Source organism: Mauremys mutica, chromosome 1 (genome assembly GCF_020497125.1).
Source record: "Mauremys mutica isolate MM-2020 ecotype Southern chromosome 1, ASM2049712v1, whole genome shotgun sequence".
NCBI lineage: Eukaryota > Metazoa > Chordata > Testudines > Geoemydidae > Mauremys > Mauremys mutica.
Genome location: NC_059072.1, coordinates 232,383,762 through 232,634,613, shown reverse-complemented (window position 1 = coordinate 232,634,613; position 250,852 = coordinate 232,383,762). Strand labels below are relative to the sequence as shown.

Below are 250,852 nucleotides of genomic sequence, written 5' to 3'. Positions count from 1 at the left end.
TCTTCACAAATTCACCATGGTTAAGGAAAGGAGACTACGATACTTCCTTTGTATGTGTACTCTCTCACATGTACGTACATACATCCATACACTCACAAACAAACAAACTAATATGATCATGTTCATAATGATATATTGTGGTTTTTTTCAGTGCCTCTGCAATTGTCTGTATGGCTAATATGCCCACAACAGAATTTTGACATTTGTTGAAGATCTCCAGATCATGACCTCCCTAGTAAGCACTTCTCACCTCCAACTAGCTGCTTTTGCTTTTGGTACAACAGGCTGGATCTTATGCATGATTTCAATGGGACTTGTGGAATGGAGAGTATGGCACGTGGACAACACCACCATCATCTCCTCTGGCATTGCATGGGTGGGAATATGGAAAGTTTGCTTCATCAGTTATCTCCACGTTTCCTCTGACCTTAAAGAACAGATCTGTCATAAAATGAATGACTATGAGACCTCCATCCCTAATGCAATTTTTGTTGCTCAGGGCCTCCTGCTGATTGCCATGATCGTTGGTGCACTGGGAATGGCTTCCACTATATTTGCTCTGAGAAGTATTTATATGGGAATACTTTACAAAACTCAGATCATCCGTTTTTTTCTAGTGGCTGGATTCTTGTACCTAGCTGCAGGTCTTTGTGTCTTAATTCCAGTGAGCTGGAATTTCTATTCTGTAGTGCACAACCAAACGATCTCCTTTCCCCCTTCTTTCTACATGCCTTCCAGCCCAGTGACTCAGGAAGTTGGTGCTGCTATTCCTGTTGGGATTATATCTGCCATCCTACTGCTGATGAGTGCGACTTTCTCTTTTTCTTACAGATTTCCTGTCACCCCAAATGCTAGGGTGTAATCCTGATAACAGAGACTTGAACTTTGTGCCAGACCGGTGGAGCATAGTTAAAATATAAATATAATGACCCAGGAACTGCATGTTAAGGCTTTATCTGGATCTTATTCTAACTTACAGTGGCATTCATATTTGGGTATTCAAACCAGATGAATACCAGTAAAGGCCATGGTTAGTGGTTTGCACATAAAACAACTCTCCTATTAATTGCCACACATTATCAAGGACTCACCGATGAGATGATGGGTTGATTCATGCCACAGCTGCCGACTTCAAGCATTTGTTATCATCTGCATATATGGACTTTATTCATGTATTAAAATTTAGAAAAACAAGCTGCTTAATATGTTCAAGGAATTGATGTTGTCCCACTGAATTAGGTCCTTCCACTATTACGCACTTTGTGCAACTATATTTTCTAAATGCGAACTTGTCTTTTTTTGCTCCCAAGATATTTTTGTCCTGCATAGAAGACTTTCAGTAACATATCAAGAATTCTAGTACGTACTGTAGTCAAACTCAACTTGAATATCATTACAATTGCATTATGAGTCTCCATGTATTGTACTAAAAAGGTCTTACTAGTTTCTCTTCTATCTGTAGGGTGCCCTCTGAAGTTGATTGTATTTGACCCTATATTTATTTGTATGTCCTTACTTTGCTTGCTGCAAGTCTTCATCTGGAGGTATGGTGTGTTATCAGTTCCTCATTTAAACAAAAGATCCAGAAAGTCTGCAAACGTATATGCTTCTTGATCAGAGACTGCACTAATTCAAAAAGGAATGTGAAAGAGGGAAACATCTTTGACCAGTGTCACTACTAGAATATTCCTTATGTTGAAATCTGTTCTTTCTATCATCAGAAATCCATGCATGAAACTTTTGGTGGCAGCAACTGTTTTATATGTTAATTGGATTTTTAAAAATGTCCAAAGCACAGCAATAAACCAGAGAAGCCCACAAAAATCAGGGTTTCAAGGGAACAACTGAACAGTAGTGGTAAGAGACCTTTTGAGTGAAGTCCCATGAGAGGCCTTGAATTTTCAAATCTCTGTTACAAGAGTCCTAGGAATATAAATGAACATACATGAAGATTCATTGCTTTAATTACAATGTGTTTTCTAAAATACTTATGTAAACATTAACTGTACAAGATGTAGAATGCCAACAAACCAGTTCTGGCTGGCAGTTATTATTTTTGGTCATTAGTTCTGCTGTTGCTTTTCATTCCTTATTTCTGAGGTTAAAAAAAAATGAAAATGATGAAAGCAAAGCCAAATTCTTGCAATTCTTCCAATTTTCCACTTCTGGGGAGACATGCAACCATATACATCTTCTCCCCCTGCCAATCAACTCTACTTCCTCCACCATTCCTTTCAGGATCCTGTTCAAAACTGCCTGATTTGGCCAATTCTGCGTCAGTTTTACCCATGCAAACCCCATTGAAATCATTAGGCTTGCATGGGTATGTGACATTTGGGTCTTCATTGACATACTGTGACTTCCCCTAGTCTATCCCATGAACCTGGCCTCCCTCTTCTACCTCTCTGTTTCCTCTGCTGCTAGAATCAGCTTTCTCGCTGGTGCTAATTTACGGTCTTGCCACTGTTGCTAGAGAGCCATTTCCTCTGCAGTTTATACCATTTCAGTAGAGTATCTCCAAAGCTCATCAACTTTTTCCTCTATTTTTAAAATCTTCTCTGAAATAGTAGCTTCTCTCGCTTGTGTCTAACTTGAAATTTCTTTCATCTTCTGCAATTATTTATTATTTAATACTATAACTGTTTGTAACTATAAAACACTTTTGAATACTGTTTATGAAACCAAAAGAATTAGCTAATTTATTTCAGCCTGCTGCTAGTGAAAGTTGGATCTTCATGATACATTTTGTAATACTTTGTCCAGTATAGTTTTAAATGTTCCAGATAATCAAGATTCTATCAGTTCTCCCGATATATTATACATAATAAAGTTTCCATTTCACTTTCTTGTATTTGTAGCAGAACAAGGTAGGGGTGTGTGTGTGTGTTTCACTAAAGTAATAAAATATGAACATTTTCTGGCAAAACATTTTTAACGTTTTAAATTTAATAAGAAGCAGCAACAAAGATGTTGATGAGTTTATTTAGAGATAAAATGTGTGTAATTCCAATTGTTTTCCTCGACCACATTCACTGAACCATTGGGTTGGGTTTCTATTCATTCTTCTTAGCTAAAACAAAGACATGTAGAAATTTGCGTATATGTTGGTACTGTTCCATTCAATGCTGAGGTCTGTTTGTTCACTGTGTCCTGAGGTGTTACTTTGAAGCACTGTTTGTATGGGACTTCTGAGCACTACACGGTCTGAACTGTAAAGTAACCAGGACTGTGATAAGGTGAGAGAGACAGCCAACCTAACAGAAGTTGTGTTAGGGGTTAGAGCACAGATTTCAAAGACTGTTGGACTAGCTCCTTTGATTACCTGAAAGCTTTGGGTGGCTCCCCTTATCTTTGGGTAATTGGGGTTGTACTGTGGGCCTGTGTATATTCCTGAAACAGTATTTATTTCTTTATACATTTCTACAGCATATAAACACATATATTGTTATTTATTAACCTGTCCCTCAGTGCAGTTCAAACTTAATATCCAACACCAATAGCAAGACTATCCTTAATGTGTATTTATGTACATCAAAACATAGGTCTCTAGTCAAATACCATAGAGTTTTAACACCCTGGACATCTCCAAACACAGAAATGAAATTCTGGCCCCATTGATATCAATGGCAAAACTCCCATTAACTTCAGTGGGATCAAGATTTCAATCTAAATTGTATTGAATGTTTTGCTTATGAAGGTTAAGGTTCTGGCATCCAGGAAAATAGAAGCTCCTGTTTTGTTTTGTTTTTATCCACAAATGTGGTACAGTCCATCAGCTGTAGTGCAGACTTCTCCATGCTACCTTACTAGTGACCTTGAAACTGACCTGTGGGTTCCACCTTGTCTGGGAATGCCTCCATACTAGCTCCGTCTACAAACACACCCAGACCTGTTTTATTTTTCTGATCGTGGTTTGGTGTTTTGGATTATCTGTTTGACGCTTTCACTGGCGTAACAAATGTCTGTTTAGGGGAAGAAGAACTAGGGCTTTTCTTTTAATTGACTAATGAATTACATCAGTCAATCCATATGCATTAAGAAGGAGAATATACCACTTTGCATTTTAGGATACTGATTTGTTTGTAACATCTGCCTCACTTGTCTATTTGTTGCTCGGATATCAATTGATAAAGCAATTGACTTCATTAGGAATAGGATTGTGCCTTAGCAGACTGTAATATACTGGAAGTGTCTCTGTGAAAATTGTTTGGGTCACACAAAAATATTTTTTCAAGAAAAGTAGCTGCAATTTGCCAATGTAAAATTTAAAAGAATTTAATATGCCACTTTTTATACTCCATTGGTTATTGATAGATGTTTATTACTGAATTCCCAGCAGTGGTTATTTAAATAATGGACCAAAATTAAAAAGAACGTAATAATCCAATATATTGTGAAAGCATACAAAGTGACTATCTGATCGACTGAATATATCTTTGTACTAATGGAGATCCCAGAAAAAAAAGAGGATCATTCCCAGTTACAGCTGAAACAAAGGAGAACAGGAGAGGTTATATTGTAGAACATGCCGTTTCTGACAGGAAAGCAATACACACTTTTGATTCAACAATTTTTCACAAGGGCTATCTTCACTGCTGATTTTGAGTACTGTACTTCTATTTCTTAAGCACATACCAATGTGAGGAAGAAATGTCTTTGTTCTTATATATGTTATGGGATGCTACTGTGGAGAGAGATAAGAAAATGACTGGTGGATTTCCTTCTTAACATTCCAAAATCATTTTCCAGCTACTTACACACAGATTCATCTTTAGTACAGAATACAACATAATTGTGTATAGTGTCTTACTTTAAAACTGCAACATAAAACACTTTGTAGAATTTAATTACAGTGGCAAAGTTAATAAGGAAAAAAAGCAGAGGGAATAAAAAGTTAAAGACGTAGGAAAAGGAAAAAAGATGGCTTCGGTGAGATTTGAAAAGACGTGGAGTGTAGCTGTGATGCAGAGACACAAGATGGCTGTTTCAGATGGCAGGGGTTTCATAGCAGAAGGCTCTCACACCAAATTGTATGAAAGGACCAGAGAAAAATCAGAGATTCAAGTTCAGAAACACAGGCCTGGAAGGCAGACTGGAGCAAATCATGGGAAGTTTGTAAAAAGAGGACAACTTAAACTGAATCCTGAAATAAACAGTGGAGTTATTAAAGGATGCATTGCTTTAGGAATATGAAATAAGGAATATGGTTTTAGAAATTAAGGACTTAATTCTGCAACTGTATTGAGCAGGATATATTTATATGATTAGCCACAATGAAGCCTTAGTAAGTGTTGCCAAACCTTGCCCCAAAAGCCTATAATAACTATCCCAGGGCCTTCTCTCTCTTAACGAGGAAAGATAGTACCTTGATCCTCCATTCTTCACTTTCCCTTCCTGCTCTTTGATGGCATAAACTCCTTAACAAGCAGTCTTTTGATGAATTTTTTTAAAGTTAAAAGGCTTTTTGAAATGCCACATGCAATTTCCTGAACTTTAGGAGATTAAAATACTTCAAAACAAAGATTTTTTTTTGCTAAAATTAAATGCTCAAATTTACCTCGTGCAGAATTTATCTGGAATTCTGTACTAGAATAATGAAGGCACTTGTGGCAAATTGTTCTCTTAAAATAACACACTAATGGACGTGAAAATTATAGGCTCCAAGTACATTCACATATTCACTAAGGAAAACTAAGCTGGGATTCCTTTTATGAATGTCACTATCAACATGCCAGACACAGCATCAGTTCATAAAGCCATCTTTCTCTAAACCAAAAATATTCCCATTCCCCTACTGAATCAGTTTAGTCCCATCTCCTTACTGGAGAGAGGTCTGGTAGTTAGAGTGCTAGCTGGATAAAGCTGGGTTCAGTTCCCTGCTCCTCCACAAACTTCCTGAGTGATGTTAGACAAGTCACTTATGGCTATATTTTTTAATGTACTTAGTTGCCTAAACATGCAGATAGGTTCCTAGTTGTATTTGAATGGGAGTTATGCATCTAGATGCTTTTGTAACTATGACTAGGCTAATAGCTGCATCGTTAGGTGCCTAAACACCTTTAAAAATCTGTGTCTCAGCTCCACATCTGTAAAACGGAGTAATAGTACTTCCCTACCTCAGGGAGGTGTGGTGAGGATAAATACAGCAAAGACTGTGTGGTGCACTGAAACTATAGTAATGGAGGCCAACTGTGTTCTTAAGATAGATCATAGGCGGCGAGTTCTATGGGCCCGTGGGGCCCAGGCCCCACCAATAATCCCGAGGGTGGGCCCAGCTCCACCAGTGTTTGGGCCCCAGGCCCTGTGCTCCGGGGGTCCCCGCGCCAGCAATGTGGGCGCTCTCACCGCAGCGGCAGCTCTCCCCAGCCCCGGAGAGGCTCCGGGGCTGACTCGGCTCACAGCCCATTGGCCGGGAACCCCAGCCAATGGGAGCTGCCGGGGGCGGTGCCGGAGCTGCCTGGCCGCGCCTCCACAGCAGGGAGGGGGAGGGAGAGACAGGCAGCGGCTCTCAGCGCTGGGCAGAGCAGCAGCAGGGTCTGTCACTGTCAGACAGACACAGCCAGTGAGCTCTGGGGGCAGCCAGACACACACACACAGCTTGGGGGGACAGACACACACACAGACACAGCCAGGGGGTTGTGGGACAGACAGACACAGCCAGGGATGATGGAGACAGACACACACAAGGACACAGCTGGGGGTTGTGGGCAGGGCCAGCTCTAGGTTTTTTGCTGTCCCCCTTCCCAGCCCTGGGCTCCCCCCGTACCCTCCTGCTGCCCCAGTCCTGGGCTCTCCCCCCACCCACACACACACCCTGTCACCCCAGTGCTGGGCTTCCCCCTTTCCTCCCCACCAGTGCCCTCCCTCCACCCTGCTGCTGCCCTAGCCCTGGGCTCCCCACACCAGTGCCCCCCCCACACCTCCTTCCGCCCCAGCCCTGGGTCACTGGCAACTCGCACCCAGGGTGGGTCGTTCAGCCGGAATTTTGGATGTGCACAAAACACAGACAGGATTGGTTCCCATATGGTTACAGAGCTGCAGTAAAGCGGAACAATTTTCAGCTTGTGTGATTGGAGGATATCTGGATGCATATTATAAGACTGTCCTCCATAAATGAGGAAAAGTTGAGGAGCCTTTATTATTCTTTTGTTCCACTCTTTCTTTCTATGGGGAATTTGCCAATGCAATCTCACTGTCTTCCTTTCAAACAAACAAAAAGGCAATGGCTGTTGAAAGTAGCAATTCCAGTGCTAATAAGCATTTCTTGCTCAATTTTATCCTACTTTTTCTACAGCAAGTTACAGTGGATCAGTATATTTTATTTGGGAGCAATGAAGTAAAAGCTGCCCAAACGGAGCTTGAGCACTCCTGAATTTTGAGGTGTTCAAATCTGGAAGGCAGGTGCTGGGGGTGGAAGAGGGCTGTGGGCTCCATGGGGGAGCATGGCAGCAACTGTCTGGAGCTGCACGGAGCCAGACATGCTGGTCTGAGTGGCACAGTAAGCGGTTTGGGGGTTGGAGAAGGGGTAGGGGATTCTGATAACAGACAATAGCATACAATTAAATCCCAGCCGCCGCCGCAAAGCCTGCGGGCAGCACAGAGCCCTCTGACTCCCGGCCGCGGCTGGGATTTAAAGGACTCAGGGCTCCCCGCGGCTGCCAGCAGCCCAGAGCCCTTTGAATCCCAGCCCCTGGCCGCTGATTGCCCCCTCCCCAGACCCCTGCCCCAATTGCCCCTCAGGACCCCCACCCCCTATCTAAGCACCACTGGTCCTTGTCCCCCGATTACCCCCTCCCGAGACCCCTGCTCCTAACTGCCCCTTGGGACCCCAGCCCCTATCTAAGCCTCCCTTCTCCTTGTCCCCAACAGCCCCCTCCTGAGACTCCACCCAACTTCCCCCCAGGACCCCACCCCCTACCTGTCCCCTGATAAACCTCCTGGACTCCCATGCCTATCCAATTGCTGCCTGTCCCCTGACTGCCCCTCCGAACCTCTGCCCCATCCAATCCCCCCTGCTCCTTGTCCCTTCACTGCCCCCCGGAACCCCCTACCCCTTCTCCAACCCCCAAACTGCTTACTGTGCCACTCAGACCAGCGTGTCTGGCTCCGTGCAGCTCCAGACAGTTGCTGCCATGCTCCCCCATGGAGCCTACAGCCCTCTCCCACCCCCAGCACCTGCCTTCCAGATTTGAACACCTCAAAATTCAAGCTCCGTTTGGGCAGCTTTTACTTCATTTCTCCCAAATCAGTTTCCCCTGCAAGGTGCCAACTGAAGGTGTTGGAAAACAGAGAGATCGGGTGGCCTCCTAATGCCTGGAAAAGAGACAAAGGCCAGAGGAGGGAGTGTCAGTGCCTGTGCGGACTTCTGGGAAGTGCATGGTGTGGAAGGGGATGCTGTGATGCTTTGGAACAACTCCATACAAAGCCAGTCAGGACTCTGGGGGAGCCTCCTCTCTCGGAGCATACTGTCTCCAGGGCAAGAAGCTTACACCTTCCTGGGTCTGACCTCAGAGCATTCAGCTTGCCCTTCCACATCATGCACTTTCCACAGTCTGCCCAGGCGGGTCCTGGGGCAACCAGAGGTCCCTGCACCCCAACTCCGCAGTCAGATGTGACTCTCAGCCAGACAGTAAAACAGAAGGTTTGCAGGTAAATATGCCCAATGGTCTGGGATGAGTTACTACAGAGAATTCTTTCTTGGGTGCTGGCTGGTGAGTCTTGCCCACATGCTCAGGGTTTAACTGTTCACCCTATTTGGGGTCGGGAAGGAATTTTCTTCCAGGGCAGATTGGCAGAGGTCCTGGAGGTTTGTTGCCTTCCTCTGCAGCGTGGGGCACTGGTCACTTGCTGAAGGATTCTCTGCACCTTGAGGTCTTTAAACCACGATTTGAGGACTTCAATAACTAAGACATAGGTTAGAGGTTTGTTACAGGAGTGGGTGGGTGAGATTCTGTGGGCTGTATTGTGCAGGAGGTCAGACTAGATGATCATAATGGTCCCTTCTGACCTTAAAGTCTATGAGTCTATGAGATGACGGGAACACAGTTTAAACAGAGCTTGTTGGTACAGAAAACAGAACCCCTCTGTCAGGTCTATCTTAGGGGGTGGGGAGCCCAGAACCAAGTTCTGGGTCTCTCCCCATTTCCCCAGCCAGCTCCAAACTGACACTCCCTCCTCTGGCCTCTGTGTCTTTTCCGGACAAGGAGGCCACCTGATCTCTTTGTCCCCAACACCTTCAGTTGGCATCTTGCAGGGGAAACTGAGGCACCCACACAGTATTCAGAGAAAATATTAACATTCACACTTCATCACAAGTGCAACAAAATATAATACTGTATATTGAAGTAGGCAAGTGCTGCTTCTGACTTTCCACTTTTAATTGACCCTTGTAATCTTGTGGCACTGACGCGTTATAGCTTCATTTTATATCGGCTTATAGGGCGGGAGCAGGGGGGCACCACCATTTTGGGCCCCACCAAAAATTATACAAACCTGCCGCCTATGAGATAGATCCATAGATACTGGAACTAACGGATAGGGAGTGCTACCACACCCACTGGCTTGAAGTCGTTGCCATTATATACAGGGTTTATAGTTTGGTTCAATAGCTCTCAGCACCTCCGCTATACAAATTGTTCCAGTGCCCTTGGATAAATCTATAGGAACATTGTTTCTATCCAAAAAGCTATCCTCAGTGATGAAGAATTAATTCATGGATATACAGAATTATGTGGTGCTAAATATTAGTAATGAGCAGGGATCCTAGTTTTCTGTGATTAAAAAACCCACAAAATTCTCTGATAAAAAAACCTAAAAATCCACTTTTAACCACAATTAAAATGAAATGCTGAAGTTTAGTTTCCCTAGCCACAATATATATTAGGGATCAGATGAGGACAATGATTTACTGATATACAGTAGAACCCCATTTATCCAAGCCTCCATTATCTGGCTCTCTGTATTAACTGAACCACCAGCCACCCAGGGCTCTCAGCCCCGGGTGGTTGGTGGTTCAAGATGACTAATGGAAGCTCAGATAAACAGGATTCTACTATGTTTTTATTTTTTTCACAAAATGTAATAGCTAAAGATTCTCTGTTTAAAAAAAACATAAAACAAACCACCACGTTTTTCCATGGCAAATGGATTTCTAGGGTCCCTGGGAATGAGGGTCAGATGCAGAGATGGGAAAGGATTGTGGACAGAAAATGGAGTATTAGGGGAAGCAAGGGCACACAGAGAAGAGAAGAAGGGAAGTAAAGAGGCATGGGCTCCTGGGCACTATGATAATACATATAATCAATAAAAACAACATGGCAGTAGGATGGACAACAATGGCTGGGGTGAATATGAAAGAGCAAAAAAACGAGAGAGAGGCTTTTCAAAGAGGGCAGAAAATATACTGAAGAAAGAGCTGAGGGAAATGAGAGAAAACGTTATGGAGAGATCTGAAAAGAAAAATACAAGGGCCTGATCCTGTTCTTCTGGTAACATTCCCACTGATTTCAATGGGAGCAGGAGCAGGCCTGTGGTTACATAGGGGTTGACTCCGTGGGTGCTCCGTAACTGGGGAAAAATTAGTGGGTGCTCTGCACCCACTGGCAGCCAAGCTCTCCTCTCCCGCCCCACCTCCTCCTCCTCTATTGAGTTCACCGCGTCCTCACTCCTCCGCCTACCTCCCAGCACTCCCCCCCTCCTGCCCCGGCTACCACCAAACAGCACGCTCTGGGAGGCGGGAGAGGAGCGGGAACGTGGCACGCTCAGGAGAGGAGGCAGAGAAGTGGTGGAGTTGGGGCAGGGACTTTGGGGAAGGGGTTGGAATGGGGGTGAGGAAGGGGTGGGAAGAGGCAGGGCAGAGGTGGGGCCTCATGGAAGGGGTGGAGTGGGGGCGGGGCTGGGGGTAGGGGGGTGAGGGGGTCGAGCACCCAGGAGAAAGAGGGGAAGTCAGCGCCTATACCTGGTTACTTGCTTTCCAGTGTCCAGGGAAGAAGCCCCTCCTCCTAAAGCCAAAAGGCGCAGATGTGGGTGGAGCTGAAGCAGAACCAGGCTCCTGCACTTGGGTCTTGTCTGCTTCCCAGCTGGCTCAGAACCCTGCCCACGAGTTGGCCATGGCACCCAGTGCAGAGCCAGCAGGAGTTCCCGCCAAAAGGCCTGTAGCTTTGCCGAGTACTGGGGCGTTGCATGTACATATGTGCACAGGGCTGGATTAACTCATCAACAGGCCCTAGGCAAACAAACTTCTGGGCCCCTCCCCTAGCCAGCTAAATTAGATGCTCTGGTGACGTGGATGCTTTCATATTAAACCTGCCCAGGCCAGTGCAGCTGCACTTGTGAGGTATTAAGCACCTTCAGCTCCTGCTACATAGATGTAGCTAAGTGAACTCTCTCCTGTCCGGAGGAGGGGGAGCCTTGGTGCAGGAGCACCACGGCTCCACAGCAGCGGCAAGCAGGCACAGTGCTGGCCACTCCATTGCCCAGGTTTGGCCCAGCTGTCCTTTTGTCATGACAGAGGAGTGGCCAGGCCAAATTTGAGTGAGTGGCATTGTGATCTAACACATGGGCCTCTCCATGAATTTGGGACTTAGGCACGTGCCTGGCTTTGCCTATGCGCTAATCTGGCCCCATATGTGTTAATGTGTGTGGGTATAAAGATACACTATATTATTTTATTTATATTCTGCTTCATTTCAGTGGGCCTGCACTTGTCTGCATTTGCCCATGACAGGATCTGGGCACTTCTTGAAAATCTCCAGACCATGACCTCCCTGACCACTAGTATTCACCTCCAGATAATTGGCCTTGCTTTAGGTACGTTAGGCTGGATCCTGTGCATCATCTCAATGGGACAAATGCATTGGAGAGTGTGGCATACAAGTGATGCCACCATCATCTCCTCTGGCATCGCTTGGGTAGGAATCTGGAAAGTTTGTTTTAACAGTCACAGAAAAGTTTCCAGAGAACTTTGGATAATGTTCTGTCACAGATTCTGTTTCAATGATGCCTTCATTCCCCAGGAAATTTCTGTTGCCCGGGTGCTTGTGTTGGCTGGTATAGTCCTGGGGGCACTAGGAAAAGCTTTCACTGTCTTTGCTCTGAGGAATATTTATACTGGAATTCTTCTCAAAATCCAGACTATCAGCTTTTTTTCTGTCTTGAAAATATTTGTGGGTGTCTGTGTCTTAATTCCAGTGCCCTGGAATTGCTATTCTGTAGCATACAATTGCGCTGTCCCATTTCCTCCTTCTTTCTACATGCCCTCCAGCTTAGAAGCACAGGAAGCTGGTGCTGCTATTCCTGTTGGGATCACGTCTGTCATCTTGCTGCTGATGAGTGGGACCTTTTTCCTTTCTTACAAACATCCTGTGATGCCGGATGTTACGGTGCTTTCTGATAACAGACTTGAGCTGCATGAGAGAAAGCTGGAGCATAGCTACAAGATAAACATAGTAGCCCAGTGCCTTTGTGTGTTCAAGGAGCACTCTGGATTTGCAGTGACATTAATATGTTGGTATTGGAACATAGGGGCACACCAACAAAGTATGTGATTAGTGATTTTCACATAAAGTTATTCCTAATAATTACAAGACATTGCTACGGACTCAACATTGACGTGAACTGTTGATTCACTCTACAGTTGCTGACTGCTATCGTTTGTCTTCTATATACGTGAACTTTATATGTTTTTATTTTCTTTCAAAATAGGTATTTAACTTTTCACTGTTGACCTGTTCATTTTATTGAGTTTTTCCTACTGTAATCAGCACCTGACACTAAAGTCTTTAAATCAAGATTGGCTGTCTTTCTAAATGATATGTATGCAGCTAGTTTAACCAGAAGTTATGGCTTCTGTTATGCAGATGGTCAGACTAGATGATCATAATTGTCCCTTTTGGCCGTCAAATCTATGAATGCCCTACTTTTCCATCCACCTTGCAGCCTGACACACATTTTTTGAGTGCAATGAGATGATTAACAAACTTAATCTGTTGTTAATGCAGTATCTATCACATTTTGTGCTCTGCTACTTAAGAGCCAGCAGAGGGAGCATGAGTTAACAAATCCTGTTCCTTGAGAGATTAATTGCTGACTTCAGTGATGATGATGTTGTTGAACAAAAAAGAGAGCCACAAATTCCAGGGGTGGGGAAACCACATTCATTACAGCGTTGTTAAAACCAGCAACAAACCAAACCACTGTGGCCGAATGAAAAAGGACAACGTTGACAGAGAAAACATGTTTCTTTCATGCTTTTAAAAAGGCTTTACAAACAATGAGGATTTTACGGTCCGCCCAGTCTGGCAGATTGATTGAAGTGACTGAACTCAGGCTTAGGAACAACTCTTCTCTTATGCCATGTAGCAGGGTGAACCCTTGCTCCTGCCCTGAGGGGTTGAAAAGCGGCCTGGCAGGGCTTGAGAGCTGCTGCTCTAGGCTGGGCTGATTCGGAAAGTGGCTGCAGCTGGGGCCACGCCTCACACTGAGCCACAGGCCTTATAAAAAGGCCAGGGATGCTAGAAGCCAACAGAGTCTTCATCTGCCTGAAGAGGAAGAAGGGCCTGGCTGCAGGGGCTATAGGCAAGGTACCTAGGGTGAAGCAGGGCTGGGGAAAGGCTGGGGAGCTCCAGCCTAGAAAGCCCCAGGCTGCGGCCTAGCGAAGGGCCAACTGGTACTGGGGGTTGCAGAGGGCAGCCCAGGGGTAGGCCAAAGCAGCAGGTCCAAACCTCTTTGCCTGTGATGAGTAGGCTGATACTGCAGTCTGCCCCAGAGTGTGGGGCTAGACAATGACTGGCAGTAGCCAATACTGAGGCAAGGTGGGGATAGAGGGTGAGGGTTCCCCAAGGAGGGGAGACCCAGAGAGAAAGGGGTTACTGCCAGGGGCAGCACCCCATGTGAAAGGGCACCGGGTCCAGAGAGGGACACGGGGGGCCTGAAGACAGGTGGATCACCGGCCTGCAGAGGGCGCTCCAGCGCTGGACAGAGCTAATTCCTGGAGTCACCAGCAGGAGGCGCCGCAGGGGTGAGTCCGACCCGTCTACACGCCAGCTCTGACACTAGTCTTTTGTGTGCCCTAGGGTGAGTCACCTAACCTGTCTATGCCTCTCTTTTCCCATCTATAAAATGGTAATAACACTTATCTAAGGGCAGGTCTACACTACCGCTTAAGTCAATCTAACTTACATTGCTCAGGGGTATGAAAAAGCCGCCCTATGACTGATGCAAGTTTTGCACTGTCCACACCCGCACTGTGTCAGCAGGAGACACTCTCCTGCCAACATAGCTTACGCTTCCCACTAAGGTGGAGCAATTATGCTGACGAGGGAGCGCTCTCCTGTTGACATAGCGCTTCTTCATCAGGTGCACTACAGTGGCACAGCTGCATTAGTGCAGCTGTGCTGATGTAGTGCTGTAGTGTAGACTTGCTCTAGGTCACAGGAATGGTGTGAGGGTTCATTAATGCTTGTAAAGTGCTTGTAAAATGGAAAGCGCTGTATGTATGTATTCTAAGTAGTATTTTAAAACCTGTAACCTTTTAAAAAAAAAGTTGGTGCCACTGGACTGGTGGTGCCACTGGCCTGGTGTGACAGGGGTGAAGGTGCACACTCCAAAGTGATTCAGCATTCCTGAGAGGATGTGACAACCACAGGGTTCTAATGGTATCACTGTTAGTTATTGGGGTAGATTAAGGCAGACACTGTTCATTTAACTGGCTGCAGTCACTAAAACAGAAGTTGGCAAGGGCGTGTGCAGCAGAGCTGTAGTGCTGCCTTATATCTTAAGAGCACACATCACATGTTTTTCCATATTCAAAGAGCATCCATTTAGTTTAAAATGAACTTATTTTTTATTAAAGAAAATACCAAAAGCAACAAAAAGAAATAAAACAAAGGGACTTGTGCAGCTTAGTGGAATTCACAGCCATAAGGTAGGTACCCAGACTCCCTGTGTGAGCAGGGAGGGACACATGACAGGATTCAGGATGGAGGGAGCTTCCAGCCAGCAGCTGCAGTCTCAGCAAGCTGATCTAATTAACAAGACTGGGGTCAGCTACTTAAAGGGGAGATGTGCATCTCTCTCTCACACACACACACACACACAGCAGAATGTGTGTGGCAACAAAAAGGCATTTGTCCTGAAGGATGTTTTGAGTACGGAATTTTCTACAATCAGGTAAGTTGTGAGTAAGAGTTTTGCTTCTAATCAGAATGAAATTGTTAATCAAGGAAGATTCCTGGAAAAGTAATTTGGCAAAGGGTTTTAGACCTCCATAACAACTCTGACAGCAGGAAGAGCGCCATTTTTCATTTTCTATTTATTGTCTGGGTTAAAGTCTTGATGAAGACTATCTTTACTGTTTTGTAACTGTAACATGCTGGCAGAATGATAACAGTATACTATTGCTGTGGTAAGCTAATGGAGTAACTTGGTTAGCTCAAGTGATAGCGATCTGTGCTGTAGTGCAGAAGATCTTGGATTCAAACTCATGTTGTTATCATTTAAGAGACAGGAAAGATTCATAATAGGCTGCCTTGGATCAAATGCATGAACATGTATATGACTCTAAGGGATTTCTGAAGAGCCTAAACAGCAGCTTCCAAAGAGCCAGCCAAATAATTGTGTTGTGCCAAGCTGCATATAACTTGTATTTTCCAGATCCATAACTGAGACGCAATGCACAATTTTGTTTTCTGTACACCAACACCTTTTAGTGGAGATAAGGAAGAATAGACTATAACTGTTACTCTGTCTGACATTTATTCAGCCTCTCCCCCAATGGTTACTACTGTTTAAAGAGTTCAGGTGAGCAGATGTCACAGTGAAGGCTGCCCCACCTCATGTGGCAAGGTTCTAGAGCATTCTGAAGTGTGTACGTTATAGAATTATCAAATGAGCTAGTTACAAACAATAACCATGGAAACAAGATTTATGGGATTAGAATGTTTAGCTTTAAATTCTAGAATTAACAGTTCAGGAGAGTTCTTGTTCAGCAATATTTGTTTGTTCTGCTACTGAGACAGTCAAAGAGGAGCCCTGGCCAGCTTGAAAATCTACATACTTTCTTACGTGTGTGAATAGCCCATTATTTTACTGTGTAGTTTAGTGATAGTGCTAAGTACAGTAATGGATAGCAGCCAGGCAAGATCGCGTTGGTCAAGGTCAGAGAAAAGGATGTTTGCAGTAATTCTGTTTGTCAGAAGCTGGGAATGGGAGACAGAGGATGGATCACTTGATAATTACCTGTTCTCTTCATTCCCTCTGGGGCACCTGGCATTAGCCACTGTTGGAAGGCAGGATACTGGGCTAGATGGACCTTTGATCTGACCCAGTATGGCCATTCTTATACTCTTATGAGATGTGGGATGATGAAAGCCTGGTCAAGAGTTTTAGCTGTGTGGATGGATAGAGAAGGCTGTATCTGCAAGACTTAGACAGCCTGGACATGAAAACCTAGAGATAGATCTGAATCAAAGATGACACCCAGGTAACATTTAGAACATTGATGGACCAAGATACAGGTGCTGACTTTTGTTTTGCTGGTGGGTGCTCTTGAAGATGTGTATATGTGGGTTGGGGGGGGGGTCTCTGCCAGGTTTGAGGGGAGGCTATTTTCAGCATATCTATACAATTCTTTCATATGCTAATTATTGAATATGTGTCTATCATTGGTATCTTAGTTGGAGGGGCCTCGAGGGAGGGGACAGAGAGGAGAGGACGGGGATGCCTCAGGGTAGGAGGCAGAGAGGAGCAAGCAGCAGGTGAGGGAATCTTGGGGGAGGGGGCAGTGAGGAGCAGGTGGAGGGTGCCTTGGCAGAGGGTGCTTCAGGGGAAGAGGCGAAACAGAGGTGCGGCCTCGAGGGAAGAAGTGGAGTTGGGGCAGAGCATCGGGGGAAGGAGGCTGAGTGGGAGCGGGGCCACAGTCCAAGCGCCGGTGGGGCCCCCCACACTTCTAGGGAGCTTTCAGCTCTTCTGACCAGCCTCCCCAAATGCAAGAGTCACGTGGCACCTATGACTGTGGCTCAGAGGTACTGAGCACCTCCTTTTTTTTTTTTTTGGTGGGTTCTGGAGCCCCGGAGCACCCACAGAGTTCGTGCCTATGGACCAAGAGAGCAGTGCTTGAGTTCAGAGGGCAAGATGCAGTTTTATGCCATGTATAGTGTCAACTTGTGGACTCATTTGGTTCTGTCCTTTAGTGAATCCTGTTCCAGTAGCATCTGCACCAATGGACTATGCCTGTAGGTTTCAGGACACAGCAGTACTTATTGTACAGCTTGAACTTGTTTCACCATTTCACTTTCACAACACTTACTATATATACTGCAACTCACTGGTCAAATCACAGTTCTGGTACCAAACTCAGTGCAATTGACAGCACATGTTCTTCAGTACCAGTGAACATAAGAATGGCCATACTGGGTCAGACCGATAACCCATCCAGCCTAGTATCCTGTCTTCCAACAGTGGCCTTCACAGCATTCCTTGGCAATTACTTCCATTCCACAGGTGGACTGTGCATTGTGTGAAGAAGTACTTCATTTTGTTTGTTTTAAACCTCCTGCCTATTAATTTCATCAGGTGACCCTTGGTTCATTTGTTATGTGAAGGAGTAAAATAACACTTCCTTATTCGCTTTCTCCACTCTGTTCATGATTTTATAGATCTCTATCATATTGTCCCTGAATCTCTTTTCCAAGCTGAAAAGTCTAAATATTTTTACTCTCTCCTCAAATGGAAGCTGTTCCATACCCTTAATCATTTTCTGCTGCCTTTCTCTGGACCTTTTCCAATTCTAAAATATCTTTTTTGAGATGGGACAACCAGAATTGCATGCAATATTCAAGGTGTGAACGTACCATGGATTTATATAGTGGCATTATGATATTTTCTGTCTTATTATCTATCCCTTTCCTAATGGTTGTTAACATTCTGATGGCTTTTTTCACTGATGCTGCTCATTGAGTGGGTGTTTTCAGAGAACTATACACAGTGACTCCAAGATCTCTTTCCTGAGTGACAACAGCTAGTTTAGATCCCATTATTTTGTATGTATAGTTGGAATTATGTTTTCTAATGTGCATTATTTTGCATTTATCAGCAGTGACTTTCATCTGCCATTTTGTTGCCGAGTCACCCAATTTTGTGAGATCCCTTTGTAACTCTTCACTGTCTACTTTGGACTTAAAAATTGCAGATGATACAAAATTACTCAAGATAATTACCACCCTTTTTCCAGATCCTTTATGAATATGTTGACCAGCACTGGTCCTAATACAACTCTCTGGGGACACCACTATTTACCTCTCTCCATTCTGAAAACTGTCCATTTATTCTTCCCTTTGTTTCCTGTGTTTTAACTGGTTTACTGATGCATGGGACGACCATCCATCTTATCCCACAACTGCTTACTTTGCTTAAGAGCCTTTGGTGAGGGATCTTGTCAAAGGCTTTCTGAAAATCTGTGTCCATACATCTGGATTTGATGTATTCATTAATGTTTCAAGACAAGAGGATTGGATGTCTACTCTGGCACAGCTGGTATGTCTGCCATTTGTGTCAAATTATTGCTCCGATCCAGACTTATGGGGATGGTGAAGGCTTCTATATGGATACAAGAAAGACGAGCTGGTGCAGTTTTCAAATGTTCTGTGCCTCAGTGGGAAATGAAGGAGGAAACCCTGTGATTCTGCTCCCTTCCCAATTTACAATTTTGATTCCAACCTTCTCCCTGATTATTAAAAATAGTTTAGGCTGTCTTGTTTAATAGAGACCACTGAGACAGAGATAATGGAGTCTCTTTTGCTGTCCCCTCCAGTGGATAGGGTGGTATTGCCTATCCACCTTATCTTGGGCTGGTTGGTGACAGGTGTGAAGGAAACCACATGCCAGCCTGAATTATCCAAAGTCATGAAACACAAAAGAATCAGGCAATCAAGGCAGAAATGACGGTAAGGAAAACTAACCACTTTAATGGAATGGTGACTTCAGAATTGTGTCCCAAGGTATTAAGATGCTCTTCAACTTTGGTTTGTTTATAGCTCTGCTATCAGTCAATTGATTAATAGACTAGTTACATAGTATCATAAAGGAGAACAGGGTCACACATTACATTCCCATTTCACAAGCATATTCGCAATTTACAAATATAAAATTCAGAAACCTTAACAAACTAGCCCAGTGTTGATTCCTCATGGGAACTTAATATTAGTGAGGTCATTAGCAACTGCAAATGACTGATTTCTCAGCCATGGGCATTTAAATATAATACCAATTTAACAGTCCCTAGTTTCCCTTAGTTTTCAGAAAATGAAAATGCCGCAACAATATTTTGAACAATTTTTTCCAAGAAATAATCAATAAACTCTATTAGTACCAATGCATATTTAATCTTCTTCCCACAGGAAATGGGAACCCTATCAGGTTACATCTGAAAATGACAAAGTGGAGTGAGGAACTCAAGAAATCACATTCCAGAGTATGCTGTGTCTACCTGATATTTTAAAATGTTTCAATAAACCCTTCTTCATAAGCATTTCCTTCAATATTGAGGTACTGTAAGTAGCTTAATTTCTTGTACATAACACACATACTGTATGTTAAGAAGGCAATACCTTAGGTTATTTTGCCTTCAAAATTCACTTTGCAAATAGATCAGGGACTAACTAGTGGATTGTGATACTTAAGAGTTCTAAAATTGCTTTTTCTACTGTTTATACATGAAAAGAATATTAATGTAGGAAGGAGTAACTCAATATTCATCTATAGAATGGTGAGGTAAAATTAGATGAATATCATAATGACTGTCGTAATAACCTGAAGAAGAGCTTGAAAGATTGTCTCTTTCACCAACAAAAGTTGGGGGGGTAAAAGATATTATCTTGTCTCTCTTGTATTCTGGGACTTCAATAACACTAATAATATAAGTCAAGATTACACAACTAGACATAGCTTTGGAATTTTTTGACATTTGAGTACACCATGTTGGGAATTTTCCATCAAAATGAATTTTCAACAGAAAATGCAGTTTTCCGCAAGAAAATTTCAATTTTGCTGATTTTTTAAAATTTTTTTAATTTTTATTTTTCCATCAGGAATACCTAAACAAAACATTTCGTTTCAGGTTGGTTCCACGCAAATTGGAACATTTTGGGTTTTTTTTAACTGACCTGAGTGAACTGATCTTAATTCTGAGTCATTTCAATATTAAACTGCATTTTCTTATCGTGTCACATTGCCTTATGGAAGTTGTAATTCAGACTCCCCTTTTTCTCCCTGGAAGACAACTCCCCACTTCTGACCAAGCTGTGTGGTGCATCCTGGGAGCCACATGACTGCAGGTAAATGTAATTGGGCCTGGGAGCCTAATCCATAGAGGAGAATGGGGGGCATTAATATCCTGAACTACAACTTTTATGAATCAGCATGACACCATGAGGAAATGAAGTTTTAATGTCGAACTAATTCTAAATGATTGAACATAAGAACATAAGAATGGCCGTACTGGGTCAGACCAACAGTCCATCTAGCCCAGTATCCTGTCTACCGACAGTGGCCAATGCCAGGTGCCCCAGAGGGAGTGACCCTAACAGGTAATGATCAAGTGATCTCTCTCCTGCCATCCATCTCCACCCTCTGACAAACAAACAGAGTCTAGGGACACCATTCCTTACCCATCCTGGCTAATAGCCATTAATGGACTTAACCTCCATGAATTTATCCAGTTCTCTTTTAAATGCTGTTATAGTCCTAGGCTTCACAACCTCCTCAGGTAAGGAGTTCCATAAGTTCACTGTGCGCTGTGTGAAGAATAACTTCCTTTTATTTGTTTTAAACCTGCTGCCCATTAATTTCATTTGGTGACCCCTAGTTCTTGTATTATGGGAATAAGTAAATGACTTTTCCTTATCTACTTTCTCCACATCACTCATAATTTTATATACCTCTATCATATCCCCCCTTAGTCTCCTCTTTTCCAAGCTGGGTGTCTCTGGTTAGAAGCTCAGATATTACAGTGATGATCATGGTATATAAATCTAGATTGATGGCTGTGTGTGTACTACATGCACTCCAATCCATATATGCTTATATATATGTTGGTGTTTTCCAGCAAACCTGCAATTGTCTGCATGGCTGATAGTGCACCTGACAGAGCTGAGACAGAAGTTGAAAATCTCCATGTTGTGAAATCCCTGGCCATCACTTCTCACATTCCACTACTTGGTTTTGTTTTGAGTGTTTTAGGCTGGATTCTGTGTGTTATTTCAATAGGACTTATACAGTGGAGAGTGTGGCATGTGGACAACACCACCATCATCTCCTCCGGTACCATATGGATTGGAATCTGGGACGTCTGCTTTACTCTTAACCCTGAACTTGCCAATGGTTCTTCCTTAATGCTCTGTCAAAGATTCACTACTCGGAACACCTTCATCCCCTCAGAAATTTTTGTTGCCCAAGACCTTCTGATGTTAGCCACTATCATGGAAGCAGTAGCTATAGGTTTCACCCTCTCTGCTTTGTGGGCTCTTTATAAGAAAGAGCTTAAGAAACACTTAGTCTTTTTTCTAACTGGGGGGATCTTGAACATCATATCAAGTGTTTTTATCTTAATTCCAGTAAGCTGGAATTTACATTCCATAATGAAAAATCGTAGTATTGCCTTCCCTCCTCCTTACCATTTGCCTTCCACTCCAAAGTCTCAGGAAGTTGGAGCTGCTATTCCTGTGGGGCTTATATCTGTTCTCCTGCTGCTATTGGGTGGGTTCTTACTGCTCTGTGACAGGTCTCTTAAACTAGCCAGTAAGGTGTATCCTAAAAAGAAAAAAACAGATCAGGTAGCACAGAGCCAGAGGCAAACATGCCAGTCCAAACATCCTTCTGCCAGACCAAACCAAACTTATCCACAGTGTGGATCTTTCTTGGAAATTGAGCTGTGGGGCCCACGGAGACCTTTTGGCATGGACAGCTTGTCTGGGACCCATCCACAGAGAGGCCCCACACTTACGAAGAATCAGGTACCTGAACAAGAACAGGCAACCTCCTTTCAAATCCCTATTGGCCCTCTTCCACACCGATCATCCAAATGTGTAGTACCTGACATTAACATTTTTATAATTGGTGAAGAGCTTCCTTATTTTTAATTTGACTAGCTGCCTCCAATTTCAATTCTTACAGAGGCAAGGAAAGATTGAGTATCAGGAAAACAGGTAACTGACATGAGGGGTCCCTCCCACTTGACAGGGACTTGGTTGGGGACCCATATGTTGCATCATACAAAACCTAGATCCAAACCCGTTCAAGCCTCCTCACAAAAGCTCTCATTGATGTCAGCTGGGGCCCTAACTTCCAAGAGAGATCTTCACTGCAGATAAGTGCAAATCTGACAGCAGGATTTTATCCTTTGGAGTGGGCCAAGTTCTGTTTCCAGTCACACAGGAGCTTTACCTGTGTAACTGGGAGCAGAATTTAGCCTTTTGTGTCCTTGGTGAGCTCTTGGTTCCTATTGCCACTTACAATTATATTAACCATGTAGTAACTTGAATTCATTGAATCCTAATAAATCACATAAAGGGGTGTAGTCCTCTGAGGTGCTGTATGCCCTCAGCTCCCTTGAAATTAATGGAGTTGGAGGCATTCAGCACCTCTCAGGAGGTGTTTAGCATTTTATAAGATTGTGTCTTTGAATATAAAATGATTATTCCTATTAATTGTCAAACATTTGGAAAGGTTTATCACAGAGGCAAATGGTTGTTTTACTCTGACTGCTGACTACTATCATCTGTTACCTTCTGTGTCAACTGTATTCTTTTATTAAAATTTTAAACATGAAAAATAGGGGGGAGGGATAGCTCAGTGGTTTGAGCATTGGCCTGCTAAACCCAGGGTTGTGAGTTCAATCCTTGAGGAGGCCACTTAGGGATCTGGGGCAAAAATTGGTCCTGCTAGTGAAGGCAGGGGGCTGGACTCAATGACCTTTCAAGGTCCCTTCCAGTTCTAGGAGATTGGTATATCTCCTTATATTATTATAGGTATGTCTCTTTATTTAATAAGGATCGGTTCCTGTGACTTTCCTCTTGTAATTAACCTGGCATTGTCTCACAACCTGTGAGACCAAAGCTTCTAAGAGTGCTAAATCCTTATATGTTTATTTCCATCTGCCAGGATGTGTGGGTCCTATAAGAGACTTTTTTAATCTTTCCTTTTGGCAGTAGATCCATGCTTAAACTCTGTCGGCGCTTATAGGTCGTTCAAACGGTATAAGACTCGCTGTGCCACACAGTGGGCTAGATTGTGATGGCATGGATGAAAAGGGATGGGGTAAGAGAGTGCAAGCAACCTTATAAATAAGGAGATGAGCTTATTGTAGATGCCTAGATACATACCCTTACTTATTTTCTTTTCACTCAAGCTCAGGGTTCAGACACAGTCCCAAACTTTGCCCCCCTTGAGCACAAGGGCTGCACTCCAGCTCTATAGCAGGAAAGCTGAGAAAGATACCAACATCAGTCATTGATCTGACATCAGGATGCAGTGCATGCTTCCTTTAGAAGAGGGAAATTCTCCCACTCCAGCATGCGCTTCCTCAGAGGCACTGGAAGGATTCTGATGGGGCATCATAATCCCTTCAGAAATGCTGCTGCTGTGGAGCTCCTGGCCCTAGTTCTCATCCCCACTGCGATCTTGGGTTTAAACCCCACAATATAGTCAGGGGTGACAGTAACTTTAAGAATTTACCAGCACGCCGGAGTCCTGCGTGGGGGTGTAGCCTCAACCAGAAGAGGTGTGGCCTCAACCAGAAGAGGTGTGGCCTCAACCAGAAGAGGTGGGGCCTTTCAAGATTTAAAGGCCCTGGGGCTCTGGCTGTGGCTGGGAATCCCAGGGCCTTTAAATCACCCCAGAGCTACCTGCGGCTGGGAGCCCCGGCACTCAGGGGTGAATTAAAGGGCCCGGGGCTTCAGCTGCCGTGGAGCTCCAGGCCCTTCAAATCACCATGGGAGCCCTGCTTTGAAGCGCGGTCCGAGCCTGGCTGTCAGGGATTTAAAGGGACCAGGGCTCCCCGCAGCAGCCGGCAGCCAGGCTTCGGCAGGGATTTAATGGGCCCGGAGTAGTGCGGAGTAGTGGCAGCAGGGCTCCTGCGGTGATTTAAAGGGCCTGGGACTCCGCACAGCAACCAGAGCTCTGGGCCCTTAAATCAGCGCTGGAGAAGCCGGTCCAGTCTGGCACGGCGTACCGGACTGTACTGGCTTACTTTCACCTCTGAATATAGTCCTCTATGTAGGGAATAAGTGGCTTTTTTAATGTGTTTGTGTGTGAAATTCACAAAACTAAGACTGAACATCAAAGTTTTCAGAACAATTACAGCAAGGTACTGGAGAGATCACAAACACATGGTAAAACTGACTAGTGTCTAGAGATGGAATACCGGACACAAACAAATATATATTACCTTACCTAGCAGAATAGCTCGAGTCTACTAGAAGAGAAAAAGCAAAGAAAGACCATCTATTGTTGTATGCAGTGTTGCTGTAGCTGTGTTGGTCCCAGGATATTAGAGAGACAAGGTGGGTGAGGTAACATCTTTTACTGGTCCAACTTCTGTTGGTGAGAGAGAGAGACAAGCTTTTGAGCTTACACAGAGCTGAAGAAGAGCTCTGTGTAAGCTCAAAAATGTGTCTCTCTCACCAATAGAAGTTGGTCCGATAAAAGATATATTACCTCACCCACCTTGTCTCACTAAGAAAGATCATTTCAGTTCAGGACTGACGGAATCTGAAATAAAGGAGGTTCATCCATAAGATGAATCAGGGAGACTTCTGGGTTTGTGAAGCTAAGCAAAATAAGAGAGGTCATACTTAAAATCTAAGTTTTTACAAATATCCACTGACACCAAGAAATTAAGAATGAACACACAAAATGCACTGCTGATGTAGGATCTACCAGTTTTGTGTTATGCTACTGAACAGTCAGCAGAGGGAGTCAAAGGTAAACAACAAACTATGGATAGATGTAAATATTAGAGAAAGGAAGCACTAAACATTATTATATTTGCTGAATAATAGGATATTAATGCCACACAGTAATATGTGGCTGAATAATATTTGATACATCTACCAACGCCAACAATCGTCTGCCAAATCCCATTCAAAGTATGGTCAAGATGACCCCATCCATACCTTCCACATACTATAAAACACAAGGGCAAATCTCTTTCAAAACTAGGAGCCTGAAATCAGGCTTCTAAATCTATATTTAGATATGTAAATAAAGAGTTTGATTTTCAACAGTGCTGTGCTCCCACCTGGTGCTGCTGAGATCAAAGAAGTGCCTCCATGGCCCCCTTCCTCCTCATTCTCCAGGCCTTGCAGAGCAGCGGCCACATGGGGAAAAACAGCAAAGTCGGGGGAATGAAGGGGGCTGACTGGAGAAGAGGGCAGGGGCACACACACATAGGGTGACCAGACAGCAAGTGTGAAAAATCGGGACCCGGGGGGGGGGGGGTAATAGGAGCCTATATAAGAAAAAGACCCCAAAATCGGGACTGTCCCTATAAAATCGGGACATCTGGTCAACCTACACACACGCATCATCCCCTCATTGCCCTTGCAAAATGTGCATGAGCAAGGTGATGACGGAAAAGATACTAATAATACAATATAATGCACAGTAGATTCTAGTAACTTTGATGTTTCATATAACTTTTTTTTCTAAAAAATTAATTATTTTCTCACATGAGCAATATTGTTTTCTTTAGACACAGACGTACTACAGAAGCATCAGGATTTACAAGATCTGGGACAAAAACTCCTTTAATTTTTTACCTACTCCTCCATCTGTCCTACTTTATTATTATTAAAGTAAACAAAAAATTCCAACTATATGCAGAGCCAGCATTTACAAATAAATCAACTATAAACCCTCCACAGGCCTCAGTTGTACTTGATTGAAACCTTAAAGATTGCTCAATTGTATAATTTTGTCCATCTAATACAATTGTAGCCCTTCTAGAATTCCTGCTCTGGCCTATAATATGGGATGCTACATGAGTGTATCTAAAGTTGTAGAAAAGTATTATATTTTTATCTGAAAAATGTATGTGGTCATGTAACTAAAGAATGTATATGCCCAAGTGGGCAGAGTTAAGATTACATATTCACTTGCCAACTTCAGACTTTTGAATATTTCACTTTGAAATCTTAAGTCAAGAATGTCCCTTGAAAGTATTGGCCGATGAGGAGAGGAGTCAGGGCCAGGGCCCTGCACCCTCTTTGCTCATCAGCTTGGTCTTGGGTCCTTCCTGAACATAGCACTGCTCCAATAAATTATGGTGCCATAATAAAGTACTCTGTCTACTGCATCCTGAGCTGAGACAATCAAACTCAGTTCATTTCAGTGATGCCATTAAAAGGGAGATGTTCATCTTACTGTGTTATTTTCGTATTCCTAGCCTGTAATGTTGTGGTGAAGATGATTTAACTCTATTGAACAAATTTTTCTTTGTCAATTTTAATGACAAAAGGAAGTTATTTGTCCTCTAGTCTTCTTCAGGTAAGGAGATGTTACAAAGAAAGATGTCCTGCATCATGTGACAATGTTCTAAGAATTTTCTGAGTTGTGTGTGTTATAGAATAATCAAAGCAGCCAATCAGGAACAGTGACCGTGGAAACACAACATATATGGGATGGTGATGAGAATGTTTAGTTTTAGTTTGGGTGAGTCCTTTCCGTTGTTCTGAAAAGGCAGGAGCACACTGCAGGTGGAGAATTTCTGAGAGGAATTTCTTCTTAATAATGCTTATTCTTTAGGAATGATTTCTGGTTCAGCCACACATACTGTCAGGAAGAGCCTGGATCAGGTGGGAACTGTAGGACTTTTAAATGTTACTACTTTTCTTTAATCTCTAAATACCCTACTATTTTAGCATATTGTTTACTAGTAATCAGTGTTAAGTACACTTAAACCTGTAGTAGCTGGTCAATACATGAATGGCAGTCACAGAGTGTAGAGTGTGTCTGCACTAGAAAAGCTACAGTAGCGTAGTTACAGTGCTGTAGTGTGGACACATACTACAGCGACAGAAGGGGTTCTTCCATCATTGTGTAAATCTACGTCTCCCAGAGGTGGTATCTAAGTTGACAGAAGAATTCTTTCATTGACCTAACACTGTCTACCCTAGGGCTTAGGTGTGAATTTTTCACACACCCCAAGCCATGTAGATAGCTTGACCTAAGTTTCAGGTGTAGACCAGTCCCTTAAATACTAATGAGATAGGGACCATAGAAATATCACAGACAGATAATAAATCTTTCTGGTTTCTACCAGCTACTTATGTGATACATAAATCTATATAATTTAAAGTAGATTTGAGCAACTTGGGAGAGCAGAATGGCTCTGCCTGGTATACATGGTGGCTGCACAATTGTTTGGGCTGGGATTATCAAAGGGGGCATGTCACAAAAGGTCATACTGATGGTATAATGCAAGACTCAAGACTAATAATTAGAGTGGCAGAAGGCAAAAGCTTTCCCTAACCAGGTAAGACTGATATGGCAAAGTCAGAGATGCTACACTGGAGTTACCCGAGGACATACCTCATTTAGATACGCTCATTCCATAAATAGTATTGCTCATAAATCTGCTTTCTAAAGAAGATCTATATTTACAAATTTATTTTAAAATTCACTTTCAAAACTACAGACTGGAAAATAATAAAAACAAAACTCACTTGCAGCAGTAGACTAATTTGAAAGTGGACTTTTTTAATTGTTTATTTTGACAATTTCACAGCGTGCTATATTGTCCTATAACCATAATCCCCCTTTAATACAAAAAGTAGGGCTTTTTTCCTGCTGGTTCAAAAAATGTAGTAATTATTTATAGTACAAATGAAAGGATTATTGACGTTATCAGTAGTGTAACAGAAATACAGGCTCTGAAGAATAATAATTTAACTGAATAATCTCATGGTAGTGTGCAAGACAATATACGTAAATTCTCATAGCAAGATGAGAACTATCGGCCAGATTCTGTGCTCAGATTATGCACAGTTGAGAGAGACGTCTTGACAAGGAACCTATTATGACTCTCTGATGGTTCTGCCTGGCTCCATCCTAATCCAAAATAGATTAGAGCAGCCAGAGTGCTACTCTAATTTATGCCAGCTGGGAACAATGCCCAAGAGACTCTGCCAGCTGGGGATGAGCATGCTTTGGCCATGCCCCCAACCTACCTGTCTCTCTCTACCTTCTCTACTGCATAGGAGTTAGGAGAGGATCAGGGAGAAAATATGTCCCAAATGTCTTTGATATTGATGTTTTATAGCACAGTTTTATGTATTAAATTTGTCTGCCTTTCTATTTATTGATATAAATAAATTGACAGATTGGTCCTATGTGAAAAATAACTGCTTGGGCCACACACACAAATTTTTACTAAACAAGTATATATTTAGATAGGTATAGATCAATAAATAGGAATATCTGACAGAATATAGCAGTCTTTATTCCCAATCAGGAAGTAATATCAGTGTGTTATTAACAGCTGCTAATTACTGAGTTTTCTTTAATGTCTTTTTGAATAACACATCAGATGAAATAGCTTTTATTATATTATGAAGGGATTAGCATGTACTGGCAACGGGGAAATTTATCAGAGTTAATTTGTCTAAGAAACAGTTGATTAAATACACATTATTAGTACTATTGGTCTTCCTACAGGTAAAGGGTTTCCCATCAAGTTAGAATTGATATGAAGAACTGGAGCTAGGATCTATAAAGATCATACCGCAGAGTATGCTAAATCTGGGTAAGATTTGAAAATAATTTTGACACCATTTTTTCCCCAGTGCTTTCTTTGGTGAATACTGGCCAGTGTCTACATGTACTACTACTCTCTAGTGGTTAGAATCAGCACAACTCTCCTGTATGTGTTACAGGCCTTTTACTGCTCACAGTTAATGGACGTTCTTCTTGGAGCAGAGGCAGCCATGTATTCTACTTAGATATGTGCACCAGGGCCGCCCAGAGGATTCCGGGGGCCCGGGGTCTTCGGCGGCGGGGGGCCCCGCTTCGGCGGTAAGTTGGCAGCGGGGGGTCCCTCCGTTCAGGGACCCGCTGCCAAAGTGCCCCAAAAACCCACGGTGGGGACCCCCCTCCGCTGAATTACCGCCGAAGCAGGACCCGCCGCCGAAGTGCAGCCCCCACCGCGGGTCTTCCGGGCACTTCGGCGGCGGGTCCCGGAACGGAAGGACCCCCCCGCCGCCGAATTACCGCCGAAGCGGGACCCGCCGCCGAAGTGCAGCCCCCACCGCGGGTCTTCGGGGCACTTTGGCGGCGGGTCCCGGAACGGAAGGACCCCCCCACTGCCGAATTACCGCCGAAGACCCGCCTGCACTCCGGTGGCGGATCCCGCTTCGGCTGTAATTTGGCGGCGGGGGGTTCCTTCTGTCCCGGAGACGAAGGACCCCCCACCAGCGAAGACTGGGAGCAAAGAAGCTCCGGGGGCCCGAGCCCCGCGAGAGTTTTCCGGGGCCCCCGGAGCGAGTGAAGGACCCTGCTCCAGGGGCCCCAAAAAACTCTCGTGGGGGCCCCTGCAGGGACCGGGGCCTGGGGCAAATTGCCCCTCTTGCCCCCCCCTCTGGGCGGCCCTGATGTGCACACCCAGCACATAGTACAAATGAAAGGATTGCATCCGACGAAGTGGGTATTCACCCACGAAAGCTTATGCTCCAATACTTCTGTTAGACTATGAGGTGCCACAGGACTCTTTGTCGCTTTTCACAGATCCAGACTAACACAGCTACCCCTCTGATACTTGACACCCAGCACATTGGCACTGGAGAACTTTGCCTAGAAGTACCCATAGGAGAGGCAATCATGGCCTGTAGCGCTAGCCCCTCCCCATGCCATATAAGGCCAGTGCCACCCCAAACCCCTCAGTTCTTTACCACCCCCTGTGGCTAGAGTCAGAGCTCCGTTTGGTGTTTTTCACCTCATGCTTTTTGCTCACAGTTTCTGAGAAATTTCTTCTTGTATATAGTTGTTAGTAGTACCTTAGGCTAAGTTTAGTGTTAGTTTAGTTAGAGCAGTTGGCTGACCCTGTGTGATGCCCTCACCAGGATTCAAGCATTGTCGGAGGGGCAGGGGGGGGCATCCCCAAACGCGATCCTTACACGAGATGCTCGTTGTGTCTCACATTAAAGAGAGGTGCTCTATCAGCCACCTGTTCACAAAGAGGTGGTGAGGGACTTGCGGCTGAAGTGGCACCTGCTGGAACAGGCCATGAGGCCCACTTTGGCACCAAGGACATCATCTTTTGGATCCGGCAAGAGATGCTGCTGTGCATTCAGGCTCTGGCGCTTCTTCCAAGAGGAAGAGAGATCGTTCTCTCTCCTCTGATATGGTGAGGAAGAGGGCCCAACAAACAATCAGAACCATTCCAGGGCTCAGGGAGACTCCTCATTTTCTAAGAGGAGTGCTGACTGGCATCATACTCCTTTCGGCACACGGGATGGAAGGAGTCTGTCTAACTGTTCCTGTACCACACCAAGAGCAGCAAAAACCAGTACTGGAGCTGGCACTGGGCTTTGTTGCAAGGATTGGTTCCTGGGTTAGTGTTTATGTTGTATGGTGTGCGGTTGCTGGTGAGTATTTGCTTCAGGTTGGGAGGCTATCTGTAAGCCATCAGGAATAGTATCCCCAGTAATATCACGGCTAACCTGATGGCTGAACTTTGTGACTTTGTCCTCACCCACAACTATTTCACATTTGGGGACAATATATACCTTCAAGTCAGCGGCACTGCTATGGGTACCCGCATGGCCCCACAGTATGCCAACATCTTTATGGCTGACTTAGAACAACGCTTCCTTAGCTCTTGTCCCCTAACTTCCCTACTCTACTTGCGCTACATTGATGACATCTTCATCATCTGGACCCATAGAAAAGAAGCCCTTGAGGAATTCCACCATGATTTTAACAATTTCCATCCCACCATCAACCTCAGCCTAGACCAATCCACACAAGCGGTCCATTTCCTAGACACTACTGTGCTAATAAGCGATGGTCACATAAACACCACCCTATACCAGAAACCTACTGACCGCATGACTTACCTACATGCCTCCAGCTTCCATCCAGGACACACCATACGATCCATTGTCTACAGCCAAGCTCTAAGATACAAACACATTTGCTCCAATCCCTCAGACAGAGACAAACACCTACAAGATCTCTATCAAGCATTCTTAAAACTACAATACCCACCTGCTGAAGTGAAAAAACAGATTGACAGAGCCAGAAGAGTACCCAGAAGCCACCTACTACAGGACAGGCCCAACAAAGAAAATAACAGAACGCCACTAGCCATCACCTACAGCCCCCAACTAAAACCTCTCCAGTGCATCATCAAAGATCTACAACCTATCCTGAAAGATGATCCCTCACTCTCACAGATCTTGGGAGACAGACCAGTCCTCGCTTACAACATAAACACTAACCCAGGAACCAATCCTTGCAACAAAGCACGATGCCAGCTCTGTCCACATATCGATTCAAGTGACACCATCAGAGGACCTAATCACATCAGCCATGCCATCAGGGGCTCGTTCACCTGCAAATCTACCAACGTGATATATGCCATCATGTGCCAGCAATGCCTCTTTGCCATGTACATTGGCCAAACCGGACAGTCTCTACGCAAAAGAATAAATGGACACAAATCTGACATCAGGAATCATAACATTCAAAAACCAGTGGGAGAACACTTCAACCTCTCTAACCACTCAGTGACAGACTTGAAGGTGGCAATTTTGCAACAAAAAAACTTCAAAAACAGACTCCAAAGAGAGACTACTGAACTTGAATTAATATGCAAATTAGATACAATTAACTTAGGTTTAAACAGAGACTGGGAATGGTTGGGTCATTACACTAATTGAATCTATTTCCCTATGTTAAGTTCTCCTCACACCTTCTATGGGTCATCTCAATTATCACTTCAAAGGTTTTTTTTCTCCTGCTGACGATAGCTCATCTCAATTGATTGGACTCTTCCAGTTGGTATGCATACTTCCACCTTTTCATGTTCTCTGTATGTATAAATATCTCCTGTCTGTGTGTTCCATTCTATGCATCTGAAGAAGTGAGCTGTAGCCCACGAAAGCTTATGCTGAAATAAATTTGTTAGTCTCTAAGGTGCCACAAGTACTCCTGTTCTTTTTGCAGATACAGACTAACACGGCTGCTACTCAAAAACCAGTACTGTTGACTCTGGTTCCAGCCATGGGGCATCCATTGTTTGGCACTGATGATGTCTTTCAGTCCCAGACTGATAGGTTCAAGAGTTTACTGGTGCCATGGCTTCCACTTCCCTGTCCTCAGAAGTACATGGCCACATTGCAGAGCTACCATTCTTGTTGTCACCACAGCTCACACCACCATATCCTCCGACTGTGGAGACGCTGGGCCTGGCACTGAAGGGCCCCTTGACACTGGGGTGTCCCTGAGCATTATCATTGTCTTGGTGGCAGATTCCTTAGTCAAGATTGGAATTACCATTAGCCTAGATACCAGCATCTCTTCTGGTACTGGATGGGAGTTTGTTTCATTCAGTACCGCTGGTGCCAAGTCCTCATTTCTCTTCCCCACCGATGCTGCCCCTGGGCTTCAGATGAGCCTGACCGTTTGTTTGTCCCATCAGGGCTGGCTCCCCTGTAGTCACCAGAGAACCTCCGGGACTCCTCAAGGTCCAGGTTGGGGTTGTCCTCTCCTTCATCACCAAATAGATACCAGAGATTGCTCTTGGATCACCATCCGTGCTAATATCGGCACCTGTCCTGCAGCCAGGACAGTGGTTCTTGACCTGGGGCCTACTGGTCCCCAGTGCCTTATTCATAAGCACAGTGGCCTCCTTGGAATCTTCTTTCCCCAGGGGTGCTCAACCCCCACTCTGTCTAAAGCCCCACCCCCACTCCACCCCTTTCCCCAAGTCCTCACGCCGCCTCTTCCCACCCCAGCTCCATCCCAGGCCCTGCCCCCACTCCACCCCTTCTCCCAAGGCCTCACCCCTGCCCCACCTCTTCCCACCCAGTTCTTCCCTCTCCCCTGAGTGAGCCCCAGCCCTGCTCTTCCTCCTCCTTCCCCCAGCGCCTCCTGCACACTGTGGCACAGCTGATCGCAACAGGTGGCAGGCTCTGGGAGGGAGAGAAAGAAGTTGATTGGCAGGGCCACTGGCAGGTGGGAGATGATGGGGGGGGCGAGGAGGGGAGCTGGCTGCCCGTGGGTGCTAAGCACCCGCTAATTTTTTTCTATGGGTGCTCCAACCCTGGAACACCCACAAAGTTGGCGCCTATGATTGGGATGCTCCTCAATCCCTGTGGTCATACTTCTCAACCCACTCCAGAGCAAGATCACCAGTCCCAATGGAGGCTTCCATTTCCAGATCTTCTCAGCCACAAGCAATAATTGAGTCCATTGCCCCTGGACTCTCAAGGCTATTCCAACCCGATCCTGTGGTGCAAGAACAGGACCCATTGTTGGTACAGCATACTGCCTCTTCATCCCCCCAGATGACTCTACTATGCTGGAATTCTCCTCTTTCTTGGTACCTGAAGACTTAAGGTGTACCTCCTGAGAAATATGGCCTCTACCTTGGGTATCCAGGTGGAATTCCTGCTGGAGAATATGCATGAGCTGCTAGATATTCTCCAATCATCAACTATGGGAAGAGTAGCCCTCCTTCTCAATGAGGCTTTCTTGGAGCCTGAAAAAGCCATGTGGAATACACTATCTTTTTGCCTCCCACAGTGAAGCATTTAGAGAAGCAGTACTTTATCCCTATGCAGGCTTTTGAGGGTTTCTACTCCCACCCAACCCCTAATTTGCTGGTGGTAACTGCAGCAAATGACAGGGCATGGCAGGGGAGGTACAAGTCCACCCATAAGGACAAAGAGTACAAGACGATAGACTTAATGAGAAGATTTATACAAATTTTCCTCGCAAATGCACATTGCGAAGCAGCAGAAGTTGCTCTTCGGATATGACCGTCAATTGGGAAGACATGTCTAAGCTCAAGGACAAGTTGCCAGAACTCTCCAGGGAAGAGTTTGTGGTACTGATCGAGGAAGGCCATATGCCATTGGAGCCATGATAAACTGTACAAGTTCAAGAGCATTGACCAAGCAATTCCAGGATATATGGAACTGCAGTCACAACCCTCAACCACAGCATGAGTGTGCCTGAGGCTGTTGGGTCATATGGCTGCATGTACACAGGTAGTCCAATATGCCAAGCTGCGCCTACGTCCTCTTCAGATAGGCTGAGGTAGGTCTATCAGCCAAATCATCCCTTGGAAATACGCATCCTACTTCCTCTGCTGATCCTGGACTCCTTACGGTGGATGGTTCAGGAAAATGTGTGGCAGAGCATTCCTTTTACTTGGTCTCTACTGATCAGGACTATTGTCACTGATGCCTCCTTGATAGATCAGGGAGTTTATCTGTGGGTCACTGAAAAATTCAAGGCCTGTGGTCAGAACAAGAAACTTCTTTTCATATCCATGTCCTGGAGCTTCATGCCATCTACAATGCCTGTTGGACCTTTCAAGATCATATCAGGGACTTAGTGATTCTCACACTCACAGACAACACCACCAAGGTGTATTATGTGAACAGACGTGAGGGTGCATGCTCCAATGTGCTGTTTCAGGAGGCGATCAGTTTTGCATCAGGAAGAACATCACCCTAATGGCCAATCACTTACCTGGGATCAGAATCATCTGGCAGATCCCCTCAGCAGTAATTTATCCCTCATAAATAGTCCCTGAAGCCTGTGGTTCATTTTTGCAGGTTGGGAAACCCCAACAATTAACAATTATGATTTCCAGGAGGACAACAAGAAATACTGGCTGTTTTTCTCCCAAGGCGGGTCTCAGTCCAGGCTCCTTGACTGATGCTTTTCACCTGAGCTGAGAATCGGCACTCCTGTATGCTTTCCCTCCAATTCTGATCATTCCACAAATCATTCTCAAGCTGAAATTGGACTGTGCTAAGATCATTCTCATTGCTCTAACATCAGTGGCGGATTAACAAATTTGGCAACCTTAGGCCCTCAAAAAATTGCCCCCCCCACCAGCTCACCTCTGCTCCCCCGCAGTAAGCCGGGGGGGGGGCAGAAGGGGAGTTGTGGTGCGCTCGGGGGATGGCAGCAGTGGAGTGGAGGTGAGCTGGGGCAGGGAGCGGTTCCCTGCCTCCCCCGCCCCAAGAGTTACTCCCCATGCCCGCCGGCCCCAGCTCACCTTTGCTCCACCTCCTCTGATCGCGCCGCTACGCGCTTCTCCCTCTCTCCCAGCGCTTTCGCGCGGTAAGCCTGGGAGGGAGGGGGGAGAAGGGGAGTTGCGGCATGCTCAGGGGATGGAAGTGGTGGAGCGGAGGTGAGCTGGGGTGGGGAGCGGTTCCCGGCCCCCCCCGGGTTACTCCCCGTGCCTGCGGGCCCCAGCTCACCTCTGCTCTGCCGCCTCCAAGCGTGCCGCTACTCGCTTCTCCCTCTCTCCCAGTGCTTTTGCACAGCAAGCCTGGGAGGAATGAGGGAAGCACGGCGCGCCTGGGGGAGGAGGCAGGCCGGGGATTTGGGGAAGGGGCGGAGTTGGGCAGGGGTCACAAGTGCCCCTGCAAATTTGCCGCCCTAGGCCTAGGCCTTGTTGGCCTAGGCGATAATACGCCGCTGTCTAACATGGCTGAGACGACGTTGGTTATCCAACCTCCTTCCATTATTGTTGCAACCTTCCTCTTCATCCTGACCTTTTTCTGGCTCTTTTTTGGTTCTCTCTGTTTTTTTTAATTTGGGGTACATATTTAAGTTGAGCCTCTATTATGGTGTCTTTAAAAAGTTTCCATGCATCTTGCAGGGATTTTACTTTTGGCGCTGTACCTTTTAATTTCTGTTTAACTAACCTCTTCATTTTTGTGTAGTTCCCTTTTCTGAAATTAAATGCTACAGTGTTGGGCCACTGTGGTGTTTTCTCAGCCACAGGGATGTTAAATTTAATTATATTATGGTCGCTATTACCAAAGGGTTCAACTATATTCACCTCTTGGACCAGATCCTGTGCTCCATTTAGGACTAAACCAAGTATTGCCTCTCCTCTTGTGGGTACCAGGACTAGCTGTTCCAAGAAACAGTCATTTAATGTGTCAAGAAACATTATCTCTGCATCCTGTCCTGAGGTGACATGTACCCAGTCAATATGGGGATAGTTGAAATCCCCCCTCATAACTATTGAGTTTTTTATTTTAATAGCCTCTCTAATCTCCCTAGCATCTCCCTATCTCTAATCTCACTATCACCATCGTGGTCAGGTCGTCGGTAATACTGCTATATTCTTATTATTAGAGCATGGAATTACTATCCAGAGAGATTCTATGGTACAGTTTGGTTCATTTAAGATTTTTAATTCATTTGATTCTATACTTTCTTTCACATATAATGCCATTCCTCCATCAGCACAAACTGTTCTGTCCTTCCAATGTATTTTGTACTCTGACATTACTGTGTCCTATTGATTATCCTCATTCCACCAAGTTTCTGTGATGCCTATTATATCAATTCCCTCATTTACTAGGAGGCACTCTAGTTTATACTTCTAGCATTGGCATATAAGCACTTTAAAAACTTGTCACATTTTAGCTGTCTGCCATTACATAATGTAATTGAATGAGACTTTTTTTTTATTTGACTGTTTGTCATCAGATTCTACCTGTATTTCATCATCTCCCATCCTCTCCTCCTTACTAGGACATAGAGAATCTCCATTAATAGATCCTCCCCTAAGGAATGTCTCTGTCCGAACCACATGCTCCTCCGCACCTGTCAGCTTTCCCCCAGCCCTTAGTTTAAAAACTGCTCTACAACCTTTTTAATGTTAAGTGCCAGCGATCTGATTCCATTTTGGTTTAGGTGGAGCCCATCATTCCTGTATAGGCTCCCACTTTCCCAAAAGTTTGCCCAGTTCCTAATAAATCTAAACCCCTCCTCCCTATACCATTGTCTCATCCACGCATTGAGACCCTGCAGTTCTGCCTGTCTAACTGGCCCTGTGTGTGGAACTGGAAGTATTTCAGAGAATGTCACCATGGAGGTCCTGGACTTCAATCTCTTACCTACCAGCCTACATTTGGCCTCCAGGACCTCTATTCTATCCCTTCCCTATGTTGTTGGTACCTACATGGACCACGACCACCAGCTCCTTCCTAGCACTACACATAAGTTTATCTAGATGTCTCGAGACCTTCACACCAGGCAGGCAAGTCACCATGCAGTTCTTCCGGTCATCACAAACCCAGCTATCTATATTTCTAATGATTGACTCGCCCGTTACTGAAACCTGTCTCTTCCTAATAACTGGAGTTCCCTCCCCCGGAGAGGTATCCTCAGAGAATGCCACCATGGAGGTCCTGGACTTCAATCTCTTACCTACCAGCCTACATTTGGCCTCCAGGACCTCTATTCTATCCCTTCCCTATGTTGTTGGTACCTACATGGACCACGACCACCAGCTCCTTCCTAGCACTACACATAAGTCTATCTAGATGTCTCGAGACCTTCACACCTGGCAGGCAAGTCACCATGCAGTTCTTCCAGTCATCACAAACCCAGCTATCTATATTTCTAATGATTGACTCGCCCGTTACTGAAACCTGTCTCTTCCTAATAACTGGAGTTCCCTCCCCCGGAGAGGTATCCTCAGTGTGAGAGGATACCACAACATAATCTGGAAGGAGGGACCCAACTATGGGTCTTCCCTGAGACTTTCATCCTCCTCAACAGCACCAAGACTGTCAGACCGGGGGTGGGACCATTCAACTGTGTCCAGGAAAGTCTCATCTATGTACCTCTCTGTCTCCCTTAGCTACTCCATCTCAGCCACCCTGGTCTCCAAAGCCCGTACACGGTCTCTGAGGGCCAGGAGCTCCTTGCACTGAATGTATACCTATGCCACCTACCCATCGGACAGGTAATCAGACATGCTGCACGGGGTGCAATAAACTGGGTAAACCCCACTCTGTTGCTGGATGTCCTGTAAATTCCCTTACCAATCTCCCCTGTTCGCTAGCTTCTCTGGTCACTTAGGAGCAGGCTTTTTAAAGCTCTGATCTTCTTGAGTAGCTCGCCCCCAGTTAAGGGTTAGGGTTAGGGATCAAAGCCTTGTTAAACTCTCAGCTCTCAGCCTTGCCTAGCAGGCCATGCGAGCCCAGGTAACTTCAACAGCATTTCTAAGTGACATTCCTATATTGGACATTTGCAGGGTTGCCACTTGGCCATCTGTGCAGACTTTTACAACCCAGTATTCTGTATCCAGATCAGATGCAAACTTTGGGAAGGCAACCCTGCAGTCAATTCAAAGCCCCACCTCCTATGAGTATTGCTTGTGAGTCACCTAAATAGAATACATGGCTGCATCTATTGCAGGATGCAGCCATGCCTGTAACCGTTTGTTCTTCGACATGTGCTGGAGAGGTCCCACCCTCCATCTCCTCTGCATTGGTGTCTGTGCTTCTGACATTCGTGTGAAGGAACTGAAGGGGTTGGGGTGATACTGCCCTTATATGGCAAGGGGAGAGACTAGGGCTTCAGGGCCTACTTGCCCCCATATGGGTATTGCTAGTCCAAGTTCTATGGCTCTGGTGCGCTGGCTATGCACTCACCTAAGTAGAATACAGGGCTCCATCACATCTCAAAGAATAACAGTCACAGGCAGGTAACCTTTTTTCTCTTTTAGTTCAAGTAGTAGGCCATATGCTCAGTCCTGCAAAATACTGAGGGTGCTGCGCATCTCAACAGGAGTGTTCAGCTAAGTACCTAATGGAGCCTTACAACAAGAAGTTATGAGTGCTTGTGGTACGTGGCACAGTGGCTATCATGAAGTTCACAAGTGGCTACCGTTTTACAAGCATTTGCTTTTCTGTAGAGAACAGGTTAAAAGCATGCAAGGAAGAAATGTGTTTGCTGAGATATACACTATGTTACTGTGCAAATAGATCACAGACTGGAAAGATTTAAAAAAAATAATGATCTAAAACTATTTTCACACATAAAGTAGATTAGGGAATAGCAATTAGATACTGATCACTAGGAAATATTTACTGAAGTTCAAAAATCCAAACATATCCCTCTTGTGAATCTGCTGTGTAATTTATCATTTAAATGTGAATCACTAATTGAAAACTTATGAAGCAGCCCAGCTCCAGAGAGCTGCTGCTCAAAGAGATAAAATTAAATATATTTAAAACATAATATATTGTGTGAAAACCAAATACCTTCATTAAAATGGGGGGAAGACTGAAACAATAAGGGCCAATTCTCATCATACAAAAAAAACTCGGAGAAGTAGAGCTTTTAGGCATATTTTAAAAGTAGATGAGCTGACGTGGGTAAGCTTGGAGAGATGGGGTGGGAGAACAATTTCTACACCTAGGGGGTCACCACAGTAAAAGTTCTGGTTACCAACTAACATAAGCTGTGATAATGGAACTCTTAAATGACAGATGGTGTCAGGCCAAAGATACTTTCCATGATGAGGGTCACAGAGATGGTCTTGAACATAGCCACATACTTCAATTAAAAATACAGAGGAGGTAAGAAATAGGATTGCACAGTGGATTGATAGTAAGCTACTGTGTCTTTCATTTCAAGGACACATGTTCAGATTCAGGGGCGGCTCTAGCAATTTCGCCACCCCAAGCACAGCGGCACGCCGCAGGGGGGTGCTCTGCCGGTCGCTGGTCCCGCGGCTCCGGTGGACCTCCCACAGGCACGCCTGCGGATGCTCCACCGAAGTCGCGGGACCAGCGGACCCTCCACAGGCACTCCTGCAGGAGGTCCACCGGAACCGCCTGCTGCCCTCCCGGCGACCAGCAGAGCGCCCCCCGCGGCATGCCACCCCAAGCACGTGCTTGGCGTGCTGGGGCCTGGAGCCGCCCCTATTCAGATTCAACCCAAGTCAGCAGTAATTAAACAATAGTCTGGGCTGTCTGGTGATCTTGAAATAGTGGTTTATATTCTATTCCTTGATGTCCCTATTATAAAACCCACCATTTCAGTGGGTATTAATTGGACCCTTGCTGGCATTCTGAGAAGAGAGGCCAAGCATTAAAAGTATATAGATATTGAGATTTCTCATTCCTTTGTGCAAATCATCTAGGTCTGGACCAAAGTACAATTATGAGGTAGTGTGGAGTATTACTGCAATGCTGGTGTCTTCTCTGAACAAATGTGACTAGTCAGCAGGACTGCCAATGTGGCACCTTTCTGAGACACTCAATTATTTCCAAAAAAAATTAAGAACACAGAACATATGGGACTTTCTGATATGGATGTAATTTTGCAACTGATAATTGTTGCTTGATCAGAGAATGCCTGTACTATAGAGGTTGCTGTCGCTGGGGTGGAAACCTCACTCACATTAGGAAGCCCCTGTTTCACTCATTCATAACTTTCTAAAACTATATTCCTTGTTGCTGAAGACGTTCAGGCTTGATCTAAGCCCCCAAATGATTTCTTGGAGGGTGAGACGGAGGACATTGGAAGAAAATCAGTTTTTGAGAGGAAATATATATATATATTTGACAACTGCTTGTAGGAATATAGCATATATGAAAGATGACTGTGAAGCTCTCCAGGATACCCAGGGATGGGAAAGCGCCTCACCACCATCTGCCTTTAGCATAAGGCAGTCTTGTCTGTGCATGCTGCGGATCAGCTTCCTGAATCCACCAGCCTCTGGCAGCACAAGTACTACCTTTCAGGGCTCCACAGACCTCACTCTCTCTATACAGACAGTCATAGGCACACACCAAACCCACAATCCTCAGAGTGTGCCCTGCAGTGTCCAGCCCCTCTTACACTGAAGACATGCAGAATTACTGGGCCTGCTATTCCCAAAGGAACAGAACACAAGCTTGTAAAATTCAGCTTGGAATGTTGATAGCCTGTTGTAAATGAGACAATACTCGATATACATGTCAACAGATAGAGGATTAAACATCTCGTCTAGCAGAAAACCTATTTTTCATCTTTGCAGGTGAGCAATACCTTATAGACTTGAAAAACATATTTTCAGTATACATACATAACTCCTTACTTCGTATTTTTACACACATTTCACAGGGCTATCAATGACCAGTGTGACACCAGCTTTTATTTGAAATCTCACATGACATTGTTTGGTGAACCAGAATATACATACCAGAATCAGGAGATTCCCATAGCCTCTCTGCTTTCTCAGTTGGCATTAACATATTTTTGCGTCACAATGAGAATAAATTATGGCATATGAAATACTGGGTTCAAGCAGCAATGAGGATAACATCCTATGGAAAGAGATGAAACTTCCATTCTTTGTTCATGAGGTTCAAATACAGGCCTGACCCTGCAAATACATAAGCATAGGGTTGCATATTTGAACAGTTCCACTGGTATAAATGAATAAAGTAATGGGCATGTGTATGTAAAACTCATCAGTGTGAGATTTTTTCCTCACTATAAGAAAATGTAATGTAATCATATTTAATCATTATACATTGGGTTTCTTTGAACATTAATAGTAAAAAAATAATAATTAATAATACATATATTGGGTTTCTTTTCAGTGCTCCTGTGATGATCTTCTTGGCTAATTTGCTTGCATGAGGACTGATGAAGATCTTGAGGCAATGTCCTCTCTGTCTAAAAGAGTTACCCTCCAACTAGTTGGCTTTTCTTTGGGCTCTCTCGGCTGGATTTTATCCTGTATTACAACGAGGCACGCAGAGTGGAGGCTGTGGCTTGTGGATAATACCACCATCTTCTCCTCTGGTATTGCCCATGTGGGAATCTGGAAAATCTGCTTTCCTCCAAACTTAAAAATCTCCAGTGATTATGGTATAGTGTGCTGTCACGAATTCAATTTCAATGAAAACTTTTTCCCTGTGGAAATGTTTCTTGCCCAGATCCTCCTGCTCATTGCTACTTTCTTGGGAGGATTAGGAATATTTTTCACTCTCTTACCACCCTGGCACTTTTATATGGGAACAATTCGCAAAACTCAGGCTATCTGCTTGTTTCTAGCTGGAGGGATCTTGTATATAATTGCAGGTCTCTGTGTCTTAGTCCCAGTGAGCTGGAATTTCTATTCAGTAGCAAACAATAGCAGCATCCCCTTTCCTCCTTCTTTCCACCTGCCTTCTTTCCCAGTAGCACAGAAAATTGGGATTGCTATTCCTCTGGGGATCTCATCTGGCCTCATGTTGCTAATAAGTGGGATCATTTTCCTCTATATCAGATCTCCCGTGACATCAATTAGGGTAAACCCTATGAACCCAAGATCTTAACTATCAGCCTAAAGAGAGAGACAACATTCTAGAAAGTGTTTTCCAGAAATTCTTTGGATTTGAATCAGACAAATATAAATAAAGTTGATGGTTAGTTCTTATAAAAATAAAACAGTGACTCCTATTAATTGCCAAATATTTCCAAGGATTTGTCAATAATATCAACAGCTGTTTCACTCTACCACTGATAAATGTTGGTATCTTCTGTGTGTATGTAAACTTCAGTCACCTACTAAAAATTAAAAAAAACAGGCATTCAACTCTTCACTGTTAATGAGTTCAAGCAAGTCCCCAACACTGTAACACATTTTGAGACTATATCTTCTAAGAATACAAATTCTTGGTGTGCTTGTTATCATCATTAATTTTGTATTTGCTATTCATACAACACCACTGGTGTGAATGGTGAAGACAAACAAAATGATAGTGTGTCAAGAAAATGGTTTACAACAGTGAAAGAGCATGAAATGTGCTTAAAGTAATGTTTGGATTGATTTTTTTTAAAACAAAAGTTGGGGTTTGTGGACGATGTGTGTCCAAAGTGAAGATTGAGCTTGCGGTTTCAATGATAGAAAGCTGGCTAGCTGGTGGGTCTTTAGAATAGCTTTGAAGACTGAGGGTGATTGCATATCGGATAAGAGAAGATATTCCAGACATAGAAAATTGCATGGGACAAGGCACAGAGCCATTTGTGGGAAAAGGAAATTAAACAAACTTTCAGGAATTATGTGCCAACTAGAAGACTTTTATAACTAGCCTCATTAGCTGTCATTGATATAAGGTAGCAGGGATTTTTTATACTTACGCTTTGTCTACACCAAAACTTGCACTCATTTATTTAAAGGTGTGTTTTAAAACTGATTTAGTTAATTCAGTGCAAGTTTACATGCAGACAGGTCCATCGTTAAACTCTTCTATTACTAAAATTTTACCAAATGAAGTTGTATCATATTATCTGTGACAGAGGTCTTACCTATTGTCCTACCCTGTATATAGTAGATGTTTCTGGGCCTGACTGTTATTTATACTAAGGCCCTTGTTAAATGGGCTACATTGGACCTCTTATTTGCATTTGACACTTCCCTCTTGGACAGTGTAAAGAGGCCTTAATATAAATAAGAACCAGGCTTTTCTCTTTTTAATATTATTGTGGGTTGCATTAAATCTTGTTGTTGTGGGTTGGGCACAATGACTGCAGTTCATTCAGGATCAATGTAAAGAGGTAACTGAAGTAATAACAGTCTCCAAACCGAAAACACAGGCACATCTTTCTTCCAAAAACAAAGGCTGCCCAGAAATCTGAACAACCCAGCCGGAGGGGTTTGCTGAACACAGTTTGACTAGAGGTGTGTGTATCTGGGTCTCTAAGAGAAACAGGACCCAAGGTAGCTTACTTTAAGTAACCTTTGGGGTTCTCTTTTAAAGATTGGGTGGGTTTTTTCCCTGAGTTATGGTCAGTGGGTTTTTCTGCTTTCTCTGGGCTTTTTTTTTTTCTTGGACCATACCCCGCCCCCCCCCCCCCCCCCGCCCCCCCACTCAGTGTGATGATCCATACACTGCCACCATGCCCAGCATGATGACATAAAGATAGAAACCCCTCTTCAATGCCTGGCATAATGATGAAAATCCCATGCCTTCACCCTTTGTGATGCCACAAAGATGCAAATGCTGCCCTTATGCCCAATGTTAATGCCCTGCATGACACAAGAAGAAAATCAATGATTGGTTAACAGAAGGCCCACTTTGTGAGGTATGGCATTCCAGACACCATATTCACCAACAACAGATCCCCAATTTGTCTTGGAAGAATTCAAGGAAATTGCGCGCACATGGAAGTTTGAACATCTCACCTCCTCCTTCCCAGCATACCCACAGAGTAATGGGAAGGTGGTATCCGCTGCGAAAACAACTAACGGTCTGTTGCATTAGGCTGTTTCTTTTGGTTCCGACCCCTTGTTAGCATTTTTGGCACACATGAAAGCCCCACCACGGGGGTGCCAAAACAGTACATTGCAGGTGCTGATGGGGCAAAGGAGCAAAACCCTACTACTACTAAGGGGAGACTTGTTGCAGCCAGAAGGATGAAGATACTACCGAGAAGAGATGACTAATAATCAGAGAAAGCAGGTACTAAACTATGACGGTTTAGCCAAGGATCTACCAGCCCTGAAGACAGGAACTCCTGTGAGGATCCAGTCATTAGAGAGACACCAGAAAGAGTGGACTGGGGGGGTGCAGTGCACCCTGGTGATACAGGGTGATGAAGCAAGAGGGACAAGTGATCCAAAGGAACAGGAGGCCCTTATGAACCAGCAGATACAGCACCAAGAGAGAACCTACAGAGATCATCACAGACTAGAGAGACAGACAACCATCTGGAGACCAACTCCACAGGGATGGAGGAGACTCCACAGAGATATAGTTTGTTAGATTCAGAGACAAGTGACAGGGAGACAGAGGTCACGCCTGGTGTGGTCACCTGTTAAGGAGACCAAGCTATCTCAAAGACTATGTAACCTCCTGAGTCTGTGGTAAAGATGAGACTCCAACATGGCAATATGTCCAGCTCAATGGACATGGGATGGGAGGCCTGAGTATCAATTATTTGTTTTAAATGTTTGCGGTTTATGTACTGGCTGCCAAGGTGGTCTGGTTCCAAGATAGGGATATGTGTTCTGTCTATCGGCCCACCACAGTTAGAGAATCCCATTGCACCAAAGCCATCCACTATGACCTGCACATTTCCCAGAGTCACTACCCTTGATAGCAGCAGCTCTTTGATTGCGTTGGCTACTTGGATCACAGCAGCCCCCACAGTAGATTTGCCCACTCCAAATTGATTCCCGACTGACCGGTAGCTATCGGGCATTACAAGCTTCCAGAGGGCTATCGACACTCGCTTCTCAACTGTGAGAGCTGCTCTCATCTTGGCATTCTTGCGCTTCAGAGCAGGGGAAAGCAAGTCACAAAGTTCCATGAAAGTGCCCTTACGCATGTGAAAGTTTCGCATCCACTGGGAATTGTCCCAGACCTGCAACACTATGTGGTCCCACCATTCTGTGCTTGTTTCCCGGGACAAAGTCAGCATTCCATGGCATGAACCTGCCCCATTACCACCATGATGTCCAAATTGCCAGGGCCCGTACTTTGAGAGAAGTCTGTGTCCATGTCCTCATCACTATCGTGATCATGCTGTCGTCGCCGCCTCACCTGCTTTTGCAGGTTCTGGTCCTGCACATACTGCAGGATAATGCGCGCGGTATTTACAATGCTCACAGCAGCAGTGGTGAGCTGAGCAGGCTCCATGCTTGCTGTGGTATGGCATCTGCAGGAGAGCAGAGCTGCAGCGGAAGCGGTGGATGACGACGGATGCCACAAGAATAGATATTTATAAAGAATGACAAGAGGACCTGTGAGGTCAATTCATGGAACCATGAGAGCAAGAGAGCAGAGTTGCAGCGGAAGCGGTGGTTGGATGACGACAGTTATCAGTCCTACTGCACCATGTGCTGAAAGCAGTATGACGTCTGCATGGAAAAAAGGCAGGAAACGATTGTCTGCCTTTGCTTTCATGGAGGGAGGGATGACTGACAACATGTACCCAAAACCACCCGCAACAATGTTTTTGCCCCATCAGGCATTGGGAGCTCAACCCAGAATTCCAATGGGTGGCGGAGACTGCAGGAACTGCGGGATAACTACTCACAGTGCAATGCTCCGAAAGTCGATGCTAGCCATGATGCTGTGGACACACTCTGACGACTTACTGTGCTTAGTGGGGACACACACAATCGACTGTATAAAATTGCTTCCTAAAAATCAACTTATATAAATTTGACCTAATGTCTAGTGTATGTCTAGTGTAGACATACCCATAGATGAACACGATTTGCTGGGACAGCATCAAAGCAGCTTTTGTAAAGGGAAAGTGTGCCTCACCAATCTATTAGAATTATTTGAGAGGGTCAACAAACATGTGGCCAAGGGTGTGATCCAGTGGATATAGTGTACTTGGACATTCAGAAAGCCTTTGGCAAGGCCCCTTATCAAAGGATCTTAAGCAAAGTAAGGAGTCATGGACTAACTGGTTAAAAGATAGGACAAAGGTAGGAATAAATGGTCAGTTTTCACAGTGCAGTGGAGAGAGCTATACAATGGGGTCCCACAAGGATCTGTACTGGGACCAGTGCTGTTCAACATATTAATATATGACCTGGAAAAAGGGGTAAACAGTGAGGTGGCAAAATTTGCAGATGACACACAATTACTCAAGATAGTTAAGTCCAAAGCTGACTGTCAAGAGTTGTAAAGGGATCTCACAAAACTGGGTGACTGGACAACAAAATGGCAGATGAAATTCAATGTTGATGAATGCAAAGTAATGCACATTGGAAAATATAATCCCAACTATAAAAACAAAACAATGGGGTCTAACTAGCTTTTACTGCTCAAGAAAGAGATCTTTGCGTCATCATGGATAGTTCTCTGAAAACATCAGCTCAAAGTGCAGCAGCAGTCAAAAAAGCGAATAGAATGTTAGGCACCGTTAGGAAAGGGATAGCTAACAAGACAAAATATCATGATGACACTATATAAATCCATGGTTTGCCCACATATTGAATACTGCATGCGGTTCTGATCACCTAATCTCAAAAAAGATATATGAGTTGGAAAAAGTACAGAGAAGGGCAACAAAAATGATTAGGGGTATGGAACAGCTTCCATCTGAGAAGAGATTAAAAAGACTGGGACTGTTTAATAATCGGAGATCTACCTATCTCCTAGAACTGGAAAGGACCTCGAAAGGTCATTGAGTCTAGCCCCCGGCCTTCACTAGCAGGACCAAGTACTGATTTTTGCCCCACATCCCTAAGTGGCCCCCTCAAGGATTGAACTCACAACCCTGGGTTTAGCAGGCCGATGCTCAAACCACTGACTGCAGCTGGGAGATATGATAGAAGTCTATAAAATCATAAATGGTGCAGAGAAAGTGAATAAGGAATTGTTGTTTACCCCTTCATATAACTGAAGAACAGGGGTCACGTTATGAAATTAATAGGCAGGAGGCTTTAAACAAACATAAGGAAGTATTTCTTCACACAACACACAGTCAACCTGTGGAACTCATTGCTAGAGGATGCTGTAAACGCCAAAGGTATAACTGGGTGCAAAAAATTAGATAAGTTCATGGAGAATTGGTCCATAAATGGCTATTAACCAAGATGGTCAGGGATGCAACCCCATGCTCTGGGAGTTATTAAATCTCTGACTGCCAGAAGCTGGGACTAGACAGAGGGGATGGATCACTCAATAATTGCACTATTCTGTTCTTTTCCTCTGAAGTATCTGGCACTCGCCACTGTTGGAAGACAGGATACTGGGCTAGATGGACCATTGGTATGACCTAGTATTGCCATTCTTATATCTGACTCTATCATCAGTTTCATCTCCTACTGAGGCCAATCCATAATACCCTTTATTTGGCTAACTGCTTCGGTCAAAGAGGGATTTACAAAGTTGTCAGTAAATTGAGACTGAACTGAAAATCTTCCAGACCCACTACAAGATTTCCTTTCACCCGACAAATGTACAGCAGATGAGTAAATCTGAAATCAATCATATCAACTGTTGTTAGTTAGGACATAGTTTCCAGCATCATTGTGAATTAATTGTCCAAGTTTTTAAAATGAGACATGACAATGGGTAACACAATGAAATGAAGCCTTCTCACCAGATTGTCTTATGTCACAGTAAATTCAATGAGATGACAATCATTTATGTAAACTATGAAAAAAACACAATATGGCTATGAATTAAGACATTTGTAATTCTCTAGCAGATATGAAGGACATGTTAGAATTGAGAATGAACAAACTGTAATACCAAACAAAGAAAAATCAAATGCACAATAGTGAATTCTAATTTTCATTAAAATGTGCTAACATACAACCAGACCTTTTTTAATGGCTTAATTAAAAAAAAACAACAACTATAGGACTAGATGTCTGTTAGCAAATACGATTATTCTGTAACAAGTCAGTAACATATCGCCTGTCAAGTGTATCAGCTACCTGTCACAGTAAGAGTCACTATATTTCTCTACACACAGCACATAGTTTTCTTTCTGCCATTAGTTTTCATAGTCTTATAACCCAGATTCATCAGATGTTTTTCCAGTGTGCATGTAGAATTTTTGCACCGCAATTCTATCCATTTTTAGAAAGACACTCTTTAGTGTGGAACAAGTGCACTTGAGAAACATGATTTTGATTCTAAGGGTTTCTGCCTTCTCATCAAAAGAATTACTAGCAAATATACAATCAGATCTTTTGTTAATAAAATCAAGCTATGAAATCTTCTCATAGCGTAATAATAGAGAAGGGTAAAAAAGAATATGTCAGTGTATTAGATGTTAAGTAAAATGATACTCCCGAAGGCTAATGGTTTTAGGAAATTTAGCTGGTATTAATCTAGTTCATACATAGTCTGTCTTGTAGAAAGAAGAATGTCTTGAAATAGCGTGTGTGGTAGGAAAATGTCTGTTTAGCTCATGAGCTCTGTTGAAATAGAACTGTGATTTGATCAGATGAAAACTCCCTGACAAAAGCAAAAATCTACCAGTCTAGCCACAGAACATAGTATCACCATACTCCCAAAGGGACATGTTGTTTGGTACATTAGGATTCCAAGACTTTGCCACTAAGATGTGAGCCATGAAGAACACAAGAGCCAAAGCCATGATGACCTTGCAAGAGAAAAGAGAACTCCACCTAAAACAGTCATATTTCTTGTTACAGGCTTTCCATTGCTCCCACAGAACTTCATACAGGTCTGACTGGGTGTAGTGGTCAAATATCCATGTGAGCTAGTGATTACAGAAAGACATATATGAATCCCAGCCATTTGGAGTTCAGCAAGAAGGTGCAATAGACTGCCATAGTTTTTGCACACATTGCTCCCCAAATCCTGAACTACACATGTTTCCCCATAAATGCAGTAGATAATTTTCATTTGCAAGCAAGCCTGATGACAATGTGAACGACTGAGGCAACAGTATAGTCACCGGAGAGCAAATATAGCCATCAAGGACAAGGAATAGCCTGGAAAGTTCAGCAAAGCCAAGTCATTATCCATTTTGCTTCTGTCTTGACTCACTCTGGCTGGAAATAAACTGCATCAATGAATCACGACACAGCAGTCTTGTTGGACATAAATCCAAAAGAACACGGAGAAATTAGTTTCAGTTTGTCCTTACTTTTGAGTTCACGCCATCAAATCTCATATCAAAATGCAGCTGCTAATTAAATCACTGCAGTTGTTTTTGCTAAATGAGCTCCATATTGTTCTGTGAAACCCATAGTAATCAAATCTGGCCTAATCCATAATCTCTAAATCAGGCACTGGCTAAAATTATGCCCTAAACTTTTTACACAATGCAGTCCATTATGTTTTTGATGTTAACAATTCCCAGAAATATATGTTGAACCACAGGTTTATTTTTAAGTCATGCGGTTGATTTACAGAGCTGGCTTTTGGGACCCATGAAACTTTTTGCTAAGGAAAGTCTTAGATTAGTAAGAGAGGCTCTTTCTAGGACAATCCCAAATTGAATGTAGGATTATTGGGTGTGCTGCTCTCTAAGCGTATTGATTGCAGGAAAGAAAAAGAGAGAGAAGAGATTTGCATTGTGAAGGAGCAAATAAAAGGATTGGGAATCTATTAATAATCTGTTTGGGCTCCTAAAATCTTAAAACCAGCCCTGCCGAGTAGTCATATAGTCATATGATCTTTTATAAAGTTTTTGTCAGCCATATACACAATGTGGGTCTTGGCATGATGATTTTCCTCCTTCAGTTTCCTTTGTTTGGCTCTTCAGCTGCAGTTATTTCTATACTTGTTGATTTTAGCAGTTCGCCTGTAGCGGAGAAATATGTGATGGAAGAACTTTTTCCCCATTGAGTGGCCTCTGCATATTCCCACTCCTGGGATGTGCTGACTGGGTTTTCAGACCGTGGAACCTAAGGTAGCTGTGCCTGCTGGAGTGCCTTTCTGCCCCCTCCCTCCCAGCCCTTCAGTGCTCTTAGACATTCTATGGGTGAGGCTATAATAGGGGGGCATGCTGTTTTGGTCAGTTCCTTCCAGTTGCCAGCTGCAGTGGATTAAGAACCAGATGCTTCCTTCTTCAGGGCCCTACTACTTCTTATTAAATTTTTAGAATATTCATAGTATTAGTTAGCAACAGCATTTAAATTAGTTTATTAGAATGTTAGGCAGTATAGTTATCTTGGAACATGGGTTGTGTTTTTGAAGAAAGCTTGATGGCAGATTGAAAGAGTAAGAAGCCTGGTGTGACAGGATGTGTACCCCACACAGGCCCTGATGGGGTTAATGGGGGCCTGAGAGGCCAATTAACATAGCTGGCAACACCTGTGAGAGAGCAAGAGTGAGGCTTAATTGATGATGAAGCCCAGCTGAGGAGGGGCAGGGTGGTGATTACAAAGCCAGAAAGTTTGTAGCAGAAAATGACTTTAGGGGGAGAGTCTGTGGTCACTCTTTGGTGGATGGAAGAGGTAGGAAGTGGTCCAGGGAAGCAGCAAGTGGTCTGAGGGAATAGCTCTTGGCTGCCAGCTACAGAATCCCTAGGCTGGAACCAAGAGGATGGGTGTGGGTTCCCCTACCAGCCACCAAGGAAATGAAGGGGTAAGGCACGTAAGGACCATGAAGTCTAGAGACAGATGGATGACCTGCTGCAAGGTCATTGGACTACAGTTTTTTTGGACTCTCTGTTACCTTAGAAGGGATGGACTAAAATGTGACCAGGCCAGAGAGCCAAATTGCAGGAACAGAAAACACCACAGTGACAGAGTGACTGTCAGCAGGGGGGCACTAGATGGGGAGACAGCTGCTACACCAGGCCACTCCTGCAGTGAGAGAACCCCTTGGCACAAGAATTTAAGTGCTACTTGTCCTTGCATCTTACCACTGTTGAATGCACCTACACAATGCCTAACCTGCCTTGGAGAGAGAGAGAGCCACTCCTCCTCGAGGTGCTCTATTTGTACTACTATTGTTCTGATAGTAAGGAAAGAGATATGGAACAGAGTGCAGGCTCTACTTCTACAAAAACCATCAGCAGCCAAGCTCTCTGGATCTGAGGTACCCACTGGTTACAAGAAGATTCAACTTCTGCCCCGATGCCTGTGCAGAGAAGATAAAGCAGAAACAGCTTTACCATCCTTGGGTCTGTAAACCTCTTAAATTCTCAGCTCCAAGAAGAAAATGGTATCTATGAAGGACCCCAAATCTTTACTTTATGGGGATGCCTTTTATAGGTTTATTAAAATTCAGGTATCTCTGTACACAGTTCCACATACTGATGGATTTGTATTATCCGTGAAGCTGGTAGCTATGCTTATAATTAAGACTGCCCAGTACTTCCCATTATAAAACCCCGTTTTCAGTTGTTTATAATGCCAAACTTTAACCAAAACTTTCCATGCAGTGTGAATGGTTGAATCGTTTTTTAAATCAGCTAATATGGCGCCTATGATTCCCATGCTGTGACTGACCATGCTCCAGGCTGTAGGAAGTGAGCAAAACTTCCCTTTCAATTGCTCCTTGCAGTGGCATGGGGCTGCTGTGTACCCAGGCATCAGACCTGAGAGCAGGTAGATATGCTCTCAGTGGTCCCAACATGATGGAATTTCTATTTTTTCAATTTGCTTTTTAAAAGTTTAGGAGATTACATAAACACACACACCACTTTGTTAAAAATGTTAAGATTGCAAAGTCAAGAACTCTAAAGTTAGGAAATTCCAGTTAAGATTGCCTATGCATATGTATTATGAGAGTCTTTAATTACATGATCACATATTATTTTTTCCACAGGACACCTGCCTCATTCAGCACATAGGATGGACCTGCTCTGGAGATTAATCAGGGTTATGTAGTGAAGGAGATGGCTGTGCATAGTGCCCTATCTCATGTATTGCAGAAGCTGGAAGGTGTATTGTGAATGAGGTAAGGAACAGCAGGAAAAGGAAAAGTCTCATAGTTTAAGCAGTTGAATCCTGCCCTAGAGAACTGGTTTCTATCCCTGCTTCTGCCACAGAACTCCTATGTGATGCTGGGCAAGTCATTTAAAGCAGAATTTTGACAGGTGGCCATTATTGTGTATTCCTCATTTTCTGGGTGCCTAATTGAAACATCTAAGGCATGATTTGCAGAAGTGCTGAACACTCACAGCTGCAGCTGAATACTCCTGGGGGAATTCTGTGCCTCTGCACGTGCACAGAATTCATGTCCCCCACAGATTTCTTTGCTTCCCCGCAGAAAAATGACTTTGACAGGGAAGTTGCAAGAGCAGTCATGCACCCTTCCCTAGTACCACAGGTACATCGTTTCAGGCACCTGGAGCAGTCAACAGAGAGATAAATCACTGCTGGTGGCTCCTACCCTGCATCGGGATCAGCTGCTACTCCCAGCTGAGCTGGAGGCAGGAGAGGATGGGGCTTTCTCTTCCCCTGCAAGGAGCAGATGGGGCTGTGTCAGACCCACCTCCAGAAATCTCCCCCTGGCTGCAGGAAGCTCAACACCCTCCCCTGCTTCCTGCCCCCATCACTCCTCAGCCACTGGGGGGAGGGGTCACTGTAGGAGGAGCTGCTTCCCCTCATCCACCCAACCCCCAAGCATCCGGACCTCCCATACCTGGATCCCCCACACCAAACCTCACCCTGTATACCCAGACTCCACCTCACTGAATCTCAACCCCTGCATTTGGAGCCTCCCTGCCACCAAACCCTCAAGACCCCCACCTCTGCACCCAGACCACCCCCTACTGTGCTCCCTGCACTCAAACCCCCACCCTTATGAACCCCACCCTCCTGCCCCTCACACCCAGACCCCCTGCTGAGCCCCAACCACCTTCACCTGGAAGCCCCTGTAGAGTCTCATTGCCCCTGCACCTGGAACCACCCCCAACAAGCCTCTGTGCATTCAGTTCCCCCCTCTGAACTGCCTGCACCCAGATGGTCCCACGCAGAACCTTCTCACCCCACACCTGGATCCCCTCACACTGAGCCCCTCCATACTTGGATCCTGCCTGGTTGAGCCTGCCTGCCGCGCACCTGGCACAGAGGGGCAGGGCCCCAGGGCATTTCTGGGGCAGGCCCAACCTTTGTGCTGTGTCAGGGTCGGGTGCAGCCTCACCACTGAGCCCATGTCCTGAGGTGGAGGGTAGGAGGGCTGGAGGGTGATCTCCCACCTTTATGCAGCCAGGGGCCTGTGCTCCCACTGCCATGCTGGAGCCTCCACATTTATGTATTTACAAATAAAACCTGCAGAATTTTGCAGAATTTTAAAATGTTGTGTGCAGAATTTTTACTTTTTTGGCACAGAATGCCCACAGGAGTAAACTGAAGTCAATGGGAACTATGCTTTGGACAATACTAAATAAATTCTTTCAACGGTGAACTCTCAGGCTATAGCTATAGCAAATTGGGCATCCAAAATTAGTGGCTACTTCTAACAATTTTGGTCTTAATATCTCTGGGCCTTAATCCCTCATCTGTAAAATAGACATAAAAGCACCACCTTACCTCACAGGGGTTTTGTGAAGATAAATTAATGCTTGTGAAGCCCCAGATAATATCACAAGGGCATGACAGAAAAGCCCTCCAGGAAATTAATAATTCAGTTTTCAGTGTTTGTTTGCTTACAATGAATAATGCATGATGCCACACATTGAGGGATGAGGAAAAAAAAATATTGAATAACTACCCATGCTGTGAACGCCATCCATCTTTAATTTTGAGTGTTTGACTTTGCAACCTAAAGTTTCTTTTAAATATAGGTTTTTATAATATATGTGGCAAAAGTGGCAATAAAATGCATGATATGAATTATTGATGAATAAATAAGAAACTCTCAGAAGAAAAGGTTAAACCCTAGGAGACCACACATGGACTGGTAACGACAGCAACATCATTTCAAAAGGGACTATGTAGAGTAGGCACCTTCATTTGTCTGGATGAAGTCTAGTAGAGATGCTGTCTCAAGTTGGCAATGGGCCAGTTCCTCGATTGTTATAAACTGGCATATCTTCAACTTCAGTGACATGAGACTAATTTGCACCTGCTGAGATTTGGCCCATTGATTAAATCTATCTGAGGCACTCTCTTGTGTTGCACTGTAGCTGGAAAAAATTGGGATTATGGCCAGGTCCAGGAACTAGTCCATGCTTGGTAATGAGAGCAAAGAGATCCACATGGTCTCAGGCTAGCGATACAGGATTTCCTCTGTGATGATGAGATATTGCACCAAATTCTGCCTGAAAAGAGCACCATAAATTTAAGGACAACAGTCTCATTATACTTTTACTGAATTCCATACTGATCTATTTAGCTGGACGTATAAAGACTGACTATTGGATCCTGATCTGAATTAGATGTGGGGAGTTCCCCAGGTACTCTTCCATTTATTCTGCACCAGGGCCTTATGAGGATATGATTATCATGGACTTTACCAGTCTAAAAGTATTACAGAAACTTGCTTGGAGCAGATTTCCTATATTAAGGATGGAACAGCAGGATGATTTCAGAGACATTATTTTACAGTGCTGAGGAGTCCTGGAATTAATTTAAAAGATCAGTTCCTGATTTGTAAATAATTGAAAAATTGCTGGGCAGTTGAAATTAACTTTTGAGGTTTGTAAAAGCATAACTGATCGCTTGATAGTATAAACCAGTGGTTCTCAAACTTCTGTATTGGTGACCCCTTTCACATAGCAAGCCTCTGAGTGCGACCCCCTAATAAATTAAAAATACTTTTAAATATATTTAACACCATTTATAAATGCTGGCGGCAAAGCTGGGTTTGGGGTGGAGGCTGACAACTCATGACCCCCCATGTAATAACCTTGGGACCCCCTGAGGGGTCCTTACCCCCAGCTTCAGAACCCCTGGCATAAACCAACCTAAATCTTGATAGGCTCATTGGAGACCAGTTGAAATTTCAAAGTTTATATGAAATGCCTGACATAAAGACACACAAAAGGTGTTTTTTTTTGTTTTGTTTTAATTCTGGTGTTATTGCCAGTCTGTAAGCTGTCTACATAGTTTCTGTGGGACAAATATTTGCTAAGGGAAGCTGATGCTTAGAAGCAACACAGCACAAACATCCTTAACCTATTATCACTGAGTATTAGAAATTCCTTGCATGCATCCTGCTTCTGGCAAAGACCTGTACCACAGCCACTGGTACCAAGGATTGACTTGGTTTCTGAGGCTTTTGTTTACTTAAAAGAACAGTGCTCTCCCAGCTGGTGAGACAGAGCTGTCCGCATAAAAACCAGAACAAAATACCAAGCAATGTTAGGTAAGAAAATCCATTCTGTATATTGGATATGAACGTAATGCTTCTATAAAAAGAGAGGTTTTGATTGTTCTTAACCATGCATACCGGGGAATTTGGGGAGGAATTCTCTCTCCATGAGGTGAACTTTCTCAATGAGTGCTTCCTGGGATAGTGCCACTCCACATCACCCTCACAATGGGTCTGTGACTAAAAGGCACAATTGAGGCTTAGATTGTAAATTTCTCTCTCTGTCTTGGAGGAAAGGGATAGAGATCAACTTGGATCTTGAATGTTTTGATCTATGTGCAAGGAGGAACCCAGTGTGATAAAGAAATGTGACAGCTCAGAGGTTAACAGGATCCTAGAGAGATATTTAAAACTGGACACTTAAAGACCTTTATTTTCTTCCCTCCAGCATAGCTGTAAATACCTGTTAAAATTTTGTTGCAAACAGCTGGTGACAATGGCACTATAAAAAGGCAGATAAAATAACCACAGCCTGGAAAAGCTTGTGAACATGCCTTTGTGGAATTGTTACCTGGGGATCTATGCTATCTGCCCATTGGTCATGACAGGAAAGTGATCACTTCAGCCAGACTGATGGAACTGAGGAGCAGACGCCTCCCTCCATTGATCTGTAAACACATTTCCCAGATGCTTTATAGCATGTTTGAGGATTAGAATCACAAAGCACATAACTAGTGAGCATTATTTTCATGCTATTAAACCAAAATAATGCATTTCTTTAAAAAGGAAAAAAATATTTTCTTCCGAGCATTCATTCTACCACAGCCAAAACATCTTTGAATTAAAAGACCGAGGAGTACTTGTGGCACCTTAGAGACTAACAAATTTATCTGAGCATAAGCTTTCGTGGGCTAAAACCCACTTCATCGGATGCATGTATTTTCCACTGCATGCGTCCGATTAAGTGGGTTTTAGCCCACGAAAGCTTATGCTCAAATATACTTGTTAGTCTCTAAGGTGCCACAGGGACTCCTTGTTCTTTTTGCTGATACAGACTAACACGGCTACCACTCTGAAACTTGAATTAAAAGGGATAGTGAACTACAATCATATGATTGTAACACAAAAGCAGCTTACTTTCCACAGCAAACATCTCACATTGGAGCACACATCTCTGTCAGTTTGAGAACAAGCACCAGAGTGTTGTTGAGATAAACAAGAATTGTGGAGTGAACTAGAATTGTGCTAGAGACCCTGCATGGAATCTCCATGAGGCCCTTCACTTAGGAAGGTCCCTGTTTATATATATATTTAAATAATCCTTAAACAGAAATAAGAATAAATGTATTCATTTTACAAATAATTTCTAGAAACAAACCAGTCTGTGAACCTTTACATGCAAGCTTAATGTGATCCACCTGTGTACTGAATGAGGCAGAATAGAGAAGTGGCAATAATGGAGTCTCCTGGCCACTGGGTGGTACTGTTAGTGTGCATAATTCAAGGACGAAGAGGAAACAAGTGATATCCTCTTTGGACCATAACATGGTTCTCTGTAGTTTGTAGTAAGTTTGTGTTTCTGCAATCCTTAAAGTTTGCTGGACTCTCACTCGGTTTCTTCTGTAGAATCAAAAAAGGGTAAAAACTTCTGTCATTTATACATTTCTCAGAAGGAAAGAGTTCTTACCCAAGCCTATTAGTAGCTGGCTGGGAAAGCAGTTATGTGAAATGGCCCTTAAGTTTGCAAATAGGACAGTTGGTGAGGTGGGGACCAACATTCCTTATAAGGACAAAGGTGGAAGAGCAGTTGTCCTGGATGGGTGTGTGTGTGAATGGGTGGGAGGTTCAGTGCTGTGAGTGCTGTCATTCCTAGCACATGTTGTGAGCCAATTTTCAAAAACTGGTTTTGTGGCAAAAAATGTTATGGTCGCAAAGTACTCGGCTATATTCTGCCTCTCGTCTCTGATCTGCTCTGCCTGGATCAGGAAAGCTCCACCTGCAACAACAAAGCAGATCAAAGAAAGGCTCAGGTCTACCTCTTCCACTGATAACCATAGAAGGAAAACAAGTAACTGGAGGTCTGCTAGGTGCCCACCTCTTGACCTTCAAACACCCCTTTGGGGCCAGAGCAGGACTTATGCACTGACTAAACTGGTTCATATCATACAGCTACATTGTAGAAATTTGACTAAATAATAAAGATTGCAACGTTGTTGCCTGACAAGCCATGACAAGCTTGGGCCTTGAACAATGGCTGGTACAAAACACATTCTCGCTGTGTCACGGGAGTGAAACAGGAGAGTAAGAAACCTCTGATAGCCATACATTGGGAGCAACATTTCATAGTTGTAAAAATCTAAAATATTTTGATTGATAAATGAAAAAAACCTGGGGCATTTCAGGCTCTTGAGACACCAAGACATTAAATGAAAAACTGGGTCTGTCCTAGTAAAATTGAGCAGTATGGTTTCTTTAGTGAGAGCAGTTTTACATTAACTTGAACAAGACTTTATTTGGAGAGAGAATGAAAACAGCCAACAAGGACTGCAAAACAGGCATTAAGATTGCCTTTATCCCTGTCCTCCCAGAGGAGAGAGAGTGGGAGCTAAGGGCTACACAGAGAAACAGAGGATTTAAAAACACAGAGGCAACTCCCAAATACAGCTGTCTGCTCATGGTAACTCACCTACACAAAAAGTCTGCTATGATTATTTAAGGATGAACTTCAATAACTCCTGTACATTTCTCAACTTTCCTATGTGCAGTTATATCCATGTTAGTAAGCAGATGAGTCTAGGGAGAGATCATGTATTGTTGTTTCTGCCTAATTTGGTTTCTTAACTTTGAATTACTTTCCCTTTTAAGTTAAGATCTAATAAAGCTATACATTAAGAGCTTCCTGACTACATTGTATTTCATAGTATTACCTTTCAGGTATGCAGTACCAAAAGGGTCATCGTAAAGGCAAGTCCACATCCCCCCTAGGCTTCAGAGCCTGAGCCTCAACGTCAAAGCACTGTCTACACTGCTATGTTTAGAATGCTAGCATGAGCCCCACTAGCCCAAGTCTATTGACCCAGGCTGGGAGACTTGCTTCCCCAGGCTGTGTAGACATACCCTAAGGCTGTAATTTACAGAGGTGGTCTCAGAGTCTGGATTCTCAAATAAGTGTATGTGCAATTTTGTGAGAACAAATAATTGTGGACACATTTTCTTACACTTGAACATTTAAATACCCGATTTGCAATCACGTAAAGGCTAACCGCAGTTTCAATCCCTGTGCTCATTACAGTGCAGGGACTGCTCTTTCTGGGTGCCCCAGAGGCACTGTCTTGTACAGCAGGCTGCATCATCCATGTACACGCCTGCAGGCACATCCAGGAGCTTGAGGGAGGAACTGCGCCTCCCTGAAGCAGTGCAGCTCTCCAGGTGGACAATGTTTTAATGGTAAATTGTCTCAATCCTGTTCTGAAAGAACCATCTCAAAAGTAAGGGTAATTCAGCCTCAAAAATAATTAATGTCTACCCTCTGCTGAAGATGTCAATTGATTAACATTGATGGTTTTCTAATTTTGATATTTCTTTACTAACGAGTAGCCCACCAAACAGCAGTTGGGTGACAGCTTGCAGTCTTTTCCTGAGCTGGATTTACCAATGACAGAAAGGTAAAAGGCTCCACATCCCAGTGAAAGTAATATTTGCATGAGAGAAAAGAGGAAATAAAATACAAATAGCAGAAAAACAATAGATCCCTTCCTTTTATCCTACTGGCTATAGGATCAACAGGACTTGAACCTGGGCCTGCTTGACAACCAACATCCCCACATTGCCATCCACCAGCAGCTGTAACTCTGGTGCTTACTGTGATCCACAATCTGCAGAGGTTCCAGATCATGGGAAGTTCCACCTTGAGTGACCTAATAGTGATTTTAGTGATCCCTGTTGGTTCCTTGTCCTTTCATAAATCCATGGAGCTTATCGGGAAGAGTCCAGGCAATAAAGTGTATCCCTAGCTTCTCTGTTCCTGAACTCCTGGTAGTGACCCTCAGGCCTGACTCTGGCTTGATCCATAGCTTGTCTTTTGACCCTGATACTGGCTTCAGTTCTGGAATCCAAAGCTCATTCCACTAGTCCTGAGACTGATCTTGGTTGCACTGGTCAGCTTCAAGTCCCCCACTACAACAACAATACACCTCTATCTTATGAGATCCTTGCACCACTGTGTCCCTTCCTCTCTCTGAGTTGCTGATGAAGACTGGCTAGATTTCTCTTCACTCAAATTCCTCGTTAATAAAACAATCTTCTCCAATGAAACCTTTCAACCAGTGACTCTCAAACTTTTTTACTGGTGACCCCTTTCACATAGCAAGCCTCTCAGTGCGACCCTCCTTATACATTAAAAACCCTTTTTTATATATTTAACACCATTATAAATGCTGGAGACAAAGCGGGGTTTGGGGTGGAGGCTGACAGCTCGCAACCCCCCATGTAATAATCTTACAACCCACTGAGGGATCCTGACCCCAGTTTGAGAACCCCTGCAACAATTCACTCAGATTCAGACCTGCCAACCATAGAAATGTTTCCCATAGACTAGGGAATTTCAGAGCCTTCTACAGGGAAATGCCATAGGCTATGGATAACCCCTCCCCCCACTAGCCAGCTGCTTCTCCCCATCCCCCTATTTCCTGGAGAAGAGCAGCTAATCGAAGCTGCTCCATGTGCTGAGGGATAGCCTGGCTGCTCAGCACAGAGGCAGGCAGAGTCTGACTTCTGGCCTGCCTCCCAGATGCAGCACTGAGCCTTTTGATCTTCCAGACAGCTCTTCAGATCCCTGTACTCCCCCAGGCCAGGGAGTGAAGATGCTGCCACTGAACAACCCTCCAACCCCTCCATCACCGTAGCTCTGCTCTTGGCCAATGAGCCTCAGGTCAGCAATGAGGTTCCATGGTCCTCAGCTTCCCTGAAGCAAATAGCTTCTGCTCAGGCCTCCCACCATATGCCTGGCTTCTGTGTGCAGCCATCACTTCCACCCATTGGATGTTGCCCTGATTCCCTACAAATGCAGCCCTCTGTCCCTACCTTATTGTATTTGGTAACAGAGGTGATTAGCAACATTCAGATAACCAAGTCCAGATTAATGAGCTAGTGAATAACTATGGCAGCGGGTTGATGTACGTCCGGAATGCCACTGGCAAACGATCAAAGCAGGCACTGATTTACAATGTGGTCCATCATATTTGACTAGTGTCCACAATCACATTGTGCATTATTTCTCATCTTTCAGGGGGTTTAAGAGATGACAGCATCTTTCATGTGATATTCTGAAATAATTCAGTGAAAAACATTGTTCTGGGGGGATGTTGAAGCCTGAGAGTTCTTTTGTGTGGCCAGCAATCAGGGGTTTATTTGGGACCTTAGTATTATCCCAGAACTCTTTCCAGCATGCCTCTGGATTGGATGAAGGTGCTTTTTAAGAACTTTAGTGCAATACGAAAAAGGCTTGTGAGATATCAGACGTGTATTTGGAAGGTTCTGGAGCTACTAATGAATTGGGAAGTTCAAGTTGGCCATGGTTCAACTGTACTCATGAGCATTGTGTGTGTTTCTGTATTTTGGATAGGCATATATGTGCCACAGTGGGCAACTATTGAATGGGTGTCGATTTTAATGTTCAAGTTATGATTCTTATCATAGCATTAAGATGTACATACAGAGATTTGGTATGTGAGTTGCCTGTCCAGACAGGTGGGCAATCTTCAGTGGTTGAGTACATCAGTGTGTGTGCATTTAGCATGTTATGTTCACAAGTTTTTGGATGAGTCTAGTCCTTTCTTTTTCATTTTCTCATGTCTATTCCAGATGAAGTTTAAAAGTCAAGCTTTTGTACTTTGGCTCACTTTCATTTCAGACCTGTTGACCTCAAAAGTTGACCCTTTCCTTTGCAGCTTTGTTGTACAGATGAAAGGCTATTACCATGGTTCTGGAGGCACTGGGGCAGAGCTTCCAATATAGAAAGCATTATGACATTATTTTGAGGTTGGTGGAAAGCGTGTCGCCCATGGTGGTGAGGTCTTTGCCTTGTACCACAACAGTGATATTGTTAATGAACTTAAACAAAATGGTGTCAGGTAAGTCACTAATATATGTGTTTAATAGCAAAGAAGGAAGCATGGATCCTTGAGGTAATCCATCATTAAAAGCTTGTGCTGTGCTGATCTGCCCATTCAAAAGGACATGGTATCTAGTTGCTCAATATTGTGGCCAGGAGTCGTGTGCTATGGCATTTGATGACCCTTGATGCCTTGAGCAGTAGCACATATCACCATACCATGTCACAGGAGGTAGATAAAACTATTGGTGCAGTTCTGGTTTTTACATTCTGCTGGAAGCCACCCTTAATGTGACTAGTGATGGTGAGAACCTGGTCATGGCAACTTCTTCCTTGTCTGAAATCAGCCTGTTTTTTGGCAGGATGATCTCACAGATAGGGATGAAATGGGCCAGCAAGACCCTCTCCATTAACCTGAGAATTGTGGAGGGGAGTGATGTTGAGCAATAGCTGGCAGAATCATTTAATTGTTCCCATGTTTGGGAAGGCAATGATTTTCACCTCTTGCCAGCTTTTTAGGATCTTCCCAGTCAAATGTTTGGCAGTGAATGGGTCTGCTAATCATGCTCGTCTCTTTGACCCCAAATTCTTAAGGAATTCAGGATAAATGCCCACCTTGCCAACAGCTTTTTTGCTTTTAGTGGCCAAAAAAGCCTTGCTTATTTCTTCTATAGTATATGGGGGAAGATAGCTGTCATAAACAGATAGTTAAGGGTTAAGGTCTCTTTTACCTGTAAAGGGTTAACAAGCTCAGTGGACCTGGCTAACACCTGACCAGAGGACCAATCAGGGGACAAGATACTTTCAAACCTCGGTGGAGGGAAGCTTTTGTTTGGGTTCTTTGTTTTGGGGGTTGTTCTCTCTTTGGATCTAAGGCCTGGTCTACACTAGGAGTTTATGTCGAATTTAGCAGCGTTAATTCGATTTAACTGTGCACCCGTCCACACCAGGAAGCTAATTAGTTCGACCTAGAGGGCTCTTTAGTTCGAATTCGGTACTCCACCCCGACGAGGGGAGTAGCGCTAAATTCGACATGGCTATGTCGAGTTAGCCTATGTGTGGACGGAAATCGACCTTAGTAGCTCCGGGAGCTATCCCACAGTGCACCACTGTGTTGACGCTCTGGACTGCAGTCCGAGCTCAGATATTCTGATCAGCCATACAGGAAAAGCCCCGGGAAAATTTGAATTCCTTTTCCTGTCTGGCCATTTTGAATCTCAGTTCCTGGTTGGACATCGGGGCGAGCTCAGCAGCACTGGCAGCGATGCAGAGCTCTCCAGCAGAGGGGTCCATGCAATCTCAGAGTAGAAAGAGGGCCCCAGCATGAACTGACCGGGAAGTCTTGGATCTGATCGCTGTGTGGGGCGATGAGTCTGTGTTTTCGGAGCTGCGCTCCAAAAAACGGAATGCAAAGACCTACGAGAAGGTCTCCAAAGCCATGGCACTCAGAGGATACAGCCGGGATGCAACGCAGTGCCGCGTGAAAATCAAGGACCTGAGACAAGGCTACCAAAAAATCAAAGCGGCAAACGGACGCTCTGGAGCCCAGCCCCAGACATGCCGCTTCTACGAGGCACTGCATGCCATTCTCGGTGGGTCTGCCACCACTGCCCCACCAGTGACCGTGGACTCTGAGGATGGGATAGTGTCGACGGGCAGTTTCTCGGCGATGTTCGCGGATGGGGAAGATGAGGAAGGGTTTGTGGAGGACGAGGCAGGTGACAGCGCTTACAATACTGATTTCCCCGACAGCCAGGATCTCATCACCCTCACAGAGATCCCCTACCAACCCTCCCCGGCCGTTAACCTGGACTCTGAATCAGGGGAAGGATCAGTCGGTAAGTGCTATAAACATGTAAACATTTATTTTTTTAAAAACAGGAATAAAAACTATATGAAAAGAAGGTCAATACATATAGGGATCGAACAGAAATCCTCTTGGGACACTTCCACGAAGCTCTCGTAGAGGTACTCGAAAAGCCTCCGCAGGAGGTTCCTGGGGAGAGGTGCCTTATTGGGTGCTCCGTGGAAGCACACTCTTCCGTGCCAGGCCATCCTGAGGTACAGTGGGAGCATTGCCTCCACCAGCATGGCAGCATAGGGCCCTGGTCTGTGCAGGGATTCATGCAGCATGCGCTCTCTGTCTGTCCTAGTGACCCGCCTCAGGGTGATCTCGCTTGGTGACGGCTGCATCTAATTAGGGGAATTAATGTAATGTTACTATTGTGAATGCTTGACTTTTCATTTGCATAACAATGACCGTCGTTTAACAGCCACGTGGTGGAGGCTGCAGAGGGAAAGCATACAGGGATCTTTCCCGGGGACAGCCGTGAGGGGCTGGAACAGGGTCAGACTTTATGTTTTCCAGATTGCCTGCAGCAGGAGGGCACTGCTATCCATTAACTGTTAAGCAGCCTAAAGTTTACGGCTTACCAGGCCTGGCTGCTACACGGATTCTGCTGTCCTGCCCCGCTTGTCCGATCTCCAGTGCAAGACCCCAGGCAATGAAAGCGAATGCCGAAAATTCGAACTTGTCCTGAGAGCACGAGACTAGGTGCCCTGTATGGTCTTGTTCACAGAAACTGAGTAGACTGTGTTCAGTGTTCGCAAACATGTATCTTTGCAAGGAAATCACTTCCTTTTTCCCATCACACAGCTGCGGCTCTTTCCTGAATTGCCCCGGCATCCCCCTCACAGAGGCTGGCGCAGATTAGGCGGCGAAAGAAAAAGACTTGGGACGAGATGTTCACTGAACTGATGGCCTGTTCCAGAGCCGAGGCGGCCCAGCAGAGCCATTGGAGGGAGACCCTCTCTCAGCAGCAGCGCTCACACAGCGAACGGGAGGACAGGTGGCGGCAGGAAGACCAGCAGGCGACTCAAACGCTGCTTGGACTAATGAGGGAGCAAACGGACACGCTCTGGCGCCTTGTGGATGTTCTGCAGGACTGCAGGCAGGAGCAGAGAGCCCCCCTGAACTGTATCTGCAACCGCCCTCCCCCGCCACAAAGTCCTGTCCCCCCCTCACCCAAAATCACAAGAAGGAGAGGCGCTAGGGGCCGTGAAAACTGTCATTCCACCCCAGCAGAGCGCTCATGTACCAAACAGCTCTCATTCCCTAAAGTATGAGAATTGCTTCCCTTCCTGGCTCACCCGATCCAAAATCCCAGTTTCATCCCCCAACTGTGTAGTTGAGTATTAAAAATAGTTTGCTGTTCATTACTGTTTCCGTCATGTTTCTTTGCAGAAGACTTTGTGTGAAGGGGAGATAGGGGTTTGTTAATTGCATAGGACAGCCACCATTACCAGGGTACAGACATGGGGGCAGGATCAACAGCAGGTCACACACAGAGTGCAGTCACTAGGCACCCGGGTCAGTCTGGGAGGTGTCTGCTGCCCCAGGTCAGTCTGGGAGGTGTATGCTGCCCCAGGGTCCGAGCGCCTGGCATCCACAAATGGCAAGGCAGGCTGCCCTTACCATGCCCTTCCACCCTAGCCATGAACCTCTCCGATGCCCTGAGCCCCAGCCAGAGCCATCATCCCCCTACACCTACTCACCCTTCCCACACACCCCTCACCCCTTCCTGCAAACCCACCCCTTCCTGCACACCCTCCTGTAACCGTCCTCCCCCCAGAGACCGCTGTAGGAGCAGGAGCCTGTCAGTCCTCGAGTGTAGAAGTGTACATCACTGCACACCGTACCCACCACAGTCTGCGTCCCTGTTTGAACCCTTTAATGCGAATTCGTTAGTAAAGAAAACTTTGTTAATTAAAAATGTTCCAATAACTTTATTTTTAAACGTCTGTTGGAAGGGGGGAAACATGGTGAACGGGGTATGTAACCGCTGAAAAAAGTCAATAGTAACTGAAACAGAGGCAGGTTCAGCTTCTCTGTAAAGAGACTGGACAGTCATAGGTTACCCTGCTCTCTGAGGAACCTAGCTTTCAAAGCCTCCCGGATGCACAACGCTTCCCGCTGGGCTCTTCTAATCGCACGGCTGTCTGGCTGAGCGTAATCAGCAGCCAGGCGATTTGCCTCAACCTCCCATCCCGCCATAAAGGTCTCCCCCTTGCTCTCACAGAGATTGTGGAGCACACAGCAAGCTGCAATAACAATGGGGATACTGGTTTCGCTGAGATCCGAGCGAGTCAGTAAGCTCCTCCATCTCCCCTTGAGACGTCCGAAAGCACACTCCACCACCATTCTGCACTTGCTCAGCCGGTAGTTGAAGAGCTCCTTGTCACTGTCCAGGGCGCCTGTATAGGGCTTCATGAGCCAGGGCATTAGCGGGTAGGCTGGGTCCCCGAGGATCACTGTAGGCATCTCCACATCCCCAACAGTTATTTTGTGGTCCGGGAAGAAACTACCTTCCTGCAGGCATCTAAACAGACAAGAGTTCCTGAAAACACGCGCGTCATGAACCTTGCCCGGCCACCCGACGTAGATGTTGGTAAACGTCCCCTATGGTCCACCAGTGCTTGCAGCACCATTGAAAAGTAGCCCTTTCGGTTAATACTGGCTGGCCTGGTGGGCCGGTCCCAGGATAGGGACGTGAGTCCCATCTATAGCCCCACCGCAGTTTGGGAATCCCATCGCGGCGAAGCCATCTATGATGACCTGGACGTTTCCCAGGGTCACTACCTTCGAGCAGTAGGTCAACGATTGCGTGGGCTACTTGCATCACAGCAACCCCCACGGTAGATTTGCCCACGCCAAAGTGGTTCGCTACTGACCGGTAGCTGTCTGGCGTTGCAAGTTTCCAGAGGGCTATGGCCACTCGCTTCTGCACAGTCAGGGCTGCTCGCATCCGGGTGTCCTGGCGCTTCAGGGCAGGGGCCAGCAAGTCACACAGTTCAAGGAAAGTGCCCTTACGCATCCTGAAGTTTCGCAGCCACTGTGATTCATCCCAGACCTGCAGCACTATGCGGTCCCACCAGTCCGTGCTTGTTTCCCGGGCCCAGAATCGCCGTCCCATAGCATGAACGTGACCCATTGCCACCATGATCTCCGCGGCATGGGATCCCGTGCTTTGTGAGAGGTCTGTGCCACTCTCACACTTCATGTCCTCACCGCGCTGCCGGAGCCTCCTCGCCCGATTTCTCAGCAGCTGACTGTGGAAGAGGTGGACGATAAGGTGCGAGGAGTTGACAACGGCCATAAGTGCAGCGATGATCACAGCGGGCTCCATGCTCGCAGTGCTGTGGCGTCCGCGCTGTCACTGACCAGAAAAGTGCGCTAACAGATTTCCCGCCGGCGCTTTCAGGGAGGGAGGGCGGGAGTGACGGTTGAATGACGACAGTTACCCAAAACCACCCTCGACACATTTTTCCCCCAGCAGGCATTGGGGGCTCTACCCAGCATTCCAATGGGAAGCGGGGACTGCGGGAACTGTGGGATAGCTGCCCAGAATGCACCGCTTCCAATGTCGACGCTTGCCCCGTTAGTGTGGACTCAAAGTCGAATTAGTGTCCTTAGTGTGGATACACAAATTCGACTTCATAAGGTCGAATCCACAAATTCGACCTAAGTTAAATCGAACTACTCTTATAGTGTAGACATACCCTAAGAGGGGCCAGACGTATATCCAGGCTCTCCAAGCTTCCTGAAGTATTCTCTTCTATTCAATATAGTGAGTATTAGAAAGACGGATTAGTCTTTTTGATTGATTTCTGTAGTTGCAAATGTGTGTTTTGCTGGAGAAATATTTTATTTTTGTTTGCTGTTACTGGTGCTTATACTAGAAGAGGGGGGGTGGAGTCCCTCTAGTTTTTATAAGCTGTGTACCCTGTAAACATTTCCATCCTGATTTTACAGAGATATTTTTACTTTTTTTCTTTAATTAAAAGCTTTTCTTTTTAAGAACCTGATTGATTTCTTCCCTTGTTTGAGACCTCAGGGGATTAGTCTGACTCACCAGGGATAGGTGGGGGGAAGAGAGGAGGCGGGGAAGGTGAATCCCTCTTTGTTTTAGATTCAAGGAGTTTAAATCAAAGAAGTTTTCCCTGACGACCAAGGGAGGGAAAGTCTGGGAGGGGGAATGGTTTATTTCCCTTTGTGTTAAGATCCCAGGAGTTTGGATCTGGGTTCCCCCTGGGAAAGGTTTGGGGGAACAGAGAGTGTGCCAGACACTAAAACCTGGCTGGTGGCAGTGGTACCAGATCTAAGCTAGGATTTAAGCTTAGAAGGAACCATGCAGGTCCCCACCTTTTGGATGCTAAAGTTCAAAGTGGGGAATAAACCTATGACAATAGCGGTGAAGTGGTGAGTTTTGTCATATGTTTAAAAGAGCTCTTTCTGACCCTTCTGTCTAACTGGCTTGTCAGTTTTGGTCTTCAAGGTGTGAAGAGACAGCACTGGCCATCAATTTCAGTTGATGGTGTTTTACTGGGTCAGCAACTCCAAGCTTATGGAGGAGTGCCCAGGATTTGTGACTGGAAAGTATGAAGTCAAGATCCTCCACTGTCTTGTTCCATCTCTTCAGATGGGCAGAATTCAATGATTCTACTAGAGCTTTTGTTGTGTCTGGATCATCACTCTTCTCATACTCTTTGAAGAGTGCTCCTGTTGTCAACTGCCAGAAAAGAGTATAAGCCTTGTGATAGCAGTGGAAAATGTGTTTTGCAGCAGCTTTGATAAGAAAGTGAACAGAGTGGTCATTGTTTTCTCGGATGGTCTCAAAGATATGGCATATGATATGGTATATCCCAACTTCAACTTCTGTGGTATATGCAATCCAGTTCACTTTGTGGAAATTCCAGCATAATTTTGGCATTGATTCAATCAATGGAAATCCAAAGGCAACATGCAGAATAGTGGGCTAGTGTTCGCTGTGAAGAACATTTCAAAGCACTGTTCATGAAGCTCACAGGGGTACACTGGTATTGTCTTTCATCAGAGATCAGAGGTCTTGGTTCTGTTCAGTATTCCATCTGGCCGAGCAAAAAGCCCCTGGTTGTTTGGGGTTGAAAAGATGAAGGACATCTGTGAACAAGGCCCAATCTGTGTGTTGCTCACCAGCAGCATCATTTCTGCAATAGCCTCATTGTGAATGGTGGCTGTTAAAAATCACCAAGGTACACAGCTAGGTGGAGAAATGATGGTAAAGCAAGATTTGACCATTCAAGCTGTGGAGGTTTGTGGATATCCATTATGGTCAGTTGTCTTATTCTTATTGGAGCGATAGATTCCCATGGTCTTGGGTTCCTCCAGGACTACGACATCTTTAAGACCATGTCTGATGCACATGGCAAGGCCATACTTTGCATCATTCATGGTGGCAATCAGTTCATAGCCATGAATTTATATCTTGCAGTTTGCTCATTGTCTGCCACATGAGTTTCTTGCAGATCAACTATGTTAATGTGCTTCACCTTGAGGACTCTTGAAAGATAGTCACATTTACCTGGTACACACGTACAGCTGGTCCTACGATTCTTCTGTACTGTCCCAGACAGGGACCCTTAACAAATTTCACATTGCTAATCATAGTGGGACAATGACAAATCCATGTCTGGTAGCCTTTTGATGACTTTTGTTATGTTGATAACATATAATAGGAGCACCATGTGAAGTTTGTCATCTTGTCCCTGTAACGGGTCGGACTCACCCCCGCGGCGCCTCCTGCTGGTGACTCCGGGAATTAGCTCTGTCCAGCGCTGGAGCGCCCTCTGCAGGCCAGTGATCCGCCTGTCTTCAGGCCCCCCGTGTCCCTCCCTGGACCCGGTGCCCTTTCACATGGGGTGCTGCCCCTGGCAGTGACCCCTTTCTCTCTGGGTCTCCCCTCCTTGGGGAACCCCCACCCTCTATCCCCACCTTGCCTCAGTATTGGCTACTGCCAGTCATTGTCTAGCCCCACACTCTGGGGCAGACTGCAGTATCAGCCTACTCATCACTGTCAAAGTTGGGTTTGGACCTGCTGCCTTGGCCTACCCCTGGGCTGCCCTCTGTAACCCCCAGTACCTGTTGGCCCAATGCTAGGCCGCAGCCTGGGGCTTTCTAGGCTGGAGCTCCCCAGCTCCTCAGCCTTTCCCCAGCCCTGCTTCACTCAGGTACCTGGTCTTTAGCTCCCTGCAGCCAGGACCTTCTCTCTCTGAAGGCAGAGAGAGACTCTCTGTTTCTGGCTTCCCTGGCCTTTTATAGGGGCCAGCTGTGGCTCAGTTTGGGGCGTGGCTTCACCTGCAGCCACTTTCTCACTCAGCCCAGCCTTGAGAGCAGCCGCTCTCAAGCCCTGCCAAGCCACTTTTAAACCCCTCACAGCAGGAGCAGGGTTTCACCCTGCTACAGTCCCCATGTGCAGTCACCTTGTTCTGTCACTCCATCCCCTCATTTACCTATGTCACCCCTATATCCCTCTGTTCCCTTTTGACCCACACACCTAACCTCAGATTCTGGCTCCCCACTTAATCACTGGTGTCTTCTGGGGGAACTTCAATAGTCTTCTCTTACCAACCCATTGTTTCAGAGGTTGATCAGATAACTCTCCTGTTCTTTGTTTTAGGGAGGTCTCCAAAGGGGACCTCTGATCTCTAATCTAACAGTGAGCAGGCAGCCCAAGGAAAGCTTCACCTAGGCTGACCAGATAGCAAGTGTGAAAAATCAGGCCGGGGATGGGGGGTAATAGGAGCCTATATAAGAAAAAGCCCCAAATATCGGGACTGTCCCTATAAAATCGGGATATCTGGTCACCCTAGCTTCACCCCCCATGGGAAGGGTTTTTTTTAGTCATAATAGGGTTTTTCCATCAGCAGGATTAAGCTATTCTTTCCCCAGGGGATGATGCTAGCAGAGCACAGTTGGCCTGTGGAACCAGGCCCTGCTGAGGGGATTAGGGATGTGGGAGAATAAGAAGAGACCCCTTAATTTTCCTACTCTCTGCTGGATTAGGGCACAGTGGCTGCCTGAAGACTGGAAGATGAGGGGGGTCAGCTGGCCACCTCTGAAGACAATGAGATGGGAGAAGGGGCAAATCTATCAGTGCTCCAGCCCCTCCCCCCCCAGCCCCAGAACAATATGTGTGGAGGATTCAGATGGGTTGGGGGCAGCAGGATATGGGGGATAAACTTAGAATAGCTGCTCACAGCTGGAAGCTGGGGAAACAGGAGCTCTCCCTGCTACCAGTTCCAAACAAGTAAGGAATGAAGATGAGCCAGTCAGTCAGGTAACGATTTCCCCACAGATAAAGGATTTTCCCTATAGACTAGCAGAAAGGCCAGAAACTATGTAGTTGATAGGGACTGGGTTGGCATTCATGGGAGTGGGTATATGTGCACATGGAATGGGCAGATGTAGGGTGAGCAGATGTCTGTGTAGAATTAGTGACTATATATATTCAAACTGACAGAGAAGGTATGTGTGCATGCAGAAAAAGTGGGTGGGTAAATGTAGAATGAATTTGGGTAGGTGTGGCGTAAGATGTGCCTCAGGAGTGAGTGAGTGTGTGTGTTTGTGGGTGGAACGACTTGGAGTGGAGTGAAAGTGGGTGTGGAATGAAGATATATGAAATAAGTGAGAGTTGAGATGTGCTGAATGCATGCAGTGGGTGTGAGACAATGAGTTGATGAAAACGTCTATAAATGTATTAATTGTATAATTATTATTAATTATTATAATTAATTAAATTAATAATTATTTTGTTTGCAAATGTTGGCAGTATGCATGTACTGTACAAATTGTGTTGTCTTTCTTGCAAAACAAACTCAGGGTAAACTTAAATGCTATATATTGTGCATAACGCTCTAATTTGGCTGCAGGTTGTTTCTCCTTCTCTACATAATGTGGAGAAATTTTGCATTATACTGGGTACCCTACTCCTGTTAGACAAGAGAGGCCTCCAAGAAGCAGAGCTGGCTGAGAGAAGCCAGTGGTATTTTTTGAAGAGGGGAGGAGGGAGCTGTCAAGCAGCCTGAGATGCTACATTTTTCATAAATGCACTGCAAGTGAAAGTGTGATTGTAGTACGGGTAGGCATATCATGCTAGCTTCAGTCTAACTAGCAGTGAACATAAGAGCGACCATACTGGGTCAGACTAAATGTCCAATCTAGCTCAGTATCCTGTCTTCCAACGGTGGCCAATGCCAGGTGCCCCAGAGGGAATGAACAGAACAGGTAATCATCAAGTGATCCATCTCCTGTAGCCCATCCCCAGCTTCTGGCAAACAGAGGCTAGGGACACCACATGGACCTATCCCCCATGAACTTATCTAGTTCTTTTTTGAACCCTGTTATAGTCTTGGTTTTCACAACATCCTCTGGCAAAGAGTTCCACAAGTTGACTGTGAGCTGTGTGAAGAAATACTTCCAGTGATAATAATAGTAGTGTAGGCATAGTGCCACAGACTTCAGCATGGGCTACCAACCAGGGTACATATCCAGGGTCCCTGGCTGGTTTGTCTGCCTGTGCTACAATCGCACCTTCACTTGCAGAATAGACATACCACAGAAGGAAAGACAGGAGAAGGGCAAAGAACGGGCAGTGGCTCAGAGACTAATATGCTTCTCCCCTCTTATTAAAATTTTAGAGGCGCTGACTGATTTCTCTATCCTGCTTAGAAACAACCATTGGCTTCAAAGGTGCTGAGTTCTCTCCTGTCCCTGGAACTGGCAGGAGGAAGAGGTAATCAAAGATTGGGGGTACTTGGCCTGGCCTCTCAGGAGGATTGGGCTGGGGTTCCTGTTCAGAAGCTGAGTGGTTCTCTGTCCAGGTTTCTTGGGGCAGTTGAGAAGGTCCCTGCCCTGATATCTTGTGCATGTGTGTGTTAAGGACTGAGGGAGTCCCTGCCCTTGGGGGTAATTGACAGGCAGTTGAGAAACCCTTCCTAGACTTCCCACTTTTCTCACACCTGGGAGAACCTCTCAGGTGGGGGTTGTCTGTTTCTCAAGATAGCCTCCAGGCCAGAGTCTTTTCACGGATGCCATGTTTGCCAGTGTAACGCCAACAGACCTTGACCATCGGCGGGCGGGATCGAATCTGGGACCTCTGGAGCTAAATGTACGAGCCTCTACTGCATAAACTAAAAGGCATGTGGCTCTTAGCTAAGGCTGTAAAGCAGACTCATTATTCTCTATCTAAGTGGATTCAGTGCTACCAGATGGGACAGAGCACCACACCCACAAGGTGTGGGGGTTACATACTTCCTCTAGCTAAGGAATCGCTTCCCAAGTTTAAGAGATTTACCAGCTGAAATCCTGGACGAGTCCCCACTTGTAATACCGACAGACCTCAGTCGTTGGAGGAGAAGATTGAACCTAGAACCTCTAGAGCTTAGTGAATGAGCCTCTACTGCATGAGCTAAAAGCCATATGGCTCTTAGCTAAGGCTGTAGAGAAGACTCATTAATCTCTCTAAGAGTATGTCTACACTACAAAATTTTATAGATGTCAATTTTTAGAGAACGATTTTATACAGTCGATTGTGTATGTCCCCACTAAGCACATTAAGTCGGCGGAGTGCGTCCTCATTACCATGGCTAGCATTGACTCATGGAACTATCCCACAGTTCTTGCAGTCTCCGCTGCCCATTGGAATTCTGGGTTAAGCTCCCAATGCCCATGTCATGGGTGGTTTTGGGTACATGTTGTCAGTCTCCCCTCCCTCCATGAAAGCAACTGCAGACAATCATTCCGCGCCTTTTTTCCTGGGTTACCTGTGCAGATGCCATAGCACGGCAAGTATGGAGCCCGCTCAGCTCACCGCTGCTGTTGTGAGCATTGTAAACACTTTGTGCATTTTATTGCAGTATGTGCAGACCCTGGCTAAGAGATGGCAGCACGAGAACAATTGTGAGGAGGACATGGACACAGACATTCCTTAAAGCATGAGATGTGGCAATTGGGACATTATAGGAGCAGTGGGGCTGGTTGATAAAGTGGAACGCCAATTCTGGGCCTGGCAAACAAGCACAGACTAATGGGACCGCATAGTGTTGCAGCTATGGGATGATTCCCAGTGGCTGCGAAATTTTCACATGCATAAGACCACTTTCCTGGAACTCTGTGAGTTGTTTTCCCCCACCCTGAAGTGCAGGAATATCAAGATGAGAGCTGCCCTGACAGTTGAGAAGCGAAGATAACCCTTTGGAAGCTTGCAATGCCTGACTGCTACTGGTCAGTTGGGAATCGATTTGGAGTGGGCAAATCTACTGTGGGGACTGCTGTGATTCAAGTAGCCAATGCAATCACTGACATTCTGCTATCAAGGGTAGTGATTCTGGGAAATGTACAGATCATAGTGGATGGCTTTGCAGCACTGTGTTTCCCTAACTGTGGTGGGGTGATAGACGGAATGCATATCCCTATCTTGGCACCGGACCACCTTGCCAACGAGTACATAAACAGCAAGGGGTACTTCTCAATGGTGCTGCAAGCACTGGTGGATCACAAGGGATGTTTCACCGACATCAATGTGGGATGGCCGGGAAAGGTGCATGATGCTTGCATCTTTAGGAACTCTGGGCTGTTTGAGCAGCTGCAAGAAGGGACTTACTTCCCAGACCAGAAAATTACTGTTGGGGATGTTGAAATGTTATAGTTATTCTTGGAGACCCAGCCTACTCCTTGCTCATGAAGCCATACACAGGCAGCCTGGACAGTAGTAAGGAGCAGTTCAATTATAGGTTGAGCAAGTGCAGAATGGTTGTAGAATGTGCCTTTGGATGTTTAAAAGCTCACTGGTGTTGTTTGCTGACTAGGTTAGACCTCAGCGCAATCAATATTCTCATTGTTATTACTGCTTGCTGTGTGCTCCATAATATCTGTGAGAGTAAGGGGGAAGACGTTTAAGGTGGGGTGGGAGGTTGAGGCAAATCATCTGGCTGCTAATTTTGAACAGCCAGATTAGAAGAGCACAGGTAGGCACGCTGCGCATCAGAGAGGCTTTGAAAACCAGTTTCATGACTGGCCAGGCTATGGTGTGACAGTTGTGTGTGTTTCTCCTTGATGCAAACCCGCCTCCTTTGTTGATTTTAATTCCCTGTAAGTCAACCACCCTCTCCCCTTCAATCACAGGGGGCAAAGAAAATAAAATCACTATTGTTTTGAAACCATGCATTCTTTCTTTATTAAATTAAAAAAAAGGGAGAGAACTGATAAGGTAGCCTGGGTGGGGTAGGGTAGGAGGGTAGGATAAGGCCACACTGCTTATTGTAGCCACACTGCAAATCAAAACTGTTTGAATGACAGCCTTCTGTTACTTGGGGCATCCTCTGGAGTGGAGTGGCTGGGTTCTCAGGACTTCCCCTCCCCGTGTTAGGTAATAAGGTAATAGTTAGAGATATACCAATCTCCTAAAACTGGAAGGGATCTTGAAAGGTCATTGAGTCCAGCCCCCTGCCTTCACTAGCAGGACCAATTTTTGCCCCAGATCCCTAAGTGGCCCCCTCAAGGATTGAACTCACAACCCTGGGTTTAACAGGCCAATGCTCAAACCACTGAGCTATCCCTCCCTCCTTGGGCATCTAGGTGAGGAGGATATGGAACTTGGGGAGGAGGGCAGGCGGTTGTACGGTGGATGCAGGGGCGGTCTGTGCTCTTGTTGGCTTTCCTGCAGCTCCCCCATTAGCCTCAGCATTGCATCCTGCCTCTTCTCATCGTGCTCACGTAATGCTTTCCTGGACTCTGCCACTGAATGTCTCCATGCATTCAGCTGTGCCCTATCAGTGCAGGAGGATTGCATGAGCTCAGAAAACATGTCATCACGAGTGCGTTTTTTTCACCTTCTAATCTGCGATAACCTCAGGGACGGAGATGATAGGGGGAGCACAGAAACATTTGCACCTGCAGGGGGATAAAAAGGGAGAGTGGAATTTAAGAAGATACATTTCTGAGAACAAAAGGGAGACTTGCACAGCGAATCAAAGAATTCACAGCAGACAGCACATGTGCTTTACGTACAAGGTCACATTTTGCCTTTTATATTGAGCAGCTGCCGGTATGGTGACACATCACACACGGCTGGGCAACAGAATTCAGTTTCCAGGAAGCCATGGTAAGCCAAAGGGTACGTGGGTTTGGCTTCTAACGTCCTCCTAAACATGTGGGAATGTTTTCAAACTGCAGCACCTTCCTTTCCCATAGCAAGCAATGCCAGTTGGGTTTGCCATTTAAAAGGAGGGGCTGCGGTCTTCAGGTGGATGTGCAGCACATCCCTCCCCCCCCCACCCCCCGTGTGGCTATTTGGGATGATCCCTTCACCCCTCCCCCTGCCATGTGGCTATTCTCAGGGATGATCCCTTTTAGCCAAGTGCAAACAGCCCAACATGAACGGGGTCCTTTTACTGTTCCCTTACAAAAATTCCCCTATTTCAACCAGGTGACCATGAACAATATCACTCTCCTAAGGCTAACACAGAAAGATATAGACCGAATGTTGCTTCAATGCGACCAAAACCCAGGACCATTCGCTGCCATGCTTTGTGCTGCAATGATTCCAGACTACTTGCTACTGGCTTGGCATGGTAAAGTATCCTACCGTGGAGGACAAAATAAGGCAGCCCTCCCCAGAAACCTTCTGCAAAGGCTTTCAGGCCTGGTCTACACTCGGGGGGAAATCAATTTAAGTTAGGTAACTTCAGCTAGGTGAATAACGTAGCTGAAGTCGACGTACTTAGATCGACTTACCGTGGTGTCTTCACCGCGGTGAGTTGACTGCTGCCGCTCCCCAGTCGACTCTGCCTGCGCCTCTTGCCAAGCTGGAGTACAGGAGTCAACAGGAGAGCACTTGGGGACTAGACTAGATCCCCTCTGGACCGATCGCTGCCCACCGATCCGGCCAGTAGTGAAGACATACCCTCAGAGTACCTCCCGCAGAGGTTCATGGAGATGTCCCTGGAGGATTCCTGCTCCATCCCCAGACAGCTTAACAGACTTTTCCAGTAGCAGTACTGGCCGCGAATGCATCCGAAGTCTTCAGGGCAAATTAAACACTATTTCTTTTAAACCCTGTACTGTAGTTACAAATGTGCATTCACCAGAGGTGCCTTCTCCACCTTCAGGGTCGGGGATCCCACCTTGGGAGGGTATTGGCTCCAGGGTGATGAAAAGGTCCTGGCTGCCGGGGAGAACGGATTCACCACTTGCCTGCTGCACATTCATCTCCTCCTCCTCCTCCTCCACAAAATCCATCGCTGTGTTGTGTGAGACTCCCCGTTTCCAGGTGTCCATGGACAGTGGTAGAGTAGTGGTAGGGTCCCCCCCAGAATGCCATGCAGCTGATCATAGAAGCGGCATGTATAGGGCTCTGACCCAGAGTGACCGTTTGCCTCCTTTGTCTTTTGGTAGGCTCGCCTGAGCTCCTTAATTTTCACGCAGCACGGCTGTGTGTCCCTGTTGTAGCCTCTGTTCATCATGCCCTGTGCGATTTTGGCATATATATTAGCATTTCTTCTTTTTGATCAGAGTTCTGCCTGCACAGATTCTTCTCCCTATACAGCAAGCAGATCCAGTGTCTCCCATTCGCTTCATGCTGGAGCTCGTTTGCGATTCTGGGAGGACTGCATGGTCACCTGTGCTGCTGTGCTTGCCATGCTGACCAAACAGGAAATTAAATTCAAAAGTTCCCGGGGCTTTTCCTGTGTACCTGGCTAGTGCATCAGAGTTCAAAGTGCTGTCCAGAGCTGTCATATTGGAGCACTCTGGGATAGCTCCCAGAGGCCAATAACGTCGATTTGCATCCGCACTACCCCAAATTCGACCCAGCAAGGTCGATTTTAGCACTAATCCCCTTGCCGGGCAGGAGTCGATTTTAAGAGCCCTTTAGGTCGACAGAACGGGGTTGCTTGTGTAGACGCATTCATTGTAAAATCGACCTACTGCAGCTAAATTCGATCTAACCCTGTAGTGTAGACCAGGGCTAAGTGGTCTCAGTGCCACTAGATGGGACAGAGCTCCACACCCAGGAGGTGCGTGGGGTACACCAGGTCTATTGAAGCGCCCCCTCATGGCCACTCAATAAACAGCTGTGAGGGGAATCCAAACCTCTGGATCCCTAGATATTTTAAGCAGGCCGTCTCAACAGGCGACAGCGCTGTTTCCTCCTTTGGCCTCTCTGCAGACTTCCTGGGCACCGATTCACTCTGTTGCCCCTTCCATGGAAATGGGGCCCCTGAAACTACCTGCTTATGGGCCTAAGACTGAGGGACTCCATTTCTGCAGGGAAGTGTTATTGTTCCCATTTTTACTGATGAGGAGCTTAGTCACAGAGAGACTGACTTCGTCAAGGTCACAAATGGTCTGTCGCAGAGCAGCAAATTGGACCCAAGTTTGAGGTCCTAACCCCTGGACCATCCTTCTTCTCCGGTCAGCCACAATGTCTTTCTCCTCTTCAAAACATGTCCCTTCTGACTCTTTGTCCCTGACCCTGAATCCTCCAGCTGCAGGTTCCATGCTGCTGCCTGCCTCTGCATGGAGTGGATGGTTGAGGAGGGAGAGCCAGGCTGTTCTAGACTGGCAGAGACATGGAGATGATGCTGAGGGAAGGGCCTAACATGCAGCCAGTGCATTCTGCACTGGGACTAATCGCTGTGAAGGAGCCAGAGGCTGTGGAAGGGAGAGCTGGGTATGATACATGGAAGTGCTAATAAATTACTTAAAAAAAATAGCATCAGAGGGGTAGCCGTGTTAGTCTGGATCTGTAAAAGCAGCAAAGAGTCCTGTGGCACCTTATAGACTAACAGACGTATTGGATAATGCTTGCATATTTATACCTGCCTCTGGAAATTTCCACTACATGCATCCGACGAAGTGGGTATTCACCCACAAAAGCTTATGCTCCAATACGTCTGTTAGTCGATAAGGTGCCACAGGACTCTTTGCTGCTTTTAAAAAAAATAAAAATTTAGTACCTCAAAACTTTCACCTAGATTTAAAGTTAACGGGGGACGCTTTGTGCCCTTCTGAAACAACAAGTTCAGCTAAACTCAGATCTTTCAAAATTAGGAAATAAAGAGTGCAGGTGTGCCAGGTGCATGTTTTGTGTTAGGTAACATGTATTAACAGGAGCTACCTCCACCTATCCTACTCTGAAACACTGATCCTACTCCACAGAAACATCCCAACATTTGCTAAACGCTATGACCCCTTCAACCCTTATAGGATTCCATGTAACGGTATTACTTGACCATTATTAAACCTACAGACCACTCTCATATCCCATCTCACCACTGGCAATCCCCATGCCAAGGAGACTCCTGTGTTGCTACTAATACACCACAATTCAGCACTGAAAAGAGGCATGCTGATCAAAGGAAAGAGGTGCCTGTGTACCATGAGAAATGCGGACACATGGGGGAAGAGAGAGGGGCTCAAACCTCCCACATCTCATATCACAATCATCAGATTCTCCAACTCCTCTGCCCATCGCTATTGCCAGCTCCAGGGAGGCAGTCAGGGTTGCATTGATGTTGTGTAGCTGGTCTCTTCTGCACGCCTTTAAATATTAACCTCTGCAGGCTCTAAGGGTCAAACATTCCCCATACATATTACTTACCATCTTAGTGACAGCTACAGGTTTTGACGGACACTTGGTCCCAGATCCTCCAAAGGCTCCAAGCTTCCATTGAAATGAATGGAAGTTAGGAGCCTAAGTCCCCTGAGGATCCGGGCTTTGGGATCGAGGAAGTTGTGAAGAGGCATGTCATGAGGCAGGGCGAGGCCGCTCCAGCCCCTTTATAATTGCGCCTCAGTCTCCCAATGGCGTGTGTGAACACAGGGTAGGGGTGAAATTCGCATGCTCTAGAAGGGGTTAGATGCGGGCACCCCCCACTTGGAGCGGTTTCACACGGGGCGGCTCTTTTCCCCCAGGCCGAGCCACTACCCTGGATGGGGGCGTGTGGCTGTAACCCGAGCCCGGCTCCGAACACAGGCGCAAACCCCGCGTGGCCCCGCCGCTCCGGATTCTCTCCCCCCCCAGCCCCCGGTTCCTTACGCCCGGATTTGTTTCCGCGCCACCTGGGCCGGGAGCTAACTTCGGCCGCCGCGCCGCGCCCCCCTCCCGGGCGCGGGTCTCTCCGGGCCGGAGGGGAGTGTCTGCGCCGCCGGGGCTGGAGGCGGGCGGAGGGGAAGCGCCGCTCCCCGCCCCAGCGTGGGAATCGCCGGGAGGGGCCGGCCCTGGCGCAGGCAGGCAGGGAAGATGGCCGGGGCAGGCGCCGGGCGGGAGCGGGGGGAGCCGGCGGCGCTGTGAGCGGGGCGGGCGCTGGGAGACGCGGGCTCTCGGGGCCGCTGCCGGGCGGGGTTAGCGGCGGGGCTGGTCCCGGCTCGGAGCGGGGGAGGATGAACCCGGCGCGGCGCTGCCGGAGCCGCCCGAGTCCCGCTCCCCGCGGGGCCGCTTGGTAGCGCTGGAGGCGGCGACGGCGGCGGGCGGCCGGGGCCCGGCAGCGGGGCCGGCTGGGGAGCGGGCGGCGGCCGGGGCCGGGTGGCGGCGGCCGGGGAGCGGCGGGGCCATGCCCTGGGTGAGCGGCCGGCGGCGGCGGCAGCAGCAGCAGCAGGGAGCCGGGCAGCCGGCGGCGGGGGGCGGCCAGCGGGGCCGGGAGAGCTCGGAGCTGCCGCTGCCCGCGGGCTGGGAGGAGGCGAGAGACTTCGACGGGCGCGTCTTCTACATCGACCACAACACCCGGCAGACCTCGTGGATCGACCCCCGGGACAGGTAAGGGGCCGGCGGGCACTCAGGGCGCCTGCACCGGGGGCTGCGCTGGGGGAAGGGCCGCTAACTGCGTCCGGGGCCGCCCCAGACAGGGGGGCACGAGGGGTGGGAGCCTGGCGAGCCCCTGGTTACATCTGGCTGATGCCCCCCAGCTCCTCGGGGGGGGGGGCGTTTCCATTGCCCCGTTGTGCTCCCTTCCTGGGGGCGGGCAGTAGCCCGGGCTAGGGTGGATCGGCTGCCTCGCTTCCCTCGGCCCAGCAGCGGGGATTTGCTTTTGGACACTAACGGGGCCCGCTTGCCCTCTCCGCGCTCCCCCAGCAGAGAGGTCGGGAGGGGTGTGCGCGCTGGCTGGGGCCGTCACGCCTTCGCCGGGCTGCTCGCTGTGCTGGAGCCAGGTTCAGCCCGCGCGAACGCAGAGACATTCCAAGCAGCAGAGCTGTTGCAGCATTTCTGCTTGCACAGATGGGCTGAAGCCACCTGAAAGAGCAGCCGTTCTGCGGGCACTCGATTTTATTGATCGGGCGATGGGGGTGGCTTGTCTGTTCCATGGTGTAAGTTTACGAGCCAAGAAAATCCAGAAAGGACACTTACCGCAACATATTTAAAGGGTTTATTGGATTTTTGTAAGTCACGGTTTGCGCTAGTAATTTTTAACTCAACTCCCAATATGAAGTCAAATAAACTATTCTTGCTCTCATGGAAACTTCTGCAAACTATTGTTTGTAATTCAACATGAGCATTTTAAAGTATTCATAGTGGGGTGAAATATCGCTTTGCTATGAAGTGTGAAAGTGGAGATATTATTTGGTGCATTGTGGTGTAGTTTAGAAGTACAGAGTTGTCACTTGTTGAAATCTAATACATTTCTTCTCAAGCTTTGACCTGCCATTTCCTTCTCAGAAGAACAGAAAAATATTTAGGCCTCCTCTGATTTAAATATTCTTAAAGGGGCCTTGTGTGGACTCTTTGCTTCTCTGCTCTAAAAACCCCAAACAACTCCCACACCCCTCAAACTGCACTATTTTAGATGTAGCTGTGTTTTTAAAAGAAATGGAGCATAAAGTCTCTTACAGTGGATAGACTGATTGAGCTGCATAGCTTTATTCTGATACAGTACTCAGTCCCTGTAAACACTTGCACATGCTTAACTTTACTTGCATGCATAATCACACTGACTTCTGAAATGGGCCAGCTCACTTAAGTTAGGGGTGAATGTTTGCAGGATCAGGTCCCTAGTCATTTCTGTATAGTGTTAAAGTATCTTTTTACTTCCAATTTGTAAATATTATTTGAGCAGTAAAAGCTTATTTTAGGAGACAAAGCAGCACTGTCTGTAGTTAGTGCCCAAGCATAGTTTTTTGTAAGTGGTGTATAGCTAGAAGCTGGAGTGTGTTTTCGTTTTTCAAATGCTAGTATAGAATCCACTATAACTTTGCAGCATGACCATGCTGATTTATTAGCTGGTTTGAACAAATTGGAAACACAGCTGCTTGAGATATAATGAAATAATATGGATTACCTTATCAGAAGATAACATTTAGGGAGAAATTTGGTAAATCGGTGTTTTTTCTAATCAATTTGAGGAATATGTGGGCTACTACAAATTACTTTGGACTACATTGTTACAAAATGACTTCACATATTTTGGGCTTGGTGGCATGTCTCAATGAGTGAGAAAACATCACTTTTTAAAAACAGGTTTAAGTATTTTTTTTTATAAACTTGCATCAGCTAACTGAAGAATTTATTACAGTTTAAAGATTATGGAAGTATGTAACATTTATAGATGGTGTGGCCTGGTAAACACAATCTCACTTTGAAGAGTTGCTTTAAAAAATTCCATGTAGAGTTACTGAACACAAGTGTCAGTATTCTAGGTGTTGGTAAAATAAGAAAGTTTGCTGTATACTTTTCTATATTAAACAATTTTTTATAGTAAGTGAAAGTTAGAAAAGGACAGTTTGAACTTCGTCCAGAACTACCTTGCCAGAAATATGCATGGAATGTTAAGCAGGCCACAGAAACATTTAAATGGAGTCTGGTTTAAAGACTGTAATAATAATTTGTTCAATTCCTGTTTTCTTGCACAATGGTACATTGCTGTTTTTGTAGGTAAATATTTATACTGTTTTTACAGTTAACTGTTTTATCTGAAAACAAAATCTTTCCATATTCTATTGACTGTATATATGTGTATGTTTTGTGTTCATGTACTGCAGTTTTCTGTATTCAGTTGACATATAATTTTCTGTATTGATTGTATACTCTAATGCTGCTGTTGACTTATTTTGAATATGCAGTGGTATTATAGCCATCTTGGTCCCAGGATATTAGAGAGACAAGGTGGGTGAGGTTTAATGACCCAATTTTTGGTTTTGAATATGCTACCTTCGGGGTGTCTGAAGGCAAGTATATTTGTCTCAGTAGTCAGTCTATCTCTTTGCTTTCCCCTGAAATGTAACGGAAGGAGGAAGCCTTTCCATATGGTTCTTCGGAATATATGGAGCAAATATATAGAGCGCAGAGGAAAGAATTAAACAAGTCTTAGCATAACACCATTGAATTCATGACTGAATTTACTTCAGTATGCTTAAAATTATATGCCTTAATTTGTTAAAATAATCAGTAATTTGGAATGTTGTCTGATGTGTATAGCTTTGTCCAAATACTAATTTAGATTAATGCTTAATCTTCCCTTGGCTCACCAAGAATGCATGAATATGTGGTACAGTTTGTTCAGTGGAGATTGACACACGTAACTTGAAGCAGATACAAAAGGTGATTTATATCAGGCCAGTGCCATCAACTTCTGCAGAATTTAAGCCTTCATTCTAGCCCTGTAGTTGCAAAGATAACCTTTCAAATGCAAACTCAGGATAAGCTGCTGCTATGTTATCTTACAGACAGACATCTTCAAAGTATGCTGCTGATTAGATGTTTCTTTGGAAATGCTATAGAGTGAAAACTGACCAGGCTTGTGAGTTTTCATTGCTGCTATTCAGTCTTCTGGGTGGCAGTGGAACAAATAAGAACTCAATTTTGCCAATGCTTGGGAAAGCCCTAAGCAGCTAGGAGACATATGTACTGTAGCTATTCATTTTTTGGAGAAAAGGACTTAACACCAGATTGAGGGAGGGATAGGGTAGTAGACTGGGGGAGGAGTAAAGTAGCAGAAATTACTCCCCATTCCTGAAGCAGCCAAAAGGGGGTGGGGTTTTTTGGGGGGAAGGGGAGGACGAGGACACACCCAGCATGTTTTTACTATCTAGCAGCCAAAAGGTATTGGGAAAAAATTGAAGCTTGGCCCACAGGCATCTCAGATTATCAGCCATCTACTAACTAGAGAATGATAGGAAAGATGGAGCCCTACTCCTAAGCACGCATCAGGGACAACACTCTATTAGGCTTTCCAGCATGTTTCCCATTTCCAGCAGCTTGGGGCATGGCTCTTCTTTTGGGCGTTGCCTCCAGACTGTGGGTGGGGTGTGTGTCTCAATCATTTGTTTGAGTAAAAACTTAAACCTACCACCAGTTGTTTGGTTAACAAATTGATCCCTATGTCAGGGTTGGCAGGAGAGAGGGGGGGAAAGGTTAATGGGATAAGTTAGGAGAGCAGTATACAGAGTTTTTTTGGAGGCAGGGGTGAGGAAGAAATGCAAGAGAGAGGAGGAGAAGAACACAGTGAAAAGAGAGATGAGATGGTGGTAGATGGAAAGAGAAAGAAGAGAACTGGAAACTGAATATGACTCAGGAAAAAATACATTAAGATCTATTATAGGAAAGAAAGTGGAGTAAAGCTAGGAAGTAAAACAAGGAATAATATGTGAGATGAAGTAAGGAAGGTCAGTGTCAAAGGGTGTTCTGCTTGCCGCTGGGTGGTGCCTCCTGGTGATTAGCTCTGCCCAGTTTAGCAATCCCTTTTTGGTCTTCCACCATACAGTTCTTCTCCTGCTCACCAAGTTACAGTATGTCTACTGCATGATCACACTATAATTTCCTCTTCATGGGGAGTCTTTCAAAGTCCTTTTGCACCCACTGCCCTGACTTTGTCACTCTTGCAGTGTCTCTGCCAGTCTTCCTATCAGCTGCCCTTAACAAAACCATTCTGTAGTGGATGATAGGGAAACCAAGGCATACCCTCTACTCTGGGTCCTCTGGGCTCTGTAGCAAGCAGTTGGTCTGGGACTTCACCAACCTTACTCCCTCTTCCTTGGACTACAGCCCACCATGCTTCTTTTTCATCAGCCTTCTTACTCACAACCCTTTCTCTTAGGCCCACTAAGTAAACCCTTCATCATGAGTTTCTATATCCCATTCCTGCTCCCTTACTGCAGAGAGAGAGGTTCCATGCTTCATCCCTGCTGCCTCCCACTCTGTTGCCACTGCCAGCCTCCTAGCTTTATAGAAGCTCTGCCTGCTCCCTCATAAGTGAACTTCCTTGTAATTTTAGGCCCTCCACACAACCTAAGTCTCCCCCATTTGCAGCCTAATTGGTTGATGGGGCCCACCTAGCCTAATCAGCTCTTTCAGGGCTGGTGTGGCGAGCACACCCCATCACAGTCGGACAAGCAGTTTTAGTGAGTATTTTATCTTTGAGATCGATCACCGCCTTGGTTGACAAAGATAATTGTGTTGATGTATGTAGACTTCTTAGCACTATACAGAATCAATGTGCTATGTATTAAATGGATTATAAACTGCTAGTTCTCAAAACTTAATTGTTAATGGATAATTATCAACGCGTCTGAACTTCCCCATCTGTCTTCTGTCTCCATCTGTCTCTATTATACCTGGGCTCTGTAGCGTAGACAGAAATTCTTCTGCCGGCATAGTAATACCACCTTCCCGAATGACATTAGTTAAGATGACAGAAGCGTCTACGCTAGTGGTTTTGTCAGCCTAATTATCTTCAGGGGGTATGATTTTTTTGTTCCACACTCCTAGCCAGCATAGCTATTCTGGCATACCTTTGTGTTGCAGACCAGGCCATAGATTGTAAACTCTTCAGTGGGATCTTGATCAGTGGCTAGGGTGCTTGGTGCTTAGATACTATGGTAATACAAGTTTCCTGTGACCGTTTTTTCTGAGAAGGTCAAATTTGGCAAGGGAGTGTACTTTGTGCTGGGGATGTGCCTTTTTCTGTCCCTGTGAAAACTGTCAAAATTTGAAAAAGCCTTTGAAAAATTGCAGTTTGCACATGCTCAGTAGAGATTTTGATTTTAGCAGCTAAATTATCTGAAGATTCCGTCTGCACTGAGTATGCTGCGACTTGGAGCTGAGCAGGACATGCTCTGCAATTGCAGCTCTGGGCTGCTGCAGACTGTGTTAAGCATGGGCACGTAAAGTTAAAACTGAGAGATGGAGGTCTACCTTTCCTGTGCTCTTAGTGGTCCCCTGTTGGCACCCATTCAGGCAGCATGGAGGAGAAAGTTACCTGATTTGAATGCAGAGGGGACAAAAGCTAGACTTGGAGGGGGAATAGTCTGGAGGAAGTGGGGGGTGAACCCCAAAACTGAGAATGGAAGCTGAGTAAAGGGAATTGGGAGGGGTAGAGGTGAGTCGAGTCTAAGAGCCAGGGAGGGAGATGCAGAGGTGAAGGAGACTGGGAATGGGAACCAATGGGGCAGGGAGAAAGAAGTGAGGGGGTGGGGAGGCATCTACAGAAGAGCTAGGGTGTGGGGGAGAAATGGGACTGGCTGGACAAGGAGCTGGGATGAAGAAGAAGGGACAGTGAGATTGGATGAGGAACCTATGTGGAGGGAGACTGAGCTACTGACGGGGAACATAGACAGGGGAGCAGTGAGTGGAGGTCAGGATGGGGGGGGGGAGAGAGAGAGAGAGAGATTAGGTAACGAGTGGAGAGATTGGGCCAGGAGACGGGATAGGAGTGGCAGAGTGAGACTGGGGTGAGCAGTTTGGAGGGGTAAGACTAGGGCTTGGTAAGAACATAAGAACATAAGAAAGGCCGTACCGGGTCAGACCAAAGGTCCATCTAGCCCAGTATCTGTCTACCGACAGTGGCCAATGCCAGGTGCCCCTGAGGGAGTGAACCTAACAGGCAATGATCAAGTGATCTCTCTCCTGCCATCCATCTCCATCCTCTGACGAACAGAGGCTAGGGACACCATTCTTACCCATCCTGGCTAATAGCCATTTATGGACTTAGCCACCATGAATTTATCCAGTCCCCTTTTAAACATTGTTATAGTCCTAGCCTTCACAACCTCCTCAGGTAAGGAGTTCCACAAGTTGACTGTGCGCTGCGTGAAGAAGAACTTCCTTTTATTTGTTTTAAACCTGCTGCCTATTAATTTCATTTGGTGACCCCTAGTTCTTGTATTATGGGAATAAGTAAATAACTTTTCCTTATCCACTTTCTCAACATCACTCATGATTTTATATACCTCTATCATGTCCCCCCTTAGTCTTCTCTTTTCCAAACTGAAGAGTCCTAGCCTCTTTAATCTTTCCTCATATGGGACCCTCTCTAAACCCCTAATCATTTTAGTTGCTCTTTTCTGAACCTTTTCTAGTGCTAGAATATCTTTTTTGAGGTGAGGAGACCACATCTGTACACAGTATTCGAGATGTGGGCGTACCATGGATTTATATAAGGGCAATAATATATTCTCAATCTTATTCTCTATCCCCTTTTTAATGATTCCTAACATCCTGTTTGCTTTTTTGACCGCCTCTGCACACTGCGTGGACATCTTCAGAGAACTATCCACGATAACTCCAAGATCTTTTTCCTGACTCGTTGTAGCTAAATTAGCCCCCATCATGTTGTATGTATAGTTGGGGTTATTTTTTCCAATGTGCATTACTTTACATTTATCCACATTAAATTTCATTTGCCATTTTGTTGCCCAATCACTTAGTTTTGTGAGATTTTTTGAAGTTCTTCACAATCTGCTTTGGTCTTAACTATCTTGAGTAGTTTAGTATCATCTGCAAACTTTGCCACCTCACTGTTTACCCCTTTCTCCAGATCATTTATGAATAAATTGAATAGGATTGGTCCTAGGACTGACCCTTGGGGAACACCACTAGTTACCCCTCTCCATTCTGAGAATTTACCATTAATTCCTACCCTTTGTTCCCTGTCCTTTAACCAGTTCTCAATCCATGAAAGGACCTTTCCTTTTATCCCATGACAGCTTAATTTACGTAAGAGCCTTTGGTGAGGAACCTTGTCAAAGGCTTTCTGGAAATCTAAGTACACTATGTCCACCGGATCCCCCTTGTCCACATGTTTGTTGACCCCTTCAAAGAACTCTAATTGATTAGTAAGACACGATTTCCCTTTACAGAAACCATGTTGACTATTGCTCAAGAGTTTATGTTTTTCTGTGTGTCTGACAATTTTATTCTTTACTATTGTTTCAACTAATTTGCCCGGTACCGACGTTAGACTTACCGGTCTGTAATTGCCGGGATCACCCCTAGAGCCCTTTTTAAATATTGGCGTTACATTAGCTAACTTCCGGTCATTGGGTACCGAAGCCGATTTAAAGGACAGGTTACAAACCTTAGTTAATAGTTCCGCAACTTCACATTTGAGTTCTTTCAGAACTCTTGGGTGAATGCCATCTGGTCCCGGTGACTTGTTAATGTTGAGTTTATCAATTAATTCCAAAACCTCCTCTAGTGACACTTCAATCTGTGACAGTTCCTCAGATTTGTCACCTACAAAAGCCAGCTCAGGTTTGGGAATCTCCCTAACATCCTCAGCCGTGAAGACTGAAGCAAAGAATCCATTTAGTTTCTCCGCAATGACTTTATCATCTTTAAGCGCTCCTTTGAATTTTGATCATCAAGGGGCCCCACTGGTTGTTTAGCAGGCTTCCTGCTTCTGATGTACTTAAAAAACATTTTGTTATTACCTTTGGAGTTTTTGGCTAGCCGTTCTTCAAACTCCTCTTTGGCTTTTCTTATTACACTCTTGCACTTAAGTTGGCAGTGTTTGTGCTCCTTTCTATTTGCCTCACTAGGATTTGACTTCCACTTTTTAAAGGAAGTCTTTTTATCTCTCACTGCTTCTTTTACATGGTTGTTAAGCCACGGTGGCTCTTTTTTAGTTCTTTTTCTGTTTTTCTTAATTTGGGGTATACATTGAAGTTGGGCCTCTATTATGGTGTCTTTAAAAAGGGCCCACGTGTCTTTAAAAAGGGCCCACGATCCTGGTGATCCTGAGATGAAAACCCTGAGGTGTAGAGACTGGGACTGGCTAAATAAGGAGAATAGGACTGGGAAGAGACAGGACCAGGACACGTTGGGAGGGATAGAGCAGAAAAGAAAGGGGTCACACTTGGATGGGTGGGCAGGACAGACTGTACCCACCAGACACACTCCTTACCAGACTCCGGGCCATTGAACCAAAGTGTAGTACAGACTGGCCCACTGGGGTTCCTCCCCCTACTCAGCAGGGGCGCTGGAACAATTTGTATAGTGGGGGTGTTGAGCGCCATTGAACCAAACTGTAAACCCTGTATATAATGGAAACCATGTCAAGCCAGGGGGTGAGTGAGCACCACCCGAATCCCTAGTTCTAGCACCTATGCTCCGCAGGTGGCAGCAGATCCCACTTGGTGTAGGGGCGGGATGCAAGGGCTAGGAAATGGATGGTGTGAAGCACGAGCGTGTACAGATGTTCTCTGGAAGTGATTTGGAGGTTGGAAGGTTTGCAGTGAATGAGCCTGGGAATTGAAGGAAGATAAAGGAGGTTCTCCTGGTTAGGCAGTCGATTGCTGCTCTGGAGAATTGGATTCTAGTCTACCTCTGCCCTGAGATTCTGTCGCTTAAACCAGGCTTTTTGCAGGTGATCACTGACTGTGTTTTCCTAATTTTTTGGCTGCCTGACTTGAGACCCTGGGATTTGATTTGCAGAAGTGCTGAATACTCACAGCTGCAACTGAAGTTAGTGAGAGTTGTTCTTTGAACATTATGGAGTGCTGTATGATGCTAAGTACTCTAAAAAGTCAGAACAGGGAGAATACAAAAGATTGACTAGCTTTGATTAAGTGAGCAGGGTCCATTCAACCAAGTCAGGACCTCATTTTGTTAGACATTGTACAAACATAAAGACAATGACAGTCTCTGCGCCGAAAGTCTTACACAACTCTTTTCAGGATCAGCTGAATGCTATGCACTGTGAATAGTCCCCTTGAAGTCAAAGGTAAGCTTGGGCATAAGTCTTTGCAGGTTTGAGACCTAAAAAATATTTTAATGTACAAGTTAGATGGACACTGAACTACCAGGCCATAGGTTAAATGTTGCTTGCAATTACACAGATGCTGCTCCCATTGATTTACGTGGTATTTGTATCCATGTGACAGGAGAACTTGGAAGATAGTGGCAGGACAGCTGTTAATCTTAAATCATTAGGGATTTATTTTACCCTTTCATATGTGTAGTTGCAAATTTAAGGGAGGGAAGCAATTCAGTTAACCTACTCTGTCACCCAACAGGAGAGATTGTTCTCTGTGCACTCAAGTCACCTTTTCTCACACAGGATTAGTGAATGTTAATCGAATCAATTCTCGTAGAAAAAAAATAAAGAAAATTGTCTATAGGAAAGTCATAACTTCTTACAGTACTGAAAGGGCCAAACATTTTATAACATTCAATAACTAGTTTGAATTATTGAGAACCTTTTCATCTTCCTCAAGGAGATTTATTTCCAGTCTGTTGATCTTACTTACTGTACACAAGACCAGGCCCTGATTTAAGTTTGCCTTTTCAATATTCCTTAATAAAATTCCAAGTTATTTTCAGACTTTTCTCACCGTTTCCTTTTTGTTGTAGTTCCTGCCCCAACTAAACAGGGTGTGTTCTTTATGCCATCCCACAGGGATTGGTTCTTGGTCTAAAGCTGTTTAATAATTATCAATGATGTGGAAGAAAACATAAAATAATTGCTGATAGAGTTTGCAGATTGGTAGAATGGTAAATTATGATGATTGGTCAGTGATCCAGAGCAATCTGAATCAGTTGGTAAGCTTGCTGCAGTCAAACAATATGCTATAATACAGTTCAAGGTAAAGAATGCAGGCCATTACCTACAGGCAGGTCCTGGAAAGTATTGACTCTGAACAGGCTTTAGAGCAGGTGTTCTCAAATTTCATTGCACCACGACCCCTTTCTGACAACTACATGACCCTAGAGGAGAGTGGGGCCAGGGCCAGAGCCCCACTGCCCCCAGGTTGGGGGTGAGGGGGCTGGCGCCCGGGCCCAAGCAAGTCTAATGCTGGCCCTGGCAACCCCATTAAAATGGGGTTATGACCCACTTTGGGGTCCCAACCCACAGTTTCAGAACTGCTACTTTAGAGGATGTCGAAGATAGCTAAATTGAACAAGATTTCCCAGTGAGATGCTCTGGAAAAGGTTTAACATATACCATGGGTGTATAAATGGGGATATTGGAACAGAGTGGTAATATTTTCTTCATATATGGCATTAGAGAGACCATTGCTGGAATATTGTGCCAGTTCCTTAAAAAGGATATTGAAAAATTGGAGAGGGTTCAAAAAGAGCTAACAGACTGATTTGAAATTTGGGAAAATATGCCTTCCAATGACAGACATAAAGAGTTCAACGTATTTAGTTTATTGAAGGGAAAGGTAAGAGGTGACTGACTGACAGACAATGACCTACATAGGGAGAAGTTACCTGAGAATTCAGGTATCAGAGGGGTAGCCGTGTTAGTCTGGATCTGTAAAAACTGCAAAGAATCCTGTGGCACCTTATAGACTAACAGACGTCATGCTCCAAAACGTCTGTTAGTCTATAAGGTGCCACAGGATTCTTTGCTGCTTTTACTGAGAATTCAGGGCTCTTTAAATTAGCAAAGTAATTACAAGAAATTACGGAAGCTGAAGCTAGAAATAGTAAAAAGTGCAAATAAGGTACACCGTTATAATAGTGAGGGAAATTAACAGTTGGAATAATTTATCAAGTGGCAGGCCTTGAAGTCTCTAAATTAAGATTGGATGCCTTTCTATAGGATATGCTATAGTTCAGGGTTTCTCAATCTTTTCGTAATCGACTTTAGGATATATATATATTTTAACTTGGAGGCTCCCCCCCACCCCACTAGTCATGACAGCGTGCAGAGGTGCCATTTGAGATTTCCGTTTAGGCCCCTGGGAAGCTCTTGGATTTTTTGAAGATTAAAATATAAAAATCAGTCTGTGTTATGATTATGTTCTGTACCTCCCAGCAATGCCCCTGTGCCCCATGCTGCCCCCAAATCACCTGGCAGTACCCCTCTATCTCCATACTCCCCCTGACTCACTAGGCAACATCCATCCCCCATACTCCCCAAACTCCACTGGGGGCAGATCCCTCTCCCCCACTGTACTGCCCTCAAATCACCTGGCATTCCTCAGTTTTAAATGACCTGGCAGTGCCCTCATCGGACAGCTCCCTCCCCCCATCACACATCCATGGCTCTCCTTCTGCAGAGAGAGCAGAGGGGTTGGGGGGATGTGGAGGGAATTCCCCCAGGGGGTTCTCTGTTCCACACTCTTCCTCCCACCCTGCTTACCTAGGTTGGCATTCCCTGCTGTAGGTGTGGTGGGACCCCTCCTCCCACCCAGAGATGCAGTGACTGACAGGGCTGCAGGACAGTCACAGCTCGTGTGTGTGTGTGTGGGGGGGGGGGGGCTGGTGGTGGTGGTGGTGGGGCTCTCTAAAGCAACCCTGGGATCCACTTGGACCATCCTGCAGTTGGTTTTTCATGATCATGTTGACTGACAGTTTTGCCCAGATCTCCTCTCCTCTCCCCCCTTCCCCCATTTTTGCTCTGAATGCAAGAATTATTGGTTGACTTTTTATGGCCTGTGGTATGCAGGTGATCAGTCTAGATAATCACAACTGTCCCATCTAGGTTTTAAAAGATATTAATCTATTTAAATTGCTGCAGATGCATAGGTGCAAGTATTTTTCACTCTAGCTAGTTGGCTTGGGCCCTGATTCTCCAAACACACACAGTCTTAACTCGATACTTGTGAGTGACACAAGTGTTTGAAGGATTGGGGCCAGAGATGTCAGGCTAGTCAGTGTTGGGTACATTTTTTAACTTGTTTACTTAAACGTTACAGCTTCTTTGTTACTCTTATTTGATAACGGAGATCTAGTTCATGGTTAATCATTTGAACTTGATTTTTTTGACCCTCAGTGTATTGTGGTTTAGATACTTTGAAACAAGTGAGATGGTTAGGGTATTATTTTTGCCCAAATTATATGCCTGTTTTGGGGAAAAGTCGTTATCTGCGTTAATTTCATGTCCACATGTTTCCTAATTAATGGCATTGATAGCCTATGGTTTATCCAGCCTTGTTGAACACTAATGCTGTACCTCCTGTGGCAGAAGATTCTGAATAGTACAGGCCTAAAATGTGTTGAGAGTAGTATTGTGGAATCATGGAAGGTAGCGATGGAAGCTGCTTTCCAGATTATCTCTCCAAAAAGTGAAGGATTGTTCCTTACAGTACAGTACAAATGATAGATTCGTGTATTAAACAGAACATGAGAATTTTAAGTTTAGATTGAGTGACACTAAACTTTGTGGTCAGGTTAGCCAATTTTTGCAGTAGCTTAAGAAGAAAAAAAATTTAGAGTACTGTGAAACCTTAACAAGAAGAAAGATGATAGGCTGATAAATGTTTTGTCAAAGTTCACAGAAATGAGATTTTATATTGTGCGCTCTATAAACCCATGCAGTTTTGCACTTCCGGATGATGTGGTGCTCAAATTATATTTATCAGGAAAAATGTTAGTAGAGTTCAGAGCTTTGCAATGTTACGGCAATGATACAGGAATATGTAGGAATGTATGATAAGTGCTTAATCTTAGAAGGTCCTGGCTGTCTGTGGGGAGGTGGTGAACACCCTTGAGTTGGACTTGAGGGCATTTGGCAGCTTGCAATATCTAGCCCTGAGCAGCCAAGTTTTGAATAGAAGGAATTTTCAGAAAATATTTGTTCTTGTTTGAGACATATCACTGCCAAGTACTGATGAATGAAAGGTAATGCAGTTTAATCTTGGACAAAATAACAAAATGAGGATGCTTTCTTGCATAGAAAATGTGTGTAAGAGTTTTAAGGTAAGACAAATACAGAGAAATGTTAAACATGTCCTTAGATGATGGGTCTTTAGATGCTGTTAAAAGTGTGAGCTGCAAGGGGTAGGGACTTTGTCTCTTTAATTCCATGTAACATGCAATGTGTTACAGAAGAACTTAGAAATAACATGCATGTTTAGGTGTTACTGAACAGAAACTTTAATATTAGCTTTTTAAAAAAATGGTAGCTAGAATGCATACGTCATATAAAAGAACACTTTTACTCTGCTTTTCAGGTTCTATAATTAGCTGATTTAAGAATGAGTGACTTGAGATTTCAGTCCTGAGTATAAGATGTGGATTTAGGTTTCTGTCTTCTTGAGCAAACTTCAGTATAGATTTAGAGACCATTTGATAACAATTTAGTTTGTGTCAGAGGCAAACATTTGTTTGTTTAGAGTATGAAGTATAACAAAAGTGTACAAACACAAGAACAAATCTTTACAGGCAAGAAAAAAGGTGTAGGAATTAGCCTATAGTGGATAAACCTCCACTATATTTACCCTGTCCTTCATAAAACTATTAAATATAATGCTTGATTCATGGGGCTTCTAATATTGTGGTGGGAGTTTATGGGGGTGTACTTTTATAAAGGTATGTGTGGGTCTCTACAGAAATACATTTAATTGCTTTTTTGGCAGAACAAAATAAAACTACTACTTCTGCCTACAGTTTAAAAATAGAATTCCTGAGGCTTTGGCTACACATACACTTCAAAGCGCTGCCGCGGCAGCGCTTTGAAGCGCTAAGTGTAGTCAAAGCGCCAGCGCTGGGAGAAAGCTCTCCCAGCGCTGTCCGTACTCCACCTCCCTGTGGGGAATAAAGGACAGCGCTGGGAGCCGCGCTCCCAGCGCTGGGGCTTTGACCACACTGGCGCTTTGCAGTGCCGCAATTTGCAGCGCTGGAGAGGGTGTGTTTTCACACCCTGCTGCAGTGCTGCAAATTTGTAAGTGTAGCCAAGCCCTGAATATCATGTCTGCTAAGATGTGACAACTTGCATTCTTCAGCAGAGTAAGCAAGTGCCACAGATTCTTAACATTGGGTCTTTAGTTTGACTGCAGCATTGGCTAATGAAAATAGAAATGTAGGTGTTTTCTCATCTCTCTCAATCTTCTTCCCAATCAAATATAGACTATAGTAGCATCTGTACTAGTAGAAGCAAGATAAAAAGAGAAACAAAAGTTGCAAAAAGGCTGGATTACGGCCAGCCCACAGGGAATAACGTTTCTCATGTTTCTACAGTAGGATTCTTGTTTTTTTGTTTGGAGTAGCACCTAGAGGCCCCAAACAAAACTGGGGCCCTATTTTGCTAGGTGCAGTGCAAACATCAGACATTCACCGTTTGAGTGCACTTACAGTCTAAGATGCCACAGAGGTGTGTAGAAACAAAATGACGGTAGAGGGGCAGAAGAAGAGGTTGAAATACTAGGAACATTAGATATCATATTTAAGGTCTTGTCTACACACGGACTTGCATTGGTTTAACTAAAGGTGTGTTTTAAAAGTGACTTAGAAAAACAGATGTAAATCCATTTTAAAATGGCTTATATCGATTGAGTGTAAGTTGGTAAGGAATTGACTTAGTTTTAAATTGACTCATCAGTTTATCTTAATTTAAGAGTACAAATCCCTATGTGGATACCAGTCTAACTAAACCGATGTTAAAAAAAAAAAAAAGAAAAAAAGAAAAAAAAAGACAAGCCTCATATTATGTATAATACGGAGGCTTAATTTTTTTTGAATAAAAATAAGATGGGTGTACAAGAGATAATAGTGAAACACTAAACAGGTCACATGCTTAGTCATTATCATTAGATAGGGGTGATGGTAAAGGTGGATCTTTGGAAGGGGTTTGAAGAACAGGGTACTGGGTGTGAGAATCATTTTGGGGAGGGCATTCCAGGCACTGGGGGTTAGCAAGGAAGGAGGCATAAGGTGTGTGTGGTAGAAGTGGACAAGTGAGTGATGGAGGCAGACATCATTTGCAGAACGAAGGGTGTGTGTGAAATATAGTGAGATAGAAGAAGGGCCTTGACGGAAGGGACCAAAAGTTTGTATCTGATACAGAGGGAGGTACTGTGATCAGAGGGGTAGGCTAAGGTGATTATTCTGGCAGTAGTGATTTGAATTGGATTGAAATTTTTAAAAAAATGTTGGTGCGATTTTTGTTATGGGCTTGTATGGAGCAAGGTTGGAATACTCAAGGTCAGAGGATGCAATTACAGTAGTTGAGGCACGAGATGATAGATGAAAGCTTTGATGCACGGGATAAAGAAAAGGGCTGGATGTCTTTGTTTGCTTCATTGCTAGTAATAGGAGAATTTCATGCCAAGGAGAGTAGTTCTGACTGGAACAATGGGCCATGGCTCAGTAAGGAAACTTGAACATCAAACTAGATCTTGATTGGCCATGTTTGGAGATTCTGGGTGGTTTTCTGACCTGATTTTTGTTGTGTCCTCACCCTTTCTAGGTAAGTAATTTTAATTGGTTCTACCAACTAGTTGTAGTACATATCACTTTTAATAGTCTGAGTCATTTCTGTCATCCATCCTGTGCTCCCTGTCTAGTGAGGCTAGCACTTCTTGTATGTTGAAGTGGCTAAATAAAAATTGGAGTACTTGTTTGTGTTCTATAAAGAAGTTTTTTTTTTATAGGTATTTTGCTTGTCTGAGGAATGCTGGAATGGTCCCTAAATATGTAATAGCTGATTGGGTACAGGTCCTGTAGCTTGCAGGGTGGAAGGGACGCTGTTCTGTGCTGTGACTTTTATTTTGCTGGGTAAAGAAGCTGTTTGGCTATCAAGTCTGAATTAATGAAAATGAATGACAGAAGTTGCTGTTACTTTAATAACGATGGCTTTTCTATTTTAGTACACTTGTTGGCAATGAAACAAACACAAAAAATGAAAAAGTACAGAGATATCAACATCCTTGAACCAGAAACTGAGAATCAAAGACTAACTTTCAGAGCTTTTTGAGAGATTTATTTCAGGATGAAGTCTTGTTGGGACTCTTTTGATTAATATTATACTTAGCTTGAGCCTGTTCACAAAAAAAATCAGATTATGCTTCTTTATGGTAAAAATATACACTTCATATCACTATTGAGATAGTACATTCAGTTTTTTGTTTTGTTTTTTTTAAACCTACAATAAAAGGGGGGCTTGTGCATGTAGCAAAGACTAGTGCAATATCTCATAGTTATTTATTTATGTAGCACCGACAATGTGGGTGGCACTTTATAGAAAAGGGATTATGGCAGCAGTGTTTTGAATTGGAATTCAATTTTGAAATTTAAGATGCTTACATGAAGGATTGTTTAGATTGTATTTTTTTAAAAAAGCTTTAAAATAAAAAATGAACTAAAAGTTTTATATAGAAAGGGAAGACTATGTAGAGATAAGTCATTTAGTGGTGTTGAGAAAACTCTGTAGGCATTTGTTTAATCAATAATCTCCAGCTATGCAGCTTGTTTCCAATAACTAAAGGAATTATGCCTCCCTGACTGAAGGTGAAGTCATATAAACTTCAAGATCTGTTATTGTATGTGGTTTAAAAAAATAGTGAAATAGTAAAATTATGGTTAGACCATTCTATTAAAATTAGTTGGTTTTAAACATACTATTAAAAGCAACATAGCCATTTAAAATATGTTAAGAATGCAATAATTGTGGGTGTTTAATGTAGGGTACTCAGATTTTAAAATACAAAAGAAACCTTTAGTAGTTCAACAGGCTTCCATCACCTGCTGGAGAGAGCTGACATTGACAATTCACTGTTGTTAATATTGTGATAGATTTTGTAATCCCATGAAGCATCCTTGGGGGCCATTGTAATTAATTTATGAATAATTTATGTATAGTTGTGTTCTGCTGCATGGGGGAGGATTTCTACAGCTCATCCAGGAACTAAAACCATGTGTGTAGGGGTGATTAAAGTGAGTTACCGAGACTAAACAACTTTAGAGAGGTATAGGGTAGCCAGGTGCCTGTTTTTTGACTGGAAAGTCCGATTGAAAAGTGGACCTGAAAGAGTCCAATCAGCTCTATTGACCAGACACCCAAAGTCCTGGTACTACAAGTGGGGGAGGCGGGGAGGCGCTTTGTCATCACCCACTACAGCCCCTAGTCAGCCGGGGCGGCCTCCTACCTTTGCCGGGCGATTGCTCCCAGCCCAGTCCCTCAGGCAACTCCCTCCTGACCCGGGGGCTAGGAGGGGAAAAGCAGAGAATGATGGTGGGGAGGGGAAGAGGAGTGGACAGGTGGTAGGGCCTCAGGGGAAAAGGTGGGTCGGGGCGGCAGCTCAGGGGAAGAGGCAGGACAGGTGAGGTTCCAGCACTCCTGTGGGAGTGTCTGGTTTTTAAATATTACCAAGTTGGCAACCCCTCGGAATGGCTTGCATTTACTGGTTCAGGCTGGGTTTTCCAGAGTCTCAAACAAAGAAAGAGCTTTTGACATAACTGAGTTTAAACGACTCAGGGCCTTCTTTCTGATTCAGCAAATGGACAGGACCTTCTGTCCATGGGTGGCTCTAGGCCTTGTGGAATGGTTGGAAAGACTTCGTCTTACTAGGGCCCCGCAAGACTTTGGCCTGTGCCCTATGAGACCTCTGGTAAGCCTTAAGCATGCATATAAGAATTTTTATTGTTTTATATGTTTTCTGTGTAATGCTTTTACCTTAAGAATAAATGTGCTTGCTTAGAAGGAGTTGTGTAGTAACTGGGAACTGCTGGCAATATGCTGTTTGTAGCTCTTCGAGACAGAACAATGCACAGGCGCTGGTGTTAGCCCCAGCAAGTCAGTCTGCCTATCACAGTGTATGGGAGGGAGATGTGCAGCTTTAAAACCTGCTGGTCAGAAGGGAGCGGGAGAAAGGTCCTTACTCAGAGATAGGTGATGGGAACAGACTTGAAACCTGACTGGGTACTCTTGGAGTGGACCATGGAGCTCAGGGGATACATACCCTGAAGCTATGATAAATATTACTCAGAATGAATGTAAGGGTTTTACCAGAAGATAATTTGTTTAATTTCCAGCCAAACTTAAGGCCCTGATCCTACTTAAACACGTGCTTAACAGAAGTAAAGTTAAGCATATGCAGAAGTAGGCTTGGCAAAATTTAATTGTCATTTTTAAAATCATTTCAGTAGATAATATCAATGTCTGTTTTAAAGATTTTTTTTCCATTTTTTTATCACACACCACACAGGCACAGCCCGCTGCAGGCAAGGATGGTAGGAAGCACCTTTGCAGCAGCAGCGGCAGCTTCTCCCCAGAAGAACAGGCGCCGACTTTTCTGGGGGATGCTCCAGGCCCGCCTGTTCCTGTGCCCACTTCACTCCAGGTCCACCTCTTCCCACCCCCACTCCACCTCCTCTCTGGAGCACGCTGCATCCCCGCTCCTCCCCCTCCCTCCCAGAAAGTCCTAAGCGTTGCCAAACATGTGCTGTGAAGGAAGGGGAGGAGGCGGAGAAGAGGAACTTGTGCAATGCTCCCTTGTAGAGTCGCTGCTCTTCCACGGAATCCTACAAGCAGGGGACAGAGCAGGCAGCCAAATGATGTTTTAAGGGAGCATTGCACAACTTTAAGCAAGCATGTTCCCTAATGGAGCAGCGACATAACTTTGAAACAACATTAAGCGAGAGGACGTTAAGTGAGGAGTTACTGTACTGCATGTAGGACTATGGGTCCCTGATCTTGGTGGGAGTTTCTAGGTGTTACTGTAATGCAAATAATTTTGTTAGTGAATTGGTGAGTAATCTATGGTAATATAGTAAAGCACTTCTGTTTCAACATTATAAAGTTTGTATTGCATTCCAGATACATGCAATAGACCGTGTTGAAAACAATGACAAAACTGAAGTCTGTTATGGGAATTGGAAGAGTTAAGCTTGTCTCAGAAAAAAATGTGAACAGATTTAGTAGAAACAAGAAAATTATTATTTATCTAGTCATCGAGTGACCAGACAGCAAATGTGAAAAATCGGGATGGGGTGGGGGTAATAGGAGCCTATATAAGAAAAAGACCTCAAAATTGGGACTGTCCCTATAAAATCGGGACATCTAGTCACCCTGTCTAGTCGTGACAATGTTGCTTGTGCTATACAAACAGAGTTCCTGCCCCAAAGATCTTAGTCTAAGTCAAACATGGAAATACAATTCAAATATGTAAATACAATCCAAACATACATGATACATAGAGTGAAAGGCTAAACTTAAGTGTTGCCAGTTTTAAAAGTTATGTATTCTGTTTTGTGAAACAGGCATGTTGACAATCATTCTCAATTGCACTCCTTGTTTTCACCATCAGGGCATAATTTATGTAAGAAGAAGTTTGAAAGGCTCATTGCGTGTTTACTGCAGAAGTGCAAGTAGTGCTTCCAGGGTTGAGGTTGCCTTGAGATTTGTGCTTAAATAGCATTAAAATCCCTGTTTTACATTTAAGTGTTTGAACTTACTCTCCGTATTTTGTACAATAACTCCTCACTGGAAAATTGAGTCTTCAGTTTAGAACAGGGACGGGCAAACTTTTTTGCCTGAGGGCCGCATCGGGTTTCCGAAATTGTATGGAGGACTGGTTAGGGGAGGCTGTGCCTTCCAAACAGCCAGGCGTGGCCCGGCCCCTGCCTCCTATCCGACCCCTCCTGCTTCTGGCCCCCTGGCAGCCTGCTGGGACTCCTGCCCCGTCCAACCGCCCCCGTCCCCTGACAGCCCCCAGAACCCCCGCCTCTGACTGCCCTCTGCCACCCCATACAACCCCTGCTCGCATTCCTGACTGCCCCCCTGGTACCCCCGCCCCATCCAACCACCCCTTCTCCCTGTCCCCTGATTGCCTCCGGAACCCCTGCCCCTGACTGCCCCCTGCTGCTCCATCCAACCCCCCCCTCCTTCCTGACTGTCCCCGGGGATCCCTGCCCCCATTCAACCCCCCTGTTCCCCGCCCTCTGACTGCCCCGACCCCTATTCACACCCCTGACCACCACCCTGAACTCCCCTGCCCTCTGTCTAACCCTCACTGCTCCCTGCCCCCATTACAGTGCTGCTTGTAGCACCCGTCGCTGGTGGTGCTGCAGCCGTGCCGCCTGGCTGGAGCCAGCCACCCCACCGTGCAGCACAGAGCACCGGGTCAGGCCCTGGCTCTGCAGCTGCTCTGCTCCAGGAGCATACAGCCCTGCTGCCCAGAGCATCACGGCGGCGGGGCGAGCTGAGGCTGTGGGGGAGGGGGAACACCAGGAGATTAATAAAGAATACATGGTTTTTAAATGATAGTGACTTTATTACCAAGCTGTGATGGAAGGGTGGTGGGGGCGGTTGGCTTACAGGGAATTAGATTCAACCAAGGGGGCAGGTTTTCATCAAGGAGAAATAAATAAAACTGTCACATGGTACCCTGGCCAGTCATGAAACTGGTTTTGAAAGCTTCTCTGATGAGCAGCGCTTCCTGATGTGCTCTTCTAATCGCCGTGGTGTCTGGCTGCATGTAATCAGCAGCCAAGTGATTTGCCTCAGCCTCCCACCCCGCCATAAAGGTCTCCCCCTTACTCTCTCAGAGATTGTGGTGCACACAGCAAGCAGCAATAACAGTGGGGATATTGGTTGTGTTGAGGTCTGAGCAAGTCAGTAAACTGCGCCAGCGACCCTTCAGATGTCCAAATGCACACTCCACCACCATTCTGCACTTGCTCAGCCTATAGTTGAACAACTCCTTACTACTGTCCAGGCTGCCTGTGTATGGCTTCATGAGCCAGGGCATTAAGGGGTAGGCTGGGTCCTCAAGGATAACTATAGGCATTTCAACATCCCTGACGGTTATTTTCTGGTCTGGGAAGTAAATCCCTTCCTGCAGCTGTTTAAACAGACCAGAGCATCATGAACCTTTCTTGGCCATCCCACGTTGATGTTGGTGAAATGTCCCTTGTGATCCACCAGTTCTTGCAGCACCATTGAAAAGTACCCCTTGTGGTTTATGTACTGGCTGCCTTGGTGGTCTGGTCCCAAGATAGGGATATGGGGTCTGTCTATCACCCCACCACAGTTAGGGAATCCCATTGCACCAAAGCCATCTACTATGACCTGCACATTTCCCAGAGTCACTACCTTTGATAGCAGCAGCTCAGTGATTGCGTTGGCTACTTGCATGACAGCAACCCCCACAGTAGATTTACTCACTCCAAATTAATTCCCAACTGACTGGTAGCTGTCTGACGTTGCAAGCTTCCAGAGGGCTATTGCCACTTGCTTGTAAACTGTGAGGGCTTCTCTCATCTTGGTATTCTTGTGGTTCAGGGCAGGGGAAAGCAAGTCACAAAGTTCCATGAAAGTGCCCTTACGCATGCAAAACTTTCGGAGCCACTGGGAATCATCCCAGACCTGCAACACTATGCGATCCCACCAGTCTGTCCTCGTTTCCCGGGCCCAGAATCAGCGTTCCATGGCAAGAACCTGCCCCATTAACACCGTGATGTCCACATTGCCGGGGCCCGCTCTTTGAGAGAAGTCTATGTCCATGTCCTCCTCATTCTTGTCGCCGCGCTGCCGTTGCCTCCTCGCCTGGTTTTTCAGCTTCTGGTTCTGCATAAACTGCACAATAATGCACAAGGTGTTTAAAATGCTCTTAACTGCTGCAGTGAGCTGAACGGGCTCCATGCTTGCCATGCTATGGCATCTGCTTGGGCAATCCTGGGGAAAAAGGTGCGAAATGATTGTCTGCCGTTGCTTTCACAGAGGGAGGGTTGACTGACGACATTTACCCATAACCACCCGTGACAAATTTTTGGCCCCATCAGGCACTGGGAGCTCAACCCAGAATTCCAATGGGCAGCGGGGACTGCGGGAACTGTGGGATAGCTACCACAGTGCACCGCTTGGAATGTCGACGCTTGCCACGGTACTATGGATGCGCACCGCAGAATTAATATGCTTAGTGTGGATGCATGCACTCGACTTTATACAATCTGTTCCCAAAAATCGACTTCTGTAAAATCGGAGTAATTTCATAGTGTAGACATACCCTAAGAGTAGTAAATATGGCATGCATCATTTTTGTAAGACCAAGTTCTTGAAAAAAATTGAGTACCTCATAGGTGTGCGATTCTAATAGGGAAGATTTTGCTTAGATCCTTGATCCCGTGTTTTGGTTAGGCTTTATAAAATGTCTGTATGTTAAGCAAGCATGTTTAAAAAGTATATTTGAGTATAAAAATTAGCTCTCTTATTTGAAAAACAAGTCAGACCTGTGCCTCAAGATCCAAGTGAAACTGCTGCTCAGATGAGGCTCTAAGAAGGCATTTATATGGTGAAGAATGAATGGCATGCCTTCTCCAACTCCCACAGGCTGGTTATTTCCAAGGTATCGGACAGAGCTGTATATGTTGTGTGCGCTCTCTCTTCCCTCTCCCCTCCCCCCCCGATATGAATGTTTCTCTCTCAGCAAACCCATAAAAAGCCCTTACCCCAATGGAGAGAGAGAGGGGGGGAAAAAAAAAAGAGGTAATTACACACTTTTCTTTTGTTCCCATTTACTGTGATGCATTTATGGGTTCTTTATGCTTTGTAAGTTTAGAGTTTTTTTAAACCATTGTTTTTTGAGTAGCATAGTTTGGAATTTCCTGTTCACATTTTACTACAATGGTTTGTTTAAAATGATACCCCACAGTCTTTTTCCTGACCTAAAACTAGATTAGCCTTGAATGTTGAAGAGAAGTATAACAAATAAGGAGAATTGATTGTATTTGATTATATCATGAGGAGAGGGCTTTTACTACAATGGACTCAGTAATATCAAATACCATAGGTTGTGTTTCTTAAATATTTGTGAAAGCAAATAAGCACAATTGTATGAACTGTCAGGTCTCCAAATTTATATTTCTTTGATTCTCCATGGCAGGCCGTTTTTAATCAGGACAGCTATTTTTAAAAAGTACTTTACCTGCCTATCGGGGCATGAAATTCAGGTTACCAGCAATTGTTTTCTTGCCTTCCCTTGTAACTATATTAAATGCAATAAAACTACTTTAACTTTTATATTGAAGTTGTAAAATGAAGCATTCGGGTGTCAGGAAATGCCAAAATTGTTGATAGAAGATGCTTTGCTCTCCTGTACCCCTGGTGATTGCCTTGAATAAACATTAGGTTGATCTTTAATCGTGTTAACCTATATTTGTTTTAAAATAAAGAAAAAATAAGTGTAGCATCTTTTAATGTATGCAATTCTGGTATACTTAAACCAATTTAGTTATCATAACATTACTAATATATCTACATGTGTTCTGGTCCCAAGATATTTGGAAAGTTACCTGATAAATTTATTTTCAGGTAATTTAGGCCTTATAGCACTCGGTAACAAATACAGTTTCAGCTTGTTTTAAAATCTAAAAAATTGTTAAAGTAGTTTTTCTATACCATATATGGCATATACAAAATATGTGATGGTTTATCTGCACTTTTTTGGATTGACCTACCTAACTTGCTCATAGTTTTGCCACCCATGAATAATGTGACTATTGCAAACTCTTGGTGGCATAAACTTTCTAACACATAATCGTGTATTTGTGTGTGTGTGTGTAAATATGTATGTAACAATACCGCATGCACTCTAAGTGTATTCAATTTGCAAGCCATGATATTTGAAATTTTTAAAGATATGGATTCCATAGCTGATACCACACACAGGCATGTCACTACAAGAGTGTTACCAGTTAAAATACTCAGCTGTTACGGTATTTCTAGCTCAGCATCTAGCTCTGTTCCACCCAGCAAATACTCACATAAATAGGACTTGTTGTGGATTTATAAAGGAAATATTTAATGTATTTTTAAAGAAAATAGTTTTGGAAGGGAAAATATTTGGGTAACTTGCACGTGAATGTCTAGGACAAGGTGGGAGGTTCATTGCAGAGTACTGGGTTGGATTTGACGTTTGGTTCTATTCAGAGAATTCTGAAAGAATCGTGTGGCAGGAGTTACGTAGAAAATGTTACTGTTTTTCACATCTATGTCTGTGTTCTATACACTTTTTACCTTTTGCCAGCTTTTAGTACCCAGTCCACTAAATGCAAATTTATTCTTAGTACACATGGTTAAAATCTTGACCACTTCCTTGCCTAAAACAGCAATCGTAAGAAATATGCAATATTAGTGACTCTTCAAATTGTGCTTCAGATTTAGAACTTTATGGTAGAGACTTTACTTTAAGCATACTGTTTTGCACTTAACAAATATTGTCTCCAGAACTGAAAGGAAACATTTGAATTTTCTATGTAAGCTTCTTGACTGCACCGGCTTGATTTCAATTTAATTTATGTAAAGTTTTTATTATTGGTAGTTATATGTAAAATGAATTAGCCTTCTATTTAAATTGCACCGCAATTCTCTCTTTATTGGAGTTCTGGTGTTGCAGAGCAGTGTAAACAAATTTGTTTGTCTTAGCGATTGGCTGAACAAGAAGTAGGACGGAGTGGACTTGTAGGATCTAATGTTTTACATTGTTTTGAGTGCAGTTATGTAAACAAAATTCTACATTTTGTGAGTTGCACTTTCACTATAGAGATTGCACTACAATACTTGTATGAGGTGAATTGAAAAATACTATTTATTTTGTTTATCTTTTTTAAAGTTAAAATATTTGTAATATAAAATATAAAGTGAGCGCTGTATACTTTCTATTCTGTGTTTTAATTGAAATCTATATACTTGAAAATGTAGAAAAACATCCACAAATAATAATAAATTTCAATTGGTACTCTATAATTGTTTACCAGTGCGATTAAAACTGGGATTAATTGCGATTAATTTTTTAAATAAGTTAATTTGTTTTGAGTTAATCGCTTGAGTTAACTGTAATTAATTGAAGCTCTACTTTTTTTATTTCAATTTTTTAAAAGGTGGGAGATATGGTACTTTGTGTATGTATATTCGTACACCGGCACTGGTTAAGTGAACGTATCAACAATCTCTAACACACATTAATGAATATACACCACTAGAATGCAAATTAATTCACTGTATAGTGGAGAACAGTCATTAAAGCACTTCTGAACTAACTTTAAAGCCAGGAGCTTTGAAGTGCTGTAAGCATGTGAGTTCATGGAACTGATCACGCTAATGTAATAGTGAGCTTCAAAGAGTTTGGAAAGCTGGAGTCATTTTTCTGATTGACAAACAACAAACAAAAAAGAAAACCAATAGAAGACTGAAGAAAACCAATAGAAGACTGCATTGGTAAAATAGTATCCTGACAGTTGAAACAAATGGTTTGTTTCTAATACACAATCAAAATTTGTAGCAGTATGAAATCATATGAATAAGTAGAGCAAAGGAATGTAGTTGCATTTGCCATTAATGTGAAAAGATGCAAAAGTATAAATGATCTTGAGGTGAAGGTGTATGTGTTTGGGAATATTTTTATGATCTTTTTGTTTTGGACATTGATGTTAGCGGAAATTAAAACAGTATATGTTCAAGACAAGGGAAGAATGTGGTGAGCTTGAGTAGGAAGTGCAGTGTGCCATACAGTTTATTAAAGATAGAGTTTTCATTGTTGTGGATTTTGAGGAGGCCCCCCTCCTCGAGGGGTGGAGGGAGAGGGAGAGAGAGAGCAGCTGTAAAGAATGCCTGGAACTATTTTATTTTTTTCAGAATAAGATTCTGATAGATGCTAAATTCTGCTAGATAATCTTATTCCTATTTACTATTCTTTTTAATACTTAAGGACCTGATAAACATGAAACCAATTTCTACACAAGCACAGGAATGGCATTTGTGTAACAATTGTCTCCTTCTAAAATTAATTTAACTATATGCAGTAGCTTTTTAAAATATTGCATATACTTAAAAACTATATATTATTCCTCATGATTTTGCATAAAATTGTTTTGGCACCGTGAACAACAAATCATATTTTATCCTTTTTAAGAGTTCTAAGTTAACCCTGCTTGGCAGATTTTTCACTGCAAACTCTTCCTAGCTCCTAATTCAGTTGTTGACATTCTTTTTAAGTTTCTGAGCCACAGTAAATGTTGAATAGTACTACTTTTCTGAGTTTGGTAGAGTTTTGAATCATGCAGACAATTTAGTCAATTAGAACTTGGCCTGTTGCATGATTCTTTACATTTCAAGACTGCATGGTATCACTGATGCCACTTCAAGAAGTGACATGTTGTGCAGACTGATGGTGACACAATTGCTTGCACATTAGTCTATATTCAAGTGTTATTACTAGGCTGTATACTTGCCAAAAAGGAGTGAAGATCAGTATTACACTCAGGAGTGTGACGACTGATAGCTATAAAATCAGTGTAATATAATTGCTCCTTACATGAGAGAGAACATTTAATAGTCCCCATAAAAAATAATTTAATACAAGGCTTAAGACATCTGCACCACACTGGAAAGAGGCCTTGTCTGATGAGTGGGGATAGAGAGGAGGGGCGGACTAAGCCATTGATTTCTGCAGAATTTCATCTTCCATTAAAAAGTTTCAGTTACTGTTTCTAGAACACTGATAATGTCTACCAGTTGTCTACCAGTTGTGATAGATTGGTTGATCTTGGAGCCTCTGCCAGTTGATCGCGATCTCCATCCGCTAAAAGTCTGGCAGCGCAGCAGGTCTAAGGCAGCCTCCCTGCCTGCCCTGGGCCCACACCGCTCCCGGAAGCAGCTGGCATGGCTCTGCAGCCCCTGCAGGGGGGCAGGCAGCTCCGTACGCTGCCACTGCCCCCACCCCAGCGCTGACTTGGCAGCTCCCATTGGCCAGGAACTGTGGCCAATCGGAGCTGTGGGGGCAGCGCTTGCGGCTGGCTGGGGACAGCAGGTCTCCGTGCACTGTCCGTTCCCACAAGCGCTGCCCCACAGCTCCCATTGGCTGCAGTTCCTGGCCAATGAGAGCTGTGGAGTCGGCATTGGGGTTGGGGCAGTGGTAGCGTACGGAGCTGCCTGCCCCCCTGCAGGGGCTGCAGAGCCATGCCAGCTGCTTCCGGGAGTGGTGTTGGCCCAGGGCAGGCAGGGAGCCTGCCTTAGCTCCTCTACGCCACCAACCAGCAGCCTCCTGTAGTAAGCGCCTCCCGGCTGGAGCCTACACCTCACCCCCCCCCAGCCCAGAGCCCCCTCCTGCACACAAACTCCCTCCCAGACCCCGTACCGCCTCCTGCACCTCAACCCCCTGCCCTGAGTCTGCACCCGAACTCCCTCAGAGAGCTTGCACCCCTCACTCCAACCCCCTGCCCCAGCCTGGAGCTCCCTCCTGCAGTCCGACCCTCGGCTCCAGCCCACAGCCTGCACCCCCTCCCACACCCAACTCCCTGCCCCAGCCCAGTGAAAGTGTGGAGGGGGGAGAGTGAGCAGGAGCAGAGCCTAGGAGAAGGGGCGGAATAGATCCTGGATTGATTTTAAATTAAAAAAGTGATTTTGTGCGTAAAAAGATTGGAGACCACTGGTGTATACAGATGGGTGTGAAGTCAAGCTCCTTGACTCAAGGGGTTTATAATCTGTATAGACAACATATGGAGGAGGATTGGATGCAGTGATATTCAGTTTTATTGAATGGTGATTAAGCATTGTTAGCTACCCAGTTTCTAATCCCTATGACTCCAAAGGTAACCTGGGATTGGGGCGGGGGGAGGGAACAAGTCTCTTGGGGAAGAAACTAAAGCACACACAGGCTTATATGATGATTTGGTTTGTCAGTAGTGGTCCAGTTCAGCTCTCATTTAACTCAGTGGCAGTCTTTTGGAGAACTCTCATGCACCTTAATGATGCAGGATCAGACTTTCAAATACCATCGTGAGCTGGGTACACACACAGGTACCAATGCACTGCTGTCTTCTTGAGTCTGCAGACATGGCTCCAGTGCCTGTGTTACTACTTCAGCTATCTGAAGCAGTGCCAAAGGGAAATTTAATAAAATGCTGGTGAATTTCAGTAATGCTATTTAAAACCCTGTGAACAAGAATCCTGTGGATTAAATCTGCAGGTACCTGGGAAGGCTATAAGCAGCAGCCTATGTGGGCAATTTGTGCTTATGGGAAAACAGGACCTGAAAAAGGAGGGGGGGAAAGGGGATAGTAGAGAAGAGCCACCTATTTTGGCAGTAGCACGGTGGTGGGGAAGGGTCAGCATAACAGAGAAACCCTCTGCCCCTCAGACAATCATTAGGTTGTGGAGTGAGCACAGGGGGAAGACTGAGAGCTACCCTTTCAACTAGACTGTGTGGGAGGCTTCAAAATGTATTTAATAGATATCTCAATGTTTATAAAAATAACAGAACTCAAGCAGTGTACAGGGACAGTAGGTAGGCAAGAATCATAACCCCATTAGAATCATAAGATATCAGGGTTGGAAAGGGACCTCAGGAGGTCATCTAGTCCAACCCCCCGCTCAAAGCAAGACCAATCCCCAACTAAATCATCTCAGCCAAGGCTTTCTCAAGCCTGACCTTAAAAAGCTCTAAGGAAGGAGATTCCACCACCTGCCTAGGTAACCCATTCCAGTGCTTCACCACCCTCTTAGTGAAAAAGTTTTTCCTAATATCCAACCTAAACCTCCCCCACTGCAACTTAAGACCATTATTCCTTGTTCTGTCATGTGCTACCATTGAGAACAGTCTAGATCCATCCTCTTTGGAACCCCCTTTCAGGTAGTTGAAAGCAGCTATCAAATACCCCCTCATTTGTCTCTTCTGCAGACTAAACAATCCCAGTCCCCTCAGCCTCTCCTCATAAGTCATGTGCTCCAGCCCTCTCATCATTTTTGTTGCCCTCCGCTGGACTCTTTCCAATTTTTCCACATCCTTTTTGTAGTGTGGGGCCCAAAACTGGACACAGTACTCCAGATGAGGCCTCACCAATGTCGAATAGAGGGGAATGATCACATCCCTCGATCTGCTGGCAATGCTCCTACTTATACAGCCCAAAATGTCGTTAGCTTTCTTGGCAACAAGGACACAGTGTTGACTCATATCTAGCTTCTTGTCCATTGTAACACCTACATCCTTTTCTGCGGAACTGCTGCCTAGCTACCTGGTCCCTAGTCTGTAGCAGTGAATGGGATTCTTCCGTTCTAAGTGCAGGACTCTGCACTTGTCCTTGTTGAGCCTCATCAGATATCTTTTCACACAATCCTCTAATTTGTCTAGGTCCCTCTGTATCCTATTACTATCCTCCAGCGTATCTACCACTCTTCCCAGTTGTGTCATCTGCAAACTGGCTGAGGGTGCAATCCATGCCATCCTCCAGATCATTAATGAAGATATTGAACAAAACCGGCCCCAGAACCAACCCTTGGGGCACTCTGCTTGATACCGGCTACCAACTAGACATGGAGCCATTGATCACTACCCGTTGAGCCCGATGATCTAGCCAGCTTTCTATCCACCTTATAGTCCATTCATCTAATGCATACTTCTTTGACTTGTCGGCAAGAATACTGTGGGAGACCATATCAAAAGCTTTGCTAAAGTCAAGGAATAATACGTCCACTGCTTTTCCCCTCATCCACAGAGCCAGTTATCTCGTCATAGAAGGCAGTTAGGTTAGTCAGGCATGACTTGCCCTTGGTGAATCCATGCTGACTGTTCCTAATCACTTTCCTCTCCTCTAAGTGCTTCAAAATTGATTCCTTGAGGACCTGCTCCATGATTTTTCCAGGGACTGAGGTAAGGCTGACTGGTCTGTAGTTCTCCGGATCCTCCTCCTTCCCTTTATTAAAGATGGGCACTACATTAGCCTTTTTCCAGTCATTCGGGATCACCCCGTGATTGTCAAAGATAATGGCCAATGGCTCTGCAATAACATCTGCCAACTCCTTTACCACCCTCGGATGCAGTGCGTCCGGCCCCATCGACTTGTGCTCGTCCAGCTTTTCTAAATAGTCCTGAACCACTTCTTTCTCCATAGAGGGCTGGTGACCTCCTTCCGATACTCTTCTGCCTAGTGCAGTAATCTGGGAGTTGACCTTGTTCATGAAGACAGAGGCAAAAAAAGCATTGAATACATTAGCTTTTTCCTCATCCTCTGTCACCATTCAGTAAGGGCCCCACACTTTCCTTGCAACAAAAAGGTGGTCTAACATACCTGAAGAAACCCTTCTTGTTACTCTTAACATCCCTTGCTAGCTGCAACTCCAAGTGTGATTTGGCCTTCCTGATTTCATTCCTGCATGCCTGAGCAATATTTTTATACTCCTCCCTGGTCATTTGTCCAAGCTTCCACTTCTTGTAAGCTTCTTTTTTGTGTTTAAGATCAGCAAGGATTTCACTGTTAAGCCAAGCTGGTCACCTGCCATATTTACTATTCTTTCTACACATCAGGATGGTTTGTTCCTGCAACCTCAATAAGGATTCTTTAAAATACAGCCAGCTCCCCGGACTCTTTTTCCTCCTCATGTTATTCTCTCAGGGGATCCTGCCCATCAGTTCCCTGAGGAAGTCAACATCTGCTTTTCTGAAGTTCAGGGTCCGTATTTTGCTGTTCTCCTTTCTTCGTTTTGTCAGGATCCTGAACTCGACCATCTCCTGGTTGCTGCCTCCCAGGTTCCCATCGACTTTTGCTTCCACCACTAATTCTTCCCTGTTTGTGAACAGCAGGTCAAGAAGAGCTCTGCCCCTAGTTGGTTCCTCCAGCACTTGAAAATTGTCCCCTTCACTTTCCAAAAACTTCCTGGATTGTCTGTACTGCTCTACCAGCAGATATTGGGGTGATTGAAGTCCCCCATGAGAACCAGGTTTGTGATCTAGTAACTTCTGTTACTCACACGTCTAAACTTAATCCAGAGAGTCTCAGTTTTTTCCTGCAGTTTCATACTGGTGCTCTGAGCAATCATGGTGCTCTCTTACATATAATGCAACTCCCCCAACTTTTCTGCCCTGCCTGTCCTTCCTGAACAGTTTATATCCATCCATGACAGTACTCCAGTCATGAGTTATCCCACCAAGTCTCTGTTATTCCAATCATATCATAATTCCTTGACTGCCAAGACTTCCAGTTCTCTCTGCTTGTTTCTCAGGCTTCTTGCATTTGTGTATAAGCACTTAAGATAACTCGCTGATCGTCCTGCTTTCTCAGTCTGAGACAGGAGTCCTCCCCTCTTGCGTGCTCCTGCTCGTGCTTCCTCCTGGTATCCCACTTCCCCACTTACCTCAGGGCTTTGGTCTCCTTTCCCCGGTGAACCTAGTTTAAAGTCCTCCTCACAAGGTTAGCCAGCCTGCTTGCAGAGATGCTCTTCCTCTCTTTGTTAGGTGGAGCCCATCTCTTTCTAGCAATCCTTCTTTTTGGAACACCATCCGATGGTCAAAGAATCCAAAGCCTTCTCTCTGACACCACCTGCGTAGCCAATCGTTGACTTCCACGATTTGATGGTCTTTTCCTTCCACAAGGAGAATGGACGAGAACACCACTTGCGGCTCAAACTCCTTTATTCTTCTTCCCAGAGCCATGTAGTCTGCAGTGATCCGCTCAGGGTCATTCTTGGCAGTATCATTGGTGCCCACGTGGAGAAGCAGGAAGGGGTAGCGATCCGAGGGATTGATGAGGCTCGGCAGTCTCTCTGTCACGTCGTGAATCCTAGCTCCTGGCAAGCAGCACACTTCTCGGTTTTCCCAGTCAGGATGGCAGATAGATGACTCAGTCCCCCTCAGGAGCGAGTCCCCGACCACCACCACTCGCCACCCCCTCTTGGGAGTGGTGGTTGGGAACCCCCATCCCTAGGACAGTGCATCTCATGCCTTCAATCGGTGGAGTTTCCTTCTGCTCCCTTCCCTGAGCTGTATCATCTAGTCCACTCTCCGCATTAGTACCTGTGGAGAGAACATGAGACCATTACCCTTGGATCTTTCTGGCATGCCCTTTACACCCTTTCCCCTCCTGCTTATTCCACCACAGTGGAGGAAGATTACTCCCCCCACCCCGCCTTCATTTCTCCTTTGAATTCAGACTCCTTTTGCTGGACTGCTGCAGCATTGCACATTGACTCCAGTTTACTCTGCATTCATCTGAGAGAACAACGCTCTGCTCTAAGCTTTTATGCCTGCAGATTTCTTCTCATGAACTGCTGGGAGCTTGACTTAACTGGATTTTAAGTAATCAGGAACTGTTGACCTACGACTGCCTCTTGTCTCAAATTTTGCTGGACAGTCCTTGAGACTGGCTCACCTATCTTGCTTAACTCTAAGATGGTCAAAATTGCAGTGAGAGACAGAGAGGGCTGGTGTACACTATGGGGTGTGTGTGTGTGTGTGTGTGTGTGAGATATCTATCTAAGTTACGCAACTTCAGCTACATGAATAATGTAGCTGAAGTTGACGTACTTAGATCTACTTATCACGATGTCTTCACTGCGGTGTGTCGATGGGAGACATTCTCCCATCAATTCCCCTTGCGCTCCTCGTTGAGGTGGAGTACCGGAGTTGACGCTATAGTGATCGGTGGTCGATTTATCACATCTATAGTAGACACGATAAATCAACCCCCACTGGATCGATCACTGCCTGTCGATCTGGCCCATGGTGTAGACAAGCCCAGACCCACAGAAAATATTTTGTAGCCTAGTAGAAGGTGCACTGAACTGATAGCAAGGAGAAATGAGTTCAACTCTTGAGTCTTCTATTGACTGTTAAGGGTTGTGAAGTGCACAGAATAGTTATTGAGCAAGGCTTTGTGTCCCTCCCTCTGAGTCAGGCAATCATATTATCTACACTGTACAACTGAAAAAAAAATCGGGTCACTTCTAGCAGAGCTGGATATTGAACTGAGCTCTCTAACATGGCAGACCCCAGTCTCCTGTACTTAGCCACTCTGACTTTCAGAATAAATCTGTCCAATCTATGTGTTTGGCTGTTTTGTTTGTAAGTACCAGCCTCCTTGGAAACTGAAGTTTGTTTCCTTCCTCCCCCTGCTTTCCCTATTAAGCCTACACACTAACTGGGGGTTATAATACTACTGACATATACTAGATTGATGACTGCCATTTTTTTTAAGCAGGCATAAGAAAGTTAAGGAAACAAAAACAACAACCCTTAAATATGGGCCTGACATCTTTTACTATAATTTTCTTATTTCTTATGCCATATTAAAATGTAGATCTTGTCCCGACCAAGGGGTGAAGTGGGAGATGTAGTCTTTAATTACATGATCACATACACTTTTTCCACAGAACCCATGCCACAGCAGGATCTGGATCTTTAGACCTAGAGCACAGACCTCTACCACTTGAGTTAGTGGAATAAATGATGGCAGTAGCAAGCTGTTATTCTCTGTGTGTCAGTCGCTTGAAAGGGGGAAGAGAGACAAGTTTTCAGTGGGTTTCAGAATTATTTGCTGAGAGCTGAGGAATGTGGAGACTGAGGACTCGGGTTCAATTCCAGGTTTTGTAGGGCAGTGTTCTCTAGTGCCTATGCCTCTGTCCTGTCCCCCTTCCCCAAGGCTTTCTCTCCCCCTCTGTCCTATCCTCACCCTGTGCCCTCCCTTTGCTCTTACCCATCTCTTGCTCCTGCCACTCCTCCCTTTTTGTGCCGATGTACCATTCCACCCCCCCCCCACCTTGGCTCTAACTTACTCCAGGACTGCGTGGTTGAGAGTGAGAGAGCTGCAACTGGCTTTCCACAACCCCCCATTCTGCTCCGAGTGCTGCTTCGACATCACAGGGAATCAAAGTCTGTGTATCAGTAGTGGAAATGACCTTCACATATGCTTTCCCCGTATGCTTACAAAGGAATGCTTACATGTACAAAAATAAGCCAGTGTTGAAGAACACCTAACAGATTTTTGGCGGGTGCAGGTGAAGAGGTGATTTTGTAATTAAAATTGCCCCTATGCCAGACCTTCTAAGAGAGCTGCAGAACTTGGAGAGAAATGCTAATAAGATGCCATTTATTAATAATAATACAAAGCATATAAAATCAGTTTATTTAGTTATCCATGGAAGTATGGCTGTAACACGCCCCTTTTTCAAACACAAACATGGGAAGTTGACAAACCAGATAAACTTTCTCAGAGCATTGGAATTAAAGGGAAATAATCTTAGGAAACGGAAATATCTATTTTTAACTTTCTTAATCGTATTTGTTTTTTGAGGGAAGGAGGAGGAGGAGGAGGAGGACCCTTATCTAGTGTTGAAGGATTTGATGAACAGAGCTTCAATTAGTATGTTACCTGTGTAAATTCCCACTTCATTGATAGAAGTGACAGGATTTGTCTCTTGTCCTGTGGTGAACTGATTTTTTCACCAGCAGCAGTTGCCTTCTGTTCTCTAGCTGCTGGGTTCTGGTGTTCATTACTTGTAGATGTGCAGTATCATGTAATTTTGCAGTCAAGATCACAGTGTGTCTTCAGTTTATACGGTGGTCCTGTTGTAAATTCCTGGAGCAACAAGAGATACTATATTTAAAATTTGCACTGTTTTTTGGAAACTTGTTAAATGGTTTTTTGCAAACTCACTTTATTATTTTTAGGTGTCTAATCCAGGGGTAGGCCATCTATGGCACGCATGCCGAAGGCGGCACATGAGCTGATTTTCAGTGGTACTCACGCTGCCTGGGTCCAGGCCACCGGTTCGGGGGGCTCTGCATTTTAATTTAATTTTAAATGAAGCTTCTTAAACATTTTAAAAACCTTATTTACTTGACATACAACAATAGTTTAGTTATATGTTATAGACTTATAGAAAGAGGCCTTCTAAAAACGTTCAAATGTATTACTGGCACGCAAAACTTTAAATTGGAGTGAATAAACGAAGACTCGGCACACCACTTCTGAAAGGTTGCCGACCCCTGCTCTAATCCTTCCACAATTATTTTATTTTAAGAGCACTCTGCTATTTTATCAGATAGAGTTGGCTGTGGTGCAAAGCAAATGTTAAATAGCTCTGTTGTTTTAGCTGATTGTTTTTCTTTTGCTTTTTGAGTTCACTGAAATTTTATACTCTTAATACATTTTATAACTTCTGTTAGTACTGTTTTACTCATGTTAAAGGGCTTCATCACTGTATAACTATTTGTATTTATGCATTTTTTCTAATAGATCTATTTCTTTAATATACCATAGTTATGCAGGTTCCATTTCAGCATTTCTGTTACCTAAAGCAAGTTCCTATTTTCCCACTGGTCTTTGTTCATTAAAAATGCCTTGTTTGGTCAGCATTCCTGAATGGAACATTTTCACAGAACATATTTAATTCTATGACTATACTCTGCATAAGAGTGAAGTTATGAGCAACTATTTTATTACTTTCTCTAAAGGAGTAAATTGCAATAGCTTTCTTTAAATTTAAATAGAAAGTATTGTGAAACTACTTGCAGCATTTAAGATTATAAGGTTTGGTACCATTATTGTTACCTCTGAAAAATATATGATGACTATTAAGCTTGATAACTAAACCTAAAGTAGTAATCACTGTATATGCAGCATGGTTACATGCATGTTTGGCATTTAGGAGCATGTAGGAGCTTTATAGGCATATATGTATAGGGACTACACACATTTATTGGGAGGTATTGAAGAACTGAAAAACAAGCACTAAGTTTTCTGAGAACTAGAAGGATGAGTGGAAGAGAATGCTGGCTGATATGATGGGGAAAGCTGTTTAGGGTTTGTGAGAGGTCCTTGTTGTATCTTTTAAGATTTGCAGGGGTAGCCCACATCTGGGAGACCTGTTTTATTAAGCTTTATAATAATATTTGTATGTATTTTGTAGTGTACCTAGAGATTAAATAAATAAAATAAAACATAATTTGCAAGTAATATCAACTACTTTGAAGTAAAAATTGACATACCTTAAAGGGATAAACACAAATTGGGCAGTTTCATGCCCCTTTGAGGTCAGAGGAAAGACTGTGGTGATATGGAAAAGAAAATATGCCCATGCTGCAGAAAATATGTTGAAGTTTTTCTTCTTCTGGTCTAAAATATCTAGATGACTATTGAGTTCTAAAACAAATTATGTATCACTTTTTAACATTACTTTTACTTATTGTAATTTCCATGAGAGACTATTACATTTATGAACTTACTGTGAGAGGAACCTGTTCTGCATATTGAGGGTATAATGGGTTTGTACCCTTGTTTTTGAAGTACAGCAGTAAGTGATATTTCAAGTAATCTGTATAAATATATTAGCTAGAAAGCTTGGCTCACATAATGGCTTTCAAAAGAGAATAAGAATGAAATCTCTGAGGCTTTATGATAAGGGTAGTCGATTATTTTTTGTCAAGGTCCAAATTTCTTGGTCAAGGTATAGTTAAGGTCCAGACTTCAGAGAAAATAATAACAATAATAATGAGGATAATAAGTAAATAAAAAGTGTTCAGGTTTTGTTCAAAAGCATCTGGTGGTCCAGATTTGGCCCACGGTCTGCCTATTGACTACCCTTGGTCTGAGATCAGAGGCTCTAAGAGATGAGTTAGACAATCCTAGCTTGAGATTTTAATATTACTTTTAAGCAGAGAATGGTCTGGGTGCGGTGTATTTGTTTTCCGTTTTTTATTTTACATTTTTCACGCTAAATTTGTTTTTAATGAGGATGAGTGTGAAGCCCTGGCATGCATGTATTTTTGGCACCACTTACAAATCACTCTGTGATGAAATTTGAAAAGAATGTCCTCCTGAGCATACATTTTTCAACCATTGTTGTTTTCTGCTTAGTTTAAATTAATTTACTTTTTCCTCCCATTGTTAGCTCCTTGATTTCATTTTATAACCCTTTATAACTTGGTTCTGTAACTTTTTTAAAATAAGTTTTCTCTTCCATAAGACTCAGACTGGATAAGGTTCAAGGTCAAGTAGTTCTTTACCGGGAAGTCTTAGGGTGAACACTTATGACTGGAAGTAGCACTTACTATTGGAAATAGTCTTATTGTGAATGTGAATACTCCCAGTCATAAGTTTTCTGCAAGAACAGGGCTTTATCAAGAAAATATTGAGGGCAAGTTACTGTGTAGCAGCTGGGATGTTAATCTACAGCACACCAGCTTGCTGCAGCAACTTCTGGAATGGATACTGCTATAGCGCATTGAAATTCCCGGCCTGTGCTTTGGCTTATTAATACCTGAAAGCATACTGTGCCAAACTACACTCTGGGACTTCCAGGGTGCTGTAGCAGTATCCACACCAGAAGTTTCTGTGGCAAACTGGTATGTTGTAGATTCACACTGTGGTTTGCTGCACAGTGACTAGCTGTGTAGAAGGGCCCTAAGCCCCTGAATTTTTTTTCTTAGGCCTGGTCTACACTAAAAAGTTAGATCACAGCACTGCTCAGTGATGTGAAAAATCCACACCCCTGAGTGACATAGTTAAGTTGACCTAACCCCCAGTGTAGACAGCACTAGGTCAACAGAAGAATTCTTCCGTCCACCTTGGGGAGGTGGATTACCTATGCTGATGGGAGAACCCCTGTGTATTTAAAAATGACTGAGGTCTGTTTCTAATCTTCTTTGACTTCATCTCCAGGGAGACTTTAAGAGCTAGCCACAACTAGCTATTACATTTTTAAACATGACTTGTCCCAGATTATTACACTAGATGCTAAATCCTGTTTAACATCCTGTTACTGTGTGTTAGTTTTTCTAACATGATGTATTCTTCCAGCATAGAAAAGGCATTTCTTAGATTGATACCAGTTGTAGACCACAGCAGGTTATAGCTGTATATCTCTAGTGCAAGCCTCTAGTCAAAAGCACTGTACATCTTCACCTTCTCATGCGCAGTCAGTCAGTCCAGTCTCTTTTCATGGGTTATTTCAATTTTATCAGTTGACAAATGGCCAAAGTGATTTTGACCCTTGTTATAAAATCCTTTCACAAAAGTATTTCACAGCATCATTTATGAAAGAATGCTGATCAAAAACCTCATTATCCTTGTCCTTTTCCATTTTTCTGGTATATGGAGCTAAAGCACAACTTCTTGATCTGGCTGCCTGTAGGAGGAATGCTGATGAACTTAAAGAGGAGAAGAAAAAAAAATCTAGTTGTTCTTTGAGTAGTGATCCCAAGGATATTCCACTTCAGGTGTGCATGCGGCTCTCAAGCTCTTCATTGTAGATGTTTCTGCTGGCAGTGCCTGTTCGGCCTTATGCCTTCTTATGCTGGACGCCGAGGGTATGGGGTGAACTGTCCTCAGTTCCTTCTCCATTATCTCAGCCTGAGAGAGAGAGAACCCTAGCATGTCTGCCTTGAACATGCCTCAGCTATTTCGTGTTTTTCTGATAGTTAAGTTTTATTAGTGTAGTTCAGGGGTTGGCAACCTCTGGCATGCGGCTCGCCAGGGTAAGCACTCTGGTGGGCTGGGCCAGTTTGCGTCTGCAGGTTCGGTCGATTGCGGCTCCCACTGGCCACGGTTCGCTGTCCCAGGCCAATGGGAGCTGCAGGAAGTGGCGCGGGCCAAGGGATGTGCTGGCCGCGGCTTCCCGCAGCCCCCATTGGCCTGGAGTAGCGAACCAGTGGGAGCCACGATCGGCCGAACCTGCAGGTGTGGCAGGAAAACAAACTGGCCCGGCCTGCCAGGGTGCTTACACTGGCGAGCCGCGTGTCAGAGGTTCCGACCCCTGGTATAGTTAGTTGTCAGTAATAGTTATCGTTACTTAGTAAGTGTTAGTACTGAGAGGCTAAGGTTTTTTTTTTTTTTGTATGTTTGTTTTTTCTTCTCTCTTTTTCCTTGGGGAGCCATTTCTTCCTGGCGTGGCATGCCTGGCTCATCAGGCTTCAAACACTGCCTCTCCTGACAGGCTATACCTGTGAGTGATGGCCACTCTAAGTGTGTCCGTTGTTTGGGAGAGTCTTGTGTCTCCCAGAATTGCAGTTTCTGCCTATCCCTTAAATCAGGGGTGAGGAAGAACAGGGGGATTCAGCTCAGACTGTTAATGATGGAGTGCTCACTTTGACCAGTATCTGAGTCAGATCAGGAGACCCCCACACATACATCTTCTCTCCAGACAGATCCAGCGGCTCTTCCACATAGTGCAGCCTTCCCTAAAAAGGAGGCCGGGTGGTGGTGGTGTCATTGGAGAGTTCCCAAAAAGAGGTGTATGGACTGTCGACTGAAGGGACCTGCTGCAAAAAAGCCCAAGCCCAAAACCCATGCAAGATCTATGATCTCAGAAGCTTCAAGTGGGGGGAGGGATAGCTCAGTGGTTTGAGCATTGGCCTGCTAAACCCAGGGTTATGAGTTCAATCCTTAAGGGAGCCATTTAGGGAACTGGTGTGAAATCTGTCTGGGGATTGGTCCTGCTTTGGACTAGATGACCTCCTGAGGTCCCTTCCAACCCTGATATTCTATGATTCAGTGGCCAAGTCTCTGGCCCCATGTACTAACTTCACAAGGTACTCTTGAGTCGAAGGACTCCTTCTCTGGTACTGGCGGAGTGGGAAAGTCCCCAAGATTGCAGGAGACACATGACTCTCTGACAGGGCTTCAGTACCCTCTACCAGGAACAAAGAGGGTGAGCATAACCACCATTGTTAGTACCATCAACTTTGGCTACTGTGTCAGTGCCAGTTCTCTACTCTGTACTGCAAGAGTTTAGATATATGAGGGGTCTGTCCATAACAGATGAGCTAGAATCCCCACTCCTCATGAGTACTGAACATCTTTTGGTACTAAGATCTCAATCCTCAGACTGCTATTGTCCCCCACTACCACAGGCCTCTCTGTTTTTTTTCTATGGGAGTTCCTCCATTGGACACTGTTGAGGAGAATCCAGTTGGTCACTTCTATTTCAGTCCAGGGTTTCCCTACATATCCTGTCAGAAACCCATTCTTTGACAGTCATAGGGAAGATCACAGCAGTCACCTAGAGTGGTAGAACCAATTCTGTATGCCATCCCTACGCCTGTATAGGAGTCCCCAATGGCCACACTGGGATCCCTGGGCTGTTTACTGACAGCAATTCTCCAAATCACTGGTACTGTGTCAGAGAGAGATTAGAGTTGTTCAGTCCTTTCCTCCCCACCTAGCTCCCCCCACAGGAGATATCTGAGGAATAGGATGCTAGGGCGGATAAAGAGGCTACCCCTTAAATACCCATCTCATCCTTGTGTCCAGACAAGGCAGTTAGGTCTCCACCACTTTTCATGGTATGTTCTCAAATAGAACAGCTCATAAAGAATGCTGATACTTTCACAATAGAAAATAAGGTGTTAATGAATTATCCTTTGAGAAACCAATCCCGGGGAAGGCAAATCCGCAGAGCTGCTGGAACAACACTGTAAATGGACCAGTTCCCAGTTTCATGAACTGCCATGAATAACAGAGCTATATATATTTGCCTGTTTGTTTAGTTTGTGACTTTTGCTTACTTGCATGTGAATATGCAAGTGTGTGTAAGTATAATATAGTTTAGCCTACTATTTTGAATAATGTATTAATATTGAATCTTTACAGTAACAAAAGTTTTTAATCTATTTGTATCTTAAATAGATTTTTGCCTTTCTCTAAAGAATTGCTATAAATATGATTTGACTTAAAGCACAGCCAACATTTACAAGATTTTGCACACGTTAGTTTTTTAGTGATGCATCTGAGCTGACAAGTTCAGATTCCAACCCCCTATTCAAAATTTCATAGTGTATCAGTCTGGCCTTTTGATTGGGGCCTGCTACATAATTTTTCATTATTGGACTCATAGCTAGTATTTAGCATTTGGCCAACTAGCAATTTTTTGCCTTTACAATGAAATTGCACAAAAAAGTATTTATAAGAATAGTACTGTAACCAACCCTGCTATGATTGTTGTGGTATACCTCTCCTCTCGATATTTGGTAGCCTTTTCTAGGTACCATGAGCTTGACTGTAAACATAGGCACTCACTGTTTTAGACTTTATCTACACTACGCAGCTTTTAACGACACAGCTGTTCCGCTAAAGCAGTTTCACTAAAGTCGCATATTATAGCTACTGTTTGTCGGCAGGAGAGAGCTCTCCCATCAACAAAAAAAACTTACACCCTCAACAAGCAGCGGTAGCTTTGTCCTGCCAACAAAGCGCTGTATGCACCAGTGCTTTTCCTCAACAAAACTTTTGTCTTCAGGATGTGTTTTTTCTTAACACCTCTGAATGACAAAAGTTTTGTTGTTCACTTGCCAGTGTAGACACAGCCTTTGGCTCTTCAGACAGTAGTGCTTGGGAGGCTCCCAGAAACATTCACAAATTCTGAGTAACACAAGAATGTTTTACTAGTGCTGGCAAAATAGAGGTGCAAACACCATAGATACAATTGCTTTTGTTATAACAGAAAAGATCAAACCAAGAGTTCCTAACCTATTACCTAATGACAGTCCTGGACAGATGTGTAGAAGTAAGAATCTCAACTCCTCCACACCATTGTTCTGCCTGCAGCATGCTGTCCTGTATTGTTTCTTGCTGGCCTTCTGTCAGCAATATGATGAGTCTGCCTGGCTCTCAGCTTCCTAGTCCCAGATCAAGCCTTCCCTCTGCAGTCAGCTCCCAGGCTCCACTGGGATGCACAGTCGCACAGCTCACACAATGCACAGTCATCATGTGGAGCTCCTTGCCAGAGGATGTTGTGAAGGTCAAGTCTATAACAGGATTCAAAAAAGAACTAGATAAGTTCATGGAGGATAGGTCCATCAATGGCTATTAGCCAGGATGGACAAGGATGGTGTCCATAGTCTGTTTGCCAGAAGCTGGGAATGAGTGACAGGGGATGGATCACTTGATGATTACCTGTTCTGTTCATTCCCTCTGGGGCACCTGGCGTTGGCCACTGTTGGAGGACAGGATACTGGGCTAGATGGATCTTTGCTCTGACCCAGTATGGCCGTTCTTATGTACACTGTCTCTCTGATTTTGGCTTTCTGCCTATCCTGTTTTGTGGGGAGTCTCAGAATGTGACTTTCTTTTCCTGAATTGGAGGGATTATGGAGCCTTCTGCTGATTGGATGTTGAACTGGGGAAAGATAACAGTGTCCAGTAACAAGCCAGAAGACTTATTACAATTCTATACTTTGTTGTATCCATAAACACTTTTAAATACACACAACCACACAGAAAGACAGGGAAATAAAGACGCATGAGATAAAAATTTAAGAAAGTTATGTAGAAGCAGTAAATATAGAAACAACAGCAAACTTTTTGCTTTGTAGTTGATCTTTAACCTGGGTATGGATTTTAGAGCAAGTGTTTCAGTCCTTTTGGTCAAGTAGCATAGTACTTGGCAGACACCCTGATTCTGCTTGTGGATCAGAGCTGCCATTTAAACAGTGGTGGCTGCTTGGAAGATTAGTTCTAGTTTTCATGATGTATTTCAGGAGTTCCTTTGCTGCCAGATATATTGTTTACATGGGAGAGTTATGAGTAGAGAGTAGTTTTTAAGGCGTAATGGAATAAAAACACATTTTTCTAAGCCTTGCCTTCTTTTCTGAATTTGATTGTGAAGAAAATAGGAAAATACAATATATTACTATTTTTGCTCAAAGGCTTACTTGGTGATAGTAAAGAAAAAGTCAGAGGGTGGAGTATTCTAATATTTTTTGTTAGTTAAATCATAATTTTAGGTATACAGAGTCTCAAGATTGAGACTATGAACTACTGTTCTTTCTTATTTTGCTAAAGTACATGATTGTTTTGTTATGGGTTTTACAATTCAGTCCAGCCCAAATTCAACATACAGCTGCTGTCCTGAAGAGATTCTACCCTCTTGGTGTATGCAGACATAGGGGCTATCCTATTCAGATTGGTTATTTGTGGCACAGAAGGAGCTGCATAATAGAGATTTCAGTATTTCATGCTTACCTGTACTCATCTCTTTCCTAGGTATTTGGCTTATGTGAGATATCAGAGGATACACTGAGCATGTTTAATGCATCTCTCAAATTCCAGTGTATGGGTGACGTTCTTTCCTGTTTCGCTGATCATCACTGACACTTAAGAAAATGTAAAGGGGTTGTATGGCCTGTTGTCTCCGTGATCTCTGAATTGATGCAGTATGCCATATAAGGCTCAAGATCCTATAACACAAGCCATATAACAAAAGGCTCAAGATCCTATAAAACTGTGTGAATCAAAATCATTCTAGTGAAGTTTCAGAAGTCAGAGCAGAATATTCCTGACCTGTTAATTTAATATAATGACCATTTCCAGTGACATTCAGGAAAAATGGGAATGTTTTTCTTCATTTGTATACAATTATAAGTGATGTTTATCACTTTTTATGTATTTTGTAACAGTTGTCAAATTAAATAATATGAAATGATTTGCTGATCTGATAATACTAGGCGGTAAATTTCCAGTCCTGCAGTCTGTTTTTTGCCTTAATCCTGTAATTTGTCCTAGGCAGGTACAAGGGTTTACAAATACAGAACAACTTGCAGTTCATGCTGTTAGAGACAAATAAGACACTTTGGCTAAAAAATATTATAGACCTGGTAGTCAGTGGAAAGCAGTTCTCTTCCATTGTTTTTTAAGCACAATGAGCCTTTCATCACTGTGCTGCTTCTGTTTTATGCCACTGTAATACCATTGGAATAATGCTACAATGTAACCTGCTTATGTTAATTTTTTTTAAGTTTGGGTGTACCTTCCGCAAAATGCAGGAAGCACTAGAGGATCATAAAAATAACTGACCTGTTGAATTGTTACTCTTTTTTTCTCATTCTGAAGTAATGTTTTATTTCTGAGGGGAAAAAATCCACTGTGAGAGGCTGCTTGGAATGCAAGTTGTAATTTAAAATATGTAATAATTTAAAAAATGATAAAAATCACAATATCATTAATTACTATAAGATTTTATTTTATATATATATATAAAAATAAAAGAACTAAGGCAACTGGCATTGAATGTTGCATAGTTGCTGAGCACAGTGCAGGTTCTTGTAGTATAAGTCTTTCTGTATTTTCCTCCCAGTGACCTCAAGCTAGGATATATTGCATTCTGCAAGTTTCTGTGCTAACACTGTGCTTCTGAGCACTGAGCTTCATTTGTGCCAATTTCTGTGTGGTCATTTATGTTGTAGATTTATGTCCGCGACGGCCTGAGTTGATGTGTACCAAATTATTTTATTTCAGAAATTAAGGTTATATTTGAGCTGCTGTTCTCCAAGGGTGAAATCCAATTAGCCAGTCAGGCACTCATATACAAATGTTCACTTTTATGTGAGGGAAGAAGACTTTTTTTTTTTTTAAATGTGTATTTATAGCCTATATTACTCTGAGTTATGCATATTTCTAAGTAGTGAAGGTGGGCTTTAAAAAAAAGTTGGAATATTAAAATGCTAACCATCTTCTATGATTTGAACATTATTTCTAGGGAAATTCTGCACCAACAAATTAAAAATTCTGTGCAGAATATTTTAAATTTCTGCAAAATTCTGCATATTTTATTTGTCAAAATAATACAATATAATCATGCCAGTTTCAATTATTTTGCTAATTTATTTCAAAATACCTGTCAGCAAGTATGTCTGTAAAAATACAGACAAAAAAGATTCAGTACATTTTTTTTGACAAATAGATTCCTTACTAGGTATATTAACACAGAACTGTGAGTAATAATTCATTTAAACTGCAATTCAGAAACTTATTTCCTGTATCCCTTAGAAGCAGTGCAAACGCTTGGGGGACTCAGGGTAATGGAGGAGCTGAGGGATAAGGAAGTATTGTTGGGAAGGTGCCTGGGAGAGAATCTTGAAGGGTTGCTGGGTGTAGCAGGAAAGTATAGAACAGGTTTTATTGTGGGAGTGGGAGGGGGAAGGATTGTTAGGGAATTGAGGAGCCTCCTGCAAGCAGACCCTGGCTGCATCCTAGCATCTCCCATTCAGTCAAGCACATTTGCCCCCACAGGCGCCACCTTCACATTTGCCCCCATAGGCTCTGCCCCAGGCCATGCCCCCACTCCACCCCTTCCCTCAGTGACACACCCTGCCCTGTCCTGCCCCCGCTCTACCCTGCCCCGCCTCTTCCTGACCTCTTCTGCCTTCCCCCCCCCCAGCCTGCCGCGTCTTTGCTCCTTCCCCCGTGCTGCCAGCCTCCTGCATGCCGCGAAACAGCTGTTTGCAATGGACGGGAGATGCGTGGAGGGAGGGAGAGGCGCTGATTGGCGGGGCCTGCCGGTTGGCAGGAGGTGCTGAGGGGAGAGGAAGGGGGGAGGTGCTGATACGGGGGCTGCCGGTGGATGCTCAGCATTTTTCCCCTGTGGATGCTCCAACCCCAGAGCCACCCAAGGAGTCGGCGCCGAAGTCTGCTGCTGTCTCCATGTGCCCCGCACCTCCATTTCTCCTTGCATCCCTGCACCTTCATTCAACCAGGCGTAGCTGCCTCTGTCTCCATGTATCCCTGAACCCCCACTCCGCATTCAGCCAGTCATAGGTGCCCCAATCCCCATGTGTCCCTGCATCCCCCTTCTCCCTGTCCTCACGTGGGCCTGCACCCCCACTCCCATTCAGCCCCTGGCTCAGTGGTGTCACCCCACTAGTTCCTGTGCCCCCACCTCAGTCTGTCCACAACCACTAGTTCTTCTGAACCCCAGTGTGTGTGACACCCCTCAGTAGCCCTGTGTGCCCTGTCCATCTGTCCCCACATATCCAGTGCCTCCTCACCTAGTCCCGTGGGCAGGATGCTGTGAGGAAGGCAGCCTCTGCCCCCTTCCTTTCTGTGACTGGCTGCTCCATCCCATAAGCCACCTGCCCTCTCTTCTGGTGCCATATCAGCCCCTTGTGGGCAAAAGGTGTAATTGCAGCTTCTCTTTGCCTCCATCATAATCAATTATTATATGGGGGAAAAAAATCTGTGGGGGACATTAATTCTGCACTTGCTCAGTGGCACAGAATTCCCCCAGCAGTATAACATTTAACGTGTTCTGAATTTTGTTAGTAGAATGGGTTACTTTATGTAAGCTGTTCAATGTGATGATATCCAAAAATACTGTAATATAGGGTTTATTGCTTATGATGTAATTTATTAGATTTTTACATACAGAAATGAGTGTCATCTTGTTTGCTGCCACATTGCTAAAAGTGTCCTAGCTTTTTAAAAAAAGTCTATATTTTTAAAAAGAAATATTGCTGAAAAAGCACATTCTTCAGGACCAGGGCACTGCATTCATTATTTGTTCAATACTGTACTGTCCTTCTGGGAGGGAGGTGGCATCTCTAAGGAGAGTGTGTTTGATCTCTTTGGATTAGTCTGTTTGGAGAAGCTGTGAGGGTTAGGGCTGCAGGAGGGATATGGCTGAACAGTTCAGTGGTCACAGACTGACTTTCTTCAAAGAAGCCCCTGCAGGCCTTGGAATGTACTCCTAGCCAGCCTGTAGCTACAAAGGTGAAGGAAGTCATTATGGCTTCTTCAAGATTGGAATGTGACTAAAAAAGCTGTAAACAGCTTTTCCTGTGAATGGCTTTGTGAAACAACAAAAAAAAGCCCTCTTCAACATTTCCCTTTCCTAACTGTATATTTTCTGTGAAAAACAGTTGCTAAAATACCAAGCTAATGTGCAAGCATAAACTTATTTATGTGGCTAGAAATTACATATAGTATGAAAGGCAAACAAACAATAGGACAGAAGTCGGACATCTGACAAAAACAGTTTAGATATGTGCTTTCCTCCTCATTTCACCCTCTCCACTTCTCATCCCTTTTCTCCCTAGCATCTCCCAGTATGGTGTTTAAAACAGTACCTTCACTTTGCGACTGGACCAGTATTAGCCCTATCAGAATGAATAAGGATAAGATAATGAATAGCGTTTTCTTGTGTCAAATTGCACACTCTCATTCAGTATCCTGTTGCCTTGTCTCTACTAGAAATAAATTTTAACAAGCTTTTTGCCTAGTCCACGTTTACTGGTCAAAACCATCTTAAATCCTTGTTAGACTGAGGCCAGGTCTATACTACATACCTAATATAGGTCTAACTACGTCACTCAGGGGTGTGAAAAATCGACACCCCTGATTGACATAGTTATACTGACTTAATCCTCTGTGTAGACAGCAGTATGTTGACAAGACATAGCTACTGGTTGTAAAGTAGTCATAGGTATAAAAATCTCACCCAACATGTTCCAGCCTCTTGTTCTCCCAGTGGTCTAGCCCAGGGGTAGCCAACCTGTGGCTTCGGAGCCACATGCGGCTCTTCAGAAGTTAATATCCGGTTCCTTGTATAGGCACCAACTCAGGAGCTGGAGCTACAGGCGCCAACTTTCCAATGTGCTGGGGTGTGCTCACTGCTCAACCCCTGGTTCAGCCCTCACTCAACCCCTTCCCCTGAGCCTGCTATGCCCTCGATTTTCCCCTCCCGCTCCGAGCCTCCTGCACACCACGAAACAGCTGATCAGAAGGTGCAGGGAGGGATGGGGAGGTGCTGATCGGTTGGGCTGCTGGTGGGCGGAAGGCACTGGGAGGGGGGGAGCTGATGGGGGGACTGGTGATGTATTACTGTGGCTCTTTGACAGTGTACATTGGTAAACTCTTGCTCCTTCTCAGGGTCAGGCTGGCCACCCCTGGTCAAACTCAGTTTATGAAAAAGGTGTTGGAAGTAACTAAAATTGGTTTGTACCAGGTGTCTGTACTAACAATCGTTCAACCCTTGAGGGGTCCATTTAGGGATCTGGGGCAAAAATCTTTCTGCGGATTGGTCCTGCTTTGAGCAGGGGGTCGGAATAGATCAGGGGTCTCAAACTCAAATGACCACGAGGGCCAAATGAGGACTTTCACTGACACACACCCCTCACTGCCTCTGGCCCCGCCCCCACTCCACCCCTTCCATTAGGCCCCGCCTCTTCCCACCCCTTCCACGCTGCCCCAGGGCGTCAGAAAGGGTGCAGGGTGTGGCGGGGGCTCAGGGCAGGGAGTTGAGGTGCAGGAGGTGTGCAGGGTACGGTAGGGGGCTCAGGCAGGGGTGAGGGGTGCGGCACAAGGTCAGGGTGTAGGGTGCAGCAGGTGGCTCAGGGCAGGGAGTGCAGGAGGAATGTGGGATGCAGCGGGGGCTCAGAGCAGGGAATTGGGTGCAGGAGGGGTGCAGCAGGGGGCTCAGGGCAGGGGGTTGGGGTATAGGAGGGGTGTGGGGTGCGGCAGGGGGCTCAGGGCAGGGAGTTGGGGTGCAGGAGGGATTCAAGGTGTGAGCTCCAGCCCTAGAGCGGCTCCGGGGTGGCAGCTCCCTCCCTGCCTGTCCTGGCCCCCGGCCCCGCGCCGCTCCGTTCCAGGAAGTAGCTGGAACCGTGTCCCTGCAGCCCCTGGGGGAGGGGGAGGGGCTCAGGGTTCCGTGTGACTGCTGCTCTTGCCACTCCTCCAGGTACCTCCCACGAAGCTGCCATTGGCCGCGGTTCCCTGTTCCCAGCCAATGGGAGCTGCGGGGGGGCGGTGCCTGGAAGGAGGCAATGCAGGAGCCCTCTGCCTCCTTCCCCCTCCCGCCCCCCGGACCAAAGGGGCGTGCTGCCGGCTGCTTCAGAGAGCGACGCGGGGCTCGCAGTGCCACAGGGGGCAATCCCGTGGGTAGGCAGAGGGGCGGGGAGGGGCAGGCCACGGGGAGCTTGGAGGCCACACACAAGAGTCCCACGTGCGGTCCGCAGGCCGCATGTTTGAGACCCCTGGACTAGATGACCTCCTGATGTCCCTTCCAAACCTGATATTCTATGAATCAAACTGCTTTCAGCCCTCTTTGAAGGAGCAGGGGCAGGAGGGGCATGTAATTGTCACTTGTTATGCACCCACAAAGACTTTCTTATTATACAAAGGTCCTTTGAGTTTTTTGTGTTGTGGTGTTTTTATCCCAAGAGGAGATTTCCATCTTTTTAAAACAAAAAACAGAATTCTATTATAAAGGGTGTTAAAGTTTGGGTCAAAAGGTTGCATTTTCACCTAAAATAGTGTGATGCTTTGTGGGAACTACTCTTACAAAGATGTTGGACTATTTTTGGAAGCATTTACATTATCCAGAGGAGTGCCTTTTATGCATCCACAACGGATAATGTAAACTAAACAAATAAAACGGGGATGGGAAGCAATCCCTTCTGATTCAATCAGAATCTAATCAGGTGGCAACACTGTCCCATGTTCATGTCAAACCACGAATCTTATAATTGGACTGTTCTTATAATTTGGTTTTTAAATTGGCAGAGTAAGTATTTAATAAAGATAGGCATTATAGGAATATTTTTATCTGCTTTATTGCATGTGCATACAAGACTGTCTTCTAAAAAATGTTTTTACTCAAAGCAATTTAGATGGGAAAAATCCCCCCCAAACAAGATTTCTGTCAATGTTTAAACCCAGGGGATTCAGATTCCAGAAGCTTTCTAATGTGCTTCAAAATTTAAGCTTTTGAAGGGTTACATAGCCAAAAATGGCTGTGATGTCAGAAGATTGCTATTACTTTTGGAAAAGGTAAAGTTAAATCAGAGAGCTGAGGAAACAGCTTAATCTTGATTTGAATCCTGGTATGAATAATGGCAAAGATACTGTTGTGGCAGTTTGTTGTCTACTGTGAAGTATGATCTCTAGTTAAGAGACCAAAACCTTTTTATATAAAAATGTACCATTTTAAAATTTAACTTTTTAGCTTGTACACCACCGATGATAAGAGAGACAGAAGAAGCCAGTGTGGCGTGATCTCACCATGTCACTGGTTTGAAACTTAATCTGCCGGTCTTTAATAAAAGTTTACATGGAACATACCAAGTACTTTTTCATGTGCTCATTGCAGAATGTTAGAGGACTTGAGTCAAGGAGGCCACAATGGAGTCTGTATCTCTTAGCGAGCACTAAACAGCTCTCAGATTGTGAACAGCAGGCATTATTTAGTTGGCTTTTCCTTGCAACAGGAGTGAATTTCCTTCTCATCAACGTGAAGGATGAATACCATTGGTTTGATCCAAGTAGAGCAGTCAGGCACTGTACAAGTTCTTTAAAGTAGTGGAAAAAAGGGATAACAAGAACCAGTGGCTGGAAGTTGAAGGCAGACAAATTCAAATTAGAAACAAGCCACACATTTTTAACAGTGAGGGTGATTAATCATTGCCAAAAAACTACCAAGGGAAGTGGTGGATTCTCCATAGATGCCTTTCTGGAAGATATGTTGTAGCCAAACAAATTATTTGGCTCAATACAGAGGAAATGGGTGAAATGTAATGGCCTGTGATAAACAGGAGTAAATGATCTAATGGTCCCTTATGGCCTTAAACTCTCTGAATCTATGGAAGTTTCATCCAATAGTTCTTTGAGCATACCTCAGTCTTTCAGTTACCCCTGTTCTTGAAGTACTAGTGTTTTCCTATGCAGAGATAGCTAATCGTGCTATATTATACTGTGAACAGATGGGGGAATAGAATAAGACAACCAAAGTCATTTTCACTTGTGACTTCAGACAAGAACCTATTGAATTCTTTTTTGGGGAAAAAGTGAGTGCTCTTGTTCTGTTGCTGCCTAGCTCCTAACTTTGCTGATTTAAAGTGCTTTTACAGATGTACTCATTCCATGTACAATTCCTTGTATAGAAACAGGAAAGGAGACCTCTCCCATTTTTTGTAGTATTTGAATTAATCAGAGAAAGGGGTGTGATACTTCCAGAGGACGTTTAATTTCAGTAGACTCCTAATGTATTTTTTGGCTGACCCGCTACAGCTATATCTGTTTCTATGTTACTCTTCTACAATTTACGTTTTATTACTTTGGGAGCCGGTAATTTGCCTAGCAGAAAAATGATTTTTCTAGGCTTTGTCTATATTCAGAGTTATACCAGTTTGGCTAAACTGGAACTTTAAACCTGATTAGTTAGACCTGTGCAAACACAGTGCAAACACCTTAATCTGATTGAAACCTTGCTTATTTTGATTTAATTAAATAAGGAATTAAAAAGATACATTAATACAAATCTGGTTTAAATCAAATGAAGAACGACCACTCTGTTGTGCACTAGTTTAAAGAAATCAGGTTTAAACTTAATTAAAATTAAATTTGTACAACTTTGAATAGAGACAATTCCTTAGTAAAAACTTTACTTAAATAACTGAGTTGTTGACTGTGTGGTCATGGTTTCCATTTCCATTTTTTCTTTTTAGAATGCTAGCATGAATTCTTAACAGATCTAAGGTTTCCTTTGGATACACAAACTATCATTCTACAGTTTAAACAGGTTTTTGTGAAAATGGTATAAAACCTGTTCCATCTACTTAATTCCCTTTCTTCACTGTTGACTCTTGCTCCATCTGTTCACGGAAAGTTAACATTGTTTATATTCTAGAAATTTAAGTGAGAGAGATGGGATCATCATGGATGCTGGATTAAGGTTCTTATGGCATGCGAAGGTAGAATACTACATGCGTAGGTTTTGCTTATGAATAAGGGATGTGTATGTGTGATGGGCAAGCATGCCTCACTACTCATTGCAAAGAAAATCTTGTTGATAATGTGGCAATTTCGGTAGGAACCAATGTCTAGACTATCTTGAGTAATTGTAAATACGGTGTCTCTAGAAAAAAATCATCAGAGGTAAATCAAGTGCTATACCTTCACTTGTATTTTTAATATTGTAACTGAAGTCCAGAGAAATTAGAACTAATTTGGCAGTATTTTGCCTACATAACTATTAGATAAAGTCTTCGGAGAACACTTATTCTGTTCTATAATAAAGCTTCTTCTCAGTGACTGCAGCTTTTGGTTCAAATGGACAGTTCTTCATGAAGTAGCATACATAGAAGTTGTCAGTAATGGAAAATGTTAAGGTAGGTGTACTGTATATGTAGTGCTAGAGATCATTTCACTGTAACAATACTCTGATTGTTAGAGTGTAACCGTAACAATAGCTCTAATCTGTAAAATCCCTCCCTTATTTTACTAGGTTTCAAATCTCATATCAGGCAGCATTAGTAAACTCTAATCACTTAGTCTAAATTTATTTCTGTAGCTTCTAAAATTCATAAAACTTCTTATTTTTATTTTCAATTGTTTGGGTTTCCTGTTGGATAAGTGTTGTGTACAATACCTTGTAATGTTATCATAACATTCATTTTAGCAGCTTGTTGAAAATATTCTTTAATCTGAAAAATTTATCAAACCTAATTTAACATTTTTATCTTTAAAAACAAAAGGACATGTTTGTACTGATCATACTGTTCACTAACTCTTGTACTAGGCACATTCAAAACAGCATGATTGTATAAGATTGTGATTATAAATTACTGTCTTGCACTTACATAGTAATTCACATTAAAGCACTCTACATGCATTTAAAAATGCTTAAAATAATCTTGAGAGATAAGTAAATATTATTGTTCAGTTTGCGTGCATGTGCCTATGTATGGACTTTTTGTGATCTATCCCAGTGTTATTTCACCACTTGTGCTGTACCACCTGTGGTAGTGATGGTGAAAGTGTTAGCGTAGAAACGGCAGAGGCTTTTAATGCTCTCTTTGCTAGCACTTCCACAAAGGTTACCACTGACAACGCAGATGCACTAGTTCAAGACCAAAGGTGAGAAAAGTGTTTGTATAGACAAAACTTTTAAACTTTCAGTTGCTATAATGAGAGTCTTATAATGAGAGTCTTCTTGGCTCTATGAGCTAAGATGTGAAAAAATTATTTAAGTTTTGAGTGGCACACTTTCCATGCCTTCTGCACGTGACATCAATGAACGAGTCTGAGCAAGAAAAGAAAGTGTTCTTCTTGCATCTGTAGTGACATTGGGTGTAATTTAAGAACATTCTATGTGTGCTTGCTGTGCACCCCTTCTTGGTTAGAAAATGAATCCTCTTTTGAAATTTGCCTTTGCTACTTTATTTTGTGTTCAATAAATTTAAATATGCCGTGGCTTTTTTATTGGTTCAGTCATAATTCTCCTATCTCCTTTAAACCAAAATCTTGTTTGGTACTAAAACAAAACTTTTAGCATTTTTTTGCGTGCAGGTCATTACCTGTTGTGTAGAAGAAATAATCAGTGTCTCTGGGAAACATCTAGACCACAAGTATATGACAACTAGGAGAACAAACTAGGTTTTTCTTACTATTGTTTTGAATATTGTCCAAATTAGTCTGTTTATCATGTTTGTAAACATGATGGGAAAATATTATGTTCCCCACATTTTGAAAATAAGTGGAACACTTTTGCACAGAAGAATTGTATAATGCAGAGTGCTGCTATAAAAATGTGGAAAATACATTTTTGTTGGTTTTTTTTAAGTTGAGAGAGGGTTTGAGGAGAGAGACCCAGGTGCTAAAATAGTCATATTTTCCCATTTGTATTTGTCAAGTTGACATCAGGCCTAAAGGTTTTGGAAATTATGAAAGATTTCACTGTTTTTATGTAAAAAGATAAGCAATGTCTTGCAGGCTGCTTTGGGGATAGTTAGCAATAAGTCTAGTTCCTTTATTCTGAAAAGAACATAGGTGGTCATGCTAGATAACGAAACAAACATGATCTGCCAGTGTGATGCTATGGCTAAAAGGGATAAAGATCACTTTGGATGCTCAAAGGAACATTGAGTAGGAATACTGAATTGATATTATTTTTATATATGGCATTGGTGAGACTACTACAGGAATGCTCTGGCCAATTTTGGTGTCAGTACTTCAAAGACGATCCTGAAATATTGAAGAGGGTACAAAAAAGACTGGTTTGAGGTCTGGAGAATACATCTTTAAGTGAGAGATTTAATAAGCTAAATAGATTGTTTCATGAAGCAAAGATTGAGACAGGTTGGTAAGTTTGTATCAACACTGGAAGAATGTATCTGATACTTCAGTGCTTTTAAATCTAGCATACAAGGGTTTAAAAAGATTCGGTATTGAACTTCTCAAAGCTGAAGTTAATTAAATTGAAACAATAAATAAGGCTCACTTTTTTTTTTTTTAATCATTGAGGGTAATGAGCCATTGGAACAACTCACCAATGGATGTGGTAAATTCTCCGTCACCTGAAGTCTTTAAACTGTAATCAGATATTGTACATTTGTTCACAAATTTGGAAGCTGATTTTATGCAGTATATGGTGATATGCATCACTTGTATTATATTATAGTGGAATTGTTTATATTTATATTGTTTATATTTAACTTATGTTTATATTGTTAATATTTAGTTAATGTTTATCTTTATAAAATTAACTTTTCTTTTGTGGCTGAGTTGATTACATAGCTAGTTACATTTTTTTTATTTGAGCCATTTAGAAACTATTAGGGAATACATTATGTGATGGTTTCAGCAACTGCTGGAATAATGCTGTGCGAAGTGAACTGGATAAAAATCTATACCCTTGGTTCTGTCTGGGTTACTTTTGCCTTTGTATTGGTTTTCTTAAATTCTTGGTAGTTTTGTTGTTCCAGAGTAATACAAATGTTGAATCCAAAGATTTAGTGGTACTCAACCAAGGGCCATGAACAGATTTCAAGGGGCTCTGGTCTACCCTACGAGTTTAGGTCAAATTTAGCAGCATTAGATCGATTTAACCCTGCACCCATCCACATGATGAAGCCATTTTTGTTGACTTAAAGGGCTCTTAAAATTGATTTCTGTACTCCTCCCCAACAAGGGGATTAGCGCTGAAATCAACCCTGCTGGGTTGAATTTGGGGTAGTGTGGATGCAATTCAACGGTATTGGCCTACGGGAGCTATCCCAGAGTGCTCCATTGTGACTGCTCTGGACAGCACTCTAAACTCAGATGCACTGGCCAGGTAGACAGGAAAAGCCCCTCCGTGCTATCCGAACTCCGTTCTAAAAGACGAAATGATTATGCACAGCCAGACACCAGGGCGGTTAGAAGAGCACAGCAGGGCATGCTGCGCATCAGAGAAGATTTGAAAACCAGTTTTATGACTGGCCAGGCTACGGTGTGAAAGTTCTGTTTGTTTGTTCTTGATGAAAACCGGCCCCCTTGGTTCACTCTCCTTCCCTGTAAGCCAACCGCCCTCCCCTCCCCTCTTTGATCTCTGCTTGCAGAGGCAATAAAGTCATTGTTTCAGATTCATGCATTCTTTATTAATTCATCACACAAATTGGGGGATAACTGCCAAGGTAGCCCGGGAGGGAAGCACGGGTGGGTTAGTTGTAGTTGCACCCCCTAGAATGGCATGCAGCTCATCATAGAAGTGGGATGTCTGGAGCTCTGACCTGGAGTGGCTGTTTGCCTCTCTGGTTCTTTGGTAGGCTTGCCTGATATTCCAGGCAGGACTGAATCTCCATTAGATCAAACTTAAAGAAGGGAATGACCTGGAGTCACTCCCATTTATGTCCAGGTGCCCCCAACCGACCTCACCGAGGCCGGCCAGGAGGAACCAGAGACAGCAGCAGATGGTACAATACGGCTGCTAACTGTCTATGCTAACTTGCAAAGGCAAGGAGCTGCTGCTGTGTAGCACTGCAATACCACATCTGCTGCCAGCACCCAGGAGATGTACGGTGACAGTGAGCTGAGCAGGTGGTATGTCGTCTGCACGGGTAACCCAGGAAAAAAGGCAAGAAATGATCTTTTGTCGTTGTTTTCACGGAGGGGTGGGGGGCTGACAATATGTACCCAGAACCACCCACGACAATGTTTTTGCCCCATCAGGCATTGTGAGCTCAACCCAGAATTCCAATGGGCAGTGGAGACTGCGGGAACTGTGGGATAGCTACCCACAGTGCAATGTACCAAAAGTCGACGCTTGCCGTGGTACTGTGGACGCACTCCGCCGACTTGATGGTCTTAAGTGGGGACACACACAATCACTGTTTCAAATTGATTTCTAAAAAAGTCGACCTAATTTCGTAGTGTAGACATGCCTGGGGTCCGCCAAGCATGGCTGGCATTAGAATTGCTAGGGCTCAGGGCAGAAAGCCAAAGCCCTGCCGCACTTGCCTGCAGCCCTGAGCCCCACCACCCAGGGCTGAAGCTGAAGCAACTTAGCTTTGTGGTGCCCCCTGTGGCTTGGGGGCCCGGGCAATTGACCTGCTTGCCTCCCCTTAATGTCACCCCTTGCTTTTATATGCAGAAAAATGGTTGTGGTACAACTGGACCATGGAGTTTTATAGCATGTGTGTGTGTTAGAAAGAAAAAGGTCAAGAAGCTCTGGTTCAGTGAATAGTAGGAAAAATGACTGTTTACCAGTACTCTATTGAGGGTTATCACTCTGTGTATTTTATTACTATTAGTTTGTCAAGCAGTTGCTGCATATGATATTCAGAATATTCGGTTAGTAATGCTGCTGCTGCTACTTGTGTGTATCCTTCATTCTAGGAATATCAAAATGCTTCACAAATTCATAGTGATTGCCTATTTCCTTTTTCTGGGCAGAGCAGGGTAATTTATGTTGGCCTGAGATAATAGAATTTCATGAACAGTTGTGCGTTGGCAGTTGAAAAAGATACTTTTTTTTTTTTTAACATTTGAGCTGCCGTGGATAGCAAATTGTACTGCTTTGACAGTCTAAGAACTTGGATGCTATAAAGTTTCCAATAAGTGTGAACAGCAATGAATTCCAGCTCTGTTCTCACATTGTCAATGCAGTATTTTTTTTGAGGGGCGGGGGGGGGGAGAAGAGAAACTGGCAGGACTGCATGCCATCATAATTAAATAGTTAAACACAGAACTTGAAGGGAGAAGCTGTCTCACCTGTTTTGGGAGTAGCTGTCAGCATACTTTCTAAATTAAATGTTCATTTTCTTTGTACATTTCAGTTTTCATGTACTTAAAATTACTATTGCATACCAAAGTGTTGTAACTATTTAATGTTGCTCAAATAGAGGTTTGATTTAGTCAAAGCACATACTAAATAGCATTAATTGCATAGTAAGCGGTGCATCTTATGAGTTTGTTTTCATTATTTATATTTTTACAGGATTACAAAGCCATTAACGTTTGCTGACTGTGTTGGCGATGAACTTCCTTTAGGATGGGAAACTGTTTATGATCAACAGATTGGAATTTATTACATGGACCATATAAATCGTGAGTAGAAGTGAAATTGGTTTTCTGAACATTGACAAGCTGCACCAAGTATCGTTGCACCAAGTGTGATTAAAATGACATTTATTCAACTTTCAGCTACTATGAAAAGTCCTGGGCAAGTTACTTCTTGCAGTGTTTCAGTTTCCCCATATGTCAGATGGCAATAATGCCCTTTAAGATCTATGGATGAAAAATAGTTGTATGTAAAATCACTGTTACTCTTGTGATGCAATGCAAAGGGTTATCTAAACAGCCCTTATTGGAATAAGTCAAGTTTATAATTTCATTTTAATATTTATATTCAGAGAGAATTTCCAAGGTAGATGTATTCCTAATCAATGCTTCAAGTTCTCGTTTTGACAGAAGAGTATTGAAGGACCATGTCAAAAAGTGATACAAATGCTAATGATGGTGAAGTGTCAGCATTTTCAGACTGCATTTTGTTTGTTGCATACCTTTTCAGTAGTCCATAGTTTGCTCCCTTATAAAACAACCCACAGTGCCCAAAACAGGCTGAGAGTAAGTGTGTGGTGTTTTTAATTTTAGCAGCTATTTAGCATAATTTTAAGATTATTGATTGATATATGTATTCTTATTTAAATAATAATTTAATCCTCTCCTAAGCATTGCATATTTTATGCTTCCACATAGCAAATCAGTGGGCTTAGAACCACTGGCTATATACATTACGCACTGTTGCTGTTGGGCTGTTACTGAGCTTCATATCACCACTGTCTGGCACATTTGCCAATTATACTTTTTTAAAGTATATATCTTATCTTTATAGCTGTATGTTATTGCTGCTGGGACTATTGTGCTTCCATCATTTAAGCTGCTTATCGCTAATGAGCGAATGCTTTCAGTATTGTGCGAGCTGGTAAGAAAAGAAGAAAGGAGCAGTAGCAGCAGTAACATCAGTGGTAAAGAGCACTCTCTGCAAAACCAATTTCAACACCATCTCTTTGGAATGTAGTTAATTTAAACTAATCGTTTCAGGTATTATACCAGCTTCTGAACTGCTCTGCATATTTTTGTGGCTTTCACAACAACGTTTTTCACCTGATTTTGGTGTGTGAAAGACCCACACACAGACATTTCTTCCCTCTTAAAAACAAAAGCTTTTACAGAGATTTTAATGCAGTCACTAGAAAGATAAATAACCTAGTGAGTATTTCAAGATCCATTGAAAAATCATAGTGCAGGTGTTTGTGTAATTCTTAAAGTACTTACTGCTAAAAATTATGTGAGCATTATTCTTATTTGAGCAGTCAGGGCAACTTTTATAGAAGATAGAGCTTTATCTCAGACTGTAAAAACACCATTGACACACACACATTGTACATATAAGCATAGTTCAATAGTTCTGAATATTGTCACAGGTTTCTTTACTTTGTAAAGGACTTACTGGTGTGGTAGATAATGAACTAAACACAAAATCCCTTTGGGATGCTGTGGCTAAAAGGGCTAATAAAGCATCCAATTAATAGGATTCCTTTGTTAGGATCTAGGTTCTTCATGCTATGGAACAAAGATCTGTTCTTTTTTTGTTTCAATTTTTTAAGCTTGATCCTAGTGCAGGGGTAGAATTGTTGGGGTGTTATTCAGTAACCATTGGGGATGCAATGACAGGTGAATGCAGTGATGGCATAAGAATCAAGGAGAGGTTCTGGTGGAAGGAATCTCTTTCTCTGGGGGTTCTGAGATCTACCTAAAATATTTGCCACAGTAGCTATCGGGTGACAGTATCCACTAGGAGAACAGGATCACTCCTTGATTAGACTTTTATCCATTCTTCTTTACTGATGGCCTGGTTATATGCCCTCTCCAGCAGCTACAGCTTAGTGTATCAGCAGACACCGCAGCAGAAATGAATGTAATAGTTACAAGAAATGTTGGGAGAAAATGCAAGAGAGGTTTCAAATCAGTGCTTTTTAAAGTCCATGCATTGAAGAAGCCTCCCAAGCTATGTACACCCAAATCCTTTCTTTCCTTCCACTTTTCAAAATAAAGCAGCAGTGCATATCACTCTTCTAGGTCTCCTGTCTTGATAGCTTTACTCAAGAAAGAGGAACACAATCTGGGCTGTGATGAAAAGAATTCTAGTCAATGACTTTCCATTTACAGTAGGAAACCTAAGATGAAAAGGAATCCTCTGTAAATCACAGAGCTACGATCAGAGCCAACCCTGATCTCCATCTCATCCTGTTAATTCTGGGCTTCGTTGACACCCTCGCTAAGCTGGTGTTGGAGCCTGTCCAACCATTTCTTAAGAAGCTTCAGTGGCTGCCAACCACAGAATTCCTTTCCCCTCCTCCTCTGAGTTTTGAGAGCCTTTGAAGTCTCCTTTAACCAGTTGCACATTTCCCAGTTGGGAATAACATATTCCATGTTCTTGGCCAGCCAGGGCTGTGCCGGAGTAACTATAGGAATTTCGGTCAGCTCTACAGAAACTAAATTAGTGGCTATCCAAATCTAAAACACCTTCAGTTTCAGTTTCTCTATGGTAACTGGTGTGCAGTCTGTGCTCCATACACTTATTCCAGGCCAGAGTACAGTGCAGTCTTCCACAGAAGAATGTCAGTGTTGTACTTAACAGGCAGTGAGACTCTTTCTTAGTAGGATACAAGATGATGATGAAGATTTTTGGTCACTTGGCAGGTTATGCAGTGCCTCAAAATGTACAGACTCCTCTTCTCAAGGGCTGTGTATGATACATTTTAACCTTTGCTGTTACCTGGGATTAGAATTGGAACATTGTGAAGAGTCATTTATTAGGGTATCATAGTTCTAAACCACTTTAAATATAGTCACTCTTTTAATTCCTGAAAATCTCATTTGTTTAGGCAATTACTTTTCAAATGGTTCTCAAACAACAGAGCTGCTTGTATGACTGTGGTGATTTTTTATTATTAGTTTGAAGGGAGAACTACAGTTTTTATTTTTGGGGGCTCAATCACTACAATCTCTGATTTCACAGTGCAAACAGAAATATTTAAATAGCTTTAAGTCCTATTATTAGTACCAACAAAAGAGTTGGCTTTCCCCTTTCCTATCATAGTAACAACAAAATCAGAGTTTTTAGGGGGGGAAATTAACTGAAAATATCTTCTTTGCTTGTACTGAGTATCTGTCTTATGGCTTATTCTACATTCCTCAAGATAGCCTGTGGTATGATGTTTCAAAAATCACTTTATTAATACATTTGGAACCCATAAAAGAAATACTTCCTATAGTTAACCTGTGGAATGCCCTACTGCAGAGTTTACTGTGGCTAAAGTTTTTTTAAAAGGATTAAATGATTTTGGCAACTATTTATTGCACTTGTGTACATTAAGGTAATGATATAACTTGAACCATAAAGATTGATTTATATGGTGGCAATGGAACAGCAATGCAGATAAGTATAAGCATTTTTACCACCATATTGACTAACCCTGTTCTGAAGTATGGTCGTAAGATGCCATCCCCCTGGCTGTATTGCAGATTGCACAATTACTACCAACAATGGAGCTGCAGAAATGGTGATTTACGCATCTGATTTTTGTAAACACAGCCATAGGAGGCTGGCATTTACATACACAGCAGACTCTGCACAGGCAGGCTGATGTAAAACTACTTTTCTTCCTGCCGCCCCTCCCCCTCCCTCGGACACCCCAGAAAAACCTGTTTTTTCAGGTTTTTTGTTCTATTTTTTGAATTTGTGGGCCACTGAAGTGTTTGCAGGAACATAACATATTGAAAACTTTTTTTATACTATAAGCATATATTTGAAAAAGTTTCTTGATACTAGAAACAAGCTTTACTTTCAGTCTGTGACTGTAAACATTAGCTGTTCTCAAATGTTAAAAGCAGGGCTTTGGAGCAGTGCTCCGGCTCCGTTCCAGCTCCAGGCAAATACCTGCAGCTCCACTGCTCCGGAGCTGCTCCATGCTCCAGCTCGGGGCTCCGCTCCAAAGCCCTGATTAAAAGTGATGAGAACATCAAGGATCTAGTTATGACTTTTAGGATAGAAGAAAGTTAAAGTTAAGCATGCATTAAAGTGATTTCCTGAATCTGGGCCCAAAACACTAATCTTTTTGGTAGCTAACTTCATTGTTCACTATTTGACCATGCAGGCATAAAGATAACATAAATAGCCTTTCAGGATGTTGCGTTTATCTTGCACCTTTCTGGAGGCTGAATGTGAAATCTCTGAACTGTTCCTACCACCCACTGAGTCAGGTATTGGTATATTAATTTGGCTCTCCTACTTGGCTGTGGGTTGTATTACGGTTATGCCATCAGAATGATCTAATTTGTCATCTTAAAACAAGTTGACTGAGTAAGGTCATTTTACTCCTCATCTCTAAGAATAAAAGACTAAAATATAAGTGACAGTGCAGTCACTTTTCTCTCTCTTTGCTGACCTTTGTGTTGAATTGAGTATACTAGATGGTTTAGAGAGAGACTTCGCCTGGATTCTTTGAGCATGTTTCCTGTGGTCATGAACTATCAGTGTGGGTATTGAGAATTGACATTGAGAAGGTACTTGTAATTAGTGGAGTAACAGGACTTAAGTTTTTCTCCTCAGAGCTCACACAAATTGAGGACCCAAGAGAGCAGTGGCGAAGAGAGCAGGAACGCATGCTAAAGGAATATTTAATTGTTGCCCAGGAGGCACTTAATGCCAAGAAAGAGATTTACCAAATTAAACAGCAGCGTTTTGAGCTAGCCCAAGAAGAATACCAGCAGCTGCATAAATTGTGTGAGGATGATAGCCGCTCCTATGCTAGTGGTGAGTTGACTTTCATTCTCTTGCTAATACGTATTTTTCCACTATTCAGTTTTTACACACAATCTGAGAGCTCGCTCCCATCACTCTCTGTTTTTAGTAATGTAAAAGTTTAAACTACTCATGAAGTTGCTGTGATTCTTGGAAAAAATTGCATCTTAAAAGAAAATAACCCTCTCCAAAGACAGTTTCCTCCAGTATAACTAGGAGTTTCATTTTAATGAACTTGAACTTTTGAAAAGCAAGTTCTGTCTTTACTTAGAACAGAAGGCTAATCTTTTCATCCATCTGCAGAATATTGAAAGCATAAATGAAGCAATGAGAGTAGAACTAGGCCAACCCTAGTTTCTGCTTCTCAGGCTCTATGAATGTGAAAGTTATGTGTTAAATTAATGAAAAACACCTCCTTCACTGGAATATTTTAAAGTATGTTTGGATTCTGGTTACATGTGTGCACTTCAGTTTCTAAAGTTACTGTTTGCTCTAGAGAAGACAGTGCCTTCTGCACTGGCAATCTATTGTGTTAATTTGCAACACTGTGTACCAGCAGGTGACAAATTTACTTGCCTTAATCTAACTCTTAGAAAATTGAAAAGTTTCCTTAACTCCATACACAGTTCTTAATAAATGTATTACCTCATCAGATGTTTATAAAGATAGTGTTTAGGATAGGAATGAGCAAACAAGGTCTTCTAAGATAACTAGTTTGAACTTCAACCTTTTATCTGATCCTAACTTAAATATTATTTTATAAGATTGACCAAAGGTTTAGTTAAGGATTTCTTTGGTCAATGCTACTTGAAACAATAGTATGACCTAAGAATTGGTTCACTCACTTCTCCCCTACACTATAATTCATTCGTCCTCTGCTGGCTCCCCACAGGCCTCTAGTTGCTTTCCTTCCCTAACTCTAAAGTCTCAAACAGACTCAAACTTTTCCCCCAGTCAGATCTCTCCACTGTATTGTTATTTAATACTGTTTAAGGTCTGTTAAAGGACCTAGCTGCCTCAACTTTAAAATCTCTTAAGTTGTGTCTTGAATAGTTCAGTCTGGGTTAAGTCACAAGGTCTGGCAAATCTTGGTGTGATAGTTAAAAGTACAAGTTCCTGGGGTCAAGCAGAGAGACAACTGTATCCCCGCAACAAATATCTAAAGGAGAGTGAGGGTCAAATGGAGGAGTAGGTGGAGGTTCATTGTATGTTGGGCATGGAAACAGGAGCATGTTGCAGGAGGAAAAAATGGTATTTAGTGTGGGCTGTGGAGGAATGGGGCTACCAAAAGGGGAAAGGGCGAGGTGCCCATTAGGAAAGGATGAAATGAGTGAAAGTCCCAAAAAGTTTGGATCACAGTGGATGATTAACTGAATCTATTGAGGTTCATCCATTACTAGTTGAGAGTAGGTTTTTATATGGCTTTAGGAGCCAAGTTGGACATTTTATGAGAGATGACTTTATAATGTGAGCACCACAGAAAGCTTCCTTTCAGATGGCCAACCACTGGTTGGTGACTGTGGTGGAATAGACATAAAACATTTCTACAGATTACTGCCTTCACAGTCCAATTTACTGTCCAATCCCAGTACAATTTATTCTCTTTTATTAGTGCCTGCTTTTAAATGTAACATTTACTTACATTTTGATATTCAGAGCCAGAAACAGAGATGTTTGATGCATGACTTTGGCATTTTGAAGGGCTCAGAGCCAGGGTGTCCAAACAGTTAATATATTTATGTAGTACACAACTAGATCATTTATGTAAGAAAATCTCTTTAATAATTTTATGTGTCTTTACTAAAAGGCTACTTTGTTTAGCTGGTTCTTAGATGTTGTTCTTGTTTCATGCATAATATCATAACATTCAATGTCTTTTTACCTTGGAGATCCCTCCACCATATAATCCTAATTGATTCTTTTGTATAAGGTTTTCAAAATTAAAACAAACAGATAATTTAAAAATGTTTTTAAGATATTGTGGCAGAGGTGGTAGAGCCCAGCAATGGAAGTATTGGGAGTGGGGAACTCTGCTGCCTTGAGAACTTGTGCATGCCTGGTGGGCAGGAGGGGGGGAGTGGCTGATGTGGTGCTCGGGATTGAGCAGGGAGCGGGACCTGGCAGGGCAGCAATGGGAGCAGGTGGGAACACCAAGAACTTTCCTTCTCAGTGTGTTGCTGGCTGTACCCTCTCACCCCGAGTGTCAGAATCACTCCCCATCTGATTCTTCTGCCCCCCATTCTCAGTGAGTTTCCATCCCCCCCCCCCAACCCTTGGTGGGCAAAAAATATTGCGAAGGGTGTTGAGTATTAGCCATCAATGCTTTCATTATTTTGGAATGGAACCACACTGTTAAGAAAAAGCAAAGATCTTCTGTCCAAATCACTCTGATTTTTTCTTCATGGCTGAACTTCTTTTGATAACTTTAAGTTGCAATTATAGGACAGAATTTTACATAAGGTGACAGATTTGCTAACACAAATGTTAAATGGATATTCAATGCATTATATATTTGGTCTGTTGCATCAAAGTATTAATAAAAATAAAACAGGATACTACAAAAATCTGTGGTACTTTCGTTCAAAGGCTTTCCATATTAGATTAGACTTATATTTCTGTCCTTTCAATTTTTGATGAAATCTACATGTCAGAAGTTTAGAGCTCTTCTTTTGAGCCCTAGGGTTTTAACCCTCCCTGATCTGTAATGGACTCATTCCCCAATTTGAGAGGTTGAGCTGATGGCTTTTCTGTTGGGGGGGCAACCAGTTGCCCGATAACTGCTCGGTGTATACATCCTCCTCAATGAGGATGAGCAAGTCAAGGGATGCGTGGCTGAAACTGCACTTAAGCGCTGCCTCCCAGTTTCCTTCCCTCCCCACCCCCAACACACACTACCAGCAAGCACCATAACCCAGGATTTGGTAATGAAAGGAAGAAGAAAACGCCACCATCACATGCACATGGAGTACCTTGGTACTAGGATCATCTACACCAATCATAGCTACCTCAGGACTGATATCAGGTATAAAATCAGCACGAATACCAACTGACTTCTGGACCAGTTCTTCTGGCATACACATCATCATCTTTGGAGCCAGCACCCAACGTAAGGATTGGAAGGGCCAAACTGAGACCAGACATGGCCCCGAGTGTAGGGAGGCATCGCCCTATAGAAAGGAGAAGAAGCCTCACTCCTCAAAGGATAAAGGGCCTAAATCTTCTACCTTGGAGAGTGGCATTGACTAAGCTGACACCAGTGAAGGCATCAACCATACCACAGGGCTGAGGTAGACCCCTGTGGAACTGCCAGGATTCTCTCCAGGGTCATTGTTAGTACTGAAGTGGCACTGGGCCCTGGAGCCAATCATCCACCATTCGAGGACTACTTTTTCTCATCATCATTGTGGAGCTATGCCTCCTCTGCAGGGTTAAGCAGGATGCCTCCCTGTTACCGTCTGGGAGTGGCCCTGAAGATGGCCTGCGGTTCCTGTTGCAATGCCGCCACAAAGACAAAAGGAGTGGCACTGAGTCAACCAGTCGCTCCTGGGCTAGTATCCATATACCAAGCTACTCTGGCCATACTGGGGGCCAGTCATCTCAGGTATCCCACAGCAGATCCCCCTCCTGTAGGTTCGGGAAGATGAAGAGATCAGGCTCCCCAGTGGTATCATGACTTGGACCACTGACACCAGAGCCATACATTGATTTCCAAGAAGTAGGGACACTGGAGAAACAATGGCACCTTGGCCTCCATCCAAAGCATCTTTATTGTTTCCTGACTAGGTGGTCATACCATCTCTAGCCCTGGTGACCCAGGATTTTAAAGTGCTCCAGGATCTTCCAGCTCACATAGTGAAGACCCTGGACAATGAAATGATGGTAATCCAAGAGAAATCTCACACACTCTTTAATTTCTTGATCACACTGTAAATGTGTTTCCTGTAGGCTCTGGCATACCCCAGCAACCATCCAGCCCACATGCAGACTGGTGGAGAAGCATTAACAGGTGCCTCCAAAAACCTTTGAGCACCCCCACCCCCAATTCAGGATCAGTTGGTAGTTGCAACAGTGCAAGTAAAATTAAAATTAACAAAAGGCACATCCAAGGACAAAGACCCTGAAAAGCTTTTTGGGTGCCTGTGTGCACCTGTTCGAGTGCAAAGCCTACTCATTTGTCTCACTGCAACTCCATGTGGCACACTATGAAGCACTGTTAGCCAAAAATAATTTCCTGATATGGGAAAGAGTGACTCTTTCTGACAAATGTGCTCCAGGTTGTTAGGGAGGAATTAAAGGAGATCCTCAGAGAAGACCAGACAAGTATCCAGGACAGCCTCACAAGCTGACATGGGTGCCTTTGGCACAGCCAGAAGGTAGATGGCCATGACCATGAGCATGAGACGGGCCTCTTGGCTCTGGCATCAGAAATACCTAGAGAAGTCTAAGTTACCAAACAAGATCTCCTGTTTGTGGCATGGAGCTCTTCAAGAAGAGAACTGGCAAAATCATTCCTTAAAGGACACTGGAGCCACCCTGAGATCACTGGGGACTAGGCTTGCCAACTTTAAATTTCAAAAATATGGGACAAACCTCAGATGTGCCTAGTCTTCACTTGCACCTCTGGGGAAAGTCCCTTCTTGTCTCTCATTCTTCGCAGGGGTTCTTTCTCTAGCTCTGGGCGCTGCCACTGTGGCACCTGTTAAGTTTCCATGCAGGTGCTGGGAACAGTCAGAGCTTGTACTCTGAGTGGCATTGAGACCCCACGTGCTAAGTTGAAATATGGGATAAAATGCATCCCATACTGACTTAGTATGGGGCAGGCAATTTTGTGTTTAAATTGGGGATGTCCCTTGTAACCCTACTGGGGACCTACACACCGACCCCTACAGAAAGGTCTATAAATACCAGCCCCAATGAAAACTGTGGGCTCATCCATACTCCCAGGGCAGACAGCAGGAGTACCATTCTGAAAATGATCATGATACTCAAAAATGCCCCTCATATGGCTCCTCTGGCATTTATCCCACCCTGTTATCCAGCTAGCAGAATTGACTGGAGACTGAACATACACTGCCCCAGATTCAGGATGGTAACATGTGCATCTATCATTCCATCTCTTCAGACTCAAGACTAGTTTGTGGCTCTCGGCTTGGGAGATGTGTACTTTTATAGATATTCACTCAGCCCTCAGGAAGTACTTTAGTTTCACAGTGGAAATTAATCACTACCAATACACGGTACTCCATTAGGACTCTCCATGGCACTTAGGCTTTTTGTGAATACTTTAGCAGTGGTGGCTGCCCACCTGGGGAAGGCAAGGCATTCACACTCCTCCACTTCTAGCTCAGGTCAGGCTATTCTCTGCAACATTGACTAGACAGGAAAATCTATGTGCCTCATATATCAGTCACTACTGAGCTGGCTTAGTGGTTGGATCCCACAAATGCACTAAGAGGGGTGCCCCTTTCAGTCCCTCATGAAGATACGCTGATCATGGATGTGTCAGGGGCAAGCAGGGGAACTCATTTTGACCACCGCAGACTCAAAGGACCTGGTCCTCAGATGATATGGAGTTATATATGAACGTCCTGAAGCTGAGAGCCGTTAGACTGGTCTGTGTGGTGTTTCTACAGATCCTCCGGAATTTGGTAGTGCAAATCTTCATGGACAAGACAGCTATGCACTGCATAATCAAACAAGTGGACACTTGCTCCTTGTCCTTCTTCCTGGAAACCATCAGATTCTGGACTTGATGTCAGAATGGGGAGATCCTGATAGCTCTTCACTTCCTAGTCAGCAACAACCTGGCAGACTTCCTGAGCAGACAATCTGTGCCTAACCACAGATGGTCCTTGCATAGATTCATTGCAGAAGAGCTGTTCCATGTTTGGAGATCCCCAGTAGACTTGTCTGACACCAAGGACAACACTACATGTCACGGCTTTTGCTCCAGAGGTGGACTCAGCCCAGGATCGTTACTGGATGCATTCTTCCTACAGTGGAACAGTGGTCTCCAATAGGCTGTCCCACAGATTCCCCTGATGATCTCCAAGACTGGGAGAGACAAGACCATGGTCATTCTCATTGCCCCTGGATTGGGTGAGGCGGTTTTGGCTAACAGGTCTCTTACCAATGTCCATTCAATCTTTGATCCAACTCCTGGACCATTCTGACCTAATCTCACAACACCATAGTCAGATACTTCATCCAGACCCAGAGTTGCCACATCTAACAGTGTGACCGTTGACTGGTTAAGTACCATGGATAGGATCCAGGAAATTCTGATTCAAAGTAGGAAAATATCTATCAGATGGACCTATTCATCTAAATGAGTAGCAGCCCATCATGGTCTGGACATGACCAAGACTTAAGTACTGAAGACCACCTACTACCTGTTACCACTGAAGCATCAGGCTTCCATGTAGCTCTGTAAAGGTCCACTTCATAGTGATTTCAGGCTTGTACTGCAGTGCTTGATTATTTTTTTTTTTAATCATCCCATAGTATCGAAGTTTCTCAAGAGACTCATACACACTGGTCAGAAAACCGGCTCCTGCTTGAGACCTTATTATGGTCCTCCTGAAACTTACGAAACCTCCACGTGAACCTCTCTCAGAATGTTCCCAGGACTAACTCACTCGGAAGACGGTGTCCCTCATGGCTATTTCAACCAAGAGAGTGAGCTGGCTTCAGGCACTTATGGCTGTGTCCCCTTATATGACCTTCCATAGTGACAAAATGGTGCTGAGGCAACACCCAAAGTTTATTCTGAAGGTGGTTTCTGATTTTCATCTAAACCAGCTGATCATCCTACTTGCCTTCTTCCTGAAATCTCTCACTGCTCAAGGAGGAAAGAAAATACATATAGTTGACATTTCCATGACTTTGCTTTATCATACTGACAGGACCAAACTATTCAGACTGTAGCCTGATCTATTTATTGTATTTGCTGGACATTTGAAAGGTCCAGCCACTTCTTCTCAAAGAATATAAAAATAGATAACACGAAGTACCTCACTTGCCTGTCAGCTTCTCCCACCAAACATCAAGTCTCAAACTCTGCCAGAGTGCAAGCAATATCCTCTGCCTGCTAAAGGAGTTTGTCAATATCAGAGATTGATAAGGCAGTGACTTGGAATGACATTTGTCGGGCACTGTTTCTTGGACTTAGCTGCTAGGCCAAATACCAACTTTGTGAGAGCAATACTACAATCCCTATTCAACTGATGCAATTGGAACTCCTCATTCCTACCGTCCTGAGTGGTTACTGCTTGTCAGTCACCTAAAGTGGGATCCACACTGACACGTGCTCTCCCCGGTCCTTCTTCCTTACCCTACAAATGATTGTGGCTCTTTTGAGATGATGATGTCAGTGTGGATCCCACAACGTCCAGCCCTGCTTTTGGGGTTTTCAGCTACCCCAAGCTTTCAGTTATGAGTGAACTAAGGGAGAGTCATGGCTCTCTTCCCTTTATGCCCTCACATGGGAGCATGAGGAGACAGAGCATGTGTATGGCCCTGACAGACCCTACTGTTTAAAAACAAACAAACTGCTCTTGTGTGTGAGTCGCATGTGCACACACACGAGTCCACAGTGACTACAGCATCTTGAAGAATTGTAGTTACTGCAAGGTAAATAGTTCTTCTTCTGTTAAAATTGTTTTCTTTCAGCTATATTTATGTGGCAAGTGATTTATTTAAATAGCAATTATTTAAGGCAGATTTCTCCTACACATTTCGTTCTTCTCTTTCTTAAATTTTAATTGTAACATTTTGTGATGACATAGTCACATGTTAACGTGATAATAAACATGATGTTAACAATAGCAGCATTATACATTTAAGTGCAGGATCAAGTAGTGAAAATAGACTGGAAAGAAAAGACCCTGTTTAAAAGTACTTCTCCTTAATAATTAACAATCATGGCAGTAGCATTTATGACAAATGAAAAGTAAATGCATTAATGTTTGACTGTTTTCTCAGGTGCATATGTCTCTTTTCCTCTAAAGTAAAAGCTATATTTGGCTGTCCTTATTTCCAAGTTCACTATTTTAGTTCCCTCCTAACACCTATAATTTGTGAATAATTTTTACATGGTATGCCCTCTGGTTTCAGAATATTTAAAAAAAAATCTATCACTGTAGTGCTAATATTTATTTAAAAATCAAAGATGTTTTTTCAGAGCTGTGCAAAAAGCATCTTACATTTTTCTCTGCTGTTTTCTGCAACAACTACTTGAGGATTTGTTGTTGAAATAATAAATGAGCTAATAAATAAAACTAAGTTCCTTTATATATTAGAGTTGTAAGGAACTTCTTGAGTCTTTGTCCTTCCCTCCCTATTGTCCCAGAATAATATTAATAGATTTCTATAAAACCCTTATTAATTTCTTATCTATTCTTGGTGTGAATCCGACTCTCTGAAAATTACCCTGATCTAATATATGTACTCCTGTAACAATGGCAAAAAAAATTTGTTGGCCCAGAGGATCAGTGGCAAAGTTGAATATATCTATCAAACCACTAGTGGTATATACTGTTGGAAGCTGAGAAATAGCTTTTGTTTTTGGCCCTTTTGGTTTCTGAGGTACTGGATGCCAAAGTCATACCTCTTGCTTTCTTCCCACTTATAGTCTAACATGGTTTTAGTTGCTGCTATTTCAAACACTATAACAGGCTGAAACTGATGCTTTATGACACATTTTAATCCCAGCTCTTGTGGCGTGGAAGGTGGGCTGCTAAAATCATGTCACAATTGGAATGGGGGTGGAAAAAAGCAAGTTAATATAATTTGATGTCATTTTAAAATAGGAAAGTCATCCAATTTATAAAAATATTTTTCTTTATTTTTCAAGACTTTTAGTAGTTGCACAAGACTTTATTTCCACTAATTTTGATAACCTATTGCCTATCATCTTGTACAGGGCAATTTTTATATAAGTGGAGAAAATATTGGGGAAATAAGGTCTGATTTTCTTTTAATTGCTTTATTTGATTGGGCTGTTGTAGTTGTTTTTCTACCCAGAAAAGGTAAGCTGCATATGACAGCAGCAGAATTGGATCAAACAATTACTCAGACTTTGCTGGGAGAGTATCCATAGGAAAGGTACAAATACTAACTAATTTTGAAGTTTCTGGAACTATTGAGATTTGTTGCTGGCATTCCCCAGAATCAGAAGCCTAACAAAATACTAGAAAAATATTTGTAATAAATTGTTTCACTTGTGCTTTAAGATCTAGAAACATTTTAGACCAGTAAAAATGTTTTCAGTATTTGTAAACATTTCTAAATATTGGTCTCTGACCAGTTAGAGCAGTTCTGGATCTGTGGAGAGCTGGTTTGTCGAACGATCTTCTTGTTCCCATCTGTCAAATCGGATTAAAAGGCAGTTAAAAATACATAGACTTTTCTATGTATGCATTTCCTCTAAGTTCATGAAGACTGTGTTCATGAGCAGGGGAAGATGAGATCTGTATGTTTGCAGGTGGAAGCGGAGTTGTCCATGAAACTCTTTCATTACTAAATTGTGATCAACACCATGAAAAAATGTATGAAATTCTGGATTAGAGAATTTCAGTCCATGCACTGATAGCAATTGCACAACCTCTTTTGGCAAGTTACTGCATGGTTTATTCAGTGTTATAAAGTTCTTTCCACAATTGATCAAGACACACAGCAGAATGAAATGCTGAGCTGGCTTATAAAGTGTCAGGCCACAACTTTATTAACAATGGGTAGAGAGGACTCTCCCCTTATCCTACTCCCCTGAAATACCAGGCATTTTATTGGGCCTAGTGCTGAGCTAAATGCCTTCACACAATAAACCCAGCAAATTAGAGTTAGCAGTCTCCAATCTAACCTCTTGGATTTAGCCCACTTCAGAATCCTTTTACTACCTCAATCTGCAAGGGCTTCAGGTCTCCACTTTTCTCTACACTCTAACAGGTCCACCAGCCATTTTCTGGGACTCTTAAGCATATTTACTTCTGGGAGCTGGCCCTTTTAGCCTTTTTATCCACATTAGACACTGGCTGCTAATTGCTACAAATTAGGTATTCCTGTCTTACTGCTTAACGTTAACTATTCCTTTCCTTTTTCCTTTAAACCAGCAGGACTTCCATGGCAAAACCCAGACCTCCCTCCTCGGACACCTTGCTAATTTGGCGCAAAAGGAAAAAAATGCTTTCTAATCCCAAAACAGGCATTCTGATCAGATCCGCATCAGGGAGTGGATGAGGGGGCATTAAAATTAAACATTTCTTGTTATCATTTAAGGCCATTATTACTCATTTTTTCCTTGGATGGTGATGGAAAATAATTCTTTCCCAACTCTCCATTTAAAAAAAAAAAATTACTTCCCATATAGACCATTATGTTCCCCTTCAGCATTGCATTAAACTGCACACATTAAGTTCTCTTTTTCCTACAGTATGAAGAGACATTGTGTGTCACATCCTTGTAGGGGGATAATACCCAAAAATCCGACTGCAGTAACATTTAACTTTGAAAAGGGGAACTACACAAGAATGAGGACGCTTGGTAGATGGAAATTAAAAGGAGCTGTCACAAGGATTAAATGCTTGCAAGCAGCATAATAGAGGTTCAGATTAAATGCGTGCTCCAAATCAGAAAAGACAATAAGACCAGAAGAATGCCACTGTGCCTAAACAGCAGAGTAATGGAGGCTGAACAGGCAAAAAGGCATCTTTAAAATTTGAAAGTCAAATCCTGTAAGTAAATAAGAAGGTGCATGATCTCTGGAAGGTTGTGTGTGGAAAGTATAAGCAGGCCGGCCATGAAAGAATTCGGGAAGCAACTTGCTAACGATGCAAAAACTAACAGTAAGAATTTAAGTACATCAGAATCCTGCCATAAAGGGAAGGAGGCCAATAGTCGACCAAGGTGTTAAGAGTAGTCAAGAAAGACAAGGCTATTGCAAAGAAACTAAACAAATTCTTTGCATCCGTCTTCACTGCAGAGGATTTGGGGGAGATACCCACATCAGAGCAATCCTTTTTGAACAACAAATCTGAGGAACTGTCCCAGATTGAGGTGTCAATAAAGGGAGGTTTTGGAATAAATCGATAAATTAAACAATAATAAACATTTAAACAAACCTGCATGCTAAATAACTGGAAGGGTGTTAATGTAGTGACGATTTTTAAAAAAGTCTCCGGAGATGATCCTGACAGTTACACTGGAATGGAAGGTATCAGCTTTTAATCAACAGACAGTGCTGCTATATAGCAATTCAGAATAGATAGTAAATAACTTTAGGTACACATATCATAACTTCCCAGTTGGAATTCAGCCCAAATTGACTTTTGAAATCTTGTACCTTATAAAAGAAAGAATATGTTGGTGTACAAAAGTATGTTGCCTCCTGGAAAACCTCAGTCTACCAAAAGAGAAAACACAAAGGTGTCTTTAAATTGAAACTCTGTCTTAAGAGAAGCTGTGATGAGATTATCAAAACGCTCACTATTGAGGGGCTGTGAGGAATTTTTTGAACTGTAAACTTGCATGTGGTTACTGTATGCACTGAGTTGCAAGCAGACCTAATTTCATCAGTGATTGAGCTGGAAACTGATATTGATGTGGAACAATTTTTCCTAGTTTTCTGTTCTTAGAAGGGCTTTATTAAATTGAAATTTGTGATGATGTGATTTTACTTCCTTTATATGTATTTGGTAGCAGATTGATTCACATTCTATGAGATGGTTCAGTCCAAATTTTGTCGATCTAAATAAATTCTTCTATTTATTGCATATAAATACCATAAACTTAACTAACAGCCAAAAATGACTTCTATCTGTGTTACCATAGGGACATTAAATTTGTTGCATTCCTATGAAAGTTCCTAAACTGCAAGAAAAATAAATGGAAAAATCCATTAAATGTACTGTCAATTTTTAGACCCTACTGTTTAGAAGAAATAATTTTGGCTACAAGCATTCCTGTGTTGTACTCAAAAATAATTACACTGAGTAAGTCTTGTCACAAATGATTATCATATCCTACAAATACATGTCTTGAAGTTGTAGACAAATAAGCTTGTTCCATCTTTGAAATAGAATGACTCAACTTTGAGAACTCAGAATGACGTGTAGCCACACTTTGACAAGTATGTACTCTTTTTGGCCCCAATCCTGCAAAACAGTTAAGCACATGCTTAAGTGATTTGCTGAGTTGTGGCTTTGAAGTTTTAGAAACGTGTAGACAGGCTAACCTATTTACAATTTACATGGCATACAACCTGCACACACTATCATTTAACACATTGAAAACGTGAAAAATGTATTATAAAATACCATTGTTTTCCATCTGTTTAGCATTCTCTGGATTTTCAACTAATACCAAGTATGACCCATATCAGATTAAAGCAGAAATAGCAAGCCGTCGTGACAGAGTGAGTAATCTTTTTTTGATGTTATGTGATTCAAACAGTGCTGTACACACCCACCCACCATTAGGCTTAGAAGTTGTATATGCATGCTTTCTAAAACTGCACATGTTTAAAGTGCCCTTCTACTCTTGAACAATTATTTAATAAAAATAGCAGTGTGGTTCCATCTGTACTATGTCTCAATGATTCCAAAGATTTTTTTTTTCTGTTTATAAGTGTAAAGAATTTTTTTTCTGAATGACTGACACACCAACTCAACTTGTATTTTAAAAATCATTTCCTTTCTGTCTCGAGCATCACCACTAGTAGCAAATATTCTGTAAGTCAGATTCTGTCCCCAGCAAACCTGTCCAAACCAAAATTAAATTTTGCTCTTGGGTTCCATAGGGTTCTGTAGATGTAACTGAGGTCAGGATGTGGCTCTGTGTTGAGAACTCAGTTTAGTTGATGCGCAGACCAGAATAGATTGCTTGCCCAGGGCTGCATTTATAAAAGTGACAAATGACCCCCCCCCAACACTTCTCCATATACTATGGTAAGAATATAGAACTCTGAACACATGTGGACCACATCTGTTGTATAAGAGAGTACCATTTTTACTTAACCATTTTTAGGTTAGAACCATACTTTGAATATTGTCTTGTCTGAAGTAGTTACAGTGGTAGAGGGAAAAGTTATACTTATCTTTCCAAATCTGCTTGTCAGTGTTCCTAATAAACAGTCAAATTCTACATATTTAATGGAAGCTAATTAGATGCCCACAACTAATAAAGCAGCTTATAACGTAAGGCCCACCATATATCTAAACTGCATATTCATTTTATTAATGGATAAAATGGACTTAGCATGCCAGATGCTCAATTCATGAAATAAATAAAATACATATCTTTGAAGGATAGTGTTCCTGTTTATGACTTCATGATTTAGTGACCACTTTTCACAGGAGTGGCTCTGGAAAATAAATTATGTTTACCACCCATCAAAGGCATGTATTCTGTTAGCATGCATTTACAACATACTGTATATGGTAGAGCTAATGTTTGGAAAATGAAGCAAACCAAACAAGAAAATATAGCAAGTTAAAATTTCACTCAATTTCTCTAAACAAGGTTTAAAGAAAATAAGTGACTTTTCTATTTGCATATGGATTACCTGTCTCTGTCCCCCATCCCCTGTAGTCCAATAATAAAGTGACCATGAAATACACCTTTTTACTTCTGTACATAGGGTGAACCTCTGTGTTATGCATGCTCATGTATATTGAATTAACATAAAGAGTGCAATATACTATACACCATTGAATATACACTGCTGACCTGATATAACACGAATTTGGATAGAACGCGGTAAAGCAGTGCTCCGGGGGGGGAGGAGGGAAGGACGGGGCTGCGCACTCGGGTGTATCAAAGCAAGTTCAATATAATGCAGTTTCACCTATAACGCAGTAATATTTTTTTGACTCCCAAGGAAAGTGTTCTATCGAGGTAGAGGTGTATAAACATGGAAGATATTAGTGATATATTTTCTTATTTTAGCGGAGTTTATTTTATAAGGGTTGGACTAGATAATCCAAGAAGTCACTATATACTTCCTGTTTTGTTCTGAAGATGTAGTGATTTCTGTTTTTGCAGGGCATGAGGGAGATGTGTTAATCATTTTGTCACTTACTGATTTACATATGTCTTATCAGTGTTTCGGATACATCGTAGAAAATCTACTAAATCTCTGGGAGACTCAGTTTGTTTTCTGTTTATGAAACTCACATTTTCATTTTTTTCTGTGGCTGAAAGTTGATGGCATCATTTATTGAAATGGATATACAAACAAAGGAGTGCCTGTCCCAAAACATATGTGACTTTTTAACCAAAAATATAAAACATTCATACGGAACCAGACATAATTCTGTGTATCTGTTACAATAAGCATCAATTAAGGAACAACTTTATTAAAATAGTGTAACCTGGTAGTAAACGTTACTGCAGACACACACCAAATTTTGGGGAGATTATAATGAACTGCTGCTTATTATTACATTAAATAAATGATCCGCCAGGCAACTTTCACTATTTACTGCTGCTGAAGGGTCACTCTGTACTTTTCTTTTATAATAAAAATGGGCAGATGAATCATCACAATCTCTAGTGACTTGAAACGAAAATTCTTCCCATTGAAAAAGCCATAGTACTGAACCTCTTCCCCTTTCTGGCTGTCTGAGCTGGCTGTTTGCAATATAGTTAAATATAGTTGGGCAGGTCTTTGGGTGGCTGTCTACTACAGAGTTAGATGGGAAATCATTGTTCTGGGGGAGATGGGAAATGGGAAATCACATGCGGACAGAGACTTGTTGGCTATTAGAGCAAGTGATAGCAGATAATATAGTAGAAGATTATACAAAGAAGCAGCTACCTTGTACATTTGGCAATGTTGTTACTTTGTGACCGTTGTTGGGTAGGTTTTTATTAATATTTCTATAAAGCATTTGTTGATTTTGTTTTTCTGTAGATTAAAAACCAAACAGATATCACTTTTCTCTTTGAAAATACTAGTCTTTGAACAATGCATAGTAATTTTAAATTCTTGAAAGAACAATTATTTTAAGAATTATTTGAAAGAAGAATAATACTCAGTGATTTGCTGCCATAACATATTTTTGCTTAAAAAATATTTTGTTTTAAGCTTTCTAGACTAAAACGAGAGTTGGCACATATGAAGGAAGAACTGCAGTATAAAGAAAAAGGAGTGGAAACACTACAAGAGTGAGTTGGGAGGTTGTGGGAGGAGGGAATTTTTCTTTCTCTTCTTCCTGTTGGCATACTTTCTTGTTACTTAACTGGAAGTGTTACAAAGCTTTATTTAATGCACAGACTCCTGCTGCAAGTTTTTATTTTTGAATTGTTTTTCTTTCTTTCTTTTTTATTTATTTATTTAATTAATTTATTTATTTTAACAAGTGTCCCTACTTAGACAGCTATGGATGGTGCTAACAAACAATGTGCTTTCATTGATCATAAGGCAAACTGATGTAAGCAAGATTGGCTGAAATTATTTTGGATGATGATTCCATTGATTAATGTGCCAGCAAGTTTATGAAAAACTGGCAAAATATGCAAAAATTGAGCAATTTTTGTATTTTAGGTTATAGAATTCCCTTTTGAGCTTAGTGTAGAGGTGGTGTTTGCTTACTATTGCAACTGATGGTTGTCCTTAATAATTTCTGACTTTCAGGCAGCAATCTAAAAACAGGCAGCTGCTTTCTTTTCCATTTGCTAAACATGGTACTTAGTAAATAACAACAAATACACATGAAAGATGCAGTTTATACTTAAAAGTTTAAGAGAAGAAAATTCTTGTCAGGCCAAAGTACTTAATTGGCAATATTAACTAGTTATACTCATACACAAATGTCTTTTAAATTGACTACATCAGGTAACTGCGAGGCCAGTCAGAGGTATACGATAGAAGACCAATTATGAATATACTAAAGTAATGGAAAAGATATAGTAACACATAAAGAAACTGTTTAATATAGCGAAAAGATCTTGGCTGTTTGAAGACAAGCAATAATTCAGAATGCTGTTGTATTCACATGACAGGTAGCACATACACACACAAACATTTACGCCTTACACAGTGACTTAATATCTTTATCAATATTAACTTTTAAAACTAGATAAAACATATTTCTGTGTTTCCCTTCTTTCCCATGACAGCATGAGGTTAATTTAAAATGAGGATGATAGGGTTCTGATTTAAGGCTCTGTTCTGCTGTTTCTGTGAAGGATTAATCACCTCCCTAGGAAGATCCAAGAACAAAGAAAGTGATTTGAAGGCAATTTCAAAGCTCTCTCTTGTATGGTTTTGTGAAAAGTAAAGCCTGAGAAGTAGTTTTGAACCTAAATATTAATGTCCAAGATTTTAGTCCAAGTTAAATGGCTTACATTTGGGGGGGAGGGGATTAAGATTACTTTAGAATAGCATTTTGTGAATCTGATCAATTAATAGTTTTTTAGGTACCTCTGATCAGACAGTTTAAAAGTTCAGACATGACTGTTCTGTGCTCAGTGCTTTGCTTGTTTGTCGCTGACATTGAAGTCATGATATTGCTCCTGCTTTGTCTCATTTTTCATCCTTATTGTTTATTGAAGGCAGCCATATGTCTGTTAGTGTGTGTTTTGAAGTTGTGATGAAATTTTCTTCAAGAATTTCTCTAGAGCACTCTTGCTTTGCTGATCTCTGTATGTTCTCCACGGTGACTTCTTGACTTATGGGCCAGGAGATTTGTGTTTTTTAAAAAGGCTGCTCTGGAAAGGCTTGTTTTTTGGATATATTTTTTGAATCATGTGTGAATCTGATATTTTGTTGTATCTATCCATACAGAGAAAGAGCATTGTCACAAAAGAGGCAGCCAAGTAGATCATCTCCCCCAACCTTTTTAAATGGGAAAACTTACTTTTTTTGCAGGTGCTTTAAGCTCATTTACCTTGTTAATTCCTCTTCTGCTGAAGAATTTCTTTAAAAACTTCAGACTTCACAACTGCTTTCTGCCTTCTCATTAGGCTGTGTCAAAACTATTTTATTAATTACATTTTCAGCTAATTACCAAGTATAAAATAGGAGGAGTGGAGTCATAATTGTTTGGTTTGCAATCGTGTGTTTCCTTTCATTTTTAAGTGTGACTTTAAGCAGTGTTAGGGATCATATTTTGAGCTTTGCATATGGGTGAATGTTAGGTCTTTAAAACCCTCACATAGTTTCCAAATAGCAAAATATTATGAGCAGTTAGGGGCCTGAACCTATTACTACTAAAGTCAGTGTTAAAACTCCTGTTGACTTCAATGGTCCTGGACTGAGACCTAGGAGATCAGGCAGATTTTATTATAGGTGGGGCTGGTAGTGCTGCTTGTTGTTAAGATTGCCTGACACTTCCCATTATAAGACCCTGTTTTCAGTTTATTATAACTTTGCCAAACTTACACTATTTGGGCTGAAATTTTCCCTGCTAGGTGTCCGTCTCAGGCTGAGCTATATATTGATTTATTTGTTAGTTTCAGCCAAAATGGTTCAGATGTTTTGGATAATGAGGCTAGGGGACAATACATTGTTTTGCCTATATTAAAAAAAAATCTGTTGACCTTTTCTTTGGATAGCTCCAGTAACCCTGTCCTATGGAGCAGGGACTTGAAATTTGTCTAAGTGGGGGCAGGATGAGGCAGCGGGGGTCCTTTGTGTGAGATTCATTTTGCCATCCCTGTGAAAGTCTTCCCACACCTGGCCAAGTAATAAGCCTTTGAAAAAACACACTTCTTGAATGCTCAGTAAAGATTTTGATTTTAGCAAGTAACTTCTCTGTAGATTCCATGTTTTGGTCCATCAGAGCTCCTTGTGCTGCCCAGACTGTGCATGGCCCATCTCCACAGCATGACTGATCACGCTGCAGCTCAGGGCTTCAGTGACAAAGCTTGACTTTCCTTTTAATGGCTGCTCCGAGCTGCTCCATGCTAGAGTGGGGCCAGATAATGGACCTGAGGGCGGTGAGGCTCTCTCTCCTGTGCTCTCAGTGACCCTCTTCTGGCACCAATGCAGTGTGGAGGAGTAAGCCATCTGATCTGAATGCAGAGGGGACAAAAGCCAGATCAGTTGGTTGGAGGGAATGCAGAGAGAACCAGGAGCTGGGGGAGCAGGGAGACTGGTACTGGCTGGACAAGGAGGCTGAGACTAGGAACTAAGGTAGAAGGGGCAGAGGGAGGGGAGATGGATCTGACAAGGAGCTGAGGCGTGGGAGGAGAATTGGGACTGGCGGGCAAAGAGATTAGAACCAAGAGCCAAGAAGAGGAGAAACTGGGCTTTGGCACTAGGCAGGGGGTGAGGATGGACACTGACTATATGAGGAGGAGCCAGTGGTGGATGAGGGGAGGGACAGATAGGAGGAAGAACCAAGAATGGGAACTGGGGCTGCCTAGGAAAGAAAAGAAAAGACTGGAATAGGGTGTGGGGAGGGGATGACTGGGACTTGGACATGAACCCAGAGAGACTGGGATTATTATGAGAAGCCTGAGGAATGGAGACTGGGAGACTGGGGCAAGGAGCCAGGGGTGGGAAAGAGACAGAAAAGAGGCAGGTTGGAGGTGACAGAGCAAAAGGGATCAGGCTTGGATGGAATGGGCCCACTGGCAAAGTGCGTACGTGTGTGCTTCATCCCTCTCTAGTCCTGGTTTTCACAGATGGTCACTCATTTTCTGGTTGCCTGACTTGAGAACTTGGGGATCTGATTTACAGAAGTGCTGAGCTCTCGAAGCTGCCGCTGAAGTCAATGAGAGCTGTGCTTTGAAGTTATAAAGAGCTAAGGACTCTGCAAAATTAGATCCGAAGTGTTTAAAATTGAGCATCCAAATTTAGTGGAAACTTAAGTGTTATCTTTCTGTGCCTCAGCTCCCTCCACGTGTTAAACGACTGTCACCTCAGAGCGGTGTTGTGAAGGTAAATGTTTGAAGTACATAAATCTTATAGTGATGAGTGCTGGAGGAAGGCCCATGAAGAAATCAATAATTCTATTTTAAGAAGAGGGTTTGAATAGTACAGGCGGTAAATAATGCATTGAACAATGAGGTGAAAACAAAGTAAGCAAGCAACATCCAAGCTGCTCAGTAAGGGAGGTCTAGAGTCTGACCATGTAATTAAAGGCTGCATTGTAATCTGTATGCACAAGGTGGCCAAATTAAGGTTGCACAGGTAATTCTAGCACTTTCCGGTTTTTGAGTGTTTGACCTTACAATGTTAATGTTCTTTTAATGTAATTTTCTTGTATAATGTAGATATAAAATCCACAGCAAATGTGGTCCGCAAGAAAACATCAGATATGACTATCACTCTAATAAAAGAAAAAAAGATATAAAAATGGTGTAAAAATAAAAAAGGTATTGTTTCTGGTAATGGGATAGTTTTTGCAGAAAACCTGCCTTCTTTACTTGCTGTTGACCGAAGACTTGTAGAAAGCCATCTGTGGTTAACTTGAAGGCCTGTTGCCAGGATCAGTGATGTAAAATGCAGAAAATGTAATACAACTTTCCATTCTTTTAGGATGTAATCTATTGTGTGATATGGGAAATCAGCTGGTAAGTTTGGGCAGTGGTTTTTTCAAGGTATATAGAGTAAAAAAGGAGTATTATAGACAGTAAATTGTATTACTGCACATTAAATTTTATCCTGTTAGTTGTTGTCTCTTGATAACTTAAAAATCATGTTGAAAGCAAAACATTTTTATAGGGGCCAATTTAATTTTGGAAAAAATGTTCTTAAGTTTATTTTTTAATAAAGATTACATATTTTCTTTCCCTTTTACCTCAAAAATATCCTACAAGATGAATTTGCAGCAACAGTTTACTCAAGAGTTGAATTTGATAAGCCTTTTCGCTGTCACTAACAATGAATCTCACCATTTACAGCCAATGGTTCTTTAACCTGTGAGGCAGCTCCTCATGTATGTGAGCCCAAGACATTTCTAGAAGGATACAGCTCTTTCAGGTATACAGGTCTGTCGCATCTTACGCTGGGGTTACGTTCCGCGGTCAGCGCGTAAAGTGAAAACTGCATATAGTCAAAATGACCCTTGAAAATCCCTTAAATCACCCATAAAGTACTATGTATTTGTATACAGCAATGTACAGTACAGTATATAATAAAGACTACATATGCAAAATATAATTTTACAGTATTTTTAATAACATAACAGAGACAGAAGAATGAAAGAATAAAAAATGAAAACAGTACAGTACAGTGCAGTATTGTAAACCTGAACAGTCACCAGTCTTGTACTGTGCACACTCCAATGATTAGTCTTCCTCTTCCCTTGACAAAACTATTATTGAGTTGTCAGGGCTTGTTGTCGATCCAGGAGATGATGGGCCAGGCTTGGGTGATGGAGAGCGAGTCGTAGATGAAGTGGTTGGCTCTGGTTCAGCTCGAGAAGTTGATTGTGTAGGCTCTGCTGCTGCTGGTTGTTTTTTCTTTAAAAACATGGTGATTGGCAACTGTCGCAGTTGTCTCTTGAGCTCCTCAAACATTTCTTGGTACGGTCTCAAATCATCTGTAATACTGTGTGTGATTTTGAGGCTTCGTTCCATAGAGGGATCATATTCAGAAATTAAATCATTCAAGTGTTTTGCTGCTTGGAACACTTCAGAAAATTTATGAAGATTCCAAGTTGCTGGCTCTTCCTGTTTGTCGTCATCTTCGTCTTCTGTAGACGATTTTATCAGTTCCTCTAACTCTTCGTTAGTCAATGTTTCTCTATGCCCCTCAATTAATTCCTCAATTTCTTCCTCGAGGATGTCGACGAAGCCATCACCAGCCATTTGCCTGGCCACCTGAACAATGAGTTGCACTTCTTTATCAATGGTCGGGAAACCCTTAAAATCACTCACACAATCTTCCCATAGGTTTCGCCAACATGCATTGACTGTTTCAGGCTTGATTGCATCCATTGCCTGTTTAATATAAGTGATGCAATCAGCAATGTTGAAGGACTTCCAGCACTCCATCACATTAACATTGGGATCAGCATCCATAGCGGTAAGGATCCGTGAGAATGTAAGCCTTGCGTACGTGGCGTTGAAACAGCTAATGACGCCTTGGTCGAGAGGTTGGAGGATGGAGGTGGTATTGGGGGGGAGAAAGACGACTTCAACATTGTTATGCGCAAACCGGAGTGCCGCAGGATGGCCAGGAGCATTGTCTACGATCAGCAACAATTTAAAGTCAAGTCCTTTTTCTTCAAGGTACGGCTTGACCTCCAGAATGAAACACTTGTGGAACCAATCCAGAAATAATGCTGCCATCACCCAAGTCTTTTTATTTGATTGTCAGAACACAGGCAGGAGATTTTTGTTCTTGCCTTTTAGTGCATGGGGATTTGCAGCCCTGTAGAGCAGGCCCAGCTTCATTAAATGCCCAGCCGCATTGCCACAAAGCAACACAGTCACATGGTCTTTAGCTGCTTTGAAGCCAGGGGCTTGTCTTTCTGATTTCGAAATGTAAGTGCGGGTGGGCATTTTTTTTTCAGAAGAGCCCAGTCTTGTCAGCATTAAAAACTTGTTCTGGAAGATAGCCCCTTTCCTCTATGATTTTCTTTAATTGTTCGGGGTAGGCTTTTGCTGCGTCCTCATTGACAGATGCAGCTTCACCAGTAGTCTGAACGTTTTTGAGGTTGAAGCGGTTCCTAAAACTGTTAAGCCAACCTTGACTGGCTTTGAATTCCTTCTTATCAGAAGGCTGTCCCTCTTCGGCGGAGGTTTGAACAGCGCATAGATGCTAAGAGCCTTTTCTCGCAACATGTTGCCATCGATAGGCACACGTTTACAGTTCATGTCTTCCAGCCATAAGTTTAATGCCTTTTCAGTCTTCACTAAAGTCTTATCACGCACTTGGCTCGTCACCTTAGCAGTTACTGGAGCACTTGATGCCACGGCTTGACGAATTTCTGTGTCTCGAATCTTGATGGCATGGATGCTAGATTCTTTGCGGCCGTGTTTACGCGCCACATTGGTGATGGACGTACCGTCTTTCAATAAGTCCAACACGGCCAGTTTTTCCTCTAGCGTTGGAACACATTGCTGTTTCTTCGGTTGAGCACCAGATGAAGTAGGTGCCTTGCGTTTAGAGGCCATGTTATACAGTACGAAAAATACGTACTGTCTTTTTAAACAGTACAGGCACAGCAGAGTCTCACTCAGCATGGCGAGATGCGCACCGTATGAGAGGCACAGGGGGGCTGAGTACCGTAATGGGAGCAGCAGATTTGCTTCTCCCATCTCTCACTCACTCCGGGGCAGACACACTATTTAAACTCCCCCCCCCCCCCCCAAACCCTCCAGGGTTACTATAGAGGAGACCCTTATCACAGGCCTAAAGACAAGCTGTTGCTGTCAAGTCCCCCCCCCCCCCCGCCAAATACTTTAGTGGGAACAGCAGATTCGCGTCTCACGCTGGTGGAATCACCCGGTTTTTTTTCTTTCTCCCAACCGCGCAAAGCTGAAATCGCGCATGTTAAATGCACGTAAGATGCGACAGACCTGTATGTGGTCATGGAGGTCACTGAGCCCGCAGTACAGGTGGTAGAACAAAAAAAAAAACATGGTGGCTGTTAACTGTCTGTGTTCCTACCCAATTTTGATGGGGCTGTTTAACTGTGGAGATGGAAGGATGTACCGGGTGAAAAGATATTGGAGTGGAGGAGCTGTGGTAACTGGGAAGCTCCCAGATTCTTGGTGTACTGCAGACCTGCTCACTATCTTGAAAGCTGAAGCCGAAGAGTGGTGGCTGGCTCCTTTTAAGCTTCTTTGTTTAGAGCAGATGTCCATTCTGTGCTGTGCTCCCATAGAAGAACACGTGCATCAAGGGACCCTACCATTATTCCTCTGGTAAATGGGAGCAAAGGACAGAAGGAAAGCCACTAGTGCATGCCTGTCAATAGTCATTATTTGGTTGGAACATTCCCAGGTTTTGAAAACTTCTTTTGGGAAGCTGCAGCTCCCAGACTGTGGCAAGCAGCTACTCAAAAGCCCATACCTTTTTCCTCGCCAGCTTGCTTCTCTTAGGTGCAGACTCCTAGCTCTGGCTTCCTGCAGCTGCCTGTAGAGCTGTGCCCAGCTGAGCAAGGAGCTGGAGGCCAGGTTTTTGCACTGAAGAGAGACACGTGCAGTAAGTAGTAGTCCACTGAGCAACACAGAAAGAAGCCTGCATACTTTTTGGGGAGCAAAAATAGTCAGCAGGGGATAGATGTCACAAGTTGTGAGGGGAGGTTATGGACAGGAGGGAAGAAATCAGAGCAGTGTTGTTTTCAGGGTATGATATTGTAAATCAGCCAGTGGTCTGGGAACTACTGGAGTGTTCCATGTGCACTCTGGTGATTCTGAGAGGATTTCTCTTTTCTTTTTTTCTCATGTTGTATGAAGAAAATAACCTGCTCAGAGGTTACACAAATATGTCCTCCAGCTGGGGGTCTGGCAGCTCCTGGGTTCCTGCTGTTTTGGAGAATTGTTACCAACTCCAGGAGAGTGGGGTAGAGAAGAGAAAAAAGTATAGCAACAGCGGGGGCAGGGGGGCGGGGAGAGTGTGGAGAAGAGACGGAAGGAAGGAGAAAAGCTGTGGGGAAGGAAATGGGAAAGAATGACTGAAGGATCTGGGAGGGGAAAAATGCAAGGGGAATAGCAGAGAGAAAGGGAGACAAACTGGTAAAAAATGAAAATGTGGGAGAGAACACTGCGACGCTAAGACCTGGGGGCTTCACAGCGGGGCAGAGACTGGAAGAAAGAGGCAGAGGAAAATAGGACAGCACTCTGAGAAAGCTAGTGGGAAGAAAAAAAAATCACCAAGTGCATAAAAAAGAAAAACTTGAGGACGGAAGAAGAACAGACAGAAACAAGAGGGGAAAGTGAGAGAGAATGTTTTTTGCAGAGTCTAACACAGAAGGGCCTGATCTTGTTGTGGCCTCTAGGTGTTACTAAATTATAAATGGTACATAATAAAGAATGGCTAATTAATATATGAGATGTAGAAATGAGAACAAGGATTGGGGAGGAGGTGTCCAAGTACAGCTCAAGTTACAAATGAAGGTGGCTTCCATGCAGAATCCAGTCACTTTAAGTCAGTCATAGCACAATTCTCTGTGCTGTGCATCAAAAGTCAAAATGAAAAGTCTTGCTGCAAAGAAAAGGCAGTTAGGGTGGGATTTTCAAGTGCTCAGCATTGGTCTAACTCTGCTTCTGTTGAAGTCAATCCCATTGATTTAAATGGGAGCAGAATTAGGAAAGTGCTGAGGGCTTTTGAAAATCCTACCGTTAATTCCCAAATTGAGGGCTCATACAATTGAATTCTCTTAGGGTCAAATGATTCCCCAAATGCCCAACCTGGATAGCTCTGTAGCTTACTGGCCCAAAAGAAGGGGCGAAGTTTTTATTTAAAGATGCAGTTAGCATTGTAGTGTAAGGCCTTGTCTACACTGGCAAGTTTCTGCGCAGAAAAGCAGCTTTCTGCGGTGTAGCTCCCGAGATTTACACACTGCCAAGCAACTTAGTGCGCAGAAACTGTGCAGTTGCAATGCTGTAAAAAAACCACCCTGGCAAGAGGCGTAGAGCTTTCTGTGCTGGGGCTACTGTGCTGCGGTGCCAGTGTAGACATCCTGGTCAATTACAGCGCTGCCATTGACCTCCGGGAGGTGTCCCACAATGCCTGTTCTCGTCTCTCTGGTCATCGGTTTGAACTCTACTGTCCTGCCCTCAGGTGACCAACCACGAGCCCCACGCCTTAAATTTCTTGGGAATTTTGAAAGTCCCCTTCCTGTTTACTTGGTGACACATGCAGTGGTCTCTGCGCCTCTTTGCAGGTGACCGTGTCTGCTCCATGAACCAGGCGATCCCCCGCTTGGAGCATTGTCGAGCTACTGAACCTCATGAGCATTTGGGGAGAGGAGGCTGTCCAGTCCTAGCTGCACTCCAGCCATAGGAATTATGATACTTATGGACAGATTTCATGATGCATGACAGAAAGGGGCCATGACTGGAACACACTGCTGTGCAGGGTTAAAGTGAAGGAGCTGTGGAATGCCTACAACAAGGCGGGGGGAGGCAAAGCACCACTCCCATGCTGTGTCCACGAGCTGCTGGTTCTACAAAGAGCTGGATGCGACCCCACCTCCACTGTAAAGGCCACTGTGGATACTTCGGTGGCTCACGTGCCAGGCGAGAGTGGAATGAGCCAGGAGGGAGAATCTTGGATGAGGATGTGGAGGGGGACTTAGAGGCAGAAGATGACTCGGAGATCAGAGATGCATGCAACCAGGAGCTCTTCTTTACCCCAGAGGAGGCTAGCTGGTCACAGCTGTCAGAGCTTGGTGAAGTGCAAACAGGAGAGGAGACCCCTGGTGAGTGGCTTTGATTTTGGGAATTGCTGAAGCAAGTTGTTGGGGTCAGAAGGGTTGCAGAAAGCAGACTTCTGTCTGTATGATGTGCGTATCACCGCATACCTAGTCTGAGTGGTGGAACAGGGTGTTGATTGACTCCCTCACTTCACGGGAATCTGCCTCAGCGATGTCCATGAAACTCTCTTAGAGATACAGGACAATCCACTGCTGCAGGTTCTTTGGCAGAGCTGTTTTGTCTCTTGCCCCATTAAGGGTAACTTTCCTGTGCCACTCTGCTGTCACTGAGGGTGGGGTAAGGTGGGAGGGACGGCCATTGCTGCACACAGGCAAGTCACATAAGGGCCAGGGCGGAAACTGCAGTCTTCAAGAAGACCCTCCCTTGATTCCCTGCTCACCCTCAGCAGCACGATATCTTCCATAATGAACACAGCCTGTGGAAAATATGAGGACAGTAATGAGGACACTGCATCCGTGGTCTGTGTGTAGCAAACAATTCTGCTTCTTTAAAATGTTGCATTTTGGTTTCACAGAAATGACCTTGGGAGCCCAGCCTCCCTCTTTGTTATCACCAGCTGAATGTCTGTGTGGAATTAGAAAGCGGCCACGAAGAATTAAAGAGGACTTTCTGCATGATGTCATGATGCATTCCGTGGCTGAAAAACAGGAACTGAAGGAGTGGAGGAACAGTGAGAAGAGGGACTGAAAGGAAAATGCAGCATGCCAGAACGAAGCCATGGAGTGACTCTTAAATGTTATGGAGCACCAACCGCACACGCTCCAGGCGCTACTACCACTGCAAACTGAGCATCTCCGCGCCCGCCCTCCCCTACAACCGTTGTCACAAAACTCTTTCCCATGCGCCCCCACCCCTCCGACACCGCTGACACACTCTTATCAACATTCTGACTCCAGTCTGTACCCGCTGCATTCCACTCCTGTCCCATCGCAGTCCAGCACTGCGGACTCTCAGTACCCACTGCACTCAACACCTCTCCCTCTGCAGTTTAGCCCTGCTGAAATACAGTATTCTCTGTACTGTACTCCAAAGGAGAAGGTTGGATATGATACCCGGACATACACAAATCTTTAACTGTCCCGGGACCCCCTCTCCTCTTGGGACCCTCCCTTCCTCCATTCCCCACAGTGCTGATGTTTTTTTGTTTGTCTTTCTCCTGCGGTGGTTGTTTTTTAATAAAAGAATTGTGTTGGTTTGAAAGCAATCTTTATTCCATTAATTGAAAGCAAACAGAGCCCTTCAAAGCAACAGGCGATTTTCTTAAACCTTCATAGTGCATCATCTGCACTAATTACAATCACCTCCTAGCATTTCAAGCACTGCACTCCAGAGCATAGCAACAAATATTAGTGGCTTTCAGCTTCAAATTGCTGCCTCAAGGTATCCCTGATCCTTATGGCCTCGCGTAGCGCCCCTCTAATAGTTCTGGTCTCTGGTTGTTCAAATTCAGCCTCTTGGCGCTGAGCCTCAGTGGTCCAGATCTGAGTGACGCTTTCACCCTTCCTTTCACAAATATTATAAAGCGTACAGCACATGGCTATAAGCATAGGAATATTGTCATCAGCCAGATCCAGTCTCCTATATAGGCAGCGCTAGCGGGCCTTTAAATGGCCAAAAGCACACTCTATAGTCATTCTGCACTTGCTCAGCCTGTTGTTGAACTGCTCCTTGGTCTTTCAAGCATTTGAAGAAATATGAAGAAAAATTAAGTTAGGATCAGATAAATTGCTATAAAGGATCAGAATTATGGTCCATCTTGTCTCTGACAGTGGCCAATACCAGATATTTCAAAGAAAGATGAAACAGTCTACATAATGGACAATAATAATGTACTCAAAGGGGAAGTTTATTTCAATCTCCTGTTATTTAGTGGCTTGATTATGCCTTGATAGTTTGTGCCTTACACATTTTTTATTGTATCTAAGGTACTGTGAATGTTCTTACTATTCATATATATACATTATTTATTTGAATGCTGCTACTTTTTTAATAAATGGAAATATCTTTTTAGTGTTGTCTTCAAAACTAGCAATTTATGAATGGTCATATGACTTTGGAAGAATATTAATTAATAGTAACTTTGTGCATTCTTTAGAACAGTGTTTCCCAAATGATTGGTCTTAAGCCATTGGTGTCTTCCAGGAAGGGTCTAGGTTTGTCACCTGTCACCCTTCCAATCAGTCCCCGCCTCCATGTGTGCCCCAAAGCACTAACCCCAGCTTCTCACTTCTGCTGGGCCGTGGCAGCAGGCAACGATGTGGGGAGCAAGATCTGGTCAGTGTGGAGGAACTGGTGGGAGCTAGTGAATGGACATTTAGCAGCCTGTTGGGGTGTGTGTGTGTGTGGGAGTGGGGGAGATGAATGATAGGGAGATACCTGGTGGGTCACCTTAGTAAAAAGTTTGGGACCCACAGCCTTAGAATATTAGGTCAGCTTGGATTGACTGTATGACAGCCGATCATACTGTAAACAGTATGATTGACAATGACCCTTTGTCTGAGAAAATAAAAACTCACTAATCAGCCTCCAACCCTCCCCCAAGAACATGAATTAGCAGATACTTACCTGTAGTAAATTCCACTTGAAGTTAAATATCTTTCTTTTCTCTAGATGTCAAGCAACAGGAGGGTAGAAGTGGGCCGTCTGGCCTAATACTTGGGTTGAATCCAAGTTCTTGACATTAATGTGACCTTGGGTTAAAGCCAACTACTTTCTGTATCATATGACATTCTTAGTGAGTTAAGGTCACTTTTCCTACAGTGGTTTGGTCTAATCTTGTCAGAATCTTAAACCAGAGCTGCCAGCTCCTAGCATTCAAAAATCATGAGTCAGGCCTAAAAGAATCATGAGACTTTTTTTAAAGTAACACCTTTACGTCCTCTCTGGTGTTTGAAATTTCAGGGTTCATGTTTCCTACCTGTTCTTTGCAACCAGGAGGTTAGTGACATGACTCCAGGAGCTGGATCTTTCAGTAAAGACTCAATAAAATCACCAGAATTAGCAAAATTGCTAAACTTATTGATGGCTTATTTACCAGGTAATAGGTTTCCTTTCAGGTTTTTTCCCTCCCCCCCAATTTATTTTGTATTTAAGGTGATAAGACTCCATTGAAAATGGAGTTTCATCAGATTAGTTTATGGAAAGTGGGTGGTGGTAGCACATGCTATATGACGGGGCAAGAGACTTCTCTCTTCAGGCTATATGTAAAGTTATTTTTATACATTGGTGTATTCAGTGTCATATTTTAGTATTTTCAGTGTATTTGGCAAATTATCATTTTTATTATCATTTTCCTCCCTCCATATTGCAATTCAACAGCCTCTCTCCTTCACTAAAGTTTGAGTTTCTCCTAGTTAGCACTGAGTAGCTCAAGATTGTGTCAGGATTCTGCTAGCATGGAGTAGCTTAATGACATCTTGCTAGATAGGACATCAAAAGTAAATCTTTGTTAATTGACGCTGTGCAGCTAGTTGTCCTCCTTTTGTGGTGGCTGTCACGCTGTCTGGAGTGGCTCATGACCGTGAATGCCTACCTTAGGGCAGACATCGCAAACTGGTGGTATGTTCTATAATTAGGTTTCATCAACGTAGTAACAAATGTGAACTCCCAAAGTAGTACAATAGTCTTACATGGAGTCACAGCCAGTCCCTGTAGACACTCCAGTCTATTTTGTCACCCAGGCAAACTGGGCTATATGATAAGTGGTCATTTACAACAACAAAAAATCATAAAATATTCCAGTTGCACCCACCCCAAAGAGACCAGTCACTCATCCGGGTCGATTTGTGCCCCAGATCTCACACTAAATACAATGCTGGCAGCCAGTTCTGTAGTAAACTAACTAAAGGTGTATTAGTTGAGAAAAAAGGAGTAGTTCAGAGGTTAAAGCAGGTGAAAATATATGTATAGATGAGTCACAGTCTATAACTTTGAAAGGTGGCAGAGATGTAGTAATCTGCCAGTTCACAAAAGTTTTTTAGGGCTATGCAGAGTAACTCTGGGGACCTTAGTCTTCTCTTTCAGTTAGAATCCAAACAGTGCAGAAATGAAGAATTCTTCCGTGTGTCCGTATTCATAGCTTCTCATACAAACCTAGCTGACAGCAACAGTTCCCACACAGGCCTCTTCTTCTGAAGGGTCAGGAGAGATGCACTTAACAAAGTCTTTGATCCTTGATCTCACACAATGGCTCGTTTTTTGGTTAACGAACAGGTTTTAAGAAGCCATCATTTGCATTCTTTTTTGTTTGATGGGTTACTTAGTTATAGGGATATATACAATGCAGATGTTTGCTGTTATGTTCTGACTTGACATATAGTTGAGCGAGAATAATATATGCAGCATCCTACAAGCATTTTATAAAACACTAACCACATTCTTCTTATCTTAACATATACTATTTATTTTGATAATGCTAACATACAGATAAGCAAGACTGGTTTCCAACTATGCACTTGTAAGTGTTCAGGGAGGCCTGGGGCTTTGGCATCAGCTGGCACCTGGTCTGCCAGCCTCATGGTGGCTATAAATCTTCTCTCTATATTTATCTTGTATCATTCTGCTAGAATATGAAAGATAATTTCCTGTGGTATGCTTGTTCCCTATCATAAATACTTGTTCGCACTTTGATATTTTTGTCATAATTTGCGTTCTAAGCCACAAATCCTTGTTCTTTTTTAAAATATATAAATAAAATTATAATACTTTTGCGGCTTTGACAATACTCGTCAGTTTACCATAAAGAATATTTTCGAGCTCTTAGTATCCATAGTACTGTCAATTAAATTCAGTTTGTGAGTATTCTCACTTTGTATTACTGAATCTTTGTATTGAATTATGAGATATCCGCTGAGAAATGTCCTTTATTAGCTGTGGCATATAGCCCATAACAGTATTCTTACTAGCTCTCCTCCTGTGCGCGCTTTCTCCCCTTAAACACACTTTCTCTTACACTACTGTAGGCATAGAAGTTGAGATTAACATTAACTTCAGTGAGTGGCTGGCTAAATCCCCCAGTCAGCTTTGAAATCTGAATGTTTATTCTAGAAAGTTCTGTAGGGACTCTGGTCTTATTTTTAATTGGTATCTTCAGGAGAGTGGTGAGGATGAGGTAATGGGAGAGGGTTTGTAGGTGTTGGTCTGTCAATGATTATTGATAACAAGTTATAATCAGCCAGCTGTTGACAGAGTGATTTAATGGTTGAGCAGCAGAACCCATCAGAGATATCTGGACCTGCACTAGGTCTGTCAGCCCCCTAACAGATCTTCCCTGAAAGAAGCTGACCTTAACCTGGAGCAAGAAGTGGTCTGGCTATGATAAAGATGTTCTCTGCACACCCCCAACTCCCAGACCAAAGATAAGATCCAGAGTGTGTTCTACTGTGAATTGAGTTGGAAATTTTGTGGGACAGTCCTGTGATTTCAAGCTGGCCATGAGATCTCATTTTGATGTGAACACTGAAATCCAGCAGAAAGAATAAGTATTGATTATTCCTAGTTAGGCTGGATATCAGTCAGAACTTCTTGACAATAAAACCTGAGTCTTTACAAATGTCTCCCAAGGAAAATTGTGAGAGTCCCATCACTAGTAACTTTTAAAACAAGACTGAACAAAGTCCTAGGACAGGGGTTGGCAACCTTTGGCACGCAGCTCGCCAGGGTAAGCACCTTGGTAGGCCGGGCTGGTTTGTTTCCCTGCCGTGTCCGGAGGGTCAGCCGATCCCGGCTCCCACTGGCTGGGGTTCGCTGTCCCAGGCCAATGGGGGCCTCAGGAAGCGGTGGCCAGCACATCCCTCGGCCCGCACCACTTCCTGCCTCCCCCATTGGCCTGGAGCGGTGAACCCAGCCAGTGGGAGCCGCGATCAGCCGAACCTGTGGACGCTGCAGGTAAACAAACCAGCCTGGGCCGCCAGGGTGCTTACCGTGGTGAGCCATGTGCCAAAGGTGGTGGTTCTCTGTTCTAGGAAAAATGCTGTAAAGAGCAAGGATAATGATTAATTGGAGAGTGTTCAGAGAAGAGCCACAAGAATGATTATAGTACAGTATTAGAAAACATGCCTTATAGTGGTAGACTCAAGAAACTCTATCTACTTAACTTAACAAAGAGAAGGTTAAGGGGTGACTTGATCTCAGTCTAGAATTACCGACATGGGGAACAGATATTTGATGATGGACTCTTCGGTCTAGCAGACTAAGGTATAACAAGATCCAGTGACTGAAAGTTAGACAAATTCATATTGGAAATAAGGTGTAAATTTTTAACAGTGAGGGTAATGAGCTATTTGAGCCAGTTACCAGTGGTTGTGGCGGATTCCCTATCACTGACCATTTTAAAATCAGGATTGGATGTTCCTTTAAAAGAGATGCTCTAGATCAAAAGGAATTATTTTGGGGGAGTTCTATGGATTGTGTTATATAGGAGGTCAGACTAGATGATCACAATGGCCCCTTCTGGCCTTGGAATCTATGAATCAATGCTGCATTGGCAGGGAATTGGAGCAGCTTACACTAATGGGTCTATTTCAACTTGACCATCTGTGATACTACTTTGTAAGTTAATTTTATTTTTATTACATAAAACTGCCTTTAGAGTGTATGTTTATGTTGCACGAACTGTGAACTCTGATTCCGGAGGTTAAAAACAGGAAACTTGTCAGTTCTGGGAAGCTGAGTTGAGCCAACTGCATTGCCTTTTCAGTTTCCTGGTTCATAGTCAGATAACTTTAGAATGTTATAAATACTTGGTGTTTGTTAATTCAAAGTAAATATACCATTTTATTCATAGAAATGAAGTGGCATATTAGCAACCAATACTTTCGGAACCTTTGCATAATTAGTTAACTTTTAAATTTCTCTGAATTTTTGCCAACAGGATTGATCGTAAGATGTCAAGTGCTCATACAAATTATAAACTGGATGAAGCCCAGGCCATAATGAATGAGCTCCGAACCATAAAAAAAGCTATTTGTATGGGTGAGAAAGAAAGGCAGGACCTTATGCAGGTAAGAAACTTTCTACTGGATGAATAGCTACAAAAATGTAACTTCCCCTGGTCTCTGCTGTTTTCCCTTGTTTGTAGGTGCGTAGGAATTGCTAAACTCAATCAGAATAGTGGTGTGATCTAGTCCGATATTCTGTCTGACATTGATCAGAAGTAGAGGAGAGGTGCAAAACACACATCTTGGACGATTTATGCAGTAACCTGCTTATCTGGAAAGTTTCTTCCTAATCCCTATCAGTTAGTGGTTGGCCTATGTCCTGAGCCTGAGAGTTCATATCCCTGGATCATTTATACCCTAGATAGTATAACTAAATCTTCTTCTTATTCATATCAATGTCTCCTCTTTATTTGAATCCATTTACACTCTTGACTTCACGGATACCTTGAGTTCCACAGAATAATTATGTTACATAAGAAAATATATTCTTTGATTGGTTTTACATTACTTGTCTTTAATTTCATTTTGTGTTCTCTTGTTGTTTGTATAATGAAACGGTAAAGAAGGGAATGTGCTAATCCACTTATTATTTTATATATATACTATGTTTCCTCCTGTCTTTAAAGTATGAAGTGTTTATTTTATTAACTTATCCTCATTTAGAATCTATCCAGGCCTCTAATAATATTTTTGCCTCTTGACCATTGTAGTTTGTGCTATGGCCTTTTAAAAATTCAGTGATCTACCTTTTTGGCTTCAAGAGCCAGCGGAGGAATACCAGTACTATGATGTACTAGTCTAGATAAATGGAATGTAATTGCATATGATTGCATGAAGCCTCTTCATCCCTATCTCACTACCATTAGGCATTAACCTCCCCCTTTCCTTTTTTTTAAGTCTCAACTTCATACCATACGTTAGCTTTATACACCTTATTAAAAAAACCCAGAGAGCCTGTGGGCTTGGAAAGATGACAAGGATAGTTCTGTTAAATCAGCTCTGCTGTATGCGAAAGGCAATATCTTTGCTGCTAACTTTTAGGAGCCTAGTAAATTAATATAGCCTTTCAAATATATCTTTCATCTCTCTCTGCAGTAGTTTCATCATGTTCTGTTAGCTTTTTTAATTATCTGGGTATCTTGTAATCTGCTTATATTATGTTTCCATAGTTTAAAAATTATTCAGTCTCTGAAGCATTACCCAAAGGTCAGCTGATGGACTACAAAACATTGTCTAAGTAGGCAGAACAGTGAAGTCACTATTAAAAATTTCAGCCTTCCTTGGCAACTTTCAGTATATTTGCTATTTTGTATTGGCCAACTTTTAAAATGGTTTTCAGCCTTCCACATGCCCTGGCTAGTGAGAATGATTAGAAAAGCAATTCTTCCTGGATTCCATAATGCACATTTGGGGAAAGTAACTGGCAGTTTAAAGATTTGGGTGTGAGAAATCTTGGATCTGCTCAACTACTGGCCTTGTTTTAACTCTCCCACTAGACTATTCTATTTATTCTTATGTCTTAACCCAGCAACACAGTGTCCACCTGACAGACTGAGAAGTCTTGAGAATTGCACCTTTAAACCAAACTTTAAGTGTGATAGCAGTGGCCTGAAAAGTTCTATTAAGTAATTACAAATCTAGTATCAAGTTAAATGCCATGGACTGAAATGGGTCCTCTGGCAAGCCTGGAATAGAAGTCATATAGAACAAATGAGAAATTTAGGATGATATTGGTAGTTGGTTTTAGATCTGTTTTACTGATGAGAATTGAAGTTGTCACAATTGTATATTTCTTCCAGTTCATTTTATGGTGCAATAGTCTTTAATATTAATTTGTTTCAAAATTAGTAGTTACATATTTTATTCAATTTCGGCATACTTTACAATCCGGATCCAATTTTAAGATTTAACAAAATAACTGTATTTCAAAATATGAGTATCTCAGTTATATAGAATCAGTATGAAGTCTGTTTAAAATTTTCCATATTACTCTTACATTTTAAAATCTGCTTAGCAGGCGAAGGAAAAAAAACCTCACAATAAACACATTTTGGAAAAAGCAGTGGTTATGGAGGAGTTGGGAGTTTTTTATGTGTAAACACTTCGTAAACTATTCCAGAAAGAGGAAATAGAAAACTTCATAACTACCTCTTAATCTAAATCTGTAAGGTGTAGGCAGTGGACCTAAACATAGCAGAGGTGACTCAGTCTTCTGTATGTGCTCAGAAAACAACTGGCTGTTGTAGAAATATGATAATTGGATGAGGATATGTGGGGGAAGAGTCTGAGGCAAGGAAGGAAGAGGTGGACAGGTTTAAACTGGGTGCTGTGGTTAGAAATAATGCCATATATGTGGTGTCATTGCTCCAAAAAGATGAGGGAATGTTTATAAAGGTTTGTGTGCGTAGTTAGACTTCTGAGAGCTGCTCTTCCCCCGTGCCTCCCAAGTATATATTCATATTGATTTTGTTGTCTGCTCCGGTGTGTGTTTTCTTTTTTAATTTTAACATCCATCAACAGCCCTGGGGAGATTTTCTTTTTTTTACTGGGTTGGGAGATTGAGTAGGAAATATTGAAGTGGAAGAGTTGTTTCTATCTAACATGAAGTACATGTTGCCCCAAAATTGTGTCTGATAGTGTGTGTATTTGGCATAGTGTCCTCAGGATAGAGCGATGAAGTGAGAGAAGTTTCAGGCAGAAGACCCTCATTGCCCTACACCCAGCACAGCTACATTTCCCCTGTACCTCATGGAGATGAATGGCTTTGAGCAGGGCAGTACAGATGAAAGTGGGACCACACCATGTGGTAGAGCATGTGTGGAAATCAGAGGGCACCAGGCCCCTCTCCTCTATTAGCTTTCAGGAAGGGCTTTTTTCTTGCTTCTGTAGTTGTCCAATTGTAAGCAAGGAGGAGATGCCAGTAGTACCATGTTGTCTGCAGTTCTTTGTGAGCTACGGTTTGAGAACCACTCAGCTATATTATGTCCTTTTTATCTTAATAAATTGGGTGTGCCTAATTACTACAGGTTGTTGCAAATTAGCAATCCCCATAGGAACCTAAAATCAGCAAACTCTGTTTCACTGGCACTGAGCCTCTGTAGTTTAGAATCAGATTAGTTCTTTAAGTAACAGTCTTCCACCTGATGCTGGTCAGTATGGTTATAGTAGGTTAACTTAATTTTTGATGGGATTTGTTAGTGTGAGTTTTCTTTTTGGGAACGTGTGGGAGAAGTTTATTTAAATATTTTATGTTTAAATTTTTCGCAGTGGAGGATGCCAGTGGTCTCTCTCATGCATGCCAGGCTATGGTTTTTGTTTTAATTGTGGCAAAAGAAAAAAAAATCTTTTTTGAAAACATTTGGTTGCAGGAGAGGGTGAATAATCAAGAAGTCGAATCGTGAAATTAAAAGTTAGCTATTTATCTTGAAGAGAAACTCTGATTAATGGGAACTTTAAAAACCCCAAATCCTGTTGTCTAAGCTTGTATAAAAATCATGATGTTGACTTTCTTCTTTTAACATTTCATTTAAGAAATTGAAAACTTGCCTTCTATCTGGCAGTTGCTATTTTGCATGATTGTGTCTTACCTGCCCTTCTCCCTCTGTGCTGTTCTACACCCTTACCTACACAGTCTGCTCAGATCCACAGATTTCATAGTGCTGCCCTACCTGCAATCCAGGTGGAAAAACTTCTCTGGTTGCATGGACCTTGTGATTGTAGAATCTAGGGGTGAAATTAACTGTGATTAAAATTGAAGCAGTGGGTGATATTTTTTCAGGATGGGTGAGGGATTAGTCACTGAGGAGTGTCCTGTGTTTGAGGCAGGGGCAGGGGTAAGACATGGCCCTCTCTGCTGTCTGTCCTGGAAGCTGGCAGCTGCCGTGTATAAAGTCAGAACTATTCACAGCTCTGAAAACTGAAACTTTGACAGATATTTCTTAACTATTTGTTGTTCTTGGATTTAAACTACATTAGTTGTAATATACACTTACATACAGTATACAATCATTGGGGGTTTTTGGAAATTGAGTTTTCAAAACAAAGTTCCCATTTCACAGAATGAAATGATAAATTTGACTTTCTTACAGGTAACTTTTTTTTAATAAACATCCTGTTATATCCCAATAATAGAAAAAGTAGTGGGTGGAGTAATTCTACTAGTTTTTTTTTTTAAATGGACAACCAAAATTAGATTATATTAGATCACCTTTTTAATGTTCTTTTTTAGAGCCTGGCGAAGCTAACAGATGGATTCAGGAATAGCTGTTGTATTACAGACTCTCTGCACAATTCTAGTTCACTCAGTGATTCCTGTTTACCTCAACAACACTGTGATGCTTGTTCTCAAACTGACATCACTGGAGAGGTATGTGTTCCAATGCAAGACGTTTGCTGTGGAAAATAAGCTGCTTTTGTGTTAGTCACATGATTATGGTTTGTTTTCCATTTTAATTCAAAGATGTTTTGGCTGCAGTGGAATGGATGCTGGTTTTTTCCCTCCATTTTTAAAAGAATCCATTTTGGTTTAATAGTGTGCAAATAATGTTCACTAGTTATGTGCTTTGTGATTCTAATCCTCAAACATGCAAAAGGCCTTTGTGAAATGTTTACAAAGGAATCTGCTCCTCAGTTCCATCAGTCTGGGCTGAAGCAATCACTTTCTTACCATTGCTATGACTAATGGGCAGATGGCAAAGTAGACCCTGAATAATAGTTCCCCGCAGGCGTGTTCACAAGCCTCCCAGACTATGGTTTTGCCTTTTTATAGTGCAATTGTTGCCAGCTGTTGGCACCAAGCATCAAACTTTTACTAGTATTACAGCCATGCTGGAGGGTAAAAAATAAAGGGTTGTAAGTGCCCAGTTTTACATTTGCCTCAAGGACCTGTTACCCTCTGACCTGTCAAGTTTTTTCTTTACCCACACTTGGTTTCGTCTTTTCATATGGATTAAAAGTTTCAAGATCTAAATTGATCTCTACTCCTTTCTTCCAAAATAAAGGGAAGTTTACAATTTAAATAAGGTCTCTAATATTTTTTTTTTAAATAAGAATCCACTTCTTTCTTGAGCTGGTTGGTCAGGCTTTCGCTGTCATTTCCTTCAAGCTCTTCTTTAAAACATGTTCAAGAAAAGTAAAAGAGCACCATACTTAAACAACCCAATGTGAATTACACTGTCGTGTGCATGCCTGTTAAAGTGGTTACCATGCACTGTTACTTTGGTCATTTGAATTAGGTTTTCATGGGCAAAAAGTAAGCAACTGCTTCTGAGGAAACTTGAAGTGGAGCTGAGAGCCCATTCACAGTGAGATAGTATAAGAATTTGAATGTTACTTCAGATACAAAGCTTGTTACAATTCAAGAGCTTTAAGTTAATGGCTTTTTCTGAGTGTTGTATACCATGCATTTTTTCTTTGGTCTGTTTTTCCTCAAGTCCCTTTCACCCATGTGTGATGGGTGAGTAGAAAGGGAAATTTTTATAAATATGACATGTGATTGTGGTCTGTGAAGAGTTTGAAGGAACTGATCTGGCACTAAACTTTTCTCACATGGTCCAAAGTGAGAGTCGTGTGGTACAATTGGAAAGTCATTTGTTGAAACTGGTGGTGGATCAGATTGCAAGTTTACCAAAAGGATAATAGCCATGTTCTCTGCTTCAGAATGCACATTGAATATCATCCACGACAAACCAACTATGGTATATTTTGAAGACTGTTTGTATAGTATACATTTGATTAGAAAATATAAATGTATATCTGCATAGGGATAACCCTTGCACTCCTGAATTTGAAAAATATTCTGCAGTGGGGGAATTAGTATCAGCTGGTGGTTGTGAGTGGGAAATTGGTGGATTGTGTTACCTGTGCCTGAAGATGCATAGAGTAGGACAGGGAACTGATAAGGGACTAGAAGCTCAGTGATCTGGTGTGTATGGGGATCCAGAGAAGTTATAGCTATTAAGCTATATGTGGCTGGCTTGGGGAGGAACTAAAGCTGCATGTGATGGAGCATATTGCCCAAGGAGGGTTTGCAGACAAGAGCTTGCTTTGCTACAGTAAGAATTGCAGCATGGCAACAGCGTTGCAACCTTTTGATTCAAGAAGCAGTTGTAGCACATTGGAATAAAACTGTTTAATTTGTTGTTTATTTCTAGATAAATTTAAGGCAAAGAGCCATGGATTTCAGGGACTAAAATACTGAGTAATGCTTCAACATATAGGGAACGTCTTTCTTTTTGCTTTGGAAGCAAAACCCCAATGACTTTGCACTGACTTTTCCCATAAAATAAGAATACTACTGTAATAAGCAATTAAATATTGCACTCGTTTGATACATACTATTCTTTACATTTTGAGCTCTGATTTAGGAAGGTCTTGACAATGCATAATTAAGTGTTTCTAACTCATTTTATTTCCATAAAGCCAGTTTACTGAGAGGGCTAACTTTACAGTTACTGCACCTTTAGGTAATTTATTAAGAACACAATTTCATATCTTAAGAATCGAAACTATCTCTTGCAGACACATTTTTATTTGAAACATTGACCGTTTTTTGGTAAGCTTGGGTGGGGAGACAACATTTTATTTATATTCTTTTTACAATGTTTGTTACTAATGTGTATTGTGTTTCGCCACCTTTCCTTCTCTTCCTGGTCCTCAACTCCAAAAAATAGTTTTGCTTTGATGATAAAACGAGACTTGTGGACAAAGTAAGACTGAGCTGGCAATATGAAGAGGCCAAAAAGAGGTAAGTAAACTTAAGCCTATTTTCTGTTCTTTGTGACCGAAGCTTTGGAAATAGATTTGAAATCAAGCAATGATATCACTTTCAGTGTACCTCCTGAAAGATAGATTAACTGTATTTGCTAGTGCTTAGTCCAGAGGTAGTTGAGGTTTACTGTAACATAACATTATCAGTAAGATTACAATATTTGTTTTCAGGAGAAAATCAAAGTGTCAGACATATCAGAAGCCCCATAAACACACACAGTTGCATTAGTTTAAAACTGTGGTTTTAAAGTGGCTTTGTTAAACCATTGCAAAACCCTGTGTGGACACTCTTAAATTAATTTAAATCCACTTTATATCTGTTTAGCTCGTGTTGGTAAATTTACAGGGCAAGCTAAACCAGTATAACCAGTTTTAAGTCAATATACGTATGACTGCATTCGTATGACTTGCACTAGTTTAACTAAATCAGTGTAGATAAGGCTTAAAACTCAAAACAAGCAAGTGAAAACAAAACTTTCTTAACTGAACAGCAGTGCTTTTAAACTTTTAAGATCTTTAATTAACAAAGGGTGTTTCTTATTTTTAAAAACAAAATGTTTGAAAATTGGTTCATCCTTCACTAATTCCTTCCGTCATATCTGTCTACCTAGTGATTTGACTTACTATTTTTTTTTGCTAGTGTATCAATCCTGCAGAACCAACATAACTCTGTTTAAAAGTAAATTGGACACTCTTCTGGTTTATGCCTCAAGAACATTGTTAACTAATTTCTGTTTGCAGTGCTACAAATGCAGCTCCATTCTCCTCAAATTATGTGCTCAGTTACACCTGTGCAATTCCATTGAAGCTGATAGGGTATTACTAGTATAAATGGTAATTTGAGGACAATAAGATTGCATTGCTGTAACAGTGATTTTTATAGGCAAGATTGGTAGCACCATTATTAAGATTACCCGACACCTCCCACAACCACATGTTCGGTAGCGTATAACTTTGCCAAAACTCAAAGTTTGGGTCTGACATTTTCCAAGTCAGATGTCTGCCTTACCCAACATTTTTCAACATTTCAAACAAAGTGGTTCAGGCATTTCTGAGAATGAGGCTAGAAAAAATAGATCTTTTGCTCATGATAAATTCTGGTGACCTTTTCTTTTGGAAGCTATAGCACCCCCATGCTTTGAAGCAGAGTCTTGACATTTGGCAGGGGGTGGGGGTAACACTGTGTCAGGGATTTGCTTTTCTCCATCTCTGTTAAATCAGAATGATCTTGGCCAAGTTTGAATAATTGCATTTCACACTTGTTTAATGATGACTTGCCAAAACTTCACAGCTAAATTCTTTGAAGATTCTGTCCATACTGAGCATAACTCCAGCCCAGGCTGAGCAAGACTTGCCCTGTAATTGCTGCTGCGGACCACGGCTGGGCACCAGGACTGAAAGCAGGGAGGCTGACTCTCATGTTCTCAGTGCACTGCTACTGGACCCAGGAAGTGAGCAGCAGGAAGCTGTCTGATGTGAATGCAGAGGGCACAAGAGCTGGATGTAGGAGGAAAGGAGAGGGAAGAAGTAGATTGGGGCAAAGAATTGGGCAGAGATGACTGGGATTGGCTGGGCAGAGAGACTAGAACTGGGAGACAGATTGCAAGGAACCTAGGGAGAGAGACTGGGATTGAAAGCCAGTGAGGATGGAGAACCTGGGTAGTGGAGGATGGGACTGGAGGCTGGGGGAAAGAGGGGAAAACAGATTAGACAAGGTTCTGAGAGAGGGGGAACTGGGTGGGCAAGGAGCCAGGGGGTGAGGAGGAACTGGGAATAGCTGAACAAGGCGTATGGGAGGAGGAGTCCAGGGGGTGAGACAAGGATTTGTTGGGCAGTGAGATTGGGATTAGGGTTAGAAGCCTGAGGAGTGGAGGCTGGGACTGGCTAGGTGAGGAGAATGGCACTAGGACGAAGAGCGAGGGGTGGGAAGGAGACGGACATGTTGCAAGGCATGGAGCAGAAGAAGTCTGTGTTCACCAGAGACACTCCCTCCAAAGGCTGGAGTGGAATTTAAGATTCCTGAGCTTCCTCTGCTGCCAGCAGATATCACTGAAACCCACTGTCAGTGTGTGTGTTTCATCCACCTCTACTGCTGGACCACACAGAGCAGCGGTGCCCAAACTTTTCCTGTCGCACGCCATACCAATAATGGAGGAGCTTGAGTTGATGGTGGAGCTGGGGGCAGAATTGTGGCTGGGCGAGGAATTGGGGCAGAGGCAGAGTTGACCTGGGGGCAGAGAGGGAATGAGGGCAGAACTGGGCTGGATGACGAGTAGGGGATGGAGTAGAGCTGTGGCTGTGGCCAGAACTGGGCTGGGGGCAGAGCAAGGGGTGGAGCAGAGCTGTGGCTGGGGCCAGAACTGGGCTGGGGCAGAGTGGGACTGGGTGGTGCTTCCTACCCACCCCTCGCCCCTCTGGCCCTGCTAGACTCCCTGAACATTCCTCAGGCCTCCCTATGGGGGCACACCCCATAGTTTGGGGACCCCTTAGTTCAAATGGCAGAAGTCTGTGGGAGATCTAAAGGTTCCAGTGGTACTAATCATCCATGTAGGTGTCAGCATGATGCTATTTGATAGAATTTTTCTTTTTTCAGTTTGTTTTTTTAAAAAGCAAGGCATTTACACAAAACCTGTGTTAAAAGAACACCATTACAGTTGCAAAGTCAAGCATTTAGAAGTTAAGAAATGCCAGAATTAAGGCTGTCTATGCATCCTTTGTGCATACAAGCAATGTGATAAAATCTTTAATTACATGATCTCACACATTTTTTTCCTGTAGTGAAAGGGAGGCTATAGTCTCCAGGACCCGTTTCACGTGTACCGGGAGGTGTGTAGTGAATTAGGCAGTGGCGTGCAGGAAGAGAATGGAGGGTGTCATTGTTAAGGCAGTTAAATGCTGCCCTGGAGAACAGGATTCTACCCTGCCCCTGTCACAGAAGTCCTGTGTGATGCTAGTCAAGTCACTTGTTTCAAGGCTGGTTTCAAAGTTGGAAGAACTTCTATTTAATTTTAAAAAGCACTGTGTTTTACAAGACCTAATTTAATCTGAAAATTTGAGGGAAGCTAGCAATTTAACTCTTTGATTTGGTTAAAAGTTTTTTGAAGTAGTTGCTCCTTTTCATCTACTTCAAAGAGATAAGAAATCCCGTTTTGTTCGTTAGGGCCAACATGTATGCCACTTAATTTCCAACTGTGATTGTGAGTTGGGAGGGAAGGAAAAAAACCTAATATTAGTTTTTATATAATTGGGGAAACATGACTGAGGAATGATTGAAAAGATATAGACATTATAATGTACAATGTTTTAACACACTAGTTACAAACCTGTTAAAAACACTGGCCCATTGGTGCTCTGAATAGTGCAGCTCTCTGCGATCATAAACCTAGAGGGAAGGCCATAGGAATTAGAAAGGATCTTGGTTTGGGCAGCAATGAAAGAACATGCTGAAACAGTCAACTTCTGTAAATCACCTTTGTCCAGATTTTCCTCGTCCATCCCTCCACGAATGCAAGTCAATGCCACACCACTCCATTTTGTTGCAAGTGCGTTCTTTTCACTTATGGCCAAAGAGTTTTATCATGGGATCGGCCCAGCACATTTTCGGTCTGCGCAGTGGTCACTTGGGGTCTCTGGGGATCCGGTCACTGATGTGGGTTGTCCACCTATTGTCTTGCCTGCAGTCTACATGACCCGCCCATCTTTGCTTTGCATCGTACATTGCCTGCACTACATAACTTCTGTAAATGCACTTTATAGATAGGGGGTCGGCAACCTTTCAGAAGTGGTGTGCCAAGTCTTCACTTAATCACTCTAATTTAAGGTTTCACGTGCCAGTAATACATTTTAACAGTTTTAGAAGGTCTCTTTCTATAAGTCTATAATATATAACTAAACTATTGTTATATGTAAAGTAAATAAGGTTTTTAAAATGTTTAAGAAGCGTCATTTAAAATTAAATTAAAATACAGAGCCCCCTGGGCCAGTGGCCAGGACCTGGGCAGTGTGAGTGCCACTGAAAATCAGCTTGTGTGCCGCCTTCGGCACCCGTGCCATAGGTTGCCTACCCCTGCTATAGAGATAGTGCCATATGACATGCTACAGAGAAATTGGTCAAAAGCTTTGCCCCACATTTACATTCTAGGAGAGATGTGACATTGGTCAAGGATGCAGGAGAGAAGTGAGGTTTATGCAATATAATATAATAGGGGTTATTTGTATCTTACTGTATAAATCATGTGGGACGGGGTGTTAATTAGATTTTCCGAGGTACAATCAGATATTCTACATGTCCTTCCCAGAAATTTTTTTGTTTGATGTCAGGAAAAACATGGTGGTGGCTTCTTTGTGGTGTAGCATGTAGCACAAGCATAAATAGAGGGGAAATGCTGAGCATTTCACTAAGTGTGAAGTACTTTTGTTATCTGAACATCAAGAAGTGACCTGGTTAAAACCTTTCTCTACGAACTACATTTAGACATTTTTTATTGAATAAAAAAGGCCCTCTGTATTAAAAATATTTTTCTAAAATTGCCACTAGGATACAATTTTGCTATCCAGGGATAACAGCTTTGACAATGAACTATTGTTCAACAGAAGTGTGTTAGTTGCTTTAAAAAAGTCTTTATTTTGCCCAGTATAATGTATAGTAGTGATCGGCATTTTAAGTTTTGAGTGGAACTGCACAAAGCTCAATTTGCCCCTACCAGTTATCTCTGGTTACATTCTTCATTTATCATGCATTCCTTCCCTTTAGCTTGCTGGCATTTCTGTAGAGCTTTTGTCTCCATTAAATATTTTTGTCTTCAGCCTTGCTTGGCTGATGAAACATCTACTGTAACTGCACAGCGTGGGTGCAGGAATGTGCTGTGTTGGATTAAAATCTACAAACTAGAAAATTAAAATGCTGCAGTATATAATAATTGTAAAACATTTTACCATGACTCCTTACTTCTTAAATGTAACATGGAATCAATCTGTTATGCTGGTAGCACACAGCAAATCAGTACACTATACAAGTTCTTCTTTTTGGGGGGAAAAAACAAACAAGTTAACAGAAAATTTAAAATATACTCAGTGTAGAGTGGAAACTACCTCCCTTTTCTCTTTCTAAAAAAAATGGAAAAAAGTAAAAGTGATAATATATGGCATGCCATAGCCTACCTGTACTCCTACAGAGTCAGGAAGATAGAGCAGTAACTTCAGATAGCAGTAACTTTTTGGCTTTGCCATGTGTAAAGAAAAATAAATATGATTTTCTGTTCGATTTACTACTTGTGTGCATAGCCTCTTGGCAGAGAAGTGCAAGTGTTAGAGTTCAGATTGAGCTCCCTACGGGAGAAAAGACTCAGTAGCAGTAGAAAAATTTCCCTCCCTCCCTTCCCATTGAAGGTGATCTGAGTTGAAATCCCGCCTTCAAAAATTCTCATCCTGTACCATCCTGAGTGACTCGATATTTACATAAATTAAGACATGCACAGAGATTTTCTGCAGTTTCCCATATTGGATAATTTGCCTCTTCTTGTGAGCAGCTTCTGCTGGATGGAGTTGGGGATTCTTGCACATTGAATCCATTGCTCTGGGCAGAAACTCATAATTCATGTGTGTTACTGTTCAGTCCAGCTCACTGGGAGGCTACATCTGTTTCCTTCCATCCCTTACTCTTCCCTCCCCCACTTTTAAAAAATATCAGTTGAATGCTACCTCCATGGGATTTACTATTTGTCTGTGAGCCCTGCCAGTCTCGCCCTACAGAATTGGAAGGAGGAGGTGTGGTCACATTAATACAATCTCACTTGCAGCAGTGACTCAAGGACCTTCTTGGAGCACTGATATTGGCTTCAGTTGCTATATCAGTGAGAGCCCACCTCTTCAGAAAGTAGTTGGTGGAAGCTGGAAAGGCCACCACAGACCACTGCTCTGACAGAGCTGTTGCATAGCAAGAAAAATCAAAAGCAAAATTGCTTCTTTCACAACTCTTAACGGTGCTAGTAGTTTAATGCCTTATATGAGCTTCCATCAGCAAAACCATTCTGAAATATTCTAGTAACTATGCCACAATTCCCATGAAGTATATGATTATGCTTCTGAACATAAGACTGACCATACTGGGTCAGACCAAAGGTCCATCTAGTCCAGAGTCCTGTCTTCCGACAGCGGCCAGTGCCAGGTGCCCCAGAGGGAATGAACAGAACAGGTAATCATCAAATGATCCATCCTCTGTTGCCCATTCCCAGCTTCTGGCAAATAGAGTAGGGACACCATTCCTGCGCATCCTGACTAATAGCCGTTGAAGGACCTATCCTCTATGAACCCATCTAGTTCTTTTTTGAACCCGATTATGGTCTTGGCCTTCACAACATCCTCTGGCACGGACTTCCATGGCTTGACTGTGCATTGTATGAAAAAGTACTTCCTTTTGTTTGTGTTAAACCTGCTGCCTGTTAATTTCATTTGGTGACCCCTAGTTCATGTGTTAGGAGAAGGAGTAAATAACACTTCCTTACTTACTTTCTCCACACCTCTCATGATTTTATAGACCTCTATCATATCCGCCCCTTAAGCTCAAAAGTCCCAGTTTTCTTAATCTCTTCATATGGAAGCCATTCCATACCCCTGATCATTTTTGTTGCTCTTTTCTGTACCTTTTCCAGTTCCAGTATATCTTTTTTGAGATGGGAGTGACCACAACTGCACACAGTATGTGGACGTACCATGGATTTATATAGAGGCAATATGATATTTTCTGTCTTATTATCTATCCCTTTCTTAATTATTCCCAACATTCTGCATGCTTTTTTGACTGCCACTGCACATTGAGTGGATGTTTTCAGAGAACTATCCACAATGACTCCAAGATCTTTCTTGAGTGGTAACAGCTAATTTAGACCCTGTCATTTTATATGTATAGTTGGGATTATGTTTTCCAATGTGCATTACTTTGCATTTATCAATATTGAATTTCATCAGCCATTTTTGTTGCCCAGTCACCCAGTTTTATGTGATCTCTTTGTAGCGCTTCACAGTCTGCTTTGGACTTAACTATTGTGAGTAGTTTTGTATCATCTGCAAATTTTGCCACCTGTTTACCCCTCTTTTCAGATCATTTATGAATATGTTGAATAGGACTGGGGACACCACTATTTACCTCTCTGCATTCTGAAACTTGACTATTTATTCATACCCTTTGTTTCCTATCTTTTAGTCAGTTACCAATTCATGAGAGGACCTTCCCTCTTATCCCATGACAGGTTACTTTGCTTAAGAGCCTTTGGTGAGGGACCTTATCAAAGGCTTTCTGAAAATCTAAATATACTATATCCACTGGATCCCCCTTGTCCACATGCTTGTTGACAACCTCAGAGAATTCTAGTAAATTGGTGAGGCATGATTTCCTTTTACAAAAACCATGTTGACTCTTCCCAACAAATTATGTTAATCTATGTGTCTGACAATTTTGTTGTTTACTATAGTTTCAACCAGTTTGACCAGAACTGAAATCAGGCTTACCGGCCTGTAATTGTCAGGGTTACCTCTGGAGCCCTTTTAAAAAAAATTGGCGTCACATTAGCTGTTCTCCAGTCATTTGATACAGAAGCTGATTGAACTGATAGTAGTAGTAACCCACTATTACCTGTCTCTTCCTAGTAACGGGAGTTCCCTCAAGCGGAGAGGTATTCTCAGTGCAAGATTATACCACACCACCATCTGGAAGGAGGATCCCAACTATGGGATTGTTCCCCTCTGTTCCAGTTAGATATTCTCCTTCCATGAGACTTTCATCCCCTCAACTGCACAGAGGCTGTCAGATTGGGGATGGAACCGTTCTACTGTGTCCCAGAAAGTCTCATCTATGTACCTCTCTGTCTCCCTTAGCTCCTCCAGTTCAGCCACCCTGATCTCCAAAGCCCGTACGTGGACTCTGAGGGCCAGGAGCTCCTTGCACTGAATGCACACCTACGCCACCCACCCATAGGGCAGGCAATCATACATGCTGCATTGGGTACAATAAACTGGGTACTCTGTTGTTTGGTTGGTTGGTTGGTCGTTTGGACTTCTGATGTTGATGTTTTGGTTTTACCAGGGGGTGTTTTTGGCTTTAAGTTTAAAGAATGTTAAGTGTATTTAGCCACCACCACCACCACCAAACGCATGCGCGCACACACACACACTCCCCCTCTAAACTCCCTTGCAAAAGTCCCATTAGCCACTCCTGTTCACTAGCTCCTCTGGCTCAGCACATGGTCCCACAAGCAAACAGACCACACGGTATATTTCAGTCAAGCAGCAAGCACACCACAAACACGCACACTCACACACACTACAGACAAACTTACTCCATGGGTCACGTAATTGCTCCTCCTTCACCTGGAGAACTCCCTCGCAAAACTCCTGTTAGCCGCTCCTGTTCGCTATCTGTTTCTTTGCTGAAGAAAGCACATAGTATCTTTCCAAGATACAAATTAGAAATAGTGCATTTTGCCTTTTTTCAGCTAATAATCTAAGAAGTCATAGACCCAAGTACACATCAAAAGAAAGTGATCTCTCAGTGCAGTGCTCATTTGTAGTACCATAACCTGGGCAAGTCTGGTTTTTGGCAGAGAGAATAGGAAAAAGCTATTTAAACTTTAAAACAGGAATAAAAATGCTCAATTTTCGTATCCTGTGCTGTTGGTCAAATGCAATTTTAATAGTAACACTGCTTAACTGTAATGAGATTGGCATGAATCTACAGCTGAGTTGATCATAGCACTAGTGAAAGAGTTTCAGTGAAATACATGATCATGTGGCTAGCTTTAAGGTCAAAAGGTGCAAAAAATGATTTAACTGTTGTATGTATGCCAGAATGAAGAAACAAATCCAAGAGCTGTAGAGAAAGAAATTATTCATTTTCCACAGAAAGAAATAGTGAGATTTAAAATAGTAACATGGGTAATGCTGAGGAGCTTTACATTTGAAATCTTGCTTTGTGAAAGCCTAAACTAATACAAATAAAAAGTGCATATGAAAAATCTGTTTGTTTTTTACTACTGATGAGTATTTGTGAGTGTGCACTTCTGCACTGTTGCCTGTGATCAAGACGACATTAGTTTATTGTAGATAGATGTTGATGAATCATTAGATATATAATCTGTTACCTTAAATAAAATGGAAAAGAATTTTGCCCAGTTATTTTAACCTATTCTGATGCCAGCTGATTTTTTAACTCAGACTTAATTAACAAATCTCGGTTTCCTTACCTGGAGGTATCCTCATATGAAGGCGCAAGCAATAACTTGTACCTTTCTTCTCTAGTCTGAGGTCAGACAGCATCATTTTTCCAACTACTTTCCAAGGAAGTTCCAAGGAAACATTAGACCAAACTCCAAAAGCTTAGATTAGCTGTCAACAGACAATTCAGAACTTGGAGTTTGTATTTATGCAAAGGATATTAGTTGCATCCTGCAGGTGGGTTCAGATTGTTCCATTTTCATTACCTCAGTCAGGCAATTAAGAGAGCAATCCTGGTATTTTGTGAAGACTCAGTGTGTTGAAACACTCAGAGCAGCAGTATTATGGCAGCACAGCTGTGACTCCACAGTTGAGGTTGTAAGAAACTTTCCATTATAGGGCAATTTTGTGCTCTCCTAAATTTCATAGTAAAGATCCTATAGCTTGACATTTCACAAATGTGTTTCTTCCTGCCAAAAGAGTTATTTTGGCAAAGGCTGGGTATATAACACAGAGTGTCTGAGACATGTTCATTGAGAGAGAATATTTCATTTTTAGTGAAGTCCTCTAATGCATTCTTGCCATCTCAAAAAATGACTTGGTACAGGCACTTGAGATTTTCTGACATTTGTTTGTTTTGAACTATAACCTAACCTTCTAGTTTCCTGACATTCAAACATCTGTTCTTTTGTTATAACTAAAGTAATGAGTGATGTAATTAATAAATATGTATTTGCAGCTTTAGCTTTATCTTCACCAAGTTTTTCATTTGGTTTGTTAGTGTTTGAAATGCATTAATAGTATGGGTCTTTTTGTTTCTAAAAATCACAGCATTTTCAAAGCAGACCATAAAACCACTGTATGCATTCATTGCACATTGCAATTAAAAGTCTCTTTAAAAAACAATATTTTTATAACGTACATCAGGAGTGGGGAAAGGAACCTAAAAAGGAACACAAGGGAGGCTAAAAATGAATGGAGTGTTTTTAAAGACTCTGCCCTTTATTGGCAAGGAAACACTAGCTCCACGGCCAGCGTTAATCACTATATTATAACATTTCTCAGCTTCCTGAGAAAAAACAGTACTAAGTATGGTCAGGAAGGACTTCTCTCAACAGAAACAATACCCAGTGTAAAGTTTATTTCATATTGCCATCTGGAAAAAATTTGGTCATCTGCAATATCAGGTGGGGGAAAAAAAATAAAATCAAGTATCAGTGTAAGTCGTATTACAAGCCCTGTACCAATGATATGATATAGCATCACATTTACCTTTTTAAAACAGTGCCATTTCAGAGTTTTTTGTAATGGGAAATGATCATTTTTTGTAGCTTTCATTTTAATGCAGGTAATAAGTTTCATACCAAAATGCTCCATGCACAAATGAAATATGATATTTTACTGAGCCAGTCGATAGTATTTCCTCCTTTTAATGTGAATGCAATACAAATGAAAGCACACTTGTGAATTGGTATTGTATAGTTTACATACTTTGTGCTTCAGCTATTGTGCATGTATTCCAGCTGTGGTTTCCTGAAGAACATCTAGACCATTAAGTGGAATGTCAGAACCAGGAGCAATCACAAAATTAGTGTTTATCCACTCCCCTACATCCATTGGTATGTGGTTCTGCACTGAAAAGACTCAGCAAACATTTCCCATGACACATGCAGCTCAATTTTCAAGCACCAGAAATGCCAAATGAAGCTATATAGGAACTTCAGGGGCTCAGCAGCTGTTAGAAACAGGCCCATGATCTTTTAGGATTTGTCGATGCACAAAGATTATACTGCTATAACGTAGGGTGTGACTTTAAATGGCTGTAGTTATAACAGTGTAACACCCATGTGAGCAGTCTTATTCTAGTATAAGAATGGGTTTTTCAGGGGTGGCTTATAGTGCTTTTGAAGAGGGGAGTTATACTAGCATAACTATAGTGGTATAACTGAAAAAATTTCCAGTGTAGACAAGCCCCCCCCCCCTTTTTTTTTTAGTTTTAACATGAACATAAGACCATGTGTCACAGTGTCACGGCCAAATTTCAGTTTGGGTATTTACATTTTGACTACTTAACTTCTCCTGAAGTTTCAACAAGCTATTATTCACAACCTGCCCATAACTATTCCACAGGAGTGCTGTGAGCTGATGAACTAGGGTTGCCAGGTGTCTGGTTTTTGACTGGAATGCCCAGTCGAAAAGGGACTGTGGTGGCTCCAGTCTCCACCGCTGACGGGGCTGTTTAAAAGTCCGGTCAGCGAGGCTAAAGCAGGCTCCCAGAAGCAGTGACATGTCTCCCCTCTAGCTGTTAGGTGTAGGGGCAGCTAGGGGGTTCCGCATGCTGCCCTAACCCCGAGCACCAGGTCCGCAGCTCCCATTGGCCGGGAAGGAGGGGCGAGGCCTTGGAGGAGGGGAGGGGCAAGGGTGTTCAGTTTTGTGCAAGTAGCAAGTTGGCAACCCTATGATGAATGGTTGCATTCAGGATCTTGTATTTATCACTGTGGTATCTAAGCACTTTCCATAGTTAGCACACATGGGTGACTTACAAACTCGCATTGTTTTGCATCTCATCTCCTAATCACAGCGGTTGTACATTACATGAGGGGTTTGGGGCATAATAAGTACTAATGCTTTCTGAGCTGCTGTGAGAGAAAGCTGTCTGATTCCGCCACTGATGTCGCTGTGTTAGAGAAATAAATGAACCAATAATACACGTTCAGTGGAAAAAAAATTGTGCTGATGCAACATTATGGTCAGAGTTTAAAAAAAAAAAAAAAAAGACCCCTGAAAATAAAGAAATGCTACAGTTTCAAAACACAAAACAATAATTGGCTCATATTGGTCCCCAGTTTTGTTAGTTTATGGGCACATTTTACAGCAGAAACAGATAATATATTAAACTACACATAAAAGAAAATTAGGAATAAAATACTGTGTGTGCAGCGTGGCAGAGTTTATATTGTTGTGGAAACTTAACTTTCTTCTTTGAGTAGATGAAGCCATGTATTGCATGTGGGTATGGGTGTGCCCCATGCACTAGAGTTGGAGAACTTTGTCTAGCAGTACCCTTTGGATCTGGCAGGTGATGCTGCTGCACACTCAAGCTCTGGCGTTTCCCCCAAGAGGAAAAGGGGTCATTCAACTTCTTCTGGTGCAATGAAGAAGAGGATACATTAAATGAGTTGAGACCATTCCAGGGCTCAGGAAGACTCCTCTTTGAAGGGGAGTGCTGACTGGCACTGTATTCCCTCTGGCACATGGGATGGAGCAGGTCCATCCAGCTGCTCCCGGTACCGTGCTGTGAAAAGCAAGGGCCTGTACTGTCAACTCTGGTTCCAGCACTGGGGTGTCCATTGAGTCCAGTACCAATGATGCTGGCACCAGTGCCAGCTGTCGCCACACTGATGGCATGCCAGCCGGCATCAGACCTACGTTATCTCTCAGTCCCAGACTTTCAGCTAGTTCAGGGGTTCTCTGGTGCTATGGCTTCCGCCGGCTCGTCCTCCGTAGTGCCCTGGACAACTTCTGGTCATGTCACAAGCTGCCAGGTTCATTGGCACCGCAGCTCGAACCATCTGAGTTGTAGATTTTGGAGTTGAGGCCAGGTCTAGCACTGAAGACCCCTTTGATGCTGGTGCGTTCTTCGGCGCTGTCGTCATCGTGGCGCAGATCCCATCCTGAAGTTTGGTACTGGCCTGGGTGACGACACCTTTCCTGGTAGTGGGTGGGAGTATGTCCCATTTGATGCCACCAAGGCCAACTCTCCACTTCTCTTCAGCACCAATGCTGCCTCCTTATTTGGCTTCAGATGAGTCTGATCAGTTATTTGCCCCATCAGGGTTGGCTCTCCTGTTGTCAGTACAGAACCTCTGGATTGTCCTCCCGGGTAGGCGCCGGAGATTGCACTCAGATCATTATCAATACCAAGATCAGCATTTGTCCCACAGCTGGGACAAGGGGCTCTTAGACCAGTGCCTACTGGCTACCAAAACCTTGTCCTTATGCCCAGTGGCCTCCTTGGAATCACTGAAATGCTCCTCGGTCCCTGAGGTCCTGTTCCTTGACCCACTTCAGAGTGAGATCACCAGTCCCAATAGTAGCTTCCGCTGCTGTACTTCTCAACTGCAATCAACTACTTAGTCCATTCCCCAGGACCTAAAGGGCTCTTCCAGCTGAATCCTGTGGTACAAGAACAGGATCCATTGTCGGCACAGCTAACTGCCTCTTTGTCCTCCCTGGATGACTCTTCTGTGCTGGAATCTTCCTCTCCCTCAGGCCTGGTCTACACTACGCATTTAAACCAAATTTAGCAGCGTTAAACCGATTTAACCCTGCACCCATCCACACAACGAGGCCCTTTATATCGCTATAAAGGGCTCTTTAAACCGATTTCTGTACTCCTCCCCGACGAGAGGAGTAGAGCTGAAATCGGTATTGCCATGTCGGATTAGGGTTAGTGTGGCTGCAAATCGACGGTATTGGCCTCCGGGTGGTATCCCACAGCGCTCTGGAAAGCAATCTGAACTCCGATGCACTGGCCAGGTAGACAGGAAAAGCCCAGCGAACTTTTGAATTTCATTTCCTGTTTGCCCAGCGTGGAGCTCTGATCAGCCCAGGTGGCGATGCAGTCCCAAATCCAAGAAGAGCTCCAGCATGGACCATATGGGAGATACTGGATCTGATCGCTGTATCGGGAGACAAATCTGTTCTGTCAGAGCTCCGTTACTGAAGACGAAATGCCAAAGCATTTGAAAAAATCTCCAGGCTATGATAGACAGAGGCCACAGCAGGGACTCAGCACAGTGCTGCGTGAGAAGTGTAACGGAAAGCCAAAGAATCAAATGGATGCTCATGGAGGGAGGGAGGGGGGACTGAGGACTCCAGCTATCCCACAGTCCCCAAAAAGCATTTGCATTCTTGGCTGAGCTCCCAGTGCCTGTAGGGTCAAAAACATTGTCCGGGGTGGTTCAGGGAATATCTAGTCAATTTACCCCCCAAGCTCCTGGCTGGCCTTGGTGAGGTCGGCCGGGGGCACCTGGGTAAAAATGGGAATGACACTCTGTCATTCCTGGCAGACGCTACAAAATGCTGGGTAACCGTCCTCATCATAGCAGCTGGAGCCTGAGCTCCATCAGCCCCCCTGACTTTCGTGTCTAAAGAAAAGATTCTGTATTCCCTGGACTATCATAGCAGCGGGAGGCTGCGCTTCTCTCCCCCCGCCCCACCCCTTTAATATCCTGCCTGGACTATCATAGCAGCTGGAGGCTGCCTCCCACTCATTTTATCTCGCTAAAAAGTCACTGTTTCTTATTCCTGCATTCTTTATTACTTCATCACACAAATGGGGGGACACTGCCACAGTAGCCCAGGAGGGTTGGGGGAGGAGGGAAGCAACGGGTGGGGTTGTTGCAGGGGCACCCCCTAGAATGGCATGCAGCTCATCATTTCTGCAGGATCTCTGGGGCTCTGACCCGGAGCGGCTGTGCTCTCTGGCTCTCTAGTAGACGTGCCCCATATTCTAGGCAGGACTGACTCTATTTTTAGACAAAACATAAAGAAGGGAATGACCCGGGGAGTCATTCCCATTTTTCTCCATGCGCCCCCGGCCAACCTCAGCGAGGCCAGCCGGGAGCATCCATAACAGCAGCAGACGGTACAAAATGATTGATAACCGTCATTGCCAATTTCCAATTGCAAATGGTGCAAAATGACTGATAACCATCATCTCATCACCAATTTACAATGGCAGACGGTGCAATAGGGATGGTAATCATCTCTGTTACCTTGCAAAGGCAAATGAATGCTGCTGTGTAGCACTGCAGTATCGCCTCTGTCAGCAGCATCCAGTACACATACGGTGACAGTGACAAAAGGCAAAACAGGCTCCATGGTTGCCATGCTATGGCGTCTGCCAGGGCAATCCAGGGGAAAAAGGGCGCGAAATGATTGTCTGCTGTTGCTTTCACGGAGGAAGGATTGAGTGACGACATTTACCCAGAATCACCCGCGACACTGTTTTTGCACCATCATGTATTGGAATCTCAACCCAGAATTCCAATGGGCGGGGGAGACTGTGGGAACTATGGGATAGCTACGGGATAGCTACCCACAGTACAATGCTCCGGAAATCAACGCTAGCCTCGATACATGGACGCACACCGCCGAATTAATGTGCTTAGTGTGGCCGCGTGCACTCGACTTTATACAATCTGTTTTACAAAACCGGTTTATGTAAAATCGGAATAATCCCGTAGTGTAGACATAGCCTCAGTATCCAAGGATTTTAAGTTGCATCAGGGCCTCCTGAGGTGTATGGCCGCTACCTTTGGTATCCAGTCAGAATGTTCCTGTAGGAGAATATCCATAAGATGCTGGATATTCTCCAATCACCAGCTCCAGGAGAGAGTAGCCATCCTGATAAATGAGACTTTCCTTGGAGCCTTCAAAGACCCTCTGGAGTACCCCAACTTCGTTGCCCCCTACTGTGAAACGCTCAGAGAAACAGTGCTCTATTGCCACGCAAGAGTTGAGGGTTTCTACTCCCATGCATCCCACAAGTCAGTCTCAAGCTTAAACTGGATTGTGCCAAGCTCATTTTTATTGCTTCAGTGGGGCCAAGACAATGCTGGTTCTCTGACCTCCTCATGTTATTGGTTCGGCCTCCCCTATCGTTTCCTCTTCATCCTTATCTTCTGACTCAGTATCACGGTCAGGTTTTGCATCCAGCATTCATGTCCCCGCATCTCACAGCGTGGATGCTGCATGCTTAGAAGAGGAGGAGGAACAGGTTGTGGTGTGCACATGGTCAGTCACGTGGTACAGGGCGGCTGGATCCTCTGGGAGTCCAGAATGCACATCAACTTACTAGAATCCAGGGGGGTCCACTAGGCCTGCAATGCTTTCCTCCTACTCATCCAATCCAAACATGTTTGGTTAACATTGGACAATGTAATAGTATTTTATATAAGCAAGCAAAGGAGAACAAGAGCCCTTTCTTTGCAGAGCTCTGCAACTGGTGCATCAAACATCACATAGCCTTATCATAGCTTACTTACCAGGGATTCAAAATTCCCTACTGGACTGCCTGAGCAGACACTTTTCTGTGAATCCTGAATGGGGGAGTCATGAATCCATTCCCAATGATGTCTTTGCTTAATGGTGAATGCTAACTTGGGACCGTTTTGCCTCTCAGGCAAACAGGATGCTTCCTCAATACTGTTTTAGAGCAGGTCTTGGCAAAGGCTCATTGCTCCCTGATGTCATAGAGGGTCACTTGGGGTATGTCTTCCCTCCAATTCCTTTGATCGCGCAAGTTGTATGGAAGATCTGCTGAGACAGAACTTGAGTCATCCTCATCATGCTCAACTGGCCGAGACAGTTCTGGTTCACAGATCTGTTGAAACTCTCAGTGCAACTACCTGTGAGCATCCCCTTGTTGCTGGAATTGCTAATACAACATGGGCAAGGTCACACACTGCAATTCAGAGCCGCAGCAACTCAAAGCTGTGTATTTGGATGGCCATCAGAGAGAGAGAGAGAGAGAGAGGTCATGTTCCAGGAGGGTGTAATCCAAAGTTAAAAAGATTTCTACACAAAGCTGTTACTCAGCTAAATGGAAACATTTACCTGCTTGGGCTCATCAATGCAATTTGTTTCCAGAGTCCGCCAGAATCCCTGATGTTTTAGAGTATCTACTTACCCTTAAGTCTTCAGGTTTTGTGTTCAGTTCCCTATGGTTGCATTTAGCAGCAGTCGGCTCTTTCGATCTTCCAGTGGCTAACCGTATGATCTTCATGCACCCTGTTGCAACTAGATTTTTGAAGGGGATGCTCCCTTTGAGCTGCTGGCTACATGCTCCATGTCCCATCTCTCCATGAAAATGGCCTTTCTGATAGCTACAAGGTCAGCCAGAAGAGTTAGTGAACTGGGAGTGCTTATGGTGGGCTCACTATATACTGCCTTCTATAAAGAAAAGGTCTTGCTTTGCCCCCACCCTTGAGGCATACTCAAGATAGTTTCTCCGTTTCGTACGAGTCGGGTCATCTACATACACTTCCAACCGTGATTTAACACTGTCCTCGGGAGCCAAAAAATCTTACCGCGTTATAGGTGAAACCATGTTATATCGAACTTGCTTTGATCCGCCGGAGTGTGCAGCCCCCCCCCCCAGAGTGCTGCTTTACCGCGTTCTATCCCAATTCATGTTATATCGTGTCGCGTTCTATCGGGGTAGAGGTGTATCTTTATTTTTTCCTAAACCACATGTCTCAGACAAGGAGAGAGAACTGCATTCTCTGGACGCCCAGAGGGCTTTGGCCTTTCATCTACAATGAGCAAAGGACATAAGAAAGACACCTTAAACTATTTGTTTCCATAGCAGAGGTATCAGGTCATCAACCTGTATCAGTGGAGAGACTTTCAAAATGGATCTCGGGTTGTATTACCTTTTCTTACCAGATATTTGACATCCCCTCCTGTCCCCGGCAAGGGTAAAGGCTCATTCCACAGGGGGCAAGCCACTTCAGCTGCATCTCTGAGAGACGTACCCATACTACAGATATGTAGGGTAGCTACTTGGAGCTATTTGCGTACCTTCCCAAGCCATTATGACCTTGTACAGTCGTCAGCTGTGGCTTTGGGGACAGCAGTACTACAGTTAGCTATCACTTCCTCATCCTCACAGTCATCACCTGTTTGACGACCTCTTGTTAATCTTCCATGTGCGGAAAAGACATAGGGATCATCACTTGAAGAAGAAATGGAGGATACTTACCTGAAACTGAAGATACTTTAAGATGTGTGGTCCTTATCTGTGTTCCGCTACCTACCCTGCGGTAAGAGTGGGAAACTGGAGATGTTGGCCTACCCCAGCCTTTATGCCGTTGGTTGGGAGCACAAGGAGAGGTACTATGCATGTGCGGGCCCACAGACACTACTTGCAAGAAACTGTGGACTGAGTCATGTTGTGTGCATGTATATCCCACATGCGGAATATAGATAGGGATAACACTTCTCGAAGAACCTCCAGTTACAGGTAAATAACTACCATTTGCTAAGCCTGCCTTGTCGCTCCCTGATACTGTTTTCAGGGCCCTATTCGTGATCTCAGAGCAGCAACCCCTGGTCTGCCTTCAACTACAGAGTAAAGGGAAAGGCTGGAAGGCAGAGAATAACATTTTTTTAAAAAAGCCTCTAATCCCCAAATGAGACTTTTATGATGATAAAAATTAAATTTATTAAAATATAGCTTCAGTCATGAGAACTGCACTTTTTTAAAAAAAGAAAAACTTAAAACTTGCATAATGTTGCATATTGTGATGAGACTCTAAAAATCACAAGCTCAGTAGTTTATATTTTCTCTGGCCCCTGTAGGGTTTTTGGAGCATTTTTGTTTGTATTTCATGGGCATATTTGCATTCTTCCTCAAGCAAATCTGAGAGCAGCTGCCCTTGTGCATGTGAGGCTGGGCAGTACATTCAGCTCTTCTCAAAGCTGACCCTTATGCTCAGTGTACTGAGCATGCTCAGAAGTGGTTTTTTAATTGCCTGTAGTATTTCTCTTTCATCCCACACTTCTCAAATCCTACTGTCACTAAGTCTGTGTTCCCTATTGAATGTGCATATGCCAACTTTCAGCCTCTAAACTTCAGCCTTTTTTTACTTTTGGCCTGTTCCAAAAAGAGTGGGTATGTTTTTTGTTTTGTTTTTCGGGGTCAGAGCATACATTTGCTTTCCCTAACCACCTCTTACAAGAGGTTTCCCAAACTTCTTACAATCAATGAATGTATTGACAGAGATGTAACTTACAAAATGCACATTTAAAGTCTTGTGTAAAACCTCAGTTTTTCATAAATAATTGTTTTTCTTCCTATTACAGGCTTTTGGAGATATATATTTTACAGTGACTACACTTAAAAAGTAATACTTTCATTAGGCCGTAGTCCAAAAACGGAAGTCTCTATTGATGTAGTAATATAACATTTTTCTGAAAAAACTAAATTTCTGAAACATCGAACAGTGTTCTAGGCATTTTGCCCATTCCCATCCATGAATAACAAGTACTGATGGGCTTGCATTCCACACTCCAGTAGGTGGTATCAAATTATTGCTTTCTGGGTCAACAGGCTGACTGCTGCTTATTTGAATATCAAAATTTGAAAAAATTTAAGTGCTCCTGTAAAGTGCAGAGAAGGGAGGTTCACAGAGGACATAACAAAACTTTCACTGTAGTTAATAAGTGAACACAGATTTAAGATGGCAGCATACATCTTCCAATAAAGTAACTGCTATTCACTGTTACGTATAGAATTACTGCTGTTACTCCTTTACGTAATATAAGTGTGTTGCTGTATTACAACCTTTATTTGAATTTACTGTACATCTCAGAATGTTTGTCACATTCAGTAAAGCAAAAAAGAATTTCACAGGGAAAATACCAAAGGTGGATTTAAATACAGTTTTCGGCTTTTCTTGAGTAGGGAAATTTGCACTTAAGTAACCATTGGTAATGGGGTATAAATACACTGGTACAATCCCACATAGTGTAGACCTACTGCATTGGTGCAAAATGGGGCACCAGTAACTGACCATGCACTGGTGTAGCCACATCAGTACAAAAAACCTCCAGTATACACCAGATATGAGATCATTTTATCCCTACATAAAGTCTCCAACAAGAAAACGTTGCAAATGTATGGAACAGGTACCTTGAGCCTGATGCAGATAAGACAGCCATTTTCCAGTGGTGGAGATTGAAACAGCACTGAATGGAATGCTGCCACTGAGTTCAAGAAACGTTCAGCTGAGAAAAAAGAGTATCTGTACATTCAAATAGTAATAAAAATTAGGGCTGTCAAGTGATGAATCACTCTGTTAAACAATAATAGAATACCATTTATTTAAATATTTTTGGATATTTTCCACATTTTCAAATATATTGATTTCAATTTCAACACAGAATACAAAGTGCACAGTGCTCACTTTATATTTATTTTTATTATGAATATTTGTACTGTAAAAACAAGATAGTATTTTTCAATTCAATTAAGCAAGTACTTTAGTGCAATCTCTTTATCATGAAAGTTGAACTTACAAATGTATAATTATGCACAAAAAATAACTGCATTCAAAAATAAAACAATGTCAAACTTTAGAGCCTTCAAGTTCACCCAGTCCCACTTCTTGTTCAGCCAGTCACTCAGACAAACAAGTTTATTTACGTGTGCAGGAGATAATGCTGACTGCTTCTGGTTTACAGTGTCACCTGAAAGTGAGAACAGGCATTTGCATGGCACTGTTGTAGCCAGCGTTCCAAGATGTTTACATGCCAGATGTGCTAAAGATTCAGATGTACCTTTGTGCTTCAACCACCATTCCAGAGGATATGTGTCCATGCTGATTATGGGTTTTGCTCATTAACGATCCAAAGCAGTGCATGTTTGATTTTCATCATCTGAGTCAAATGCCACCAGCAGAAGGATGATTTTCTTTTTTGGTGCTTTGGATTTTGTAGTTTCTGCATCGGAGTATTGTTCTTTTAAGACTTCTGAAAGCATGTTCCACACCTCGTCCCTCTCAGATTTTGGAAGGCACTTCAGATTCTTAAACCTTGGGTTGAGTGCTGTAGCTATCTTTAGTACCAATGTGAGATTTCCTTCTTTGCATTTTGCCAGATCTTCAGTGAAAGTGTTCTTAAAACGAACAACATGTACTGGGTCATCATCTGAGACTGATATAACATGAAATATATGGCAGAATACCGGTCAAACACAGAGCAGGAGACATATAACTCTCCCCCAAGGAGTTCGGTCACAAATTTAATTAACACATTTTTTTTTTTAATGAGCGTCATCAGCTTGGAAGCATGTCCTCTGGAACGGTGACTGAAGCATGAAGGGGCATACGAATGTTCAGCATGTCTGGAGCATAAACATCTTGCAATGCCAGCTACAAAAGTGCCATGTGAATGCCTGTTCTTATTTTCAGATGCCATTTTAAATGAGAAGTGGGTAGCATTATCTCCTATAAATGTAAACAGACTTGGTTGTCTTAGAGATTCGCTGAACAAGAAGTAGGACTGAGTGGACTTGTAAGCACTAAAGTTTTACATTGTTTTGTTTTTGAGTGCAGTTATGTAACAAAAATCTACATTTATAAGTGGCACTTTCACAATAAAGAGATTGTACTATGAGGTGAATTGAAAAATACTATTTTATCATTTATACAGTGGAAATATTTGTAATAAAAATAATATAAAGTGAGCACTGTACAAGTTATATTCTGTGTTGTAATTTAAATCAATATATTTGAAAACGTAGAAAAACATCCAAAAATATTTAATACATTTCAATTGGTATTCTATTTAACAGTGCAATTAAAACTGTGATTAATCACGATTAATTGTGTTGAGTTAATTGCATGAGTTAACTGCGATTAATCAACAGTCCTAATGAGAATAAGACGAAAATCTCTCATCTCACCACTAAGTGTGTTTTTTTTTTCTTTAATGTACTATCGCTTACAAAAAACGGTGTTAAAAGAACATTATTTATGTTGCAAGGTCAAGCACTAAGAAGCAGCAAAGAATCCTGTGGCACCTTATAGACTAACAGACGTTTTGCAGCATGAGCTTTTGTGGGTGAATACCCACTTCTTCGGATGCATCCGAAGAAGTGGGTATTCACCCACGAAAGCTCATGCTGCAAAACGTCTGTTAGTCTATAAGGTGCCACAGGATTCTTTGCTGCTTCTACAGAACCAGACTAACACGGCTACCCCTCTGATACTAAGCACTAAGAAGTGCTCCAAAAATGATCAGGAGGTGCCTTATACCGACCCCATAGTTAGGGTTATGTTTTGAAATGGGCTTGAAGTGGGGCATAAATTCCTGCATTTCCAAGCATGTGGTCAATTAGCGTGAAATGCCGTATGAGGTTAGTTTTTATGTCCCTTGAATTTTCTGTACGGTGTTTGTTTCGTTTCTGCTAATGCATTTTTAATAGGTTGTCTTGAATTTGGGCTCTGGCTGTAATTTTATCAGGGAAGTTCTGCTTGTCTTTTTTGACTGGTATCTTTCTAAAAAAAATAAATTTCTGGATACCCCAAACTTGATAGAAAAGTGTGTCCTCAGTAGATGTGATGCAACAAGTAGTTTTCGTTGTTTAAAAAAAAAAGAAGGGAGGATGTGAAGGGGTCATTTTTAGCCTAAAATCATGCTGCTAGTTTATGTGCTGTGACTAAATCTAATTGAGCGGGGCCAGGGAAACCTGATTGAACAACACATTCTCTTGTCAAGAGCTACACATTGTTAGATTTTATCCCACAACAGAGAAAGTTTCATACATAGCTGCTGACACGCAAAGGTTCATGCACAGCTGCTGACAGATAAAATCTTTTCCAGCTGCAGCAATATTTCTGCCTCTCCTCTGCCCCATGCTTGCCCTGCTTAAGAATTTAAAATAACCCAAAAACCTAGGAAATTAATAAACAAACTTCATTGTGAAGGTGTTAGTTTCCACTCATAACATACTTGAGACACACTCACAAAACCAAAGAAATGAAGAGTTAAGTAACTTAACAGTAACTTCTCCTTTATCCACAGGCCATACCTAACCATTACTACAGCTACCATAATCCAGTATAGGCCATGCATTATAACTTTAATTCTGCTTTCCTAAGGATACCAGCCTTTAAGAAGAATACTTCTCTAAGACTTCTTTACCAAATTGTCATCAACAGTGTTAAGGCTGTTCTGTGTGGCCTGTAGTGTCTAGTAATGGAAAGGTACGTTCCACTGGGTGGAGGAGTAGAAGAGAAATGACCTAACTTTTCGTTTCTTCGTTTTCATGGATGTCAGATATATTGGGTGTAGCAACCCTAAATGCTTCACAAGAAAGTTTTATACTCTCAAATAAACAGTCTTCAAATAGTTAGAGGTCCTTTTCAAGACGAGCCACGGTTGTCAACATTGAGTAACACAAGAAGGAGACAGTTGGTTTAAACAGTATCTTAAATCTTCTGCCTGAGGGCTATCAAAACAATGGTTACGTGAAAAATCTGATGTAGGAATTTCACATTTTTGAAATGTGACCTACAGAAAGCAGCACAAAAAAGGAGGAAACATTTTAGCTAGCTCCCATGAAGAGGAACATCCAGCTCAAGGGAAACCTTAATTTCAGTTATATTCAAACAAACAAAACTATAGAACTGGATGAATGGAATCCTTTCAAAGAGAGACTGAAATGGATGGCAAGGAGTGCAATTACTATCTATTGAAAAACTTTGCCTGGGACTGGTGTAACTATAGTTTGTGATAAGCGATTCTTCTATTTAAAAGATGGATCTTGCCCCTAATGTGCTGTTCATAATTTTATTGCAATGAATACACCTTTTGACACTTGGTCCAGTGTTTGAAAGTACATGTGGAATGTTGTTGGGTGCATATTAGACTTGAAATATGCAATAATTACTGTATATACTCATTTGTAAGCTGAATTTTTTTTAGTAAAAAGGGGAAGCACCAGAGAAGGGGGTTGGTTTATGAATGGGTATAGAGAGGGAGAGGTGGGACACACCACCTTCCCCCAACAGAGGGAGCAAGGAGAGGCAGCACAGGCAGAAGGTAAGAGGTGGGGCCAGAGTCTCTCCGCTTCTGGTCACGCTGCTCTCCCCCCAGCCTCCGAAGCAGCTGCAGCCCCGGGGATGGCAGGCTGCAGCCCCGGGGATGGCAGGCTGCAGCCGTGCCGCCTTGCCCAGCCCACTGGAACGTGCTGCGGCTGCGCCGCCCAGTCTGGCCCGCCGGAGCAGGCTGCAGCTCTGCTGCCCAGCCTGTTGGAGCAGCTCCAGCCAGGTCAAAGACATCCTCCCCTGGCCCTCCCCAGATAAAGTGGGAAGGGATGGGATGGGGAGAGTGTGGGGGTCCTGGGCTGGGGTGGGGTCATGTGGGGGGTGTTCACAGGGGTTACTCTCCTGAGTCGCAGCTTCTCCCCCTCCAAAATTTTTTTCCTCACCAGTTGCTGTCCCGGCCTGTCAGGGTAAGCAGCTGGCGCACCGGGACACTTTGTTTACTTAGGTTACCTCTGTGCCTGCGGACACTCTAGATACACAAACCATCTCAGCCCGGAGCCAAAGTTTGCTGACCCCTGAATTATAGGGTCGGCTTATGAATGGGTTATAAAAATTTTCCATTTTTACTTATCCATCTTGGGGGTGGGGGGCGGCTTATAAACGAACCGGCTTATGATTGAATATATATGGTAGTTATAGGTTTCCATACCAGTTTTTATACCCCAGTTTATTAATATGAGGGTTTTTTTAAATAATAGTTTATAGTAAGTTAACATTTAAAAAAAAATCTTGCTTCAGATCTTATCACTGTCCCAGTCACTACTACTCTTCAGCTGTCTGTCAATAGTCTTTCAGCAAACTCACCTGACAGAATTTAAAATCCTTTGGTAGACCAGTATTGCAATTGGATCTTCACTGATGGACTTCTGGGCATGCGTAGAGTACCACTGTAGTAATCTGGATTTCAGGAGCAGGGTTGATATGATTAATTGCCGTATTTATAAAATTGCATGTAATCTGTTGATTGATTTTATCAGAATTGAACATAGAATTCTTTTTTTTTAACTGATTAAAATGAATATGTTCCTCTTTGGCTTTATCAGATTTGAATATATTTCATGAACATGACTTAAAAAATATTAACTAAAAATGTTTGTAATAAAATGAAACCACTGAGTATTTTTAAGTTATTCAGCATGGCAGTATTCTTGATTAATTGCCAACATTCCTAAGAACCGAGGAAAAATTATGGCAAATTTTATATTGCACCTACAAAACTTTCTTCCCTGTGCATATTTCCACTTTTACTGAAAGAGCTGTCAGAGTGTTGGTAATTGATTGACAAGAACGTGGTGGTTTACATCAGGTCTCCCGCATTCCAGATTTTCGCTAGGGAAAACGTACTGAAACAAACTTCTGGACATTTTTTTAATGTGTACATATATAAAACAAATACTATAATATAGCTTTGAAGAATTTTTGTTCACACAGTAAAATAAAAAGGTCTCTTGGTTTTTTTGTCTTAATTATTTTAAGCTATTTTAACAATACAGGCTAGGCTTTTTAGATTTTAACTTTCGGGTCATATCCTAGAAACACTACGTAGGTAAATAGTCCCACTGAGGGGCACTAACCCTGATTCTGTATTCCTGCCATCTCCTGTTACATATACATAAACTTAAAACTGACATGTTTTCAGAAGTGATGGACAAACCTCAGTGTCAGGAGATTTATTTCTGTTTAGTTGCCTACCAGAATTGTTTGGCTTTACAAAATTAGGACCGGATTCTGCCACCCCTAGACTGTGTCTACACTTCAGAGATTATACCCGCATAGCTATGTTGGCACAACCCCTGACTGTAGATGCAGCTTACACTGACAGAAGGGGTAGTGTAGGAATGCCACCTTCCCAAACAAAGCTAACTATGTTAACAGAAGCATTCTTCTGTTGACATAGCTGCATCTACACTGGAGGTTGGCCAGCATAGCTTACGCTGACAGTTTTGTCAACAGACTTAGTGTGGTTGGCAGATTTTGTCCCTTTAGGCCTTTGAGATCATGTGAATTTGGGTCTTCCAGGCCTGGGTAAAATGAGGATGTTCAGAGGCATGTCAGAGTGAAAAAGAGGCAAAAAGGAAACTGTTCAAACTGAATTTAAATTTAAGAAAACTTGATTTGTTAGGAAACTCAAAAGAACTCCGCTCTAGAGGGGAGTAGTGTTTATGCAAATAAACTCCATGACTTCTGCATTCCTCAACTCTTAATATTCAAGATAAGTGTGTTCATTTCTACTTCTCTGACCGTCACCATACCACCCTAACGCTGAGGTACTCTCTTGAATAATTCTTGGTTTGCGGAAGGGCTGTTACGGCTTGTGTTTTGTTTTCAGACAAAAGAAATAAGTTGTTGGAGTGGTGGGACTGGGAGGGCTTGGCTTCTTCCCAGTAGTACTTGTATAATGTCTGCTCCTGGCGGCAACTGTTCTGCTCCAGCCCCATATTTTTTTGGACTCGTGACTTATTTATTCCTGTACTTGAGTTGTCAGTCATGGAGTGCCAAATATTTTCTGCCCCTTAAAGACTTTTCCTAGCTGAATGATATACAGTCACTTGGAGAATAGCTTGGCTCTAGACATTGTGGGACTTGTTGATGGCTCAAAGCATTCCCAAAATCCTGACTGGGGAGAATAAGAAATAAAGGGGACTACTTCCTTCAGAATAGAAGGCAGCTTCTTAGGCTACACAAACAGCACTCAGACTGCTTCCTTGGAACAGCAGCCAACGAGTTTCATGTTAACTGCATCTAGTCGTCTTAAAAATATTGTTATTCCCACATCTTTATAATATGAATTGTAGCAGCTTAAAACTGCTAAAATATCATGGCAGACATTGTCCACTCTAATTAATTATGACAGTTGTGATGATTAGTTTTGTTAATTCTTTGTTTGCTATTTAAAAAAATTCAGATGCAAATTAGGAACTAATTTAAAGCCAACAAAGAGAGGAAGCTGAGAGTAAACTCCCCAGTTGTATCCTTACGTCATCTTTTGAATCTGTCTGCAACATATATGGTACCATGTGGCAGATGTCATTAAGTATCTTTTAAATGCCCAACATAATGGGGTGTATGTGTACGTTAAGGATGTTAAGCTATAGATCTGAACATATTCACTTACATGAGACCATAAATATATGCTTGCAAGTTTTTGTGGTTTATTTCACATATACAAATAGTTTTAAGAATAAAAGTAGCTAAGTGCTAGTGGTCTGGGAGTGATTTTCCTCAGCAGTTATTCCACAGTGTTTTTTTCCCTGTTACTTATCTATTTCTTATGCAAGCTTTCATTTTTCCCCCCAAGAGTTTCCAATATACAGCAGCAGCTGGCCTTGCTAGATAATGAATCTTGGCCAGGAATGGCTGAGGCGGACAGGGACCGTCTTCAGCTCATCAAGGAGAAAGAAGCTCTCCTTCAGGAACTGCAGCTCATCAGTCAGCAGAGACGATCCCCAGAATACATTGCACGTTTGGAGGAAGAAAAAAGGCGCTTGGAGGATGAAATTCAGCAGGCTCGGGCCAGTTCTGCTCAGGGGGCCACTGAAAGGTTTGGGGACTTAACAAATTATTTTCTTATCTACCATAGGATGCAGCTGCATAGATTCCAAGTGAAGAGCTGGTGCAGTTTACCAGCTTTATATGAGATCAAAGCACTACAGTGGTTATTTGTGCACTTTGCCTACAAAAGGGACTGGGGTTCCAATCAGCACTTCCTGACCATGCCACTGTTTAGAGCCAATCTTCTGAAAGCTTTCCTGTAAGCGGTATTAGAGTGAAATTGACAAGACTAGTCACTTTCCCTTTTCCTATTCAGACCCCGGGAGTGCAGCAGAACTGATAAGAATCATGTCAGTTTTTCACTTATCTTTGGAAAAGCTCTGAGCTGCAGAGACATGCCATTGAGCTGCTCAGGATGAAGGGGGACCCAAACAATGGTGACCCGAGATGATGGGGATAGTTGGTTGGCACCTGGGGTTAAGTTAGAGTGATTGAGGTCACGTCCCCAGAAACAGCAGAGACCTCAGAACACCGAGACCATCCCTGCACACAGCAGTAGCCCCAGGACTCAGGAAGTTTAAAGATGACCTTTAGGCTGTAGTTGTACACATCTCTTTCCCATTGACCTGTGCAGTGTACAGTTTGGCTGGACCCAAATGTGGCCCTAAGATTTTGTTGAGTATACTATATAAAAATTTTGTGTATCTACAACCAATATGGAGCTCTCTGTTATTAGAAATGAAAACATTCTTCACTTGGGGGAAGTATTGTTCATTTCAAGGTGCCATAAATTGTCACCGAATTTAAGGGACAGACTATAATTCTGGCCAAGTATGTCAATAAACTGTGCATATTATAAAATGCCTCCAATTAGAGGGACAGAGCTTCTGTCTAAAACTCATTTCTCCTAATACTCTAATAATGCTGCTAAGCTTTATGGTGAACTTTTTTCTTACATCAGAGACAATATTTCTGCCCACTTAGTTCTTCCATGCAAGCAGCTAGCATCTGTGAGAGGTTTTTCTAGATTTTCTGTGCATTCTTTTGGTTTTTGTCACAGATTGAGGCATGAATTAATGGGAAAAAAGTCAACTTTGACACTTGAGGACACTACACTGAGCAATATTAATACAATCTTGTCTAAACATTAACACTTAGGTTGATTAAGTTGATCTTTATAAATAATTGAAAATGGCCCCATATCCGAGTTTGTAGAACTCTATTTGGCTTGGACAGGGTTACTTCAGGCAGTAAATCCAAATAGTGATAGAGAATTCACAGCTGATTAAATAAATACAGTTGATGTTTTGTATGACATTATTTGTGATTTTTGCAATATTGGCACTCCAGCCTAGAAAATGACAGAGAAGGGAGTTCACTTTACACTGCAGTGTAGTAAATTTTATTTGTTGTTTTTGGGATCTCATGTTAGGTAGCACATACTGTGCTGGCAAAAAGAGCAAGCTCTTTTTCCATGTTGTAGTCCGTGCTGTGGAAACCAACATTCCAGGGTGACATTTGATATTTCAGATTCTAGCAAGAAATTGAGCAAAAGTTAGCACAATATTTAAAGATGCTGTATTTTTTATAATGAGAGAGAGAGAGAGAGAGAGAGAACGACACCAGAGACTAGACTAATTATTCTGTCAGAGACAGAAAACATTTATCATTGGAGGATCTCCTTCCATATATCCTTCCTTCCCCCAGCTTGCAAAAAAGGGTTGATGTTTAAGCACATTTAATAAGAGTTCTGTTGTTACTGATTTTAAAATGTAACGTTAACCACACGAAGAGCTAGCATAACTTAAAACTTATACAGAGAACTGCACAGGGGCTTCAAGATTATGCTGTGTAGAGTAGGTCGCTTTTTCTTTTTTCTTAAATAGCCTTAACCACTCATATTATAGCTAACATTTAATTTTTAATTTCACTCATCCAAAAGATTCCCCTTTACTACCCTCTCTGTCAAAACCCCTGCATCTTATTAACTGTTTTTCCAGTCAAGGAGGGCTTGATGGGACTTTCTGTGGAGCCAGAAACACTGCCCTTGGCTAAGTCAGAGAGCTCTGGACACCCACCCCTTTGTTTCCCTGCATTCCAAATATCAGCCAGCTTGGGAGCCTTGAGGACTGAGGAAGTATCAGGTCCGAGCTGCAGCATGGAGACATATTATGCCAATAATATGCCAAGAAACAAAACAAATTATCCACCTGATTTTAATCTGTGGAGTGAAAGGTTTTAATTTGGAGTTAAAAGAATAAAACTCCAGAAAAAACATAGAGAACTGGTAGAGACTAAATGGAGGGATTGGAACAAATGCTGCACCTTTTTAAAATAAAGTTTAGTAGTTTCAAAATGTAATCAGGGTACCTTACAAGCATATAGTACAGGCAAAGTTATGACGACTCCGTTTGTGTTCGGGCAGTAATGCTGAGTAATTTGGCCACTTGCTTTTGCCTGGTAAAGAAACAATAATGGTCACTTTTTCCTCAAGAAGAAAGAAGTTTTTATCATAGAAGCATTTAAAATGTTAAACTAACTTCCGTTTGAAGGAGAACAATACAAGAAATATATTAACAAACATTAAAAAATTACAATTACAGTTTACTACAGTAAATTCACTCTTGGTGCATTACTTGAAGGTCAGTTCGATACTTATCCTTTTTCCCAGTGGTTCCTCACTCCTCTCCTGCCACAGTATATCTGAATGAAAGCCAGGATCACAGAGTTTGGTGATAAACTGCTTAACAGAACAGAAGTTCTCAAAAAAAATTTTTTCCTCTTGAAGTTTGACTTTCAGTCTGTATGGGTATTTCAGGTAGTTCCACGTACTTTTTCCTGCAAAGTACAGTTAAGTGACAGTTTTCTCTGTTTTACTTGAGCTATGATAGTCACACCAGGAAGAAAAGAAGTCTTACTGTTTTTAATCAGCTGCTCCTGCCTATTACATGTCAGCTTAGGTACCTTTATGGTTGGCCTTGGCAATTTCTGTTATATACCTTCACCACCATAGCTCTTGTGTTTTCTTTTGGTTCTTTATTCCTCAGTTACTGCAGTTCTCTAAGTGCTATATAAAGCTCTCAGTTCCTATGCTCTCAATGGGAGTTCTGTCATGGATTAAACACTGTGTATTGCCCTAAGTGAATTAATTCTGTTCGTTAAAAAAGGATTAATTGTTTACTCCCAATACAACAAGAACTGTCTCTTCTTCTGTGTTTGGAAAGCTCTTAGCACATTTTGAACACTACTGCAATATAAACAAAAGAAGAAAAATAATAATTGCAATTTTTAATTATAGGATACTGTTACAGGAGAAGAGAAATTGTTTGCTTTTGCAACTGGAAGAAGCTACTCGATTAGCCTCCTATTTACACTCCCAGTTAAAAAGGTGAGTTCTTTAGAGAAAATAATATTTTTTAAAAATTAATAAATTTTGAATTCAACAGAAAAGAAGTAGAAATACAAACAGAACAGACCATTTTACTTTTTCATACTTCTTTTGTATGCTTGTAATATAAGTAAAGGATGGGCATTGGTTCCTACTTTGTTCATCTGTTTTCTTTAAGTACATTATGGGCACTGAAAGGCATTCACAGCTTGCAGTTTAGCAAAGTATTTAATATGTCGTAAATTCAGTGGTTTGGATAGAGTGTTATTAAAAAGGAGAAAAGGACTTTTCACTTTTAATAATAGCTATCAGGACTGCCTGGTTTGAAAGTTAGTGAGATCTGTCTGCATAATACGAGGAAAGGAGAAATACAGCTGAACCCGTTTTATGATTGTTTTTGTTTTTAAATAAAAAATTATACACAAACAAGATTAAGCCTTTAAACTACGCATGACAAAAGACAGGAAATTCTGTTATATTCAGGGTGTCATTCGTAAGCCCATATTAGTGATTGCTTGTTTCTTAAGCATTGATGGTCTCTGGTGCTGTACCGGAAAACAACACAGAAGACAGGATAAATAGACAGTACAAATCAGACATGCAACTCCTAGGTGACAAGAGGAAGGTAAATGGGGAGTCAATATATAATCAGGGAGGCAGCATTTTACGAACATGGTCTGTTTTGTGGGAGAAGGTAATTTTGAGGAGGGATGTCAAAGAAGAAACAATAGGCACTGATGCACTGGAGTTTGGGCTAAGAAGAAACAGAAAAGGTTGTGATGCGCCTTCCCAGCATCCACTATCAGAACTGTCTCTTTCCAATCTGCCGGTTTTATGCAAATCTTACAATTTTCAGCTGGAGGAAAAACATGAGTACTGTGGCAACAGCAGCAAGACAACCACTACTGTTACCCACAGTCCAACCAATCTCCCCTCACCTCTCCCCCCCCCCCCCCGCAACTCTGAAGAGAGAGAAAAGGTTCATTTCTGGCATAAAAGGGTAAACAGAGTAGTCAGAAGTGAGAGAGAGAGAGAGAAAATGCAAGAGGATAAAATGTGCTTGGAACGTTCTAAGAGATTCACTACTCTGACATTCCAAGACAATAGTTACACAGAGTAGGGGTTTGCATGCTATGGAGAAGACAGAGGATGTCATCCTCTAAACATGAAGATGTTCTGAGATCTACAGAAAAATCCTACAGGTTTGAGAGCATCTCCATGAGGGATCAGCCTCTTGGGATGGCTCTTAAGGACCCCTTACCTCACCAGCACACCACCTGCAGGAGCCTAGCTCCTGTTGTTTCACACTTTACCAGCTGCTATACTCTTATCTCCACATTTGGAGAGAGGCAAAGGAATGGGGCTAGTGCTGAAATTGCAACTTCAAAGCTCCCACAAAGTTTTCAAATGGGAATTCTGTGAGTTTGCTTGGATATAAAGCTGTATAGAGTGACTGTTCCCTTGTTCTGCTTATGTCCCACTCCTCTTGAACCAAGTTACTGGACTCAGTTCAGAAGCAACTGATTGAAATATAATGGCTTGTGATACACAGGAGTTCAGACTAGAGAACTAATGGTCCCTTCTGGCTTTAAACTCCATGAATCTATGACTTTTCCTCACCAGTTCTCTCTCTGGCCACTTTTCCACCAAAACCCACAGAGAGCCATCTGCTGATTTGAGGAAAGGGATGTGATGATCCTCTTGCTCCACTTCTCCTTTTTAGGCATGCTGACCTAAGTTGGTTCTCATTTATACTACTTTCATCACCTTTAGCCTAAAGGCAAGGGAGGAGAAGAAAGATGGCCCTTATCTTAAGTATTACAATGCTGAATGCATGTAAAATCCTGTACCTTAATGTGGGTTATTATTTTTCTATCTATGCTGTGTTCCTAGCTATATAATTCATATATTAATGGATCTTTTTCTGTTTTAGTTTATCTGCTAGCACCCTCACAATGTCTTCTGGCAGCAGTAGGGGATCACTGGCATCCAGCCGAGGATCACTGGCGTCCAGCAGAGGGTCTCTAAGCTCTGTCAGCTTCACGGACATCTATGGCCTCCCACAGTATGACAAATCAGACAGTGTTACTGACTATGCACAACATCTGCGCTTTGACCTGATTCCATTTGATTCACTCAGTAAAGATGTGCAGTACTCTGATTCCACTGGACATTGTAACTTCAGTAAACAAAGGAGGTCCTTGGATACTCCTCAGTCCCTGGCATCCCTGTCATCACGGTCCTCCTTGTCATCATTGTCCCCTCCAAGTTCCCCTCTGGACACCCCCTTCCTTTCTGCTTCTCGGGATTCTCCACTTGCCCAGATGTCAGAAGGATTTGAGGAGATAGCGGGTGTAGGAGCCCTAGAAATGCGCAAAGCTCAGGCCTCGGTTTTGGGTGATGATGCCCAAGGAACAACTTCATCACAGACACCTGCTTACCCCGTGGATGATGAAGGACTGCAAGAAATGGGACCACACTTGGCAAACATCCAAACTGGTGGAGGTGAGTTTGATTTCTTCATTACTATTTTGTCTCACCTAATCTTCAAGGGATAATGAAAAACACAGGAAAAATGTAAGCATGGCATTATAGTAGAAGATATACATCTGCTATCAGTTCGATTTCTTTTTTTAAATTAATTTTTAAACAATTATACAGCTGATGTTAACTAAAACATTTTTTGTTCAAAGGTGAAGTGCAGAGAATGTTTTGTATGTAGTAATTTTTTTAGACTTTAACATAAATTGTTAATGGAAACTTCAGTACTTTTTCTGAAAATATGCCAATTTTGTTGATTAAAAAAAAAAAGGCCTGCGTGTTTACTTTTTAGGAAAAATCCTGAATGAGAGAACCTGAACAGTCTTAGACTGTGCCAGCTGATATCACTTCTCTCTGTGTGCCAAACACACTTAGTAATAGCAGTAAGTTTGATGGAGGGAAATGGGGATGCAACGTGAACTGGCTGACCTAGGAACAAACAATGAGAGAACACAAGTAACAGCAGTAACTACCCCTTTTAAATCTACCTGGTTCATGCAGATTGCATGCAACCGTATGAGGCAGGCAAACACAACTGGCTTGTAAGTCTATGGTGTTATTGTATTCCTTGATTTGTGTGCGCATGGTATGTAATGTCTACATGTGAGTGTTATTTGGGCCAGAATTGGGGTGAATGGGTGCCACCCAGCACCTATTCTGTTTACGTGAACTGACACGCATACAGGAGTTTAGGGGGAAGACAAACAAGTGAGCTGGTTGAGACTATTAGGGATTTCCAGATCTTGAAGTATAGGAGGGGATTGGCAGTTATTCTTACAATAACTCTACTCTAAAATCTGTGGTTACCACAACACACTTCCAAAAATATATACCATTTGTACTGAAATAGGTACTATTCCACTTGTATTGCAAATGGTCACAATAGATCATTCATTATGGGTGCTCCCCACATATAAACCATTACCAGTTGTCTTTGAGAACTCATGGAGGATGGGTGAGGTGCCAGAGAACTGGAGAAGGATGTGCATAGTACCTGCCTTCAAAATGAGGAACAAATAGCACTTGAGGAATTATAGACCAGTCAGCCCAACTTCAATACCTGGAAAGATACTGGAACAAATTTATTAAATACCTAAAGGGTCCAAGGGTTATAAGGAATAGTCATCATGGATTTGTGAAGAACAAGTCAGACCAAACCAACCTAATTTCTTTCTTTGACAGAGTTACTAGCTTAGTGAATTGTGGGGGGAAAGGGGGGGAGCTGTAGATATGATCTACCTTGATTTTAATAAGGCTTTTGACATAGTCCTACATGATATTCTTTTAAGTAAACTAGGGAAATATGGTATAGATTAAATTGGTATAACGTGGGTATAGAACTTGTTAAAAGACCATATTCAAAGAGTAGTTATCAATGGTTGCTATCAAACTGGGAGGACGTATCTAGTGGGGTCCTGTGTGGGTCAGTTCTGGGTCTGGTACTATTCCATATTTTTATTTCTGACTTGGATAATGGAGTGCTTATAAAATTTGCAGATGAAACCAAGATGAAAGTGGTTGCAAGTACTTTGGAGAACAGAATTCGAATAGAAAACAACCGTGACAAATTAGAGTATTGGTCTGAAATCAACATGATGAAATTCAATAGAGACAAGTGCAAAGTACTACTTAGGAAAGAAGTAGTGTACTTAGTGGAAGTCACTTCATAGACGAAGAACCAGGCAGTGAAGAACATGCCAATGGCCAGCAGCACCACGGTGCTAATAACTGGCTAGGTGGTAGCATTGGTGAAAAGGTAATGCAGGCTATAGTGGATCACAAATTGAATATGAGTAGGGGTATATTAAATCGCGGAGAAATCACACATTTTTCACGGGTTGGTCACGGCATAAATAGCGAATTTTGCAGATGTGTTCATACCATGCCACCCTTACTTCTGCACTTCTGAAGGCAGCGCCTACTTTGCACTTGTCTCTACTTTTCTGCACTGCTGCTGGCGGCGGCGCTGCCTTCAGAGCTGGGTGCCCAGCGAGCAGCCAGCACTCTCTCATCGCCCAGTTCTGAAGGCATAGGGTAAAAGTATATGGTACAGTATAGGGTACAAACACACAAAAGACCAGATTTTGCGTGGAAGACCAGATTTCAAAGTCCATGATGCATTTTTCATGGCTGTGAATTTGGTAAGTCCCTACCTATACATAGTTCTTAGAAATGAAGACCTGATTTGAGTGCTGAGATAAGGAAGGCTGTAATGGAGCTGGGATGCTGCTTCAGTTATACTCTTCTTCCCACCCCCTGTGAAGTTTTCTTTCCTGGCTTTTCTCTACTTTTCTTTCATTTAAACATTCTCTTCTGCTTTTGTCACTAGAGTGCTTCCTGTTCCACTGTGTTCACCTATTTCTTCTCTGTGTATAGCATGCAATGTTTACACTGGAAGTAGAAAAACAGTACAAGGCCAAAGAATTATTCTGGTGTTGTTCATTTGAGCTGCTTTTAATGTGTGAATTTTAAAACAATTATTTAGGAAAAAATGGTTCCCCCTTCACATTTCTTGCCGAGGCTCTTGACTCTCTTGCACTCTGTAAATTGATTGGCTTGGATAGTTTGCATTCTGTTTCATAGTGGCTGTTTTCAAGCAGCATTTCTCAAACTTCATTGGTTCACATACCACCTGAAGAACTGTTGTGAAGTGAACTGATGGAACATATACCACAGATTGGAACTCTGGGGCTTAGAGCTAGCTTTATGATTTTAAGTTCTTGTGCAAAGCGTTTGGTTGCTGCCACCTACTGGTGTCGTAGCATAATGCAAAGGGAACAAATTGTAATTCTGACAACACTGCAAACAACTTTCTTAAATATTCAAATAAAATAAATTGTGTAGTAATTTTGATGAACTTTATTACTCATGGAAGTGGGGGAGGAGCCAACAGTCCCTTGTTTACTGCATGCAGCCAGTGTGCAAGATTTCTTCACACAATGTCTTGTTTATGCACCAAAATGTTGACCAGCACCTCTGCTGCTCCTCCAGTCTGGCATCTCTCCTGAGAATATACTAAGAATTGTACTAAAATATGTGGTGACTTTATGATGTGTACAAAAAGAACCTGACTGAACAATGGAATTCAACTCACTTGCAGGAAGAGGCTTACAAAGATCACAGGGGGGAAGAAAAACACATCTGAATAGAACATTGTTTTTAAACTTTTACATTTTTTCCTGTCTCCTCTTCTGTGAATTTTAATTTAAAGAACTTCCATCACTAATTTTGTTAGTTTAAATTATATATTAATTTAAGTATAGAGGGAATATTTTGCTTTCTTGTAAAGAGGGACCCAAAGAGAGAATCCATATCTACAGCCCTGAACTTTGGGGAAGTTTGGATTTAGATCCAAATGTCACAGCCCGCCCTTATCTCTACAATGGGCCAAGTTAAAATCCTTGCTCCAAACATTACCAAACTTGAGGAAAATTCAGATCCAGATACAATTATGTAGGTGTATAGTTTCCATTAATGTCTAAATAATCTTTTGTATAAAAAGCATTGGCATAGATTGAAAAATTGATTTATCACCATGTGCTTTTCATTTTGTATCTTGTTTCTCATGCGGCACAGCAGAAAAATTCACTGTAAGTGAACCTGGAATTACTTATTATGCTGGTTTTGCCTGTAATGCTTAGCGTGTTTTTGTGTGTAGTGTGTATGTTCTGTATGACTTGCATGTGGAGAAGAGGGTGTCTGAGCTACATTTGATTTTAGGTATCACATTATATATGTTTAATCATCATGGGATACTTAAGTTTTTGCTATGTCCACTAAACATTATATTCATGGCTGCGGATGACTTCTCAGAAAAACTTTTCTGTAAGCTTTAGCTTTATTATATCTTGATAATGCCCAACAGTACCATTGCAGATTAGGGTCTGTTTATGTCCCCATTATAAGTTTATTTTCTGGAGACAGTTTAGCTCTGCTATTAAAATGCATTTTGAGCTGATACAAAGCACATAAAGTCCAAGTTCATGAAACATGGGTTACATTCTCAAAAATATCTGGTGATTTTGGTTCCTTGGTTATTTAACAGCTAGTTTGAGACACCTTAAGTCCACTTTTTCAGATAGTAGATTCTCAGAACTTTCTGAAACCAGGTCTGTTTAAGGCATATCAGCTGACCCAAAATCACGAGTCATTTCTGAAAATGTAGGTCAGTATTTTGTATCCAAATTTCTAAGATATGGAGTAAGTTAGAAAAGATGAGATGCTGACTCTACACTAGAAATATCAAATTTTATTTTAAATAAAACTTTTCAGTTTCCAACTCTGTTTGACTAAAGCCTGTGGTAAATCCCATTACATGAGATCCAAAACCTGATGTTACTTTCTGGTTGTCAAGCTATTTTTCATGTTGATTTTCTAGTCAAAGGCATGTTCTGACATTTGCCACCTCTCCCAAATTCTGTGGGATTTTCCTGATATTATCAGGTGTTTCTGTGGCCTCCAGGCAGCAAGAAAAACATTAGTAAATTGCAACATTGTTGTAACAACACTTTTTCATGACTTTACCATGTTGCATTTTGAGATCAAATTTTTGCTGCTGGACAGATTCCAAAAGATGACAGCCAAAGCAGAGAGCTTGCAAAGTGCCTATTATAGTTACAGAGTTTACTTTCATCTCCTATATCCACACAAGCCATCCATGTAGTGAAAAATTGCACCAGTGTAACTTGAGTTGGTGTTTAAACTGATACAGTTACATGGGTGCAAAAGGCTCTTTGGACACTTATTGTGATGTAAAAGTGGCTTATATCAATCTAGCTGAAACTGTTTCTGATTGACTTAAACTAATCCAAAGTAAGATGCTCTTATACTAAAATAAGAGTGTCCATCCAGCCTTTTGCACTGGTTAAAATGTACTACTTCAATTTCACACCTTAAATTATGCTGATGCTACTTTTTCATGTAGACAAACCAAAAAATAAAATGAGTAGCATAAAAAAAAAAAACAATGTCGCACACCATCCTGAAGGCCTCATAGTGGGGTTTTATGCAAACATCATCATAGTTTGAATATCGTTTCTTCAGTCCTTTGCTTCCTCTAATTAACTGGAGCTGAGAAGTTTGCTTGCATTTTTGGTAAGGTTGAAATGCATTGTGTTGCATAATGATCTCTACTGGACAATTAAGATGAGAAGCAATGATCCCGGAAAGCTTAGTTCTTTCTTCAAGCTCAAAGACACTTCTTCTGATTTAGGAATAGATTGGACACTCCTGATTGAAGGTCAAAATTTCCCAGGTAGATATAGCTAGCTAGAAACATTAGATTTGGAGGAGGGTAGACATGGCTTGTTATCAGTCCATAAAGGCAAACACTTGGATCCTCTTGCATCTAGTTCAGGGGTCGGCAACCTCTGGCATGCGGCTCACCAAGGGGCTGCGGGAAGCAGCGTGGGCCGAGGGATTTGGTGGCCACGGCTTCCCGCTGCCCCCATTGGCCTGGGACAGCGAACCTCAGCCAGTGGGAGCTGCGATCAGCTGAACCTGCGGATGCGGCAGGTAAACAAACTGGCCCGGCCTGCCAGGGTGCTTACTCTGGCGAGCCGCGTGCCAGAGGTTGCCGACCCCTGATCTAGTTGATTGAATTCTGTGTTCTGCACAGGTCTTTTCACCTTTTGCAAATCTCAAAATACATTGTTTTCTTAACATTTGAGTTTGTAACATATATCAGGCTTCCAGTGAGGTAAGTCATCTAGGTCAGTGGCTCTCAACCTTTCCAGATTACCATACCCTTTTCAGGAGTCTGTCTTTTGTACCCCCAAGTTTCATCTCACTTAAAAACTACTTGCTTATGAAGCCAGACAGAAAAATACAAAAGTTTCACAGCACACTATTACTGAAAAATTGTTTACTTTCTCATTTTACCATATAATTATAAAAGAAATCAATTGGAAAAGAAATCAATTGGAATATAAATACTGTACTTACATTTCAGTGTATAGTATATAGAGCAATATAAACAAGTCATTGTCAATATGAATTTTTTGTTTGTACTGACTTAGCTAGTGCTTGTTACATAGCCTATTGTAAAACTAGGCAAATATCTTGATGACTTGATGTACCCTCTAGAAGACCTCTGTGTACCTGCACTGGTACGTGTACTGCTGGTTGAGACCCATTGATCTAGGTGACAGCTCAACTCCATCATGAAGTTGTCCAGTAGAAGCTTGAAAAACATGATTAATTTAATCCCGACCAAAGTTTTCTGGTGACAGCAGGTACTGATATTTGAAAACCAGTAGCTGCGCACATGCAGTAGTAATTTGAAGGCTTTCGCGAGCATGACGTTATAAGTAATCATGTGGCCTTCTTCATATTACACTCAAAAGGGGCTGAGATTCACCTTAGTGCAGAGGATTTGCCCAAGGCCTGTGCATCATGTATGCTCAGCAGTGTGCTAGCCCTTTGCACTGGGGGGGTGCTTTTCATCCTTCATGAATATTAATGTTTTACTGGCATTCATTAAAATAATTAATCCTTAGAATGCACTTATTAATTAATTGTGCTATTTGTTTGTCGTAGGATATACATTATGTACTTCATCATAATAGGCTGTATGCTTTAATCATTTTTTTTCCAATGTACTGTCCATTACCATCCATGCACGTGCAAAAAAACCAGTTGCCTTAAAGGGTTGCTTGTTGCAGTATGATGCACCTCAAAACCACCCCTTGAAATATCACAGCATGGATAGACAGGGGAATGATATGTTTCTATTTTCCCCCACTTGTGAATGCCACATCTCACTACTCACCTTCCTTAAAAAGTTTTTAGTTGCTTTCCTGCTTTCTGTTTTAATTCTGCCTTTGAGGGAAAGGAAATTAAATTTGGAAAGATCATGTGCGATACCTGTGCAATGAGGAAACACTTAAGTAAATCAGTTTGATATCTCTCAGACTCAAGACATGGAATTTCAGAACATATAGGGCCTTTTGAATGTGTGGAACTTTGCATATGCACTCAGTTCTTGAGCACTGTCACTTGTGCATGCCCATTTGAGGTTCTACACTGCAATCCTCACTTGTATATGCAAAACTATTTTGCATACATTCTTTTGTGTACCTTATGATATGAAAGTGATTGTCCATACTATTTTTGTTTATTGAGTTTGCTGATAAGGGGCGGGGAAAAGGAAAATGTCATAATTTTTTTTACATTTTCATCATTTTTCAGTATATATTTTTTTAATTTAAAAAAAATGGTCATCCAGCTCTTCTTGTCAGGTTCAGATCCATTTTGACAGTGTGCCTCATGCTGCAAGTAGAAGCTGATACTGTGGTCTGATTAAGCCAGTTTGATTTATGGTTGGGGAATTAATATTTAAAAAAACAAATAAAAACCCCATACTACCAACAGCAAATTACTTCCTAAATCTTTCCTTTTTAGCTAGGTTAAAAGAAATAGGCATTATGGATATTTCCAATGTGTCACACATTTATAAAGGGATGGTTAATAGGTAAATCCTAATAGGGTATAATGTGCGTATATATGCTGGGATGGAGGCAGTTTAAGGCTTACCCCATTGGTGGTGGCAGTTCTTTCGGAAATACATTGCATAGTGATGAGATCAGTTTATATTTTATCTTGTTATGGAGAAATTAGCCATTAACGTGCTTCCTAAATTCTCCAGCAAAGTAACTCCAATCCATTTTACATATTATTCTAAGTTGCAATAATGTTCCAGCATGTGTAATTGTATTTACATCAACAGTATGTTTGTTTGGGCAGTTTAAGAGATATTAATTTTCCTTTTTATATAATGCATTGTGAGGGACTGCCTCAAACTGACATTTTCTTTAATTTTTTCCCTCCGTTATAGCCGTAACTCTACGCGAAGACAGTGCAAGAAGGTCGGCAAGGCGAGCCAGGCGAGTCTCAGCATGTCTATCCGATTATTCACTGGCTAGTGACAGTGGCGTGTTTGAAGCTTTAAGCAAAAGGTCAGGTGTATAAATGCGCAATAAATTGGAAATGTCCTTTTTCTGCCACATAAAGTCTGCAAAAATAGTTTGTAAATTTCTAAAATAGGTATAATTTTTTCTTATTGGATACATGATAATGCCTAATACTTTATAATGTAAGAATATTAGGTTAAAATGCTTTAGAAAGAATGGAGGCTGGCTACGTGCCATTCCACTGTCATTTTCGCAGGTGTTAGTATGTCACTTCCACCTCTGTATCACTACTGACAACCTATAAGATTTTTTCCCTTTTACTTGTAAAATGCTGCTTTTTCCTCTTGCTGAATTATTTTGGCGGTTTCATCCTGTCCTAACACCTTTCTGATTTCAGCATCTATCATCATGTATTTTATTTGTATTTTATCAATATGAAAACAATATTTTACAAAATACTATTTACAATTCTGGAAACAGAAGGGTAACAAAAATGATTAAAGAGAAGGAATAATTGACTTATGTGGAAAATGGTAAAACTAAAATGAATAGCTTGGCCAAATGATGATTAAGGGGAGGATGTATAACAATATACAAGTGTGTAAATACTGTAAAACAGCAATCAAGGAGAGAATATCTGGGAAAAAATCATTTAAAAAGTGACATCTCTTGAACTGTGGAATAGTTTTTCCAGAGAAGCTGTAGAAGGCCCATTCCTTGAATCATTTGACACTGGTCTAGTGTAACCACTGTGGAACATAGAGCTGAATGTCCTGTAGTGGCAGGAGCCTAGCTATGGGTCTATCTATATGGCAGTAATACACCTGTGGCTGGCCTGTGTCATCTGACTTGGCTTGGGCTGCAGAGCTATAAAACTGCAGTGTATATGTTTGGGTTTGGGCTGGATCCCAGGCTTTGGAATCTTTCCTCCTCACAGGATCCCAGGGCCTGGGCTGGAGCTTTTATGGTCCTGAGCAGGCTGAACCCTGCTAGCCTGAGTCATAGACTTTAAGGTCAGAAGGGACCATTATGATCATCTAGTCTGACCTCCTGCACAATGCAGGCCATAGAATCTCACCCACTCACTCCTGTAACAAACCCCTAACCTATGTCTGAGTTATTGAAGTCCTCAAATTGTGGTTTGAAGACCTCAAGCTGCAGAGAATCCTCCAGCAAGTGACCCATGCCCCACGCTGCAGAGGAAGGTGAAAAACCTCCAGGGCCTCTGCCAATCTGCCCGGGAAGAAAATTCCTTCCCGACCCCAAATATGGCGATCAGTTAAACCCTGAGCAAGTGGCCAAGACCCACCAGCCAGCACCCAGGAAAGAATTCTCTGCTGATGTGGGCCAGCCGTGAGTGTTTGCCTGCAATTTAGACATACCCTAGATTGCCTAATGAGCTTTTCCCATGTTTTCTGATTTGCACCACAAAACAAGTCACAAAGCTTGTATCCATTTTTTTGCGTGTTAAATGGATATATCCATTTTATTCATAAAATAAACCCATCTAAATCAGTGTGTGGTTTACAGTTGGCTTTTTTTTTCCCCATGTAGGAATGAGGATGTTGAAGACCCTGTTTACAGTGGTGGTGATGCTAGTGAAGAACCACAAATACATGTTGGATTCCTGTAAGTAATGATACTTGGGTTCTTCAGTAGATACTGCCCACCAGGATTCTCCTTCTAGGATCTTATCTATTAAGCTTTGAACACTGAGGGCAGTGGTAGCTGGGTGTGGGTATGAACCAGGCCCTTACTGGACATCATGCACCAACCACTGCAGTATATTAATACTACCGTCAGGTATTTCATTCAGTTCCCTCTACCTTAGTTGGCAAAGGAGCACTTGGTTTGCTGCACTTTTTCATCCTTCCAGCTGTTTCCACGGTATCCTTTTCATTGTTTGGAATTCTTGTGTGAGTAAGATGATGAGGATTTGTCTCAGTACATGAGATCATCACCCTTTCTCTGGCCCCTTAGTGTGACGTAAGGCACTTAAGGCTGCCTCCCACATATCACCTTGCAAGCCCTGGTACTGCAGGGAGAGCTGGTCACAGCACACACTGCTGCAAGGATTTCACTGCCACCTGTATGACAGCCATGGGCACCTAGACAGGCCACCAAGTCTGTTATGTCTGAGGCCTCTCAGCCCCCAGGGCAGTCCTCCACCTAGTCTGCGAGTTCTGCTCTGTGCCTCTAGGAGGTGCAGCACAGAATCTCATCTAATAGATTTAACTTGTTTGTTCAGTTTCCAAATTCATGTTGACATGAAAAAGTTAACTCTTATTTATACAGTGCGTGAATTAGCGAAAGAATGTAGACCATGGCAAACTGCAGTTGACGTTCAGATGTGTTTATCAATATAGTTACACTGGTACAACTCTTAGTGTGGATGCAGTTAAAGCAGTGTAAAGGTGCCTTGCCCCTGTATTAGCTTATTCCCCATCCCATATGAAAATCATTCTAGTGGCATAACGCAACTTCATGCTGATTCAACCTCATCTACGTTAAGGTGGTTGTACTGCTCTAACTATAGCCATATAATGAAAGCAATACAACTTTTGTGGATAGATAGCCCCAGTTGTAGCTGAGGATTGGCAGCGTGGGAGCAGAGATGAGATGAGATTTTTTTTTTTATTTAATAGTACTTGATTCTTTTATTGTTGGTTCTAATAGATTCTTTAGTGTAGTATTATAATAATATTGTGTTTCTCTTACAAGAATGTGATACCCAGAATCACATTGGATATCAACAGTTTTAGCTAATTTCATTCATTCAAAGGCATAAAAGATTTATCTTATTCTAAACGGAGCTGTTTTTCTTCTTTGTAACGTTTTTAGTCTTCCATCCAAATTTGGCAAGCTAAACACTGAGTTCTGCTAACTTACTCAGCCAATTTATTTTTCCAGGCATGATGGTGAAAGTGAATGTCTCCTAGTCCATGTGTTAGAGTTGAAGAACTTTACTGGTCCTGTTGTGAAAGAAGGCTGCAAAATGTAAGCTCAAATATCACCAAAGGTCTGATTATTACAGATTGTTGCTTATTTTGTTCCCCAGCCACAAATGTGTAATAAATCTGGCTAGATGCTGTTTGTATAAAATAGTAGAGTATTTGGGGAAGAATGAAAATTTGGTACATTTTGATAGCCATCTAGTTTGGGGGGTGGAGGAGGGTTGTGTTAATATTCAGGGACATTAACAAGTGACCATTAAGGAAATAGTTCTCTTAGAGGCCCAATCATGGCAACCTTTACTCGCATAAGTAAGGATTTATGACGCTTAACTAAGTGTAATAATCCAGCTGTAAAGCCCAGGAGCACTGTGTACTTCTGTGGGTTTTGCAGCTATAAAGACCATTTGGGATAGAATCCATAAACTAATTTAAACAAAGAAATTATCTGACAGAGTTTCAGAATGAGGAATTATAGTCTCTCTATATCTGGTCTAATAGCATTACAGTTCATCCCTTCCATTTCTTTACCACAATATATAGAACATATACCTACATTTATAATTAGGTGTATTTACAATATTTCTTACCCAGTGATACAGAAATTATATTTCTGTATTTAAACATCAGATGAAACTTAGCTGACAATATCTCTCTAAATTAATGACAAACAATAGGGACCATGAAAATTCTGTTGTCTGGTTTTATTTCTGCCCAAAGAACTTGCCTGGAAACTTTGGAAAGTTGATGTACTGTAGAACTGTTATGACTGCTGTAAAGTAAATCATTCCAATGGGATTCTTCATATAGGGGGAAGGGATAGCTCAGTGGTTTGAGCACTGGCCTGCTAAACCCAGGGTTGTGAGTTCAATCCTTGAGGAGGCCACTTAGGGATCTGGGGCAAAAATTGGTCCTCCTAGTGAAGGCAGGGGGCTGGACTCGATGACTTTTCAAGGTCCCTTCCAGTTTTAGGAGATTGGTATATCTCCAATTATGTATTTATTTATTTATATTTATATAACATAAGGCCTCTTGATCATAAAGCTTGTTCCTTCCCCTCTTGCCCTTCTCCCCAAAGCTACAGCTAAAAATAATTTCAAAATAAGTTGGGTCACTGTCCTAATGTTAGTCTGTGCCATACATAAAATACAAAGGTTTGGTTTTCTTGGGAATAGAAGGGGATGGTAAGGAGAAGGTGATCATGTATTGCTCAATGCATTCTCCTGTGTAATAAGAGAGGTTTTGATAATCTCTGAAGAGAGCCATGTATAGTGAAAGTCATCCAGAAAGATAGTGACTACTAATTTGGGCTTGGAGTTTCATTGGTGAAAGAAGCAGGTAATGGATTGTCAATCGTAAGGCACTCTCCGTGACTTTTTTTTTTCTTCCCCTCCAACCTAACTTTTCAGGCAAAACTCCGGGGAGGCGCGACAAGACACAATAACAGTAGCTATATTGTAATGTCTCCGGGTTAATCAGTAGTGTTGGAAAGTGGAAGAACTGCTCAACTTTGTGTTTCTTTCATTTAACGAATGCAAGACTAAACTCCCTTAATGAAGAGATGCAAGTGTGTGTCGTGAATGTATAAATTACATTTATTTTTATTGTTCAGTTTGATTTTTAGAAACTTAAAAAATAATTTGAACCTAGCTTTCTTTATTTCACTTGTGCTGTTCTTGGCTTGTTTTGCTGTTCCCAGACACGTTCGAGTTTACTTACCTCCACTGGAGTCAGGCACACCAACCACTTACTGCTCTAGAGCTTTGGAATTCCAAACGCCGTTAATATTTAATGAAGTTTTCCGAATCCCTGTGCATTCAAGTGCATTGAAATTAAAATCGCTGCAGCTGTATATTTGTTCAATTGACCACCAGCAGCAAGAAGAACTCTTGGTAAGTGGTCCATTTTCCCTGAAAAATAGTATGGTATTGTTAATAAAAGTAACTTCCATATCAGCAAAGGACACCAGAAGGACTAATTTTTTTTCTTAAGCATAAGAGAAGTGTAGCTGGAATTTGAAGGGAGTGATATGGAACATCTCTTTGTATTAGTCATCATCAGGGCTATTTTTCTTTGTAGATAACAAGAATAACTGATAGAATTGTTTGTTTGAGGTCTGTCTTATAAACAAGAAGTACAGGCAGTCCTCGGACTTACGACACAATTGGTTCATGAAAATTGTGGCGTAAGTCTAAATGTCATAACTCAGAACTGCAGTCCACTCCATTGCAGGACCAAGCGTCGTAAAGTCAAAACCAGTTGTCATAAATTGAATCAGGGTGTCAATTCAGAAGCATCATAAGTGCTGTTTGTCGTAAGTCAAACGTTGTAAAGTCGAGGACTACCTGTAATTAAATATAATTTAAGGATGGGATTTTCAAAAGCCATTTTTCAAAGTCAGTGGGCTTGTGCTCCTCGTTCACTTAAGAATTTGTGAAAATCCCCCTTTAAATGTTTAAAAGAAATGAGCTAAAAGGAAAGAGTTACTGGTCTTGGAGAATGCCAGCATTTCAATATTACTTGCTGTATATTTGTGGTGTTACAGGCAGTCCTCGACTTTATAACGTTCGACTTATGACGAACGGCACTTACAATGCTTCTGAATTGGCACCGTGATTCAACTTACAACAATACCTTACGACGCTCGGTCCTGCAGTGGAGTGGGTTGCGGTTCCGATTTACAATGTTTCAACTTACAATGCAATTTTCAGGAACCAATTGTGTCACCAGTCTGAGGACTGCCTGTATTTCATCACTTTTTAAATGCAGAGCCTTGCTCAAATGAATAGAATGCTGGTGCCACTGATTCCTGTGAGACTTGGTAGATTAAGAATACTAATAATATATTATTACTTAGAAAATTATTGTGTTGGAAAAGGTAAAAGAATTATATAGTTGCTGCTGCCACCAAAGTTGACAAAAGAACAGTTCAAAGTGTTGTATACAAACCATCCTTTCTTAGTGGCCTGAAAATGGATATTCTTACATACTCTTTCAGTTGTGAACTTGTCCTTCATACTCATAGTGATGACCTCCTGTGTTGTCATTCCAAAAACTGTTCAAAGAAGAAGATCACAGCCTTCTTTCTCCATGCTTTTTATCCATGTATCATGTTCATCTTTCTCTGCCACCATTGATGCCTGTACCACCCCAGTTAGTGATTTTCCCACAGAAAAAATTCAAAACTCAATTCAGCCTTGATTAAACAAGAGAACATAAGAATGGCCATACTGGGTCAGACCAAAGGTCCATCCAGCCCAGTATCCTGTCTACTGACAGTGGCCAATGCCAGGTGCCCCAGAGGGAATGAACAGAACAGGTAATGATCAAGTGATCTCTCTCCTGCCGTCCATCACCACCCTCTGACAAACAGAGGCTAGGGACACCATTCCTTACCCATCCTGGCTAATAGCAATTAATGGACTTAACCTCCATGAATTTATCCAGTTCTCTTTTAAACCCTGATATAGTCCTAGCCATCACAACCTCCTCAGGCAAGGAGTTCCACAAGTTGACTGTGTGCTGTGTGAAGAACTTGCTTTTATTTGTTTTAAACCTGCTGCCCATTAATTTCATTTGGTGGCCCCTAGTTCTTATATTATGGGAACAAGTAAATAACTTTTCCTTATTCACTTTCTCCACATCACTCATGATTTTTTATACCTCTATCATATCCCCCCTTAGTCTCCTCTTTTCCAAGCTGAAAAGTCCTAGCCTCTTTAATCTCTCCTCAGATGGGACCCGTTCCAAACCCCTAATCGTCTTAGTTGCCCTTCCCTGAACCTTTTCTAATGCCAGTATATCTTTTTTGAGATGAGGAATAGGTAATAGGCAATAAAGGTAATAATTGGAGATATACCAATCTCCTAGAACTGGAAGGGACCTCGAAAGGTCATCGAGTCCAGCCCCCTGCCTTCACTAGCAGGACCAATTTTTGCCCCAGATCCCTAAGTGGCCTCCTCAAGGATTGAACTCACAACCCTGGGTTTAGCAGGCCAATGCTCAAACCACTGAGCTATCCCTCCCCCCAAATCTACCGCTGTATGCAGTATTCAAGATGTGGACGTACCATCGATTTTATATAAGGGCAATAAGATATTCTCTGTCTTATTCTCTATCGCCTTTTTAATGATTCCTAACCTTCTGTTCACTTTTTTGACTGCCGCTGCACACTGCGTGGACGTCTTCAGAGAACTATCCACGATGACTCCAAGATCTTTTTCCTGATAAATTAGCCCCCATTGTATTGTATGTGTAGTTGGGGTTATTTTTCCCAATGTGTGTTACTTTACATTTATCCACGTTAAATGTCATTTGCCATTTTGTTGCCCAGTCACTTAGTTTTGTGAGATTTTTTGAAGTTCTTAACAGTCTGCTTTGGTCTTAACTATCTTGAGCAGTTTAGGATCATCTGCAAACTTTGCCACCTCACTTTTTACCCCTTTCCTCCAGATCATTTATGAATAAGTTGAATAGGATTGGTCCTCGGACTGACCCTTGGGGAACACCACTAGTTACCCCTCTCCATTCTGAAAATTTACCATTTATTCCTACCCTTTGTTCATTGTCTTTTAACCAGTTCTCAGTCCATGAAATAATCTTCTCTCTTATCCCGTGGAGAGAGAAACTAAGAAATGTTCTTCTTCGAGTGATTGCTCATGTGTATTCCACAGTAGGTGTGCATGCTCGCCACATGCACCGGTGTCGGAAGTTTTTCCCCTAGCAGTACCCGTAGGGGAGCGCCCCTAGCAGCCCCTAGAGTGGTGTCTCCATGGCGTGGTATAAGGGGTGCTGCGTGCTCCCCCCACCCTCAGTTCCTTCTTGCCGCTAGTGAAGGTGCTTTGGAACTGCTCTGCTCCAGCTTTGCTGTAGCTTGTCCCCAGAACTCTTGTTCGTTCAGTGTATGTGACCTGTAGTTAGTACTCGATTAGTTTTAGTTTAGCTTAGCTAGTGCGCCCAGGCTAGGGCATGCCCTGCTCCCGGGTTTTAAGTTGTGTGACACTTGTAGGAGCCCAATGCCAGTGAGTGATCCGCATGTGGACTGTTTACGCTGTTTGGGTGAAACTCATCTCAGCAATCGCTGTAAGATTTGAAAGTTGTTTAAGCCTCAGACTGAGAGAAAGACTTTAGTCTCCAGGCTATCCTCCTGGAATCAGTGTTAAGCCCGACTCTGTGCTCCGAGTCGGCACCGGGCACCGCGATGTTGATGCACGGCGACCCCCCGAATGCCGTCTAGTAGTCAGCACCGCTCCCCATCCATGGGGCATGTCAAGAACTGAGGGTGGGGGGAGCGCGCAGCTAAGTGCGCAGCTAGGGGCACTCCCCTACGGGTACTGCTAGGGGGAAAACTTCCAACACCAGTGCATGTGGAGAGCACGCACACCTATTGTGGAATAGACATGAGCAATACATCTCGAAGAACACCAGTTCTTTTCTAACTGTCTTTTCTCCCAAGTAGCCCTAGACTTCACGGATATAGGAAAGAAGTAAAGGTATGAAAGTTACTGTATAGCTTCTATCTTGAAGTCCTTGTTTGACTCAACTAATCTGTCTCTGACTTTGAGAGCTTTCTCCTGGAGGAATGTTTGTGCCTTTAAAAATACAAACCTCTCTAATAGGACCCTCCACCTTTGATGTTTAGTGTCAGTATCTGCAAAAGATGTTTTTCTCTAGTATTGAGCCAAAATAAACACCAGCTGTGGAACAAGGTAGTCCTTTTTTTGATGATGCAACAAATATACCAAATGAATAGTGTCTTCCTTTAGGGTATGCAATATTGACATAAAATTGTTATATCCACCATAATTTATTTCCCAATATATTTTATTTTGTTCATTTCAAAGTCATTTGTCCCTTGTCCTCTATCCATCTGTTTAAACAGAGCCCCGGGGAACTTTTGGCATGGAAACACAATAAAATAAATACTTTACATGTTTTCTAATTAACTCTTTTTTTAAAATCTCCTTAAAGTTAAATTACAATTTCTGAACACATTTACTAGCTTACTGTACTATTAGAGACACTTCTTCAGCCAACCTGTATTGTGAGAGATCTAAGCCGTACTTTTTACATAACTCATTTCAGTGAAAGAGACCCCTGCTGGTAGGTTCATAGCATAGAAATGTAAAGTCCCATTGCTAGCTAGATAAACGCATAAGTTGTAGATAGGTGAATTAGGCTAAATAATTAAAACTCATAGATTTAGTTAGGATCACTTCATCCCTCTTTGTTGCCCCCTTGAATTTGGGGCATCTAAAGGTGACTTACAAAGGAAACAAATTTTGTTTATTCCCTATTTGGCTTCTTTACGATGTATAAGGAAAGCTTGAAAGTTTTGACTACTTGTTTTTAACATAGCAATATTTCGCCCCCCCCCCCCACGCCCACCCTCCTGAAAACCAGTAGAATTATAACATTAGAGAGACCTTGCAAAGGAAACTTGATTAACTGAGAACAGTAGTGATTTTTATTCAGATTAATTTTTTTCATTAATGACAATTTAACTCAAATATATGAATAAACACTTGAGCGAAAAGCTGTCTTTGTAAAAGATTAAAAGCTGAGATTGCTAACACAGCATCCAGTAAACCTCAGGAACATCAAACTTAGCAATTAGACTCTTAATTTAAAAACAAAACAAAACCCTTCTCTTTTGTAGGGATGGGGGATGGGAAGAAAGTATTTTTTATACATCATAAGCAAAACAAGGGAGACTTTATAATTTTTTTCCATTGCAAGTCACCTGTAAGGTGCACTATTTTGATGCAGTATTTCTATTAAATGGGACAGTTCTGTGAATGGGAAGAGGTATATTGTTTTCTTTGCTTATTTTGGCCTATCATTTTTACAGGGTATTGCTCAGATTAGCCTGGCTGATCATGAGAGTTCCACTGAGATGCAGCTTCACTGGTATCCCGTCCAGATATTCACTGGTTCAGACCCACAAAGGGTGAAGGACAAAAACCAGTGTGAAGAAAGCACTCCACAGAGTTCTGGAAATACAGCTACAGTGAAATCGGTATGGCCAGGAAGGAGCAGAATGTTTCTTCTATTATGATAGAATGCTAAATCATATGTGTACAGATAATCAAAGCAGAAGAAATATGTGTCTTGAAAAGAGGTCTGATTTTTTCCTGCTAAATTGTTCAACTAATCTGCAGCATTTAGGCTACAGAAAATGGGTCATCATACAAAGTTTCAGAACCACTGAATTTTAGTAGAAAATATAGCTTTCCAGTATGGGAGAGTGCTTTGTGTTCTGTTAATGATTTAAAAACCAGTATTTTGAAAGTATTTTATAAAATAGAAGTATCAAACTTATTTTTTCCAGTGTAAGGAACACTACATTGTAACTGGTTAATTCCTTTCTCTGAAAGACTATTAGTATTAGGCTGTGTTTTCTTCCAGTTGTATACACTGATACCCCTCAAGAATCTGAAAATATCTTACATTTTGCAGTATCTTTAAAAGAAATCACAAATCTTATCCAGTTTTCCACACTTTGCTAGAATACAGGCTCAGATCCTGCAAGCACTTATGTGAGTGCTCAACCCTAATCCTATTACTGCTATTTAAAATAAACGTAAAACATTCACCCTTTCCCAATGAAAGGCTTCCACCTCTTTGGGGAGTTCCAGTAACTAAACAGCATTTATGTTTTGGTCACCTGGTGAATATAAAGTCATGATTCAGGTCACACTTCTTTTATTCTGAATATTCCATAAAAGCTAAGTGCTGGTTTAAGCTGTTCCGTTTGAAGCCCGTTTTCTCTTTCAGGATGCAGTGACAGCCCTATTAGCTAGGACCACAGCTCAGCTGGAAGCAGTGGAGAGAGAGCTGGCAGAAGAGAGAGTGAAATTGGAGTACACAGAGGAAGAAATCCTAGAGATTGAAAGAAAGGAAGATCAGGCAGAAGCTGTATCAGAGAGGTAAAAATATTAGGTTAAACCCTGATCAAAAAGAATTTGTAAGATCTTCGCTGAAGTTTACATTGTGGTTCTGTCCTCGGATACGACTTTAAAAACAACAGACCTAACTCTGAGTTCTGCTCCCTTCCCCTATTCAGTGTATAAGATCATTATAGCCTATCATCACGTTCAAGCAGGAAGGAACCCAGCTTGCCTCTCAGATCCCAGGTTGCGTTTGCAGTGATGGCAGCTAGGAAAGGGTTGGAAAATGTCTTTTTGTTACAAACTGAGTACATGTAACGTGCAGATATTGCGAAACAGAAAGCAATGCCATTGTTGCGGTCACTTTCTAGAATGTAATTTGCACTTTAATTAAAATTCCATTGTATTCATGAGGGAAGTTAAAATAAAACTGCAAGTTGCAGAGGAAACAAAATTGAAATGTAGACAGTTCATGTCCTGACCTTGCAAACACCTACACATGTGTGTTCAGGATTGGGCCATACACATTTATGTGTTTAAATTGTTTATATATGACCTTGTACAAAAATTAGAAATGAGTTCACACTATAAAAGGATGCATTTTCTGGTGGAAGGGGGAGGGAGGGATTGATTTTGTTATACATTAACAGTACCACAGTATTCTATTCTCCTAACTACTCTCACTTACCCAATAAGAGCAAAAAGATCCAGTTCGGACAGTAGAGATACTACAGTGCTATCAACTGGACAGGGTAAGAAATGTACAAAAATTAAGGACATTCACAACCCTGATTCCACGGAGCATTTTACTGAATTTTATAAAACCCCATAACTCTCTTGTAAAATGCAGCATGGGTGGATTACATTTGTCAGCAGAGTGTCATCATGCTTCTGAGAGTTTTCTTATTATGGTGATTCCTTTTTTAAATACTCAACTAATCCTGAAATTCTTCATATATAGAGTAACGTTTTCAGAAGTGCCTGAGTGACTTAAGGGTTTAAGTTCTTACTGAAGATACGTTGTCCACATGGATTTCACTGTTGGTACGCTTATACCCCATGTACATGAGATTGGATTCTTTTTGCCAGCAGTGTCCATTTAGCCTGTATCAGCCCTAGATGTCCTCACACCCTCCATCTGAGGATATAAAGGGCAGAGTGGGCCCAACTATCCCTTAGTTCTTTCTTACTACCTATGGCAATGAGATGGAACCCCTGCAATGTCCACCTTTTCTCTGCACACTGAACTAGTGTTATTTATCTTAGTTAATTGCCTGTTGGCAATATATATACTATTAAAAGTTAATTACTTCTTAAATAAGATTCACAGAAAACTTCAGTTAGGCTAGCGATATGTAATAGAAATGTGGCAGAAGCGAAATCTCTAGGATTCAAGACCTATCTCTTGTACAATATTTTGATGTCTATTGACCAGCACTCCCAGTGTCTACTGTGCAGAGGAGAGGGACACATTCCAGGGCAATGTTCCATTTGTCAGTCTTTCTCCAAGTGCAGTCCTCAAGAGAGCAATATAGACCTCTTCAGATATTGAGTGGAAGACTACAGGCCTCAGCCACCTGGTCAGTCTCTCTCTGTTAGTGCCCAGAGAGCCAAGATTCCACCCTGAGCTCTCAGGCCCCATCTTCTCAGAGTTTTCATGTGTCCATCACTATCTTGGCATCCTCTGACAGGCAGAAAGGAGCACCGCCCACCTGTTCCTATCAATCCTGTCTTGTACCACCTGTCAATTAAAAATGCCTTATTAATAGCCTTTACCTCAGCTCAAAGGGTAGGGTGGACTCTGTCCCTCATGTTCTCCTTGTACAGTGTTTCATAAGGACAGGGTCACCGTCAGGCCTCATTCCAAGTTAGTGCTCAAATTTGTCTATGTTTCATATAAACCAATCCATTCACCTCCCATTTTTTTCCCCAAGCCTCACTTAGCCCCAGAGGAAGCCAACCTTCACACACTTGTAGTAAGAGCACTGTCTCTTTACATTGACAGGACAAAATCATTCAGGAACATACTTAGACTATTTGTCACCTTTGTAGGTAGAGCTAAAGGATATCCTGTATCCAGAGGTAATCTAAGTGGATCTCCAACTGTAAAAGGACATGCTAGGAGTTAGCCAGCTTAGATCTGCCTGATCCTATTAGAGTTTATTCCACTAGGGCTCAGGCACGTTCTGCTGCTTGTTTGAACAATGTCCCTGTACATGAAATTTGTAGGGCACTTTAAGGTTAGGCTGCAGATGGTGCAAGGGTATTGAGGGTGCAGGCATGGCTCCAATTGATCAGTGGCCAAAAGAGTCCGATCTTGCACATATAGGGTGCATGTGCACCAGGAATTGAATCTGTGTGGACAACCCATACTGAAGAACCAGTTACCGCAGGTAACTGACCATACTTTCCATTTTAAAAAATGATTGTCATGTATGAGCCTAAGCCTCATTGAAAGCCAGTGGGATTTAGGCTCCTAAAACACTTAAGCACTTCTGAAAATTTTACTGAGTCCAATATGGAAATGTATATATTTAAATAATGTTGAATTCTATAAATGGACACAAAATTCTGATCCACATATCTAGTAAACTAAATTACCTAAAAGTGGAAAGCCTGTGTATCAACTTGTGCATATTTCTGAAAACAACATTGCTATCAGATGTTTAGATTATCAGAGATTAAATATGACCAAAATTTTGAATTATTCTAACAAAAGGAGTACCTTTTTTCTTGAATTTTTACCACTTTTCTTGATTGCAGGTTTGTTACAACTTTAATCCTCTCAGTTTCTTAGACAGCCATTCAGATTTAAGGACCTTCATACCAGTCTTGCTACTTCACCTGTTAGTTATTTTATTTTTCAGCTCCATTCTGCTTTTACATCATTGCAGACTAATCTGTTCAGTTCTTTTGTGGTCCTGATGAGATACCAGCCGCTAGAAAGCGCTAAAGGTGTCCAAAGTAAACCACAACTCTTTTTCCTGGCATATATTACTTTAGCAGGATCCTTTCACCCTCTGCCACCCACAACTTTGCTAAATCAGTACACACAGGACGTGGAGCCTAGAAATTTCCAGAGAACCCATTTTAGAAATAGGTAATCCGTCCAGATCTGGTTCTGAGGACTTCTCACAACTCAAAAATTGTGGTAAGATTTTGTTTGCAGTGGAGGACAAAATTTACTATGCTGTTTGGGGAACAGGGGAATACCAAGAAGATTGTTATGGAGTAAAGTTAAACTGCATTTAATTGTCCTCAAAATAGAGTCTTTGCATAACCCATACCATTGCTAAATTAAGGTAAGCAATTTAATAGAATTAAAGTGCAACATGCAGTCTGGTATGGTAGCACATATTAGCAAAACTTACTTTATTAACAGGGCAGAACTTGCCCAGAGTGGACATAGTGGAATTCCTGGACTCTACCATATTGGCTAAAACAAGTTCATCTCTATTTTGAGTGACTCATCTGGGCATGGACTTCAAATGGCAAACTCATGAGATCATGCTTCTGTTTCACAAGCTCACATAGCTTTTTCTGTTGTTAGCACTTGATACAGTATTTGCTTCTCATTGAGATATATGGGTCTCAACATTTTGCTGCAGGTGTGCAGAATGGGGCATCATGTCCACGGACAAATTCTACATAAAAGATTTAATCCCTTGTGGCACATTCCCTAGATGTTCTAGAAATGAAAGACACGGTCAGTTTCTCTATCCTGAAAAGATGCCTTTAGCAGCTGCATTCAGACTTTCTTTGCTGTATGCAACAATGAAGATTTTTGCTTTTTTTCCCTGGCTTTTGAAAGAAGGGCAATTTAGCAGTTAGTACCTTAAATATGTTGACATGCTTTGTCCTTTGTCTTTTATATATGAGTGAAGAACATAGCTGATAGGTGGTATGAGTTCCAGGGTTGTCCATTTTTGAAACTCATTGTGAGATATGGGAGAAGGAGAGATGTCAGTGGTCTGCAAGACCTTTGCCCTTTTAGTTTCTTTAGGAACATATGGGCTGAGAAGCTCAGTTAGATCTGTTTTAAAGCTGCATTTTACTTCTCAAGAGTCAGTAAGTGAACAACTTATTTTAGTATTACTGTTTTTGCATCAGAAAGATGTGCAGGTTACTGGCTTTGTCTTGTAGAAACAATTTTTTTCACCTTTCCTACCAACAAATTAGCCATACAGGTTAACTTTATTTTCAAAACTAGGACCTCCTTTTGTATAGCAAGTACTTTTTTAGTCTCACCTCCTGGAATGAGCCACTTTTAAGAAAAGAAACCTCTTTTGCCGAATAGTTTAGGCCCTTAAATATTGCTTATCCATTTTTCTTTTTGTTTGGGCTTGTATTCAAAAGATATTTTTAGGTTAGGGTTGCATTATCTTAGATAAAAGTTGCATGAGGAAGGCTGCTTCATTATGCAGTGTATGATCAACCTGTATGTATTGATGCAGAAATTCTCAGCAAAAAACACCATGGCTGGACTTTAAAAAGTGACTGCATAATTGTAGGTCTAGTAACAATATTTGTAGCTATTCAAGGTAAGATAATGACATGGGCAACCAAATCTCCTACTATCGGATGTACATTGCAAGCATCAGGAATGGTCCAACCTCCAACTGGTTAAGGATCTGCTGCTGGAGGCATTATACCAGAATAACTGTACCAACAGCCTGATCTGGTATAGCTCTATCTATTTAAGAAAAGGAGCAGGTCCCAGAAAGGTGGACCTGAACCATTTAAAAAAATAAACATAAAAAATGTGTTCTCCAAAACCAGCTCCGTGGTGTGATGAGTTCCTCGGGTACTGCTCTGTAGAACAGAAAACCAACAGCGAGATTTTATACGACTCTCTCATTGCCCACTTTATACAGAGTCTTGATATTGAATATCACATCACAAAATGCCCTCATAAACTGCATAACTAAAGAGTTCTGTATTCTTCTGCCTTTTAATTACACCATGTTCCTTTCTTTTCATGTTATAAGAGAGATTTTAAAAAGAGGAACTGGCCACTTTCTTTATGGTTTTCATAATTTTGAATACCTTCAGTTAGTGCTCCTCTTGCTCTTCTGTTTTACAAGCTAAATAATCAAGTCTTTGCAGTCTTTTATTTTATACATCACTGTTTTTTTGTGCTGTTGTGTGTGAGAGGTATTTTGTCCTTTTATTTATTTTAATGCTCTTTTCAAGGCTGGGAAGTGACTTTCTGGGAGGACTAGAAAAGCTGGTTCTTTCATGAAAGAGTTGAAATTGATTGCTTGTCTGTGTACCTTAGAAGTCCAAATAGAATAATCACCTCATTGAAGTGGAATGAATCAGAACTGCAGGAACAAAATTTTTGAAAAGGCAAATTATCCTTGAAATTCATTAACATGGCACATATTTTTGCACAATTCCATCACGTTTCTTAGAGTTCCTTGAAATGTTCTGTCCTTAGGAGTTGGCAAGCAGAATCTGTTGACAGTGGATGTAGTAATTGCACTCAGACCAGCCCACCTTATCCAGAGGCATATTGTGGAGATTCGTTACGTGGACATACATTTGCAGTTCAGGCAGGTCAATACAGTTCTGGGAAAGTGCAGCCTCCGCCCCTAAAGGTAAGTAGAGAAAACACTGTGCTCTTGAAGACTGGCAAATGCCTAGCACACCACGCATTACTTGCACTAGCTGAACTCATGTTATCATGTGATCAGAAAATAAAATCAGAGCTGCATCGAAAACCCTGACACATTGTTGTCTGCAATGCTGAAAATCATAATCTATATTGAGTTGTTAAACTTACTCTTTTTAGTTACTTTTGAGGGAAAACTGCATGTTTTCTCTTAATTTTATTTCCTATTATTGAATACTTGCCCAGTTTCTTGTTGAACAGAATCACTTTGTCACCTCATACGATGAAATATTTTTGCTCCTGCATAATGAGTGAGTAGGGACTGTGTTCCCTAGAAGTGTTGTGGAGAAGGCCATCCCCAAATGCAAGTGCTCGTACCAATGTCACATTCATGCAAGATTTTTAAAATGTAAAAACGGAAAGGTTAAGTTTGTTACCTTGCTTTCACTTTGTTAAAATAAACATAGCTGGTTTTCAGACCAAATCTGGTGTATTGAAGGCTGTAAGTCATTTAAAATGTTTTGTTTGAGGAGTTAAGACATGGAGCAGGTCCCCAGTTGTGTAAATCAGTGCAGTTCTGCATTTATTTACACCTACTGAGGATCTGGCCCTGTCAGAGTGTGGTACACTATTCAGTGTCACATTGTGATTGGGCCATACTGAATAGTTAAGTGAACCATCTAAAAATTTGGAGGAATGGTTCAAAGCTTATATGTTCAGGTTCTCCAAATACTTGGAGGTTTTTCTGTGATATCCTCAAAAACGTTTCCTGGTTCCCTGTGACTGACTTCTCCCTACCTTTGTAATAACTTAGTTGTGGAGTTGCTCCCTTCACGAGAATCAGCACAGTTTTCTGAAAAGTGATTTAGTTCTCTCTGTCCATTGAGATAAGAGCTCAGGCAGCTGTCCGGTCCAGTAGAGTGCCTGTGCTATTTGGTGATGTGGCTATAGGATGCTACATGTTAATCTCCTGATGGTTTAAGGCCCAGCAGAAAGGCTGTTAGCACTTGCAAACCAGTCTCACTATCTTGAATTGTATGGTTTTAGAATGATGGTTTCTTAATTGAGAGATGATTCATGAACTGGACATATTAATTAAAACTAGATCATAACTTGGCAAGTTTTTCTGCTTTTGTTGTAGAAGAGATCATTGGAGTAAATGTACTGTTTTTGGCTGTTTTTGGCTGTGATTCTAGGTGGATAAAGAGACTAACACAGAAGATCTCTTTCCAGAAGAAGTTGCTATTCTTCCAAAAGAGAGAACCTGCCGCAGGCCCCATGGTTCTGCTTTTGTTCGTAGTAGCACTATTGTTCGATCACAAACCTTCTCACCTGGAGCACGAAGTCAGTATGTTTGCAGAGTGAGTAGAATTTTTTTGTGGTTTTATGTTCAGAAACAAAGTGTATTAACATGTGCTTTTTTAATACTTACAACATATTTACAAGAATCAATATCTATATTTTTTTAAAGTTCAACCAAAAATTCTGCATTGCAATAAAGAATTATCACTGGAAAGAGTTCATTGATAGGAACTTAGTTTTCTATAAAATATTAAGAATTAAATGCTAGATACTGCTGACCTCCATAACATAACTCTTCTTTGTTTTTTGTCTATTTGATGTTTAGTATAGTGGAGTTTTGATTTTTGTTGAGAATTCCTTCTTGCTACCATAATACAAATAACTCGCATAGCAGCCGCTTGACATGCCTTGAAAATGCATTCTTATCTCACTCTGCAAGAGGCTCAGATAAAATTGCGGCACATTTCTATCCAAAGTGAAGCACTATGTAATGCAAGATACTATTTTATTATATATTGTTTAAAGCAGGCACCTCATTGAATCTGAAAAGCTAGTAATTTAGTGACATTGGTGTAAGCGGGGAAATGGTCCCGCTATTGTGGGGAAACTTCTCTGGATTATACATTACCCTGGTGGAATTGGCTAGCAAAAGATCTGAGTCCTCGCTCCCACTCCCTTTATACAGAGGCCTGCCTTATCTCCCCTTCCACTCGCCTGTGCGGCAGAGTTCCGTAACCCCAATAAGGCTGGGCCCAGGATTCCTAGGGGGCTCGACCCCCAGTCCTATTGTGCTCACTTAGGGTTTGGCTACACTTGCAGATGTGCAGCGCTGGGAGTTAAAGCTGTCTTCGTACAGCTGTGTAGGGAAAGCACTGCAGTGTGGCCACACTGACAGCTACCAGCGCTGCAGTGTGGCCACATTTGCAGCATTTGCAGCGGTGTTAGGAGTGGTGCATTATGGGCAGCTATCCCAGCGTTCAAGTGGCTGCAACATGCTTTTCAAAAGAGGGGTGTGGGGTGTGACAGGGAGCGTGGGGGAGACAGAGAGTGGATTTTTGGAGCTGACACTGTGTCAGCTCCCTGCCTTGCAAGTTCTAAGGACTGGAAGATACACAGCACCAACTTTCAATCATTTTAAAAGTTTCGACCCCTTCCCCCACCCCTCTCTCATTCACTAAATGCAAATAGCCTTCAGATCAGATAAGCAGCTGCTCCAAAACGGCTCCCTCTCCCCCACTCTGGGCTGCTTCTCTCCTCAAGCAAACACTAGGGGATTCCCCCCTCCCTGCCTCTGCTCGAGCAAACAGTAGCTGTGCTTGTCCCGAGTTCACAACAAAACAAAGAGTGTTATCTTTACTTTGCATTATGGGAAGGTTCCGGAGGTCAGTTACAGCGTAGTAAGATTAATCACTGTTTACACTGGCAGCCCAGCGCTGCAAGAGCAGCGCTATAGTCGTTATTCCCCAGGCCGAGGTAGAGTACAGCCAGCGCTGTAGCCAGGGAGATACAGCGCTGTATGTGCCTTGCCAGTGTGGACGGGGAGTAAGTTACAGCACTGTAACTCTCAAGTGTAGCCAAGCCCTTAGGACCAAGGCTAGGGTGCCCCATGCCGGGGTGCTCTCTCTGCACTGGTTGCTTCCCTGACCCACTGGTCATTGCATATAGTTCAAAGCAAATACAATTTTATTAAACAGAACTAATTTTAAAAAATTAGGAAAAATATGGGAAAGGTTAAAGGAAAACATGTAACACTGCCCCGTGAGGACTAGGGAACCACAAAAACCTCTGGAATGTAAGAGAAAGTCACAGTCTGTTCCTCACATGTCCACAAGGTGACCAGGTGTCCCGATTTTATAGGGACAGTCCTGATATTTGGGGCTTGTTCTTACATAGGTACCTATTACCCTCCACCCCCTGTGCCAGTTTTTCACACTTGCTGTCTGGTGACCCTACATGTCCAAGGCCTCCTGCCCAGGCTGTGCTGTGGTGATACCGTAGCTCTGGCAATGGCCACACACCCTCAGGCTCTAGGTGGCAGGACCCTTCTTCCCAACATCACCCCCCCCCCCCCCCCCCCCGGTCAGGGTTATGATTCCCCCCACACACACACACACTCTGGCCTGCAAGATCTCTTGGCTGGGGACGTCTCCCTGCGCTCAGCCTGCTGCCTGGGGTCCCTCCTCGCTCTCCTCAGCTGCTCACTCCAGACTGCTCCAGACTGCTCCAGCTCCACTCTGGCACTGCTCTTTGGGCTGCTCCTCTGACCACTCTGCCTGCTGCTGTTCTGCTCCCTGGGCTGCTTCTCTGGATCTTTCTGGCTGTGACTGCTGCTCTCTCCTTATCTCTGCCCCACTTTGCTTCTGGAAGCTCACAGAGAGGGGCTCCTGACTCACTCATTGGCCTGCCTGCCCTGTCAATCAGGCTGACCTGGAGCATTGGCCCTGAGGAGTGTCTGTCTCAGGGTCTTGATTTCTCATTGGCCCTTTCTTTTGATACTGGGAGAGAGCTAAAAAACCCCACTAAGTTTCAGTAAGGGGCCAAGAGCCCCTTACTTTGGCATGGATCGCCGTTGATGTCGTGCTCCCTGTCAGTACCCAGCCCTGGCTGGGAAAGCTAATGATCTAACCAGGGGACCAAATTGAGTGATGAATCCTGGTCACATGCCACCTTCTTGCAAATACGCTGAGAAGATTGGCTTGTTATACACAACAATAAACCACTTTTGATGGTAGATCACTCTTGCTAACCACAACAATCTGTTGGCAATTTAAAAAGAAACATAGTGAAACACATGCACCATCTTTTAGCAACTAAACATTGTTCAGAAACTGCACAATAGAATATTTTTAAAGTGAAGGCAAGTATGAGAACTTTTGTCCATTAATGTAAGTAAATCCTAAGTGTCCTAGAAGAGTATTCTGTTTATCTTTTTATCCAATTGTAACATTTTTAATTCCAAAGCAACCATGAGTAAATGTCCATATATGTTTAATATCTTTTCTAAACAGCTGTATCGTAGTGACAGTGACAGTTCAACCCTTCCAAGGAAGTCACCCTTCATCCGCAATACATTGGAAAGGCGTACTTTACGCTATAAGCAGGTATACTACAGTATATGAGCATGTGGATTTTTCTCTGCTGAGATCTTCTTTACAAACTGAAGCAGCAGTACTTTGACCTCGATTTCAAAGGTGTACGTTAAGACAATATTTATGAAGCATCTGTTACTGTAATAAATTAATTGAATTTTTTAGGAGAAGAGATAGATATTTGAGATACAGTCATAAACAACTGCAAAAACTTGCCGGTCACCTAATGACCAATTTAAATAGATACTGATTATGGATTGGTTTAATTATCCAGTGTGTTAAAACGCTATGGGTAAAACTATGCTTGGCTGCATACCCACAAAGTGCAGTGAGACCAATTAGAAATCCCTGTTACAACCCTATGTGTTCCACCTAGACCTTGGTCCTAGGTGTTCAAGAGTAAGCAAGGCTAAGTACCCCTTTAGTCTCTTACCAGAGCGGAGGAGGGGGGGCAGGGAGTGTGCAGAGCCTTGGTTTCATCCCTCATATTTGCTGACCAGTGCATCTGATCCAGTGTGGAAGGTGTTACAAATTATTGCTGGAAGAGATGAGTAAGAAATTGCTACTGCCATCAGAGCAAGGAGGAAGCGTGGAAGGAATTTTTACTCAGGATGTATCTCTTGAGTCACAATGCATTTTGGGTTTACTCTCGAGTGGTGTAGTATGTACACCACCCTTTGCTGAAAGCTATTCCTGGAGTCATCATTTAATAGTAAGAATTTCATGATGGCAGCGGAAGGTATGTAAAATAAGAAAGTTTGGTTCACAATCCTATAAATATGTATAGACTAAGACATCTTACCAAGAAAAGGTGGTTAGTTTTTTTAGACCAAAATTTGGATCTACCATCAAACATGAATTGAAATAGTATACCTAATGTACAATATATGTTTAGTCTTGTCACAGTGAGATTGGTACGTTATTTCCAAAACTTCCTGTACCAGAAGAGTTAAAGGCATACATGAAATGTCTGCCTTAATCAACTAAGAATATATCAATATAACATGTTCTGAATAACATCTGTTGTGTGTTTTATTTGAATTATAATAACCCAGCAGTCCTGTAGATCTTCTTTGGCTGAGCTTATGGCAAGGACATCCCTAGACCTGGAGCTGGATCTCCAGGCATCCAGAACTAGACAGAGACAACTGAATGAGGAGATATGTGCTTTGAGAGAGTTGAAGCAACGTCTGGAAGATGCCCAGCTCAGAGGGCAAACTGATCTTCCCCACTGGGTCCTTCGGGACGAACGATTCCGAAATTTGTTGAAGGAAGCAGAGAGACAGGTATGGTTTCTTGGGCTGTACGTTGGGCATACTCAGAACCCTTGCTTAAAGCGTGCTTTTGCTGAAGATAAATGAATGGAACTTTATAATGTTACATGATTTCAAATTAACAGTTTCACTCCGGATACCTTTGTTGTTGCCCTCATGAAAGCATAATTTCATTGATTATTATTGAATACCACATTGGTGACAATTACTGGAGGATGGAACTGTTGTGTGTCCGAGATGTTAAAACTCTCCATGAAAAGTTTGATTTTTGTGGTATTTTAAAAGCATTTTCTGATATTGCTGTAAGTTATAGATATTTAGTAGGGGAATCGCAATGCATTTTTTTCCATAGGCCTCTGGATGAATATCCACTGATTTGATATTTTATCTTACATGAGTGTTCTGCATAATTTCCTCTTACTGTGTATCCATACTGTAATTCCCATTGATGGGAAAGGGAAATGCTGGGGCAAATCTCTACAAAAAATTGCCATTGGATTTTCAGTGCCCACATAGAGCAGACATCATCTCTAGCTTATGGTCTCATTTGAAAGATGGAAATATAGTAAACTACATGGAATTTAACACATCTTTCTCAGGAGCAATAAGGGCTGAAACAGTCCTGTGGCTCTGAGGAGTCTAGCTATTTCGGACCTTGTGCTTGGCTGGTTTCATTGAGATGAAGTGGGAAAGCACATTATTTAACCAGATGTCTTCGTTTCCATGTGTTTCCAGCTATTCATTTTTAGTTTGGTTTTAATACTTTTCAGACAAGACAGACCAAATTTGAACATCACCAAGAACAAGTAGCTGAAAAAATGCTAAAGAAAGCATCTAAAGAAGTATACCAACTGCGTGGACAGAACCAGAAAGAACCTATTCAGGTGCAGACGTTTCGGTAAGCAATAACATTGGTATTGAAAATAGCACATGTTTAATCCTTACAGGTCTCCATTGTACTAGTGTTTTATTATAGTAGCTCCAAACCACCTAGCTTCATTGTGTAGTGTCCTATGTATCTATAACCTTTGCTTAGATATTGGTGTGGGCCTGTCTTCATTAGAGTGCTTTTCTTTTGAGCAATTTGTGGTACAAAGACTGAAAACCAAAGTGAAGAAGCACTGTCACCCAACGTGCAAATAAAAAAAATGCTGTAATACAAAAAGAGAGTCTCCATATTTATGTACACATATTTTAGGCTATAATTCTAATTAGGGCAGCTACTATAACACCGCCATATGCTTTGGGCTCCAAGCTCACATGGTTTAAGTTCTCCAAGAACCAGTTGCATCCCTATATGCACAGTTCATTAGTTAATGTTCTATATGTACTCTAGTAAATAGCATTGTACCCATAACTGTTCTTTCTTACTATTCCAACCACAGTCCTGTTTCCCAACTGCTCTTTCCAAAAATCTCTGTGCTTTGTATCCTTCCTCATCTCTTCCTCATCTGCAGCTGCTGCTGCTTATAGTTCTTACGTCAAATATACAGTTTTAAACTTGGCTTACCAGTGACTGGTAAATATTAACATGCATTTTAGATTATGATTTTTCTGACTTTTAGTATTAAAATAGCAGTTTGTTTTGTCTATTCATGTGTATACTCCATGTCATAAAGTGTTTAAGTGTAAATGCTTGCAATGCAATGACAGTGTAGAAAACAACAGCTAGTGTCTCATATTAGGCAGACGTTCACAGAATGCTTTGGTTGTTAGAATCTCTTTTCATTGATTGTGATTATTGAAAAATGGTAGTATAATGGTAACAGGAAAGCTTAAGTGAAAAATAAAAGGAATCAGGATTTTAATTTCATTTTTCATTTGGGAGATGCTGTCAAAAATCCCTTTCTCCTAGGCTGACAGGCAGGACATCAGGAGAGCAGAAATTGCAGGGTTGGTTTCTGATAGCTCTCTAATTCCTCCAATAACAGCGCCAACTTAAATCCTGCATATTGGGGAACACAAGGCAGGGAGGAAATAAATCAGATATACGGGCTGATATGTAGAGATGAAACCATCGATAGTTTCTAATCACATTTAATCTGCTGTGGGATAAAAAAGTGGGAAGAATAAGAATGTCCTTATTTCAAATATGAATGTATCCAGAAAGACAGTTACTTTCTGTATGTGTTGTCAGTAAAATCTGAAACAGTACAGTTTTATCCAGTGAAGCGGAACTATGCAAGGCTTAGCCAATGTGTAGAGCCTTGTGTGGTTCTGTGTACTATGGAGCAGCTTTCATCCAAAAAGTAATAGTGTCTATGGTTTATATTGTCAAGGAATTTCTGTATTCCCCCTTCAGTTCAATCCTGTATAGCTAGTAGTGGATACTAGTAGTGCTTTTTTTTTTGTTTCTTCCAAAAGACTGATTCTATGATGCTGACCTCCTTTGCAAAGCACTTTGAGAGCTACTGATGAAAAGTGCTATATAAGAGCTGGGTGGCATTTATTTTTATTTATTTATTATAGCTATACAATTTGGGCTTGGTTTACTATGTTTATAAACACCTCAATAAATACTTTATCTGAAGAATTTAATAATAGCTAAATAAAGATTGATACAAATTCAGTTTCTTGAAATGAAAGTCTGTATATATGTATTTGTTTCACCGCCTTTTTATATCTATTTTTTTCAATGACAGAGAGAAGATAGCATTTTTTACAAGGCCAAGGATTAACATACCTCCTCTGCCAGCTGATGACGTGTAACATGTTGCATTGTAAACATGAAGTATTTATCTGTCTGTTTTATTTTAATAGAATTATTAGACTAGCTAAATTTCTTTTTAAAAGTTTGTGCAAAACCTATTAATATACACCTTTTGTATAAAATAAAAACATAAAAAAAGTAAAAGTAAAAATATATATAAATAAATAAATATATATATATATATACATACACATATATATATTTTATAATAGTGACTACAACAAGGCTTGGTTTTTCCTTGTTGTGAAATTGACATCTATGAAGACAACTTATTTTATAAAAGATCAGCTATCCTGTTAAGAGTGTGTACAGTTTTTATGCTGTTTTATTTGATTTAAAGGCTGGAAGACAGAAACAAAGTGAGTTCAGGCAAATTCACTGTATTGTAATTTATTTATAGCACATTTTTCCTTGAAGGAAAATACCTACTTTAAGATGTATTTTAAGACTGAAATTTTGTTCTTCAGTATTTGTCATACAGTAGAATGGAACCATTGAGCTGGTTTTGTTTCTGATACCTGAAATGAAAATACTATGTTCTAAATTTGTCACTTTTATCAGCTTTACTATCTGTATCTTATAATGTAAATTGTATTCTTTAGCACTGTCTGTGTTATAGCAAAATATTATCACCTGCAATGTTTTTAATACTGATTAAAAATGCCATTCAACATTGCAGAACTCATTTGCATGTTCTTACTGTGCACTAATAGATTGTTCTCATTTCAGTTGTTTAATATATCTTTATATTTTTAACTAGATTCTCAGTTTAAACGGAGGGAAGGAAAAGGGTAGTAGCAGGTCTTTGTTTTGCTATGATTTAATAAAGATGGAAATGGGGCAGGAGCGAACTTGCCATATTAATAAAACCAGTAAAAGAATATAGCATCTGAAGTTTTAAAGGATGTGACCCCATTCAGGACAGTACTTAAGTCCTATTTTCTGGAAAGCATCCCTATTCAGAAGGGGGGTTAAACACATGCATATCTTTTTAAGCATGTGCTTTGAGTTAGACACGTGTAAGTGCTTTCCTGAATAGAGATGATTTTCAGGAACAGGACTTATACCTCTGAAATAAATATCTCACTTGATTGGCAGCTGGGCCAACTACAACTTGCCCAGGAGTGATTTTATTTGTTACCATTTGCTTTAACATAGGTCTGTCACCCTAAATTCCCGATAATGCCAGTTTTGTGTCCTTGCATCTTGTAAGTATGTAAAAATGCTTCTTACTAAACTACTATAGACAGTTTTTCTAATATTTTCAAATGTGCATTACCTAAAGAGAAGGGCACCCCATACAAGACTTACTTAATCTAACTGTTGGAATAGCCAGTGTGAAAATCAAGGTCTCTCTTGGTTAAAGGGACATCGTCAGGACAGATTTGGCCCCAAATTTAGGTTTTGTAAAAAACCAATAAAATTGCAAAATCTCTGACAAGTAGATTGTTTTCATTCATTTTTCTAAACAGGTAAACATTCCCTGCAGTCTTTAAGGTGCCACAAGTACGCCCGTTCTTATTCCCTGCAGTGTTAGGACTCATATACTGTAGCATTATGTAAGAGCATGAGAACCTGAAAGTTAAACCAACTGGGTCTATTTTCATTGTCCAAGCTGTGGAAGAAAGTAAGCAGAATATAACTAGCCAAAGTTTATTAGTAACAAAGACATTTGTGTTTTTAAATTATATTCCTTTTTACCTGACATAGTGTTTGTAAGCTTCCTATTCATCCAGTCTGGCATGAAAAAAGAATATTTGGCTTTATCATATTAACTGCCTTCAAGCCTCTTTTCTTGGCAGTGGTATTGGTAGCTGTAGATAAGGGTCTCAAGCCCGCAAAAGAGAGATTCAAAAAATGAACAGAATATAAGCCAACAAAAATAAATACTTATTTAAAATAAATAACTAAAAATCAATTGAAAGAATTGTCTGTGTTGGGATGAAAGTCTGAGAACACCATCTCTTTCAGTGCTCATTACCTGAATGGCCCAGTGAGTCAGAGGGAATAGATCTGTCTCTTTGACAGTGATTGCCATTAAAAAGACAGTATTTACCAACAGGTACACACTGTGATATCTGAGATGTCACAGACTTGTCATATACCTAGACTAGGAAATAACAGTCCAGTATCTAATGGCAAATGTTCCTGTTTGTTTGTTTTTAATGGTGCGTATTGTACAGTATCACTAGAATGTTTTGTGAGTCCAAGATTGACTGCTGTAATGAGTACTCTTTTGATGTGGTAATGAGTTATAATATTCAGTATTCATCTCTCTTGTTTTTGTCACAGTTTTGTACAATTGTGTCATTTGTATTATTTGGAAAGTATTTCTTCTACAGAATAAAATAATTTACTATAAATACAAATAGAGCTTTCTTATGTACCACAATATAAGATGTTTTTGAAATACTTACATATAGGTCCTTATAATAATACCGTTACAAAGCAATTTTGTGGGCTGTATAGCATTGTTATTTAGATGATATCACTATAATAAACTTTCATCTAATAGTAAAAGTTAGGGAGCTTGTGAAATCAATGAGTCCAGAAAGGTTACCCTGAAGGCTTGAAATGGATCCAGACTGCCGTGTATGGGAATAATGTCCCGAAGCCTTAGCACTAATACCTCCCCTTGAAAATAAGTTCACATCTGCATCAGAGGCTCCTGGTTAAGACCTTTTCTGGGCGTATTTGCTACTTTTGTATTATTATGAGCAATTTCTCTGCAGAGAAAAGGCTGTTCAAGATTTCCTTACTAAGGTTTAATTTGTGCTCTGCAGACAGCTTCATACTACTACTACTACTACTTTTACTTCTTCTTTAACAACTTATTGAGCATCATAGTTCCTAGATGGAAATCACTTCAAACAGAAGTAAGATATGCAGTATAAGTTAATTTTTGAGTTTCATTCGTAGCTTGACTGACCTGTTACTAAGCCACACTAGGACATTTTTTTCAGAAGACTATGCATTCAATTTGAAAATGAATATACAATACACGTGGAAGACAGTGGATCACTATGCTGCAGAAAGATGGTGTCCTTATCGTATTTGTGTAACCCTGGGCAGCATAAGCACAGAGGGGATTTATAGCACTTAATGTATGCTGTTCTCAGTTCACTGTTTACAAGGCATTATGGGTATAATAGAGAGAAACTATTTTTAACCTGTCTACTGGAAATAGCCTTTGGAAGTTTTAGCCTTCACTCATTGCTGCCATCAAGATCAACAACAAAGTTAAAGGGGATATGTTGGAATTGCAACATGGTATGAGAACAAAGTTTTATGTATTTCTTTTACTCAAACAATGGTAAATATATTGCAAGATGATAGTTCAAGGTAAGTGTTACATAAAGATGGCAAGGTTCTTCTAAGGCTTATATGATTATGTATGTTGTTAACTATAGGTCCTGTTGAGCATAATAAAATATCACATTTTATCCCAGGGAGGAAGACTATGTTCATTACGAACCCAGTGTACTTTTTAACTGTAAAGAAACTCCACAATTAGAAGACCTGAGAGATTTTAAAAGGTTCCATTTATAGGGAGAAGGTTTAAAATACTCAAGAACTTTTGTAATACGGAAAACAAAAGTATCTCCTCAAAGAAAAAAACATCATGTATACAGTACTACTGCTTTTTCACCATTCAATGTGAGAATATAAATTGAGCAGAT

The 250,852-nt window shown here is 42.5% G+C and overlaps 5 protein-coding genes and 1 long non-coding RNA gene across 17 annotated transcripts; 5 read left to right on the top strand and 1 right to left on the bottom strand.

Annotated features, from left to right (window-relative positions):
* The first annotated feature begins 223 nt into the window (after positions 1–223).
* Positions 224–862, top strand: LOC123375568 (claudin-34-like). The gene has a single exon (XM_045026562.1). It carries the CDS (start codon positions 224–226, stop codon positions 860–862), a length of 639 nt encoding a protein of 212 aa, XP_044882497.1.
* Positions 863–6,510: 5,648 nt separating this feature from the next.
* On the top strand, positions 6,511–12,545 carry LOC123356244 (claudin-34-like). The gene is made up of 2 exons (XM_044999343.1): positions 6,511–6,562; positions 11,692–12,545. Coding segments are annotated over exons 1-2 (855 nt in total). The 5' UTR covers positions 6,511–6,561.
* Positions 12,546–15,971: 3,426 nt separating this feature from the next.
* LOC123347042 (claudin-34-like) lies at positions 15,972–25,904 on the top strand. 7 transcript variants are annotated; one of them, XM_044984493.1, is made up of 4 exons: positions 15,972–16,134; positions 19,395–19,547; positions 21,101–21,750; positions 25,745–25,904. In XM_044984493.1, the coding sequence occupies exons 2-4, from the start codon at positions 19,471–19,473 to the stop codon at positions 25,801–25,803; spliced, it is 786 nt and encodes a 261-aa protein (XP_044840428.1). In that variant the 5' UTR covers positions 15,972–16,134; positions 19,395–19,470; the 3' UTR covers positions 25,804–25,904. The 7 variants fall into 7 exon arrangements, with proteins under 7 accessions (XP_044840428.1, XP_044840438.1, XP_044840446.1 ...); XM_044984503.1 differs by lacking the exon at positions 25,745–25,904 and having other exon boundaries at positions 21,101–22,801; XM_044984511.1 differs by lacking the exon at positions 25,745–25,904 and having other exon boundaries at positions 15,976–16,062; positions 21,101–22,803.
* Positions 25,905–26,686: 782 nt separating this feature from the next.
* On the top strand, positions 26,687–73,634 carry LOC123351597 (claudin-34-like). 5 transcript variants are annotated; one of them, XR_006574062.1, is made up of 5 exons: positions 26,687–26,846; positions 28,708–28,795; positions 52,242–52,373; positions 72,301–72,395; positions 73,519–73,634. XR_006574062.1 is itself a non-coding variant. In XM_044991100.1 (3 exons), exon 3 carries the CDS (start codon positions 41,670–41,672, stop codon positions 42,351–42,353), a length of 684 nt encoding a protein of 227 aa, XP_044847035.1. In that variant the 5' UTR covers positions 26,690–26,846; positions 28,708–28,795; positions 41,634–41,669; the 3' UTR covers positions 42,354–42,556. The 5 variants fall into 5 exon arrangements, 3 of the variants coding, with proteins under 3 accessions (XP_044847117.1, XP_044847035.1, XP_044847206.1); XR_006574059.1 differs by lacking the exons at positions 52,242–52,373; positions 72,301–72,395; positions 73,519–73,634 and adding an exon at positions 37,895–37,946; XM_044991100.1 differs by lacking the exons at positions 52,242–52,373; positions 72,301–72,395; positions 73,519–73,634 and adding an exon at positions 41,634–42,556 and having other exon boundaries at positions 26,690–26,846.
* A 6,670-nt stretch (positions 73,635–80,304) lies between these two features.
* Positions 80,305–249,606, top strand: WWC3 (WWC family member 3). Of its 2 annotated transcripts, none has more exons than XM_044990979.1 (23): positions 80,305–80,417; positions 137,269–137,378; positions 141,949–142,152; positions 154,473–154,549; positions 157,223–157,302; positions 174,350–174,479; positions 178,645–178,782; positions 181,088–181,161; positions 208,311–208,553; positions 211,803–211,892; positions 213,826–214,397; positions 222,268–222,388; positions 223,898–223,972; positions 225,254–225,340; positions 226,994–227,186; positions 232,145–232,312; positions 233,071–233,222; positions 238,624–238,783; positions 239,994–240,158; positions 243,108–243,200; positions 244,247–244,474; positions 245,233–245,360; positions 247,105–249,606. In XM_044990979.1, exons 2-23 carry the CDS (start codon positions 137,363–137,365, stop codon positions 247,169–247,171), a joined length of 3,261 nt encoding a protein of 1,086 aa, XP_044846914.1. In that variant the 5' UTR covers positions 80,305–80,417; positions 137,269–137,362; the 3' UTR covers positions 247,172–249,606. The 2 variants fall into 2 exon arrangements, with proteins under 2 accessions (XP_044846914.1, XP_044846831.1); XM_044990896.1 differs by having other exon boundaries at positions 80,313–80,417; positions 244,244–244,474.
* On the bottom strand, positions 121,798–124,131 carry LOC123351790. Its single transcript, XR_006574066.1, has 4 exons — positions 124,098–124,131; positions 123,267–123,481; positions 122,199–122,421; positions 121,798–122,050 (listed from the first exon to the last, which is right to left on the bottom strand). It is a non-coding gene; the product is annotated as an uncharacterized LOC123351790 (long non-coding RNA).
* Positions 249,607–250,852: the final 1,246 nt, after the last annotated feature.

Coding starts and splice junctions, on each gene's coding strand:
- LOC123347042 (XM_044984511.1), top strand. CDS start 19,471: ATGCTGTGTCTACCTGATATTTTAAAATGTTTCAATAAACCCTTCTTC. Junction 19,548..21,100: donor TCCTTCAATATTGAGGTACT/GTAAGTAGCTTA, acceptor GGTGTTTTCCAG/CAAACCTGCAATTGTCTGCA.
- LOC123375568 (XM_045026562.1), top strand. CDS start 224: ATGACCTCCCTAGTAAGCACTTCTCACCTCCAACTAGCTGCTTTTGCT.
- WWC3 (XM_044990896.1), top strand. Junction 227,187..232,144: donor AGCAGCAAGAAGAACTCTTG/GTAAGTGGTCCA, acceptor TCATTTTTACAG/GGTATTGCTCAGATTAGCCT. Junction 240,159..243,107: donor GAAGTCAGTATGTTTGCAGA/GTGAGTAGAATT, acceptor TTTTCTAAACAG/CTGTATCGTAGTGACAGTGA.
- LOC123351597 (XM_044991182.1), top strand. CDS start 41,670: ATGAGGACTGATGAAGATCTTGAGGCAATGTCCTCTCTGTCTAAAAGA.